Raw genomic sequence first — 243,793 nt, 5'->3', positions numbered from 1 at the left:
TCTCGAGTCTGTGGTGTAGGTGTGAGGGTAGTTATCCAGGTTAATCTTCCCTTATCTCTGAATGCTAAATATAACAGGACTATCAGCAACACCACCCATTGTATGGTATCATTAGCACTTAGAAAGGATCTTAACCCTTTGAGAACTGGTGGAGCAGACCCAAAAAGATGGTTAAAAGGTTGGAAGAAAGTTTGCCCAGGTGCTATTTCCTCGCAGTAGGTACCGTTATTAAAGTAACCCCAAAAACATACAGTTAACGTGTGATAGCTATGAATCCATGTACCTGCCTTCCAGAGGAAATTAAAGATCCATGAATTCCTCACCCAATTAACCCAGAAGCCAAACTTGATAACAGACACCGTAGCCTTAGTTATAGGACCCATTTTTAGATAAGGGTCTGCAAATGGGAAAAGTATAGCTACGATCACATGCCACCCAAACCAAGGTAAACTAGACCACATTGAGATGCTGAAGATGTTTTTACACGCAACAAAAAAACCAAATTACTTAAGAACTGTTAATCCTTTTTCCCTCTCAATGCCCTCGAGCCCCACATTGGGTGCCAAAATCTGTCTAGGTTCGAGACAGGAATCTGCGAAGGAGGGCTAAAGCCTCCTGTGCAATGGAGAAGGTAAACCCCCTCCCTCTGAATTACTAGGAGTTTTAAATCAAAAGGCTCTCAGGCAAAGATATGGGAATGGGAGTAACAATTCTTTACTAGGAGAAAACTAGACAACAATTTAAAAAGGCAAATGCAATCGGTACAAACAAAACCAGTGAAAAAGTCCAGAACCTGAGGATTCGGGGTGCCAGTAGCAGTCCTGCTGGGATGATTGCTCCCCTTGCAGTGGTTGATGAACTGCAGCTGCAGTGGTGATCTTTAGAAGGGTATAGTTTTCTTCTGAAGATCTGGTGGCAGTGGGGCCGGTCTTCCTCTGCACCGGGGTTGCCTCTGAGCTCCGCCGCCGTCGCCTCAGCGCGCTCCGGCTGCTTCGCTGCGAGTGCCGCCGAAGAGAGCTGCTTCTCTGGGAATCCCGCGAAGAGAGAGCGCGAGCTGCCTCTCTCCCCAAAAGCTACCCCTTTATCCCCAATAAAAGAGTGCTTGGCTTCCCCCTCTGGGTGGAACATCTCACAATAGCATGGTGTTATGTTACCAGCCCTGCATTGAATCAGTCAATGGCCCACTAACAAACCATTACCTCTTAGGAGCAAAACCGGTTCTTGGAAAAGATAACAAAACCTGCCCAACAGGTTTGCCTTCAACAGATGGCAAATAGAATACAAGCTTATCTTACAACCCAGGACAGAGTGGGAGAGGATGAAGAATGTTGCCTACTGAAAAGCTGCGATTCAGGTATTTCTGGCCTGTGTCTAGGGGTATCCTGAAAAACTCTTCTCAACTTTTTTTGTTACATTCAGCCTGTTAATATATAGCTGCAGGTGGCTGGAGGGTTCATCTTTTCTCTGGTATGTCCTCAGGGTACCCAAGTGAGTTTCAGGAGACTGCAATTTCCAAAGGATGCAAGTGCCATGTTTTCATTTAATTATAGTTGACTCTCAGATGAGGTGGCTGAATTGTGGTGACAGCCATTGGTAGTGTCAGAGCAAATGTAGACTTGTTCCCCTTATATATGTTCTTATTTTCAGACCTACTGGAGCTACTGTAGGCTAGAATGCTGTTTGCTTTGTTTGGGTGTTCAGTAATTCTGACAATACTTGCCTGTTAGTACAGAGTGATGGAATAGACCTCATCCTGCATCACTTGCCGTGCTGGGTTTTATTCCAGTTTGGGAGCCCCTGAGTCCAGCTGGCTGTAGATGCAGACAGTAGCTCAGGCATTGGGGGTCTAGCGCTGAAGGGGAAACTGTGGAAGTCACTTGATTATCAAAGACTGTAGTTAATATCAAATATTAACAGTTGCTATATAGTAAACAAGCTTCATGTGAGAATTCACAAAGATGCTATTCATGGCATTGCAATAGCAATGGTCATCCAGTGTAACTTAAATTCTGAGATAAGTGAGCCTCTGGAAACAGCCCCTGCACCTGCATCCAGCCCTACTACCTGCATCGAGGGAAATGGCAAAGGGAGAGCCCTTGACTCTCAGTATTGCAGAGTGACTGATGGGCTGGGTAAAGACTTGAAAAACAAAACAGGAAACCTTGCGGTTTTGTGAACTTAATAGTTAAGTGTATGTAACTTAAATGCAGTAGACATTTGTGAGCCTAAGAAATTCCTTGAGAGTTATACAATGCTTAGCTGTAGGTGGAGCCTGCAAACCATAAAAGCTGCAGTTAACGATAAGGTTTTGTCTTCATGTTGTGACTAATGTGTGTGGGCATGGGGTATGTGAACGTGGAGAAGAGCACATACTGCTGAGTGTGTCTCTTTATTCTTTCTCTTCTGTGGAATGGCAGATGTGCTGGACATGTCTGCACTGAATGTGTTTTCATGTATCTGTTGATTTTTTTTAAAGTTTATTTCTTATACAGTATTCTTTAGCTGACATATTTGAAATATCTAAGGAATGCTTTAAAATGTTTTTATAGTTTACCCCAATTTTGATGGCATTTGTTAGCATAGGTGGTCTCATCAACAAAGTAGCTGCTCATTCACAGCAGAGTTTGACTGTGATTTTAGATAAAAGATTAGCTGGTGTAGTTAGAGGTACAAAACAAAAAAGAATCTTAGAATTTATTGAACAAAAATGGGTTGTCTTGACCATTATCCTCTTGAGCTGATATTACATGGGTAAATTGCTAACAGAGACTTTTTTCTTAGTCTGTGACTTTTGGCTTGGTTGAGTCAGACTTTTCAAAGCAAGGCATTCAAGTTTTATTCTGATGCAAAACCATGTGCATCCCTGAATTGCCTTTTAGGGAGCAGAATGAAAAGCCATCAATACCTGGGAGTGTCTCCAAAGTGGTCAGTGACATTTAGTCCAATTTTGGTTGGAACTTGTGTCATGAAATGCAACAGTCCCTCCAGGGAGCTGAGCTCTACTGTTAGGGACCTCCCCTAACACTTCATAACTCAGAATAAAGCATTAAAGCTAATGAAGAGAGATCCAGGAAACATAGGCTATAGGACAAGAACATAAGGATGGGGGTCTCTGGTCCACTGGCAATGTCTCTGAGCCAGGCATCAACCCATGCCTTGGGAAGGAAAGGCAGAAGCAAGCACAGAGGAAAGTGTCACCAAATATTGTAGGGCTTTCTGTGGGCCAGGGCATTTTTCAACCAGAGATGTCTTTGGTAAACTGACGGATTCTTTTCTTTCCTGTAGTTTTCCAGTCTCTTTTTGAGTCCAGGTAACCTCCTACATTTTGTCCTGCATCAAGGTGTTCTACAGCTTAATTATATGAAGAAATTCATATGAAGAAATAGACATTCTTTTCCTTGTTATGTATTTTTAATCTACTAGTTCCTCTGTTATCTTCTAACTCTTCCACTGGAAGAACATAAACAATTATCCCATGTTCACCTATTTCACATCACAAATTTTTGTAAGCTTCCATTGTATTGTATTGTAGGCTGATGTACTGAAACATATGCAGTCCCTTCTTGCACAGTTTTCCTCTCGCTTCTTGTCAGTTTTCCCATTTACTTAGTCTATGAATGTCTACTGATTCAGTCATGATATCCCTAATATTGTATGGACTTTACCAATTCATGTGGGTGTAACTGAGATTTCTCATTATGTTGTTTCTTGCCACTGTGGCCTCGCTCATCTTGGTGTGCTGTTGTTGCCACCATCTAAGCCTGTGACAATGTTCACTGTATTCTTTATCCTTCTTTAGACTTGGAATTTCATTCCTTCCTCAGTGACAGTTTTACTATTTGCTGTTATGTTGTTCATTCTTGTTGCAGCACACGCTGTGCGGGGTGACTGTGGCAGGGGCGCGACTGTTCCCATGTGAGCTCTGCAATTCCCAGTTATCGGCACGGACAGAGCAGGGGCACGGGGCTTGGGGTGGAACAAGATGGATTTATTCCTGGGCTCCCAGACAAGACTCGGGGTGGGGGGTGAACAGAATTTTTTTACAGCAGCTCAGGAGTAAGGGGTGTAGGAAAGTGAACCAATGAGGATATGGTAAGAGACGAGTATAAGGTGGGGCAAATAGTTTATGAGCCTATCAGGGAAAACGAGGGGGTAACAAATGGGGTGTCGAGGGCAAGACAGACACAGAACTCTCTGGAGAAATGGGTAGGGATAGCGAGAATTGACAACTTGGAAGGAAGTTAGGGAAGGGCTTGGGAAATTTAGCAACTGGGGAAGGGAGCAAACATGGATTCAAAGCAAAATCGCAACACATTTTGTTTAAATAAATGCTTTAATATACTCCTGCTTGACTACTAATGTGATTCGTTCTGCACTTTTTTGTCACTCCATATGGCATCCATTTCTCTTCTTTTCACTGACTGTCCCATACATCAATTCCATCAGCATCCCGGCCTAAATTAGGTGCTTTGTTTCCCTGACCTATTTCTTTCGTCGTTTGTATGCAAAAGCATTTGTCTGCTCTTCCCCACGCTTGCAGAAGACGAATGAACCCCACTGTCTGGGCACTATCTCCATTCCTTGTGCCCGCAGCGCTCCCACTTTGCCGTAACGAGCCGTTCCCACCGCAGCTCCTGCCGCCGCTCCGGCCTCGGCGGCGAGCCGCTCGCGCACGGAAGGCGGTGGCGGGCGGAGGCGGGGAGCGGCCGGCGCTCTCGCGAGAGCCGCGCGGCAGCCCCGCGAGATCGGCGGCTCCCTGCTCGCGTCATGTTTTCCCTGTGACAATCCGCGCCGGGAGGACGCGGCTCCCGGCGGAGTCTCCGTGCCTCGCTCGTCCCGCGGGGCTCCCGGGCCGAGCGCCGCCGCCTCCCCCCGCCGCTGCCTGGTGAGCGCGCGGCCGCGTCGGGCTGAGGAGCGCGGGCAGGGGCGGGAGGCCTGGACCAGCCGAGGGCCGGGATGGCTCTCCCGCGCCCTCCCCGCCCGACAACACCGCAGGGCCACTGCTGCGGCCGCGGGCGTCCGGGAGCGGGGGAAGGTGCAGGCGGCTGTGAGGAAAAGGGGAGGCAGGTGGGGCCGGTCAGGTGTGACTGCCCTGTTGCTGAGGCTGGGAGAAGGAAGGGCGTTCTCCGGCAGCTCTGCTCCCTTCGTGGGGGCTTTTTATACCTTTTCTAAGCGGTATAAACTGTACGAATTCGGCATTGTGCTTCGGCTGAGGTCCTCGGAGCCCGTGATTTTTCCCCATGAACGTCATGAATGCGGTTGTAGTGTGGCCGCACGTTTTCCTCTAAATGTTAAATGCATCTCTGGCTCCGTGCATGTCAGGTGGACCCGGCAGGTGTCACAAAATTCAGTCTGAAATTTGTCATGTTTGCCTTCATCAGCTGTGTGCATGACTGTAGGTGGGTGTTCCTTGTATCTCCAGACTTGTCATCTGAATTGCACCGTCTTCCCATGGCATATTTGTTGGCTCTTGCTTGCAATACTGAAGCATTATTTTACTAAGAGATTATTTATTTTGTATTTTGAAGTGAAGTCCTAGCAGGTGTTTTGTTGTTGTCTCTTGTTTGTTTGTTTGTTTAATTGCATGTGCTTAATTTTATTGAGCTATTGCTCTACACAAGCTGCTTTTCGTGTTTTTTAAAGGGTAGAATCCTATTGTTATGTCCTCTCCCTTTCATAGTGTATAGGAGAGGTTTAGTGCAGTTGAAACATTTTAATTTCTGTTGCCACATATCTAAGCTAATTGTTTCCTCATGAGCGGTGTAATTTCCTGTAGCTGGAACTGTGTGTTCTATATACTTGTGTACGTATCCTGTATATATCTGTATATGTACACGTGTATATTGTCTGTTGAGGTTGATCAGATTTGTAGTTTAGCAGAGTGTTCTATGCTGGTATTTCATAATAAAACCTCAGTTTACATGTGCCAAATTTAATACTCCTTGTTAGAGACCCCATATATACCACATCTGCTCCATTGGGATGTGGGACTGTGGAGGACTTTGATCTCAGGGTTAAGTCTCACATAGTTTTGGGGAAAAATATAATAGGTATTTAATCTGGAAAGGTAAACTGTATACCTGGTCAGTCTACTACTGCTTCCCTGTTCTGAGAGGAATCTGTTTTTTTGCGTGAAAGATTAAAAGCTGTACAGTGTTGTACTACAGGACAGAATGGCATTGCCAGTCTCCTGTATCCTTGCACCTATGAGGAATTTGTTAGGTGGCTGTATCAGAGTGGTTGTGTTTTAAGATGAAACATCTTTTTGTCTCTGAGTGCAAACCTGTAGTGAGGTTTTCCTCTCTGATCCTGTGTTCTTACTTAAATATGTCATGTATGTTTTGTTCTTTGAACGTTAAGACTAAATTAGTTTTTAGGATTGGAAGTATGTAAGGGAAAGTGGGAGTCTTGAAATTTTTTTTGGAAACTCTGTAAAGGAGGTGTTTGTCTAGTTGTTAATTAAGCATAGGGATGTCAAGTCTTTGACTTATTTTTGCTGAGAGATTGCTTGGCATAGTAAGAATATAACACAGTATTTTTTTATTCACTTAATCTGTGAATTGAAAAATAGTTTAGCAGTGAAACTGTTCTTCTGTTTCAGAACTGAATTAAATGGATAGTAGGAAATGGATTAGGAAACAGCTTATGTGACTTGACTAAAGATCTTTGTTGGGTTTTGTCTTTAGTTTACCAATCTTAGGTGGCCATAAACTTTATTTTTCAAAGGAGACAGTACAGGGGTGCTCTGCATATTTTAAATTATCAGTAATGACTGGAGTAGGACCATTTTAAAGATAGGGAAAGCTGCATGTGAAATTAACAATAATATTTGTGTTTGAGTAGTAAAATTATGTATGTTTAAGTACTTTTGCTTAAGACGTTAAGACACATGTGGTATTCCAATTTTTCTTTCTGCTTTTAGTGTTACTGTTCTTGTAGTACTCATAGGGTGGAGATGCCCTTATCCCCCTTTTAAAAATAAGCAATGGAGACAGAAATTATATGTATTTTAGGTAGACTTGGTGGAGTAGGCATTTGATTTCTGGTTGTAGGTCATTAGGAAGTCATTAGCCTTTCAAAGCAACGATCTTAGATCCTGTACAGATACTTAATCTTCCTCTGTTCGTGTAACTCGAGAGATTTTTTTCATCTTGCAGTGGTGTGTTTTAGTTAAAAGTAAGATGCAGTTCTCTATGGCTGCTTTGGCTTCCTGCTGTCAAGGTCGTGGTAGTGAATGGTGAGTACTGTGCTGGTTGTTTGTGCCGTGATCGGCTCTCAGAAGTACTCAAACTTTGAAACTGCTGCCAGGGTTTCTTTTTGTCTGTCTCCCTTTTAGTGACCTACAGTCAAGTGGAGCATTCAAATCTAGTAGGTGTTAGTTCTTTAAAAACATCTGAAGTAGCCCTCAGAAACTGAAGCTCTACTGTCACAGGGCTGCTTGAAATAACTGCTGGTGTGCTGCAGCTGTGCATTACAGTAATTCAGAGTAACCCTTGTAAATTCTTAATATGAAAAAAAGAAAACAAAGCCAGTCTGGAGCCCAGTGGCTACAGGATTTGCCCATCAACAGCAGATGTAACTGTGACCTTGGAACTGGCCAAGTATATTCCCTGGGCTGTTGTGATTGACCTGATGTCACCAAGCTATTTGGGAGAATGTTCAGGTGGCTCAAGAATCATCTTCTCTGCTGGAAGTTGGAATTAATTTGCTGCTTAAAGAAGAGCCTGCAGTTTGAGTTCTCTTTACTAGTAATAATTTTTTCATTTGCTTTCAGGACTAGGTAATACTGAAATTTCGTCCTTAAAACATTTCCTTCCAAATGCGTGAATTTACACAACAGAGGTTTCTTTTTCAGTTAGTTACAGTAGGAGTTCTCTGAGTCAAGAAATGCAAATGTTAGCAGGAAGTGTTAACACAAAGGGGCATCCACAACTTAGCTGGGCAACCTTCTCCAGTGTCTCACCACCGTCATTGAGACATTTCTTCTTTTTATCCAATGTAAACCTACCCATATTCATATTAAAACCATTTCCTGTTGTCCTGTCACCACAGGCCCTGATAACAGGTATCTCTCCACTGCTCTTATATGCCCCCTTTATATATATATAGATATAGATTGATCTATATATGTCTAAAGGCTGCAGTCCACCTTCCTGCTTACATACAGCTAACTTGAAAGTGGAATGTCTTTGAATTTTGATTGTGTGTGCATATTGCACTCTCCTGTTCATTGCTGAGTTTTTAATTTCAAGTCATGATTTCTAGTAAATACATCTTTAAAACTTCTGTAGTTTTTGCAAGAAAATGTCTGTTTCTATGTGTTGTGGTGGTTGAAAATACTGTAACTGCACTACACAGTAGAAGTACAAGTGATTGTGTACCTTTTGGGGAGAGTGGTAGTGCTAAAACCTCACCATAGTTTTTGTCCCTTTTCCAATGCAAGATGAGGCATATTTCTTTGCTTGAATTGTTGGGATGTTTTGATGCATGGGGAATTTCTGCTTCTCAGCTCCTCTTCACTAACTGCTTTTGATGATTGTGTATGTGGAGCGCCTTGCATTTTCAGTTTAAGCAACCTTAAAGCATCTGAAGAAGTAATGGATTAAATTGATTTTTCTAAGTTTATCTGCTGAACAATAATGATAATTTTTATTCTCTGCATGGGTAGATTTTGTACAGCCCCCAGGGGTTTACATTGAGAAGCCATGATTAGGGTTTTGTATCACTCTCTTTTTAAGCCCTGAGAGCAAAAGGGCAAATAGCTTTAATTTCATATTAACTTAAAAATAAATTTGTCTTCCTTTAACCTGTCTCCAAAAAGATTTTTGGAGTAACCAATTGTGACCAGCTGAAAGCACAGGGTTATATTAGTTTCAATACTATACCTGATAATGAATAAATAAATAATCCCACAGGACTAAAATCATGTGGGAAGACTAAAACTGGAAGAATATCAAGTAGAAACTTACCATGGCTTACTTAAAATATATAAGGTTGGGTGGGATTCAGTATTTGGAAATAAAAGTTGATAGTTGTTTGCATAATTAATCTTATTCTGAATGATGATGTCATTCATTTAGTTTTCATATGCTGAGCAGGAGGCTAGTACAAGGATAGTGGCCCTTGTGCTCAATGGAGACAGATGCTCACGTGAATTAATGTTGGTGTGTATTTCACTGTAATGTTTCAGTAGTGAAGGGCAATCTGCTGTAGCTGCTGTTCCTGCTTGCTTTTTCTGGGTTGGTTCCTTTCTTCCTTGCTTCTTATTCCAGATTTGTAGGAGATAACTTATTTTTTCTATGCTGTTTTACAGTCCATTTCCTCATACTAGCACTGTTGCCTTTTTTTTTTTTTTTGCTGCTTCTAAGGACATTTTTTGCTTTCAATTCTTTGTGAATTTGTGGTAATTTCTCTTCAGTGCAAGCATTTTCTAATTTATCTTTTTCTCTTTTTCTTTCCCATGACTGTTTTGGATATATTCCATTCACCTTGTGTCTCTCAATTGTAGTGTGCCTAGACTACATGGACAGGCCAAAAAGAACATTTGAAGATTACTGCCTTGTATAGTGACCTACAGTGCTTTTTGGCACTAGTGAAATATTGAACAGATAACTCTTCTAGGCAACGTTATGTCCTGTTGGTTTCAACTGTCATAGCGTCCCCTTGCCATAAGCTGTATGAACTGTCTTGTGGGTTTTACATTTCTGTATGTTTTATATTTTTGGCATGTGACAAGACAGGGTTTTAGTTATTTCTATATATTCTTGGTTTCTAAATGACCTTTCAAGTAGAAGGCTGTAAATGTTGTTTGGAGCTCTTGATACCTGCTGCTAAATCCTGTACATACAGTCCCTTATTTATGAAAAAAGGGAAGCAAATCCGTTTGGTTTAGTTGCACTTTCAGATTGTAAAATTCTAATAAGGATTGCAAAAACTGCTGCACTCCACCAGCTGGCAGCAAGATTCTTACTGGGACTTCATGCTTCTTTGTAAGAAGTATGAAGGATTGGAATGATAAAAACTTAAGGTAATCTGTCATTTTATAGAACATCAGGAACTGTTAAGAGTGGAACTTGGCAAAACCAGAGAAAAGGCTTTATGTTGCACAAAATAAATGTACAGCCATATCTTGAATTTCATTCAGCTTTGGAGTGGTACAGTTTAGGAATTTGACAGAATATTGAGATAATTATTTACTAGTCTTGGATACAGACTAAAGACTTTGGTTTACTGGTGAGAACGTTACATGTATTTGAATTAAAAACAATTTAAAAGAGTTCTAAGTGCTTAATGCTAAGAAACTGAAATGTTGCAACTTTGAAGAGATTCCTCCTCTATAATGCAGCTGTAATACTGTCATCACATTGAGGCAGTAAATAGAAACATATTATATTAGGTTTTCTGTCATATTTTAAGCAAATTAGCTTTTCCAGAGCTGTGATTGGCAATGAACTCGGAACTTCTACTTTATCAAAAATTATCTAAAATAACATCCCAGAATAAGTTCTTCAGTAGTCAGTGTCACTTGTGTGAATTAATTGAATTATATTCTTAATGAGCTCATAGAATTATCTGATTGTGAAATCTTTCCTCAGTTTTGCCTGAGACAGAAAATGCTTGATTTTTCTGACCCATCACAGAACTTAATTTCTCACTGTTGCAAATAAAATTTTAACTACTTGTAGCAGCATCAAGAGCTGTAGTGTGATCTGGCTGCTATCTGTTTAAATATTAAATTTTCTACTCCCTTTTAGAAAGCACCCAGGTGGCATCAGGCTGAAGGGACCTTGAGCACAGAAGTGCTCTGAGAGTCTCTCAGGTTGAAAATAATAAATGTAACTGTTGCAGTCTCCAGGGAGTTAATTGTCAAGGAACGCACAGTGAAGAGCTCTGTTTATGTGTGTGGTACATTGCAGGCAAGCAGTGGACAGAATTCAGTTTCACAACCAGACCATTGTATTTAATTTTGGTGCTTCCTGCCTGTGATTTGACTGTACAGACAGACTTCTTGTGTTACAAGCTTTTGTAATTAGGTTCCCATAAAATAAATGTAGTCAGTGTCTGACAAAGGTTGCTGAAATTGCTGATTGCAGAGAGGGGGAGAGAGAGTAAATGCTTGTGAGGTTTATTTTTCCTTTGAGAAAACTTTTGATTTTTATGACATAGACTATTTACAGCTATACAGGTGCAGTTTTTCAAGAGCTTTGCAGAAAACAGAGATTTCAGCTGTTTTTCTAGAAGTTCTGAGAGCCTGAGCACTTGGCTTCTGTCAGAATAGTTGTTTTTGTGTGTGCTTGATTTCTGCTGTAGTCAAGTTAAGTTAAAAAAACCACAGGAGTATGTAGCTTTGTCAAATTCCATCCTTGTTATGTCTTCAGTATGTGTGCTAGTGTCACTGATTTAAGAAAATGGATTTTATTCATACTAATTGAAGATACTGTATATAATTTTATGCAATTTATATGTTTCAAAATCTCCATGGACTGTAAGTAGTTCTGCCTACCTTAAACACTAGCTTAAAATACATTCCCCTTGTTTAATGTGTTTATTTGTCAACACTTTATGTGAGATGACTTTTGCTTTTTATCCCTATATTACAGTGTTTACTTCTTTGGACCTTGTACAGGGAGGAAAGTACAAAACTGTAAAATAACAATTAAGCAGGAAGATTCAGGTTTGTACAAGCAGTGGGAAATCACTGTGCTTCAAGATTTACCTATGTTTCAGAGCTGACTGTTCATATTTTCCTTTTCACAGCCTGAGCAGCAGTTGCACCTTCTTCCTCCGTGTCAATGGACTTTGATTATTCTTGCTGGAATACCAGTGATTACCTGCATTTAGCAATGAGAGCCAATCTGTTGGAGATGATGTTTTGGGGAAAAAAAAGAAAAGATAGGCCCTAAAATCAGCTCTTCCCTTCCACATGTTTTGATGGTTCTGTCTGTTGATAAGTTGAGTGTGTGTGCTAAAGAATGAAAAAGCAAAGCATGCTTTGTGGGGAGACTGTGCTCTTACACTCTCTAATTAAATCAGCAAAATAATGATTCTGCTTTTAAAGGATCTTTTCTGCAACTTTCTTTAAAACAAAACATAAACTTTTTAATTTTTTGTCATGACTTTGGTACTTACATGCGCTCCTGCAGGAATTCAGTGTTACTTCTCTGGAATTGCCTTGAGCTGTTCCTGATTTTCCTGATCTCCTCAAAAGGAGCTACATTGTGATGTAGCTGCACTGTACAGCTTCTGCCTAATCTCCAGTTTTCTTTAAATTGTCCCAGCAATCTTTCTCTCAGATCTACACACAGCAGCTTCTGAGGAGCTTTTTTAAATTCTAAGCATTTTTAAAAATCGAAACCCTAGAAGGGAGCTTCCTGTTTGCTTAGGATAAATTTGTTGGCTGCATGGAGGTGATTCTTGGGTGACATACAAGTATCTCCCTTAATTTCTGAGCTGACATTGAAAGGGAAGACTATGGAAATTCCTTTGGGGAATTGCGTATGTTCTGTCTGAAGACATGTCGTTCCCGCTGAACTCAGAAACAGGAACTTTATAGCTTTACAGACTTTAACCTTCTACACCATGCTGAAGTCCTTTATAAACTAGTCTCATTTCCCCGTTCCCTTGGAATATAGGAGTATTTGGGGCAGTTTTCAAAGTCCGCACTCCTTTGACTGTGTTGAAGTTGAGAATTTCCCATACTAACTTCTTTAGTAATGTTTTTTCCCTCCTCATGAGTTCTTATTCTTGCATTTGAAGGTGATCAAAGCTGTCCCACTTACCTCAAAGTGACAAGACCTAAAAGCTTCTTGGTTTCCTGCAGCTGCAGTAAAAATCTAAAAAAAATTTGTTCTTAGAGGTTTGACAGTCTTCATGTCTGAGCCAACCAAGTGGATTTATGAGATGTCTTTAGTGTTTCCTTTATTCCCTTTCTAGAAAAATCTCTTTCCATAGCTAATTTAGGAGATGGTGGTAAGTGGCTGGAAAATTTACTGTTACTTCTCAGTCCCATTTTACCTTATGTAAACAAAAAAATAATTATACAGAATTTTCTAATCATCAATTTCACAATGTCAATTTTAGTTTGCTGTTAGCTGAAATGCTTTGGAAGAATTATTCCCCTTTGAAAAGAAATAATTGTTGCAGAAAGATTACTTGTGTTTCAAACAGATATATATGAAATACGGATATTTTTAGTATCTAATATAAATACCAAAATATATTTAAAAATATATATGCATGTATGTATAAAAAATAGTGAAACACTTGTAGTGGAATACCTATTTCATTGTATCTCCTGGTCAGTTGTACATTAAGGTGTTAGTCATCCATGCAGTCAGTGACTTGGTATTGTATATATGAAACAAGCAAGCTGGGATTAATGACAAGATCAAATTCCTCTTTCTGTTTCTGTGATTGAATTGCTGTGGTTGCAGAGAGAAAGAAGGAACAGCATTCATAGTTTATCGCCTCATAATTTATTTCTGTTTTGTGGAAATAACTTGTAAATGTAGTTAGATGCATCTCCAGTCTCTTACTTTATTCTTGTTTGAGATAGGGGAATAGTTCTTTTTCCTAAAAAAATATGTCGTTTTTCTCAGTGAAAGAATTGGCTCTTTCATTATTGATATAAACTTAATTTTAATTTTAATATGCCCAATTGTCTGTTGCATTTAATAATGACTTGCAATAGACCATTCACACTTTTAATACATGTAATTTATTAGTTATTGTAGGCAAGCTTAGACCACAAAAATTAATATCTTAAGTGACGTGTATAAATTAGCTGGTGCTTTCAGGCTGAACTCATTCCTATTTAAGAAAAAACAAACTCTTTTATAACACAACATATTTTAAAGTCTTTAAAATTATTGGCTAGGCCACTGAAGACTGTATGCTTTCCCTAAAATATGACAACTTTCCTCTTTTTCCCTATTTTTACTCAAGAGGGAAGATCTTAAGTGTATCAGTTATTATTAGTGTTATCTCTGTCTTGCTGACAAACATTTGCAGGCTCTTGGTTTTGAGTTTCTTTTTTCCTTAAGTGCAGCGAACACATCTAATCCAAAACTTCTTTAAAATCATAATCTAACTAAATAGATGAAGAGAGATAAATAGATAAAGGGGTAATTCAATTTGTCATCAGCTTTCTTTCCGAGTTCTTGGCTGTGTGGAAATGCATGCCAATCATTGAATTATTATGGTTTCACAATCATTAGGGCTGCTTGGAAGTTGATTTCTTTGAATTTGAAATGCATCCTGTTACCTCCTGTCTATGTTTACTAGTTATTGTAAGATGTGGAGACTTGATTCTGAGCTTAGAATTTGAGTGGTAGTTTGGCTATGTGGTGTGGCTTCTTATGTGATGGGGAAAGCCATGAACAGACTAGAAGTACCTGGTTTTGACTTTTTAGCTTGAAGAGACAGAATCAGGGAATACACATTCAGTCTGCAGTGGGATTCAGCTTTGGTTATAGGTTCACCTTTGGGTGCATTTAAAGCAATGGACTGATAAAAGGAAAAAGAACCTTTCTCTCTGCTGCAGGTAATTTCCATGTTTCTTATAACATTAAAAGACAACTCTCTTAAGATTATTTTCTTCCGTAATTTAAATGTTCTACTCTCCTCTTAGCTCAGGCAAAAGCCTTCCCTGATTATACTCCTCATGTTTTCACAGGTTTTATTTTAAAATTCTTTTCCTCACATTCCTTTTCATCTGATGTAAGAGGAGCAAACAGCAACTGGTGTCCAGTGCAGCGATGGGTGACAACAGCTCTCCCTGTGCTAGTGCACTTATTCCAATAGAGGATTTGATGAACCTGAGCCTTTCCTTGAGTTCTGTTGCAGCACTGGCTGTGGTTCTCAGGGTGAACAAGCTCTGAAGGCAGGCTTAGTTACCTTCCTTCACATGTCTTCCCCTGCAGCTCAAGTTGCTGCCACTGCTGTTCTGAAAGAAAAATTCTTCATCCCGGATACATAGACCTTGGCTTTTAGGTTTTAATGTATGCATTTTTTCCCCACTGTTCCCTGGGATAAGCTTTTGAAATATATGTTACATTTGATAACACTGTTGAAATACTTGTTCAGCTATGACTTTTAAGTCCTACTTTAGTTGATTTACCAATAAGCAGCAGTGAAATATATGCAAAAATTTACTGCCCAGAAAAGGTGATTTCCTCAACAGGAGCTGTGGTTCTAAAAGATATGAAGATATGACAAATGAGTTGTGTTGCACATTCTCACAGTTCACTTTTTTTTTTTTTTTTTTTTTTAAGGAGCAGGAGAGAAAGGAATAAGGGCAGGTGAGCTGGACGCTTTGTTTGTTTATTTAATATAAATCCCAGAAAGTTCTGGGTACTTTAGTTTTAAGTGTTTTAAGTGTTCCAGTGTTGAAATAGTTTTATAAAGCTGTTGCTATACATTTAGATTGCTATAGGTTTATGATGATGAAAGAAAAATACTTTTCTCCACTTGTCACATGTTTCTGGCTTCTCCCTTTGTGCTTGGCCATGTGATCAGCATGCTCAGAAAGTGTGTGGGACTGCATCCTTTGGGGCTGGCCCACCATGCACACTTGGTACCTTCCACATGTTCACCTGACCCTGCAGTGTTCAAATACAGTGAAAGAATAGTATTTGAAAGAGCATTCACTTGAGTTTTCAAAGCCAAATATATTTTCTTTTTGTCTGCCCTAAAAAGAACTGAGATGTCCATGTCTAGGCTCTGGAGCAATTATAAACCCTGTATTTGTGGCAATGAGCTGGAAGAAATAAATCTACCTATACCCTGTATAACTGTTACCTGGTTTCTGCTTAACTTTAGTGATCTATAGTTGTTACATACAGAGACAGGAATCATTTACATTTGTATTCAGACAGCATTTCCAGGATTATCAGCAGTGTCTGGTTAAAGCCTTGTGCCTGTCACATGAAACTGAATGTTATTTTCAAGGTGGGCCAATAATTTCTTCTGAAAGCTGCAGAAGGAGAGTAGGGCACTGCTAAGGGCTCAGCTTCAAGCTTCAGTCTCTATTTTTAGAGATGCATATAAGGGCAAGAGGGAAAAAAAGTACGTCAGTTTTCAGGAAAAGCAGCAGTATTTGCAACTTTGAGGTACATGAGCACATTTTGAAGTTTCTGAAAGAAGAGTAGCTGGTGAAAGCATAAAGCCCATGAATGAGTCTGTTTGGGAACTTCTTAATGGAGCTACATCCCCATGTTTTACATCTTGATAAGGCACAAACTTCACGTAAGACCAGAGTTAGGATGTTTTTATTAATTTGCCTTATAGTTCCACTTAGTATCAAATGGTAGTTAGCAAATACTTTCTGACAAATGAGATAGCATTGCCCTTTCTTAGTCAACAGAGTCCTGGGTATGTGTGTGTCACTTCGAGGCTGAGCTGCTGGGAGGTTTTGTGGTGTGAGTAGACAGAAGGTATGTCTTGCATGAAATGCAAGGAATGCTCCCTGCTCTGAATGGTACTTAACAGCTGTGGCTCCAGTTTCTGTGGGATAGACTTGGGTAAAGGGCTGCTGTAGTGCAACAGAAGTTACTGGGGTACAGCTCATTGGGGCTCATTTAACGCTTTTTTGAAGGTATTAATCTGTTGTAGGGAAAATTTGGCTGAAATAAATGCAGGTGCTTAATAGCATACAGTATGCTTTTTTGGCAGATGTATTAGCAGAATAACTGTACTTTATGGTACAGTGGTTTATGGTTTTAATTTGTTTTTTATGTGTGAAATGTCAAGATAAAACGAGGACCAAATTGCGCTGCCTGTTACCTGTTGTCCTAGAAGCATAACATGGCAGCAGCACTGACTTGCACTGCATGGCAGAGACTCTCTCCACTCCCAGGAGTTTAGTTTGAAATTAGATCAAATAGGGTTTACACTACCAAAGGACACTCTCCTTCAGGAAATTATAGTACTTTTTGGTGACATTGTAATGCATTAGGACTTACAGGGTCAAAGAACAGAAAGTAATCGTTCAGAACCTATGTAACCCATGGTTAATGATTATAAAACAGGAGTTAAACACATCTGTTTTGTACAATAGGAGGTAAAGCATTACTTTAAAGAAAATTCTTTTAAAAGGAGCAGTTTGAAAACAACTCACTTTGGAGGAAGCCTCTTTGCATATTAAGCTATAAACTACCTTGGCAAAACTTATGAGTTGACATCAAGAATCCTTTTGAAGAACTGGAGTTCTAAATGGTACCAGCATTAAAATTAGTAACTCAAGTGTCTCTTTAGGATTAGAATGTTCTTTTAATTTATTCATTCTTAAAAATTTTCTCAGACATAGCCTTGGAAGAGCCCTGGACTCAACTATTGGTGATCAATCTGTGTTCTTGTATGTGAGAAATTTTTCTAACTCAGTGTGTGTTTTTGGAATTGTGATCCTTTAGTCAGATAAAAGAGAAAAATATCATACGATTACATGGATGATCCTGCAGACATAAATCATCATAGTGCTGAGATAGACTTACGAGCCCTGCACCTTTGTGGGTCTTGACATCTAAATCTTAAATTGCCTTATCTGTTAAATGCTGTTCATGTCATTTAGCAGAATTAAATTTGTTTTATGTGAGTTTCTGTGCATATGGATTTAGTAAATGCAGACTGACACAAATTCTTACATCATGTTAAGTAAGTTGCACGTGCATATAGGTCAAACAGTGAAACTGGTAATTCTTGGTGGTTAATCTTTTGCTGCTTACCTTCTGAAAGGATTATTTGGTTTTGTCCTGCTGTAAGTAATAAGATCTGTAGATAATATTGCATACCTATTGACAGTTTTTCTCATCTTCAGGACTAATGGCAAAGAAGTAAACCAGCATGGCAGCTATGGTCCCACCTGTGAAGCTGAAGTGGCTTGAGCATCTAAACAGCTCATGGATCACAGAAGACAGTGAATCCATTGCAACGAGGGAAGGAGTTTCTGTCTTGTATGCTAAGTTAGTTAGCAACAAAGAAGTAGTGCCATTGCCCCAGCAGGTTCTGTGCCTCAAGGGACCTCAGTTACCAGATTTTGAGCGGGAATCTCTATCTAGTGATGAACAGGACCACTACTTGGATGCCCTTCTTAGCAGCCAGCTGGCACTGGCAAAGATGGTGTGCTCAGACTCTCCATTTGCTGGAGCTCTTCGAAAGCGTCTCCTTGTGCTGCAGCGTGTCTTCTATGCACTTTCTAATAAATACCATGATAAGGGTAAGGTGAAACAGCAACAGCATTCACCAGAAAGCAGTTCTGGATCCACAGATGTGCACTCTGTCAGTGAACGCCCGAGGTCAAGCACAGATGCACTCATAGAAATGGGAGTTCGGACTGGATTGAGCTTGTTATTTGCACTGCTGAGACAAAGCTGGATGATGCCTGTGGCAGGACCTGGCCTCAGTCTCTGCAATGATGTTATCTATACTGCAATAGAAGTTGTGAGCTCTTTACCTCCTTTATCTCTAGCAAATGAAAGCAAGATTCCACCCATGGGTTTGGACTGTTTGTCACAAGTAACAACTTTTCTTAAAGGAGTAACTATTCCAAACTCTGGGGCAGATACTCTAGGTCGTAGATTAGCTTCCGAGTTGCTTCTTGGTTTGGCTGCCCAACGAGGTGCTTTGAGATACCTTCTTGAATGGATAGAAATGGCTTTAGGTGCTTCAGCTGTAGTAAACACCATGGAGAAAACCAAGCTACTGCAAAGTCCAGAAGGGATGATCAGCTTTGATTGCTTTATGAGTATAATGACCCAGATGCGACGATCTCTGGTAGGTATAACCAGCTTTGGTTTTTCTGCATTGCAATGTAGTTGCATTCTTAACTGAGTAGTTTTTCCACCCCAAATGCCAATTTGCTGAATGTGTTAGAATGGGGGCTTTTTTTGTGATTCCAACCGCCCCTCCCCCCTGTATTTTCTTTGTTACCCATCACCTCTTTCTCTTCCTGCCCACCTGTTGGCTCATAGGTTAAGATGAAACAGCAAAACAGTCTTTGTGTTGTCATTTTGGTGTTATGCTCTAACTTCAGGGAAGGCAGGGAAAGACTTATACATTTAAGTTCATAGCAGAAAAAGTTAGAAAATTCAAAGTTCTGCAATACACCTTGTTTCCTGTTAGTTACTTTTATTGTACATTCCTGCTCCCCCATTCACCTAGGCCTCTGCTTATACATCTTCAGGATGTTCAGTAGTTTTGCTGATGCTCAAAAATTAATGTGATAGAAAATTAGCTAAATTGGAAGTGTAGCACACTGCTTTGTATATTGAGTGCTCACTGCTGGTGCTAGATGAATATTGCTTTTCAAGGTATGACATTTTCGCACAGTACACAGTCAGAAGCTGTGGCAAGCTTCTGCCTCATGGTGCTCAGACTAAAACAGGGAATGACTTTTTCCTTCAAGTGGTCATATTTTTCTTTCAGGCTTGTACTGATTGTTAATAAACATAAACTTTAAAATGTAAAAAAAATCCTAAAAAAGATCTAAAAAATATTTTGATGAATAGGGTCCATGAGAGGTGCATGGCAGTAGCAGTATCTGAATTGGAATAAATATTGTGATGGGCAGCTTTATTTGCTGTTGGGTTTGGGCTATATATACAATTAGAGACCAAAATATGAAAGATATGTAAACATAAAATTAATTATGATTAGTAATTTTAAAAATAATTATCACTTTAGACACAAATAATATGCATTTCATTACAAAATAGTATGGGGAGAAATTAACTCTGAACCCAGATACTTCATAAAACTGAATCAGTAAGAATGCTGGACTAGCACTTTGTGACAGTTTTGTTTTCCTGAAGTGTATGCAGGTATCACAGCTCAGGAGAGAGATAGTGTAGTTATGCTTATATAGGAAGGGCTGTTAGTTTTTGTTTAGCGGTAAGAATAGATCCCTAATGTATTTTTTTTTAGGTGGACTATTGCTGTATTGGTGGCATATTTCTCCTAATAATAACATTTAAACATTGTAGGGATCATCTGCTGATCGAAGTCAATGGAGGGAGCCAACCAGAACATCTGATGGTTTATGCTCTCTGTATGAGGCAGCTCTGTGTTTATTTGAAGAGGTATGTCTTGGAAAAAAACTTTTAAGTTACTGTAGTTTATTTCCTTCTCACACATGTGATTGGTATGCACATGTGGGTGTAGTTAGTTATTCTGGGGTCGAAGAGGTGCAAAAAAGGTTGAAAAACTAAGATGTAGTGGGACAAAGTCATTTGGGCAAACTGTTGATACAGTCGTGGTGATTTGTATTTTAGATAGGTACTCTGTTGAGAGGCAATTAAAGCTGCATTAAACACTGTGACTGTATAGGAAGAAATATAAAATGCTACTGTGTAATAAATCTCTGGTTTGAACAGGTTTGTCGAATGGCCTCAGACTATTCAAGGACATGTGCCAGCCCAGACAGCATTCAAACAGGTGATGCTCCCATTGTGTCAGAGACCTGTGAGGTGTATGTGTGGGGCAGTAACAGCAGTCACCAGCTGGTAGAAGGAACTCAAGAGAAAATACTTCAACCTAAGCTAGCTCCAAGCTTTTCTGATGCACAGACGGTGAGTGACATCTGTTAGTGGTACATTATGTAACATTCAGCAGCTTCATAGTCACAGTATGAAATTGAAAAATAGTACTTTATTTCTGAGTGTCAAATTGTACACTCAGAAGCAAATTGTAATGAGTGATGCTCAGAACTGGTTGCACAAGTTATTTTACTGAGAATACCTCACTACTTTTATTGATGCCTGGGAAAAACATTCTGGTTTGTTTTTAGTGACAGCACACAGATAATATCCATGTGACAAGAATGACTGAATTACCTGACTTCCTCCGTGGAGACAAGTGTAGTTGCCTGTAGGTTTTTTTTTTTGGTTTTTTTTGGTGGGTTTGTTTTGGTTTGATTTTTTTTTTTTAAATTTTTTTTGTTTGTTTTTTTGGTTTTTGTTTTGTTTGGGTTTTTTTTAATTGTTGGTTAAAAAGTGTCTTAATGACTCCATGTTCTTTTCCATTGGTGGTTTTCACACCCAAGATTGCCGAGTTTAAAGCTCCAAACTGGACTAAGCTGCTGACGCAGCAGCCTTAATTAGCTTTCTGAAAATCAGTCTACATGCTCTTTCTGCTCTCAGTCACAGATTCTGCCGTTGCAGCTGAACACTTCTATTGGTGCATGACCCAGATTATAATAGTTTGCTTTTCTGGTACTATATTGGCTTTGTAGTGCTGACTTAAGTAAAAGCACTTTCTGGTCACTAGACAATTTAGGTGTATTTTCTGGAATTGTATTCTATGGACATCACTGATGATTTATTTCAATCAGTTGCAGGACTGGACATCATAAAGCAAGTTTATGCATTCAGGAAACTTTCAAAACATTTGAAAGACTAATACACAAGAGTGGAATGCATGATCTGAATGAAGGGATTAGCAACAAATTTATGTGATTTTTCCTCTTATGATTGTTGTAGGATTATCTGTATGAAGACATTCATTCCCATTAAGTAGCTGTTGCCACCTGTTTGGGGCTGGTTTATGGTGTGCCTTTATGTATCAGATGGAACCTGTTCTTCACTTCTGCTGTGTTAAGATTCCTATAGGGAATGATTTCTATGTTAGTCCGTTTGCTGTTGGGTCATTCCTCAGCAGAGTACTGACTTCCCAATAGGGGCATGTTCTTATTTCCTTAAAAGCTTTTGATCTTATTTCTTTGATATTCACATGATTAAAGTTTATAGTCTCAAGTGAGTGGATTTTTAGCGTTTGGTATGTTTTTGGGATGTTACCACTTGGTACTGGTTAAAATGAAGCAAAACCTACAGTGTTGTATCAAGCTGTTACTTTGTAATTTTTGCTTTTAAAACATTAAGATTTCCATCCATGAGTTTCAGAGATCTGAATGCAGCACAGTTTCTACAGTCTGTAGAAGAGCTTTAAGTAAAATGATCACTGGTAATCTATTATGAAAATAAATTGACTAGTAACATATTTCCCAAGAATTTTAGTTTTACTGCTTGCTGAAATCCAAATTATTTTAACATCGTGTTATGTTTAGTTTTTACTTCATTTTATATGAAGAAACTTAAAATTCTGTTAAAGAATACAGACTTCTGAAACTATATTTAAATTCTGGACTTAGCTAATCTCTGTATTTCTCTATTACATCCTTTTTTCTCTTTGTAGATTGAAGCTGGACAGTATTGCACATTTGTCATTTCTACGGATGGTTCTGTTAGAGCCTGTGGAAAAGGCAGCTATGGGAGACTGGGACTGGGAGACTCCAACAATCAGTCCACATTGAAAAAATTGACTTTTGAGCCTCACAGGTCTATTAAAAAGGTGTCGTCTTCAAAAGGATCTGATGGTCACACTTTAGCATTTACAACAGAAGGGGAAGTCTTCAGCTGGGGTGATGGTGACTATGGAAAACTGGGACATGGAAATAGTTCAACTCAGAAATATCCCAAGCTTATTCAGGGTCCCCTGCAAGGGAAGGTATGTTTTGTATAGTGGAGCACGTGTTTTTTTTCTCTTCAGTTGGGATGTTGTGTAAAGTTTGAAATAGATAAAATCCTGAGAAAAAGTTCTGGCTTCTTTCAAGATTTCTCTTTGAGGCAGGGTCTGCTTTCAACAAAACACTAGAGTTTATGGTTGCCTGTTGGCCTGTGATTTGGGCAGTGGCATTATCAGGAAAGCTTCTCATAGTCTTGAGTTCAAACTTGTTCAGGGGCTTTAGCTGAATTGCAATTTCAGTTTTGCTAGTTGCAACATCAAGGCTTTCGCATGTAGCTTGTTTAGTGTCTTAAACATTTGCTGATGCTTTTTTCTCTAAGACTAGGATATCATGATGCTAAAGCTTCTTGATAAATCATTAGTAGTTTTACATGTAAACTTTTTGCGTACTTATTTCCTCATATCAAATAAACAGAAAAGATTGCAAAGAATTATGTATGTACTTGATCCATGTGAATGAACGAGTTAGTTTATGTAGACTCCTGAAACTTGACTCTCCTAAGCTTTCAGACTTCCCACTTGATTTGTGTAAAAATGTCATCTTTCTTTATGCATGTAATGTAGGTGGTTGTTTGTGTATCGGCGGGCTACAGACACAGTGCTGCTGTTACAGAAGATGGAGAGCTGTATACATGGGGAGAAGGAGACTTTGGAAGATTAGGTAATTTGAAAATTTCATGAGATGCTTCTGGAAAAAATCCTGTGTCTAGTAATGATTTTATACATCTGTTTGCCTTGTTCTGTAGCTGTCCACTCTATGTACACATACACATGTACTCAGGTGTGTGTGTACAGGTGACAAGTGCAGAGGCTCTTAAAAGTTTTTAATTCAGTTAATTTTACAAAGATTATGTCTAAGGCAAGTTGCTTTTATTAATTAATGAGACTATATGGTTGCTAATGTCACTGGAATTTAAACAGTAGACATTTTAAATAAACTGGAAGTCTAGATAAGCCTCATTTAGTGTGATGGTAGAATGATTCTTTGAAGAGTCAGTAATAACTGGCTAATAATATCAAGGGTCTGATTCTAATAATGATACTTGATGTTAAGTTTACCAGAATGGCTTAGTGTTCTTTTACCTTAATACATCTAAAAAAGTTAAATTTAACTGAAACTAGAAACCCTGTGTTACTATTTCCTTCAAGTTCACTTCTCTGTTTAGTCATCTTTGCTGTAGAGCTGCTATGCCTGGTGTAAAACTACCCTTCTTGAGCAAGTTCAGTTGAACCAACAGGTTTTGCATAGAAAAATTTTTCAAGTTCAGCTTTAGTTCCCTTCTGTTTTCTTTCTTTAAATGTCACAATCATCAAGTAGAGAGGGGTAAAAGGAAGAAAGTGGCAGGGGTGGAAGATGAGGAGATTGTTCAACAGTTACAGCTTTCAAGGGAGTCAGTAGAAGTTCTGAGTGTATCCCTGTTGTTAAGAAAATAACTCTGTATTAGAGGTTTAACTGGAGTTTTGGTGGGAATTGTGGAAATGTTCTTGAGTTTTAGATTGTTGTGGAGTTTTGATGTCCTTTGGGGGTCTTGGAGTGTACAGTGTTGAGTTCCAGAATGTAGATAAATGTAACATTTCATGGGGTTATAGGAATTTGTTGGTATTTAATCAGTTATGGATACCAGTGATACTAATTTTCCTCTGTTCTCAATTTTCCTTCCATATCCACAGACTTTCTGGAGTTTAGTAGAATATAGAACTCAAGTAGGCAGTAGCTGTAATGTACTTGGTTTCTGCAGAAAGAACCTGTTAGAAATGTGGCTGCCTAAAGGCAGCTGAGGGGCTGATATCTTCAGTCAGTGCAATATGGACAGTAGTGACAGAGGGCCCTTATCACAACTTCCTCATACTGTGCAGGATACCTGCTGCCCAGTATTGGGAAGTCTAGCTACTTAATCAGCTAGTATTGAAGGCAGTTGTACTAGCAATTATTTTTATTTTTTTTCAGCTAGGTAGAAAATAATCAGAAGTTTTAGAGGCAGTGAGATATGAACAGGTATTCTGGAGTATGTCATAAAGATTTAATGTTTAACTTTATGACAGAGGTCTTCCAAACCTTACTATGAATCTTTCCAAAAAGTTGCCAGAAGTCATCATTTGTGATGACTGCAATACATGTGGAATTTGCAAAGTCTTAGGATTGCAAAACAGATATAGGACTTTAATCTTAACAAAAAGAAAATACTTCTATTTTTTTTCCTTAGGTCATGGTGACAGCAACAGCCGCAACATTCCAACTTTAGTAAAAGATATTAGCAATGTAGGTGAGGTTTCCTGTGGCAGTTCACACACGATAGCTCTGTCCAAAGATGGGAGAACAGTGTGGTCGTTTGGAGGAGGAGACAATGGTGGGTAAAACTAATGCTTTGGTAGTAATTCTTGTCTTGTTCCATCTGCCTCATAGTTTCAGTACTCCTTGAAGTTTGGTTCTGATTTTTATTTGTCATTTAGTAGCTGTTCAAGGAAGGGATTCTTAAAAAATCTAAATACCATATCTGAAGTTCACCTGCAAGATCATAGGGTTAAAAAAAAAGATTTTCAGCAGGGGAGGAGATTCACAGAGCAGAAAGGTCAGTGAATAGATGAACAATTCTGAAAAAAGTGCTGTTCTGATGACTTTCAAATAAGCTCCCTCATGATATGACAGTAGCTAATTATATCCTACAAACTATTACATATAAACTGCCTGGGATTAGGGTTTCAATTTTAAAATAGACTATAATACATATATATTTATTCAAGTCTGAAATTACTGTAATTGAAAAGAGAATAGGTTTATAAAAATTGTAATATGTTTTAATTTTAAAAATCCATTCTGACATTTTTGGAAATTCGAAAAAATCTCTTTTGGGATACTTTCAATAATTGTGTATCCATTGAAAATACCTTCCAGTTATGTTTCCTCCCTTTGCAGGCAAACTTGGTCATGGTGATACAAATAGAGTATATAAACCCAAAGTTATAGAAGCCTTGCAAGGAATGTTTATTCGAAAAGTTTGTGCTGGAAGTCAGTCTTCGCTTGCCTTGACATCAACAGGGCAGGTAGGCAAAACAAGTTTCACTCAAATTTTGGGAGTTGGTGAAGAGAGTCTGGGTTCACATTATCTCAGCATTTATTATTTTAACTATTGAGAAAATGTTCAACTAGTGAAGTTCTTGATTAGAGATTGAAGTACCTAATGCACAAGAGTATTTCAAAATGTGCTAAGAGTAATCTAAAACACACTTTTCAAGATTCTTGCTTAGTCATAGAAAATGTAGTATTTTTAGGTTAATAAGTCTAACCAGTGTAAAATCAAATTGGTTTCAAGAAACAAACAGCGATGAAATGCTTTGTAATTTTTAATACAGTAACCAACTCACGCGATTAAGTGATTTAACAGTTTTTTAAAATGTATGTGTATATTAGAATATAGGTGTTAACTGCAAGTTTTATTTCCAATGTGAAGAATCTCAGGAGAGCTTGGAGCTAAATGTTGAGGTGGTAAACAAGGGCCCTTCCTGGCATAATGGATACATGTCATCCAATAAGCATTTCTGCATGTGTAACCCAACTGGCCCCCCCATCTTCAGCTCTGTGACTCAGAGGCAGTGGGTTTTGTAAGTGGGGGTTGGGAGGTTAGGAGTGTTGACATTCACTACAGCAGTTTGTTTTCCTGCAGCAGCCTCCCTGGTGCTCTGTGGCACCTCAGTGGTTGGGGGAAGGAATGCACACTGTACGAGATGTGTGTTCAGTCAGGAGAATCCTGTGCACATTGTGCTGAAAGTGTAATTGCAGTCCTTGTACAGGTGGTTTGCTGGGATGTTGTTTGCTGTGCTCAGCAGTAGTACAGGAGTAGTACAGGTCTGACCTGCAGCTGTTCTGTGGTTGTTTTGCTCCAGGTTTACGCTTGGGGTTGCGGAGCCTGCCTTGGCTGTGGCTCTTCAGAGGCAACTGCTCTCAGACCCAAGCTCATTGAAGAGCTAGCGGCTACCAGAATAGTTGACATTTCCATTGGTGACAGTCACTGTTTGGCACTTTCTCATGGTAAAGAGAATAAGCTGTAAAAATATATAATCCTCCTCAAGATCAAAAACAGTTGTATTTCAGCTTTTTTCTACTTTATTTATGTTTATAGATAATGAAGTTTATGCTTGGGGTAACAATTCAATGGGACAGTGTGGGCAGGGGAACTCTACTGGCCCCATTACTAAACCAAAAAAAGTAAGCGGTTTAGACGGAATTGCAATTCAACAGATTTCGGCTGGAACATCCCATAGCCTTGCCTGGACAGCTCTTCCACGGGACAGGTAACAATGACATTTGGGAAAGGTATAATTTTATTTTTTATGCAAGTCCACTTTGGGGTACATTTATCTATTTCCTGGAAGTGTTTCCACATCATCTGTGTCAAGCATTCTGGTTTTAATGTTTTGATCTGAAAAGTCTTCCTCTCATCTTTCCTCCCTCCTCTCTGCTAATAGTTGCATGTTACAAGTGAAAATGTATCAGCGCCAAAGATTTGGATATTTCTTCTTTATGTATGAATGTTTCTTACATGTAGTTAGACAAAACCTACCTCTGTTCACTAAATATTGACAAGGGAGTCAGATGAAACAACTCAGTACTTTTTATTTTTTGCTTCTAAGGGGATTTTTTTATGGCTTGGGAAGTTTCGTTCATTGTAATAAGTAGTACACTAATTAGGAGATTCTGGGAAAGGGGAACTTCAGACAGATCACTGAGGTGCATTTAAAGATCTTTAAAAAATTTCTGTATGGTTACATGTTAAACTGAAAATAGGTACCTAAATAAATTGCTTGGTTATTAATATACAATAACTCAAATAATACGTTTACACCAAAGAGGTTAGCAAGTGATTGAAGTGAAAGAGTAAACATTTATGTATGGACTAACACAAAGGGACAGAAAAACTTAATATTTGGAAGATAGTTCAAGAAGAATTTCAAATGGCCTGTTCTCAAGGGAGCTGTCAAGTAAGGAAATAGTGCTCTGTGCATTTTATCATTCTGTAACCTGATGTTTATACTAAAACCAGATTTGTGAGTACTGGTCCGACAGTGCATGAATCAAATTAGTTGCATATAGCTTTAGATTTATGGCATTGAGGTGTTTTTGTCCATCCATAAATGTGGAGTGCTTGATTGTTGAGATTTAAGAGAGAAGAAAATACCTTCATGGGTCAGGAAGTTGGTCTGCCGTAGTTGTATTAGTTTGCTGTAAGAAAGAAACTGGTTTAGTTAAGTGTGTATTCAACTTGTTTAAACTATTAATTTATTAAAGCAGTTGAAGATTTCCAGAAGGTAATTTTCCTTGATGTTTGATTCCAGGCAAGTTGTGGCATGGCACAGACCCTATTGTGTCGACCTTGAAGAAAGTACCTTTTCACATCTTCGTTCTTTTCTTGAGCACTACTGTGACAAAATTAACAGTGAAATTCCTCCTCTTCCTTTTCCTTCATCAAGGTATATACAGCATATACATGTTACAGATTTTTATATTTGTTTTTTCTTTACAGCAGTGGTGCATGGGTTAGTCCTGGTTAGTCTATTCTTTAACAATCGTAAGTCTGGTTTACTTGCTCACTCAGGTGCCATTTGTGAAGAATTACTCTAGTGGATTTGTATAACAGAGGAGCTTTGCAGTGTCTCAAACGTAGCAGGATCTTTAGTCTGAAATTTGTTTTCGTTATGTAATGAATTAAATGCTTTGCTTCAGATTTTAACTTTAAAACACATTTTTCTGTGTAGTTGAAATGCATTTACTGTTTGTGTTGTCAGCTCTTACTCCCGTAACCAGTGTTTCAAAATTTAAGAGAACTAGAAATGAATATCCTGACTTCTTCTTTTTAACCTGGTTGATGTACTTCTAAATCTTCTGAGAGAAGATTACATTTATTGCTTCTTAAAAGTTTATTTTTCCCCTCTGTGTATCATTTTATTGTTTATTTCTGTATTTTGGGACTGTTTTGCCTCATAATTCACGGGACTAACATCCCTTGCAACCATTGTCCACAAAAGCATTTCTCTGTTCTAGTTTCAGTTTTTGTTCTTTTAAGGAAGTTGGAAGTAAGTTTCTTAGAGGAGTTTCCTTAAGCTCCCAGTGGGAGTTTACTTGCCTTTCTACTATGAAAAATTAAAGGAGAGTTAAAAGCTGAGTGCACAAATAAGTGGAACGGAGTCATGCTAATAATAGGAGAGGTTAATAGATACATATTTATTTTACAGGGAACATCACAATTTTCTTAAATTGTGTTTGAAGCTGCTTTCTAATCACCTTGCACTTGCACTGGCTGGAGGTGTAGCCACCAGCATTCTTGGTCGGCAGGCTGGTCCTCTTCGAAATCTCTTGTTCAGACTGATGGACTCTTCTGTCCCTGATGAAATTCAAGAAGTAAGTCATGGCTTGTTGTTTACATGTGAAAATTATACTACTCTCTTTTTTTTTTCTGTTAGTTAGATATTTATCAGACTTTCTGAACAATTCTGACCTGCCAGTTTTACTCCTTGAAGGTAAAAAATGTAGTCACCATAACTGTTTTATGATCTGAAGGCAGAGGAGAATGTTTGTATAAGAATTTCAAAAAGCTGCTCTATTTTTTAACTTTTAAATTACTCTTCCCTGTAATAATGAGCCTAAAATGTTATTGTTGTGGATTGAGTAACTAACTTGGTTGAGTAATTCTGCTAAGATGCACTCTTACAGGAGATAGCAACTTTGGTTGGTCTTGTTTCACTCCTTCAATGTGCTGCACATGTTTGCATAAAAGATTAGTGTGCTATTGTGTGGTAGAATTCTGATATTAAATGAAATTAAGCAGATACTTTGGATGTATCATGTGTGATGTATGGTACTTTTTAAGGATACAGGTGGGTTGATTATTTCCTTTCTTCACTGAAGAAGTCTTTTCGGCTGCTCTAATTTTAGGTTGTAATTGAGACACTGTCAGTTGGAGCAACTATGCTACTTCCTCCGTTGCGAGAGAGAATGGAATTGCTACATTCTCTTCTACCCCAAGGTCCTGATAGATGGGAAAGCTTATCAAAAGGACAGGTAAGGTCAAGTAAAAATATGCCTGAGAGCAGTTGGGGTATGCTTTGTGTTTTTCTGTGGGAATATTTTGAGTTGTGGGGTGAGCCTCATTTGCAGAGTGTAAACACATTTTTTGGGAGGTGCAGTGAAAGGCCCAGCATAACAAAATCTGTGGGGCAGCCAGGCTAAACCAGAAGGGAGTGAGGCAGGGAGCACTGCTTGTTTTCTCAAGTGAGGGTCAACTACAGAGAGCTTATGAATTGCTGTGGTTGTGTATCCAGACAAGCTTAGAGATTTATAATTTTGAATACTAGATTGATTGAAAAAGCCTTGGGAAGAGAAAACTAACTGTTTTCTGGGATAAATACTTCTATAATGCTTTCCCTATATGGATTTCACCCTGCTTTGTAAAGATGACTGCAAGGTTCATTTTTGTACCTATGAAACAGAGCAGAAAAATTGTGTGTTTCCCATCTGTCTTCCCAAATAATCAGATAACCAGGAAATACTGGAGAGTGTTTGGTTAAGTCTCTTACACTCATTGCCCACCCTGTGGACAACCTGGTTTCTGTCTCTCTTAATCTCAGATTTTTACTGGGTATGGTCAATGTAATTCAGTATATTTATCCATTCTATAATAGTACAAATCTTCAGGAAAACCTGGGGTATTTTGGTAAAGCCTTTCAGTTTATTTCTGTGTCCTATTAGAAGATTTTTATTGGGTAGCGATGCGTTTTTTTCTTCTTAGCTCATTATTTTATCTTTATTAATGAAGAGTGATTTTTGTGTCTAAACATTTTTCTTTAGAGAATGCAGTTGGACATCATTCTGACAAGCTTGCAGGATCACACCCATGTAGCTTCCTTGCTTGGCTATAGCTCCCCATCTGATACCACAGAAACTGCCTCGATGTGTATCAGCTGTGGAAACCTCTCTGATCAAGCATATGCCGTCCAGAGCAGTCATCCAGATACTCATCTCGCTGAAATCTTAATGAAGACTCTTCTAAGAAACTTGGGATTTTATACAGTATGTACAAGCTTTGTATTAATTTTTATTTTTAAATTATAGTTAATTTTTGATACTTTGAAGGGTTACTATTTTCCCCCTCACCTTAAAGAAATGATGTTCATTTTGTTTATCTGAAGTAGCACTGCCCACATGTATTTGTCCTTAAGTGGGCTAAAGTCAGTTACATAATCTCTAACAATATGATTTTAATATTGCTCTAGTGGTATTTATTGTTTAAGGTGACTTATGTAAGCGCAGCTGGTTTCATGTCAGACTATTTTATTGCTCTTGCTTTGGTTTCAGATTTTTTTGGAAGAGAAAACATAACACAAGAAGTAAATAGTTTGTATACAGTGTTTGTCAGTATAGTCTCAGCCACCAGGGAACAATAAGCAGACACCCAGGAGCATTAATCTGTTTAATTAACTTCAATATGGTGGTAACTACTTTGTACTAGAGCAGCAAGTACAGGTCTTTCTAAACACAGTGTGTCAGCCAGATTGTTGTTCTTAGAAAGTGTAGGGAGAGTGTGGGAGAAAATCACTGACTCAGCTTCTTACTCAACCAGCCAGTTTAATTTAACAGTGAGAAGAAATCAGAGATTTGGACTTCTTGGCGTAGTGTAGAGCTCCTCAACATGGGGTTGGCAGTGTTTGTTCTCTCTAGACCTCCTTCAGTCAGCAAGGTGTCTGCTTTGAATTGGCTGCTTGAAACTAACTCATTTTTCCCAATGGATTCCAAGGGAAGTCAAGAAGCCATCTATGTTCTCCTTCTACTGCCATCCTGGATAGTGCAGTCAGGGATTATAATGTGAGATATCATCAGGCCACAACAGATCCCAAGGAATTATTCCATATGTTACCACATTGTGCTTTGGGGGCTAGATTAGGAACTGAGTTTTTGAATCTAGTTATCCATGGTGAGGAATAAAAGCATTGCTGCATGTGAAAGTAACATTGTAAGAAATGTTTGCCTGATGGCTACCACAGTTTTGCTCGTATGGCATTATAAACAATTGGAATTTCAAGTTTGGTTATCCCATGATCCACTTGACATTATCCAATTTATCTAGTAATTGCAGGTGCACATAGTAAAGATGAAAATGCTTATTTTTAGGTGATAATAAAGTATGACAGTACTTGAAGCAGAGTTAATTGTTACCTTTTCCCTGCTTTTGTCTTAATAGGACCAAGCCTTCGGAGAACTGGAAAAAAACAGTGATAAATTTCTACTAGGTACATCATCTTCAGAAAACAGCCAACCTGCTCATTTGCATGAGCTTTTATGTTCCCTACAGAAGCAATTGCTGGCTTATTGCCACATCAACAGTGTTACTGAGGTGTGTATCCTGATTTTTACCATTTAGGAGAGAAAAAATAATTCCGTATTCATAAGTATCAGAATGTTGTACGGTTCCTTTTGAAAATCTTCTGAGTATTTGAAAGCTGAAGTGTTTTAAATAGTGAACCCCTTATATGTATTTACAGAATTATTCTTAACGTTTGTTTCCTTCTAGAATTCCAGCAGTGTGGCACTGCTTCACAAGCACCTTCAGCTTTTATTGCCCCATGCTACAGATATCTATTCTCGTTCTGCTACGCTGCTTAAGGAAAGCTCTTGGAATGGTAGTGTTGGGGAAAAACTGAGAGGTAACTGTCAATGGAAAAATCAGTAATGGTGGCTCTGTAACCTTAGGGCACTTTTTTATGCTTAGGTTTGAATTTAAAAATCCCTTATTTTTCCTATATCTGCATAAATTAGGCATCCCAAGTCTCCCTCAAAGAAGGAGATGAGGTGTCTACCCAGGAATGGCTGGTTCATGTTTTTGATAGGACATTTTGTGTGCAGGAAAAGCACAGGTTGGAGAATGTGAGTTCTCCATTCTGTTCATCCTCACTCCAGAATGTGAATGTGAACAGAATACAGAACATACATTATTGTTTCAGTTTCATTAGCTGTAGATTTCTCTTTTTAGGAGTACAATTGTTGTGATTACTGAGAAGTATGTAACTAAAGTAAGAGATTAATAATTATACAAACCCATCAGTTCAACCTTTATTGATTCTGAGATAGCTGAAGTGCAATTCTTAGACTTTTTAAATTGTGCTTACATAATTCCATAACCGTAATTACTTCAGTTTGTTTTTTTCTCTGCAGATGTGATTTATGTATCAGCTGCTGGCAGTATGCTCTGCCAAATTGTCAACTCACTGTTGCTGCTGCCAGTGTCAGTAGCCCGGCCTTTACTGAGTTACCTGCTGGATCTGCTGCCACCTTTAGATCGCCTCAACAGACTCTTGCCTGCTGCAGCCCTTTTGGAAGATCAGGAATTACAGTGGCCTCTTCATGGTAAGTGTAATAACAAACATGTTTTTAATCTGAAAAATAAACAATGGCATCTATTGTAGTGGAATTTAGCTCTCCCTTTTAAGATGTATGTTTTTTTAAAACTATGTGTCCTGCTGCATCTCCTTTTCAATTTCCTTAATATCCCTTGCTGTGAAATACTTCTTCTGATCTGAGTGCTATTTCCAGTTGAATCCTTAATCTGTATGTGTTTATCAGAACACAGAAGCGTGTATTAGACAAAGCAAATTCTTGGGCAGGGTTTAAAAGAGCCTTTACTTCATGAACAGCTGTGCCATGAATGGTGGTGGCCTCTGCTGTGCTGTAGTTCCAATGTTCAAAGATCTGTTTGTCCTACCTGCTGTTTCTTCAGTTGAAAGGTTGCCGATTGAGGGGCAAGTCTGCTGTTAACTGGGAAACATTAACAAGATCTGCCGTTAGCGTTGGGATTTTGGAATTGTTTGTGACACCTGGGCATGAGTGACTAACCTGGCACTGAATACTTGCAGGTGGCCCTGAGTTGATCGACCCTGCGGGTGTGCCCCTGCCACAACCTGCCCAGTCATGGGTGTGGCTGGTGGACCTGGAGAGGACAGTGGCCCTGCTCATCGGGCGCTGCCTCGGGGGGATGCTGCAGGGCCCTCCAGTGTCCCCCGAGGAGCAGGACACGGCCTACTGGCTCAAAACCCCTCTGTTCAGTGATGGAGTGGAGATGGATATTCCTCATTTAGGTGAGCTGTTCAGTGCCCGTGCCTAATGATTGGCATAAAAATACGTGTTCAGGTGTGAAATTTCTGATGATGTTTGAGTAAGTCCCTGTACTTAAGGTTTGTCTTTCAGCATTCTTTTCTATTTACAGAAAGTTCCAAAATGTTATTTAAGGGTATGATGTAGTTTATAGAGTCTTGGAAATGCATTCAAGAGAAAAAAACAAAAAAATCACAATTTCTCGGTGTAAGACTACAGACTTCACACAGTTAATTGGAAATGTTTTACTCTGAGATGCTCAGCATTTAAATGACACTCCAGGAACTCAATTTTTCATATTAATTATTGGGAAAATCTCTTCTATTTTATTCTACTTGCAAAATTATTTTTTTATTAATTAGAAACAGTACTATTAATAGCAAACTTCATTCTCTATGATCTACCAGAATTATCAACAACTCAGCAGTGATGTTCCAGTCATCCCTTCCTATCTGAATGGGTCACTTGTTTCTTTGTGTCCTGGTCCTCTTAGTTCACATCTCCTCCTCTCCCTGATTCTGAGTAAGCTACTTCAAGACTTAAAAGATAGTGTTTTGAAATGGATCCAGGCAATAGTTGCAAGGGCATAGCTGTACAGTTCAGGTAGAATTAATGATACAGATTTATACTCTTGAAGAAGAGTTGAATAATGCTTTATTCTGGTTTGAAAGCAAAACCAGTGAGAGAGTCCAAGTCAAAAATACAGTTTATTAGGAAAAGGGAAAAGAGACAAAATACATGCATTGATGCAAAAGGAAGACCACCGACAAAGTCAGAATACAACCTGACACCCCTTTGGCCAGCATGTTGGTAGCAGTACAAATTGGAGTGGCTGCAGGCCTTTTGGAGTGGCAGATGTGGTTTCTGTTTGTGCAGTGGTTCTGTAGAAAAGGTGTAGTCGGTCCAATGGAAAACCCCAGCTGTGTTCTCTTGGAAACCTGTGGGGACTCTGTTCATGTCTAGAAATCCCAGGATATATCTAGGTGGGGGAATGCTTAGCTCCTCCCCCCTGGGTGGAGCATCTCACAATGGGCTGATGTTATTCTGAGTCACGAGGTGTGTCCTTGATCACCTGTTAAACAGAACTGGCTCCTGGAGAATGTTGGAGAGTCTCTTGAGTCATGTGGCAAGACATTGATGGGCCCATTAACAGGGCATAAAGAAATTGCCCAGAGGGCAACTGCTACACAGATGGCAATAGAAAACATCTTGCCTCTCAGTCTTGGACATGCTTTTAAATCTCTGTTGGTTTTAAGTATATTGTCTTTTAAGACACTTTCCTATGTAAGGTGAATTTGTGGAAGGACAATGACATGTGTTGTATTTTTTTTTCTTTAACTAAGAGGAAGTTGAAAGGAGGTTTAAATACTGTTAGATAGATGTGTGTAATCCTCAACATTTGCAGAGTTTAATTTCTTTGGTATTTCCCGTCTGTTAGACAAATGCATGAGCTCCTTGTTAGAAGTGGCCCTGTCTGGAAATGAGGAGCAGAAGCCCTTTGATTATAAGCTGAGACCGGAGATCACAGTGTATGTTGATTTGGCCTTGGGTTGTACAAAAGAGCCAGCAAGAAGCCTGTGGATCAGTATGCAGGACTATGCTGTCAGTAAAGGTAAAGTGTTGAAAATACCTATGTATATTGAAAGCAAGTTAAATGCTCCAGCTATGCTCCTAGCATAATCCTTTATTTTCTTTGGCAATGATTTTTAATTCTACAACATGATAAACTTTTATTTATTATTGTGTTCCATGATCTTTCTTTTGCTTTTTCTGTTACTTTTGACACTGATTTCAGCACTTGGCAAACATGTAGCTTAGTGTTCTTTTCCCTCTGGAACTGGTAAGAAGAAACTCTTGTTTGCTTACTCAGTTGTTGGGTTTTTTTTCTGAGTAGAGCAAAGTGAAACTTGCAATTAAAAAGAAAAATTAAAGGGGAGGAAATGGGGGAAGGCAAATTAACTTGCAAAAATATGTTAGGAATGGAATGAAGGGGTAACTCAGCTTTTGTTTTTCAAGTCTCTGGGAGGCTGGTCCTACAGTAGTAATAGTCTTTCATGATTATTTACTAAAATATGGGTTTCCTGCTCCATCTTTTCAGCTTCCTTTCAATGAGATCCACTCAGCATTGTAGTTGTACTGTAACTGCTGTATCCAAAGATAATTCTCTGTAGCTCTGGCCAAGCTGAACCAGATGAAGTAAAGAGAAAATGGTATTGTGTGCCTGTTAAGAACAACACAGGGAATTCTGTTACAGGATTTCACAGAAGTGGGAATTCCAGTAAAAACAGTGCTGGTTATCTGCATGCAAAATCTTTGAGTTGATTGGGTTGATCTGTATAACTTAGGCTGTGGAACTAGGTTCCTTAGAAGTTGATATGGGTCTGATCTGTTCAGCTGACAGAAAGTTGTATGCTCACGTTAGCAGACTGTCACAGGCGGTGTCATGGAACTTGCTGTGGAGCAGGTGTTCTAGACTAGACTTTCCTATGACCAGGTACAGTTTGTAATTTTTACAGCAGTTCACAAAGATCGATAGATAACATTTAACACAAAAATCTATTATGAACTTACTTGTAAAGAAGGAGGACAGTAATTTTTTATTTCCCCATGGAGAATTATGGTGCTTTGTGAAGGTTTTCCTGGCAGTTCAGTTATTTCCTAGTGGAGCAATATTATTTTCATAATGGTTCTTTTTAAAGTGGGGGAAAGTTTTTTTGAAATTAAAAAGTCAGTTCTTTAAAAAAAAAAATTAAATGGCTGAAGATACCGAATACAATATTGAAAAAAACAAGTATTTTTTTTTTTTTTTTTGGGAATGGTAGCCAGTTTTGATGAGTCATTTCTATTTTCAGACTGGGATACCGCAACTTTAAGTAATGAATCCCTCCTAGACACTGTGTCCAGATTTGTCCTTGCAGCTCTTCTGAAACATACGAGTTTACTTAGTCAAGCTTGTGGTGAGAGCAGGTAAGTAACCTAAAGCTGCTTTTGAAAGTTCAGTTTGACTTTTTGAAAGGAAGTTTATGTGATTTTTTTCTGGCTTGGATCTGGTTTTCTGTAGGTACCAGCCTGGTAAGGCCTTGGCAGAAGTTTACCGCTGTGTCTATAAAGTTCGGAGTCGCTTGCTTGCCTGCAAGAACATGGAGCTTATTCAGACCAGATCATCCTCCAGAGACAGATGGGTAAGGCTGTGCATCTCTTTGCAGTTCTTCTGGCTTTATTAGCTCTTTAGAAAATATTACATAATTGCCAGTATTTTTTTCTAACCTGTTGTAAAACCTTTATGAGTTTCCAAATGAAAATGGCCAGGGTATAATTAGGAGTCCATTAGTCTGGAGTATGTGATATTAAATCAGTTAAAGGAAATGACTGGTTGGCATCATTCGACTGAAGCCCAGCTTCGAACCTGGTTTTCCCTCTTCCCATCTCTAGAATGCTCAGCCACAGAAGCCCTACAGTTTAGCTGGAGATAGCTCCGCTGTGTTGGGCAGGCCACAGCTTTGTCTGGCTGCCATTCCTGAATTCAACAGTATTACCTGGGCCTCTGGTCTCTGAACCTCTCTCTTCCCATTTCTTGCCTACCTGTTCTTCCTTCTGCCATGGCCACATTATCTTCTTAGTCCTAGCCTTACTTTAGGGCAACTTGTCCTTGTCAGCCATATGTGAATGTCTGATGAGAGCACTGGGCCTGAAACTGGCAACTTCTGAAAAACTTTATTAAGCCAGATCAGCATTAATGATGAAAGTGTTCAGTGAATTACAGGACTGGGGCCTGTTTGGCAATACAAAGTGACTACTTAAGGTTTCTCTGATAGAATTTTTAATTGTGGTTTACAATCTACAGGCAAGATATTTTTAATGAACAAAATTCTCATGTACCATCAGGATTAAGAGCCTTTTATCTGTATTGTAAAGCACTAGTGGTGCTCTTAAAAATAGTGTAGGCATGTCTCCTATTTTTGTTTAATATTATGGGGATGTGTGTATCTTGCCTGCTTCCTTTCTCAGGGTAGGGGTTTGACATAGCTGCAAGAGACTCAGACTCAGCACATCTGAAGGCATTGGGTCTGCATGCAGTAAGTTCTGTTACTCCCAGAAATCCTCAAATTTACAGATGCAATACAGCAAATCTGATATATGTGGTAGATTTGTTGCTTCAGATTTATTGCCATTGGGAAAAAGTACCTGGTTTGCTTTTGCACAGTATACCCAGGCTTATGGTTTCTAAAGGCTTTGGTGCTGAAGTGTCAGAAGTTTGACTGTAGAGTGTAAGTAAGAATTACAAGGAGACATTTTTCTGCAGATAATCTGAGTCATGGTTACAAGAGGAAAATTAAATTTTCCATCTTAACTATTTAATATCTTGAATGTAAACAACTGTCTTTGTTATATATATCACACAGTATCAAAAATACTTTTTGGTTGGAAGAAACCACTTATTCAATGCCTGTGGCCTTGTATATTCATCTTTCATTTTGGTGAGAATTTCACTTCATGTGTGTAATTTTTTAAATCAAGATGCTAGATAACCAAGAATCTGCTGACGTTGATACTCAAGAACATTCTTTTACTCGTACAATTGATGAAGAAGCAGAAATGGAGGAGCAGGCAGAACGTGACAGGGAGGAAGAGCACCCAGAACAAGAAGATGAAGAGGAGGAAAGAGAACATGAAGCTATGACAGCTGGTAGTAAGTACTGGTTATGTGTGTAAATAATGCCATGTCTTCTTAACTCTGAGGTAAAGCTGAAAAATTATTTAAAATACTTTGAAATATCTGTCTGCATAAACATTTTGAGACGTTTCGTTTTATACAATGATGTAGTATTTTTTATGGTTCAGAAAAGTTTTTAGATGCAAAGGAATGTGAATACTGAGTTCACTGCAATTCAGGGCATATGGCATATACCAGCACTTCTGTATGCACTATCTGCAAGACTACTTGGTTTCATCTTGTTTTCTCTGAAGTTCTTGTCATTCGATCTCTGCATTTTCATCAGTATTTAGATACAGAATTTTGGCTGTGTGTCTATGTGGTGTTGTTTTATGTAGTAAGCTTTGAAGGGTGATGTTATTCTGAAGTTTGGAAACAAAACTGTTGATAATAGTGGACTATGTTGGAATTCACTTCTGTCTTTTAATATCTGCTCTTTAAAATGCGGAGGTTTCAGTCAGAGTTTGGTAATTTTAACAGTGTTTGCCATATTTTCTCTTGGACTTTGTGAACATCTTGTTTAATTCTTCAGAAGGTATCTTGAAAAAGGTGAATTTCACAGACTGCTGTTACACTGATTGGAGCTTGTAGTACAGCTTGATGGGGTAGTTAATCCTTAATTTTTGCAGTTTCAGTAAAGCATCAGACAGTCACACAAGGTTGGTTTTTTCTTTGTTGTGAACTGAGTGTTCTCCAATACAGCATTTGTGTTAGCCTTGGAACATTTCTGTAGAATGCATGTAGCTTATAAAATGAAATTGGCTGACTTGAAATATTTTCCATAGCTGCACAATTTTCTTTTCCAAATATTGTTCCTCTGGATACTGTTAGAATGTTCATCTTTTTCTGGTCTCTGCTGTCATCGCTTACTTTGCTGAGTTTCCCATTAGAACTCCTGATAGTAAAAAGGTTTTAAAATCATGGGGATTTGGGGTTAAAAGGAAAATTAAGCTTAGTAAGCCCTGAAAAAAAAAAAAAAAATAAATACCCTAGGTACATGAAGACCTTGTACCTTGCTAGAACTGCACCTGTGTAGCTAGTACATGATAAATGATATAATTGTTAGATGTGATGATTGTTTAGTAATTAAATATAATTACTGTTTAATCATAAGAATAATCATGAGAAACTGTGGTCAGGGGCCTAAGAAAGATCATGAGAAATTCATGTCAATGTATACAATAGAACAATATAAGTTTAATAATTAATATTAAGTTATATAATGATAGAATATAAAATACGTTCAGCTCAAAAGCCATGTGGGAGTCAGATTTGGGTCTGTACCCCTGATTCCCAGAGCTCTCAATAAAAGCACCTGCATATAATCATATCCTGTGATTATGTGTGCTCCTGAACACTAACACTCCCACTCCCATTTCTCTTTGGGACCTTATTGACCAAAATGTATGTTACACCTTTAGTTTTATAGAATGTGTCATTCCATGGGGTGCAGTGGAGCTGAAGTGCACATTCATGAGCTCATTTGTGGTTCTAGAAGATTTACACGTCACCCACTCCTGCACTGTACATGCAGTATATTTGGCTGCTTGATTTGCAGTTATTCTGGGCAAATGCTGAGAGCTCTCAAATTCCACCTGGACAGGGCTTCTGGGTACAATAAAGGAAATGCATCCAGAAACATTCAGACAGACAATAGTCTTACATGCACAGATAAATAGGAAGATGATGACTCTCTCACTTGTGTTCCTAAGGGATGCTGAACCTGGCATGTGGAGGGAGTATCATTCATATCAATGAAGGAAGTATTTGGTTTTACCTTTGCCTTTCCAAAAGAGATCTGAATCTTTAAAATTAAAGTGATTAAATCAAGAGAACTTTAGTTCTTTGGACATAGATGAGGAGGCTTCTCACATATAATCTTTAGAAGAATCTGACCCTTTAGACTACAGCAGAATTAAATAAAGTGTAGGCTAAGAATTTTGATAGGCTCTTTGTTGTACTGCCCAAAGCTAATAAAAGCTTGAAACAGTGTTAAATTGGAGATATTCTGGTGTCCACAATACAGATTTACAGAAGCATTATTTTATATGCATCTGCTAAAAGTCAAACATGGAAAAATCTCTTTGATGCTATTCAAACATGAGTTGGGTTTCAGTAGGACACTGAAAGAGTTTTGGTGTTCTGTCAAAGTGCATTGTCCTTAATTTTAAAATTAACATTTTATAAATGCTTCATTTAACTTGTTTGTATGACTTCTTTAATGGCACTGTATTAGTATTGTATTCTTTTACTGTTAGAAAAATATTAGTTATTCTTTATAGTGGGGCAGTTTTTAGCCCAAGATATTGATGAATATTTTGCTCTCTGTTGCTTTGTCTAGAAGCTGAGACTTTCTTCTTGTGTTGCATATTACAGAAATATTTCAATGTTTCCTATCAGCCCGTGAAGTAGCTCGCAGTCGGGATCGAGATAGGATGAGCACAGGGACGGGGACTAGAGTTGATGATCCACCTGCTCAATCCCAGCAAGAACGAAGGATCAGCACTGATCTGACAGAAGGGCAGGATGTGTACACTGCTGCCTGCAACTCTGTGATCCACAGATGTGCCTTGCTGATCTTGGGCGTGAGCCCTGCCATTGAGGAGCTGCAGAAGCGAAGGGAGGATGGACAGCTGCAGCAGCCTCCCTCTGCTGTTCCAGAGGGCATCGGGCTCATGACCAGGTGGGCTTTGCTGACTCTTACACTATGGTTAACTGTTCTCTGCTCTCTTTAGAATTGATTAAACAACTCCAGTTTAACTATGAGGATTATTGCTGTTTTATTTAAAAGAAAATTACTGTTGAGAGCAGTGTTACGCTTCTGTTGAAAAGAGTGATTTTTCTCAGTTTGTCTTGGCCATGCTAACTAAATCTGAAGAGTTTTATTCTGCATGGACCCTATTTAAGTTTCAAAGTTGGGCTTAGTGGCAAGTTGTTCAGATCATCAGATGTACAGATAGCATGAGGTACTTGGAAAAACTGTTTATTTTTCATGTGATTTTTTTTTTTGTGTGTTTGGATTTTTTTTTTTTACCACATTTGTGGTTTTTTGAAGCATACCAGTATCCTATATGGTAGTGTTAAAAAAAACCAACCGTGTATGTTGGAAACAAAAGATTCAAAGCCTGTTATGACAAAAGTGGTGTTTGTGATTGATTTTACAGATATTCCAATCGTAGGCATGGGTAAGACTTGTTGTTAGGTGTCCTGTTTTGACATTTTAGATTAAGATATTGATGGCAAAGATACTAAGATATTGAGGAGAAAAAATACATATATTCAGTACCCTTTTATTTTTTTTGCCTCTTTTTGGAAATCTTGTCCCTAAAGCATGGGTGGCTGCCTCTGTCATTGTGAAAGTGGCTTTCATCTCCAGCATATCAACTTTAGGATGCATTTTTTGGGTGGGTTTTTAATAAGTTCAGTGCTTTTTCACCCACTTACTCTGTTTCTTGTCCTCTCAGCTCAGCGTGTTTCTGTTTACTCTGTATAATACTTATGAAGGCTCTAGAGTAATCACTTGAGGTTGACATTACCTGGTCAGCTGAACCTTACTGGTTCAGTTGACCAGTAAGGCTGTTAAGAAGTAACAAAGTTTACTAATGCCCTTTTTAAATATAAATGAAGCCAACAGACCACTCTTTTCCTCTTTAATGTGGTCTTGTGATGTTCTGTGATAGTCTCCTCCCAAATAAAATTGGCACCTGCTAAATTTGGCTATCTTACCTTTGTCAATATCAGCATTTTTTTTTCTCTGTGTGTGTGTACATGAATGTGTGCACCTGAAGCAGGAGTGAAAGTCTTACAGCAGAAAGTCGCTCAATCCATGCAAACTCAAGCTACAGACTGATGAAGTCAAGAAGTGAATCTGATTTGTCTCAGCCAGAATCAGATGAGGAAGGTTATTCACTGGTAAGTAAACCAGCATGATGTATTTAGGGATTGTCAATAGAATGTTTGGATGGGAAGTACATCTGAAACGTTTGTTTAGCCCTGTGTTTTGGTACCTTAATTCAGCATTGTTAAGAGGAAGCACTAGTGGTAAAAAAAATTTGAAATAATTATAGCTCTGTTAACTGTCTCACTTTTATGGTGAGGGATGAAATGTAAATAATGTTATGCACCACATATGATCACCAGAGGAAATGAGGCTTTTATTGATCTTTTAATTTAGAGTGGAAGACGAAATGTTGATGTGGATTTGGCAGCATCACACAGGAAGAGGGGTAAGTTCTCTTGATTACCTAGTGAATACTAACCTGATAAATGTTAGGAGTTTCTTAGGTTAAACTATGTTTGCAGTTGCATACAGTTTACAGTTACATAGTAGGTGTTAAAAATGAGCATTTAAAATAATTGCTACCTACTCTGTGTTGTGTGAACTTCTGTTGTTTTGTGGCTTGGTTATAGTATTTCCTTGGTTATAACTCTTCATTCTGGTTGCTACAATTGCAATGCTCTTTTGAAACAAGTGAGGTTTTCTGTTAAGCGAGTCAGAAACATTCATTCTATTTTCACTCATGTGACTGCAGGAATAAAAAATTGTGAGAGACATTTATGTGGAGTGTTCCATTCTTATGCTAACAACAAGCTTTTACCATAAAATGTGCTTGAACCTGGAGAGCTTGTATTCAGAAGACACTGCTTTACTTTGCATCCTTTGAACACCAGCACATCTACAGAGCCAAACAGCCACATTTCCTATTGTTCTTTTTTACTGCTTCATACTGGGGAATCTCAGTGATCTCCCTGATAGAAGGTGGTGGAGAGACTAAAATGTCCCACTTCCATCTGGATGATGCAGAATCTGTCTGAGAATCACAACTCCGGTCTGCTTATCTGTAAAAAGCAAACAGGAATTAGGTTGAGTTACGATATTCCTAAGTAACAGAAGCGTCAATACTGTTGGGTAAGGTAAGAGTTCTGGTTTAAAAGGCTTAATCATTGAGCAGAATACTCAGAGGTTTCATGCCTTTGAAAGTCTTTTGGAATTGTAAAGGGTGTTATCAGTGGCAGCACCCATTAGATTTCAACAGTTAAGTAATGTGGAAAGTGATTCCTTGTTAATTTGTAATCAGTTGAAACAGTTGAGCAAATAAAGACGTGCACTAGAGTTGCTTTTACTATGACAGCAGACGTATCATGGCATTCTCAGGGTTCGAAGATCTATCAGAAGGCCTCTGTCAACTCCTGATCTGCAGGACATTCTTTGAAGTTGGCATTTTTAGCTTTGCCATTACTCTGACACAGAACTCTGTACTTGATATCCTCTGTGTCCTAAGAGTAACCTAGAAAAGAAACTTGGATTAGGTCTCAGGTACAATGCATCTCACAAATTATGGTTCCTGTACTGTTGCTTAGGCCAATGTTGCTTTGGTCACGAGCCTCAGGAATTGAGGAAAAGTGCAAGAGTAGACTTCATCAAAACTTTTATTACAGCAAGAAGATTCTCTACCAGGTCTGAACACTGAGGAGGAACTGGTAAATACAGTGAATCTGTCCAGAACCTAAAAAGACATTCAAATAGCTCATTTGCAAACTGAACACTGTCACAGCCTGTGCAGATGCCACTGTTTTGGTACTGGAAGACTTCCCTGGAAGTTAGCACACAGTAATGCAAGCTTGTCTGCTTGTGCTGGCTGATACATATACCAGTTTTGGTTGATAACCAATGCCAGAGTCAGAGAATGCAGGGTGCACCTATAGGAAAACATTCCTCGTACATATGTCAAGGTCAGGAAACGATCTACAAATATTTGTGTGATAAATGGATGGGCTGTTCAGCTCAGGTCTTTTTAAGGTCTTTTGTCTCTTGTGACATGTCTCTTTTGTGAATCCTAGTTATCTCCTAGAAGTGAAGCATGTCCCAGTGTTTGGTGAGGGTGTAACTTGCAGCTTTTTTAGATTGTCCACCCCTTGTCACGTGGGCACCACAGTGCAGTCAGTGGCAGCTGTGGATGTTTGGTGAATCCCCTTCAGTTTTATCTTTATTCTTGTGGCGTGCTGTGGCTTATAAAGGAGATAATACTATGAGTTCCTATGGTCTTTTTGATGAGTATGGAAGGAAAAGCATTCTAACTTCATTAACATCTTAGCCACTCAGTCCAATCTTTATTCTAATTGCCTTCTTAATTTAGTCTGTATTCAGAAAGAGAATTGGGCTATTCCTGCTTCAGCCTGAGGATCCTTTGAGTATCTTGTTCCCTGCTATTATTCAGTTACTATTTTAGTAGTAAACTTTTCCTTTCATCCCTACAGAAAAAGTCTGTGTAATTTTGCGGTAAGGGGCGATGAGCAACACATTGCTGTTTTCCCCTTGTATCTAAGCCCTTTGTTTTTTCTGTTGCTTAGATGAATTTTTTCAGTTTTGCAGATCCAGAGAGTGTACCTGCAGATGTTGTACATGTTGTGTACAGTGCCTGTGGGGTGCTGTACACCATGTTAGGTTCACAGCAGTAAGGAAAGCACAGCCAGCAGGACAGTCACAAACAGCTGCAATTCAGTGAGAGTCCTCCACTCTTGGCTTTTTATCATCTTACAGCTTAACTCAGTGAATTTCAGTGTACTTGTGTGTACTGCTGTGCCTTACTAACACAACTCAGATCTGGGCTACTCCAAAAAAAGCAGCAACTTAACTGAAGTCCAAATGAAATTGAAATATCTTAGTGTACACATAATAATGAATTCTGCCTTTGAAAATTGACGGGACTTGAACATACAAGCCAACATACATACATGAGTGCATACAGCTGCACTACAGGGGATTATTTCTTTTTTCCTTAAAGATGGAGAATTTAGAAAGACTGTTAACTAGGCTGTATTCCTACCAAACAAGAATAAATATTTTTTCCACATGCCTTGCTGCTTGGTATATTTTATTGCTTGAGATGAGAGTGATTATGTAAGTCAGAATAATATGAGGCAGAGATTTTATGAGTATGTTCCCTTTTGTTTAAAATGTCTGCTTTTGTCTTCTGCTTCTTGTGTGGTGTAGTGTATTTACTCCTTTTTGGCCAGTTGAGCCCCAGAAAAAAGAAGATCTTCAAGCAAGTAACTGATGGCATGTTTATTTTCTGTCTCTATAGCTTCTCTACATAGCTTCCTTTGTTCTTAAAAGTGTGCATTGCAGCTGTGCCACATTCATTTAGAAAACTCATTACAAGCTGGCTTGTAAGGACAAGTAAAGTTCTTGTTTTACTTAAGCTTCAGGTTTATTCATCTGTGCAGCTCTGTTCATGTGATTGTAGAGGCTTCTGGAAGTGCTGTACTGCAATCAGTTCTGTGTGATTGATGTTACACAGAATCAAGCTGAGCTCCAATGCAGTCAAATATTTGATTTTTCTGCTGATACGTAGTATGTTCAAGAGGGAAAAAATCACTTTGAGATCTCTGTGCCCTAATGGTTAAACATTTTTAGTTCTGAAGTATTCTTTGATTTTTGACATATTTGTGTTTAAACTCTCTCCTTTCAATTATAACTTCTGTTGTTCTATATTTAACCTGTAACTCGTAATCATTGCACCTTTCTCCAAGTTAGAAATATTTTTACATTGATCTTATATTTAAACAATCTTGCATTTTTTACTAAAACAATTAGCTAAGATGTCATACTTTCTTAGAATATGAAATAATTTAGGGTTTTATTAATACATGGCTGGGTTTCTTATAATGTTTGTTGCCTATCAAAACTAAATTTTCTTCTGATGTTCTGTAAACCCATTAAAGATTTCCTTTAGCTTATGATTTAAGTCACTGGAATTGGCTTTTGTGTCTTTACAAATGCTTTGATTCTGTGCTGTGGCATAGTGCAGTGTGGGGCAGGTTACGGGGAGGAAGCTGAAATCACTGTGGGGTGCTTTGAGCTCTCCTGTGGTACAAAGGCTGGAAGGCTTATGGGGCTTTGGAAAGGGCTGTTGCTGTGTAGGCAGTGTTTTGTGGACTAGGAAATGGTTTAGTTGTGCTTCCTGTGGGTAATCTGAGGCTTCATTTATCCTCCCCTCAGCTGTGTTCACCATACACTTGCCAGGAAAACACTTCCTACCTGAACCAAGTATTTTAGCACCTCTTTGTTCTGTTCTGTCTTATTTATCTTATGTTTCTCACTAGCCACTTCCCCATGTAACTTAGATTTTAAAGGAATGTTTTAAAGCAACTATTCTAACAATTGATGTTAAAATTAGAGCAAGGTGATCTGGTTTTTTAAAAAATATTATTGCCAGGTATAAATTGTAAAGTTGAGCAACAGAATGTCTTTAAATTTTTTCATAGTAAATGTGATAAAATAGATTGTTCTCTGTAAACCATGTAGTGTTACATAAAGCAGCAGAGATTAGGAAATTAGATTGTACTTTGAAAAGAAGTGTTTGAACATGATCTTTGCATTAGCCAAAATAAACTTGAATCTGTATGACCTAAGTACTATGGCGGTTCTTCCTGAAGCCATGGCAGTCTGCTTAGTAGCAAGTGTAAGGAATACTAAGGAATTTTTGGCGTGTAAATGAAGGTAACCTGGTTGACAAGAGAGAAGATAAATTTCACAGTATTTTGAATTTGTAAATTGCATGAAGGTGCAAATTGTGACCTGCAGGTGCTGACTCAGTGACAGAGTAACAGCATTTTGCCTTTACTTCCTAGGTTACTAGGAAATTTAACCCATGTTCAAAGCCTCTGTGAGTGTCTTTGCTTGTTCCTATGATCAGCTGCTGTAGGGAAGCAGCATTTAAAGAAGGCCCTGTAATTTGGATCTGGCTGTTACCATTGGAGCTCAGACTTACTGTTGAAAGCAAGCTTTGGACAGATGAACTCTTATGACTTTGTGTGACTTTTCCCTGAAAATGGCTATGTTTAATAATGTTTGAAGTTGATACCCTACAGAAAGATGTCTAAAACTGAAGTAATACAGATTTGTACAAGTTGTGAGCAGGTTGTGGTTCTCCAAAATTGTAACTCACTGTACAAAAGGTAGATAAATGTAAAACATTTTTTGTACATCATGTAAATAATCCAAACTAAAATTTCAAAGTGAGTTTAAACACAGTTTAGGTTTCCACAGGGGTCACCAGACACTGTCTCTCTGTGCAGATGGGAAGTTCTTCTGAGCAGGGTGTGCCCCCTTGTAATACTTCACATAGCTCCAAGTGGGCAAAGAGCACTTAGAAAATGAGGAAAATACTGACTGATGTCTATCAATTGACTGCTAATGAAGTTATGACTTGAGTGGCATGGCACTCATTTGTGCCAGGGAGAGAGTTCTAGCAAAACTCTCTTGGAAATGACATCAAACCTATGGTGATAAATTCCAGTGCTGCAGAATGATCACTGATGCTCATTTGAAGAAGTAGTAAAGTTTCAGGTAATGACATGCTGATGATAGGAAATACTTGAAAATAGACTTGTGAAACAGCCAGATGGCAGAGATCTAATACTGACTCTAGATAGTGTCTTAATACACGTCTCTATCTTGAGTCAGCGTTCTCTGTTAGTCTAAAAAAATTCTGTTCTCATCTGCAGTCATGAATTCTGTAAATATTTAATTCAAAATAACATTGTACTTTTTCCAAACTGTGAAATACAGTGGCTTGATTAAAATCCACTCTTGCTTTATGTTTAAATCTCAAAGTAAATATTGAAGTGCATAAGTTACGTTGGTATAAAATATTTTCTTTACTGTTATGTAATTTAGCTGCAAAGCATTTTTTATTCAGTGTTCCAGCTGAACAGTTTAAACAAACTTTGAGCTGAGCAGTTTGAGTGGCTTCTTTTTGTTTTTTTTTCACATGGCAGCTTGTTACAGTAGTGCTGAACATTTAAAATAAAAACTGCCTTTGCTTTAGCAAAATTGCTGTAAATTTAAATCAGGTGTTTTGCTCTAAGTTGCATAATGCATGGTATAAATAACATGAATATTCATTTTCCACCTGTGTCAGTAGCAGCAGCTCAGTCTTTTCCTCCTGCCAAAATGTGTTACCTGAATTGGAGTTGATGAGACTTCTTGTGTGTATCTTTAGGAGCAATACACAGTCAAATGGAATCTCTGAGTGACTCATGGGTACGACTGAAACACAGCAGAGACTGGTTATATACATCCTCCTCCTCCTTTGTTGAGTCCGATTTTGATCTCTCAAGATCCCTTGGAATTCATACTTTGATTGAAAATGCTGTCAGTTTTGTAAGTGGAGATGTGGGAAACTCCCCAGGATTTAAGGAACCAGAGGAAAGTATGTCCACCAGTCCACAAGCATCAATAATTGCAATGGAGCAGCAGCAATTGAGGGCTGAGGTAAATTTTAGTTTAACAGCTTTTCTTATTCTTCATACATTATGCTCATTATAGGAATGTTTTTTGAAACAGTGTTCAAATTCTATCAAAGTATTTTTTCCTTCTTTTCTGTTAAATATCTTAATTGGAACTCAGAACATTATGTAAACAAACTAAAACAAACTGAAGGTTTGTTTACATAAAAATATGTGAAGGGGGAAACAGTGACCTCATTCATCTTTGCTTATAGTTCATTATGATCCCATTTCCATTTCTAGGGATACTGGCTACTTAATATTGTCTTTTGCCTGCCTTTTATTTCAGCTTCGTCTGGAAGCCCTTCATCAGATTTTGGTGCTTCTATCAGGAATGGAGGAAAAAGGCTGTGTGCCATTAATGGGAAGCCGTCAAGTACCAGGATTTCAGTCTTCTTTGCTGCTTACTTCTGTTAGACTCCAGTTTCTTGCTGGCTGCTTTGGTCTGGGCACTGTAGGACATGCAGGGGCCAAAGGAGAGAGCGTAAGATTGCATCACTACCAGGTGTGTACTTCAGCAGTTTCTGCTGTTTCAATAACCCAGTGATAAAATTGTCTTCGTTTTTATAATATTTATTTGTTTGGCCTAGGATGGCATCAGAGCAGCCAAGAGGAGTATTCAAATTGAAATCCAGGTGGCTGTGCACAAAATTTACCAGCAATTATCTGCTACTTTAGAAAGAGCTCTGCAAGCTAATAAGCATCACATAGGTAAGTGAAAAGCAGATTTGGAAACTATGTTCTCTAGTATACAGTAGAACAGCTTGTATGTTTTCCAAGGCAGATTTTGATATTAGTGACGAGGATTCACTGAATTACCTATCTGACTTCTTTTACTAAAAGAGAAATCTGCATTGGTTGGTAGAACCCAGTGGCTGTTCTTACCTGTGTTGTTTTGGTGTTTCACTTTGAGAAACAATGTGAAAAAAATATAAAACGAAGTATTTCACCCAGTTAGCCTTACCTCAGAGAGAAAATTCTGGTTTGAGATTTAGCCTCAAAACATTAAATCACAAACTAGATCTGTGTGCTACTCTTTCTTGGACAGTTTTGATACAGTTACATTGAGTTAAAGAAGAATCAGAAAGACTACCTCAAAGTCTGACTGACAAAACTCACTTTTTCTTGGAAAATTTAATTAATTAAATTATATTTTAAAAATGATCTGCTAATCTTCTGTCTTAGCTTTCTTAGTCTGAACATCTTATTAATTAAAACCAACTTTATTTTCATTTTAGAAGCACAGCAGCGTCTTCTGTTGGTGACAGTCTTTGCTCTCAGCGTGCACTATCAGCCTGTTGATGTCTCCTTGGCCATTTCCACGGGGCTGTTAAATGTGCTGTCCCAGCTGTGTGGCACAGACACCATGTTAGGACAGCCCCTGCAGCTGCTGCCCAAAACTGGGATTTCTCAGCTCAGCACAGCTTTGAAAGTAGCCAGCACGAGACTGCTGCAGATCCTGGCTATCACCACAGGGTGAGTGCCCCTTGTTTTTGGGAGACTTCGTCACTGATCTGTCAGCACCCTTGAAAAATGTTGTGTGAGCTTTCATTAGAATAGTAAATGTTGCTCAGAAACACAGAATTGAAGGGGGCAGGGTGGAAGAGTAGTCACATTATTCATAGGAAAGATGCATATAAGACTAACAAATATTTTTCAGTTGAGAGTGCTTGAACTTGAATAATCACAACTTTGTAGTCTGTGAACACTGTATTCTAGTAACCCTTACTTTGCTACTTCAGCTTTATGTGGAGGTGTGTTCAGTTGATATGGTAAGACTTTTTGTTGCTGTGTAAAAGTTATTTGTGTGAAAGCAGCACTGATAATGTGAGAGTTCCTCAGAACAGGACATTATGCTTCTTTCCAGAATATGAAATAATTTTCTGAGGAATAGTGATCTCTTCTAGACCATGGGACAGCATGCAAAGTCCTAGCAATACTTAACTATTTATTCTTAGTAAAGAAAACAGAAGTGGAGAAAGTATTTTCTAGTTGAACTGAGAGTATTGTTTGATATTCAGTACATGCATCTTCCTTTCAGTCTTTGTACAACACGTTGCGTTTACTTGCCAAATCTATTATGTAAAAAAGCCAAATAATCCTACACCAAAAAAATCCCCCAAACCAATACAAACAGCACCCCATATATAGAAATTGCAGTGAAATTACGTTTAATTAATAGAGTTGTTCCTTTTTTACCCTAGAAAGTACTGAAAACTTATCCTTTGACTCCAAAGATTAGACTGTTTTCATTTGTATTAAAAATAGGGTTGGAATAATGAAAAGAATTTAAGCCTGTAATGGGATGGGGAAAAGTAACCTTCTGCAATTACTGTTCCTTGGATCAGGTCTCAAGTACTCTCACTTTTTTTTTTGGGTATACAGAACCTATGCAGATAAACTGAGCCCGAAGGTGGTGCAGTCCTTGCTGGATTTACTATGCAGCCAGCTGAAGAACTTGCTCTCACAAGCTGGTGTGATGCTGATGGCTTCCTTTGGAGACGGGGAAGGTGAGGAAGGTGAAGTGGAATCAAAAAAGGCAGATTCAAATGGGGATAATGAGAAGAGAGACTTCAGAGGTAATTATCTTACATAATTTCTGTATCAATTCTAAAATACCAGGAAATAGAATAGAAGAAAGCACTGAATGCTGACGTTCTCATCCACTCTATTGTGTATTGGTTTCTGTTGGGTCATTTTTAATTCTATAAATTAGATTAAAGTCATAAAATGATTTTTACAGAATTGATGCACAAAACTGCAAGGATAGGAGCAGCCTGAGAATAAGAATTACTTCACTGGGTTTGGAATTAGGAAGAGAATATAGTTTTTCTTGAAAAATGAGTTGGTGGTCGTAGTGTTTTTCATAAATGGAATCATAGGAATTTAATTATCTAAATTTCAAACTAGAAATAAATACAGATTTATTCAGGAAATTGTTGTATTTGCTTTGTATTATGCAGTTTTGCAGTCTGAGTGAATGGCAAGAAGGTGACACTACTGTGTCATATGGAAAAATCTGCAACAAAAGCTTTTCTGAAATACTGGTATCTTCACGTAGCTTGCAATCCCTTAATGAGCATTTTGAATTTTGGTGGAAATTGATTTTGAAGAATTTTTAATTGTAGCTTGGTTTTAAGTGTATATATGTTTTTGTTTGTGCTTTTAACTGTCTTCACTTTAAAATAATGGAATGTCCGATGAATTAGTAAGATAATTAATCAGGAATTGGAATATGAGGTCTTCCCACAGAGGTCTCCCTTCCTTACCTTGACCCACAAAAGTTTAATGTTATTTTCTCTCTGTATCCTGCTGAGGAGCAGGAGTGAGATCATAGCTTGGTGGGCACCTGCCAGTCAGCTAAGGTTAACAGCCAGCCACCATGTAGTAACTGATGATTGTGCTTTTAGCTGCAGAACAGGTTGTTCCTGGTAACCAGGACTGCCAGTCATGTTCTAATATTGAGACTGTAAATGAAAACTTCTGCTTTAACTTCCTAGCTGCCCTCCGAAAGCAACATGCAGCAGAATTGCACCTGGGAGACTTTCTTGTTTTCCTGCGTAGAGTTGTGTCTTCAAAAGCAATTCAGTCCAAGATGGCATCTCCAAAGTGGACAGAAGTCCTTCTTAACATTGCTTCCCAGAAGTGTTGCTCAGGTATGATCATGTCAAAATGTGCTCCATGGTTACTTTGCATTTGTGCAGTTCCAAAAACTAAGCCCTGTTAGAACATGTATTACATAGTGAGTTCCTAGTGAACAGTTCAAACCAACTGCTGTATAGGTGGACAGGGGTTACACTCTGGGGCACTGGGGGCATGAAGCCAGGGGCAGGCCTGAAGGGGAAGTAATTTTAACATTATTGACACATTGTTCCATTTTCAGGAATTCCCTTGGTTGGCAATCTGAGGACTAGACTGCTTGCACTTCATGTACTAGAAGCTGTGTTACCTGCATGTGAATCTGGTGTTGAAGATGATCAGATGGCTCAGGTCTTTATATTTTGTTATAAACCTTCACATTTCCTCAAAAATCCCTTAAACTTCTAAATGTTTCATAGGTTTCAAAATCCAAATCAAGCAAGGCTCAGTGTAATTATTTGTTAATCTAAGTACACTAAATATTTTGATATTTATACCTACAAAGCAAAGTAAAACAATATAATATTACTCTTGTACTCATACTGGAGTTAAAATTATCTGAATTCTATCCCAATGCCCCAGGTTGTTGAACAATTGTTCTCACTTCTGTCTGACTGCATGTGGGAGAGTCCGATAGCCCAGGCCAAACATGCAATTCAAATAAAGGAGAAAGAACGAGAAATGAAGCTCCAGGTAACAGTGCTTGTACTTTGTCTTGTGACTGAATACAGCTGAATTACATTTGCCACAAATATTTTGTCCTATTTCTCGTAGAAGCAAGGAGAGTCTGAGGATGAAGATGAGAATCTTCCCATCCAGGAAGTGTCCTTTGATCCTGAGAAAGTTCAGTGCTGCATAGTGGAGAACGGGCAGATTCTAACTCATGGAAGTGGAGGCAAAGGATATGGCTTAGCTTCCACTGGAGTTACTTCTGGGTGTTACCAGTGGAAGGTAGGTTGCATAAATGTGTATTTCTACATTCTCTCTTATTGTTTTGGAAATATGCTGTGTTTTATTAACAGCAGCTGCCTGTGTTTTTTGCTTATGGCACGATCCTTGAGTAAATGGCAGTGTTACATTTATGGTTGGCCTCAATAATCTTAAGGATATTCTCCAACGTAAGTCATTCTGTGATTTTTCAGTGCCAAGGGAGGAGTTTGTGTCTGCTTTTGAGTATTTTGAGTATTTCAGCACGCAGATTGGAGGCTGTGAACATGTATTATGTGTTATTAGAGGTAATAGTAGTTGCCCCTAAGGTCCATAGTCAGCATGCATGTGCAGTTTTGCAAAACTTACCTGAATTATGTAGATTTAGGATTTTTGCTTTTGTAGAAAAACATTTCACAAAGTATATTGTTTTCCTGCAAAAAGACACATCAGCCTAACTGACAAGAGCGGTGTTAAATACATCATTTGGACAGATTTTTTAAAATGGTTTTACCATATAAGCTTACAATTTTCCTCATTAAAAGCTTCTGTGAAAAACAGTTGAAAGTAGACATAAATATGTGTTAGGAAGATTTTCATTGCTTTGTTGTGTTAAAGTGTGTATTCCTGGTGTTTTTCCCTGTGTGTTTTACTAGTTCTACATCGTGAAAGAGAACAGAGGCAATGAAGGCACTTGTGTGGGAGTATCTCGCTGGCCTGTGCATGACTTCAATCATCGCACTACCTCAGATATGTGGCTCTATAGAGCCTACAGTGGCAACCTCTATCACAATGGAGAGCAGACTTTGACTCTGTCAAGCTTTACCCAAGGAGATTTCATTACATGTGTGTTAGATATGGAAGCAAGAACTATTTCCTTTGGTAAAAATGGAGAGGTATTTAACATAATCAGTTCTTTTGGTGGGTTTTCTTGCAATGGTAATAGGGCGTGGATAAGCATGGGAGTTAAAACATTTAGCAGTTTCAGTACTTAGAAGATTCATAATACAGACATAACTTTCTCTTATTTCAAATTTTTGCTTGTTAGGGTGTTCTATGATTGAGGGTTTTTTTTGGTTTTTTTTTTTTGCTTTTTCCCTAGGAGCCAAAACTAGCTTTTGAAGATGTGGATGCAGCTGAGTTATACCCTTGTGTTATGTTCTATAGCAGTAACCCAGGAGAGAAGGTAAATTTAATGTTCATCTGTGGAGGTGTAATGGTTTAGGCTGGTATAAAGTCAGTATTCATCAGAGCAGCCTGTATGGTGCTGCTTTGAATTACTGACCAAAACAGTGTTGCTAATACAGTGTTTTAATCATTGTAATCTACTGTAAATTTAAAATTTATTTTACTATTTAGAATCGATTTAAAGACTTAATGTTCTACACAAAACAATTCTATACCCCAGAAACCGAGGAGTGTGTAGTATCAGGATTTCTAGATAGTCTTGTATGAGAAAACATGAAGTACATACTTTCAGCATCCTTGAGTCTGAAGGATAGAGGTTTTGCTCAGTGTTAAAGTGGATTTCCTAGGGATTCTGAGGGAAAAAAGACAGTGCTAGTAATTATTTCTATTCAGCAGGCGACTCCAGTATTTATAAGAGCTTATTGAGGTATATTGAGAAGATAATTTGTAAACTGTTCTCTTCAAACAGGTGAAGATCTGTGATATGCAGATGCGTGGGACACCAAGAGATTTGCTGCCTGGTGATCCCATCTGCAGTCCTGTTGCTGCAGTGCTGGCAGAAGCCACAATCCAGCTCATTCGAATCCTGCATCGCACAGATCGCTGGACATACTGCATCAATAAAAAAATGATGGAAAGATTGAATAAAATCAAAACATATCTTAAGGAAGTAGGTCAAAAGCTGAAGAAAAGTCGCTCTGTTCAAAGCCGAGAAGAGAACGAGGTGAGAGAGGAGAAAGAAAACAAAGAGGAGGAGAAAAGCAAGCACAGCCGCCATGGCCTGGCAGAGCTGTCAGAGCTGCAGTTGAAGATGCTCTGTGTGGAGGTGTGGCCTGTCCTAGCAGTGATTGGTGGAGTGGATGCTGGGCTCAGAGTTGGAGGTCGATGTGTCCACAAGCAAACAGGCCGTCATGCCACCCTGCTGGGAGTGTTGAAGGAGGGTAGTACCTCTGCCAAGGTCCAGTGGGATGAAGCTGAGATCACAATCAGGTATGCCCATTTCCTACACTTTTTTGCTATCTAGTGGTAGTGGTTTGTGGTTGGAAATACTCAGAAAAAAACTATCCTTTATATTAGTCATGCCAATCAATTATTTCGAGTGTCTACTTCAGTGGTAGTGAAGTTAATGCTGCCTTGAGGTAGTGTTCATTCATTCTCCCACCTGCCTTCGAGTGTTCAAGGCTGGAAGGAGATGCTTCTTTTCCCACCCATCTTACAGACAAGCCTTCAAAAGGAAAGCACCTGGAAGGAAGCTAAAATGAAGCTTCTCTGAGCTTCTTGGTGCTTTCACAAGAATTGCCCGTGTTTTTGTGTGGAAAAGATTTGATTAACTTAGTTTCTTGAACTTCTTCTGCCTATAGCTGAAGAAGTCTTTTGAAGAAATTGAACAATGATTTTTTATTTTTCTTTTCCCTGCCAGTTACAATTACATTCTGAAATAGCAGAGGTTAGCTTTTCCAGCTGTTACAGCATTATGTCTGTTTTGTCTTTGCAAAGGCTGTTGTCACTTTGACTGAATATACTGAAGTGCAATTGATTTAGTTCCAGATATAAATTCTTTCAAGTATGGCCATGTAACAGTGTAGCCTTAAAGTAAGAGTGCTTAGAATAATTATTTTAAGAGCCCTTAAAATAATTTGAAGCTTTATTGGTGTGACGTGGAACAGCACTTGAACATAACCAAGCTTTTGGTAAAGCATTTAATTAGGTTAATTTTACACCTTTCTAATTAAAACCAGGCTAAAGCTTGCTTTCATTTCTAGATAGAAGTTTATGTTGTAAGATGGGAATACTTTTTGGGATAATAAAAGAAAGATTTAAAAGTCATTTGTCTGCTGGATGTATGGAAAATTGAAGGCATATGGAAATGTAGGCTGGTGAATTTTTGTCCTGCTTCAAGTGGAAATTAGTGAAGTGTAACAGTCCTAAATCGTACCGGAAAATATCACTGAATATAGATGTCAGGTAGATAAATGTGTCTGTTAGGTTTCCTGAACTGTGTTTTTCAAAGACTGTGTCACTGTCTTCATCAGGTGATCTGTCCTGACACACCAGAGACAGAATTGTCCTGAGCTCTCAGTAGTGTGCTCGTGGGGATGAATAGCTGAGGTCAATCAAAGCTTTTTGTTTATGTTTAAAAGTTTTCTTTATAAGCTTTTATACCAGTTAAGATTCAGGTATGATGATAATATTTGCCTTCAGATAGTTTTTCTTAATAAAAGTCTGTTACATGTTTCTGATAAATAATATATCCAGAGCCTGTGTTAGCACAGAAATGGATAGCTTCTGTGGGGCTTCTGGGTTTCAGCACTTGCTGTTGAAAACCTGTGTATGCTTTGTTTCATTTGCTTTGAAACCATATATCCCTGTTTTCTGAACATAACCTCATTTTCCCGTTTGCATTTAATTTTTAGAATTGGTTTGTTTTATTAAACGTATTATACATCTTATTTGCCTGCATTATTTCCTGAACTTTCCTCCTGTCTCTCCCTCACTTGCTTTTTCCTGTGTCATTCTGATCTTTATTAAAGCTTCCCAACTTTTTGGTCGCCTAGTGATACTCCGTTGTATAATCTGGAGCCCTGTGAACCACTGCCTTTTGATGTTGCAAGATTTCGTGGGCTGACAGCTACTGTGTTGCTGGACCTTACCTATCTGACCGGCATTCATGAAGATACAGGAAAGCAAAGCACCAAGAGACATGAGAAAAAACACAGACATGATTCTGAAGATAAAGGGGAAATGGACCAGAAAATGGAGGGTGACATTGGATCAGATACACGATTAGGCCAAAGTGCTGATGATAACAAAGGACATGGTGCTACAACCTCTAAGTCAGAAAATGAAATTGCTTCCTTTTCTCTAGAACCATCAACACTAGGTATGGATTCCCAGCACCAACCTGCTGAAGGAAGAAAAAAGAATCATGAACACACCGTACGAAGTCATGATATAGTGCAGTCAGAAATCCGAGCTATACAGCTGTCTTACCTTTATCTTGGTGCTATGAAGTCACTTAGTGTTCTTCTTAGTTGCAGTAAGTATGCTGAGCTGCTGTTAATCCCCAAAGTGCTAGCAGAGAACGGCCACAACTCTGACTGCGCGGGGTCACCGGTGGTGCATGAGGATGTGGAGCTGCGTGCGGCACTGCAGTTCCTGATGCGGCACATGGTGAAACGTGCGGTCATGCGCTCACCCATCAAGAGAGCACTGGGGCTGGCAGACCTGGAACGGGCACAGGCCATGATCTATAAATTAGTGGTTCATGGGCTGCTGGAGGACCAATTTGGTGGCAGACTTAAACAAGGTACACTTTCAAAATGAGATTAAAATGAATAGTAACAATGATAATACAGTTAACACAGTCTTGTCGATTTGTAGTGGTTATACTTTGGGGGAATCTTAATCAGACAGAGAAATTTTACAGAATTCTGTTTACTGTTTTATAGATATAACACTGATTTTTTTGCGTTTTTCTTAATTCCTTATCTTAATAAAAAATTGAATGCATATCAATCAGAAATAAGAGTTTTTAATGTCTTTAATACTTACAAAAATGATCAATGCTGTATATACTTGTCAGAAGGATTTGCACTTCTTCTAAACCAACAATAAAAACCCCTTAAAAATGCTACTTGCATAGCTAAGTTAAAAATGGGTTTATAATTAATCAGCTGTACTTCTAAGACCTCTTCCCCTTTTGTCTGTTTTGAGAATAATCCAAGCTGTTGCAACCATGAAGCTGAATATCATAAACTTTGGCATAAGTAAATGGTTTGTTTGTTATTTACCTTGTATCACTGTGAGAACAGCAAGAGCTCCTGGACTGATTTCTTTACTCAAGTCCATGAGTTAGTGGCAGACTCTGCACACCCCTTTCTTTGTCTGGGATGAATTCTAAATAATGATACTTATTTTTGAATGTTGAAAGTTTAGCCATGGGTACTGTTTTGATCTGCACAATTATATTAATGTTGCTGTAACATCCTTATTTTTCTGTTGCAGAAGTGGAGCAACAAGTAGAAGAAGGTGATCAGTCTCAGCAAGCCCAGACACCAGTTACGACCAGCCCTTCTGCTTCTAGCACAACATCTTTCATGAGCAGCTCTCTGGAGGATACCACCACTGCTACTACTCCAGTAACTGATACAGAAACAGTTCCAGCGTCAGAATCACCTGGTGTTATGCCTCTCAGTCTGCTGAGGTAAAATACCCTTTTAGCATGTATGATTCTCTGGGTGTAGAACACCAGTTGCATGGTTTAGGTAGAATATGTCTTTAGCTGCCTAAGCCCTTAAAAATGCTGCCAAGAACTGCCCCTGCAGAGGGACACAGTTTAAATGTTGCTTTGCCTTGCAGGTTTTGTGTTTTTTATTAGAAAGCTGTTAAGCTTTTGCTACACACTGTTTATAAATGTAACAGCTGAATTCTTTAAGGAGAAAATGTTCTCCTTAAATTTTTCTTCAGTTCTCATGTTTATTTGGTATAGTTTAAATTTTAAATCTCTAAAAGTCATTTTTAATGAACATTGATTCTCAAACTATAATAGGTCTTGGTAGGTAACATCCTGTAAAGCTAAGATGTTGTTTTGGCTTACCCTGACATACTGAAATGGAAAATAAACTACTGAATTTGCAGAGGCAATTTGTGCTGTTGAAGGGAATCTGCTTTACCTTGCATAGAATACTTCTCTAAGTTTATTAATTCATAGCAGTTTTGCAGTCATCTTTTGATAAAAGCCAGAACAATGTCTTCATACTACAACAGTGAACATCAAATACTTTAGTAAGCCAGCCTTAATTTATTAGTCAGCCTGAGTTCTGAACAAATCATGGAAATGGGAAAAGTGTTTATTTATATTTTATCTCCTAGGAAACCTCCTGGTTACTGAGGTTTTTTTTTAATGTTGTTCTTAGAACTTAACTGTACATATAAAGTTGGTAGGAATGAGCTGTTACCTCAAAGTATGTGCTGTGTCTTACCCTTACTAAATTCATTTGCATCAAGTAGGATTTACCAAGTGTACTCCAATTGGATGTACTTCTTGTGTCAGACCTTTTTCAGCATGGTTCTGTTCAACATAAATGTATATTGTTCTTTTTTCAAGGCAAATGTTCTCCAGTTATCCTACTACAACTGTACTTCCGGCACGACGTGCTCAGACTCCTCCAATATCTTCTTTACCAACATCTCCTTCAGATGAAGTTGGAAGAAGACAAAGTTTGACCTCTCCAGATTCCCAGTCTGCAAGGCCTGCCAATCGCACCGGTAAACTTGTCAGTGGAGTAGAAATGGGGACAAGTTAGGAAAGTCACAGGAGCTCAGGGGCCATGTTTTAAGAGATGGAAACCCAACAGATGTTCTTTTTAAGGAAAACTAACATGCAAAGCATTGTTGGATACCTTTCAGTCACTATCTTAGGAAAAAATGCAGATTATATTAGCTGTAGGCTTTATCAAGCAAATGAAATTAGTTTTTAAAAGCTGTGGACAGTAATGAAGTATAATTGCTAACTGCTTCAAAATGTTCATCTGGTTTGGGCTTTTTTACTTGGTTGTGTAGTAATTTTGTGTACTTGGTAAGTACACAAAACAGTAGATACAGTGTACTTGGTAAATGCAGTAATTTTCTAGCTTTTGTTAGATCACAGAAAACAAGAAAACAAGAATTGATGCATTTTATGGTACATTCACCAGTACTTTTTATTCTTGCCCTTACATCTGTGCTATTAAGTGGGGCGTTTAGTGGTTCATGTGTTGCATAGCAACTGATCTCCTCAGTTGCTTCTCTTTTTTTTCCTTTTGATTTAATGATGAGATTACTTACTTCTAGTCATGATAGTGTCTTTACAACAGTGTTTGTTTGTTAGTGCATTTTTGCCTTCACTGATTAGCCATCACTTTTATGGCAAGTCAGAAAGAAACTGTGGGTTTGGGGCAGTAACTGACCTTTTTAGAGTCCCTTGAATGACTCTGCAATGAAACACAGCCATCATCCGCAAAGAGGTTTTTCAGATAAGTTCCGAGTTCAGCTGAGGTATTTTTCTGTACCTTAAGAGGAATGTATAATGATCTCACCATTTGGGAATCTTAATGATTTGGACAAGGATAACTTTATCTAGGCTACCTACATATAGATCAGATAGATAATTGATACAGTTCAAAATGAAAACAATAGAAATTGCTTAAATAGTTCTTTGCATATCATCACTATCCTACTGAATCAAACAGAGTCAGTCAACATAATCTGTGTTGCAAAGAGGAATGAACTCCATCTGGTTTTGTTACAGAAAGTATCTTACTTTGTGGAGTGTAATTGAGAGAAAAGTTGAGTAATTATTTCCTTAGTTCTAGCTGATATACAAAGTAAGGTGTAATAAAGTAACACTAGAGAAATATTTGTGCTTTACAGTTATCATTTTCTGTCTTTTAAGCTTTGTCTGATCCAAGCAGCCGACTTTCAACATCCCCTCCTCCTCCTGCCATTGCTGTTCCCTTGCTAGAAATGGGGTTCTCCCTCAGGCAAATTGCAAAAGCTATGGAAGCTACAGGTAATCTATAGCTGTAATATCAGTTTAACTGAAATATTGGATACACATGAAACACTTGCTTTCCAGTAAAATATCTAATTTTTAAGTTCTATAACCATTTCTGTGGAAAAACAGATTACTTTTTTGTAACCATCAGTGGTAAAATACAGTTCTTAAGTGTGGTTTTCCTGCTTTCAGGTGCCAGAGGAGAAGCAGATGCACAGAACATCACAGTGCTGGCCATGTGGATGATTGAGCATCCTGGAAATGAAGATGATGAAGAGCCTCAGTCAGAGGGGACCGCAGAGTCACGGCATGGAGCAATTGTCTCTGGCACTGGTGGGAAATCTGGAGATCATTGCTATTTGCAGTCTTCAGGTGATATCCCTTCTGCTGATGCTCCTGAAATGGAGGAAGGCTTTAGTGAGAGGTAGAAGAATTTTCTTGTAATTGCTTGTAGTCTTTTCCTGAAACTGGAAATCTTAAAAATTCATTGTTGCTAATGGAGAGTTACTTTGTAATGCGGCTTTTGAATTTTGTTACAGCATGAGCAGAAGCAAAGATGCAATTAAATTAGGTGTACATAGTGCATTTATTTTCCTATACTATTTGTGTGCAGAACTGGGGAAGAATGTAACTGAACATGTTTTCTTCACAACAAAAAAAGGAAAAAAAATGAAAAAATTAGGTTGTATTTTAACTAATAGTTATTAGTTATTTTAAACTAATAGTTGTATTTTAACTAAAAGACCAAGTGATAAAGCAAAATTCCATTAAATTCATGTTTTATTAAATTCACATGTTAGGCCAAAGGCAAATTGACTCAGCCAGCAACAACAGAGATGATTTTATTTCTTCAAAAGAGGAGAAAAAACTAATTCAAGCTGATTAATTTACTATTCAATCTACTAATTAACCTAGTATAAAATAAGTGCTCTCTCAAAATTTCTGCTGTGCTTAGATGCTCTGGAAGATCAAATAGGAGTTGACTTTGCTGTATTTGATTTGTTTGAGGTAACTCTTACAGTCAAAACAGTATATGCATGCTCCTTGGAATGGAAAATTCTTGAATTCCTTTTTTTCTTCCATTAAAGAAAGGAAAAAATGCTAATAAGTATGACTTAGTTACTGTATGTGATTGTTTAAAACTTGGTTTAATTGACCTGTAAACTCCAAATTTCTGTAGCCCTGATAATCTGGATCATGTGGATAATGCAGCTGCAGCGAGTGGCCCTCCCTCTCGAAGTCGGTCAGCTGTCACACGGAGACACAAATTTGATTTAGCTGCCCGAACATTGCTGGCACGTGCTGGTAAGGACTGAAAGAATTCCAAGGGCTTTCCTTTCCAGGAAATTAATAGGAAGGGGACTGGGACTTTGCATGGCATTTAGAAAACTCCTCAATGTATGCCAATGTTTATTTAAGAGTTTTATGTGGTGATAACTAGATTGTTTAGCAGAAGAGTTAAAAAGGAGACTGGAAGTACAGCCAGCTCTCTGTCATGGAAAATAAAAGTCCTGCTTTCCTGTTTCTCTCTTTTCCCACCTTGAGCGGGATTGTACCGCTCAGTGCAGGCCCACAGGAACCAGAGCCGCAGGGAAGGGAACTCCTTGCAGCAAGATCCAGGGGCACTGTATGACTTCAACTTGGATGAGGAGTTGGAGATTGACCTTGATGATGAAGCAATGGAAGCTATGTTTGGGCAAGACCTGGCTAGTGATAATGATATTCTGGGAATGTGGATCCCAGAGGTACTGGATTGGCCTACCTGGGTGTGTGTGACTGCAGCAGGGGCTGCTTTAACTTACTGCTTTTTGCATGCTTGTATTCTCAAGTTTAAAGTAACAGTGCTTAAAATCGTCTTGTATTCTGTAGCATCACTTCTAGATTAAGAATATTGATTTCTTGTGTTTCTTGCTCTGCACACTTCCACATGTAGTTTTCTTTTCACTTCCCTGAAAGATGAGAACAGAGCTCATATAGTTGTTCTGATAATACTAATTGGAAATCAAATAGGTGTTCCCAGGATGGCTTAGCTGTGTGAGATAGCAAGGACAGTTATAAATGTTTCTTCTCCTGCTAGTGCTAATAATATCTAATCTCTAGAAACATAATTTGCACATAAGTAAGTTTTTCTTGTGTCATGTAGTCCATTTTCTGGGAAGGATGTGGTGACAGTCCTCACTGAATTTTCTGTTAGAGCACTAAATAAACTATTGAGGCGGAAAGCAAAGATAATAACAGCACTTTGTTAATTTCCGGGTTATCCATGTCAGTTTAGACAATCAACCCATAAGATTCAGCTTTTCATCTCCTGGTTATGATGCTACCTAGCTTTGGTGTGGAAGTAAGTTGCAGGATGCATATTGAATTTTTCAGAGCACTTGTGTCACTGAAACATCTCGATTAAATTACTGACTGCGGACAAAAGTGTAATTATGAAATATGGACTTCATATTGAGATAAAACCTTGATATTTGCTGACACAAATGGTAATTTTTGTTGCCCAGTAAATGTGAAATCTGATTGAAAGCAAAAAAGGATTCTTTTCCTTGTTAGCTCTAGTTTCAGACAAGTTCTGAGGAGAACCAGATACAGTGTTGAATGTGACAGTGTTAACAAATGAAAAGTTACACTGTCAAAGAGTTCTTGAGTCAATCTAACATGAAATAGGAAATTGGGTCCTCCAAAACTTTATTTCAAATGTTTTTCCTGTTCTGAGATGGTCTTCATCATAAATTACATGTTTCTGCTTTGCTTTTGTACAAGTCAACCATATAAATAATCACTCAGTGACAGAAATGTGTAGGGACACCCATCTAAGGATATTGGGATGTTTTATATCTGACACTTATTCTATAAAAATAGCATGTGAAAATCTTGCTGTGCAGCACGTCTGTGAATCTGAAGATAGAGAAGAAGTGGTGGTTTGTGAGCTGTGTGAATCCAGTGTGGTCAGCTTCAACCAGCACATGAAGAGGAACCACCCTGGCTGTGGGCGCAGTGCCAACCGCCAGGGCTACCGCAGCAACGGCTCCTATGTGGACGGCTGGTTCGGGGGGGAGTGCGGCAGTGGGAACCCCTACTACCTTCTGTGTGGCATCTGCAGAGAGAAATACCTGGCCCTCAAGAGCAAATCTAAAATGTCAGCCTCGGAAAGGTACAGAAATAGGAGACAGTGGATAAAGAAAGGAAACTAAACGTGGTTACGAGCCATCAGCATTTTATGGATTTGATTTAAGAGAGAAGAATTCCCAGCAGGATTTTCTCATACTTAAAATAATCCTCTGTATTTGACAAATGCATATTTAGGAAAAAAAGGTTGCTTTGGTATTTCTGGTTTCTAAATTAAGAACAAGGAATAATTTATTGGAATATTGCCTCCTCCTTATTGACTTTTCAAAACTCTTAAACAATTTTGTCTGGCAATTCCAGTATTTTTTCTATGGACTTTCTATACATTAGTACTGCAAAGTGCTTCCCCCCTCCACTCACACTTTCAGAAGCCATTTTATTGGTTTCTCTGTTACTAGGCTTTTCTGGATCATTAATCATTCATAAATGCATACAGACCTAACAGTAAAATTAGACTAAAAAGGGAGCCAAATTTAAAATGGTTATGTATGTTTATAAAATATTAGAGCCACTCAGTAACTTTCTTTGTTATTTTTTCATATAGATACAAAGGCCAGGCTCCTGATCTAATAGGTAAACAAGACAGTGTCTATGAAGGTATGTTTTTAAGTTGCATGGGGTTTTGTTTTATTCTATGAGGTACTTTCATGCAAATACACCTGAAGGTGTATTTTAAAATCTTTTCCAGTTAGATACAGTATTTTAGTTTTGGGGATTTATTTAGTTCAAATCAGACGAAAAAAATCAGTGAATTCCTTCTCCCATCTTTCCAATTTAGGCAGCTGAAAGGGCAAACACCTAACTTGGGGCTGATAAGGTCTTGTGAGGAGATGTTACATCCAGAACTGCACATACAAAATCTTATGTTCAAATATCTTTCTTCAGCTGCCTTTGTGGGAGAAATTAATTAGTGTATGTTACTGTCCCAAAAGTCTGCCATTAGTCTTGTTCTTAATTTTTCTCCCTCTGTCCAGGCTGAGAGCATCCTGAGGGTGGCTTTCACTTTAAACAGATTATTTCTGATGTGTGTAGAAAACCTTTCCAGGTGGTTCTGTGATTCTGGTTCATTCTGCAGCTCCTGTGATCACAGCTGTGTGATTTATCACATTTATCTATTTGAGACTAAATGAATGCTGCAGTACTTAGGACAAGTGTTTCTGCTGGAGATCAAAGGTGTTCTGATTTTACTCTGTGTGGAGTGTGACAGAGCAGAGAGATTAATAAATATAAGCTGACATGTGTAATTGGTTGGCAAGTGAAGGAAGTGCCTCTCTGAATTACAATTAAAGTGGTTTTTCTTTGTTGTTGGGTTTTTTTTAACTCCCTGGGGATGAAAAGCAAAAGCCTGGGTGTTCAGTTATAACCCAGGAGCTAACACATGCTTTTTTGATAAACATGAAGACCAGAATTTTCTAACATCAGTCTTTCTAACTTCAACATCGGTCCTTTGAAATGCACACTTGTTATAATGATTTAGTTGCTTGCACTTTTCACTGTACCCTAGGTTTTGGAGCTGTCATGTGCTGTATGTGATGACCCCTAATGTCTGTGTTTTTAAAGAGCAGTTAGTTTGATGCTTCAGAGAATCTTCCAGAAAATATTTGTGCAGTATAAAGATCAACTTGAATAGAGAGAGAACAGGATTTTGTTTTGCTGACTTACTTTGTTATGTCTATGTCAACATCAGAAGCTGAGTTTTTAATTCTTCTGTGCTGTAGATTACAATATGCATTTTAGACCATCTACTGTTTGGTTTTTTTAATTATTTGAAATTATTTAATATTTGAGCTTTTGTAACCAAGTCTAATTATATTTCTCCAATTCTAGAAGACTGGGACATGTTAGATGTGGATGAAGATGAAAAGCTAACAGGAGAAGAGGAGTTTGAACTATTGGCTGGGCCTCTTGGGTTAAATGATCGACGCATTGTACCTGAACCTGTTCAGTTCCCTGACAGTGACCCTCTAGGTGCTTCAGTTGCAATGGTGACAGCCACCAACAGTATGGAAGAAACACTGATGCAAATAGGTACATTTGAAATCCATTTCATTTAAAGAAAGAAAGATAATAAAACCAGCAGCAAAAATAATAATAACAACTGTCACCTCCTCCTTCCCTTTTTAGTGGGCTTTTTCTAGAGGCAAGGCAGGAACATCCTGACAGTATTTCCTGCCTGTCCCCATGAGGAAGTGGAGACCAACTCTGAATTGTCCTTTTATTACAGTGAAATTAGAGGAGTGTGAGACATTATGAATTGACAGAAGGATTGAATTTTGCCAATGAAACTTGTGACCGTAGTCAAACAGTAGATCCAGTAACATGTTTTGCAGAACCCAGTGAATGGATTTAAGTTGGGACATAAGAATAGTCCTCAATGATGGAAAAGGGAATCAGAGGGATTAAGATTAAGTATGTCAGATTGTGGTCATGTCTCTTTGATAATAAGGAATACTTAAATTATGGAGTGTATTTCAGGCGTGTATTTTCTGTTTTGTAATTATTATTGTAGTTCTGTATGTATGAAATACTGAAAAAATGAGTAACTTAAGCACAGAAGCAAAGTCAGCCTATTGCTATATGATAATGTTTTGTTTTTCTGTAAACACTAATGCAAATCATCATTATTTCCAAGGCTGTCACGGCTCAATAGAAAAAAGTTCTTCTGGCAGGATAACCTTAGGAGAACAAGCAGCTGCCCTGATAAATCCACATGACCGTGTCGTGGCTCTCAGAAGAGTGACAGCTGCTGCCCAAGTGCTCCTGGCAAGAACAATGGTTATGAGAGCGCTCTCACTTCTGTCTGTTAGGTTCGTGGCATCTTTGGCAACGCTTCCACCTTTCCTTTTGTTACCAGCTACCCAGTTCTGTTTGATAACGATGCCGTTTCAAACTAATTGGGGAAGCAATTCTTGTGTCTGTACTTACAATAACACTGCTAAGAGAAAAAGTTCTGCTGATTTTGTTCTTTTGAACCCAGGGTTTTATATCCATTTCCACAGTGGTTCCAGTTGTAGCCTGGCAGCTGGCCTTGAATCCCTGGGATTGACAGACATCCGCACTTTGGTCCGATTGATGTGCCTGGCGGCAGCGGGGAGGGCAGGCCTGTCCACAAGTCCATCCATAGTGTCCAGCTGCACGGAGAGATCCAGGGGCATCCACAGCAAAACCAGCAAGCCCATCTCTTGCCTTGCCTACCTGAGCACTGCAGTTGGCTGCTTGGCATCAAACACTCCCAGTGCTGCAAAGCTGCTGGTGCGGTTGTGTACACAGGTAGGACTTTAGTACGTACTTGAGACTACTACGATTACTTGTGCTTTTACCCTCTCAACTGAGGTGAGACTGCTCTCAGTTTGAAGATGACCTTAGAGTCCTTTTTCATGGCTTTGCACAGGGGTATGTTTGATCATTGGTAAAAATGAAGTAACTGTATGTGTCTTTGCCGAGTACTTGTTTCAAAGGGGGAAAATGGATGTGCTTTTTCTGTTCATAGGGTTGTTCTGTTAAGGTTTTGGTTTTTTAATTGAGTCAGTTCTATGCAGAGAACAGAAAAATTAAAGGAAGATCTGTAAAGCTAAGTGCAATTTATACAACTGAAAATGTTTCTAAATTTGATAGTTCTGTTTGTTCTGAGTATTTACCATCAGCTTCTTCTTTTCAGAATTTGATTTCTGCAGCAACTGGTGTGAACTTGACAACAGTTGATGATCCAATTCAGAGAAAATTTTTACCAAGTTTTTTAAGAGGAATTGCAGAAGAAAACAAACTTGTCACATCTCCAAATTTTGTGGTTACTCAAGCACTAGTAGCATTGTTGGCTGACAAAGGGGCCAAACTGAGGCCAAACTATGATAAAGCTGAAATTGAAAAGAAAGGTATGATACAGCTTTGTTTTTAAATATTAATTGTTAGATCTTCAGTTCTTCATTTGTATGTAAGGGAGAGACTTGCTAGAATAATTATAGATACCCTTTTAAAAATGGACAAAACTTGCTTTGATCAAAGGAATGTTATGGTTTATGATACACATTTTACTCAGAAATATGGTCTTACTCTGTAACTTCAAAGTATAGTCTGAACTTGTGTGTATTCAAAGTTATAGAGCTGAGATATTGAGCCTGGTTGTGCCTCCTGATGAAATTAAGGAGGGTAACAGCTGATTACCACTACTCAAGTGCTGTCCTGTGTCTCAGGCAGAAGTTTGTGCTGCCTGTCCTCTGGTCAGGGAGCCGCAAAGCAAGAGCTGTGCCTCCCCCCAGGCTGCTCCTGGGATAGAGAGGGAAAGAGTGCAGTGACAGTGGCAGGTCTCTGTCAGAGGAGGCTTTTCCTGTTTAGAAAGCACTCACTCTTTGATGAACCATTTTCATATCATGAGAATAAGGCTATTTGGAATTCTGTTCTTTTTACTGTAGTTCACATGATTGCAATGTTGTGTTAAGATGCTTGTTAATCTCTTTCTGGAAATGTTGGCTGTTGCTGTGTTCACTCATGTAGGCATCATCTCACTGTTTTGTCTAAGCAGGTTTAATTGCCCATTTGTATGCCCATCCTTGCTATGATCCCTCTGCTGTAGGCCCTCTGGAGCTGGCGAATGCGCTGGCTGCGTGCTGCCTGTCATCGCGCCTGTCGTCGCAGCACCGTCAGTGGGCAGCGCAGCAGCTGGTCTGCACGCTGGCCGCGCACGACCGCGACAACCAGAGCGCACCGCAGACCCTTGCCGACATGGGCGGAGACCTGCGCAAGTGCTCCTTCATCAAGCTTGAGGCTCACCAGAACAGGGTAAGCATGGCTCCCTCACTGCATCTGCTGCCCTTCTCTCTTTGGCAGAGCACTGTAAAAGGAAGATAGTATCATTTTACAATTGCACTGACTGAAATGATTTCCCACAGGAAGTAGTTTTTTGGAGATAGAGTTGTTGCTTGATGTAAGTTGTTGCATCTCTGATGCACAGAAACGTTCAGTTTCTTTGAGGCTTCAATTAAGAGGGTCATGAAAATGTTGTCATGATATATAAAGTCAGCAGAATCAGCAGAATATTTCCTTAGATCTTAATTTGCACTAATTTTTCTGTCATAATAATTAAGGTATTTATGCAGTATTCTGTGCAGTAGTGGCCAGTGGAGCATAGGGCTGTATGAAGTGTGTTGTCCCTATTAAGCCTGCTTAATTGCAGTAAATAATGCTGTAAAAGTAGAAGAATAAGTCTAGTTTGGTTGTTACAGGGTATTTCAATCACTGTCTCACTGGTTAGTGTTTGCTTTATATTAGTGAGCAAACATACCCAAGTTGTAAATTCCAGTTTTGCCATGGTTATTTTGGTATTTTTAGGTCATGACATGTGTTTGGTGTAATAAAAAAGGACTTTTGGCAACAAGTGGGAATGATGGCACCATCAGAGTGTGGAATGTGACAAAGAAGCAATATTCATTGCAACAGACCTGTGTGCTCAACAAGTTGTAAGTTGATTCTTTACAACAGCCAGATACACAAGTACAGCTTCAAATAGTAAAATACTGCAGGATAGGCTGTTATCATTATCTCCTGCACTTAAAATCTCTCCTTTGTTTTCCGTTGCTGTATTTATGGCATGAAAAATAAATTAAATAGGTTAAAACTGAAAACAGAACTTAAATGTCAATCTGTTAAGAGTCTCTATAAAGAGATCTGGTCAATGCTGTTTAAAAAGGTCCTTAATTAATTGATATAAGGAGACAAGGGTAAAATAAAAATTGTATGGAACTGTCATGTAGCAGAAAAGTGAGTTATCCCTTCACTGGGTTCCAGTGGACAGCTTTAGCATATAACATGATTATTGGAAGTCATTGATTCAAGTGTGAAAAAAAATTCTGACTTCTGAGATACAGGAACTAAATGTAATTCTACATGAGTGTCTTGGAAGTACTTTTTTTGTCATTTGGGTGTGTCCAGAAAAGAAGAAAGCAAAAGGAAGGATTAAAATCTAATTCTTTAGTGAAGCGTAGTTGAACTTGAAAGAATGAAGAAGCAATAGTGAACTACTAGGTTATTTTGTGACAATTTTTTAGTAGTTGGCTTAGTTCTTTAGTTCGTAGTTTGCTTGCTGGTGTTAGATGTGGCCTTAAAAGAAACAAGCAAAATGATATAACAGTATTATATTCTTCATTGTTCTGGTACTAAAAGCAGTAAACAAATGTAGCTCTTGTATGTGAGCCTGAGGGCAATAAAGGTATCTTCACCCCTTTTACAGTTAGGCAAAGCAGACTTTAAAATGGAGTTTTAGAATAGTGTAACAAGATTGTAACAGGAGGAAGAGTTTAAAGTAGAATTGATAGTAAGATGTGCCTCTTTTATTTCTGTCCACGCTATTGTTTCATTTCGTGACTTCCCAGAAAATTTTGCCTTGCTGAAGATGTTAAATTTGAGATTAAATAGGTAAAGTGTTTCCGTTTGAAAATTAATTTGAAATTTCTGGAAAATAAGTAGTATCTCATTCTGTAATTTGAAGTGGTTTTAGAGGGAAACGTAGTACTGTGAGCAAAAAATGTTTTATGTAAATCCGTTGCAATGGCAGGACTTGAGGTTTGAACTCAGATATTTTATGAGTATTAGGTTTTCCTGTGTGCTTAAAGAAAATAGCCTCTTAATTTCATTTGTTTATTCTGTTACAGAGAGGGTGACTTTGAAGAAGGTCTGGGGTCACCCAGTGACCTTAGTTTATCTCTTATCTGTTGGAGCATCAGTGGCAAGTACCTGGCTGGAGCTACAGAAAAGATGGTGAACATCTGGCAAGTCAATGGTACGTCCTGAGCCACCTGTGGGCGCTTCGTGGTCCAGCATACAGAAGTATGGGGAGCTGCCAAGTCACCGCATGTTTGTTTACTGTCCAGTTTAAATCCCTGCCATCTCCCACAGTCTCTTGTGAACATGTTTAGTTTGAGAAAGGCACTAACCCCAAGTGGATGTGTGATACACATCTTTGAGAGGAAGATTTTTAATCCCTGTAGTTTGTAAACCTCATTCTGTTGCTTTGGACTTAAAAAAGTCACCAGTTACTATGCCTATGGTAATACATAGTCCCCAATAAAAGTATAAATTTACTGGGTACTGAAGAATTCAGCTTCCTTCCTTAACAAAACTACCTAAGTTGAATGATAATTGAGATTTGTTGCCTAGATTTTGTGTCTGCATAGATTAGTGAACCATTGCTTTATATTCTTGTAATTTAAGTGAATTTGTAGCTCTCAATGAGATCTCTTGATTTTTTTTTTTTTTCCCCCATGGGAAAAAAATACTTTCCCATGGAAGTATTATTGTTTTCTTTTCTTTATGAAGATGAAGTAGTTTTAACAGACTTTTTGATCTCCTAGGAGGAAAAGGCTTATTAGATCTTCAGTCACACTGGGTATCTGCTCTAGCCTGGCCAGAAGAAGGGCCACCTGCAGCATGGACAGGAGATGCTCCAGAACTGTTGTTAATTGGGCGCATGGATGGATCTCTGGCTCTTATTGAAGTTGTGGATATTTCAGCCATGCACCGGCTGGAACTGGAACACTGCTACAGAAAGGATGGTAAGAGACTGCATCAGTATTTGAAATTAAAATTGTGAACACACTCCCACTTTTTATTAAGGATGTATATAACAGTTTTTGGTTATTGTTCATGGGGTATGATTTCTGGTTCATGGGAGAAGACAAGTCTGTGGGATCTCTATCTGCACCCTGATTTCCCCACAGCAGAGACAGTGTGTAGTAATCTGGTAAAATTTTGCCATTCCTTGTGATTGTGGACAAACAGCAGAGATCCCTGGCAGTGTCTGCTCTGTCTGCAGATAGCCTGCACAGTGTCATCTGAATTCCTCAATGATTGTCAGTTTTCCTTTATAGCTTCAGTCCCAAAGGACATCAATAGCAGATTTTTGATGGTATAGTGTGGTTTTGCATCTGGCTTCTTCAGGAAGCCTACGGATAATTTTTGGCAGAATCAAGTGAAGCAATATCTAATTGCTAGGGGGAGGCAAGTTGTTTTCAGAGCATTTTTTAGAAGCCTATTTCTGATACATATATAAGATTCAGTCTACCCTTTTTCTTTTACCTGATATAGTTCTTTTCACTATGCCAGGAATATAAATTCAATTATTTTCATAAAAAGAAGAATGAGAAAATTAGTACAAAATAATCTCAGCAACTGTCATTAGTAACACTCAGTTTTATCTTTATCATATGAATTCAGGAAAATTTTCAGACCAGAATATGTTAAGTGACCTTGGTGATGGTGGACATTTGTTATGCACTTCATAGTTTAGACAACTGCACTGCAAGAACCTCTTTGGTAGGAGTGAAGTTCAGTTTAGTTTAATGAATGTTTATGTTTAATGTCTGTTTATAAATGTTTGTCTGTTCATGCAGTGTCTGTCACATGCCTGGCCTGGTTCAGTGAAGACAGACCATTTGCTGTTGGCTATTCAGATGGAAAATTGCTCCTAGGAACAAAGGAACCAACTGAAAAAGGAGGAGTCGTTCTCCTTGATGCACATAAGGTACAGCTGGTCTTTCTTAAACCAATGTAGACTTTTTGTAGGTAAAATCTGTTTAAGCTGTTCTCTCTATTTGAAAGCTATTTATAAAGACAAGTGCTAGTTATTTTAAAAATTCGCACCTATTTCTGATACACATTAACATAATGTACTCTAAAGGAGCAGTCTACCAAATGTAAAAAAAGAAAAGGAAAGATAAACTTGATACTTTTTTTGCTGTCAAACACTGTGAAGTATGTGTATATGACAGTGATGGAAGTGAATTAAGCACACAGCTGTGCATTGACTGGATTTAAAAGACTAATTGTTTTACTTGGTAAGAGTACTCATAATAAATTTTAATTTTGATTATGTCACATGTTTTTGTTTAGCTTCCTCTACAAAGCAAAAGGTGTTTTTCTAAATATGCAGTTGCAAAGGATTAGAACCTTTGCTTGGCCAGATTGTAATAATGAGTCATTAACAGTCCATTAATTATTTGTTAGGCTAAGAGTAGAATTCTTCAAATGTAGGTGTAGTAACAGTATCTTGATTGCTTCCAAGAGCTGCTCTGGTTGTGTGAAGCAAGGCAGTCCCACGCTGTGGCAATAAATCTGTACTTGCCTTCTTGCTATGGGCTGTCTTCCTTTCCTACCTCAGACTCAAAGCTACTTCTGGGGAATAATTATCGAGAAGGGTTTGCAGTAAAAAGAAAGCATCTTTTTCTATGTTTCCCAGTTTGTTTCTTTCAGCAAACTTTTTGAAGTCTTTTTAATTTGATAGTTCTGAAATGTAGCATTGACTTTATAATTGCAATTCACTATCTCTGATTTATATGAGAATAAAATACTTTTGTTATTAGTAATTAAAAGTTACATGAGCTCTGAATTTCCTTCTCATTACTGTGTTACTTCATACAAACTTTTCATTTTTTTTAAATCCAACAGGACACAGTTGTTAGTATGAAGTGGGATCCAACTGGTAAGATTCTACTGACCTGTGCCAAAGAGGAAACAGTGAAGCTCTGGGGCTGTTTGGGAGGGTGCTGGAGGCGTCTGCACTCCCTGTCTCACCCAGCCCTGGTGAATGGTATTGCCTGGTGTGCTCTGCCAGGGAAAGGACCCAAGGCCCAGCTTCTGTTAGCTACGTAAGTCATTGTTTTGTTGTTGTTTCTATAGTTCTTTTGCAGGTGTTTTCTACCTGTCTGTAGTGTCTGTAGCAAAGAAAAGCACTTGTTTTTTTTAAATACTATTCCTTCAGTAAGTCAGTTGTCATGAGATTCGCAAAGTTCCAGAATTCAAATAAAAAGAGTGACCCTGGTTGTGTTACCAGCTGTTTTCTCCATGACCTGTGGGTACTGGCCCTGCTTTGAATTTTTTTCTTGCTTCATCCAAATTTTTTTTCTGAGAATATGTTTTTAGTAGAAAAGGAAAAGCTACAGTATGTGAGGAATAGGAAAAATTGTATTTACCCATTTGAAGCAGGCATTTCTATTTTAGATTGATTGATGCAATGTGGTTTTATAGGAAGGTCATGAAGACTACTAATATATAAGTTAATACCAGACCCCTGATATTTTGTTAGTTAATATCTTTGTTTTTCTAATGTCACTCGACATGCTTTAGGGGATGCCACAATGGTTTGGTGTGTGTCTGGACTGTTCCCCAAGACATAATAATCACATTGCAGTCCAACTCAGCTTGCTCAGAAGCATGGTGGGAGCAAGAAACAAGTGCCAAGGTAAAAGGATGAAATTTGGTGTGTAAGAAATTCTCTTTGCTCATTGTGAAGTTGAAAGAAGAGAAGAATATGAATTACTTGAATCTTAACGTTTTCTGAGAGAAGAAATTTGCTAAAAAAGTTTCCATTGCATTTGTCTATGTGTAGGCATTTTCAGAACGGGAAATTGAAAAATTCATTTAAGATTAAGGCTGAAGATTATATTTCCGTCTGTTTTCTTTCCTTTAAAAGTTGATCAGTTTATCCTAAAATTTAGTGAGAGTTCAAAGCTTTTTATAGATAACGAGTGAAGATTATTTTTACCTACATAAATTGTAATGTGGTCTTTGATGTTGATGTCATTTTGTAAGGGGAGGAAAGCTGATAATGTTATCAGGTTATCTATAACATACTGTCATGGGCCTAGGTGTTCTTAAATTATTTAGTGGAACTTTGCCATCTGTGTGGTTGATCAGTATTTATTTCAGAATACAGATGTGTCATGCTACTCAATTTCCTGGAAGTAGTGCAGTGTTCCATAAGTGTGTGATTGCTTGCAGGATGGATACAGGAAGGCAGTGGAAGTGAAGTGTGTGTTCCAGCTGAGAGGACACATCACTCCTGTCCGCACTGTTGCTTTCAGTCCTGATGGGCTGGCATTGGTGTCTGGGGGCCTTGGTGGCCTCATGAATATCTGGTCTTTACGGGTAAGATTATCTTTGATATGGTTTGATTCTTATTCTTAGTAAGAGTATCTGAAATGGTCAAGGTCAGACCAGCTTCCACCCCACCACATGTTAGATATATTAGAGAAAGTGTGGTGTAAAATAATGTTATAACATCATAAATAATAAAGTATGACTTGAAATTGTACTTAGCGTTGAAGTACTTTATGGTTCAGTATTGATTGATTCTGTAGGATTGGTCATGTTAGTTAGGTTTTGTAGAACCAGCCAGTTTTGTTATAGTTAAGAAAAATATTCTCTTATGTTGAGGACTCTAATTTAAAGAGCTAGATATTGTGGATTATTAAGCACTTTTGAATCCTTAGTTACGTTACCTCCTCAATATGGTAAAAATTAGGGGTTTCTGCTCTTAGGTTAAGCAGTTCAGTTTTTAAGTAGTTTTTAAGTTTTAAGCTTTAAGTTTTTAAGCTTTGAAAGCTTGTGAGAGTATCATCCCTTAGGAATGCACTTGAACAGAACTGTAGCTCTTTTTTCACCTGACTCCAACCCCTTCTCTCACTAGGATGGTTCAGTATTGCAGAGTGTTGTGATAGGGTCTGGAGCTATCCAGACTGCAGTATGGATCCCTGAGGTTGGAGTTGCTGCCTGCTCTAACAGATCAAAGGTGAGACAGAAATGTTTGAACCTCTGTGTTTTCTGACCCCTATAGAAATCAAGATGGTTGGTGATAAATCAATGGAGCTGAATGATCCTGCTTAGTGAATTTTTAATTACTAACATGACTAATATGACTGCTGTTGAACAGGATGTGTTGGTGGTGAACTGCACCTCAGAGTGGATCTCTTCTAATCACGTGCTGGCGACATGCAGGACTGCGCTGAAGCAGCAGGGAGTTCTGGGCTTGAACATGGCTCCGTGCATGCGTGCATTCCTGGAGCGCTTGCCCATGATGCTGCAGGAGCAGTATGCCTATGAAAAGGTATGAGAAATGTGAATATTTCTTAGCATTCATGGCTGACATGAGTTCACTGTTTAGATCTCAGATGGTTTCAGTCTTTCACCAGAGAACTCAGAAGACTTTCCTGCATTCTACTTGAAATATGTTTCACTATTCTCAAAGCTATTAGTCTTCTAATTTGAAAATATTTAAAATATTAGAAAAACTTCAATTAAGCATGGAAGAAGGTACTGTTCTACAGGACTAGCTTTTAAGGGCTTGTATTTTGAAGTGATTGGTGTATGTTTCTAACTGGTGTGCCCTTTTCCTCCCTGTTGCCCTGCAGCCCCATGTGGTATGTGGGGACCAGCTGGTTCACAGTCCCTACATGCAGTGCTTGGCATCCCTGGCCGTGGGGCTGCACCTGGACCAGCTGCTCTGCAGCCCCCCTGTGCCACCTCACCACCAGAGCTGCGTACCTGACCCCTCTGCCTGGAACCCCACGGAATGGGCCTGGCTCGAGTGCTTCTCCACTACCATAAAAGCTGCTGAAGCCCTGGCCAAGGGAGCTCAGTTTCCAGAGTCCTTCACTGTCCCAGACCTGGAGCCTGTTCCAGAGGATGAGCTTACTCTCCTGATGGTAAAAGTTGATGTATTGTCTTAACAGCCAAGTGTGCTGTTACTCAGCACATGGTATGATGCAGTGAAATCTCTGAATTACAAACATATTTAGTAACAAAAGCACCAGCAATAAGTTTATTTTTTAATTAACTGGTTAGAATATTCTGTTAATATTGCTCTGTGTGTGTGCAATGAGTGCAAGTCAGTTGCACATTAAAATAGAAAACAACTCAAAACTGATGGTAATTTTCATATGTGATAGGAAGAAATGTAGAGCTTTGTAATGCTATTTTAAGAGTAATATTTTTGTAATATTCCCACACCTAGTGTCAATTTTATTCCTGACTTATGTTAACCAAACAAAAAATTTTTAATTAAGAATTTTTTAGAAGCAAGCTTATAACATTTCAAGCCAGTGTTTGCAGTTGAAATTTCAAAAAGCCCTATGCATCAGTAAGTAGAAAAAGATCACTTGACATTCGCCACCTCACACAGCCACCTGGATATCAGGCTAGCTCAGAGGCCCGAGGCTGTGAGGGGAGGAATATCAGGAGATGGCAAAGTTTTCCAAAGGAGGCTCTTACCCCGAAATACGTTGGTTCAGCTCTCTTTATTCTGTGGTGTCCAAGGGGAGAGCGGGGCAAAAGAGAACGAACAGGAAATGTCAGGGGGCTATATAGACTTTGGACAGGGTGGGCTTCCCTGGCTCTCCCCCAACCCCATTGGGGCAGGAAGGGGTCCAGGGTTATCTTGATCAGAGTCACAGAGTCCTGGGGAAGGGGTAATAGAATGCCCATGGACTCACTGTAACAATCACTTCATCATTAATTTAGTTTTTCTTTCATTGATTTGGATCGCAAGTTGTGGGTAACAGTCATTGCTAGTCTGCACACATTTTGTTTAGAATAATTTAAATACTGTTCTTAGGAAAATATATATTGTATAACAGAAAAATAATGTGCATCTCTTGAGCTGAACATGGTAAATATGGCTTTTGCTGTGTAGGATAACAGTAAATGGATCAATGGCATGGATGAACAGATCATGTCTTGGGCAACATCAAGGCCAGAGGTCAGTTAAATTGATGGTTTGGAGGGTTTGGGGTGTTTTGAGGGGTTTTTATTCTTTTGAAATGTGGCAAGTTGTTGAAAGTGCTCTTGTTCTAAAGCCTTCTTTCATGCTCTTCCCTAGGATTGGCACTTAGGAGGCAAATGTGACGTGTACCTGTGGGGAGCAGGAAGGCATGGACAGCTGGCAGAGGCTGGCAGAAATGTCATGATCCCAGTGGCAGCACCTTCATTCTCCCCAGCCCAGCAGGTGATCGCTTAGAACCAGTCATGATTTCATCGTTGCCATCTGTTGTTTGTACAGCTTGTCAAAATCCCTCGCTAAATGTCTTTTCAATTTGTTGTTTGAATTGACTTCAAGCATTTCAAAACATGGGTTTCACTAGAAAGGAGATCTTAAATTATTCAACAAGTTCAAGCCAAGAAGCCACTGAAATCTGGCAACACAGAATTATTTTATATGAGCACGGTTTTAAAATACCTGCACAACTTTCACATAATACATGTGGCAGTTATGCTTTCTGAAATAGCATTGACTCGATGGAATATTGTCTTGATATAATTGCAAAGAAAGCAAAAGGAAATAGTGCACTGTAATGCAAGTATTACAGCATTGCTGCATTTAGTATGTAATTTATTAACATTCCTTCATGTCTTTCTAAACTAGGTGGTTTGTGGTCAGAATTGTACTTTTGTCATCCAAGCCAATGGCACAGTTTTGGCTTGTGGTGAAGGGAGCTATGGACGACTGGGACAAGGAAATTCTGATGATCTTCATGTCTTAACTGTCATTTCAGCACTTCAAGGTAAAACTTATATTTGAGAGGAATCCAGTGATGCAGCATAAATAAGCATTTTGGTAGTTAGTGTAATTGCTTCTGCTGATGCTCTTCTGCAGATTTGCTCATTAAAATATTGTTGTTTCTAATTAAAAATTTGAACAAATAAGCAAGATCTTCATATTTCCTTAAGATTTAAACAGCAGTATGTTAAAATTGGTTAAATTTAAGAAGGCTTTGAGGAAAACTATCTGATCAAATGAGGAACACTTAATTTCAAAGCTAATGGCAGGGCAGAAGCACAAGTTCTCCATAAGAAAACAAAGGTTTTGTTCAAATTAAAAGTAAATTAATTGCTATAAAAAGAAGCCTTACTGCTATTTGTTCCTTTCTCCAGACCTAACTGGCTGCCACAAAGCACCCATGGATAAATGTATGTAAGAATTTGTTATATATGATGCTAAGCTTTGTTTTCTTGCTTGTCTTTGCCAGGCTTTGTTGTGACACAGCTGGTGACCTCCTGTGGGTCTGATGGACATTCCATGGCTTTGACAGAAAGTGGGGAAGTCTTCAGCTGGGGAGATGGGGACTATGGCAAGCTAGGCCACGGGAACAGCGACAGGCAGCGCAGGCCCAGGCAGATCGAGGCTCTGCAGGGAGAAGAAGTTGTGCAGGTTTCAAAATATTTCTATCTCCTTCCAGCTGCAGGCCTGGAAACTCAATGCTGTAGAACTTCATGAAAACAGGCAACTTCTTAATTCTCTAGGCTTCATGAACCATGGTGGTTGTTTCCAGTTAAAGGTTGTATTAATTGACAACTGGTACTGGAGAGGACTGAAAATAGACCATGGAAGAAAGGGATAATTTAAAGATTATCAAAATGCTGACATGATTTATAAGTTTCCCTTCCTCCTTGTCAGGTGACTTTGACCTACAAAACTGGTCACCAAGACCTCCTCCTAAGTACTAACAATGCACAAAAGCATATTTGATTTTGTCTGGAGGTTTCTTTATTAAAAAATTAGATAATCACACAGCAAATTCTTCACACAATTATCCTCCAGTCCCCCTCCATAACATTGCCACTGAAGAGAGTTAAGAGATGAGTTGCTGGAGAAATAGTTAATACTAAAATATCTGTATTTTAACTCTTTAAAAAGAAACATGGTTTAGGGTCAAGAAAGGTATTACATATGTACATATAATAGTCAATATAAACTTCCAAGTTTAAAATGTGTGTAAAAGTAATGCTTATTTTACTTTCAGATGTCATGTGGCTTCAAGCACTCAGCTGTGGTGACAGCAGATGGCAAACTTTTTACATTTGGAAATGGTGATTATGGTCGACTGGGGCTTGGAAATACTTCCAATAAGAAACTTCCAGAAAGAGTGACGGCACTGGAAGGTTACCAGATTGGCCAGGCACGGTTTATCTAAAATTAGCAATGTATCTTAGTTTAAAGTTTGTGTTTTTAATATATTTAAGTGTTCAATTGTGGTTTTTAACCTTGGCTTTTATTTTGATTATGATCGCAGAATTTGATAATGCATGATTTTTTAAATACTTACTTTGCTGAGTCTTTTGATCATCTTTGTGCAAAACTGTCTGTGTTTTTAACATTTAAAGATTTAGGCATTTTTAAGCATGACTTAAGGAATTTTTTGTATTTTTAAGCAGGGAATGTGTGTGCCATACTACTATCCTTTGCTTCTATGAGCTGAGATAAAGCAAGTGTTGATAAAATAGTGCTGTATTTTTCAGTCCTAAGGGTCTTTAAGGCACTTTAATAAACAGTGGAAGTTTTGATAGTTTTACAGGGATAGTTCATTTTTAAAACACAATTTTTCTTCTTTAAGGTAGTTGGTATGTTTGAGCTAGTAAGTCAGCAAAAGCAGTGGTAATAACATTATATCTCTCACCCAGGTTGCCTGTGGCCTCAATCACACTGTGGCTGTGTCAACAGATGGCTCAATGGTTTGGGCTTTTGGAGATGGAGATTATGGTAAACTTGGTTTGGGAAATTCCACTGCAAAGTCCTCACCACAGGTTAGAGTCCCAAGGAAATTATTCTTTGCATAAACTTTCAGTGCTCTTAAAGATGTTGCACAGTGTTGAGTGTGTGATTTCCAGATGTTATTAATTCCATGCTGTTAATGCACAATCTGGCACAAATAATTATGATGATACATTATGCTGAGCCTGGTACTCTGAAGAATTTTGTGTACTTCATAGTGACTGTGTCCCAGTAGTAGTACAGATAGTCAAAATCTGAGGCTTACCTTAGAGAAGAGAGATATCTTCCTTTGGAAACTGGGGAGAAGGTTGTTTACACACCCATCTACTTTTTCCCATGCCACTCCCCCTCACTCCCAGGAAAAAAAAAGTTATTTTGAATCATTGTACATAGAATAAGGTGTTCACTCCATTGAAAAAAAAAGTTTTGGTTTCCTGTACTAATTTCCAAGTGTTAATTAAAATAATCTTACAATGTGTGTGCTGCACAGTGGCAATAAAAAAATTCTTTTTTGGAAGCAGGAGTTACAGATTGAATTTGTGTTTGCTTTCTGTTTATATCCTTGTAATACTATAGCTTATTTTCCTTTCACTTTATCCCAAAGAAAGTGGATATTCTTTGTGGAATTGGAATAAAAAAAGTTGCCTGTGGAACTCAGTTCTCGGTTGCACTGACAAAAGATGGTCATGTGTATACTTTTGGCCAAGGTAAGACAAACTGCTCTTTTGACATTTCCATGTATAGGCTTGTGTAAATTGCAGGTGAAAAGGAAGAATATTAAGATGTATTTCTAAGACTGACCTAATGCTACTTTTTAGAAACATGTTGCGCTAATCTAAATTTTAAAACTTGAGCTATGCAATTTTAACGTACACCTGAAATCCAGATTTGTAGCTCTGTCTAGTTTGATCTCAGAACACCTTTCAATTTACTAATTTACTTTTTGAAGAGCATTTTCCTAAAAGTTCATTGAATTTCACACACATCCAAAAACACTGGGTCACTTCAAAGTTTACATTGTCTAATTAAGCGTACATACTTGCCCATGTTTAACAATCTGGGCAGGAAGATTTCTGCAGGCACTGAATGAAATATGCGGAAACTTCTGAAGTCAGTTAATTCATTTTTGTTATTGTCGCCCACATTCTTAAGATTTTCTAAAGCCTTCTAAGTTTACATTCTGTTAGAGAATTTTCTCACACAACTTTCTGTAAACAAACTATTGTTTTGCATTCCTTCATAGAGGTAGAAAAACATAATGTACTAGTAGTTTGTCCAATGTCTTTGGAGAGGTGGAACATTCACTCTCCAATCCACCGTCACCTTTGAAAAAGTATAAATGCTGGAGTCAAAAAAATAAACACTCTCTTTTTCACCTTACAAATAGTAGCTCGCATTGTGCTTTCACGTATCCTATAGCAACAGTTATAAACCCATGCATTTAGATCTAGAGGCCTTGGTTTAGTAGAATTTGGTCTTGTTTCTGACTGACCACGTACACAACAGCTTTAGCAATGGGAACAAGCACTGTAGGCAGCGCTAGTTTGCAGTGAACAGCCACACCCTTTGTCCATAAAGGGTTCCCCTTGTGTCCCAGTCCCAGGACTGTACAGATCTGCTGTTTGTCCCTTCCCTGCCTGTGCCTGCAATGAAATTTCCCCTGAATGCTGCTTGCTCCTGGAGTCTGGTGCTTGCCCTTGCAGATCGCCTGATTGGGCTTCCCGAGGGCCGGGCCCGCAACCACAACCGGCCACAGCAGGTGCCGCTGCTGGCCGGGGTCTTCATCGAGGACATCGCCGTTGGTGCTGAGCACACGCTGGCCCTGTCCTCCACAGGGGACGTCTATGCCTGGGGAAGCAACTCTGAAGGCCAGGTACATCCTGTTCTCTGCTCCTGGCCTCCGGGAGCCTCTTGCTGCCCTTTACAGCTGTGCTGGGCGTGGCTTCCCTTCGGTGGAAAAGAAAGCTTCGATTTTCCTTCCCTCCTTCACCCCTCAGCACAACTGTGTTTTAGGCGATTTCCATTATTTTCTTGTTTACTCTCTGTGCTCTTCCATGGTACCAGTTTGGGAAAGCACTTCAAACATGCTACCCAAATTACTCTAATTCAAGCTTTTTAAAAGAATTGCAGATTTTCTCCTAATTCTTAAGCTGTCATCTTTTCAACATAATAATATTTATGGTTGATGTCTGTCAGATTTTTGAACTCTTTAGATACTTTTCATAATGAAAATATAAATGAACCTCTTTAAAGGAGTGGTTTTTTTGAAGTCAGAAAAAATGTAGTAAATGAGAAATTCTCCTCCTTCACCACATGCATTACTCAGATTTTTCTACTGCAGGCTACAAATTTAAGAAAGAGTCTCTTGATGTATTAGCTACTGATGTCTCAGGAAGTTTGGCCAAACTTTATCCTGTGGTGATCTAAGATTGACTTTTTGAGAAGGTTTGTTGGGCAAGATGTTTGAAATCATTTTTGAGGAAATTTTTTGAGGTATTTTTTTCTCGATTACTTTTATTAGTGTTTTTTTTAATATGATACTTTGTATTTTTAAAAGAGGAAAAATAATGTAAAAATGTAGAGAAATTCATTCTGAAAGCTGTTCATATGATTTTCCTTGTGGTTCAAAATACTGGTTTTATAAGAAGTGGGGAAAAAAATACACTTTTGTGATAGGAAATTTTTAACTCAAAGAGTATGAAATTAGGATATTATATTAAACTCAGTGAAAAGTCACAACATCTTCAGTAAATGTTCTCTTTACATAAACTGTGTTTTTGTAAACCAGGATTTACACTGTAGAACAAAAATGCTGTTGAAATAGCACAGAGGAGCTGTAGGAGCTTTGCTGTCTATGTATGAGAGACTGCAATACAGGACTTAGCAGCATGGATCAGATCCTCAGTCTTGGAAAGATTTTTTGAGGAGTCTCCAACTGTTTTCAGGTGTCTTTGACACCCGGATCTGTTACTCTTGGTGGGTGCAGGTGCAGTATTTTGTCAAACATGAAAAGTGAAAATACATATATGGCAGATACTTTTTTTATCACAATATATGGTGTAAACAAATATGATTTTTTGATCATCTTCTCTGAATTCTTGCTTGGAGAGTTGTAGAAATACTATCAGTTGTTGATTGTTGCCTTTTGGCAGCTGGGGCTGGGCCACACCAACCACGTGCGGGAGCCCACACTGGTGACCGTGCTGCAGGGGAAGAACGTGCGGCAGATCTCGGCCGGCCGCTGCCACAGTGCAGCCTGGACGGCTCCACCTGTCCCCCCTCGAGCTCCGGGTGAGTAACTGAGCTTTTGTCTGGCCTTTTCTTTAGTCCTGGTGTCTCCTGGGCTGTGAGTGTGACAAGAATTTCTGAATATTCAGGACAAAATTGGGGTTTCTTATATCCATACCTTGTTTTGTTTAATATACAAATTCTCTTACCTCAGTTTGGCTTCTGTTGTGGTTTAACCACAGTAGGCAGCTGAGCACCATGGAAGCTACTGTGAGGAAAATCAGCTTCATCCAAGCCAAAGCAATACAGCTCCTCTTTCTCAAAGAAGTGCTTGGTTTCTCTATCTGTGGCAGGTGTTTCAGTGCCTTTGCAGCTTGGGTTACCTGATGGCATTCCACCCCAGTATGGAGCACTGAAAGAAGTGAGCATTCATACAGTGAGAGCAAGGCTGAGACTACTCTACCATTTCTCTGACCTCATGTACTCTTCATGGCGATTACTTAACCTCAGTCCCAATAACCAGGTAAAATTCCATTTGAAAAAAACTGGCTTGGCTGTATTGTTCTGCTAGTGTTTCTGACTAGATCTAGATAGGACTTAGTAACAGGCTCTGTAATTTTTTGATTAAAAAAAGTTAAAAATAAATAATTCCGTAATAAAGCAAACTTTTTGAAGGTATTGCTTTACTTTCTCACTTATGCTATCACTGCCAAGTCAATGTTCTGTTTTTTCTGGTCAATATTTGTGCTTTATTGCAGAACAGTACCTCTCATTACAATGCTGGAACGTGGGGGATAGTGCAGGGGCAGCTGAGGCCCTTGCTGGCTCCGCGGGTGTACACCCTGCCCATGGTGCGCTCCATAGGCAAAACCATGGTGCAGGGCAAGAACTACGGGCCCCAGATCACTGTGAAAAGGATCTCCACCAGGTCAGTGCTGCTCGCACAGGCCTTGGGTTACACCTCGTGTGCGTGCTGAGATTCATACATTGCCTTCTGTTCTGGCATTCTGAGCTCTCTCTGGACAGCTTTGTTGATTGAATGTCTCAGAGCCTTTACATGATTGTGAGTTATATTTGTGACTGTGTGTCTTTCCCCCAAAGGGGTCGGAAGTGCAAGCCCATTTTTGTCCAGATAGCAAGGCAAGTGGTAAAGCTGATTGCATCAGACCTTCGTTTACCCTCCCGTGCCTGGAAAGTGAAGCTGGTCGGAGAAGGAGCTGATGATGCAGGTGGAGTGTTTGATGACACCATTACAGAAATGTGTCAGGTATATCTGTGAATATTTTGGGAATGTGTAATAGGAATGTATCACAGTGCAGTCCCAGGAAAAAAAAACCTTGTTGCCTGACATAAAGACAGGTCTTGAAATAAACATGTCTTTACTACTTAAAATCATCCTACCATGTTTACCTTCTCTCAGTGTTTCATATGAATTTGTAAGGAGTAATCATCACCATAGTGAAATATTCTGTCTTGTAATGCTAAAATGTCTTAATAGTTCTGTCATAAGTTTGCTTTCCCTCTTTCTAAGAAGGCTTTTTTTTTTTTATGTTGATCTTTAAGGAACTGGAAACTGGAATAGTAGACCTGCTTATTCCTTCCCCAAATGCTACAGCTGAAGTAGGCTACAACAGGGATAGGTAAGTTGTACAGGATGTGCTTTTATTGCAGATGGGTGAAAATCCAAATCTTCCATTGACTTTTTTATACCAAATGATGAGACTTCATGATTGTCTCTAGTATACTTTTTCATTCAGGGTATGTTGGCACTTCTTTGTGGAGCCAGGGCATGGCTTTAATGTGGGTTTGCTGGATTGCTGATGGCAGAATTCAGAGTAGCATCAAGATGCCAGGCTTTGTGCTCAGGAGTTCTGCCTCCCTCAGGTTCCAATATTTTAACAGCTAAAGATAAATTGTTATCTTATTTGAATAAGTTTATTTGGACACTTGCTAATAAGTGTTCTGGCAGTTACTGTGCTGTGCTTACAAGTGTTTTTCCTTTTACTTTGAATGATGTAGCATAGAAGTAATACTCTTTTCACTGCTTCTTTGTCCTTTCAGATTTCTCTTTAACCCTTCAGCATGTTTAGATGAACATCTGATGCAGTTTAAGTTCTTGGGCATTCTCATGGGTGTAGCTATTCGTACAAAAAAGCCATTAGATCTTCATTTAGCTCCAATGGTTTGGAAGCAACTTTGTTGTATCCCACTCATCTTGGAGGATTTGGAGGAGGTAGATCTGCTCTATGTGCAGACCCTCAACAGCATTCTTCACATTGAAGACAGTGGGATTACTGAAGAAAATTTCCATGAGGTAAGATAAGAAAGTTAGTGCTTCTAGATTTATTCTGAAAGCAGTTACTATATCAGATTGACCTTCACATCAGTATTTCTATAATTTCAATCTCCATTCTTGAGATAACAAGCACTTGTGCATTTAGAATAGTCTGTGATCTTAGTACATGTAGTTCTGGATGACTTGTAGTAAAATGCTGTGCTTGAATCACTGGAGTGACTTATGGTTTTCCTGTTTTGTGTAACAGATGATTCCTTTAGATTCTTTTGTTGGCCAAAGTGCTGATGGTAAAATGGTTCCCATAATTCCTGGAGGGAACAGTATCCCACTTACCTTTTCAAACAGGAAAGAGTATGTGGAGAGGGCAATTGAGTACAGACTCCATGAAATGGACCGACAGGTAAGAACCTCGTTGTGACCTGCCCCTGTTGTTAGTGGGAACAGGGGGCAATTCGTGCATATTTCCATTACAGTTTATTCAGTACTAAGAAAAGCGTGGCTTTCTGCATCTTTCTTTGTCTCTGTATTTTTTCTTCCCCAGAAACTGTTTTGGCCTTTTTTTTAAATTTAGTCTTGTTTTTTTCTCAGTAATTGCTCAGTTGGCAAGAGAGTGTTAGAAGTCAAAGCTGGTCTTCCATTTAAGTAGCCCCACTTGAGAAAAAAACCTACAGTTTTGCATGCTGGGCACTCTGACTTGACATGTGAACAACACAGAGAAAACAGTTTCCTCATCAGAGATACCAAATCCCAGGTCTTGCAGAACAAGTATAGCATTCTCACCATACATGTGAATTGGAACAAAGTCTTATTTCTATTAACAGTTGCTTGGTTTAGCCATCATTATTTGTGCTGCCAACTTCTAATTTTTTTAAATAGTTCTGTGTTGGATTAGAAGATGTTCTTTAATGTGCAGTTACAATTAAAAATATCTGTAATATTCTCCAGGATTTTGAGAAACAATACAGTCCTTGCAGGGACTGCATGGTTGGAGGCTGTATTTGGAAGACATTGGTAATTCTGTCTCTCGATGCCATTTCTCAGCTTGGATAGTCCAGAAAGTGCCAGAGATCAGAGTTGCACTTCAAATGTCTCTCCTATTTTTGCCATTAGGTGGCTGCTGTCAGGGAAGGGATGTCTTGGATTGTGCCTGTTCCTTTGCTGTCCCTTCTGACTGCCAAGCAGTTGGAGCAGATGGTCTGTGGAATGCCAGAAATATCAGTTGAAGTTCTGAAGAAGGTTGTGCGATACAGAGAAGTTGATGAGCAGCATCAGCTGGTGCAGTGGTTCTGGCACACCCTGGAAGAATTTTCAAATGAGGAGAGAGTCCTTTTCATGAGGTTTGTGTCAGGAAGATCTCGACTGCCAGCCAACACAGCTGATATTTCTCAGCGATTCCAAATAATGAAGGTTGATAGGGTAAGACACTAGTATTAATATTATTTTATCATCATTATTTCCTCTCAAGTATAGTCCGTGCTTTGGCACCAGGAGGCAATTTCCATAACTGTAAATTTACAGAAAAAGTATGGGATGGGATATGCTCTAAGTTAAAAAACTCAGACATTTTGGTTGTATAGAAGGACATAGGCTGCATGAATTGCATCTTAATGTAGTTGTTGCAACTGGTGATTGGAGATAAAGACAAGAAACATTGTCTACTACAATTGTTCTAATCTCTTTTCATTTAGTAATTTTCTTTCTGTTTTTAATTTCGTGCAAGTGGCATCATATGATCACTAGTGAATTCTTAGTGTTTTAAAACCACTGCAATGAGTTTACAGTGTATTGTTTTACATGCAGGATGCATTAATTTGGGGTTTTGTGCAGTGAAAGCACATTCTCTGTGAACAACATGAACAAAAAACTTGACAAAATCTCAGCAAACAGGGGTTTGTCATATTTGGTTAGGTGTCTCTCAGATTACCTTATGCACACTGTGTAATTTGATCATTGGTATCTAGTAGCAGGCTTTTAAACAGCAGTGTGATCAACTTTTCAAAAGGCTGAATTCATTAGTGGGTTGTATTACTTGCAGAGTAGGCTACTGAGGTTTTGGATGTACTTAAGGGTGGAATAAATGCTGTAAACAAGGGAGGTCAGTCTGCTTCTTTAAAGGAATTTGAGATAGAATGTGAAAATGATAGAGTCAAGGAGCAATGAAATGTGGATATTGTTGCATTTTTAACTTCATTCACAACTTACCAATGTCCCACCTTTTATCTGTTTCCACAGCCTTACGACAGCTTGCCTACCTCACAGACTTGTTTCTTTCAACTGAGGCTCCCACCTTACTCCAGTCAAGTAATTATGGCAGAGCGTTTGCGCTATGCAATCAATAATTGCAGGTCTATAGACATGGACAATTACATGCTCTCCCGGAATGTGGACAATGCAGAGGGCTCAGACACAGATTATTAACATTCTGTGAACAGTCATCTTCCTTTTACTACAAGTAGTGCCCTAAGTCCAATTCATCATTGATATAATTTTACAGTAATCATAGATGTTTTAGGAGCATAAAACCAGATCTTAATAGATGGTGGCCACATTTCAGTTACTCTAAATGTAACAAAAAATTAGATGTTTTTATTTTTTTGTGATTGTAAAAAAGAAAAAAGGAAAAACAAAACAAAAAAGTATGATCGGTAAGTTTTTTCTCCTTTTTTGGTCACTTTTGATAAGTTTGCATGGAGACATTTTGGTGCATTTTTGTTGGGAATAGTACATTTGTAAACCTTCCCAGTGAACATGAAGAGTTGTACATTGTGTATAATTGTTCATTAGCCAGGACAGTTTTACATGAATATTCACATATTTATTTTGTCTTAATTTGAATTGCCTGTGCAGGGTTCCTTCTGCAGAGAAAAATAAAGCAAATTCAAGACTCAACTTCTTGTATGCATTTATGAACTGTGGTTGGTTTACTCAGGCTTCATACTTTTATATTTTGCCTCAGAAAATTATAGTCTTACAGTGTTGAGACAGGGTGTGACATTTGAAGCATCTTAAAATGTTCACCCTGCTGGACTGTGCTGTGTAGCCCCATGCTCTGCCTTCTCCTGGCCTAAGGCCCTGGCTGGTTGGATGTACTGCTGTTCATTCCTTGTACTACAATACAAGTTCATGCTGTGCTTGGTTCCTTCTTGCTTTTTGTTTAAACATTTTGCTCCTCCATAGTAGTTGTTGACAGTAAAAGCATGCTGCCGCCTTGATGCAGAAAACTTTAAATATTTTGAGCAAAATAATATTTTTAATGGACACATTGATATAGTTAATTCCTGCTCAGAGTACACAAAAATTAAAATGGAAAGGATGGTGTAACTGCGCACTGCGGTCACAGGGGCGACATTCTCCACCCAGTTCACTCCCCGGACCGGTGTGCAGTCTCGAGAGGGGCTGCCCCAGGATCTCTGCTGAGCTCCCCCGGCTGGCGCTGCGTACAGGGGCTCGCAGCTCCCTGCAGCGACGGCTGTGGTGTGGGAACACAGGGCAACGCAGTATGAGAAACCAAGGCAAAGGAATAGAGAGGGATCAGCTTTTGAGTTCCAAGGAAGTTTTATTCCCCAGAGGAGTCAGGGACAAGTGACAACAACTGGGGGCAAAAAGCTGCTTTTAAGGAGAAGCAGGAATAAGGGGAGGACACAACATTTTACCAATAGAAGGCATTAGGGGAGGGTTGCAGGGAAAGGGCTATCCAATAGAAGCCACCAGGGGGAAGGAGCAAACCCTGCACCCCAGTCTTGCTTCGAGGAAGGGATGAAGGACAGGGAACATTCCAGAAGGGAACAAAGGAGGTACAAGGAGATTGACAGGTGTATGGCAGGAGAATCTTGGGGTAAACAACTCGGGGCTGAACCATCAGGGAAGCCAAATGGGGTACATGAAATGAACAATTACAAACTTGTAACAAGGAATATTTAAAACGTATTACAGAAGAACAAACTGCAAAACAACAGACTACCACAGGACAGGGTAGTAGTCAAAGCTGTGGATTTTATTCACATTTTTAGTGCTGCCTTTGGTCTCACTTTGTCTCAGCTGTAACTGTTGTGATCAGCATGGTTCGCCTTACACAGTGATTGATGTTCCTGTCTGGATAGGACAGCAGTGTACTGCACAAGGACATCTCTGCTCTATACCTTAGGAGAGTACTAGACAATAGGTAATTGCCTGTTGTCTCTATGAAAGACATCACTGATGTCAAACACTACTTGGTGTTCAGAGCAGGATGTACCTGGGGAAGGAAAAGGGGAGAGGCTGTCCCCTGGCGAGTTAGAGCTGCTCTGCTCCATTTCTTCCTCCCTCAACTCCTTGGGATGATGCTGTTGGGACTGAGGGCTGGTGAAAATGTTTATTAGTGTCATCTCGCCTTGGGGCAAGGCTGGTCCATCTAAGTATGTAGTGTAGGGTAGAAATTCCTATTACTTTCTCTCATGTGCCTATTATACATTAACAAGGATTGATTGGGAAATTAATTTCCTTGTGTCCAAGACTGAGCTGCTGTATTGCTGCCAACTGACAGTGCTCAGACGGAGGGCTTAGTAAGCTGTAAAAATTTGCATATCTGGGTTCTATCTGGTGAAGTTCCCAGTACTATATATTGGCTCTTGAAAAAGCCAAAAGCCTAGCTATGATTAAAGACCACACTGCAGAGTGAAATATTAGAGGGGTTTCAAGAGTTGGGGGAAGGAGCATCTCAGGGCTCTGAAATCATGAAGACTTCATTTCCTGCCTTATTGTGTTTAGGTTTCAAACTGGACTGAGATGCTGGTGCCCCATCACTGTGTTGTGAGGATGTATAGTCACATCTTGGTCTAAATGTGTAGGTTTATTAGGTAAAAAATACAGTATCTAAATAAATGGGGAAAGTTCTGTATTAAGTCCCGTATTATTGCCTTCTGCACCTCATGGGTGTCTGACTTAGTGGCACTGTTTTTGTCAGCCTGTTTCGTTCAGCACAGGAAATTACAGAATTGTGCCTGTGAAAATGGCAGTTTTATGTGGACTGTACAGTTAGCTTTCTCAATAATGAAGACCTTTTTGGAGGCAGTTTACAGTAAACTCACAGGAGCTGTTAATTAAAGGTTTGTGCTTGATGGAACTTTAATGGCTTGGAACTCCTCTTCCCACGCTGCCCCAAACACCTCCCCCTCCCCTCTCCAGTCCTGGTAGAAAACTGGTAAAAGGCTTAAGTAATATGTAGACACAAGCAAATGTGCTTTCATATCTTGTAGCTATTTGAAAATCTGTTCCTGTTAGAACTACAGAGACATGTCTTTCACCACAGAGTGCTCAGAGAGCTGGTGACATGAGGAAGTCTTGCTGCAGTGACTCTAGGTTTTGGCTTCTCAGCAGTGTGTGGAACCGTTGTTGTGTATCCAAGGAACAAGTTGTGTCAGCTTCTCAATTTACACATCACAGTAAATTTGTTCAGCTCAGCAATGTCCTTTCATAGCTGTCAGTGCTGGGTGAGGATTGCTGTGTCTCCTTACCTGCGCTTCCAGTTTTCTTCCTTACCTTGTGGTGCATAAGGGCCCTACTTGAACTTTAGGAAGGAGTTAATGAAATACCACATTTACAGTGTCATACTGTTAAATATGGCTAAGTAACAAAGATGGAATAATTTATTTTCCTCATTGATTTTTTGGGTGAGTGTTTCTTACAGATGCTCATACTGATCAAGTATTTCTCTAGAATTGCAGCATTGTTTGACTTAAGTTGCTGTAATGCTGTGATTTATTTCTTACCTCAGCCAAATTAGAGAGTGCCAAGTATATCTGTGGATCAATTAACCAGGATCAGAACGAGAAGTAAGTATATTCAACTATGTTGAGAGCTGTAAAGTCCTCTTTGGTGTCAAATTTTGTAGATGGTAGCATAGTTTCAAAAGTATGTAAAAATAGTTTCACTTCCAGATAGCAGAGCAGTGTGCAGGAAGGAGACTGCCTTGTGTTTTGGGATGGAAATAGCTACTGATTTTGTACTTTGCAGTGAGAAATGGGTATTTATGTACAGCTGGTCTGTACTGCGTTCCTAATTTAGCATTTAATGGTACTGGCTGTTAGCCACTTTATTTTCTTGTGGATTAGTTCTCTGAACTAGCACTTGTTCAGCTTGCACTTCCTTTAATGTCAGCCTTAAATAACTTGGTGCATTTTTTATTATGTAAGTACATCATGCAGAGGGTCTAACTGTGTTTTGTGTGCCTTGAATCCATGCTTCCCTCATTAACTAAAAAAGGCTGGTAAATTAACTGCCACTGTTAATCACTGAGGAAGTGCTGGTAGTCAGTACTCTGCTTTTGCTAGAAAGATGTTTCAGGGAGTGGTTATCCTCCTTAGTGGTTGGAATGACTGCCTGGTAATACCCTTTAACAGAAGTTAATCACTCTTGTTTTCAAAGTTGTGAAAGTACTACAGTAACTCATGCTCTCTCTGATGTGGCTTTATGCCCTTGCCCATTACATAAGGAGTTTTGAAAGTGCAGGGTCCAGTCTGAACCTCGTGACACAGTGGGAGGCTCTTCCTTAATGTTTGTGTTCTCAGGTCCCTGTGTGACTCATTCTGCCTCAGTTCACTCTGTGTTTCTTCCATGCAGTCAGTGAACCTTGCCATCAAATTTATTGCACTGTGTCAAACTACTGTTAGACTTTTGTAAAAGTTCATAAAATTTATTGAACTCTATCAAATTATTTAGCCTCAATAAACACACTGCTGCTTCCCTCTTCTCAGTGAGGTGCATCTGCAGCAGGAGGGTACCAGAACTGCAGTTTTCAGCAGATCTGGCATTTTGTGACAGCAATCCAGGGTTTGCCAGTTTCAAGGAACAGCAGAGAGGAAACAGTTTCTTCCTGAAGCCCATCCAGGAGGAGATGCATGTCTTTTCCCTTTACAAAACAACCATTTGTTTGGGCTTGACCAGAACCCATGGAAGAAGCGACAGTTCATTGCTACCTCAGTGGGGTAAAATACCCACACTTTAAAGCTGAACCAATTTTCTTGATGCTTTTTCAAGCATCAGCTTTCTTTCTGGCTTACTGTCTGGGATCATGCTAGCACTTCTCTCTGCTCTGAGAATTACTGAAGGACACTTTTCCCTGACTTTCTCTAGCCCAGCTTGTGTTACATTGCGACAGAAATCCACATGGAGTGTTTGCAGTGATGCCCCGTGGAGGGTCACTGCCTCCAGGGTGTGGTCAGTGATCTGCACACAGTTCTCCAGTTTGAGGCTCTTCAGGTTTGGGCAGTTCTTGAGAAGCTGCAAAATGCAGTTATCTGTAACATGGCCACATCCAGAGAGGGTCACAGACAGCAGATTTGGACATCTGAAAGCAGGATGGTGACGGATGAGATGGGAGAAATAAATCATAGAGCTTGCAGAAGCTAATAGCATCAAGAATAAATATGAAGGCTGGAAAAATGTCTCCATCAGGAAGGGGCAAGGAGGCATAAGTAGGCACATGTAGATCTTAAATGTTCAGCTTAACTAAACGCAAAGCTTACCTCCTTTGCTTTTTCTGTTAGTAACAACATCTCTGGCTCAGCTGGCACAGTGTCATGTGAAGGCCTATTTAAACTGTGGCTGCATAATTTTTTCTTAAAGACTTGGATGGCGCTGTGCTTCTCCAGGCACAGACAGTGGAGACCCAGCAGAGAGGAGATAAATTTCAGGATGAAGTGGAGGGCAACTGAGAAGAGACTGCTGTGCAGACATGCTGAGCATGAGCAAGTAAGGCACTCCCACTCTTAATTTTCAGGAATTACAGGTATATTTTATCTCCTTGGATTTACTGAATAGGTGCCAGCTGCTTCCTAAAGAGTGTTTGATGTTTGAACCCCACTCAGCTTTTAAACTTTCCTTTGAGTCACTGAAGCTGGTAACTCTGTTATAAACAATGATGCAGCAAATGAAAAGAGCTTTTTCTTGCTGCTTGAGTAGGCCTGGGGAAGTATAGGAAAGGCCTGTCCTCAGTGGAATGTTGATGCAGTGCAGCTGTCCTGGAGCAGCTGCTGTGCTGAGCACGGCCCTGTGCAGCAGCCCGCAAACATGTGCTATGTCTGGCTCCTCACTCAGCTCCGTTTCCAGGCAGTAGCAATTCAACATCCACCTAGCTAAACAGAGCATCACACACAGGTCTGTGTTAATGTTGCTCTTGTGAGACCTCTAGACAGATTTTTTTTTTCCTTTTAACTCTTTTCTGTTAGGAGCAGTTGGAGGAGAAAGCTGGATATTTATTTTGCATTTTTCTTTGTACACAGTGCTAGGAATTTTGACTAGGCATGCTTTCAGTGGGTTGCAGCAAAAAGAGGTAGGACCTTGTATTATCCTTTGTAGGCACAGGTATGCTGATTCCTCCTTAGTTAATCCAGATAGTTATCAATTGTTCTAAAACATTTACTTAGAAATCTGGCACTTGCAAATTTAATCCATTTTGAAGCTGCTTTTCAGTCCTTGTTTTGAGATTGCACTGCTGCTGGCTTTCTCCTGTCACTATCCCATAATTTTTTCAGTTGTTGTTCCACAGCTGAGGGTTGTGGCACAGGTGCACCATGTTGGGGAGCCACTGCTGTGGCCCCTTGGCTCTGCTTTGGGACCAAGCCAGCCCTGGTGTTACCCACACACAGTGGGACTGGCTCTACCCTGTGAGCCTACTCCTACTGCTGCTCTGCTCCTTCCTCAGAGCTGCCTTGCAGCAGCAGAGCTGTGAAGGAAAAGCTGTGTACCTAGGGCTGCTTTTCCATGGTGGCATTTCTCTTCCCTCAATGCAGTTTAGAAGCAGCTAGGAGTTCAAACTTCAGTATAATAGCAATATTTCCTTTTTAGACTGAACTAAAGCTGACACTTAGTAACATGTTAATTGAACTTGGTTGTAATGAGGTGTGTTCACTCTTTGAAATCAGGGCTCTGCTCCAGGCACCCTCCAGACACTGCCGGAATGGTGTAGTTTAGCTGAGTAGCAGTATGGGAGGCAGGAGTAGTACACTTTCCCATATTAATAACTAATTCTTTGGAAAAAAGAAGGAAAACATAGACTTAAGGGAAATGTAGAAATTGCCACTCTAAAATGAACTTGCACTACAGTTGTAAAGGCAAAGCACTCATGTATTTCATGCTCTATTTCAGGCAAGGGTTATGGAATTCACTTACCTCAAGGCAGTTACTGCACACTGACACCCACAGAACGTACCTGTTGCAAACGTCTAGTAAAAAGTCACTGACAGTGTTCTCATGCCTCTTACAGAAGTCTTTCTGGAAACTGCTTTTCATCCAATCCTCAATGTTACACAGCTTGACTCTCTCTGAATACCAGCAGATGGTTAAGTGTTTTAAAGCAGGTCCCAGGAGAAAATTGTCCTTCTTTAGTTCCACTGGAGAATGAAAGTTCAATGAAGACCATAGTAAAGGATCCTGAAATACTTCTAGTAACTTGTGACATGTTTTTGCTAGATTTTTCCTACTGTTTTTGTCCAGAAAAGAGAAGAGATGTAAAAGGCATTCCCGGTTGAGCTGGGTTATGTGCATTGCCCAGCAGCAGTGGCAGTGTGTCTTGGCCTGGTGGAGTAAAACAGCAGTGCTGGAGGGGGTTCACATTCACCAGGAGGTTGTTGCACATATATGGTTGTGGAATGGGATTTATTTTTGGCTAACAACTGGTGCAGAAGCTCAGAACAGGGAAAGGAAAAGAACCATGTTAGTAGCTTCTGCTTCCTTTGTCCAAGGGAATGGCATGGGCATGTACAATTTGATTGTCATTAAATGCTTCCTTAAAAGGGATTTTTTTCCCCCTTGTAGACTCTCCTGAAGTTTAGCAAAGTTCTTGTGATGAGTTTCTGGAGCGGGGTGGGGCTGTAGCTACAGCTGCCAGGCGTTATCTTTGTCAGTGTTCCCCATTCAGGAGATTCGGCTGAGCTGCACTTTGGTTTGGCAGAATACACTTCTACTCTCTATTTGTTCAGTTGATTTTTCTGAGGTTGCACATTTGGTTCATGTTCAAGGACTGTTACATGGAACTTTCATAAACAGTTTTTTAGAAGGAGCTGAAACATTCTCTGGGTGTCTCGAAGCACACACACAGTCTGCAGTTCAGTTCACAAGCCCCAGAGGTAGGGACAGTTTCCTGCCCACAGTTATCTGAGGCTGAGCAGTGATTCTATAAACAAAGCTGGCCGTGTCCCCACCTTCTGCAGGAGGGAAGCAATGACAGAGGCAGCCATGCATGGGAACAGCAAGGCTATGTTTAGTTCCTTGTGGGCTTGTGCTTTTAATAGAGGTCTTCTATTGGCTTGAGTTTTACAAGTTTGGCTGTTCTGGTTTTGTAGGTTTAGTTCCATTACCACAGAAATCTTTTTTCCACCCTTTGGTGGAATAAGGAGATACGAAAGTGGTTTTCCAGGTAAAAGTTGCTGTTGTACAGAAATTGGAGAAAGTGTAGCAGAAAGTTGTTCTTAGAAGAATAATAAAGCTACAGCAAGGGCAGGTTGGAATTCAAAGCAACAAGCATCCCTTTAACTTTCCAGCTTGTGAATCAAAAATGCTTGAGATGAAGGTATTTTATAGTCACTTTCTGCCTGGTGTTAATACAAGAGAATAAATACATTCAACAAATCCGTAAGAAGTTACAGCAAACAGCACTGGGGGAGTTTTTCGCGTGGCCTGCACACAAATAGTAGCTGGGAGGCTTTATGGCATTTTAATTAGGAGTGTTTTAATACAGGACAAGGTTGAGTGTGACCCATTTTTACCTCTTCCTTCTTACCCCAATAATGCAGTTTAAAATTCAACTCTGAAAAACAAGATCTGAGATTTGTTTGGAGTCTGCAACAATCATAGCTTAAGGAATTGCTTGACTGTGTGTCTCAACACAGCTGACATACATAAAGAAATGGCAATTCTTTCTGCTTCATTCTTTAGTTAGTAACTTTCGGGTCTTCTTGGTTTTATATCCTTTGTTATTTAATCTTTTCTTTGAAATGATAATGAGATTGCTGTTCCCCCTCCCCCTGTCAGAAACAGCTCTGGTCAATGCCACAAAAGGGACAAGAAGATTTCACATATATGGTAATGCAATTTACTGGAAAACAGCAGCTTAAAAGATGTGCCTGCAACTGTTCTTCATTCTTGTATTAGCATTTTCAGCTCTCAAGAACTTACCTTTGTTTTTGAGAAGGTTTAAACAGTTGAGACTTCTTAGAGTTATACATACAGGAATGCCATTTAACAAAATACTAATTAACACACACCCCCTCCCCAATTTAACAAAAAATCAACAATCTAGCAAAGTTGAATGACAAGGATGTCCTAAGATGGACTCTTGCCAGACAGAGGGGACACACCACAATCTGACATAAAAATAACAGCAGTTGGGTGACAAGGCATTTAAAATGGAATGGCAGGTCCACTCTGGGGTTAGGTGCTAAGTTTGGTAGAGGTGTTACAGAGTTAGGAACACTGCAATTGCTTTATTTTGTTTTTCCCAGAGCATGATACAGTATTCTGCAATTTGTGTTCAGAGGATATACACCAATGATCTGCAAGCCTGTAGAAGGACAAGAGAAGTTTCATTTTCTAAGGAAAGGAGACACTTTAATGGCACGTTTTCCATAAACACACTATGTGATGAGATATAATTCACATTCATCCTGGAAATGCTCCAGAAACACACAAAATGAGCACAGTCAGTAATCCTCACTGAAAATTACACACAAGATTTTAATGGTAAACAATTACAACTATGGCACTACAGTACTTGAGAATATCCTAAAGCATGTTGGAATCAGCTGTCAAGGTGCCCATTACCTCATCAGTAAGACACAGACACATCAGTAATGAAACATTGCTGGGGGAATTCTTAACACAATGTGTTACACTTCCCACTGATTTAGTAAAATCTTCACAAATGGCCTCCTGTTTTTGATACAAATCCACTATCCCTTCCTGTCTCAAACTTAACTCTCCTCTCTTGCTGACATTTAGGAACTGGACATTTTGTAGTTTTGATTGACATAAATAATGGCTCCAGTTGTATACATGGCTAAACAATCAGTAACAAAAGGACGACCTTTGATTGAACACATTTTGGTGAAAAAGATGCAAGTCTTTGAACTGTAGATAGCAGTTGCTGCTTACAGAGCAGTCTCAAGCAAGAAAAAAAATTCTTGCTAGCTAGTGTGTACTATGATGAGCAGTAAGTAGAAAAAACCTTCTGGCTTAAATGAAAGAGATATTCCCCACCACAATTGAGTAGATAAACATAGGATATACAAGCTAGGTTAAAAAGGTAATACTAGGCCAGGTGCAGTTTATGTTATTGGTTTCAGTGCTCAGTTACTTTTTTTCTTTTGACACCACACTGAATAGAATACAGTGGATAAGCAAAGTTCTCCACCAGGAAGAGAAATACTTGTGTTGCCACAACAAACTGTTCATACTGTCCATCTGAGTTTGCAGTGGGAGAAAGTTAAATTAGGAAAGGATTTACAATGTACTTGTTCCAGCAAAGCATATGGCTGAGTCCTGAGCAGCACATGCTGCAAGGACAGCCTCCTGTGATTGCATCGTGTTCCCAGACCAGCCCCACGTGGCCCTGCTGGAGACACCACTGCCCAGGAGCTGTGTGGGACACAGTAAATGGGACTGAAAGAAAATGCTCAAATGAGAACGTAACTCTGATCCAAACAATTGCTGACAAGGCGATTAAAATAAGTGAATGTTGCTGAAGATTACAAATTTAAATTTCTAAAAATACAGAAAGGCACATTTACATCACTGTTTTGCAAGAACACTGCATACACCTGACTACTTAAGTTAAACTGCTGCTGGTGCTGAGATAGTTGTGTATTTTAAACTTGGCATTTTCAAAGGTAAATTCTAAAGAAATCCGGTCTAAGCAGCATGCAGAGAAAACACAGCTAAAGGTGGTATCTGCGTAGCTACCTGTGAGCAGCAGGAAGGGCAGGGAAGTGATACAATGCTTTACCTTTCTGTTTTCTGCTTGTGTTAAGTATCAGTAACCTATTCTCATTGATTAGAAGAAAGACTGCCTGTAAGGAAGGGAAGGTGACAAACTATCTACAGCTTAAAGCAATGACAAGTTCTAGTTACTGTTCAACTTGTTTAATGTTCAAGTAAAAGACAACATCCTTATAAATATGTCACTATATCAAATAACTATAGTCTTAACCTGTGTACATACTCAAAACCCATTAGCTATGCTGAACAATTTCTGCAGTTTTAGATTAAGCCAATTTCTCCCTTTCCTGGTTTAAGATGCTCTGACAAAGCTCCCAAGAATGCCTCTGTACCAAATGTTTGATTGTGATTTGTCCTTTACCCTGGCCTGTGAACAGCCAGCAGGACCCCAGGGCAAGGCACTGCTGTGCACTCCCTGTGCCCCAGGTTGCTCTGGTCCACTCTAGCCCCCACTCCCTGTCCTTCAGGGGCATTAACTAAAATAGTACTCCCAGCTGGAGTTTTCAGGCAACTGCATTTTCTAGTTAACACAAGTAAGAGCTGCTGTTTGGTGGTGGAACTCTCCACGAACTGTATTCTCCTCTTAACAGATCTTTCAGGAGGTCCAGCTCCTTGCTTGGTACAAGAGAGCCAGCTAGAAAGGAGAGACTGGGGGAACAGATATGAATGAATTTCATGTTTTCTGTCAGATTCCACTATAGCTTTGGCAGTAGTGGTTTTCCTGTCTGCCTTTCCCATCATAATAGCTGACTTCCACTCATCAGCAGTAGAGCTAAAACTGGTCTGGGTTTTTTAAGCATAGTTTTTCTCTTTTACATAGCCAGGTTTTAGAAACTGCACTGTGACTCCAGTGTTCACTTAGAGACTGAACAAAAATGCCACCCTGGGCCAGTGTGTAAATGCCACAGGAGCTCTCTGAGCCTGCTACAGTCACAAGCATGCTTGGCTTAGCACTTTCCTTCTGAAGGCTCTGCTGTGAGAGACTGAGCATCCTCCCTTGAGTTTACATTTGAACTGACAGAACAATTTCATGCAAAGCACCTGCAACACAATCTGTTTCCTCCCGCTTCCAAGTGAACTGTAGCCATGGAGCAGAGCTGCATTTAGACCTATGCCTGTTCTCACAAACCCCAGCTCTTGGGGTACTTCCAATTCCCACTAGGAACTAAGGGGTTCTATTGGGATTCTACTGCCAGGAAGTCTCCCCATTTTCAAGCACATAAGTGTTCATGATCCAATTTCAGGATGACAATCTAAACCAAGAGATGTCTAATGCAATTCAGGTTCAGTTATCAAACCATAAAAGGCAACATAATTTAGACAGGTAAAGATAATTGTTTTAAATATGCAGGCGGTAGGGGGCAGTATATCTGAGGAGCACAGTAATTAAATTGCAGTATTGATATAATTAAATCAACTGTTTATTTACAATGATTCCTGAAAGTCACCAACCTGAATACACACCAATATAGCAGCAATTACCTGGTCTATTTAATGATGTTATATTGCCTCTCTTCTGCAGACAAAGGATGATTGGTCACTGTTTAAGTTTCTTGCACAAGGGAAAAAATAATACGTGCAAACAATTTATTGATTTAAAGAGATTAAATCCTATCTACATAATAGAACTGAGAACAGTATAAAGTTGTATTGCTTTTCATGATCAAAAGCTATTTATCTTGCTTGTAAGGAGGACAGAGTTTTTTTGATGTAAATGTGCCTTTAGAAAGTGAGAACTGAAAATATTACTACAAAAAAGTCAAATAACTATTTCATGAAACTATATATATAAAAAGTGAGTTATCACAACTAAAGCAGCAAATCAAAATCTGCTGAGGTTTTCTGGTATAACTAAAAAAAAGTTAGTTTGTGTCCAAGTTCCGTAAATCAAATGCTACCTTTGACACAACAGAATAAAAACTCACAAGAGGAAATTGCAAAGTGCACAATGAAATTAGTAAGTCTTGGATCAAGTATTTATGGAAAAATGGAAACGTTTCTCCGGTGGACTTGATAAGTAAGAATGCAAAGGAGGTATTATAGTTTCTCTGCTCCAGGCTTGGCTTGGCGCTCCACATAGAAGAGGATGTAGGCCTTGGCCTTACCCACAGTCTCCTCGTCGGTCAGCGTTACAGTACTGTCATTGAAGTGGAACCAGCGGCCCTCGTGCGCTGCATACGCTGTGTAGTGGCCAGAACCAACACTGTGGAGCAGGCAGAGGGACAACAGTCAGGGACACTCCTCACTGAGGCACCGTCTCCTCAGGTTAAGGGACTGCCAGCAGCCTGAGGAAGGAAGGTACCCACAGCCCTGCACAGCCAATGCTTCTCTTTTGGAGCTGTGGGGCTTACAGTTCTTCAAATTAAAGTTCTACAAGAACACACTGTCTTGTCCCTTCTACTGTTACTCTCAACAGATCTGTCCAGGGCTGGGAAAAGTTAAAAGACTCCCAGTAACTTTACTTCAAAATATGCCCAGCTCCATCCCTGGGCATGCCTGTGAGCCTTCACTGCTGTGACAGGAAAGGTAATGGTGATGATCTTTTTCACCATACACATCTTTGGGCGGCAGTTGTTCCAAGCATGTTCATACACTTCCTTAGCATAAATGCAAATGTACCTTTCAATATGAATAAAAAGAGGAAAAAATAATCCTGTTCTATAGTAAGAATTTCTAAATGAGACATTATTTCCTGGAAGGCCCCCTGACTCCTTCTCTTGGTTTAGGGCTTTTTTATTTGTAGAGGCACTAGACTATTTTCATTTCATCTCACACATGTAGTCATTAACCCCAAAGGCTGCCAGGGGACATTTACAGGCCTGACTCTATTGGACCTATCAAAATTAACTCAGCTTAGCTCCCTGCCAGCTTATAAACTATGGCTTATTTCCCCCAGTTAAAATACATGTCCCGGGGACAGAAACCCCTTCATTATCTCTGCATGCACCTGAGTGGGAGAAGGTCTGTGCCAGGAGGACAGGCTGGCTCCATGTACTCACCCTGAGCCGTGATGCACAACCACAGCCACGAGGTCATACAGGCAGCTCTCTGGGCCACTATTTTCAGGCTGTAGTAGGGAAAAAAAAAACAAAACAGAAAACTGTTCAAATCTCAGTACATCCTGTAATTTGTAATAGAGACATATGCCATGGAACAAATTCCTGCAGGAGGCATCAGTAGGTCTTCTTACCTCTAACAAGTAGCATTTCATGTCTAGGCCTCGCAAGGGAAACTCAACATACGTATCAACCTTGTTTCTCAGATATGCTGTCCAGTGAAAGCGTTTCAAGTGTAAGCATAGCACCTGCAAGGGGACAGGTATAAAAGGTGTATTAGAGGAGGAAGCTGAACTCAATGCTGAACACTGCAATAGCCATGGGGAGGAAGAAGTCTTGCTTGAACCATTATTTCCTTTGACATTTTGTCACCGTTATTTCTTATGCTTATACAAACCTTTGGTAGTTTCTGAATCCAGAATTTTTTGGTGGACTTCTGTTTTTTTTTGCATTTGTGACACATGTAAAGCTCTGTCTCATCAAGTTCTTCCAGGTCTGTAAAACTGCGAAGACAATCTAGAAAAAGCAGATACATCAAGTGGTTTTTGTAACAAGAAATACAACAAATACAGCAATATAGGTGTGCTCATCTGCTGCAACCATTCTAGTTATATCCATCTGAGCAGCAAAAAAGCTGTGTAATATTTTAATACAATAATGTATTGTAACATGCAACCTTGCCTGTTCCTGAAAGCAGCTAGAAGTAGTTTGAAAGAAACAAACAGGCATTCAAAAAATCTCCATCTTCCAAACCAGATTCCATCCAACATAGAGCAAAACTGCTTTCAAACAATGATAAATTATTTTATGTTGAATATTCAACTTTCAAAGCCTGTTTGGCTTTAGATACAAAGTGAATAGACATGACAGCAGGGTTTTGTTGAATATTTTCATGATTGTCAGCAAGTCTGTTCGCAAATCTGTAAAAAATAACATCCTGTAAAAACTAAGTCAGTAACACTACTGCTGCCCAACCTGCTGGACTGCATTGATGTGGTTCAAATGCAGAACCCCCAAGAGCCACCCTCACTGTGGGCACGGGCACATGCATCCGAGGACAGAGCCCAAGTGAACACCCATAGGAAACACTGTGTGTTTCCATGCTCAGATCAGTGTCTGGAAGAGTGAACTACATTAGAAATGCTCCGATTAGAAAGAAAATCCTCTTAGGCCTGGTATGATTTCACTGGCCAGGCACTCTTACCTCGTAGCGTGCACATTGGTCCACTCTCTTGGTTTTTAGTACGTTTATTTCTGAACTGACTTGGAATATCTAGCGAAAGGTCTAGAAAAGCAGTGATTTAAAAAACAAAATTAGGGCTCAATAGAACAATGCCTAGTCTTTTCAGGCTGACACTCTGGGTCTGTCACGTGACATCTAAATATATAAAGATTCAGATTTAATCTTCTGCTCTAAGTCACACAGTATTTGGAACACAAGAGGCAGCATCTTACCTAGGAATGGGTCAAACTTTCTAGATTCAGTCCCACATATTAGGCAATTGACTTCATTTTGAAGAATGCCTCCGAAAATGGCAGTGACAACAGTAGACGCTCCATTTCTAGACAAATCACATCAGAGAAGTACAGTCAGCCAGGAAACCTGAGCTGAATTCCCAACACCTGTCCAATGTTTGGTGCTCACACCTCCTGCTGTCAGGCCAAGCAATTAAACAGGGAATGAATGCTCCAGGCAGAACAGGCACTGCAGCTGCCCAGGGACACACATCTACACCGCTTTATCTTGGACCTAAAGAAAGGGTGAACTAGGGGGCTCTAGGCAGATGCTCAAACTGAAAGTGTTGTGCTGCAGCTGGGTGCATTTCTATAGTAGAGCTGTACTGGATGCTCACACAGTTCCAGGATTTTAACACTGTAATTAAGACTTCATCTGAAACAAAAATTATTTCTTCAGTAGGTCAAGCATATTTTTGTTTTAACTCTACTTTCTTACGTGTGCTTTGACTTTTCTGAGCATATTTCTACACTTCACTGCCAATGGCAGCTTAAGTTGCATTAAGACATGATAAACAATGTGCAAGATCAGCATTGTTCTCTAAGCTTTCAGTACTCTCCTACTGATTTTTTTTAGCAGATTATGTAATAGGCCTGCTTCTCACAGTCCAATTTAAAAAACACACAAATTTTAAGTTATGTTATTATGCAGTACTAAGTCTTGCAGAAACCTGTGTTCCTTGCCTGCACTCCAACTATATCTTTACAGCTCATCTCAACACTTCCTGAGCAATGAAACAGATGCTCAAATGGACTGGTGCACAACAAGAGAGCTTTCACAGCCTATTTATTACTTTACTGGAAGCATTAAAAGTGCCCTCACAAGAAGGGCAGCTTACCCCATGTCACTGAGCAATTGAACAGCCCTTCTAAAGACAAATCTACAGTAGATAGGTGAACAAATGTTAAATTCCCCTGGATTTTGATATCCAAAATACTGACAAAACAAAATCAGTTTAGATTTCAAATATATGTCAATTCTACAAACATTTTAAGATTCTTCTGGGGGATTTTGAAGCATCAGCAACATAACATAAATGCAGTAAAGAGCACAGTCTGAACTTAGTTAGGCTTTCTCTAATAAAGCATCTATAAAATCCTGCATCTCAGGCCAGCTTGCTCTGTCCTAATCAGCATAGAAGGAAAAACTCAAATTCTAGTTTTCTGTAGGGAAGGAAGGACTTAGGGACCAAATGTGCAGGCTGATCTGACAACTTTCCTTCCTGAAGCAAATAAAAGGTTTTCTCTCTTGTGAGACTTTCAATCTAAGAGAAAACACAGCTAGGACAGAGCTCAGAAAAAAAAATAGTATTTTGAGAAGTACAGAAAGAAGAGCGAAACACCCAAATTACACCTGTTTCAAGGTACACAGTAGCATGAAAATCAAAATTATGCACAAAAAAAAGCACCAACTGTAACTGTCAAGTGATACATGACATCACCTGCAGGAAAACTGACTTCAAGTGCTAACTGCACTACTCATTTATCCAGGAGGTCTGCTCACAATTTAAACATCAAAATTGCTGGCCATCGTTTTCACTCCTGCGGCATTCAGGCTATCACTCTAAGACAATTATACTGTCTGGGGAGAAGAAAGAATTCTATAGGGTATAGAAAATACAGACTAGTGAATTAAGATGTCTTCACAACTTAGCCTGTATGCACACTCACACCTATGAAAACTGCTGATCTAAGACATTTCCTTTTGAAGGGACACAGATCGTACAGAATGCTCATCTTCATAACCTACAGTTTTGCACTGCCTGAAGTTAGAAGCACTGAAGAAAACTTAGAACAACGAACCCTGAATCTGGAATTCCAGAGCCACCATATGCAGAAACATGCAAAGGCATGAAGGCTTTGAAAAAATTAAAAATCATTTCTTACATGCAACATTTGTTGCTTGCAGACAGGCTAGAATTTTCTTGCAAGATTACTGAACGTGAAACACCGTTGAAGCCACCCTGGAGTTCCAGGTGTAGATGGTCCAAAAGGTAACGCATGAACTCGTGAGCATCCTGTTGCTGGTATCCCCTTAAGAGAAAAAGAAACAACAGCAAAAATTGCTTTAAGGCAATACACAGCAAGCACTAGGGTCACAGGAAAAATACCCTTTGCTTGTTTAATCCTACTGAGCAGACTTTCCATATGTGCTTGGTACCAAGAAAGTTTTCCAAGTAGCCTCGGGAAAGACGCAGCAATGCCCTGACAAATTAAGTCATTTTAGTCCTTTGTGGCTCACACTCTCTGCATGCCTCTTGTGAGAATGGAGAAAACTTTAAGAATATACAATTCAAATGATAGGAAGAGAAAGCAGGGAGCAGCAGAATCCTGCCATGTGCTCACAGAACACACTGCACCTAATGAAGCTGCCACATTGTTCCTGGCCTCACCAGCCCTGCCGGTGCCAGGGGCATCCCAGGACTGTGTCCCTGTTAACTGAAATACACAATGGATGGCAGCAGTGGTTTCTCCTCTGTCTCCTTTGGTACTATGTTTGATTTGTGCCTCAGCAGAACTGCTTTGAATCTCATTCAGACAGGGCACTATTTGTCCCTGCTTTGAATTAGACAGAAATTAAGGTCAATATATTGTAATCTCCAACCTGGTAAGATTCTAAAGAAAGACACCACAAAATGCATTGTTCATGTGGGATGCAGAATCAGTATTTCTGAGTGGTTCTCATTCAGTCACTGATCCCACTCACTTTGGCAAGTACAGGTGTTTGTCTGTTTAGTGCCCTCCTCAGCAAAGGCAGGAATTTAGTCTCTAGGTTTGTTTTCCACATGCATCTTTCAGCATCAATATGAAGTCTGAAATAATTTAAGATGAGAGCACCATTTCTTCTAGGATGAGATCCACAGCCATGCTCAGAGTTGCACACTTCCCCTGCATAATTCATTCTCTGGGAGAGGGAGGAAATGGTGGGGGGTATTTAGAGCATCTCTTGTGCATTTACATTTGGTAGGACGGGGCTCCAGTCTTATATGTGCTATTCCATCAGCAGCAATGCTCAACCACTGTTATTATTTCAACACTTAAGAAACCTTACCAAAAAGAACAGAGAAGGGTAAAACATGCCTTTTAAGTTATTTAAGCTAAATCATGCATCAAATTCAACAAACAATTGCTGTTCACTTGCCATTAAGCTGCACACTAAGACAAAGAATGATAGGCTACATAGTGAAACCCTGAAAGCTTGTGCAACACTGATGTTAAGTGTGTGCAGGTCATTGTAGGCCTAAACTACAGAAATCCCTACACAGCAAGAGCTGGCTTCCCCTCCACCTCCTGTCCTCATAAACTGTTTTATCAGGCTTCCCCTTTTCCACCTCAAAAGCCCTGCCTAAGTGCTGGCAACAACTGACAGGTAGGAATGTCTGGGAGAGAAATATAAATGGGTATATAAATGTGAGTACTCAGGGGAGGGAAAATCCTGTAAGATTCATGGCAGAGTACCCAGAGGTGGAGAGAAATGCTAACAGACTGACAGCAACAGAAATATGCAATGTGAGGCTGATGTTCTTAGTGAGGAGCACAGATGCGCCCAATAAGAGTATTGCTAAGAGATAACAGAATAAAAATAAAAAATCTCACCCTGCAGGATTACAGTAATGCTTTCTTCCAAACCAGCAGCTTTAAAATAAATCAAAGAATCTGTATATAGACACATGGGCAGCACTGCCTACCTTTTACAACAGAAAACTCAGCACTCAGAAACACTACTGTGCTTCAACAGGCCACTATCTTGGCCTGTACAGCCAAGATAGGACTTACTGTCCCAAAGTTGCAAATTAATTATACATTTGGTAAAACAAAGTAGTAAAACCAAATTCCACTTTAAAGCTGCATGCTAATTGTGCAGGGCTTTGAAGTTGCCATGGTACCACAGGATTTGCTTAGTTTACTGAATACAGATTTCTTCAATAACCACATAAGACACCACACTAAACAGCTGAAGCTTAAATGTAGGGAAGGTCTTTGCCTCAGATACCTTTTTGACATGATAATTCCTCTAAAAGAGTTTGGCACACTTGGTCTGCAACAAATAAGCCTCAGGAATTGTTCCACTTTGTTGACTGTGTTCCTGGTGCATGTATTTATACTTGCATAGAAGTATGCTAATTATAGATGGAAAATTCTTTGAATTTGTTAAGATGCATAATTATAGATACAGATCTTTAAAAGGACACGATGATATGGACAATGCACTGTTTAAAATAAATTATGTTAAAGCCCTTCAGCAAAAAACAGAGTTACTCTGATAGTCTGCTTGTGTAACAAAACTGATGTCTATCCATCTGAAGCAATTCAATTCAAGCCCACTCCCAATACTTTTTCCCAGTGACAAGAGGATAGGATATAAAGAGGATCAGTTACCAGGAAAATAGAGTACATTACTTATACAGCAGTAAATCAGCAAAACACACATCTTGCAACTGGCATGAGGCTGCAGAGCTGCAGCACAACTGCAGCCATGGACTAGGAGCAAGAGAGCACAGAGGCCCTGCAGTTGTGCCTGTAGTAATTACAAATGGCATTTTCTACTCCCTGCTGCAGTGGAAAGGGGCACAGAGGGCAGCAGAGGCAGCAGCTTCTTCTATAACCCTCCTCAGGGAGAGCAGCACTCACAGTCCTTCACTTTAACATCCAAAATCTCATTGGACTAAAACAACTGAACCTATTTCCAGCTGCTCCTCCCTTTGCCCCACCACTTCAGGGCTCCATAAGCACACCCCAAAATGGCTGGTGTGCTGCTAGCAGACTGCTGGCTCCATCTTTCTTCCACACATCTGTCCATCTGCCTTCTCGTCCCCATCTCCCAGGGACCACACAACTGTAATTTCAACATCCTTAGCTTTTAAAAGGTTCAACTAAGCACTGAACAAATTCAAATTTTCTCCCTGCATCATGTGGGAGCAGGGACCTGCTGAAAGTGGCTGCCTCTATTCCCTCATTTGATTTTATGAGTTCCCTTATCAATTAATCGTGGACATGCTCCCAGAAATCTGGGAATAAAAAGGGAAGAGGGACAACCCCAAAAAGGAGCACTTTTTATTTTAAAACCTGGGATAAAATCCACAGTGCTGAAAATTTGCTTGGGGAACTTCAAGGAACAGGTTCCTCACTTGGTCTAACAAGAATTATAGAGAAGCCTATAATAGGGAAACTGGCCACAGATATAAGGGATGATTATTTTTTTGCCTATAATGTTTTGGTCACTGCTGGCAACTACTGGTATTAAACTTCCTTGATTCTCAGAACCAAATGAAACATAACTAGCAGTGTGAAGAACAGAATAAACAGATTTGTGTATTTTGGGTTATTCATTAAGTAGGTGTGTTCTCAGCATCTTTTCAGCACTGCTAGAGATATAACAGGTAAGAGAACATCTTTATTATGTGAGAACATGGAGCGACTGTAGTGTTTTTGGTTTGCCAATCTGAGTTTTTTGGTTAACACACCAATTAATGTAGTGGGTTTACTGCTGGCCAAACACCAGTGTACTCACTAGAATTATTTATTCATTTTTTGCTGCAAGATAAGGATTAGGAGGAGAGCAAAGCAGGCTTAAAACTTTAAAGGGCATAAAGAAAACTGTATTAACCAAACTAAAAGAAAAATAATAAGCAATCAGAATAAACCTTCCGAACACTTCTCCTTCCAACTCTTCTTTCTTTTCCCGCTGACAACGTAAAGAGACAAAATTTGGTATTTTCAGTCAGTTTATTACTTTTAAAATAACCTTTTTTTCAGTTTACTTAGGGAGAGAAGTCTTTCTTGCCATGTCATGGAGATTTTTTCACAAGAAAGAGTTTTTTCATGGTTTGAATTTTCACTAATAGCAGCCACCTGGAAATTTACAATTGTGAAGTCTCTCCTACATTTGGTAGTTTTTTCACAACTACTACCATGAGTCATTTCAGTTTATTGGGGTGCAGTTTTACAGATGAGCTGTTCTAGTATAGAGGCAAAAGTTTTCTTCATCTATTTTTGGGAAACAGAGGTCTCTTATCCCTGGGGCAAGGTTTTTTATCTCTTTCATTTCTCTTTCTCTAAGCTTTTCATCAAATTACAGCTACTTCGATATCGGCTTGCTTTAGTATTGGTGCTTTTGCTCATGGCAACACTACATCTCTCCAAGGCGTTTTATGAGTTATAGGGAAAAAAGTCTGATGTATTTATTATATATTCACCATAGCTTTATAAGAGAATTTTAGCTTAAGACTAGGTCTTTATTTTTTTTTTTTTTACCTCACTTGAGCTTTGGCTCTTTTTACTTGTTGATGTTAGTGTCTTTATGTTGTCCTTTTAATGTGCTTTTAATTTTCTTTATTTGATTTGGGAGAAGTGGTGCTGGCAGGTTTTTTGTTTTTAAATGGAATTTTGTAAAACTGAAAGACTTAATTTTATTTGGGCTTTGCACTAGGAAATGGCTTTTTCTTGTTGGTTACATGATTTCTGCCAGGCACTAGCTGTGGAGGTTCACAGCATTGATTTCTACTGTTTCTGCTCTTCTGAATGGGATTTTATTGTTAGTGGTGATTTCACAGAGATGTATTTCACTTTTTAAAGTGGTTTAACAGGGTGTCAGTATATAAAATTAGCTATCTGATTGGTTTTGTCAGGTCCAAAGGAAGCTGTTAAGGTTTTTATAGGGAATTACTTCCGTAGTTGGTGGATTTTTTTCCTTAACTAAAAACCAAACTATGTTAAACTACACCAGCAACTTGCCTTCATCACAATATATCCTAACAGGTTTCAGTGTTCCTTTGAAAGAGGTTTGGGGGTCAAGCCAGGGAGACCTTGGAGAGGAATGATACTTGAGTTTACTTGGATAACCTTTTCCACTTTCTCGTCTGTTTTGTAAGTATGGGCCCAGAATGCTTATTATGCACAGGATTTTTCTCTTATAGCCCTTATATCATGTCCAGCTGGTGAATACTGTACTTTGAGAGAATCAAGGCAGTTTAAGCCAGTATGTTTGCATTTAGACCTATAGGTGCTGTATCTTTTTTAATCTGCCTACATAATTTTCTTATTGCAGCCAAGCCTGGGTTCTGTCAACACTCTGCACTTGGCACTTACCAACCAGTCAACAGCTTGATTATTTCAAAGCACTAGCTCAAAGGTACAATTACCACTGTTTCTCATGTGAGAGCTCTATTCTCTCTGAAACTGCTACATGTGGTAGAGAAGGGCAGAAGGCAAAAGCAAGCACTACTTATGAACAGAAAACTGTTGATCAAAGCAAAGATCCTTTGCAAAGCACATCTATAGGCATATGGAAAGCTGCACAGACGGCATCCTGTGGATGCAGCCTATTTTAGAGTACGACACCAGCAATATGCGGTTGCAGTCAAGAATACTGTTATTTTTTAAAAAAACTTACCTAAAATTTGGCATTATTTTCCAAACAACGTAAAATAAAGACTCTGGACTAAATGCAGTTTGGCTTCCTTGCCATAAAGCACAGAGTGTCTTTCTGAATTCTTCCACAAGTGAACTGTAAAGAAAGTAAGAGCTGGTGTTTAATGTGGGTTTGTTTACAACCCTTAGGGGTTTACTTGTTCACTGGTACACATATGAGACATTAGCTGGGTTAAGACTGTAATGACTGGGTAAATATCCTTTCCAGTAGCTTCAAAGATTTTACATCCAAAATCCTACCCATAATTGTTGAAGACACACAGATTCGGAAAATTACATTTCGGATGTTCAGGACTGACTCATGTGAACACCTATGCACTGTTTGTCATTTTAGTGGTGACTCTGCTAACATCATCTGTGTAACACTTGCTCAAACAACCTACAGATCATCAATCACCAACTCCTGGACTTTTTGTAGTAGTGGTCACAGTAGGTTGACTTGCAGTCACATCCTCATGGCTCTATTTTAGCTGGAAGTCAGTAGGATAATATCTTGCAGCCCTCTTATCAAAAGGACTTCTTAACATGATTTAACATGTCACACTCCAGCGCTACCTGATGTATCTGACTGCAGCATCAGACCTGCAACAGCAAGCTGCAAGTGATACAAGTTTCTTTCTTTGTAGACAACTATTCTTCTGTGTCTCTGTCCCCTGTGAATTGTGCAATACCCGAAGTGTCTAGTGGCACAGCAAAGAGCTCACAAGGCATACACAGCTTACACATTATTATCCCCCTGGCTCCTGGTGTGGTAAGTTCGTCGCCCTGCCGTCTTCCCATTCCTCAGCTCCACTGCAGGCAACTCTTTGAAGTAACAGCAAAACTGCTGAATGTTACTAGGAAAAATGAAATAAGAATGAAAACCTTAAAGGGCAGAGAAAAAGGATAATATTATGTATTCTGGAGCTTGTTCTTTGAAATGCATAAACACCACTTCATGCAGTGACATAGGCTGGCAATCACAAACCGTTCAAGAGACAAGAAACACTGTAGCAAATACCTTCTGTCAGTAACTATGCAGATCTGAAAATACCACTGTCATTTCAGCTTCCTAAAATAATAACATTTTGGCTCTGCTTTGACTAAGAGATACCCTGCCAGACTGAACTATCATTTCCTAACAACCCAGACTTGCATTTGCTGATGAAGTTAACAGATTTTACTGGCCTCGGCAGTGAAGGGGAACTTTCCTGTTCTGCCAAGGACATGGCACGTTTCCTCTGGAATGTTGTACCACAGGATGTGCCTCATACCATGAAACACCATTTTATCAACCCCCACACACCCATTCCTGCAAATTCAGGTACACTTCTGTCCAGTGGGAACATGCCAAATTCACCTGCCTAATGCTACAGCCCTCTGAGACTGGTGGGAGAGCTGTGGTGGGTACCTGAGTGACTGAAGGATTGCGTTCATGAAACAAGTGTTCCCCAGGTTCCGAAGGCCTGTGGCACAAAGGGCAGCGGTGCTTCCCTAGAATGAGAACAATTAGGTTACAGAAAGATTTATCACTGCCTTCACCACCTTCCCTCTCTCCAGGAGCCATCACTGTTGGATCAAGCACAGATCTGAACAATAACCAACTACACTGAGTGCAGCTGCAAAGCCAAAGTAACCACCTCAGCAGCTCAAACCGCCCTGAAGCTTCATCTTGACGTGAAAACTCTTTCTTACTCACTCCTGTCAAGAGAAAACAATACTACATCTTTTCCTGTGCAAATAGATCTAGAATAGGACAACACAGTTAATCACAGGCTGTTATTGCCAAGGATTTTTGAGTGTGTATGTTAAATATTCACACTCCAATAGTGTTCAGTGACAACTGGACAGCAATTTCCCTACAGTGCCTTTGAAAAATGAAAGTATCAATCCTCATCCATCTTTTCCCATGTCTAATATGCACAATGTGGCCACTTCCAGGTTGTTTTTAAGTCACCAGCAGTAGTCTGAGTCTCAGTGGGATTCTGTGGTGGCCAGAAGGGTTTTTGTAAGACAACAGCATTTATTTGGGAAATAAACAGTCAAGTTAGACTGTGCAAAGAAGAGGCAAAGAGTTGAAAAAAGAGAAGCAAAATACACACCATTTACAGCCTAGAACAATGAACTCACAGATGAACTTGCTTTTTGTCAAATTATCTCCAGGCTGTGTGGGAAGTAAAGGGAAGAAAAATGTGGACAACACTGCATTTATGATTCTAGAATCTGCAACATTTGGACACATTCCAGTATCCACAAAATACCACACTGGGAAGTTCATCAAATTTCTGGACATTCTTCATTGTTCTAACAGAATTTAAAAGCTGGGCTATCTCAAAGTGCAAACACCACAGTGTCCTGAGCACATTCTTTTCTCACTCTTGTCACAAGCACCACAGCACAGCACTAATGTACACAGCATCACCCCTGCAGTTCAAGATAAGATTCAATATGCCAATAATAAAAAAGAATCTGTTGTTAGAGGCAGTAGAGAAGTATTCATAAAACTGACAAAACAGCACAGAGTAGGAAGAATAAAATAAGCATTTAGTTCAAGCTTTCTAATTCTGTCTTGTCCCTATCTAAATGTTGTCTGGAATTTTTCTTTTGTTTTTTACTTTCAATTTTCCAGATGCTGTGTACTGCCATAGCAAGAAAGCCCTACTATTTCTCCCAGGCTTCCTCAATCTCTACAAGATTGGGACAGTACAGGAAGCGTAGACAGCACATTCAGACAACCCCAAACTGACTGTAATAGTGCATTTTTTAAGTAACTAAACTCCTCCAGACTTTGCCAAACAGCAGTCAACTGTTTAGCTCCACCCCAGGCTCTTATTCCCCATACACAGTCTCTCAGGCAGTTGTTCCTATGGCTAAAGGAGCTGCTGCTCCAGCTCCCTTTGGTGACATTGCTGTCCCACAGCCTAAAAGCTCTGCTTCATCTCTCCCCTATTTTCCCAAGGGTGAAAATGAACCAGTTGAATATAGCTGGCTCAGTATTTCCCATCTCCATTCTCAAATTCTGGGAGAAATTATGAAAATAAGAAAATCCCTTAATCCAATCTGTGCAGGAGAGACATCTGACTTGCAATTCTTTCTTTGGAAGAAACGATGCAGCCCTTCAGCCATCTAGCCAGGGCTGGATCCTCCTCTCATGGGTGCTACCCTGAAGATCTGAAGTTAAAATAGCAGGAAGATGAAATGAGAAGAAAAGCTTAAAAATAGTCCATAGCTTCCTCTTGAAAGCAAGTTTTACTGAGCTCTTTAAAAAAACTGGTAACATTTTTTTACTTTTTCCTAATAATTACTCTTAGCCTCCCTCAAGAGTGTACCTCCTCCTTTGCCTTCTGCACCTGGGGAAGTAAAAACCAAAAAAACCAAAACATGACAAAAGCTCCTTGACTGCTGAGAAAAGCAAATCTCCATCTGGACATGAAACCCTTCTGATGCCCAGGAAAGCTCAGTCTACACCAACAGAAATGCAGCAGAGTATCAGCCATGTTTGTGTGTGAAGGGGCTTTTTCAGGTGTGTGGCTAGAAGATGCTAAAGTGCACCAAGCATAATTTCAGTCTAGGCCAACTATAAACCTCAGCAGGTTTACAAAAACCCTTTAAACTCACTGTACCAGATCTGTTGTACTTACATTTACTTTCAATAACTTGCTGTTCAGAGATGAGTTTTCCAATAGTTTTCGTTTCCTGTGTCGGTCTGATGTAAAGGCTGAACTGTTGGAAAGCAATTAAAAGCAGTTATTTAACAGAAAAAACAGTGTATTGTGTGGAATGGACCAGAGAAAATCGACCCATGTTTAACAAAGTGATTCCATCTGTCACCAGTTGTCACTGACAGCAAAAAGGCTCCCCATTGCTGTAGTCTGAAATTGGCTGCACCTCCCTCAAGGCACGGCCCCATGGCCCACCAGTAAGTTAATGCAGGATGTTCTGCTCAGGGATGTCTGCCCTCAAGAATGGCCTTAGAAGCAGCTACTTGTCATCTAAAATATTAATCCTCCTACGTCAAAGAAATTAAGTTCTTCTGTCAGGAAAATAATTTAAGCCTTTAAAAATACAACTTCAAAAAATCAGGACAAAATTAAGTTACCAAAAATCAAGAATATGTGGAATGTTAGTACTTGCATATTATAGCTGACTTCTCTTACTTAATTAAAAATATATGAAGTTCTAACAATTGTGTAATACTAAGTTACAAAAATAATCGCTTAGTCTTTTGCACATCAATGGGAATTAATGGCCCCTCAATCAAACCAGTTGATGATTTCTCTCTCGTTTGATCCTGAAATCATAGCTTATTTCAGGGTTTGGTTGGTAGGTTTTTTCCTTTTTCTTTTATTTTTAAATTAAAACACCCTCCAAGCATTCAAAAACCACCATTACACGAAAAGGAAGCCTGCACTGTATCTTTTACCTCCCAAGAAGTAAGATGGCTTGGATGTTTCCAATTCACTTCTTGATATACTTAAATATCTTTACATCTCATAATGCACCTGATAAGGCCATTAAAAGAGGATGGAATATAATGAAAATATTAATATAACCTATCAATTAATCAATACACTTAGCTCAGGGAGGATCCAGAGATTTCCCAGATCACAGGAATTTCATAGCAGGAGTCCTGTGTGAATTCAGGGGCATTCCGATGTATACGGAAGCACTGAATGCACCCATTTTTCTGCTTGGCATTAGGCAAGATTTTCAGGCCAATTGTGCAAGCACTCTTTGCTCTCTAGGACTGGCCACAGCACATATATCACCCAGGACTAGACTACTTGCTTTCCAGTGGAACAGCACCAGACAGAAGCAAAGGAAAAAAAATGTCTCTTCTGTGCAGTTCCAAGTTCATAAGTCTTCTTAATCTTTTTGCTAGCAAATCAAACTGTACAATTAATATGAAGACTACTTCCACCTGCACTTCTTGAATTTCTCTGATACAAAAAGCTTATTCTGGTTTTTTGACATAGCTCTGACAACAGAACAAGACATATGATCATGATCAATCAAATCCATTTGTTCTGCACCTCTGCTTCTCAGTGATGAAAAGGTTTTTAAACATTGTCAGACACACAGAAGGATTAAGACACATGTAATTAGATACATATACACATATGAAATAAATACCACTTCAATGATGCACTATTACAAGTCTGCCCAAGGCAGTCTGGGTGCAAACAAACTACTTACTTTTCCAAGTTCTGTAGGTGCTCTCTGACCTTCTGTACCAGGCCAAGCTTGGTATCATTGACTACAAAATCATCACAGCGATAACTGCAAGAAAAACATTTTTCAAAATATGCAAGGTACCTCAGAAAAGCAGATCAAACCACACAAGCCTATGTGTGGAAAGCACCAAAGGGATCCAGTGGAAGATTGTGAGAACTGGGGAGCACAACTCACACTGAACTTGGTTCCCTCCAAGAAACACCCTCCAGCAGAAGAGGGTACAGGAACCATCTTATTACATGGGTTTTCTGCTAGTTTTGTTCTTTATTAGAAATCAAAAGTATGATGTACTGCCTGGCCCAAGGCAGAATTCCAGTTCAACAAAAACTGAAACAGTGTAATGAAAAGCAGACTCAGTAGTCTATCCACAGATTTATCAGAAAAGACCAACGGACCCCCTGGTAAACAGAATACAAAGCTTTTATTAATTTTTAAACTATTTTAACATTGTAAAGTTATCACTGAAACCTGAAGTGCTGAACAGATATATACAAAACACAAAAGTCTGTGCTACTGAAAAAATACAAGGGAAGACAGAGATCACTTGAGTTTTCCAAAGTCAGGCCAGAAGTCTGTGGCAACTTGCACCTCATGCTTAACCACAAATATCATTCAATCACTCATCAGTTTCTCTACATACTGTGATGTGTCAAATTACAGCTTCAAATTTTGGCAGGCAAGTGAGTAAATGAGGAACATTAACTTTGGGTATGTTTAATATCAGAACTGCAGCTATGTCTCTCCTTTCCCTTTGGCACAAGAGTGACTCAAATGCAAAATACATCATCATCACCACCTCAGGCTGTTCCTCTGCTGGAGCAGATACACATTTGCTTCCTAATATAATGAAGCTACTGATTTCACACACAACTGGAATTCACAACACTCTTTGTTGCATAAATCTGCAGGTATTGCCAGTGTTACTTTGAACCCTACATTCTTGAAAAGGCTACAGAGTTGAGAAAGTAAGGTCCTTGACACTGAATGGAATCCCTAAGATCAGTGTGTTCGGTACAGCTCTCTGGCCACAGGGAGCAATGCACAACTTTACCAAGCATTGTCCTGGGGAAAGGCTGTGAGAAGATCAAAGAAAAGAATGATAAATATTTATTTTCTTCACTTCCTGCACCTGTTGTGAACATGTGGACTGTATTACGGAGATTTGATTACCAAAGGGTGATTTCTTACCTGGCCAATGGTGATGGTGTTTAGATTGAAGGACCAATTGGGTCCATCTGTATCATGACTGTAAGGGCAATGGGTTTCTTAGTAAGTATAGTGTAATAAAGTGATTGATCAGCCTTCTGAGATTCATGAAGTCAATGCTAATTATTAGCCAGCTGGGTGCCTGTGACAACATTATGGGTACTTACACAAGATCTAGAAATCAGTAAGATTACCAGTATTTTTTTTTTTACATTTTTAAAGATGGCTACAGACCAAGTTTAGTTTGGGAAGGGGAAGAAGTCTGTTAATGTGCTTATTTTTCAGCCACCCCTTAAGTAGTCCTTATCAGCTTTTTCAGCCACCTACAAAAACCTAATGAGGTGCTCCTGTATTTGGCACTCCCACAGGACCCAACTCTCAGGCCAACACTCAGAGCACACGAGCCCTGTCAGCTAATACACAGCATGAGACTCCTGAGCAGGAGCACCCCAGCTGCACCAGCAGTCACACTGCTATGAATGCTGAAGTAGCTACTGTTGAGAAAGCAGGGATGGAGGCAGATACAGGCTCACTGAAACCCTCAATAAGAACTTACTGCTGAAAGATGATTTCATTGCTTCCATGCCCTGAAGATCACATTAACCTTTTTTTTACACACCATTTTAGCACTTGCCCCAAGATGGAAGAATAAAACCAAATGCATCAGTAAATGTCAGGGTCCTCCCAACACTGGAAAAGTAATTGTAAGTTTCACTTAAAATCAAGACAATCTCCTATTTCTCTTTTTAATAGGTAGGTTTTTTAAAAAACCTCTCTTGCAACAATGAGGATATAGCACTAGCTATTAGAAATAACAGCAGTACCTCCAAACTATCTTGGATAACCTACATAAACAGATTTAGAAGTAGTTTATGTTTTAGTAACTTAAATTTGCTAAGCCCACACACCTGAAGGGTAAACTGCTGAGAAACTACATCCTATATATGAAGCTGCCATTCAAAACAGCTGCTTAATTTGTGATCCTCAGGATTATCACAAATTAACAAACATATTTTTTAGATACAGTAGCTCTAAAACATGCTTTAACAGCAATGACATAGAACAAATTCTATACCTTGCATAGGGTCCCTTATATGGCTTAGCACAGCATCTTCCTCTATACACTCTATTTTTAGGACCTCTGCTACCACCAAGACCTGGCCTCATTTGCTTCTAAAATGGCAATAAGCCAGTGAATGTATGCACTGCTCTGGGAACATGAGCGCTTACTACTGTTACAGTGCTTAGGAGGGACAGAACTTCATGCTGTGTTTAAAAACCCTGACTAGCTCTGAAGAATTTGAAAGATAGGAAAAATTAAGAAAACCTAGGTTTCCTTAGTTATGGCAACATCTTTTATGAATAAACAAAGAGCTCACATTTTACTGTCTGGATAAAAGGCTTTTACTCTTCTTATTTTCACTGATTGTAGAATACAAAATGATAGTACTAAGCAATCTCATTTTCCAATGCTCATGGCACCAACACAGTAAGTCTGGTTTGTTTTTTAAAGGCGACCCTCTTCACAGAGACTAAAAAGAATTTTTTTAAGTCCTTGACAGTTGGTTATTTTTACACCAGCCAGGAACACACACACACACACACCCCTGACACAACTGTTATCCCTTTATGGGATAACAAAGAGGGTAATGGATGACAAATCTGACTTGCAAACTGTGTCTGGGATTAAATGAACACAGGAAACATATTATGGAAATATATAAACAGGGGAGCCTTTCTTCTTCAGTGACAACTGTCTGTTCACCAGCACAGAGAAAACCAATTTACAAGAGTCCTCTTTCAGGAAAGTAGGGTTCTTACACGTATCATTTTACTTCTCATGCACAAAAAAACTCCTCACACAGAATGGGAAGGCACCCTATGACAGTTTGAAGGCAAAAAGGATCTGTACTTCTTGCAAACTCTTTGCGTGTACTACTTTAGAACTAACTGAAAGGCTGATTACTTCCAAAAAGGACTCTTTCTCAACAGTTCAGGTCTCAAGCATAATTTACTCTGAGTGTTTACTATTGCATCTATTGTCTCAAAATGACCAAAGCATCAAGAAGAGAGCTGTACTCTCATAACAAAATATTAACAAATTCTCTCAACTTTTCCACTGGTAAAACTGAGCAGTTGAATAGGAGGACTGAGTAAGCAAAGAACATGACCCTCTGAAAAGACTGCATTACAGGTTATGGCACAGCCAAAGGAAGGCAAAGGATCAAATGCTGCCTTCTTGGAAAGCCCATACAGGCCTGTTCACTGATACTATCATGCAAGCCAAGGAACACAGTAAATTTGGATCTGTAGGATAAAAATGGAACAAGAGCATCCTACTCAACTTTGTGCAGTAAACAGAACTGCACATAAAAATATAAAAGCCGGCACTGCATCAAAATATCTGCATTATTTTTACAGTAGAAATAAAATTCAATTAAGTCTTAGGATGGTATTTTATTGACTTTCAAATTACTGAGGCAGCCCACACTGGTAGCATAAAATATTCATCTTTACATAGAAGTTCACTTAAAAGAACCACCATGGCATACACTTAAGACTGGCTACTGGATTCATGTCTACACTGCAGTTCACAAATAGGCTTTTCAAAGCTACTGAAAGCCCATTCACTCTACATATAAAATTCATAATAACTAATTATGTCTCAAATTTACCCAAACTATTAGCTTTAACTGGCAGCAGCCTCCACAGTACTGTCCAAAACAAAGCGGGAAAAGTTGATCTGGATGCCTTCTGTTTCATCTTTAAACTTCTGTGCTCATTTCAACTGGGTACAGTAACAAATTCAGGTATCTTTCCCTGACTATCATGTGGGAAAAACCTGAAATATCCTAAATGAAAGCAAAGACAAACTGCTTTTGAAACTTGTTCAACTCCACATTAGCACAGGAGTTATAATTTGCTGGTGAATTACCCACACAACAGGAACTCCCCAAGGCAAAACTGGCTACAGTTAGTTCCAGTTCATCCATAGATGACTCAGCCCTCAACTACAGCAGAAAACACATCACATGCTGAACTGCTTCCCTTCTGTGTTCCCACAAACACACCTCCCCAGGTGCAGGTCTGCCTGCCCTGCCCAGCACAGCTGGGGTCAGTAACAGATCTCACAGCCCTCAGTCTGGCTGCTGGTATTTTGCAATGACCACACGGGGTTTGGGATAAGGTCAGCAGGGTGCTCAGACTTGCAGCTGTAACTCATCAAGCCTCAGCAAGTTTGGAACACTGTTCGTCGTAATGGAGATATAATCAATGACTGGAAGACAGGGTATAATTCAAACAAAACAAAAATCCACAACACAGAACTCAGCTGCTACCAATACTGATTGGGAAAGTAAAACTAGCTTCTCACAGCTATCACAATGCTGGTAAACTGTGCCTATTTACTCCTTGGAAAACTTGACTGTTTTCTCATGTATTCACATAGGTGCAATAAAAATGTTGGTCATTAAAATAAATGCAAATAAAAGCAAAATTCCCCTACCCTTTGGTCTATGCTTAAACACCTTCAGCTGCTTCCACCATCTGAGCAGCTTTTGAGTTGCTTCGAACAACATTTCTTCAGGTGAAATCACATAATTGGGGTTTTACTTGCAGGGGATGAAAATATTTTTTATTGTTCATTTCTCATAAAACTGGATACCCAAACTTCATCAAACAGATTTTTTTCCCTAATGAACTACCCAAAAGACACCCAACTATTTGAACCTATTAGAGCAGCCACATATCCAGTCATTTTACAAGACCATAACAGGGATTTCCCCGAGATTTACACTGCTCAAATCCTACACTGCCACACTGCACAAATAACAACACAGATGGCAAACCATGGAGCAGCTGCAAATGTGGAAGCACGTCAGCAGGTTTGCTTAAGGGGGAGAAGGATGGAGGATTCTGAGGCAACAAGTAGTGCTTTCCACTGACTCCCAGTCTTTGCCCTCAAGGGAACAAGGACTGTGGAGAATCCAACATTAGTAGCATCAATATTAAGTTTCCCTGGAGAGTGCGGATCACACTGCAAGAACCCCACAGAAGGAATCAGCACAGGCCACTGTTCTGTTTAAAGAAATATTTCTGATTGTTTTCCTTACTCATGCCAGAGACTTGATGCTGCTTCCCAACAGGATCAGCCACTTTTCCTGACTCATAGAAGGAACATGCACAAACTCAACTCGAGTTCAGATCTCTTGGGCTGGAACTACAGTGTAATAGTTTACCTTCTGAATCCTGACAAATATAGGGTATGTGAAAGGCTCACCAGCTTGATGAAAGGAGCAACACCAACCAAACACCTTTCACAATCAAGAAGATTGGGTCTCCACATACCCCAAAGCACATAGACACAACTCCAAACCCCATAAGCACTTATTTCAAAAGGTTTCTTCTCTGTTTAAGACATTTGACATGTGAGAGTTTAGTTACAGCCAGTAACTGTACAGTTCCACAATACACATGGAAAAGCAGAGTGTTCCAAGAAGACAGGTATGGAGATCAAAAGATGAAAAAGAGGTATGGAAATCAAAAGATGCTCAAAAACGAGTGTAATATAATGCTGCACAAGAGTCTGATGTTTTCACCTTCTAGTATATGAAAAGTTGTCAAATTACAGTATTAAAACCCTTACCAGTATGTACTGTAACTACTGCAATCCATACACACAGTATGCTGAACTTTCTCCTGTTTTTCTGTTTTCTTATGATTGGTCATAGGAATCTGTGCATCTTCATAATGCTTTTTTGCATGGCCATTCACATATCTAAAATAAATGTAAAAGAAATAAGTTTATACTTCTAAACAGCTAATCAACATTCATTAAAAAATAGGAATAAAAAAGGCATCCAATATTTACACCAGCATTAAAAAAGACAATTCACTTGTGTGAAAACACTGGTCAACTTTTCTAATGTTTTCCCCCTGTACTCTCTCCTGTGGTTCAAACTGGCCCCTCTCTCTCCTTAACAAAATCCCAGGATCTGTGCTCCTAACAGATTAATGCACTTCCACAACTGAGAAAATCCTGAACTCCCTTTTCCTGTACCAGTAGTGAAGTTAGTTCTCTGTGCTGCCTTCACATATACTCTTCTTACAGCTCTACATTTCTCCCCCAGCACTTGTGTTTGGGATCCCTTTAACAGCATGCTGACTCCCATTTTCAGCTTTCCCATTCTACAGCATGATTTGATGTTACAGTAATTGAGTTCATGAACTTGAGCTCTAGAGCTTGTGGTTACATAAGGGAATAAGAAATCTAAAATTCTGCAGCTCTTTTGCTGACACAATGAGCATTTTCATGCTCAAAGTTTGAGATATAGGAAATTAAGCACCTTTAATTAAAAAAAAAAAAAGAAGAGCACTAAGGTGTATTTTATCTTCTTAATCAATTATTTTCCATTCTAAGAATGGGAGCCATTTGGAAAGACAAAAAACCCTGCATGAGTAACTGACTCATTATCTATACACATGCACATAAGAAAGGCTATCTGGAGACAGAAGTAATTTTTTTAAAGATTAGTAACAATTAAAATATTCCAATTATTTATTGCACACCATTGCATACCATGAAGTATCTTCCCCTCTCTTAGCTCCCACCAAGTATAAATTTATTAAATAAATAAATAGAGGGGAAAAAGGGGCCAGTGTCAAAAACTTTTAATAGGACATATTATTAAAACTGTAGCACATAGTGATACACGGATTAAACTAACAAAACCTGGAGTTCATTCAATCCACTTTAAAAGACAAAATCATTAAGTTTAATGATGCTTTCCCAGAATAACAGCACACCAGCACAGATGTTACCCAACAGAAAAAAACACATTCACATCTCAGATACTGTCTAAATGTCAACATTAACTGCATTCCATTAATATGTGCATCTCAAACATTTATGTAGCAGCACATTTTCTACAATTATCCTGACATAAATAACAGCACTGACTGTATAATTCCTCCACAATTTATTTGTACATCAGCTAATACAGACATTAAGGTGAAGCTGGAAGGAATTCTGATGGCAGTTACTTATTACCTGTTATGGCAATAACTTTAGGTCCAAAATTACACTGCAGTACATTTAAGCTATTTTCAGTCTCAGCTGAATAGCTGCTGTTTCTCTCAAAATAAGTTGTGCCAACTTGTGGCTTTGCAACAGTTCTTATTCTGTTTATCTTATCACAAAACAGACATCTTCCACAGAATGGAACTTTACAATAATATACTAAATTATCAGTTCTCCACACACTTTTTGAACTGAGCAATTTACTGCCCACTTTACTTTAGAAACCCAATGAAATAAAGCCCCATATCTTGAATATAATCTCTGGACTCTCATAAAGACTCCAGAGCAAAGACCCATGTTAAGCATAAACATACAATGTTAAATGAGATAATGAAAGGTTTCTTTCAGGGAAATTTTGAACAAACTGCCTCAGAGTCAAGCAACAATGGAGAAAGATAAAGGTCTGATCAAAAGATTTGCACACTAACACTGTACCCACCTTCCGCAATGGACACTCGAACATGTCAGACAGACCCAGGGACTTTTATTTGACCGGCACACTATAAGAGATTTTTTAAAAAAGCGTCAAATGAATGAAGTCTACTTCATTTTAAAATACAATACAAAAATATCAGAATGACAAAAACACTGGCAAACCTTCCAGTTTTTTCTTTTGGCTTATAACAACAGTCCAGTGAATGCAGGATAAAAAGCTATGGCACTTCTGTTTCATAAAACTTGTTCTACAAAAAACCGGTTTACAGAAGATATTGCAAGAAAGCCTGGCAATCTGATAAGAAGCAAACAGAATAAATTACTGTGCAATGCATGGTAATGCACACCATTTAGACAATGTACATTCCTACGCTGCAGTGCTGATGTAGAATTTATCCATAATGACTTCACCCTCAGTGCCACACAAGCAGCTGAAAGGTTAAAATGTAACACCAGTGCTTTGCTTCACAATCTACTCAAGGAGATGGTATCTAAGTTTTTGGCTGCCATATTTAAGTCTAGAAAATTTAAAATATGGATGTTTTAAGCTAAAGGGCTTAAACATTAAAAAAAACCAAAACAAAAAACCCACAAAAAAACCCCAAAAACCAAACACTAAAAAGAGGTGAAACACCATCCCAGGGCCCAGGGTAGGGCCACAGACATGGGATATTCCAACTCTAATTTCCAACCCAGCAGGTCACTGAAAGAGGGATGCTACAAAATACAACACTTAGATTTGAATGAAATAAAATTGTTAACAACTATCCATTACCACAGAATTTACAAAAATAATATTATACTTCCAAATACCCAACTAATTTGATGAGAAAATGAAAATGCTAAGTGCACTGCTACAAAGGCAGAGAACAAAAATAAAATACAACTTTGATCAGCCACAAAATACACAAGTGTATGATACCAGACCCACAAATTTTACACACCATAAATTTCTGCTGCTTGGAGCAGCCAGTGAAGAGAGTCACAAAGGAAAGAAAAGGCATTGGGAATTAAGGGTCTGTGAGGCCAGAGAGCAGAAAGACAAAAAGGACTGCCTCTGGTTCTACATGTAAATTACTTATATCGTTATTCATTGAGAGAAAGCTTGAGAACAGCACTCCCTTTCTGGAGTCACACCTTAAAACAAGAACTGAAGCAGTACAGAAGCTGCACCAGGGTAGGATCATCAGAGCAGGCTGATTCAGGACTTGAAGCAAAACTAAAAATATAGTTCACCAAGCGATGAACCATGGTACACAGTAAACTGTTAAGATCCAAGACTATCAGAGAAAACCAAGCTAAGAAAAGTCGTTTCTTTATCAAATTAAATGTTCATTAGAAAGGAAGGAGTCAATTTTGATTCAACAGAAAACTGACAAACTTAGCTATTTAGAAGAGCTAATACATTTTTCCACTACCAGATTTTACCTTTTTATTTAAATCGGGTTGGAAAAAAAAAGTACACCACTTTTTAAACAACTGTTTTTGTATTTAAATTTATTATTACAAATAGCTGCTGTATTTCAATTCAAGAGCTAAAAAAACAAGGCATGTTTAAAATGAGAATGTTACTGTGTTATGTGGGGGGGGGAAAGGCACATTCTTGAGAAATATCTTATGAAGTAATTTCTTCAAACTCTTTAGTCAAGACTCCATAACTGCTTCCTTCAGCTACTTCACTTGAGAAACAGATTTTCTCACATGTCTCAGTTATCTGGCATTGGTTCTGCAAAACCCAATTTTTCTATTTCTAAAGTTGCTTATTCCCCCAGCTGTGATGGCCATTTTGCAATAGATAGAGGGCAGCCAGGTAGAGCTGTTTTGGTTTACATTTCAGCTCAGGAATATGGAAGAAGTTTGTCTAATTTGATGAAAACATTACCAAAAAACCCAAAATTTAACACTGGCAAGCAGAAGAGAAAAAGAAGATCTTAAAACAGCTATTATCAATTAAAAATGGGTGAAAGGAACCACTGGAGTAACCTGATACAGCATTATTTGCTTGAATTTACAAATGGCAATGTAAAATATTAACCAGAAGGAAAGAAAAAGAAGCCAAAACCATTCATGCATTTAATCTGTGTTTAAGTGATGTGTGAAGAAACCACTACCTTGCACTTTCCATGACAGGAACATAAAAAGGTCCTCCTAGGATTAAAATCCTAGCAGAAATTTTCCACTGTGAAATAACATATTTGCTTTCACTATGTTATCACCTATGCATGGAACTGGTTCTCAACCAGTAGGTCAAAGCATTATGATGGAAACTATTACTCCTCCTTTCCACCCCTACCAGACAATTATAGTTTCACATTCAGGTGTTTTAAATACTTGTACTGCTTGTTGTCAAGTGTTAAATTATACTGAAGGAGTGCTCATTCTGCAGGTTTAAGTGTTCTGCACAGAGCCAGCAAACAAGTCCAACCTCCACACAATACCAAAAAAACCCAAAAAATCGCATACACTAAAATCTTCCATCTTTCTTATCAGGGAATAGGAAAAGAGGCTCATTTGTTTACTTTAACTTGTAGGAAGAACTTTGCTCCAATTGCATCACATCAGAAATGTGTAGTTTATCCTCTGCACAAACATCTCCACCCACAATGAACTCACACCACATGGAAGTGACTCCAACTAAGACTAAACACAGAATCCAGTGTCAAATCTGTGACCAACAATTGCTGTTCTCAGAGAATTACACAACTGATTTTTTTAAGACATTCTGTATTTCTCTGAGGCTGGCTCAGCAGATAGCTTCATTAAAGCCTGGCTCTCCAGGCATTCTTCAGTTCTGACCCTGAAGCAGTTATCATCTTGCTACTTTGTAAATTAAATTAGACGGAAGTTTCAGGCATTAGTTAGGACTCTATAAAGACAGGCACCATGGAATGTACAGTAAAATCACAGTCACTGTCCAGAACTACTTATAATCTGAACTAGAGGTAGACAGTTTGGCTTCATGTATAAAGACAATGCACATTGTTCCTTTCAGATGGGGTGCTGACATAAATACAGCAAACTTCAAAGTAGGCCAAAATAGATGCACAGCAAACCCCTTTTCAATTTGAAGAACATTACATAGCCCTGGAAGTTGACCCCTAAAACAGATTTGGGTGTCCTGGACTTTCAGGTCACACACAATAAAACATGAGGAATGATTTTCAAAACCCATTTGTACGGGTACTGACATATTTGCTCCACAATCAGTTTTCCAATTGGGATTTGGAGGTTTGGCTCATTTTTCCTTTAGCACTACTGAAAAAAAGAGAGGGAAGCATTACATTAGCATCCCTTACTTTGGATTAAAGTTATATTCACACACTGTAACCGGCCCCATTTAAAAAATTATCTGTCTTATTTAGTGATATACAGACCAAGGAACATTGGCTGCTTTCTCAGTTTGGCTACTGAAACAGTTACCAACTGCCTCAATTTGCTGTATTTTTAGAATAGATTCAAGTGGTCAGGCAAACACAACACTAACGTGTCAAAAGAAAAGGGAAAGCAAAGCTGCAATGCCACAATAATATCTGAGGCCATTTGCCACCTTACATCAAAATCTTCTTAATTCAGAAACTTAGAAACACAATTTTCTATCATGTCATAGAAATAACTCTTTTACAGAATGACTTCTCTAAGTAAAACCTGAATACTGATGTGTTACATAGTCTGCAAAGCCCTCTCTAAATGAAGAGGAATTATCAATACATCCCCAGGAGGGCAAAGACTAATACATAACTTTGGGAACACTCAGAGACGTCCACACAGCTTCCACTTTTTTCAAATCACCTGGATAGCATTCACTGAGTTATGCCAAATAGAATGAGCAAGATACAGCTAATCATTTTGGTGTTCTCACCACAGGGTCCCCACCCTATCCCACCCCCATGATCATACAAATATGTACTTTTCATACTTGACTTTTTTTTCTTATTGAAAACTGACTCCAACTGTGCTTGTGTGACACATGACTGCTCCTGGCAAACACTGCATTTCTTACATAGCAAAGATGCATACTGTCACTGAAGCAACATTACAGCTATGTAAAAGTTCAACAGACCTGTGGAATGAATGGGTTTGTTTAAACAGCACACTGCATAGCTGAGAAACTGGCAACAGAAAAAAGCAGAAGGAAAAAGAAGAGACACTCAGGAAGCAGTTTTTGTAAAGCAGGCAAGCTCAGAAACCTGCAAGATGCCATGTCCGCCAAAGATCTGGCAGCAGCACAGCCATGTGATCGACACAGTTTGAGTGACCCTGGGCCAGAGCTGCCACGGAACTATGCTTACAGCCATGGTTTAAAACAGCCCTTCACTGCTACGCTAAAGAAAAGGTCACCAAATATTAGCACATTAAGAGCAATACTTTAGCCCTTCTGCTAAAAGCACATTGACTAGAAACAAGATTAGGGTCACTAAACTACTTCCAATAGTCTCCACAGCCTTTACCAGACAGTCTGGGTTTAGCTCTAAAAAGAGCTGTAGCAGCACTCCCATGTTACTGGCCCAATTGGAGACCTCAATAACACAATGACCTGCACAGAAACATCTCTGGACTAACTGACCTCTGGTCAGTTCACTTTATGTTCACACAATGAGTCAGCTATACCAAAACAAGCTAAACTGAACTAAAAAACCCCACTGTTGCTCCACTCAGGAAGAAGGGACAATATTTACAAACTTGTGGTACGAGTGGTACACTGACACTGTGCTGAGGAAATAATCCCATGAACACAAGCACTTGATGACAAACACATACCTATGCAACGAAAGTAGAGCATGCTGTATCATGTGACACACATGCCTATCCAAAAAGCCCACAATAATACTGTTACAAAAAATGGACTACTTTTCCTTTCCCATACCTTTACCTTGTCTTAAAAATCTCTCAGTGTGTTGTTTAATTATGATTTAGTAATGGGACTCCCATTTTGCTCCTTAAGGAACCTGACAATTGCAGCAAAAGAGAGCTGGGCAGTCTCCACTAGCAACATATGAAGGAAAAAAGCAGCAACTATCCACACATCAAAATTAGAAACCCCTTCCTAGTAAAACATGAACCTTCTGCTGTGACACATCAGGCCTAAAGAATCAGACTGAAAGCTACCTTTTCCAAGAATCTGGAAGTAAAGGTGGGAGAAATTTGCAAGCAAAAATCCTAGTGACAACAAAGAATTCTGTATGAGTATTTAACCAAATTTACAAAAACTCCTTTACTAATAGGATTTCAAATGCAAAGATTTTCAATCAAAGGATAAAAAGCATTTTTTAGAAAACCCATTTCCATTTTACAGATGAGAACAAGAGATTGAATCATTTACCAAAATAATTTTATCAGCATAAGATCAGAACTGAGCCTACTACCCATACACTTTAGTCCTTTAAATTAACTGCAGCCAAGGGGAAGACAGCCCAAAAGCCATCACTCTACGCAAAATTTGTAAGGTGATCTGCCAAAACAGCTCTGAATTGAACATAGAAAATTTCCCATATGCAATATACAAGGCATCAGGTGTTTGAGAGTCATCCACCTAAGGTGGTGTTCCAAGTAAGGAATTACTCAAGTTATTAACCTATGAGAAACATCAACACAAAAAGGGTGGGAAGGAGGATCCTAGTCATTATAGACTGGTTAGCCTGACCTCAGTACCTGGCAAGATAATGGAGCAATTTATACTGAGTGTTATCATGCAGCATCTATAGGATGGCCAGGGTGTCAGACCCAGCCAGCAGGGGTTTAGGAGGGGTAGGTCATGTTTGACCAACCTGGTCTCCTTTTATGACCAGGTGACCCTCCTGGTGGATATGGGACAGGCTGTGGATGTTGTCTGTTTGGACTCCAGCAAGGCCTTTGGCACTGCCTCCCACAGCACACTCCTGGAAAAGCTGCAGCCCACGGCTGGGACAGGAGCACTCTTGCTGGGTTCAGAAGTGGCTAGATGGCCGGCCCAGAGAGTGGTGGTGAGCGGTGCTGCATCCAGCTGGGGACAGGCACCAGTGGTGTCCCTTACGGGTCTGTGCTGGGGCCAGTTCTGTTCAATATTTTTATTGATGACATGGATGAGGGTATTGAGTCCTTCATTAGTAAATTTGCCTACCACATTAAGCTGGGAGTGTGTGTCCATCAGTTGGAAGGTAGGAGGGTTCTGCAGGGAGACCTGGAACAATTGGATAGATGGGCAGAGTCTAACAAGATGAAGTTTATTAAGTCCAAGTGCTGAGTCCTGTATTTTGGCCACAATAGCCCCTGCAGCGTTATAGGCTGGGGACAGTGTGGCTGGACAGTGCCCAGGCAAAGAGGGACCTGGGAGTACTGGTTGACTGCCAGCTGAACATGAGCCAGCAGTGTGCCCTGGTGGCCAAGGCCAATGGCTCCTGGCCTGGATCAGGAATGGTGTGGCCAGCAGGAGCAGGGAGGTCATTCTCCTCCTGTACTCGGCACTGGTGAGGCCACACCTTGAGTGCTGTGTCCAGTTCTGGGCCCCTCAGTTTAGGAAGGATGTTGAGATGCTGGAGCATGTCCAGAGGAGGGCAACAAGATTGGTGAGGAGCTTGGAACACAAGCCTATGAGGAACAGTTGAGGGAGCTGGGGTTGTTTAGCCTGGAAAAAAGGAAACTCAGAGGTGACCTTATCACTCTCTACAACTTCCTGAAGGGTGGTTGTAGTCAGGTGGGGGTCCGTCTCTGTCACCAGACAGCAAATGACAGATTGAGAGGTCACAGTCTCAAGCTGCGTCAAGGAAAATATAGGTTAGATATTAGAAAAAAGTTTTTCACACAGAGGGTGATAAAGTACTGGAATGGTCTGTCCAGGGAGGTGGTGGAACCACCATCCCTGGATGTGTTTAAAAAAAGACTGGTGGCACTCGGTGCCATGGTTTAGTTGAGGTGCTAGGGAATAGGTTGGACACAATGACCTTTAAGGTCTCTTCCAACCTTGTGATTCTGTGATCAAAGAGACAAATGCATTGCATGTGGTCCCTCCTCTGGGCTTACGTGCTAAAGCTACAAAAAGGTTCTGCCCACTGCTGGAATTCACAGCTCTGGAACTCCCTCTGGATGCAAACAAAAGTTTCTTCAACGACTGAATAAATCAACAGAGGAGTTTTCTCCACAAAATCACCTTTCATTCAAGATGTGAACATCCCAAGTTTAATGCACATACCTCCTACCCTTGAAAGACCTTTACAGACAACTTCTAAATGTTGAGGTAGGACTACCAATTCCTTCCCATGAGTAAGTACTTCTTTTGGGGAACAGTAAGACAAAGCAAGGGACCAAGTGAAACTTTCACACAGCTTAGCAGTCATCAGAGTCCAGGATGTCCTGGCTGTCTCAAGACCCTGGCAGGGGTCTTGACAACCCTGGCATGAAGTCAAAAACATCTGAAAAGTAAGGACTTCTTATAATATGAGGGGGTGCTGGACAGGATGAACGCAGGTCGAGCCAATTGGGTTAAAAAAATTTCTCCTTTTATTAGTGAGAAGATGGCAGTTTATATACACTTCCATGTAGTTTACAGTTTATGAAGCACTCTCATTGGCAAGCTAACATTGTTTACCTTTGCCTTAAGGTGGGTCAGGCTTTTCACACTGCAGCTCTACCCTACTTCACACTCAGATAGCTCATTACTTTGTAGTCACCTTAACATAATCTCTAACTGCACCACAACTAATTTATTACTGCGTCAAAGGCTTCCAGGCCCCACCAAGGCTGCTTATTAGGGGCCTAGTCTGAGGGGTAGCTCAATTCTTACTCCAGACATAAATCATGCCCTCTCTCTCTCAGAAATTCTGCAACAATTCCCTCTTTTTGAGCTACCCAGGCTGACTTGGAGGCGCGGTGCACTATCTTCTGCGTACATTGTAATAAACACGGTATAAAAATTAAAATAATTATAGTAGTAAGAAAAAATACAATACCAAAATGAACTAAATCTTTGACTCAACTAGCAAAGCCTAAAGAATTGAGCCAGTTATCAAACAATGATTTCTTGGGACAGAACCCCAGAGATTGAATTCTGGAGGTTTGACATCAGCAATTTTAAGACTTTGCCTGACTGCAACAGCTTATGCTCCCAGAACACCCTTTTTGGATTTATTCTGGCTAGAGTTTAAGCTTTGAACTCTGCAATTGAAACCAGTGGAACTCAAATCAAACAGGCATGAAAAGAATTATATGGTGTATTTAACAACAGGCAAAATGAATCTTGGCCCATTTGTTTGGCCCAAGTGCTCCACTTGTTTTGTCTCTTGTCAAGCATTCTAAATACCTTAGTTACTAAAACACTAATTAATAGAAACACTCTGCCCCACTACATATTTCTTATGTTCTTGATTGCCCTGTCTAATATGAAAGGAGAAAACTTAATTCTAAATACAAACTATAACTTATGATAAACTTAATGTTATGCTTATGATTATCTAACTTATTGTCCCTCTTTTTCTTTTGCCATTGAAAAACAATGGCAAAATGAACAGAAGAATCAAAGGCCTTACTTAAACCTAGTAACCAAATTCTGTAACATCACCAAAACCACACATTTATGAAAAAACCCGAAGTCCACGGTCTTCTGTGGGTGAAATACAAATCTTTGCACAATCTACATTTTTCTGTGCATCTTCTGCTCCTGCTTAAGGAGAGACCAGTGCTTTCTTGCAGTTGATAAATTCTACATTCTTCATTGAAATCCATCCAGATTCTGTACCTGTTAAAACACAAACAAACCCAACATCCCCACAGGGACTGGAAGGTTCTTTCTCAATTCTGTTCCTTAAAATTGCATGAAGAAATGGAGGTATCAACATCTTTGTTAAAAACATGAAAAGACATAAAGAACAGAACAATACATGTAGTAAAGAAACTAACAACAAATAAAAATCAATCAGATAATACAGAATTAATCTTACATATAAAATCACAGTTACCAAGCACTAAAATATCAAATTGTCATCCCAGAGTCTGCAGCAGCTGACAAACCTGAAAACAACAGAGATCTGGAGAAATCATGTCCAGATTCATGTCTCTCCAAACTCCCTTTAAACACAGGGTTAGCTGTCATATATGGTCAAATTGTCAAGCCAAAAGGACTTGAATACTTTTTGATGCAGAAAACACCTGGGTCAGTCGCTCCATCCAAGTAGAGCCAGAGCTTGTCCAGAACTCGAACTCTAATTGGAGGATCTCCTTTAACACATTATGAAACAAAAGTCTTAGAAATAACAGTTACGAGTAAAAAACCTTACGATTAAAAATTTATCAAACCATCAAATAATCAAATCTGTCTAAAATTTCTTTCAAGACAGAAATTCTCTAAACACAACAAATACTCTATTTGAAGTCTGAAATCTTGAACCAAAATCTGGACAATGGAAGTGTGAGGGGAGATGAATTGCAGCTGCATAAAAGATTGGACAAAAAAACCACATGAGTAGTTAAAAAAATCAAAAACACAGGATCCTGAAGAAACACATCTTGTAATCAATCACCTAAAGAGACAATAAAACATATGAAAACTGACTGTAAATGCCATAACACCTCAATACCTTAATACCTTAATAATAATTTTTATCCCGAAAATCAGACAACTCCCATTATATGATCAACTTATCAACAAGAAATATTTAAAATAGTTTAAGACAATCTTTCTAAAGCATTCATATAACATTAATAACAACCACTATTTATCTTATTACCTATAAAACCCAAAAATAAAGATTACAAACTCAATACCAACATTCCATCTGACTGACATTTCTCAAATGCTTTGTTTTCAGAGACATTTTTAGTAGTTAAATCATTACTAATACTTCTATCTTTATACAGTTTTTTATCTATATCATATTTGAAATAATATTGATTTGCATCCTTCTTTGCATCTTGGAGAATGACTCGGTACTGCTGTACCTTCCATTATATCTTCTGACTCTTGTAAGAAATTGGGAAGATGCTGTTGAAATTTTTGCTGTAGTGCTGCCATCCCGCCATCGGTTGCGCTGCTGCCCTCGGCGATGTCGCTGCTGCGGCCACTATGGTGCCATACAGACGTCTCCGCTGCCATGGCTGGGTGCTGCGGCCCCCCTCCCCCCACCCACACTCGCGGGTGTGCCGCTGCCATGGCCGGGTTTCCAGGGAGAGGAGGGGGCGATACCGTATCACTACCGTCCTTGCTGCATCACCATGGGGATGTGGGAAAAGACGCCCCCGCCATGGCCGCAGCCCGCCTGCTCTGAATCCAGCACGGCCCTGGTGCCGGGAAGCCCCTCTGCCCTTGTGTTGTTGCGTGGCAACAACCTTCTGTCTCTTGGCCAACATCTGCACCGCTCTGGGACTGCTTCAGGCTCCGCGCCAGCTGGCCCCACGCCGACTGGCTCCGCGCCCGCCTGGCCGGCCGCTTCTGCGTTCCACCCAGGCGGCTAGCCGGTGCTCGCCACCACAGCCCGTTGCTGTAGTGTTTGCCACCCCGTCTCGCTAGGGATGAGTGAGGGCTTCTGTAATTTTCCCTGGTTTCTGGCCCACAAAGCCAGCTGCTTTAAATCAGTCTCTTTTACCTTTTCTTCTCTCTTGGAGAGATATGCAAAAGAAGCCGCAACGAAGCCTACCAGTCTCTTTCCGTGGCCACGTCCACCCTCTTTGTTTGCAGCTTACTTCAACCACCAGTGCGAGGCACTCCCAGCTTTTTCTCAAGCCAGCAGAGACACTCGCTCCAGCAGCCCCGTTCCCTTCGGTCCACCCGTGCTGCGTGGTCGATGAGTGAACCTGCGGAGTCTTCAGCGTTTGCTCCTGCATTTCCCAACGCAAAACAAGAATTCTGGAAACCATCTCCCTTTGTAGTCAGCACGATTGGAGTCTGGAGTCTTTGATTGCTCCGGCACCTTGATCCCCGTCACTATAACGATTTGGGATCAGAATCTTCCCGTCACGCGTCTTCTTTTCACGCAATTTGGAGATGCTCCCCGTTGCCTCAAAGGCAATTTGGGAGCCCCTGGAGCCTCCCGAGTCCCTGTTCAGGCTACGGAAAAAGCAGGGACTTCTTATAATATGAGGGGGTGCTGGACAGGATGAACGCAGGTCGAGCCAATTGGGTTAAAAAAATTTCTCCTTTTATTAGTGAGAAGATGGCAGTTTATATACACTTCCATGTAGTTTACAGTTTATGAAGCACTCTCATTGGCAAGCTAACATTGTTTACCTTTGCCTTAAGGTGGGTCAGGCTTTTCACACTGCAGCTCTACCCTACTTCACACTCAGATAGCTCATTGCTTTGTAGTCACCTTAACATAATCTCTAACTGCACCACAACTAATTTATTACTGCGTCAAAGGCTTCCAGGCCCCACCAAGGCTGCTTATTAGGGGCCTAGTCTGAGGGGTAGCTCAATTCTTACTCCAGACATAAATCATGCCCTCTCTCTCTCAGAAATTCTGCAACACATCTGTGGCTTAGATTTTAGCCTGTGGAAAAAGTTGTCAATTTTGTATAAGGAATTACAAGTCACAAGGGTTTTAGTAGTCTGATACTTGAACTAACACAGGGTGGAAAAGTAGAATTTTGGGGTTTTTAGAATGGGGTTCAAGGAGGTACAAGATGGAGGAATTTGGGCATGTCCCAGCCTTCTCCTCCTTCGTATTATCCTCCATGTCTTGGCATGATGGTGACACCTTTCTACTGGTTTAAGGTAGAGATTCACAGTCTAAGATGGGTGATGGGAATTGGTAATAAGTTGTAAACATAGTACACGTAGTTTTGAGTATATAGGGTGGGAGCTGCCCAAGGCTCAGGAGCAGATGTCCATGGCCTCCTTGCTAGCCAGAGCTCGACAGGTCAGAGAAAGAACGTTATAGATAAGAAGAAATAAACAACTTTGAAAGCGCAATCGGACGCATTCCAGGCTCCTTCGGATGCATTCCAGGCTCCTTCTTTGTCTGCGTCAGGCTAGGGAAGCAAAGACTCTTTAGGATCTCAGGGTCACCCTGACCTTCTGAACCCCAAGAAATCCACAAGCAGTTACAGCTTTCACCCATGCTGCAGGCTCCACAGCAAGGAATATCCATGCACTCTACATTAAAAATCCACCAAACTAAACACTCAGTTGTTAAAATTGAGACTGGAACAAAGGATTTTCCACCAAGATGAATGGACCAAATCACAACATTCAAGAGCCATGTGCACTCTTTCCTCCTGGCCCACAAACTCACTTAGAAACCAGTATATACAATAAACAGCATCTCAAGGCAAAAATTGCAAGTCTTCCTCATCACAGAACATCAGTCAAGACTGCAGGGTAAGTGGATATGTGCAGAATCAGACACTGGCATTGAAAAAACACCTTATTGCCAGGAACAAAGAAGACTTAAAGAATACAGGTATCCTCCAAGGTACATTAGTATTTTTACCAGCAGTATGTAAAAATGACTAACAGAAGTAGTAAGTTCCTTACTACTAAGTTCACATACACCAATACAACTGATTAGGCTCCCAGCTTCTGACAATCATTTGTGTATTTAAAAAGACAGTTCCTTCAAGTGTACACAAAATCTTTATTATTATCTGACCTTACTATATGTTTACATTCAGGAGGAATCAAAAGTACTGAAAAGACAGGGTAGGCCTTAACATACCCAGAAGTACAGTAAGAATACTAACCCTATCTTATAATCTAGGAATATGTTTTTCAAAGTTAAATACAGAGTTAAATGTGCATGCTTGTTGACTGTGGGTTTGTTTTTTTTTTGTTTGACTGGGGAATGTTTAAAGCATATATGTATGTGGGAAAAGCATCTGCTCCACATTTAAGGCAGCCAGTAAATGACAGGTAAATAACTGTAATGAAAGTCAAGTGACTGAAAAAGGAAGTAAATGTTGCAAGAGTATTTTTTTCACCCCTGAGCAGATGAAAACCCCATTTTTAACAAAGAATGCAGGAAAAAGGAACACTACAGGCTTTGAAAACTAGTGACATGTTCTACACTTAGAAGCCAGCTGCTTTTACTGTCCAGGTTTTAAAGAATACTCCCATTTGTTTTCAGACTAAATTTCAAAAAGTTTTTCTTTCCCTCCTTCTCTCGCCCCATTAAAAGCAGTTCATACATGCACTTAATTTGTTCTAAACTCTTAACCATTACAAAAAAAAAAAAAATCTATTTAACAATATGTTGCACAACTTTTTCATTTGTAGATATCTTTACTGCATATTTCAGAAAAACAGCATTCTAACCAAAACTAAACCAGACAGAAAGGAAAAAGGTTTTCAATTATACTATTTAAAATGCTTTGTTTTAAAATGAGCTAACACACATATAACTAAACTAAAAGTTAAGATTAAGGAAATTTCAATTACATTTATACAAAGCAAGAAAACTCACAAGGAAGCAAGTCTCCTAATATGCACTACTAAACATTTAAAAATGTTAATACCTTTTTCACAATGAAGAAGTCTCAACAATATCAAGTCATAGCCTGACTCAAATCACATTCAAATATAAGAGAATTCAATTAAAACTCCAAAGAATATTTAAAGAAAGAAAGAAATAACCCTCACTTGCAGCTATGGAAAAAACCACAAGTTACTTCCCCGTCTTTATCTTTCAGACAAAATCCAAAAGATCGGGTTTCTAGTATGAAGACAAGTGATTTAGTGATAATTTGTGAACAACCATTTGTGCTCATGCATACCTGTACATGTAGTTTCCTCCTCCTTGTGCTAAATAAAAGCACTGCTCAGTCTCATAGAAGAAATTTCACATGGTTACAGTGAACCATCCCATCTACAGTGGAAAACCATATATAATTTAGATATACAAAACAACACCTGTGCAAGAATATAAAGCAGGGGTAGGTGCACAACTTTTCACAGAATCGTAGGTCACTGAAGTGCCCAACAAATTCCTAACACTGAAGAACGTCAGAGAACAAGGTGGTCCGCTTCACTGGCCTGAAATTCTCCTCCCCACACTCAACCGCGCACTGGCTTCAGTTCAGCATTCAGATTACGCAATCAGAATTCCACATTGAGAAACAGGAATGTTACAAAAATGCAGGCGTTTTTGTTTGCCTGTGTTCTCAGCGCAGTGATGGAAAAGCAGACAAGGAAGTCAGGAAAACTACTTCTAAGAGGTATAAACAGGTCCCAGGATGTGGCTGAACTGGGGGGAGGAGGTGCCAAACCGAAGTCAAGTCACTCCCAGCAGCGCTACGGAGACACCCCGAGCTCTGGGTAAGGGAGGGAGAGACAGGATCAGTGCCTCCAGTCATACACAGACATTCGTCTCCCAGGGTACACTACTGCCATTTCTTCTGAGAATTTCAGCTTTCTACATGTCCAGCCAAACTTCAGGAAAACACAGACATGTCAGCAGTTACCACAAAAATCACATCCTACCTGAAAGCACAGTGAAAACTATGGAAAGACAGAACGAAAGAAAACAATAGAGGCAGTCTGATCTTAATGAACAGGCATAGCCAAAAGCCTTCTTTTAAACATTACTGCCTCTATTTCTCCTTTACACTCTAAAAACACTTTTTAGTTGTTCGGCTACTTTGATAACTAATTAGCATACAAATCTAAATACAGATATTTTAAAATTGAATGCTTTTAGCCTTCAAAGAAAAACAGATATTGTTCCTCAGTGTAGCAGCAGCATCCACAAAAAAAAAAAAAAAAAAGGAAGTTAGTAAATCTTTATGTTAGAGCAAGACACATAAATGCTCATTTTCAGACAGCAGCTAGAAAAAAAAACACACTAAAGCCAACAGTGTAATGTCATTTTGAGTAAGTCAGCAATTAATAGCAGGTCAAAATACGCAAACTGGGAATAGGAGGGAAAACAGGGGAAAGACAGAAAGAAGTCTTCTTGCTTTCTTTATATGATCTAGTAATAATCTGTTTGTTTGTAGTTGCCAATATTACATTCCTACTTCACCAATACCAGCAAAAGACATATTAAACCATCCCTGTGACCAAAAAAAAAAAAAAAAAAAAAAGAGAAAGAAATGCATGGTGGATAAAAACATTACCAAATCAAAACATGAACTGAAGGGTAAAACCTCAAAAAAATTAAAAAGGTCAAGGTTATTGTGAGAAAACATTATAAATAACTAACTATGTAGTTATTATCTTTCACTATTATTAGCTTTAGTAATTTTTTTTAATATAGTACAGTTTGTAATCTCTTTTGATATAGTGTAATTTGTCAGCCTTTTATATTTAATATCCTAATCTCTGTGTAAACTGCATATCTGTAATAAATATATAATAAATATCTGTAATAAATATATATGTTATAGTTCAGGCTTATGCAAAATATTAAAATAGAGGCGATGTACTGTGTATTATGACATTAACTTTTGCAGAAGTAATTGTAGTTGTGAAATAATAACTAATCCCTTTATTTTTGTAGCTGACAATAGTGAAATAGCTAATGTTAATTGAAAGTACTTGTAAAAACAGCTATAACATCTGTATGATAACATTGGAAAAAAACAGACAAATAACACCAAAAGCACAAGGAAGCATATAGCACAGACCCTTTGGCTAACAATAAAACCACAAACCACAGACCAGGGGGCCTCGTGAAGAAATAAAATACAAGATTCAAAATCCCATCTGCATTGTGGCATGTACTCTAGGATGAGGTCAAGGGTAGAACTGATAAGGTCAAGGGTAGAACTATGATAAAGAATTCTCAGACCATGTAAACTCAAAGGAATGCCTGAATATATATAATATTCATTAATATGCATTTGACCAATGCAATGAGAAAGTATATAGGAAGAGTTGTTATACTTAATGGTGTGCTTCTAGCAGTTCATCATGTACCCCAGCACTGGGTGCTATCCTTTTTACCTCTTACTAAACTTTTAAAAATTTTAAAGAGTGAGCTTTGTTTCTCAAAATACACCTATTTTGACACAGACAAGCTGATGCTTACATTCCCACCTATGAATAACCTTGAAAAACCAGTATTTCCCTGTTTGATATTGATAAGGACCTTCAATCCCCATCCCCAAATATGAGCGTATCACTTGCTTCACAGGCAAAAAGCTGTCTGCTTGCACCACAGGGGCAGGCCAACTTCCAGAACCACCACCTTTTTCTGCCAGTTTGCCTGGGGGTATTTGGATTAGATTCACCTGGGTAATTAAATCTAGCACGGGAATCTCAAACTATGTTTACAAATCTAAAATTATGCAAGATATTCCAAAGGGGGTAACCCCAGATGATTGCTTTGACATACTAGATAAGACTGCTAAATGCCAAGTATAGTCATTATATCAAGCACCATTTAACACATCCTCTAATAATCAAGGAAAATAATTTTTAAGGACAAAATCTTACACTAATCCCACAACAAGGGCACCAAAAAGCAATTCCAATTCACTCTACATTAAAATCTGTTTCCTCCAACAATATTGAAGTATAAATCACAACAGCCTTAACTAGTTTTCAGATCCAAATTTTTTATTAAATTGCACTTTTTAACCTTCATAGAATATTTTAATTAATGGATTTTAATCACTTTTTACCTAGGTAAGGAATGTTATTTAAAACAAAAAGCAAAGATGAACAGGGTACTAAATTAAGTGAGTGCTACTGATCAAATGAGAAATGGCACAAAGCTTAATTTTATTCCAAACACTGGGTCTGAAACTTTCACTCTGTCAATCTCAGACACACATGTGACTAAAAAAAACCAAAATTTAAGCAATCTAAGTGTGCCACCCTCAGTATCTTGACAAAATCAAAACATAATGACTGATATTGTTTAACACCTGCATACCCCTGAAGATCTTGGAAAAGGCAGGTGCCATTGAAACCATCTGTAATGAGATTTACCCTAACCTGAGGTAAATCAAGAGTCTGCTCCACACACGAGTGTCTCATCCTGCTTCCACAATGTCAGACGACCCTGCCTCCTTACCTGCCACACTTTGAAGAGTAATTTCAAAGCACCAGATACTTACAACAACTTTGAATGGCATATTTTACTACTGACTATCTTCAAAATCATCATGAACATTAGATCTAGTTTCTCAAATGCAACATATTAAATGTCTACTTCTTTTCCACTGAAGCATCTCTTCTCCAATCTAATGTTCAAATTTTGTGATAGATTATGATTGTTGTGTAGAGTATAAACAAAATTTTCAGAAGAAAATCTAGACAATATTAATCCCCATAAATTTAAGTTTACTAACTTGTAAAAGATACTAATCATCTGAAAGACTCACTTATTTTTGGCAATTAAAATAAAATTTCCATCTAATTTATGAGACCAAAATTAAGACTTTTATCCTATCTCAATAAATGTCTATCTTTTGACAGAACTGGTTCCAAAGCAGTGTGCTCCACCTCACAGGCCATGGCAGCTGCTGACCCCATGGTCAGTTCACACATCAGTAACCAATTCAAACTGGAAAAAAAAAAACAAACCAATTTTAAGGAAAACAAGACTGAGTCTAAAAAAGCATAAATCTAACAAGCTAACTTAAAACAGCCAGAGAATGAATCTAATGAGATATTACAACCTATAAAATAGAGTTACTAACAAGCATTCCTGCATAGCAGTGACCCAGAGAAAATGAAAAGGTGAAAGAGTATCCAACTCTGAAATTAAAGTTACTAAATAAAAATGGGTAATTAAAAAATTTTATTTACTTTGTCATTTAAATTTCAGAAAAATCTGGCAATTTCCAGGCCAAATTAATTTTCCAGGTATAGGGTGACAAATAATCCTCACACACACAATACAGACCATGAGGTCCACACACTATCCATGATCTCACCGAGTTTACATGCAGAGAACTGAAGTTTTCTTAGGAATAAGGTCCTACCTACCCCACTCCAGTTTCATAGTTTTCCCTCCTCCTATATTACAGTAATCATGAAAAGACAGAAGAAATCAGGACCTCTACTAATAAAACTGGAAAAGCAGACAGAGACAGAAATACGGAAATGGAGAAGCAACACTAAGAAGCAGCTGGGATGAAAAGGAAAGACAAGAGGGTAAAGTCTGTACCTGTGCTTTTACACTTGACTTGTTTTGGGACTGACTGCAACGATCCAAAGCCAGAAATCACAGTGTGGCAAAATGGCATTACCTACTCCAGTGAAAGCAGAACAGTGAGACTAATTTAACTGAGAAAACCAAATCTGAAGGGGCGTGGGCGGGGAAGCAGCAAACAAAAAAAACCCATCAAAAGAAGCCTGACCCAGTGCAGTCATGTTCTTGAAAGCTCTACTCAGCCCAAAATATTTGATCTCAAATCTAAATATGCACTCAGGGATATCTGGGGTTATTCTGAACAAACTGAATTTACCAAATATTTTAGTAACTTAAAACACACACAAAGAAAGTCATTAACTCAGCATGTGGATTTCCAACATAATCACTGTTCATGAGGCCTCAAAAAGCTTGCATGTGCTGGCTCTCCTGACTTTCATACTCCCAGTGTCATTTCCAAATCCCACAACATATGTTTCTGACCACCAGTGCAATTACAACTGTCATGCAACAGAAATCAAATGCAAAAAATTGATGCCAGGCACATATATTACGCTTTTGCAGGAAACACCAGTCTACAGCCAAAACTGTTCTTCAGTACTTAATAAAATGTTGTCTTTAAGGAGGAAAAATAGTATTAAACTGACAGTGATCTGAAAAAGCAAGTTTTAAGCATCTTTCACAAGTGCAATTCCCCTTAAAAAAAAAAAATCAAATAATCTCTACTTCAGCAGATTCAATCCTATCCATCTACAGTTGTTCTTCTAAAGACAGAACTTCCAATTCTATATTGAACAACCAATGAGCCCAGTGAGAAAAATTAATGACTCCTCAACCACACAGAAAAAAGATGGAAAACTGCTCCAGACTTCCACAGGTGTGCTGAAGATTGCAATCTCACTTAGGTGGGGCAGGGCTCCCTGTGGTTTGATGACTCTATGAAAAACTGTTGAGAAATACCACATCTGAGCTGTTCCAGAGTACTTTTAATAATTACATGATTTGCACAACAGTGCTGAAGGTGTGGCACATCATACAAATGCAACAGCTTCAGTCTGTGACACAGGATTGCCAGTGCCTCCAGCTACACTGCTCCCAACTTCAGCACAAATTTCAGAAATTAAAGTGAGTGGAAAGACTGCACTCAATTGGAATTAGCAGATATCTGCTCACATTATTTCAAATAACAGCACTGATTAAAAGCCATTTTCAGTTTCTGTAGCATTTCTACTTTACATATATATCTTCTCCTAAATACCCAATTACAACAACAACCTGCCTATAGATCTGAAAAGAAAAAGAAAAAGAAAAAAAAAAGGGAAAAAAAAAGAAAAAAAAGAAAGAAAAAAAAAGAGAAAAACATTCTGCACTCTCTTTTGATAATTTTGAAACTTCTCAAAGGAAACATATGCTGCTTTCTGCACTGCTTACTGTACACAGCAGGCCTGACTGGATTAAATACCTGGGGAAAGCACACCACTATATGAATGGGGGGCCTTAAATTCTCTGATTTCCAAACTACCTAACAGGAACACAACAGAAGACATAGACACTTAAAAATGAACATAATTATAGGTTATTAACTGAGAGCAAACCCATTGATATTTGGATCACACCCTTGCTGGCAATGCTTCCTCCCAGTGTTTCTTTAAGAATCTTCCTTCATCACAAGACCTCCAAAGCAACTCTGGCAGGAAGCTTTCAAGGGAAACTTATTTAGGTCAACTGAGAGCACCTCAGGCTGATGCACACACTCCTCTAACAGACTCGCTATCTTCAGTAAGGCTGGCTTTCAAATACCAGCACCAAATGCAACATTCCTCCACTACACAGTGACACAATATTCAAGATCAAGTAACAATATTCAAAAGTGCCTCCATATTACCTTATTACCTCTTCCAATCAGGAGGTTTTGTGGAGAGACAAGGAAAAGTTACTTAAACAGTGTACATCACTAAGCATGGCAACTACAGCTCCACAAATCTCTAGAACCCCAGATAATGACAAATATAGTCACTGGCAGTCTGAATTAAAACTCACTCTCCAACCTATTTTGCAACATTTTGCTATCACTGACACATCAGGTGGCTGCCAGAAAGTTTCCTGGATCACTGTCCTTTACTCGAAAGGTCAGCAACAACTAAGAACAGGACTGACAAGTTCTGATTTTAAGACAACATACTTGATGAGAGATGCCTTGTAATTACAGACTGCAGAAAACTGCCTTCCAAATATTTTTCTACAACTGGGACACCACCACCACCAAACAGAATTAAAACCACACAATCTTAGAAAACAGCATCAAAAGTAATAGAAAACGCCTTAAATTTTGACAAGGTATTAATTTACATGCAGCATTGTCTGTTTAATTTTGTATTACAAAATTACATCAAACTCAGCAAACAAGACAGTATCTAGTGTGACCTGACATAAACCAGTATTATGTATCTTAAAAAAAGTCACCAAAATGAGTACAAACAATAAGAACACAGTTCTCTACATACTATTAGGCAGTTAATATAGCAATAATCACATACTACTAGCTGGAAGTGAGAACTGAGGCACTACAGCTTTACTATACTAGTAGAAATGCAACAGGTATTTTTTAAAAACACTATTTCATTTGCTTTAAATTAGCAAGAGCTTGCTGTTTGTTCACTGGACTGTTTTAAATTCAATGTACCTAGCTTTTTTCTCTGGGCACTTGTTAGGACTTCAACAGTTATCTATGCAATTACTGTATGACTTATCTTTATTTTCATAAAAAGCATTACAAACAACAAACTCCCTTAGATATGGTGCCATCATTATTCAGTTCCCAAAAAGCCCTCATACCATCCTCCTGCTTCAGTGCTCTAAAATAAGTCAGGTGATTGCCCAGCAGCTGGCTCTCCCCTGTAAGTGCTGGTTTGTGAGAAATTCCTCTGAACAACGAAGAAAAATTTGTTCTAAGTGCTGAACTTCTTTCTTGAGAAGCAGAATGCATAGGAGGGTAGCCATAAACTAGCTATTATTTTAAGCTAGGAAGTTATATTAATACCTCAGAATATCTTTTTAGTTTTGGTACTTTCATCTAAGTTCTCTGAAGGGTGGTTCCCTACTGCCATATTCTTGTTGACAACTTTGCTTATCCTTGGGTATTCTGAAGATAACTGATGGACTTACAGAGTTAAACTTCTTGTCAACAATTTGTTAGTTTTTGTAAAAAAACATTAGGGACAACAATTTTTCCTGTACTTCTCCTTTCCCTCTAATCATTTCTCCACATGACTCCACTCTAAATCAAAACCATTACAGAGAAAAATAACTGGTTTTGCAAAAGGAAGCAGAAACGCTACCACACCTTGGCTCCCGGAAACTGCAATCAGGGAACAAGTTAAGTAAGCAGCAGCCTTCCCACACCAAGGCACTGACACTACGAGATAAAGGACAACCATCTTTCCTTTAAAAAAGAAGGAACACCTTAAAATACATCCAGCCCTTCAGTGGTCCCTAGTCGATCATTCCCAAAGGAGGCTTTCTCTCCAGTGCCCACAGGCACAAGTCCTGCTACTACTCTAAGCAGGGCACGTTAAATCGATGTGGTTGGGTCCGCTTTCATGTGGAGCACAACTGAACACAATACAGCAAACAAACAACAACAGCAAACACCGGGGGTTATCTGTGTAGAAAGCTAAATTTAAAACACCTGGCGCACGGCACGTTTAAAGGGACTGCCCCTGAACAAACAAGATCATGTGAGGGACAGTAGTGACGACAGGATATTTGCATTATTAAATCAAAGAACAAAATACTAAAAAAAAGACGACTTCTACACTCCTACCGATTCACAGGTAGGTGAGCGTGACTCCCAAACCCCCACAGACCACCTTCACTGAGATGCTCCTTGATCTTAAGGGAGGTCCCAAGCGACGCCTTAAACCTTAATAGTCTTATTAAAACTACACTCTCTAAACTCCTTCCAAAAGCGTGTCTTATATATATATAAGTAATCTCAGTCCAATTTGAAGAACACACTGACCCTGCTCAGCCGCGGTCCCGGGACAGAACCGAGCACGCAGCTCCTCCGGCAGACAAAAGGAGAGCGGCCTCGCAGAGCTCAGCGGCGCCGAGCGCCGGCCCCTCCGGGACAAAGTCCGCTGCCCACCCCGGCCCGGACAGCGCTGCGCTAGTAGGCCGGGGCAGGGCCGGGGGTGGAAGAGCAGCCCCCTCTCCTGCCTCGACACGAAGCTCCCCCGCGGGCGCAGCGGCGGCTGGAAGGCGCAGCCCCCCTCAGAGGGTCCCGCGGGGCGGCCCCGGCGGATGGAGGCTGGGGCAGCCACCCTCCCCCGCGGCCCCGAGCCCTCCCCCGCCGTGCTGCGAGGACAAAGAACAGTCGGGCCACCTCGGGCCGGGAGGGCCGCGCAGCGCAGGCCGCACTCACCGCTGCAGCACCAGGAGGAGGGCGAGCCCTGCGGGAACTTGGCTGAGTCGGGTACGATGCAGACGCTGGAGCCGAGGTGCGGGCACTCCATGGCGGGCGCGGCGGAGCGGGGCGAGCGGGCGGCTCCTCGCAGCGCTACAGCGGCGGCGCTTCGAGCACAACAGCCATCTTAAGGACGGCCTCCCACTCCGCGCCGCGGGCGGCCGGGCCGGGCTTTGCGGGCAGCCGCCCTCTCTCCCGTCCGCTCTGCGCGCCGCTCTCCACCCGCCGGGCTTTGCGGGCAGCCGGCGTCCCCAGGGCTGCTGCGAGCGGCCCGGCCCGGCCCGGCCCGGCGGCCTCCGGAGCGCGGGGAGTGCTGTGGGCTGCAGGGACCTTGAAGAGCATCCGCTTCCAACCCCTTCCACTAGAATAGGTTGCTCCAGGCCTATCGAACCTGGCCTTGAACACTTCCAGGAATGGGGCATCCACAGCTTCTCCGGGCAACCTGTGACAGTGCTTCACCAGCTTCACAGTAAAGCATATTTTAATAGCTAATATAAACCTGCTCTCTTTCAATCTGAACCCGCTCCCATTTGTCCTCTATCACTTCATGCTCGGCCATATAGTCATGCCCTGTCTTTCCTTTAGGTTCCCTTGAGGTGCTCTGTGAAAAACACCAGTAATTTTGTTTTTTAAATTTTTTATAGTTTAATAATAATAAACCGATTATAAAAATAGTAATACAATTAGAGTAATAAAATTTAGAGTTAGGACAATTACAAGACAATAAAAAGTAAAGACTTACAGACATCCGGATGCTCTCGGACACTAAGTCACGAAAAGCATACCTTGTGAACAAAGGAATAACCTTAAAAGCAATAGCCTGTTGCATATTCAGGTATCTCATACATGATGCATAAATTCCTTGCAAATGAAGAACTTTTCTGGTTTTTGTCGACTTCTTCTCCTTAATCCTGGTGGTTCCAAAAAGACGGTGAGAAGATGGAAGAATGTTTGTCTTTTCTGATAAGGAGACTGTAACTTTTTATGCGCCCCCTTCTCTGACATCTCTGTGTGAAGAGTTTCTTGATAATCTCATCTTCCTGCTTGAGCTTGTAACAAATCCTATATCTGAGTTTCTATTTTAGCATTATGTTGTAACATAAAACTACATTTTACGCACTACTTAAGAGAATTTATACAGCATAACTTTCTAACATTACACATACAATATTAATTGTAACATTTGTGAAAAGACAATCATAAAATATGCATTTTTCACATACTGGAAGGCCAGAATTAGGTCATCCTGAAGCTCGTTTTCTGGCTGAACAATCCCCAAAATTCTCTCAGCCTATTCTCACAGAGAGCTGCTCCACCCCTCTGGTCAACTTGGTGGCCTTCTCTGGACTCACTCCAGCAGCTCCACTTCTTTCCTGTGCTGGGCCCCCAGAGAGGAGGCAGCTCTGCAGGTGGGGTCTCACCTGAGCGGAGCAGAATCCCCCCCTTTTCCCTGCAGCCCAGGGCACATCTGGCTTTCTGGGCTGCATGCACTGATTGCCAGCTCATGTCCAGCCTCTCATCCACTGTTTGGTTCCGTAAGATACATGGCCTGAGGCTTGTGCCAGCATTTTTTTAAGAGCTACATGGCCTCAAATTTAGCTTGTTAGTAAATCTCCTACTTTATGACTGTAACATTTAAGTGGTAATAAAAGTACAGATGTTGTGTAATGGCTTTACCAGACAACATAGAATAACAGTTCTCACACTCAGCAATTTGCAATACCAAATGCAGTTTCTTTTCAAATAGAGTAAATAAAGTCCACCAGCATGCAAGTGGGGATTTTTTAGTCTAAGAAGTTATGACAACCATTGCATATTAGGAGTTTTAGACACTTTCTCTAACCTTGATGTGAGAAACACAATTTTGCTACTGGTTTTGCCTGTTTCATGACCTTTGTGTAGACACAGAAAGTATCTATCTCAATGTATTATATGTGGTACTGCACTATTTCATGGAGGAATACTTTAGAAACTGACAGTTCTGTATGGATTTTCAGACGAGCTACTTTAAATATTCATATCAAAGATGTCTTGGTGGTCACTAATCTCCTTGGCAAAACGCCATTCTTTACTCTTGTTCTTTTTCACCCTGTTTACACAAGGGGGAAAATTCAGAGCATGAAAGACCCAATTCTTCACAGCATCAGAAACTACTTGGTCTACACTCTATGGAATTAGTTTGCATTTCTAGCTGCACAGCTAGAAGCAACATTAGGTCATTGATACCAAACTATGAATTAAATGGCTGCAAATGTTACCTTAACACAAAGCAATAGATCTTCCTCATACACTCCCCCATCCTCCAAACTTGTAATATATGATCTATTAAGTAAGTAACATTCCCATCATATACTTTATATATTATATATTATATATTTTATATATATTATATATCATTATATTTAGTATATAATTATGTATAATTATATATATTATATACTTTATATTATATATAACCTGTATAAAAATTTATATACTATTGTATATAAATTTATATGATAAAAATGTATATTTAGAATTTGAAATAAATTTATTATTATATTTATAAATATATATTTATATAATATTTTATATAAAGTTATATTAAAATGTATATAGTTTTTGAACAAGCAAATACAAATAGAGAAAAAATCAACTGGGCAAGCAATATTTAAATTTGCTTCATACAACACACAAACCCTAATATACATCTAAGAATTACTAGTTTAAGGAGCTTTTAAAAAGATGGTCGGTTAGCATGCTTTACATTAGCCTAAAGGTCCTGCAACCTCTGCCATAATGTATAAAGAAGGCAATACATTAAAGCAGCAGTTTGACTGCAGTTGCAGTCTTTTCCAACCAATGCATGCATTCAATCCTGTATTGTGCCCCACCCATCCTTACACACAAAGAATGAGTAAGAAACCTCAATTAGATCTGCTCTTCTCACTTTCCCTTTGTGTAGGGAGCGCTGTGCTCCAGGCTTTGATGAATGGAGACAAGAGATCTCTGAAGGCTGCTCTTAGGATATCAGGTTTATTAGGGATGGAGAAGATCTTGCTTGGGGCTGCCAGACGCAGCACGTGGCAAGGCCTGAGGGGATGTGGAAGGGGAGAGACAAGAGGATGCTCTAGGAGAGGGGAAGTTCCAAGAGGAGGGGAAGTTCCAAGAGAGCGTCTGGCCCCCCGGAGACCCCTTATAAGGGGGCTTCAAGGTGGGCTGGAACAAGACTTGGGCCAATGGGGTTACAGGCACTTGATGTTTTAGGGGAGGGTTACAGGTGCGGGGTCAACCATACATTTTGGGGGGTGAGATGGAACAGTCCACTTGACCCCTGGACCCATCCCCATCCGTAGGCAAGGGCATTGTCCAGCCAGCAGGGAGGCTGCATTATTTATTAATAATTGTATTTATCCATCCTTCCCAACACCCTTGTACCTGCATCACTTGGCCTTTGCCAAGCACTATAAACCACAGTCAGTTCTTACCTCTGTGTGGATTATATTAGCCATATATTTAGTCTTTCAAAGTAAGGAAACAATATATTAACAAAATTAAATATGGTAAAATAAACACATTTATATGCTTTTGGTTGTCTACTTTCACTTTAGCAGTGCTATTACTGACTTCGCCCCTTGTCCCTTTGCAAGATAATAATGGAGTTTTCTTTCTTTTTTCATCTGTAGGTTGACAGCCATTCACTGCATCTTTGAACAGTGTAATTCTTTACAAAAATGTGCTCATTTCTTTGTTTTAGTTGCCATCCCCACAGAAAATGTGGTAGCCTTTAAGTGTTTTTATCCTAGAGATAAAAGATAAGTGCTTAAGTAAGGATGAGTTTATCCGTTAGGGAGTAAGGATGCATAGCAGTTATCACATATGTGATGATGCATAAGGACCAGTATAAGCATGTTTGTAATGCAGCCTCTTTGCTGATTGAAAAATAATTGATCACTAATGCAACTCTTAGCACTCAGATCTCAAAAGCTTTGCTTACAACAAGGGTAGCTTTAAGTGGTTTGCATGAGGTGTACATGTTGAGTTCAGGGGAAAACTGGAGTAGGAGCTCTGGGTATGATTTTCCTTTTTGGTTAGCTTTTTCAATAAGATTTCTGAAGTACAAATCACTTGATTTGGAATCACTGCCTCACCTCTTGCTCCCATCCTTCCTCAGATCAGAGTACTTTTGATGGTAGCTAATATAAATCCTATAGGCATGCTTATAATGGGAGCAATCAGTGCAGAACAGGAGCTTGTGATTTAGCACTGCATATTAGAAATTCCTATTTAATATAGCATATAATCTCTACTACAATAGAGATATTTCACACAAGATCCTGTTCTGATATATATATATATATATATATATATAGTCATCCATATATGCTATAGGCTCCACCTGAGAGCATTTGAACTTAGAATTTGGTCCTGAATTGGTATCTTGCATATATACTAAGAATTTACAGTGGGAGTGGGGAAGTTTGCATGGAGTGTTCTTTTGTTCTGCTGTATTCCTCAGAAATAAAATTGGTAGTGTTAAATATTTGAAAACATTACTTGCCATGAGTATGTATTATGATATGATCTAATGATGCAGTAGCAGGATTTTTCCTTGTGCTCTTGGCTTCATTAAAAGCCACTAGATGAATATCACTCAGTGAATCAAGTGAAGCAGATTGTTGCCTTAGCTGACTTCCACATTTGTTGTGGAAATTGGAGAGTATGGAATGAAGAAGGGATGATGCTGTGGAAGTGGAATGAATGCTGACCTGAAGAACTGTAGTTCAGGGTTTGTTTTTTGTTTTTGTTGTTTTGGGGTTTTTTGTTTGTTTGTTTGTTTGTTTGTTTGTTTGTTTGTTTGTTTTGCCAGATAGTTCTAGTTTATCACCTGGCAGATTATTTAAACCAAATTAGACCTGTTTGCTTGTTTGAAGACTAATGTCCTTCTCAACTACAGCTGTGAAAAGAGTCCAACTCTGTTTGGAGCACACACATTGGACTTTTCCTATCTCTATGGATACACATTCATCCTCCACTTCTAAATCAAATGCATAAAGATAGAAAGAATATCATCTCCCATGGCATGTTTCTTCTCATTGAGAATGAGGGACATTGGCTGATGCTCTGAACACTCAGCTGAAATTAATATTAGAAAACCTTTTGCTCTGAGCACTGTGTTTAACCCCAAGTGGCAACTAAAGCTCCACACAGCCTCTCACAGTGACCACTCTGAACACATACATGCCAATCCAAACCTAGTAGCAACTTGATAGATTGGGCTTTCACCTCTAATTTCCCAAAGGTATGGCACTGAAACATTCAGGTATGATGGCAATAGTGATGGAGACCACAGAAGCCCAGAACAAAGAAATGAGTCCTTTACTTGGTGCAGGTGCAACTCTGAGGCAGATGCTGGCAGGCAAAGTATCAATAGAAAGCATCAGAAGTAAGTTGTAACACAAGGTCTCACCTTAATAAAACCTCTACTGAAGTTGGCCTAGCAGTTCTGTGACTTTTATGTCATCTGCAGCTTAGCTGCAGGCAGCTGTGTATGAAACTACACTAGAGCACATTAAATACAACAAGCACATTTCTGCTGACATTTTGTCTCGTTAACAAATCTATTTCCATTTCCTGTATGGCCTCTGAAAATTAAGTGCACACACTTTTTCAGTGTTTGATCATAAGAACACAAGTCCTTCCCTTTACAAGGTTCAACATTCTTCTCTAAAGTGCAAGATCTCCAAGGTGAAGGACAAAGCATTTTAAAAAGTGCGCAAATGCCCAGAGCAAGCATCTGTGACAGTTCGGAGCCTGAGACTGAAGCATGTAAACGGGCAGGACTTTGGTTCCAGCGCACCCATGACACTGCCGAGCATGCCCCTTGAGGGCGGTGTGACACAAGACGTGGATCCAAGGCCGAAGGGCAAGTTCTATACTCCCTTCTCACATCGGCACTGCAAGAAATTCCTGGGACATCTACTGCCACGGGATTTATGTTTCTCTCCAGTAATATGGAAGCATCTCTCATTTCTTAATGAGTTGCTTCCTGTGGGAAATAAGGTTGACTTTGGCAGTACAAATGGCATTGGGCTGATAAAGATCCCATCAGAAGATTGTGTTGTTTGTTTGTTTGTTTTTTTAATATAATTCAAATATGTATCTGAGATCTAATTTCTTTAGTTTCTAAGGGCCTATACTAATTTTACATCACTTTTCCAAGGATTACAGAAGCATCTCATTGGAGAAAAAAAAAGGCAGTGCTTTAATTCTGCCCCAAACTTTATCTGTTCTGCACTATCCCAGCTTGGGCATCATGTAAGGGGATAAATAAAGGGGAATTTCAAACAAACCAATGAAGATGTGATGAACAAAATAAACTCAATGGTTTTCACATAAGGTATTATTCGTACAAAGAGTTGCTTTAAATTCATGCTTTAAACAAATGCCTGAAAGTTCTCATATGTCTGGCAGCCACCAACACCAGCTCCATCAATTTATTGTCCTCCAGAGCCTGTTCAATAATTTAAGTGCATCAGGGTGACATCCACCAGTATTAATTAATGTCACTGGCATTTAGTTTTACTGCATTTCTTATATAAACTTTATATTACATTATTCCCAAAGGTAATCTTGAAAATAATGCTTCTGTATTTCTACTTAAGCTCATTTTAAGATCATCAGACTTTATTTCATCCCATCACAATAGAACATTTTATAGCCAAGATAACTAATTTCTCTTCATCACAACTGAACATGGCTTACTTATTAATTTTTGGCAAGTGAGGGAAGTACAAGTTTATTAAAAAAAATAATAGGCCACTCATCATACATACTGTAATAAAGCACGGAAAAGAACTTCCAAGCATCCTGTTGGAGGAAGACCTAGTAGTATCTATTTGCCTGGAAAACATCATAGTTGGGACCAGCTCATCCATTTGATCAAGGAAGGGAAAACTGTTCAAAAGGACTTGAGTAACTCCAGAACCTAAAACTTGCTGGTACTATTTCTGGTGTCACAAGGGGCAAACTCATAGCTATTTCTAAGTTACAACTACTGCATGTTTAAATGACATTCATGTTTTCAATTTCACCACTGTGATTGGTTAATTAACAAATCTAAGGACAACAGACAATAATCCAGACAAAAAATGTAAGAAATATTACTCTGGTAATAATCTGGGAGGATTAAGAAGACAATGAAATGGTATAGAATTATACTATTTCAGATAAAATTTAGGAACCAGGATGCAAAATCTACTTGTCAGTAAAAAAATAACATGTAAAGAAACTATTGTAAAAGAAATAATAAATTAATATCTGAACTCCCATCTCAAACACTTAGAAATGGAAAGTCCCAAGATGAACTGGGTGATTTAAGATTAATTTTTTTCACCTCTAACCTCTGTTACAATATCTAATTGTAGATACTAATTATCACTGTAGAATATTACCACAGTAAAAGTATCATATGTCTGTGAACTGTGATTCTACACAAATTATATCACTTTTCTGCTCTATTAAACAAGACTGTTGATAGTCAAAACACTGTACAAGCTATTTCTGCTTCTTTGTTTGCAGTAAGCTACAAAGGCATCTCACCTGTCTCTCTTCTGTACGTACTTGCCTCCAGTTTTGTACAACAAATTTTGTACTGTACTTCACACATATTAGATCTTGGTTATACTTTTCTGTCAACAAATAACTGTAAATGCTAACACAAATGTGCCAGCATCTCCGAGCATTTTGGTTCTGAAGCGTTTTGACTGCAAAGTAAAATGTTCCTGGAAAAACTTGCCATTATACACAAAGACAGTATACACACTTCATTGATAACGGAGTTGAATGAGACTTGTGTTAGCAAAATGGAACATTTTATCCTGTTTGGAGATCACCTCATTACCAGGGAAACAGGAATTTTCTTGTCATGTCACTAGGATTGCATTATTAAGTTACTAAGATTGTTATTATGTTACTCTTCAGGCCCAGTTTTTCACAATGCTGAATAGCAATCTGAATTGTGAAATAGGAGACCATTGGCCCAGTTTTCCTTTCCTCACTCCCTTCACTTAACATCTGTGAATTCAAGGACTGAACAAGACCTTCTGCAATGTTCCTGTTCTAGCTGGAACTTGAAACTTGAGATGGCAAAATCTCAAGGGAGAGGGAGATGTACAGCTTGTTCTGAAATAAGAAGCTGTTGGGACATCCTGTGACCAGAACTAAACCTTGATAAGCAGTCTTGACAAGCTCCAAACACTCCAAGTTACTGGGCCGCTGATCAGGCTGACCCCAAACTTTGCCATACCCATCCTGCCATACCTCCTGAAATGAACAGGGTCTATGCCTTTATTAACGTTCAGCTCTTTATTAAAAAGCCATCTCGGCAGGGGGCTCGACACAGAACTCACCCCCGCTGTTGTAGCTTTCCCCGTAGCCGAAGGGTAAGAAGGCGTGCAGGGTCTGTCCCTGGAGTCTCCGTGGCCCACTGGTAGCCGGAGGTGAAGAGGTGTCCAGTCTGTATCTGAAGTCCCAGCAGACTGTCCTCTCTCCTTTCCTCCTGGCACACTGGTAGCCAAAGGGTGAGGGTGTTATAAATGAGAATTTATTCAGCCAGATTAAAAAATAAAAATAATTTTTATTAGCGGTCAAATTCTATCTAGCCAGCCACAAGGAAAGAACAGAGCCGAGCCTGGGGTCAGCCCTGGGTGTGCAACAAGGAGTCAGCCTCAGCAGAGGTTTTCTCCTATGCCCACACACCTCCATCCTGGCACAAGCAGTTTTTTATAGGGAAAATTCCGCCTGAGGCCAAGATTTCAGCAATCAGTCTTTTCTTTTATTCAGAGTCCATAGGTTAATAAGATTTTCTTTTTTTGGTGATGAGGAGAAATAATTCAATGTCCGGAGTAGTTGAATTTTTGATGAGAGTTTACGGGTAGGCTGCATTCACATGGATCTGTCTGAGGATTTCCATGATATCCATCTTGGGCCATTCATGCGACAATCAGCACCGATGATCAACACCTGGAGCCCAGACATGGCCCATCACCGAGCCACATCCTTTTACTTGTAAATCAGTTTCCAATATACATCCAGTCTCACCTGCAAAGGGGGGGGGGGGGGGAGGGGTTGAACTAATATGATGGGCATGATTTAACAAGTATCCAATATTACATATTTCATACAAGGAATGGCGCGAATTATATTTACTACACATAACAAGGGGATGTGCAGAGCCTGCTGCTGAAGTCCAGCAGCAGCTATCCCTCTCCTTCCCTCCTGGTAACCCCAGAAAGAGTGTGTTTGCTTTGCTCCTGCTTCCCACAGCCCAGTCCAGTCTGGTCCTCTGCAGGTTATGGTGACAGGTCAAACACAGACTAGGGATGTGTTTCCCTTTTCCCCAACCAGCACACTCATCCAGCCCTCTCCACTGTGCCCAGCCTTCCATTTAGGGGTGTTTTCATCCCCAAAACCTCCTCCCATGATTCCACTGGTCTCCCTATTTTGCATCCCAGTCCTAGAATGGTAGTGAGGCTGGGGCAGTAGGTGATTCCCAGGAGTAATTAGCTAATTAACATTTCAGTGTCAGTACTTAGTCCGAGCCAAGTGTCCCAGACAGGCTGTTTTGTTCATAACGCCTCCCTCCTTCTGCCTGAAGACCACCCATAGCCAGAACCAGCATGGCTGGCTGTGGTTGGGGCACTGGCACTTGTGCTGTCAGCAGGCTGCTGTTCCAGGCATCCCTTTAGCCAATGCTCAGAGTCTGGATGTTCCTACAGAGAGAACTGTCCATCATCTTGTCATGAGTAAAGGAGCAGATATTGTTGATTGTGCTGTATAAGTATTAGCAATATTAAACCACAAGGTATCTATGTACAAGAAACGTAAGACTTAGGACTACCTGCAAGCGTCTTCCTGCAAGAAATGTGCACTGTGTACCTTTTGTCTCTGTTCTTGGCACATGCTGCTTACCATGTTTACAGATTACTTTGTTCTCAGAGACACCTAAAAACATTTCAGTAACTTGAGATTATATTTACTCAGCTGACTACAAGTTGTCAGGGGTTGTGAAGATGCATCACTAAGGGCTGAAATGAAAAGTGAAATTAAAGAATCCATCTGACTTGCCATCATCTGGACACATTTGTGGAAAATGTGGAAATGCAGATAATGTGGAAAAACTCTTCATGTGTTGCCTGTCAGTGAATGTTGTGTGTAATAAATACCATTCCTTGTATGAAATATGTAATATTGGATACTTGTTAAATCATGCCCATCGTATTAGTTCCCTCCCCCCCTTACAGGCGAGACTGGATGTATATTGGAAACTGATTTACAAGTAAAAGGATGTGGCTGGGCCAGGAGATGGGCCATGTCTGGGCTCCAGGTGTTAATCATCACGATCATCGGTGCTGATCGTCCAAGATGGATATCATGGAAATCCTCAGACAGAACCATGCTAATACAGCCTTCCCGTAAACTCTCATCAAGAATTCAACTACTCCGGACATTAAAAAAAGAAAATCTTATTAACCTATAGACTCTGAATAAAAGAAAATACTAACTGCTAAAATTTTGGCCTCAGGCGGAATTTTCCCTGTAAAAACTGCCTGTGCCAGGATGGAGGTGTGTGGGCATAGGAGAAAACCTCTGCTGAGGCTGACTCCTTGTTGCACACCCAGGGTCGACCCCGGGCGCGGCTCTGTCCTTTCCGTGTGGCTGGCTAGATAGAATTTGACCGCAAATAAAATGATTTTTATTTTTAATCTGGCTGAATAAATTCTCATTTATAACAGTGAAGAAGTCATTCCCATTCACCTCTGTAAGCAAACAGCTGCAGCATTTCTTGGTTCTGTAATAAGAAAGGCCGTTCAGGAATTTTCCCACTCTACAATGCTGGGCTATGCTGGTCCCTTTGACTCTATTTGCTATGATAATGTGGTTATCAGTGTGCATGAAATATCACATTTTTCAATACCACAGCAGCTCTGGACACAAGACTGCTGCTAAAAACAAGCTGGTGGGACAACTCCAACAGCTGCATGTTCCAAGGCTGCCTCAAAGAGCCCCTTGTGGGGAGGTTTCAAACCAGCAGCTGCACCACTGGTGCACTGCCTTCCCAAAGGGAACACAGGCCAGCAGATGGAGACTCCCTGCATTCCTGGAGACAATTAATACTTTGAAAGATTTTGGGGACATATTATTAAAATGTAAGCAGAATACCTTTATATTTAAAACTTTTCAATGCCTTCATGCAAAAAGCTGGCCCCTATTTCTCTCTCTCCCCACTTGTAACTCCCTGGCTTTTACAGTCACTGTGAAGGATTGACATTTCTGGAAAACTACAACACTGACTTTTTTCACATTGGCTTTTAAAGCCAGCATATGACTGGCAGAGTGTTTACTGGCCAGACAAACCAAGCAAGCTTTTTATGTCTCCAAAGATAATAAAATAGTGCTTAGAGCACAGCCTGCCTTGAGTTTCTGCACAGAGCTCCACAGAAGGAGATGGCTATTTTAATCATCCTCTAGTTTCTTAAGCATAGGTTCTCCTGCTGATTTAGAACAAGCTTAGCCCAGAACACTAAGCCATAAATACATTTGTAGCTGAGGCTGAAGCAGAATTAATATTCATCTCTCTAGTTTTATTTTAAAATATACCTTTAGATCTCTTGATGTGTAGCAGAGTCAGTGAGTCACTCCAGACAATTTAAAAATATTTTGGAAAAAGCAGTAAAGTACATTTTTTGGGTTTGTTTTTCTGTCTTCTTTCTTCTTTTTTTTGTTTGTTTATTTTTTTTCCCCAGTCACAAGCAGACTTGGCTTTGTTATTTGGTGTTTTTTTGTAATTGAAAAACTAGAGTTGAATAGGTGTTAATGAGCACATAATCTCCCTCAGTGACACAGATACTCCAAGAGAAATGGAATGACTTCTGGTTGGACTGGTTGGACTAGCCAGCCATCCTGTATTGATGGAGCTGGTGGAGGGGCCTCTGCATCCTGTGCAGCACCAGCTGCAGTGAACCTCAATGCTCAGAGTAAACGGCACAACTGGAAGGAGCAAACTGACAATTTTTCCACACTTCCCCAATTCATATTGCCTTATGGGTCTGGCTGGCGGCAGTATGGAAAGTATGCAGCACCTACAGATATTTAGAGGGACAGAAATTAAGTAGAAGTCTAATTAACAAAAGAGCCTTCCTGGTTCCCATGGCAATACTGGGACACTGCTGGCTTGAGCTAAGTAATGATATTGAAATGTTAATTAGCTAATCGCTCTGTTTGTTTTCTCTAAACAACCTGGGGATCATCTACCCCCCCCACCCCCCCCCCCACACACACACAACCCACACTACCATTCTAGGACTAAGAGGCAAATAGAAGAACCTGTGGAACCATGGGAGGGGGTTTTGGGGATAAAAACACCCCTAAATAGAAAACTAAACACAGTAGAGGGGGCTGGACAGGTGCACTGGCTGAGGAAAAGGGAAACAACCCTAATCAATGTTTGACCTGTCACCACAACCTACAGAAGACTAGAATAGACTGGGCTGTGGGAAGCAGGAACACAGAGGCAGATCTTCCTGTGTTACCAGGAGGAAAGGAGAGAGGATGGGCGGCTGATCAGGACTTCAGATACAGACTGCACACCTCTTCACCCTTTGGCCACCAGTGTGCCACGAAGACTTTGACAGCTACCTGGAAAAACTACAACAGTAAGGGCAAGCTCTGTGCTGAGCCCCCTGCCCAGCTGATCTTTTTAATAAAGAGCTTGTTATGTGTAAAAAATATAATTCGCGCCATTCCTTGTATGAAATATGTAATATTGGATACTTGTTAAATCATGCCCATCGTATTAGTTCCCCCTGCCACCCTTGCAGGCGAGACTGGATGTATATTGGAAACTGATTTACAAGTAAAAGGATGTGGCTGGGCCAGGAGATGGGCCATGTCTGGGCTCCAGGTGTTGATCATCATGATCATCGGTGCTGATCGTCCAAGATGGATATCATGGAAATCCTCAGACAGATCCATGTGAATGCAGCCTTCCTGTAAACTCTCATCAAGAATTCAACTACTCCGGACATTGAATTATTTCTCCTCATCACCAAAAAAATAAAATCTTATTAACCTATAGACTCTGAACAGAAGAAAAGACTGATTGCTGAAATCTTGGCCTCAGGCGGAATTTTCCCTATAAAAACCGCTTGTGCCAGGATGGAAGTGTGTGGGCATAGGAGAAAACCTCTGCTGAGGCTGACTCCTTGTTGCACACCCAGGGTCGACCCCGGGCTCGGCTCTGTCCTTTCCGTATGGCTGGCTAGATAGAATTTGACCGCAAATAAAATGATTTTTATTTTTAATCTGGCTGAATAAATTCACGTTTATAACAAGCTGAACATTAATAAAGGCATAAGCCCTGTTCATTTCAGAAGGAAGTAATTCCCAGATTCAGAAAGTGACAGCCAGCATGGGGACTCCTGGCACCCTGCCCAGCTCACTCTCTTCTGGCCGGCCAGCTTAGAATCTAGACAAGGCCAGAACTGACAGTGTAATTCCTCTGTCTTCTCTATAGCAAGGCTTTAGTCTGGCTATTCCTAGCTCAAACCAACACCATGATCATGTGTGGTAAATGAAGCAGACAGCAGAGGCCAGTAACAAAAACGATCCAATTATTCTGCGGAGTAGGTTGGGCAGTGTTATGTGTAGTAGATATTGAAATGAACAGGGTCTATGCCTTTATTAGTGTTCAGCTCTTTATTAAAAAGTCAGCTCGGCGGGGGGGTGGTGTAGCTTCTTCCAGTAGCCGAAGGGTGAGAAGGCGGCAGAGTCTGTCCCTGGAGTCTCCGTGGCACACTGGTAGCCGGAGGTGAAGAGGTGTCCAGTCTGTATCTGAAGTCCCAGCAGACCATCCTCTCTTCTTTCCTCCTGGCACACTGGTAGTTGTCGGGTGGGGGGGGGATGTGCATAGCCTGTTGCCGAGATCCAGCAGCAGCTATTCCTCTCCTGCCCTCCTGGTAACATCAGGAAAAGTGTCTGTCTACCTTGTGCCTGCTTCCCACAGCCCAGTCCAATCTGGTCCTCTGCAGGTAATGGTGACAGGTCAAACACAGACTAGGGATGGGGTTCCCTTTTCCCCAGCCAGCACACCCATCCAGCGCCCTCCACTGTGCCCCTCTTTTTTATTTTGGGGTGTTTTTCATCCCCAAAACCCCCTCCCATGATTCCACTGGCTTATTTTGCATCCTAGTCCTAGTTTGGGTGGGGGTGTAGGTGATTCCCAGGAGCGATTAGGTAATTAACATTTCAATGTCAGTACTTAGTTCGAGCCAAGTGTCCCAGCCAGGTTGTTTTGTTTATAACAGATATAATTTGTGCCATTTCTAATATGATATATGTGATATTGAATATTTGTTAGAATATACACGTTTGTATTAGGATTTCCCCCCCAACCCTCACAGGCGAGACTAATTTACAAGTAAGAAGGTACGGCTCCCCAGGAGATGGGCCATGTCTGGGGAGATACGGAAACCCCAGGCGCTGATCATCGACAGAACGACTCAGGATGGATCTCATAAAAATCCTCACAGATACATGTGAATGCAGCGTTCCCATTCTAACATATCGACTCTAAATAGAAGAAAAGACTGATTGCTGAAATCTTATCCTCAGGCGGAATTTTCCCTTTAAAAACTACTTGTGCCAGGATGGAGGTGTGTGGGCATGGGGGAAAACCTCTGCTGAGGCTGACTCCTTGTTGCACACCTAGGGCTGACCCCAGGCTCAGCTCTGTTCTTTCCTTGTTGTAATGAACAGGTTTTATGCCTTTATTAGTGTTCAGCTCTTTATTAAAAAGTCAGCTCAGCAGGGGGTTGTTGTAGCTTCTTCCAGTAGCCGAAGGGTAAGAAGGCGGCAGAGTCTGTCCCTGGAGTCTCTGTGGCACACTGGTAGCCAGAGGTGAAGAGGTGTCCAGTCTGTATCTGAAGTCCCAGCAGACCGTCCTCTCTTCTTTCCTCCTGGCACACTGGTAGTCAAAGGGTGGGGGGATGTGCATAGCCTGTTGCTGAGACCCAGCAGCAGCTATCCCTCTCCTTCCCTCCTGGTAACACCAGGGAGAATGTCTGATTCCTTGTGCCTGCTTCCCACAGCCCAGTCTCTGATCCTCTGCAGGTTATAGTGACGGGTTAAACACAGACTAGGGATGGGGTTCCCTTTTCCGCAACCAGCACACCCATCCAGCCCCCTCCACTGTGCCCCTCTTTTTCATTTTGGGGTGTTTTTCATCCCCAAAACCCCCTCCCATGATTCCACTGGCTTATTTTGCATCCTAGTCCTAGTTTGGGTGGGGGTGTAGGTGATTCCCAGGAGCGATTAGGTAATTAACATTTCAATGTCAGTACTTAGTTTGAGCCAATGTCCCAGCCAGGCTGTTTTGTTCATAACAAATCCCTCCTCTATTTCTTTGATCGGGCTTAAGCCCGCATCAACTTACAGCCTCTGGCTTTGAGGGTTAGTTTGTTTGGGTAATTTTCTTAATTTTATATATTAGCTTCTAGCAAGCCTTCTTTAAAGCTAATTTTAAGTCTTTTGGTTCTTTAATTACTGTTTATGCACAAGAGGAGGTGGGTTGGGTGACCCTCTAAAGGACACTTATTAAATAGTTACAAAGTACTTAAACTTTGACCATGGTACCTTAACTCAGGTGCGGTTACCACCTTACCGTATATCAGCTTCTAGCAAGTCTTCTTTAAAGTAAATTTTAAGTCTTCTGGTCCCTTAATTACCGTCTATGCAGAAGAGGAGGTGGGTGACCTTGTTGGGTCTGGTCTGGTATCTGGGGGTGGTGGCACTGGTCCTTTTACTCTGGGGATATGGATTCACCCTTTTTCTTGGGTTCGCACCGCAGTGTGTGTGGTGAGTAACACCTGGAAAGGTTGTTCAAATTTGGGGGTTAGTGGAGTGGTGTTCCAGGATTTTATTAACACCCAATCCCCGGGACTGATGTTGTGGGCATTAGTATCCAGAGGGGAGGTCTGGGGAAGATACCCCTTCTTTCTGAGGCCTTCTAGGGATTTTCCTATGATTTTTAATTATTTTTGAGTTGCTGCTTCCCCTTCTAAATAATCTGCAGTACTAAAAGGGGTGATTAGAAAAGGGAGTCCAAACATCATTTCATAAGGAGAAACCCCTATGTCGGACCGAGGTCTTGTTCTGATGCGCAAGAGAGCGAGAGGTAAACACTTGAGCCAATTCATTTTTGTCTCTTCAATTAACTTGGTTATTACATTTTTAAGAGTTTTATTCATCCTTTCTACCCTTCCCGAGCTTTGAGGATGCCATGGGGTGTGCAATCTCTACCTTATCCCCAGGGATTTTGTTAATTGATGCAAAGTTTAAGCAACAAAATGTGGACCTCAGTCTGAGTCAATGTTATTGACTAGCCTGTATCGAGGTATGATATTTTCTAAGATTATTCTTGCAACTTCTTGAGCGGTTTACTTTTTGGTTGGGAAAGCCTCCACCCAGTGAGATGATCTACGATCACTAGTAAATGCTTGTACCTCTGCACAGAAGGCATTTCAGTGAAATCTACTTGTATGTTCTGGAAAGGTCTTAAAGCAAGTTTTCCTCCCCCGTGTGCTGTTTTTCTCATTACCTTTTGGTCAGTTTTCAAACAAATTGCACACCCTCTTGTGACTGCTTTTGCCAGATCATATACTCCAATACATAAATTTTCCCGTAAAAAGTGGTCACAAAAACCTTGGATCCCCCAGTGTGTCAGTTCATGTAACTCTACTAGCACTCTTCGAGCTAGGGCTTTATTCAGGAATTTACGCCCATCTGGAGTTAACCATTCTCCCTGTTCCCCTTGATTTAATCTTAGTTCTTTTATTAATTTTAGTTCTTTCTCATTGAACCTTGGCTCTTCTCCATCTCTACTTAGTCCTACTTCCATTCTAAAAGCTTTTACTGGGCTTGTTGTGTCTGAGGCTGCTTCTTTAGCTATCTGATCTGCTAATCTGTTTCCCTCCTCTTCATGGGTATGTCCTTTCTGATGTCCCTTTATGTGCACCACAGCTATCTCTGTGGGCTTTTGTAAGAATTCTAATACTAGTTCTATCAGCCTCTCATGCACCAAATTCTTCCCTTTTGAGTTTAGGTAGCCCTGCTCTTCCCAAATTTTTCCGAAGGTATGGATGATCCCAAACGCATATTGCGAGTCTGTGTAAATAGTTCCTTGGTCTCCCTCTAATAGGTCTAGTCCTCTTTTCAAGGCATAGACTTTCCAACACTGGGCTGACCAATTTGAGGGGAGTTTCCCTTTTTCTGCGACTTTCATGCTTTCCCCATCTATGACAGCATACCCTGAGGCTCTTTTCCCTACTACTATTCTTGAGGACCCATCTATAAAAAGAGATCTCCCATGTGGTAGGGGTACATCTTCTAAATCCTCTCTCACTTTGGTCTGAAGATTTATGAGTTAAATACAATCATGTTCTAGATCAGCCAGGGGTTCTCCAGCAAGAAACTGCGCAGGGTTTAGACATTTGGAGGTGACTAACTCTAGGTCACCTGTGTTCATTAAGATGATTTCATACCTCAATATTCTAGAAGCAGTCAACCACTGCTGAGCTTTTTGGCCTAGTACCGTTTTTAGGTCATGGGGGGTATGGACTTTAATTTTTCCTTGCAGGGTTAACTTTTGAGCTTCTTCTATTAGGATGGCTGCTGCTGCAATTGCTTGCAGACAAGTTGGCTATCCTCTGGCTACTGGGTCTAGTAGTTTTGAGAGGGAGGCTCTTGGCTTTTTATGCCTTTCCCACTCCCGAGTTAATACCCCATATGCAATTCCTCCTTCTGTGCTCACAAACAGGTTAAACTCTTTCTTAAGGTTAGGCAGGCTTAGAACAGGTGCTGAGGATAGTTTCGTTTTCAAATTTTGTAGTTCTTCTTCTTCTTCTTTTGTCCATTTTACAGGCTCAGAGTCTACTAATTTATCATAAAGGAACCTCGCACTTTTAGTGTATTGATCTAACCACAGCTTACAATAACCAAACAAGCCTAGTAGCTTCCTTACATCTCTCTTTGTCTTGGGAGCTGGGATAGACAGGATACCTGAGATTCTTTCAGGACTTAATTTCTTATATCTTTCTCCAATTACATGACCTAGGTAGATCACCTCAGATTCTACAAATTGTAGTTTTTCTTGGGATACCTTTAGGCCATTTTCTCCTACAAAATTTAGGAGTCGAACACTAGTGGCTTTGACCCGGCCTCACTCTTCTCCAGATACTAATAAGTCGTCTACATACTGTAAGATTTGAACATTTTCCTCAGGGATGAACTGCCCCAATAATTCCTCTAGTGCTTGCCCAAAGAGGTTTGGGGATTCTGTAAACCCCTGTGGGAGACGTGTCCACCTTAGCTGTTGCTTTCTCCTTCTATCAAGATCTTCCCACTCAAATGCAAACCAGCCACGACATTCCTCTGCTAGCGGGCATGCCCAAAAGGCATCTTTCAAATCTATAACTGTGAACCAGGCATGCTCTCTTGGAATTTGGCTTAACAGGGTATAGGGGTTGGATACCACGGGGTGTCTGGTAATAGTTTTCTTGTTTACTTCCCTTAAGTCCCGAACTAGCCTGTATTTCCCTTCTGCTTTTCTTACAGCTAGTATAGGGGTGTTATGGGGGGACATGCATGATTCTAGAATACCTTGCTCTAGTAGTCGTTCGATCACTGGGGCTAATCCTCTCCTGCCCTCAGGGGATATTGGGTATTGCTTGACTCGGATAGGGGGTGTATCTCTTTGCATTTCTATTTTTATTGGTGTGATGTTTAAATATCCACACTTACTTTCTTCTGCCCATACTTTGGGGTCTATTTCTTCTATGTCTCTCTGGGTCAGTCTCATGACCTGGACTACCATCCTTCCATCTCGTAGGATGATCCCTACCCCCAACTGGACTTGCAAGTCCCTTCCCAAGAGATTACTTCCTACATTTGGCAGATAGATAAAGTCTGCCAAACCTTGTCTAGAATTCCCCTTGATTTCTATATTTTCAGCTATAGATGCTTTAAATGGCCTTCCTTCCGCCCCTAAAACTTCACAGACCTTCTTTCCAATGGTGACTCCTACTGGTACTGGACTTATCTGTCCCTGTGTTAAGTAAGAACTCAAAATCTTCATAATGGGGACCTACTTCAAAGTTTACCAAGGGCTCTTCTTGATGGTTCATCGGATCCCCTAACTTACAGAGCCCCTGACACCCCTAGTTGTCTCCTCTTGAAATCTCTTCTAAGACTTCTTGTTCTTTTTGAATTGCTTCATAAGACTCTTATTTATTTCATATGATGGTGTTGGTCTCTACTCTTACACTTTCTCAAGCAACTGCAACCATAATTCTGGCTTTGGTTTCGGCCTTTTCTTCCTCCCTCTTTAAATATATTCTTAGGGTTTCTAGGTGTTGGTTTAGCTGATTATACATCTACTGATATTGGGTTCCATACCATGGCCACTCTCCCTGTAATTTTAACTCTGGCCATACTTCTGTACTCTTGTCTAAACCCTTTGTGGTCTCTCAAGAATTCTATTGGTCAAACTATTGCCCTAATGGCCTGTTAAGGGGAAATTCTCTTTGCTTTCTCTTTTGAAGGATCAGCTCCTTTTGCTATAACCTGTTCCCATTTCCAGGCCTCAAAAAGAAAATTTAAAAAATACCTCAAATGGTGCCCCCCTCTAAAATGGAATATACAGATATGCAACTATAGTTCATTTGGCTCTTTCTCACAACTTAGTATTTTAAATCTCTTGACTGAACTTAATCTCCTCGAGCTAACCTCCCACTTTTGGCATTTATATCTGTCCCTTGCCCAGGATAACCACTAATCACACTCACATATATTGTCTTTTGCTTTCCTGTTCTTTTTTGGACTTCTTGATGGACTTTCTAAGCTTGGACCCTGGGGAGGTCTCGCCCCAATACTTACTTTGCATTTTGCCCAACCTCCTTACTAGGTTTAGGAAGCTTGGTCTCCCTGCCGAGGTAAGGTCGAATGTCCTGCCGAGCCTTACACTTGAACTCCAGCCAAGTCCCTTCGCCTAAGTCTCTTAATAGGCTTAGCCTGCTTGCCTTTGTACTTGCTTCTTTACTTGCTTGCTTACTCTGCCTGCTAGGACATGCCTCCTGCCTGCCATAACACCTATCCGGCCTGCCACGACCTGCTCCCTGCCTGCCACGACCTGCTCCCTGCCTGCCAGGACATGCCCCTGCCTGCCAGGACTTGCCTGCCTGCCTGCCAGGACATTCCCCCCTCTTTCCAGGACCTATGCCCTCTCTGCTAGGACATGCCCCTGTCTTCCAGGACACTCCCCCTTTCTTGCCAGGACCTGTCCCTTGCCTGTTAGTACATGCCCTACCTGCCAGGACATGCCCCCTGCCTGCCAGGACATGGCCCCTTATTGCCAGGACCTATGCCCTGCCTGCCAGAACAAGCCCCCTGGCTGCCAGGACATGACTCCTGCCTGCCTGTCAGGACATTCCTTCTGCCTGCCAGGACATGCCCCTTGCCTGTTAGGACATGCCCCTTGTCTACCAGAACATGTCCGCTTCCTGCCAGGACCTGCCTCCTGCCTGCCAGGACCTGCTTTCTGACAGGACATGCCCCTGCCTGCCAGGACATCTCACCTGCCCCGCTGTGGACAACCCCCTTGTCCTGATTGCCAGGGACTTACTTTATCCCTAGAGAATCTCCACATGCCCAGAGGAGGGCATTTACCTCTAAGGAGACACCTCAGTCACTTCTCTATTCCACTCACTTCCCCCCGTTCCCAGCTGGCCCCTTTGCAGGAGTCTGGAAACGCGGTACTAGTGGGTCCGAGCTGCCAGCCCCCGTCTCACTCACTCACTCACTCACTCACTCACTTCTCTCCCGGTTTTTCTCACCAATCTGTCGTCCCTTCGCGTTGCTCCTCTGCGTGGCTCGTCTCATGCTGATCCTAGGGTCCAGTAGCCAGCAAATCCCGAGGATCCCTCGAAGCCGGTGGTCGAGCTTTCCAGGAGTCCAGGGTTCCTCTTTGGGTGTGGCTACCTCGGACCGAGCCCCCAAATTGAAATGAACAGGTTTTATGCCGTTATTAGTGTTCAGCTCTTTATTAAAAAGTCAGCTCGGCGGGGGGTTGTTGTAGCTTCTTCCGGTAGCCGAAGGGTGAGAAGGCGGCAGAGTCTGTCCCTGGAGTCTCTGTGGCACACTGGCAGCCGGAGGTGAAGAGGTGTCCAGTCTGTATCTGAAGTCCAGCAGACCATCCTCTCTCCCTTCCTCCTGGCACACTGGTAGCCACAGGGTGGGGGATGTGCAGAGCCTGTTGCTGAGACCCAGCAGCAGCTATCCCTCTCCTTCCCTCCTGGTAACACCAGGGAGAATGTCTGATTCCTTGTGCCTGCTTCCCACAGCCCAGTCTCTGATCCTCTGCAGGTTATAGTGACAGGTTAAACACAGACTAGGGATGGGGTTCCCTTTTCCGCAACCAGCACACCCATCCAGCCCCCTCCACTGTGCCCCTCTTTTTCATTTTGGGGTGTTTTTCATCCCCAAAACCCCCTCCCATGATTCCACTGGCTTATTTTGCATCCTAGTCCTAGTTTGGGTGGGGGTGTAGGTGATTCCCAGGAGCGATTAGGTAATTAACATTTCAATGTCAGTACTTAGTTCAAGCCAAGTGTCCCAGCCAGGCTGTTTTGTTCATAACACTTGTGGCTGGCTAAATAAAATTTGATTGCAAAAGAAATATTTTATTTTTTCATATTAATTTGGCTGGACAAATTTTCATTTATAACAGGCAGGATCCAGGGGTGCAAAGCAGTGAGCAGAAAGCTGTGCTCCATCTTTAGCAGAATGCCTCACTTTGCTGTACTGTGTTTTCTGACTTGTTTGCTTGAGCCTTTTTTTAACCACACATTTGGGCTTTTCAGTGTGTGCAGACAGGACAACTATAGTGACTAACAAACCTGTACCTGTTATTTAGTTGTTATATAAAGCACACCTAAGTACACTATGAATTCACATTTTAGGTTTGCTGGAAACTTATTTTGGAAATTTGTTCTGGGCTGCTGCCACCTTGAAAGGATCCTTTCTCATCCTCACCCCTCACCCCCCACCTCCTCCTCCCCCAAGCAAATCCTTAGCTTGTTTTTAAATTACTACATAGAAGCCCTGTTAGTAATAGCAGTGACCACAAAAAACATTTTGGCTTTGGAATGCTTATTTCATGCAACTTTCTTAAGTAACCTTTCTTAACATAGGATATCATTTGTGCTTGTCATGTGGTGGCAGGGTCACCATCCTGGTAGGCGACAAAGAAATTTGTTGGAGCCTATTTTAGATAGCAGATCTTCTTGCACATTATTCATAGCCATCACTATGAACAACACAGCCCACTATCCTGCATAGGCCTCAGGAACACATATCTGAGGTAACCTTCCTGCCCTCATCAGCAGAATGAGCCTTGCAGAGCATGCAGCAACCATGCCCTACAGGCCAAAGCAGCCTATCCACCTCATCCCTGTGACTGAGAACCTCTGTTAAGTCATGTTATCTATTAGCACAAAAAAGCTTCATTACTTTTGTATATAATCAGTTTGTTATTCACTACATACATTCCCTACATGCATCTAAGCAGATACTTAACAGGTCTTTTTCTCAGAAACTGAATGTAGTGCTTTGAAATTAACTGGCAATATATTTGTACTTTGGACTCACCTGCATGCCAAGAGTAGCAGTATTTCTAACTGGTTATAGTCACAGACACTGTAAATACAGCATCCAGTCTGCTGCTTTTATGGGTGCTGTTTAACCTATTATAAGCACCGTAGTTTAGTCTACTGTTTAAATGCAAGTTGTGTTTTCTCAACAGCTGGACCTGAAGTCAGGTTGCTTTATGGTCATATTTTACTGTAATAGGTTAACTTCAGTCCAGAAATGCAAGAGAAACGAATCCTTCTAAAGACATACACTGAACAAAATCAATATATCCACTCAGAGGGATCTTTAAGTCTGTGCCTGATATGATCTTACATGCTCCTGTAAATTTGTTTGAGAGCAGACTTCAGGGAAGACAAGGACTAAATCTGAATATCAGTTTGAACAGAAAAAAAAATTTGTGGAAATTGATTTGAATTTGTGCAAGTAGCGACACACAGCAGTGCCTGACCTTCTCTTACTGAAAATTCTGGAGTGCTGCTCTGCTTAGTCTGCCAGTTCCCAGCCTATTCAGCATCTACTTCAGAACATGCAAGAACTCTTGAATATGGCTTCACTAGGCTACTCTGTCACAGCAGAAACTTCTTTAATAAGGGCATAATATTTTGGGGAGGGCAGATGGGAAATTGCTAACATATAGGGAATTTCAAGAGATAGAATAAATTAGAGGGCAGAGGCCTGGATTTATGAATTCCTGCTCTAACTCCATAGCTTGTAATGACCAGGGATCAGTAGCTTGGTTTTGTGCATCATCTGCAATATGATTTTTTTAAAAGCAGTTCTTACCTTGAAACTTGCAGATGTAATGAAAACGAGGCAAAACCAAAATGAAAACACAGCAGGAAGATATCTACCATTATACACTGCACCTCAGGATGCACACATCCACATTCAGATGTGATATAAGCAAAGATACTGGGCAATTTCCAAAATTTCACAGTTACTTAGAAATGTTGTTTTGAAAGACTAAGAGGCTTGAAGGAAGATCATGTCAAGGAAAGAAGGAACTTGCTTGAGTTCATAATTCCAATCATAATCAAATGATAAAATAATCATAACCATAAATAATAAAATCCCATAATTTGGAAATGGCCAGTTTAACAATAGAGTTTAACAATAGGGTTTCTGAGACAACTGTCTGTCAATGCTGTGCCCTTCCTCAGACAGCTCTGGGGTTAAACTTTTTGCTTACAGACAGCAGTTACATGTGTTTGTATTATTTGAGCCTTGCATTCAGGCAGTCTCACTGGGCCCCATTGCCAGCAGTGCCCCCAGTACCCACCAGCCTCCCAAACTGGGGAGCTGGTGAGGCCCACGAGATGCCTTATGACCCAGACTGATTTTAGTTACTGATTTTAGCAGATAGTGAGGTAATTGCTTGTTTTGGATCCAACTGACCCTCTTTGCTTTCTGTTTACAGTATGCAAGGGGTTCCACAGTCTGTTATGTCCATTTATCTATATGTTTACTAAAAGGTTTTTTAAAGAAATGCAGTATCAACATCTCCTCCAACTTTGACACTGCTCACATCAGAACAGAATCACAAGATGAACTAGGCTGGAAAAGAGTTTTGAGATCATCAAGCCCAACCTATGACCTAATACCTCCTCATCAACTAAACCATGGCACTGAGTGCCACATCCAGTCTTTTTTTTAAACACATCCAGGGATGGTGACTCCACCGCCTCCCTGAGGAGATGGTTTCATTGCCCAATCACTTTTTCAGTGAAGAATTTTCTTCTAACATCTAACCTAAACTTCCCTTGGTTCAGCTCAAGACTGTCCTCTGTCCTGTCAGCGGTTACCTAGGAGAAGAGCCTAACCCCCACCTGACTACAACCTCCTTTCAGGTAGATATAGACAGTGGTAAGGTCACCCCTGAGCCTACTTTTTTTCCAGGCTAAACAACCTTACCTCCGTCAGTCATTCTTCACAGGACTTGTATTCCAAGTCCCTCACCAGCCTCACTGCCCTCCTCTGGACATGCTCAAGCATCTCTATGCCCTTCCTAAACTGAAGGGCCCAGAACTGGACACAGCACTCAAGCCTTTGCTACCCATGCTGAGTGCATTAGTGCACATGCACTTCAGCTGGGCTGCTGATTTTACCCCTGACTCTGGCTTACCACCCTTGGGCTTGTTTCTGGAGAGACTGGTTGTATCTCCTTCCCACTTCAAACCTGGTTTAAAGCCCTCTCAATGAGTTGGGTGAATTTGTGGGCTACAATCTTTGTGCCATTAACAGAGATGGAACGCATCTGGCTCCAGCAGACCAGGTGCCATAAAAGTTGCCCCATAATCAAAGAATCCAAAAGTCTGCTGATGGCACCCGACCTTAAGCCACTTGTTGATAATGTGGCTTTTCCTGTTCTTTCATCATTTGTCCCTGCAACTGAAGGCACTGAGCAGAACACAACCTGTGCTCCTTTCCCATCAACCAACCAACCCAGAGCCCTGAAGTCCCTTTTAGTTACCCTGGTGTTCTGCTTTTCAGTCTTGTCACTGCCAGCCTGGAGTATTAGCAGTGCATAGTAATCAGAGGGCTGAATCAGCCTACAGAGTCTCTCAGTAATACCATGTCCCCGAGCCTCAGGGAGGCCATAGACCTCCCTGTGGAATGGGTCCAGTCAATATATGGGGCTCTGTGTTATTCTCAGGAGGAAATAATCTACTACCACTACCCTTCTTTTGTTTTTGATGCTAGAGGTAGTAGTAATCTGTCTGACAGATGAAGTGTAATTGGGAGGCTCTCCAGGCAGATTATTTTCTTCTGTGTCATCTGGCTCTCTGGATCCAAGGCCTCATACCTATTCTGAAGTGGCATTTAGGTAGGTGATGGGGGCTGGGAGGAATTTTCATAACCTCCCCAAGAAGGGACCCATTTCCACTCTCCTTCATCCACCAGGTGTCCTCCTCCTGCCTGATGGTGGGAAGCATGGGACTCCTCTAACTCCTGGTGGGCTTCTCTCAAGGACGGAAGGGTGAAACTCCAGCAGTCTATTTCTCTTTCACTTTCTCTAATGCTCCTCAGTCTTTCTACTTCCTCCTTAAGATCAGCCACCAGACAGAGGAGATCATTCACCTGATCACACCACAGGCAGGAGTTTTTTTGCAACGGCCCCTGGTACTAGTGATAAACTCAGACATTCCTTGCAGGAAGGGATCTGGACAGACGTGTCCTTCTTGGGGGGTTCTGTTTGGATTGATGTACTTTTACTAGCGATAGCTTTTGGTTGTGTGGAGACCATTGCTGAAAAAAACCCAAAATCAACCAACCAACCAACCAACCAACCAACCAACCAACCAACTCCCAGCACAAAAAGCCTACTAGCAGGAGGATGACTGCAACCCTGCCTGCATGAACTGCAGCACAAGCCGCCATGCCACACCCTCAAAGATGTGAAACACCCTCAAAGACATGCCATGCCCTCATATGTGCCATGCCCTCAAAGATGTGCCACACCCTCAGATGTGCCATGCCTTGGGTCACCATGCTCCCTAGAGCCTTCTTTGAATCAAACCTCCAAGGGCTGCAGGAAGCCCTACCCAGCACTTGAATGGCTGATGAGAGGACCTTATTTTCTGTTTTATTACAGCTTCATGTCTGAGGTTAAACAAACCAGGAAGAGGGAGTGATTGGGATCAATCAAATTCTCACAGAATTTGCAAGTGAAAACTCCAAATGTATTCTCTAATGAGAATGCCTTGTCTCACCCATTTGCCTTGAGCTTGTCCAGTACACTTTCCATTATCACATCAGTCTTTGCATTACTACTGACTTGGCAAAACACCACCAAGGTTACAGAACAGTGCAAGTTAAAGACTGATAAACACAAACTGCAGAATTTCAGCCTGACCTTTCATACGCAAGATGCAAAATCTACTACTTCTTGTGAGGCCCCCCCCCCCCCCCCCCCATGAAAATGCTTCTCTGTCTCTGCCTTGGCCTGGTATGGAAATGAAAACTGACTGCTAGCAACATAAAATTTCTTAAAGCCAGAATAAAATGCAATCCCTATGTAGTTTGTGCAGAACACTGGCAGGTAACTGTGTCAGGGAGCTTTTTTTCTCTTTCTTTGGAAGCAAAGAACTTTCTCTCCAACCAGCCTTGAAAGCACAAGCACTGCCTAGAATTCCTCTCATAGGTGTAAAGCCAAAATGGCCTCTGCTATAGCAGGAACTACGGGAGGAGAGGTACAGATTGTGAAAATGCAAAAACGGTCTGAGGGAGATTCTAAGAATCAGACTGTACTTCACCATGGTGAATGTTTCAAGAACACTGGCAGAAAAGATGAAGGAAGGAGATAAGAAAACACAGTTTGGCAGACAGTTCAGTCCATACATTCCTACACAACATGGTCTTTTTGTAGAGCAGGTAACTTTCAGCTCTTGATACCAACCTTAGCAGCATGTCAGACAGGCTGCCAGCTATGTGAAGGCTGATGACAAAACCACTTATTCTACAGAAACCTACAAAATGGAGTTTCCAAATTTCCTTCAGTTTAGGAAGGTCCTGCATGCAGCAACAGCTGTGTGCTGATAGCCCTCATGCTGAACACTCACTATGCCTTTTGTACCAATGTAGGAGACAATGTCCCTTTGCTTTGGACAATGGCACTTGCAAAGTCATATTAAAAACATTTTCACTATAGCTGTCCTGGGTTGTAAGATAAGCTTGTATTCCATTTGCCATCTGTTGAAGGCAAACCGGTTGGACAGGTTTTTGTTATCTCTCTCAGAGACAATGGTTTGCCCCGTAGAGGCAATGGTTTGTTTATACACCATTGACTGATTCAATGCAGGGCTGGTAAATGTAACACCGTGAGGGGTCCCACCCAGAGGGGGGAAGCCAAGCACTCTATTGTTGTTTAAAGGGGTAGCTTTTTGGGGAGAGGAGGCAGCTCTCTGGGCAGGACTCCGAGAGAAGCAGCTTGCTCTCTCTCTTCGCGGGATTCCCAGAGAAGCAGCTCTCTCTCTCGCTCTCTTTGGCGGCACTCGCAGCGAAGCAGCCGGCGCGTGCTGAGGCGACGGCAGCGGAGCTCGGGGGCGGCCCCGGCGCAGAGGAGGGCCGGCCCCACTGCCACCAGATCTTCGGAGGAAAACTGTACCCTTCTGGAGATCACCACTTCGGCTGCAGCTCATCAACCATTGCAAGGGGAGCAATTGTCCCAGCGGAACTGATGCTGGCACCCCGACTCCTCAGGTTCTGGACTTTTTTTTTTCACTGGTTTTGTTTGTACCAATTGCATTTGCCTTTTTAAATTGTTGTCTAGTTTTCTCCTAGTGAAGAATTGTTACTCCCATTCCCATATCTTTGCCTGAGAGCCTTTTAGTTTAAAGATCCTGGTGATTCAGAGGGAGGGGGGTTTGCCGTTCTCCATTGCACAGGAGGCTTTGCCCTCTTCCACAGACTCCTGTCTTGTCGAACCAAGACAGATATTGGCGCATCAACGTGAGGCCCGAGGGCATTGAGAGGGAAAAAGGATTAACAGTTCTTAAGTAATTTGGTTTTTTGTTGTGTGTAGAAACATCTTCAGCATCTCAATGTGGTCTAGTTTACCTTGGTTTGGGTGGCACGTGATCGTAGCTATACTTTTCCCATTTGCAGACCCTTATCTAAAAATGGGTCCTATAACTAAGGCTACGGTGTCTGTTATCAAGTTTGGCTTCTGGGTTAATTGGGTGAGGAATTCATGGATCTTTAATTTCCTCTGGAAGGCAGGTACATGGATTCATAGCTATCATACGTTAACTGTATGTTTTTGGGGTTACTTTAATAACGGTACCTACTGTGAGGAAATAGCACCTGGGCAAACTTTCTCCCAACCTTTTAACCATCTTTTTGGGTCTGCTCCACCAGTTCTCAAAGGGTTAAGATCCTTTCTAAGTGCTAATGATACCATACAATGGGTGGTGTTGCTGATAGTCCTGTTATATTTAGCATTCAGAGATAAGGGAAGATTAACCTGGATAACTACCCTCACACCTACACCACAGACTCGAGATGCTGCTGCTCCAGAGCCTGACCCTGCCCCACAGCCCACCTCAGAAATGAACCGCCCAGATTGGGTGAGGGTTCTGGTTAAGGAGATACGAGAGATGCTGAAGGAGTGCATTTCCCCAGCTGGTGAGAAACCGGCCCTTTGCCTTGAGGAGGGACAGTCTAATAGTACAGCTGTGGAACCCACAAATGTTACAACTGTCCAGGTTCCAGCTGAACCACAAAGGCAGTCACGGTCAGTAGCAGTGGCCCCGGTAGAAACAAGGAAGTCTAAGGTGAAAGCAGAGCACCCTGCAGATAGGGACAGGAATGGAGGAACCTCACAACCCACAGGGGAGCCAGAGATTGCTATCATCACCGAGTCCCTGACGTACGAAAGTCTTCGTAATCTGCATAAAGACATTGTGCGACGAGGGCGTGAGGCTTATGCTACCTGGCTACTCCGGGTTTGGGATCTTATGGGTACAGGCGTGCAGCTGGACGGTGGTGAGGCAAGGAACTTGGGACCCTTGACCCAGGACTCGGGTATAAATCAGGTTTTTGTAAGGGAACCAGGATCCCTTTCTCTCTGGGAGCGGCTCTTAATGAGTGTCAGGGAGAGGTTTGTCCACAGAGAGAGAATGCAAGAGCACCATCATAGAATGCGCTGGAAGACCCTCGAGGAAGGGATCCAACAGCTGAGGGAAGTGGCAGTATTGGAGGTACTCTTTGGGAGGGATGGACGACACAATAATGACCCTGACAAGGTCAGGTGTACGGGACAAATGCTGTGGAGTCTGGCAAATCTTGGGCCATCTCAATACGCCACCTTCATTGCAACAATCAATGCTGACGCCCACCGGGAGACAATAGGTTCTGTTGCCAACAAACTTAGGAATTATGAGAGTATGATTAATGGCCCAATGAAGGCTCATATCTCAGCTGTGATTAAGGAGTTTAAAGAGGAGATGAGGGAGGAGATAAGGAAGGTTAATACAGCACCCGTGAGAGTCACAGGCCCCAGAATCAGCGCCCAACATTCCCCAGCTAGAGAGAGAGGGTACACCCCAAGGGCTAATCTGTGGTTCTTCCTGCGTGACCATGGGGAAGACATGGGGAGGTGGGATGGGAAACCCACTTCTGTCCTGGCAGCACGGGTCCGTCAACTTAAGGAGGGAAACTCTAACCGGGGGAGTTCCACCAAAGTGAAGGTAGCCTCAACCTCCCGTGACCAAGCTTGTGGGTACGATCTGTCAGACCCCCTTGAAGGGACCTCTAGTATGTATGCCCAGGAAAGGAATGATAACCAGTGTTAGAGGGGCCCTGTCTCTAGCCAGGGAGAGGCACGGGAAAACCGGATCTTCTGGACAGTGTGGATCCGATGGCCTGGCACATCAGAGCCACAAAAATATGATGCTTTAGTTGATACTGGTGCACAGTGTACTCTGATACCATCGGGACATGTGGGGGCAGAGCCTGTTTCCATTGCTGGTGTGACAGGGGGATCACAACAATTGACTCTGGTGGAAGCCAAGGTGAGCCTGACTGGGAAGGAGTGGAAGAAACATCCTATAGTGACTGGCCCAGATGCTCCGTGTATCCTAGGCATAGACTTCCTCCGGAACGGATATTACAAAGACCCAAAGGGACTCAGGTGGGCTTTTGGAATAGCCGCTGTAGAGGCAGAAGACATTAAGCAATTGAACACCTTGCCTGGACTGTCAGAAAACCCCTCTGCAGTAGGACTCCTAAGGGTGGAAGAACAACGCGTGCCAATTGCGACCTCGACAGTGCACCGCCGGCAGTATCGGACGGATCGAGATGCCGTGATCCCCATCCACAAAATGATTCGGGAGCTGGAGAGCCAAGGGGTGGTCAGCAAAACCCACTCACCCTTCAACAGCCCCATCTGGCCTGTGCGCAAATCTGACAAAGAATGGAGATTGACTGTGGACTATCGTGGCTTAAATGAAGTGACTCCACCGCTGAGCGCTGTTGTGCCGGACATGCTGGAACTCCAGTACGAGCTGGAGTCCAAGGCAGCAAAGTGGTATGCCACCATTGATATTGCTAATGCGTTTTTCTCCATTCCTCTGGCAGCAGAATGCAGGCCTCAGTTTGCTTTCACCTGGAGGGGCGTGCAGTACACCTGGAACCGACTGCCCCAGGGGTGGAAACACAGCCCCACCATCTGCCATGGACTGATCCAGGCTGCACTGGAAAAGGGTGAGGCTCCAGAACACCTGCAATACATTGATGACATCATTGTGTGGGGGAGCACAGCGGCAGAAGTGTTTGAGAAAGGTGAGAGGATCATCCAGATACTACTAGAAGCTGGCTTTGCCATCAAGAAGAGCAAAGTCAAGGGACCTGCCCGAGAGATCCAGTTCCTGGGAGTGAAATGGCAAGATGGATGGCGCCAGATTCCCACTGAGGTCATCAACAAGATCACAGCTATGTCCCCACCAACCAGCAAAAAGGAAACACAAGCTTTCCTGGGTGCCATAGGTTTCTGGAGAATGCACATTCCTGAGTATAGCCAGATTGTGAGCCCTCTTTATCTGGTTACCCGAAAGAAGAATGATTTCCACTGGGGCCCTGAGCAGCAACAAGCCTTCACCCAGATCAAGCAGGAGATCGCTCATGCTGTAGCCCTTGGCCCAGTCAGAACGGGACCAGAGGTCAAGAATGTGCTCTACTCTGCAGCCGGGAACCATGGGTTGTCCTGGAGCCTTTGGCAGAAAGTGCCTGGGGAGACTCGAGGCCGACCACTGGGATTCTGGAGCCGAAGTTACAGAGGGTCTGAAGCCAACGACACTCCCACAGAGAAGGAAATCTTGGCTGCCTTTGAAGGAGTTCAAGCCGCCTCGGAGGTAATTGGCACAGAAACACAACTCCTCCTGGCACCCCGACTACCGGTGCTGGGGTGGATGTTTAAAGGAAAGGTTCCCTCTACCCACCATGCCACTGACGCCACATGGAGCAAATGGATTGCCCTCATCACTCAACGCGCCCGTATTGGAAACCTGAATCGCCCTGGGATTTTGGAGATAATTACGAACTGGCCAGAAAGTGAAAACTTTGGTCTCACTGATGATGAGGAGCAGGTACAAGTGGCAAGGGCTGAAGAAGCTCCACCATACAACCAACTACCAGCAGAGGAGACCTGCTACGCTCTTTTCACTGACGGTTCCTGTCGCATCGTAGGGATGAACCGGAAGTGGAAAGCAGCCGTATGGAGCCCCACACGCCAAGTTGCACAAGCTACCGAAGGAGAAGGTGGATCGAGCCAACTCGCCGAACTCAAGGCCGTTCAGCTGGCTCTGGACATTGCTGAAAGGGAGAAGTGGCCAAAGCTCTACCTTTATACTGATTCATGGATGGTAGCCAATGCTCTGTGGGGCTGGCTGGGAAGGTGGAGGAAGGCCAACTGGCAACGTAGAGGAAAACCAATCTGGGCTGCTGATATATGGAAAGACATTGCCTCTCAGGTGGAAAAGCTGACGGTGAAAGTCCGTCATGTAGATGCCCATGTCCCCAAAAGTCGGGCTAATGAGGAGCACCGAAACAACGAGCAGGTAGATCAGGCAGCAAAAATAGAGGTGTCAAAGATAGACTTAGATTGGCACCATAAGGGGGAGTTGTTCCTGGCTCGATGGGCTCATGATGCCTCAGGTCATCAGGGCAGAGATGCCACCTACAAGTGGGCACGAGACCGAGGGGTGGATCTAACCATGGACAGTGTTTCCCAGGTTATCCATGACTGTGAGACGTGTGCTGCCATCAAACAGGCCAAGAGAGTGAAGCCCCTATGGTATGGTGGGCGGTGGTCCAAGTACAAGTATGGGGAGGCCTGGCAGATTGACTACATCACACTGCCCCAGACACGCCAAGGCAAGCGCTACGTGCTGACCATGGTGGAAGCCACCACTGGATGGCTGGAGACTTTCCCTGTACCTCATGCCACTGCCCGGAACACCATCTTAGGCTTGGAAAAGCAAGTCCTGTGGAGACACGGCACCCCTGAGAGAATTGAGTCTGACAACGGTACCCATTTCAAGAACAGCCTTATCAACACCTGGGCCAGAGAACATGGTATCGAATGGATATATCATATTCCCTATCATGCTCCAGCTGCCGGCAAAGTTGAACGGTGCAACGGACTCCTTAAGACTACCTTGAAGGCACTTGGTGGGGGAACATTTAGAAACTGGGAAATTAACCTGGCAAAAGCAACCTGGATGGTCAACACCCGGGGGTCTGTCAATCGAGCTGGCCCTGCTCAGTCAGAACCCTTACACGCAGTAGATGGAGATAAGGTCCCTGTAGTACATATGAAAGGTATTTTAGGGAAAACTGTTTGGATTAATCCCACCTCAGGCAAAGACCAACCCATTTGTGGGATTGTCTTTGCTCAAGGACCTGGTTACACTTGGTGGGTAATGCAGAAAGATGGGGAGACCCGCTGTGTACCACAGGGAAACTTGGTCTTAAGAGAGAACTGGGTGTAAGATTTCATGGTGTGCAGATGGAAATAGAATAAGGGGTGGATAATGTCCTGGGTTGTAAGATAAGCTTGTATTCCATTTGCCATCTGTTGAAGGCAAACCGGTTGGACAGGTTTTTGTTATCTCTCTCAGAGACAATGGTTTGCCCCGTAGAGGCAATGGTTTGTTTATACACCATTGACTGATTCAATGCAGGGCTGGTAAATGTAACACCGTGAGGGGTCCCACCCAGAGGGGGGAAGCCAAGCACTCTATTGTTGTTTAAAGGGGTAGCTTTTTGGGGAGAGGAGGCAGCTCTCTGGGCAGGACTCCGAGAGAAGCAGCTTGCTCTCTCTCTTCGCGGGATTCCCAGAGAAGCAGCTCTCTCTCTCGCTCTCTTCGGCGGCACTCGCAGCGAAGCAGCCGGCGCGTGCTGAGGCGACGGCAGCGGAGCTCGGGGGCGGCCCCGGCGCAGAGGAGGGCCGGCCCCACTGCCACCAGATCTTCGGAGGAAAACTGTACCCTTCTGGAGATCACCACTTCGGCTGCAGCTCATCAACCATTGCAAGGGGAGCAATTGTCCCAGCGGAACTGATGCTGGCACCCCGACTCCTCAGGTTCTGGACTTTTTTTTTTTCACTGGTTTTGTTTGTACCGATTGCATTTGCCTTTTTAAATTGTTGTCTAGTTTTCTCCTAGTGAAGAATTGTTACTCCCATTCCCACATCTTTGCCTGAGAGCCTTTTAGTTTAAAGATCCTGGTGATTCAGAGGGAGGGGGGTTTGCCGTTCTCCATTGCACAGGAGGCTTTGCCCTCTTCCACAGACTCCTGTCTTGTCGAACCAAGACAATAGCTTACAGTCTCTAACTCTTGGTTACATCTGTCTGAACCAAAACAAGTAGAATTACAATCTAGGTTTACAAAATGCTAAGGAGAAGTATGAAAGGAAATGTTCTCAACCACAGCTGCTTTCTAAAAGGCTACAGGACATTAATTAGTTGGTGCTGCTCCTTGCAGACTCCCTCTACCTAGACTGGGAGGATTGGGCTATGGATGAAGAGCAGCAATGGACTAGAACCATGCTTTACAGCAGGGCCCTGCCTGGGATCAAGGCAGGGCCAAGAAGTGAGCCATGCTACAGTCAACTTTCCCTTATCTACCTCATAAATGATAGGACAAAAATAAGAAAATCTAATAACATTGAGCAATTACACAGTACCTGATAAAAAAAGATGCTGAAAATAAAGTTTGACCAATCAATACTAATACTTGGTAAAGCTGTTACTGATACGTAGCAAGCAGTTAATAACAATTATAAATAATAATGTACTCAAATAAAACCAATGGTCTCTTCAATCCCACCTTCTGCTCCTCTGCTATCCTCACTTTAAGAGCTTATTCCTCGATCACTGACAGAAGAGGATATTTACTTATACCCTGTGCTCCTCTTTACCCTGCTCCATACATGTCCTGAATAATATCAGATTCTGAGACTGTTGCTTCATGAATTTTCAGTCCTCCCTACTTCATGTGTCCTCCTGGGTCCAAGAGCCTTCAGCTAAAAAAAAATCAGCTCCTGACAACTTGGATGGTTTTTGTGGGAAGTGTCCATGGTCCCTTTGAGTTATTACCAGTTCCACACAGAGCCTCATTTCTCCTTCCTTCCCTCCAGTCCTCACAGTGGGCCATTATACTACATCCAACTGATTCAAAAATGGAAGCTGAGGGAGACTGTCTGAAATAGGCTAAAGAAACTCTACTGCAGTATGGCCCATAGGAGTACAGATTTTTTAAAACATTTTTGTCTCTTCTAAATAATTTCTCAAGTTCCATGTTTAAATTCCCTAAGTGCTGGAGTCTTCCCTGTGAGGACCTCACTAAAACGGAGGTAATGAAGGATATGATCAGTCTTCTGAGGGTGTTCTGACATAGAGGCAGGTCTGATTACATCATTTGCTTTGGATTGAGTCTCAGGAGCTTTATAAAAAGCAGTCCTAAAGGCAAGTAGAGAGAAAAGGGGAGAAGACGGCAATACCTCATTAGAAGAAGCTCTGTATATGTGCATTCTGCTATTTGCCACATTTCTACAAGGGAATTTCTTCAGAGTGCAAAGAAACCTGTGAACTGCTAAAATATTATAAGTCTTTCCTTGAGATGTCAGCCAAGAGCTTCAGGATAATCACAGTAGGTACAGTGCTTATTTTCTTCCTAAAGATACAGCTCTCTATGCAAGCGCCGCTGAATGGTAAAGTCTTTCAGCTTTCTATTTTATTGTCTCTTGTACCTTAAAGCAGCCATTTATAAAGACAAATGGCATCCTTTCATTATTACTATTCAATCATGTTCAAAGCTGTATATTGTTGCAGTCTGCTGTTGTTTGGAATTAGTATCCTTATTTCAATTGCTCAGAATAGGCATTCTGACTTCTACAGGGAAGAGGAATTGGTCCTCTTATTTAGTTGCATTACAGACTTCTTTCATGGCCAGTATGCTTTTCTTTGTGATTTTTATTTCTCATAAAATGAAGCGGACACTGGCCCTTTCAGACTTAGTGTAAGCATCACACCTTTCCATCTGCCTGCTTATTTTTAAACCAGAGAGAAAAAAATCAATCCCTGTAAAGCACCCTACCCTAAAGGTCATTCTCTTATATTGGAAACAAGACTAGTTTCAGGAGGTTGGCACTCCTCATTCTCTTTTTAGGAGTCAGTGTTCATTTAGTCAAGCTGATTATAATAAATTTTCATTTTTTCAAATTAATTATAATCTACTCGGTGTTATTATAGAATATGAGGGGAATTGTTCTAAAGTTTTGTGTTACTCAGCACATATATTCATGGGACAAAAATCCAGGAAGTTCAGACATAATCCAGAGCTGTTGGTTCATGGAGAGCTCTGTCAGGACAAGCATTTTACCAGGTTTTTTGCATGAGCCGCAAAAGGCATGGAATTCAAACTTTTAAGGTCATCTTCCTATTTTGTGCATATGTCCTCTGAAAAAAATGCCTACAGTCTATAGCAGAATCTCCCACCTGAAGGACAGAGGTTCCTAGAACTTGATGCTTTCCAGAACAACAGAATAAATAAAGCTCGATGCTTCCTGTGACCATACAGAAGGTTTGGAATTGAAAGGATTTGATGAAAAGATATGTTTTATGATACATCCTGAAGGGAATTCTGGAGAGGCCCTGTCTCACACTTAGTTGGAACCTAGTCCCAAGAAATGGCAAGAGCTACAGTATCTGCCTATCTCAGACATCTTTCCAAGTAGATTATCCCACCTATAACCATTTACACTTTCCTAGCTCTCAAGTGACACTGGAAATGTATTTTTTCCCTGCCTGTTGATCAGCCAAACACAGGTTTGACTGCTCTAGGAACCTCCTCTGCCATGCATGGGCATGTAACTGTATCACTCATCAATACTCATTCCAACATGAACAAATAGCCAGGAGAGTGTCCACAGATATAGAGCCATTGAATGTTCACTTCTAGACATGAATCCTTCAATTTGACACCGTGTTACAGTCTGCCTGATTCTCATTTCATTATCAGGCAGAATAAAAGCAGCAGTGGAAATCCTTAAAAATCAGAGGGTCTTGGGAAAGCTGCAAAAGGCAGGCCTCATATACAGCAGAACTGCGATTAGACCTAAGCAGTAGCCATAAGATTTGTCAACAGAAAATTTATATAAGAAGTAGAAAAATAAGGACAAATAGAACAATGGTCTGTGTATTAAAGCTTGCCTAAATGACTTCCTAAGCTACAGAAAAGTATATCTAGTGAGATATTAGGAAGTTCTAAGCTTAATAATGGAGTTCTGTGCATTGTATCTTAAGGCTTGCAAGCAGGTATTGTATTGGAAATAAGCAAGCATTATTTTAACAAAAAAGTACGTGTGCTTATGGAGATTGGATATTGTTGCCTTCAGGGGAAGGCAAGGCGACCTGGTTGCAAGGAACAGCACGGCAGCCCAGTCTCTCCTGGGCCACTCGGGCTAGCGACACACGCAGGACACCAATGTGGTGGACGGTTGAAAGCCTTTATTATCTTATCTCATGGGTTTAAATAGTCTTGGGGGACTCTGCTACGTCAGGGGGGGTTGGCAGGGTCTCTAGGGTTAGTCAGGAGTGGAAAACTACTGGGTTAGGTGTGGTTACATTCTTTGGGGTAATGGATAACATGTTGCAGGGTGAGAGGGGGAAGGGGTCTTTCTTTCCGTCACATCCCGAAATCTTCCGTTCGCCTGTCCCTATCTACTACAGGATATAACTACTGTCAATAAGCTTTTGCTTTGTGTGATTGGTCAAAAAACTTTTAAGTGCGTTGTAACACTGAGTTCTTTGTCTGCTGCCAGGGATGTGAGCTGCTGGCATCTTCCTATTGTCATAACCATGTAATGAGAGTGATGCTGGAAAATAAACAGCTTGAGGCGCGCTCCTCAGCAGTCCCGTCCCATTCATGATTTGTACATAGATCCTTAGCCAGCAATAAAAACCTTGCTCAGGGTCTGAGGTTGGCAGCTCTCTGTGTTCATTCAGACAAAATCATGAAGTTTCTGCCATCTGGTCATTGATTCATCTACTGATCCAAGATGAAATGATCATAAATGTGCCTCAGCCCTACCTACAGCAGCTCTATGGCTGTGGTCACCAAAAAGTCATAATGGTAGCAAACTGCAGATTGTGAGTTTGCAGACCCCAGGTTGGGCAACTCCCTGGGGGCTCCCCTGGCAGGGGAGACCCTCCTGGAGCAGTTCTGTGTCAAGAATGAGAGATGTGCTGGACTTTTTCAGTCTTCAGTTTCTGTCTATTGTTATCAAAACTTCAGCACACTGTCTGCGCCTAGACCTTGCATGCGTGAAAATAGCACAAAAATAGCCAACAACCTCATGCTGCAAGGTCTTAAGTCTAATCAAAAACTAAACTACCCACTTAAGAAGTGACACCTAAATTATTTTCCTTTCTAACCCAATAACTGGCCCCTAAAGACCCGCAATGCAGATTTTTCTACCCAATTACAAGATACCACCTAAACCCAAGAAGAAAGAGGAAGAAGAAGAGAGAAGAAAGGAACTTGAGACAACACCCTATATCCTCCATCCTGAACCCATCTATAACATACTAAAAATCCTAAAACCTAAATTTCTCACCCATGTGACATACTACACTGCTATCTACAATCTCTACAATCTATTTCACACTTTTGTGGTTTCTAGTTTACTTTGAGGCTTTGGAAGTTTTCTTCATGAATGAGGGTCAAAGTCAGTGTTTTCCTGGGAGTCAGAGCAGTCAGGCAGACAGGGGGATATTCCCCTTGCCCTGGGTTTCCACACAGATCATCAAAATGCTCACAGGTTAAGGAATACTTCACTTGGCAAAAAACTTGAAGCTTTCACTTACTTTTGTGTTAAGTGGTATAACTGACCAAAATATTGTAAATGCCTAAAAGTGATTGTTTTAAGGATGCTGTAGATTATAAAACTCATCATTTTGACATCTCATACAAATTTTAATGGTGAATAAGAGCATGAACACAGTAGCTATTGCTTTTCTTCAGTATTCCTTCAAACCCTCCTCACATGAGGATATTTCTAAAACCTAATGCCAGTTGTTTCTATCTTTATGCCAGTTTTGTCTCCAGAATGACCAAAAGACACAAGCAACCCCCAAAAACCCCAGTAAGAGATAATCTCCTGCAGAGAGAAGGCAAGAGGAGAATGAGGTTTCTCATCCTGAAATCTTAAATGTGAATTCTTCTACAAGAGGAACCTGAGGACTTGAGTCAGGATGATTACAGAGACCTTGCCTTAAAAATTCCAGTGTAAAAGAACAAGGCACACTGGTCCTAACAAACTGAAAGCAGAGAGTTTCATGTTCCCACAACATATCAATACAAAAGAGCTAAATGCACCTGGTTTCCAGAACCCAACAAATTAATCCCAAATATTTCACACAACATTTTTAGGGAAGAGCTGCATCTGTGACCAGACTTCAGAGCACAAGAAATGCTGCCAAGAACCATGTATTGAACAGACAAGTGCATGTAATGATAAATATTTGCCTGCATGCATACAGACCCACTCACAGGTGCACTGTTTGTAAGATTTGTATTTCAGGACTGTTTTCTAAGCAGAAATAAAATTAAATTTGCAGAGAATAAAAATCAGCATTATCCTGATAACCCAAACTGTTTTAAATAGGTTTCAGGACCAGGAAAAAATATTAAAAGGAGCATTTTATAAGTCAAGACATTTCCAAAAACATGCAGAGATACTGCCCCAAGTTCAGTTCCTTAAGTAGTGGATGAGTATTGCTCATTTTAACACCCACTAACCCTCCCTGGGATTCTCTGAGTTATATGGGTTCATGTGTCATACTCCCTTTTTTCAAAGTCCATCTATTCATTTCTGTCCATCACTTCTCAGCATATCACTGATGTTTTTCAAATTCCTCAACAAGGCATAGGGGGGCTCATTGTAGTTACACTCCACTTATATTCCTTAGCTTCCTAACTAGAGAGAAATCCCTGGAGTGTTTCTACAGACAATCTGTGGCTATTCCAATTAAAAAAAAAAGTACTGAGAGCAGTCTTGCCCCAAGACTTAAGTGACCACAACAAATTCATCCCTCCAGGCAGGATCACAGGGATAATTATAGTTACAATTTGAGAGAGAAAGGCTCATAAAATATCAGAAGGTTTGAAAGTATTGATGCTTTTCTATGTTTTGCTCAACAGCTGGGACTAAAAAGATAGACAAAAGTATTGCAACATTCGATACATGGGTTTAAATAGCAATTTGTTTCTTTACAGAGTAAGATCAATTTCAAATACTCACAGTAATATTTCCTTTGTCTTTAAACAGCGTCAAAATGGTCTTATATTGGTAAGTACTAATTAATACATACAAAGTTATGGCTTTCTTCTGTGCTTTAAAGACAACCAGCCAAATGTATTCTGGTGAGTACTTACTGGGATCACAATCCTTACCCAGGTGTGAATCTGGTCAATTTTCTTGAAAGCTGTTATTCATCCACCATGTTTCATATCTATGTGACTGAGAATCAGTTACTGAATTCTAAATTTCCTTGTGGAATGACAGGAATTTCAGCAGACTAAAGCTGGCCCTACAACTGCAGAAGGTCCCCAAAGCCCTCTGTTTTCTCAGCTGTCACAGGCCAGCAGCACATTCTAGCCTAGTTCTGCAAAGAGCATTCTCTCCCTACCCAGACGAGTCTTGTTTTTCAAGTAGAATCAGAGTTCAGTAGGTCACCTGTATTCTGTTACTGGATGCTCAGGTCCCTGAATATCCCAGCAATAACAAGGCAGAATATATCACCTTTAGGAAAGCAGTGTTAGTTTGTAACTAATCCTTTAATCATCTACTAACTCAGAAGGACCTGGTGGCTGCTCAGGAAAAGAATTATTTAGTGTTTTTCTTTTAATTGATCAAATGCTTTAGCGAGGTATTTCCTCATTCAGAGTAGCATTTTATATACCAAATACCCACACAGAAGTAGGCAGTATGGAGAATCTCAGAAAAAATGCTTGCTTAAGCTTTTGGTGCTGTTCCAAAGAACCGCTGAGACTGAACTTGCTGCTAGGAACTCCTCCTTTTGGCTGTGCTCCAGTTTACCTGACTTGCTTCACATAAGCAGAAGGAGAAATGTCAACTGCATATGTATCTGCCAGTGTCCACACATAGACCTCACATTCCCAGTAGGGAAAAAGCTTGACATAGCTTTAAAAAAGCCTGGGTTTTCCAATTTGACAGCAGCCATCAGAAAAATCTAACCCTGCTGGATAGTAAAGAAAACAATTTTTTTTTACTACCACAAAAGCACAAGTTTTGCCCTCTTTCCCATGGTAATCCTTGTTTAAATTAGTTACTTCTCCCTTCCTAGGAATTTGGATACCACTGTTGATTTCAAAGTATGTTATTCTCAGTGTCCAAGTTCATAAATTCCTGTTAAGCTCTTCCATACTGCAGTCTGATTTTGACATTCTAAATGTATGGAAGATAGAAGGTTCACAAAACAGATTTTTTTTTTTTCCTTCAACTATAGATTTTAAAACATACCTAGAAAAACAGATAAAAGCAAATATATAAAAGTAACTTCAAAAAACGGAAGTGGCAATTGAACTTGTACAGAATAGTACAGAAAAGCAGAGGTAAAGCACTGATGCCCACATAGAAAAACAGCTATTAGGGAGACTGTGTTAAGCCAGGAAAGAGCCCCTCCATGATCCTGGTTCCTTACGGCATTCTAAATCTTCCACTGTTTACCTTTGCCCCTGAAACATTTTGCAGTTCCTCTCACTGAAATTAGGTCAATAGGAATGGAAAGGAAATCAAGCCATTATAACCACATTGCAGACTGATGTCAAGATGAGGGTCAAGGTACAAGATTAAGAGTGGAGGAGAAATCTGAGTGCTCATTGTCAGAGATTTCTATTTGTTGAGTATTTTACATATTTTACAATATGTAAAACTGAATGTTGATGCAGAGTTAGTACCTCAGGCCATAGTGGCAAAGCAAGATGACATCACATGTGATCAGGCCTTATCTATTCAGCACAGGCTTTCCAAAGACATGAGTGTGCCTTGCCTGTAATGGAAAATACTGCATTAGATACATCAAATACAAAGACTAAACCTCTCCTGTTTGCTTCTTAGTAGAACTGAAGCAATGCTATTTGTTCTTCCTGTTTCCACTACCCTTGTATATAGACCAAGAAAAAGTGACTGAGGGAAACACCACAGAGCAGTGAGGCCTGAGCCCTCCAGCCCTGGTGACACAGGCTTGCTTTGTGTTCTCTGAAGTGTAGCTCCACCTTCTGTGAAGTGGACAAAGTAGATCAAGTATATTATAAGGAAAGTTAAAGAGCTGAAAGAGTGGTTCCAATGCCCCACAGGTCAGGACAGCGTATGCAGGCAGATTTTGGCAATGCTGCTGTGTGGCTGTGAAGTGCAGGCTGAAGTCTTCTGGCCCACAAAAAAACCAACCAACCAACCAAACAAACAAACAAAAAAAAAAACCCAAACTCCTCCCCCCTCCACCAAAAAAAATAAGAAAAAACAACCCAGAAAAAAAACCAACTGTAGAAGTGGATGTTAGGCTTCCATTTTTTGGGTTCTGGCTCTTTTTCTGTAGTGTAAGTGGGCTGGAATGAAATCAGAGAACCAGAATCACCCCTTCAGAGTGGACAAGTAGCTACACTGAGAAAACTAGCTTTGCAGACAAATTTAAGGTAATAGTGCCAACAGAATTATCAATGTGCTTTAGCAGTAATAGTGCTAACAGAATTATAAATGTATATGTGCATGTGAAGAGACAAATTTATGCTACAATGCAGACACTAACTGTTGGTAATAGACATCAGGCTAATTGTACTTGAAAACTCTTTTATTCTGCTGCTGCCCAATACTCCAATTCAGTGAGGTGCTGAGAACCTCTGCTAAGACCCTTCCACTTTCCCTTAAGAAATGCCAGCTTTAGTGAACACAGTAGAACATACCCCAGGTTTCTCATATAGCGCTTGAATGCAGTAACAGTGACAGCTACAGCCCTTGGCAATTCCTCTATCTCACAAGCTTGCTTCTGGACATGTGTGGAAGATACACACATATTGGCTGTGTGTGCACAGAATGGTATTACTGAGGACTGGGCAAAATGGAAACCATGCGGTCATGTCACCATGGCAGGAACCTTGGACTCAGCCTTCACCACCACCTCAGCCCTGGGCAAATGGCAGCTTTACAGCTTCCAGCTGGCTGAAAACAGGGCAAAGAGCTCTCTGCCTGGCTGCAAAAATACCACAGACATTCCCTGGATTACTGACCCAATGTATTTACTACATTACTTCAGATCAAGAGAACTTGCATAGACTATGAGAAGCTGGAACAACACAAATATTAATTGGTCATCAGAGCAACAGTCTGTTGGTACCACTGGTGTCTCACAGGGCTGTTTTCTCCTTATCTTAAATGGGTCAATGTATATATCCTGTGAGGAGACACCACTGTTCATGAAGGAACATCTGTCCTGCATTGCCCAGCAGCACCAGTGTTGTTGGGGCTGGCTGGAAAGCACAAAGCTGTCAAAGGAAATGTTATGACGGACACATGCAGCCTTGGTGCTGAGTGTGTTTTGCTCAGCTCACTGGGTAGTGGGCAGCCAGATAATCCAGAAAATTATTCCTGTTTTATTTACAGACATCTTTTATTAAATAGCCATGAGGACACAGTCAGGCTCAGGGCTATTTTCAGTGTGGTAAGGGAATGTGGTCCTGCAAACTTGTGTCAAGCAAAGTCAAGCTGGATTTGAGCAGCCTGACTTTGCACCCTCTAGGACAGGGAGGGATCTTCACAGCACTGGGAGCAGTGGTAGCAGGAAGGATCCTACTTCCAGTGACACCAGCAGCTCCCTACCTTAATATGGTCACTCCAACAGCTGAATTAGAGTTTTGAGGGGGTAGAACAGGCCCATGGCACAATTAGAGCTCTGCTGACACAATCCTGGTGGGATCCTTATAGCAGCAAACACTTCTGAAATGCCTGGGTCACAAATGTGTCACACAAAAAGGAAATTAACTTTGAAGATAATTTTGCAATACTTCTTTTTTTTGCAATACTTCTTATATATTATTATGTTAATATCTTTTGGGACTTGTAGAACAGGCCGATATTTACATGCACAAGCTGTTCTTTATTCAGTAGTGATCAGCCAAAGCCTTTGTAAATACAATGTGATTTCTACTGAATTTATCTGAGTGTACTGACACAGAAAAAGGAAAATCTGGTTCACAATCAATCATTCATTTTCGGCAGACCTAACTAAGAAATGCCTTCCAGCTGTGTGGCTTATCTTCCTTAGAAATCTCAATTTCACATATTCAAAACTAAGCTCATCTCTTTGAGACAGAAGTTTTGAGGCACTGAAATTAGAAAGACTACATGACAAAAGACAGAACTTCTATAAAAACTGGGTTTGTACCAAAAAAGAGGTCTTGATTGGTTTTGTTGGTTTTTTTTAACTTGAGCAGGAATGAGAAACAAACAAAACGTTCTGTAGCTTAAGGGCCTGTGAGTGGAGCTGCAGATATATGTCAAGAAAAGGGTCAAGGTACATAAGGACTGCAATAGCTGCATCATTTTATAAAAGAGAGAAAAGTTTTCCTTCTGAACTGGTGATGTAGGTGTGAATTTCCCATATTCTCTTGCCAGCTCTTCCAGACATTTAAATCATCCAAGCACAGTACTGAAAAATGATTGGTACTTCATGACTCCCTGGCTGGGACTAGACTTCTATTTTATACATCAATCACCTATTTAATCATCAAGTCTCCAAAGCTGTGATAAGTAATATATTAAAATCTTGCAAATTCACTACCTTATCAAACCTTTTAACATTATTGAAATCTTTTTACAATTTTCTGACATTGTTGTAATCTTAGTTCCTTGTAAAATGTTAAATTTTAGTGTCATTGTCTTGCACAGCAAGCTTGAGCCTAAGAAACTGTCACTTCTTGGTATATCTTAATGCATATTTTCCTGGGAAATATTCTTCAGTATGTATTCCACAGTACAGAATTTATGCTCTTCTAGATGTATTTGTTATTTGCCAAAAATGGGTAGAGGAGAGGCTTCTATAATGTCAGCATAAAATTTATTAGCTTTTTGAAATAATTTCAGCAACTTTAAGATAGTATCACAAGGATGTAAGAAGAAATAAATTGATGTGATTGTCAGTGAACTGGAGTAAAAAATTTAAGTTCAGCAACAGCAAGGCCTATTTATACTGAATAGCACTGACTGAGTCTGAGTACCCACACTGCAAACAATGTCACCTGCTAACCCTATGTCTTGAATACTCTTAAACAGCTTTACCAAGGAAGTAAGCAAAGCCAGGGGCCTTATTAGACAGGAAAGCTGGACTGGACAAACGCAGGTCAAACCAATATGGTTAATCAAACGTTCTCTGTTTATTAGTGAGAAGATCGCAGTTTATATACACTTCTATATAGTTGACAGTTTACAAAGGCACTCTCATTGGCAAATTAACATTGTTTGTCTTTGTCTTAAGGTGGACTAAACTTCACACTATAAACCTATACTAATCCACACCCAGAAAGCCCAGTGCTTCACATCACACCTTAATATAATTTCTAACTGCACCACAAGCTCTTAATTTCTAACTGCGTCACAGGCTTGAAGGCCTCACAAGGCCCAGATCTGAGGCCTAGGCTGGAGTAGCTCAAATCTCATTCCAGACATAAATAATGCACTCTCTCTCTCAGAAATGCTGCAACAAGTAACCTGTCTCTAAGCATCGGAACTGATCTTGTTGATTCTGTCACATGTACTATGTTTAAGTAAGATTCACCCCCACCATCCATTTACTTGGCAATTGTCTTTCATGTAAATAAGGAGAACTGCTAATAGTATCTTCCTGCCTGTTAATTTCCTTCAGAAAATATCTGAACAGGCTTTGCCACTGATGACCTGATCTTTGAAGAAGCCTCTGGGAATATTATAATCAAAGACTCAAGGGACTCAATCTACATAGTTTAAGAGAAGTGAGAAACTATATCCTCTATATTATAAGTACTTCAATGAGGAGCAAAAGTATGGGAACAGCAGGCTCACAGTGAAAAGCAAGCTGCCAAGGAAAGTAATTATCCATTGGGCACTAATGAAGTATCTTTTATCTGCAATGCTTAAAGAAAGAATAGATGTTTATTCCCTTCTGAAAAAAATGTCTTCATGGAAGTAGAAATTGATCCAGGGAGACCCAGTGTCCTGTGTTACACAGATCAGACTGGGTGATCCCTAAGGACCTTCCTGCCTTGGAAAGAATCATGAATGTACAGAGACACAGAGAAACAAAAGTTGTAAGTACTTCTTCTGGTATTTAAATCCAAATCATTCATCTTATGGTCTGTAAACATCTGCTAGCTGTTAATGTGAATTAAATCAAAGGCACAATTAAAATTCTCTTGATATTATCTATTCTTTGCAGATATTACCTCAGGCAAAAGGCTGAGATGAAGAAAAGTTTCACCAGAGTTTGAGCAAGTTATTGCAAGTCAAATTACCATAACACCTTCCATTTTTGCAAGTTAGCTTTTCACTGTAGGTTATGCAATCCTGTTAGATAGTACCAGACAGTGTGTACAGTAAAAAAAAGTGCGGGTCAGATGTAATCAGACCTGTCTCTAGGTCACAACACCCTCAGAAAAATGATCATATCCTTCATTACCTCAATTTTAATGAAGTTCTTTTTTGAAAAAGGAAAGTCTTAAAAATTTAGAAAAGGCTTCTTTTCCAAACTTTGTGTGAAGGCTAACACAGGAGAATTTCTGTGTTAACTGCATAGTAAAAGTTTGACAAATGTGTCTCTGTTAATTCATGCGGGTCCTGATGGAGAGAAGGCCTGGCCAAAGAAATACCCATTTTGTGGAGGAGTATTCCAATCACCAATTGATTTCCACAAAGCTATTCTCCAGTATGACTCTAATCTCTTGCCTTTAGAATTCATAGGCTATAAAGTGCCCTCCACTGACCAGTTTACATTGATCAATAATGGCCATTCAGGTAAGGGAGCTCACGGACCGCAAGGAAGGCTAAAAGAAAGAGCTGCAGGAACTAATTGTTTTTTTTACTTCATGGGTGGACTCCTTTGATTATTAGATTAAATTAAGCTGCTAATCAGATGAGAAAGCCTTCACATCAGTATACCTACATCTACAGAACAGGCTAGAGAAATTTGGGCATGTACTAAGTTGTCATGGTTTGATACTGGCACAATGCTAGCACCTCTATGAAAATGCAACTTTTCAATTGAATGCTGTGAAATGTGATCAGGAACAGAGCAAAGCAGACTTAAGCTTAGTAAGAAAGGAAAAAACTTTATTAAACTACTATTACTATACTACTATAAAAGAAAAAGAAAAAAAACCACACACTAAATCTAAAATGAAAACTTTTCAAAACATTCCTCCTCCCCTCTAATTCTAACAAACCACAATGAGACACAACTTGGACCCCTAATCAGTTTTCTACCCTTCAGAGGATCAATACTTAATCTATTGAGGGAGTGAGAAGTCTCTCTTGTGCCATAGACCTCTTAAGAAACACAGCTGCCACTTTTTGTGTTTCTATGTCACACATGGCACTGCTCGGAGAAGAATTTTGCTATGGTGACACTCTCTTTTCCATGCACAGTGCTCTCACCACAGTGCATGGATGGACAGACTGCTCTTAGGATTTTTCTTTTCAAGGATGCTTTGCCAAGAGGGAAAAAACAGTTCAGTATTTCATTTTTTGGGACCACAGTCCCCCTCATTTCCCCCTGGGCCTGAGGTCTAAGAACAGAGATCTTCTTTTCTTCTTCTTCTCTGAAGACAGGGGGCAGTACCACAAACCTTCCTAACTTTTCTGTTTGCTCTACTCCTGTCTTTTCTCAGTTGCTGAAGGTCTCTTGGTTCACTGGCATCCTCTTAAAATACAGTCTCTCTCGGAGGAGAAAATCAGTTCAGTCTATGGTTAACAAGAAAAAGTTTAGCTAAAAGCTACTCCATCATCTTCCCCCCCAAATCTTTTTTCCCTAACATCCCAGCTCCCAGGCTCTCTTCCTCTCTTTTAAACTGAGGAGGAATAATGTTTTCATAGAGCTTTCATTTCTCAAGGAAGGGTTAAAAGTCTCAGACTCCCTGGACACCTGGCTCTATGCCCAGATCCCCGGCTCCCATGGCTGGGCACTTTCCTTCGCTCCCCCCCACTCTTCTCCTTCCCCACAGTGTACTGCTGACAGACCGTCACTGTCTCTTCCTCTCTCTCTCCAGAGAGATACCTGTGGGGGAATGGAGACATCCCAGATTTCTCCACCCTTCCATGTGCAGGGCCCAGCCAGTTCCAGCCCCTCCACCCTTGGGCCTACCTCAGTCAGGCCATGGGCCTTCCCTCCCCACCCAGCCCGGGGAGAGTCCTGCACTGCACCCTGACCAGAACCAAAGAGAGCGAGTTCTCCTGGGAATTCTGCTTTTAACCCCTCTGTGTTCTCAGAGGCGTGTCCACCCTCAACTGGTCAATATCCAAACTGACCTCTTTCTTCCGAGAAAATTCTTTTCCGTGTCAAACCATGACATAAGTAAAAATGGATTCCCAGTAAGTCAAAATTTAAATGAAGAAATTTAAAATAAAATCTAGGTATATCAGAATTAATGCCCAAGATTTTCTTATTACTTTGGTAGTGGTGCACTGAAACAGAAACAGACTTTGTGATTCTGCTAAAAAGATATTAACTGGTAACATATGAGGAATGGGTCTTTTCCATTCATCAAAGCAGCTCTCTCTTTGCGGGATTTCCCAGAGAAGCAGCTCCTTTGGCAGGACTCCCAAGAGAAGAGGCCGGTGCACGGTGAGGCGGCGGCGGCGGAGCTCGGAGGCGGCCCCGGTGCAGAGGAAGACCGGCCCAACTGTCACCAGATCTTCAGAGAAAACTATACCCTTCTAAAGATCACCACTTCAGCTGCAATTCATCAGCCACTGCAAGAGGAGCAGCTATCATTTCAACCGGACTGCTACCAACACTCCGAATCCTCAGGTTGTGGACTTTATCACTAGTTTTGTTTGTACCAATTGCATTTGCCTTTTTAAATTGTTATCTAGTTTTCTCCTAGTAAAGAATTGTTACTCCCATTCCCATATCTTTGCCTGAGAGCCTTTTAATTTAAAAATCCTGGTAATTCGGAGGGAGGGGGTTTACCTTCTCCATTGCACAGGAGGCTTTTGCCCTACTTCACAGACTCCTGTCTTGTCAAACCAAGACAGATTTTAGCACATCAACGTGGAGCTCGAGGGCATTGAGAGGGAAAAAGGATTAACAGTTCTTAAGTAATTTGGTTTTTTTGTTGTGTGTAGAAACATCTTAAGCATCACCATGTGGTCTAGTTTACCTTGGTTTGGGTGGCATGTTGTTGTTTCCCCCAAACACCCGTTCTTTCCACTGCTACAGAAAGAGAATTATAGCTGGCAATCATATCTACATATAGGTTCTGAATATGTTGTTTCTAGAGTGGAAGAAGCTCAAAAGCAGATTTCAAGCTACAAAGATTTACCAAGAATTTTTAGGTTTTTATCTTGAAATGCTAAAGTTTTAAGTTTTTATCTTGAAAAGCTACAAGAATGCAGGTTTCTTTATTTCAGAGGAGGGTTTCTTGTGGTTTGGGTTTCTTAGGCTTTTGTACCCTTTTTTGTTTAAGATATGGTGTTGTAAAAAGCTGTATATTTAAATATGGCCTACACACTGGTTGTCAATGCTCCCCTATATTTGAGCACCTCTAGAAAAAACTTCCTGTCACTAGAGTAATAACATATTCTCTAGTTTCCCTTTCCTTTAGCAAAACATGCTTAGACTATGTATGATCACTGAAAGAAATAGAAAATAGCTATTTCTTTTTTCTGAATACTAGAATAATTGGCTCACTCATTTGATTTGCATCTTATATTTAATAAACTAGGAGGTATCAAAAAGACAGTCATTTCAGGCACATCAATATATACTGTATTTCTACATTGTGAATGAGAATGACACAATCTTTTCAGAATTTGCTTTTTAATTGAAATTATTTTATTCAATTCTCACATTTATTTTATTCAAAAATGTCCTATATTTTTGAAGCGTTTTATTTATTGATGTACTTTAGATAAATATTATCTTTTCATGCACAGTACTGCTGTTTCTCCAACCTTTACATGGACATTATATACACCTTCAGAAGCCAATGAAATAGTCTTGGGATTATGTGTAAGATTTTCTTCTTTGATATTACTGCTCTTCGGGATTTTGTGGTTGCATTTTGGGGTTTGAATCTGAGTTGGTTTTAACTGATTTTTTTTTTTACATTCTTCTGCAGCTTCTTTCTTCAGTAGATCTTAGCAAATATCTTTATTTTGCTAGAGAAATAATTTTTCCTCTTTTTCTTTATTTCATATTTTTCTCTTCACTTTGTTTTGGTGGAATTTTCAAGCATTAAAATGACACAGATATATTCAGTCATTATACATTATTAAAAATATCTTGAAAGTGATCACGAAAGCATGAAACAGGTCCATTCCACTTTCTTGCTTGTTTGGTTTTGCTATGTAAAGAGAAGATATTTATGTTTTATTATTATGTTGGTTTTAGTTTACTACTGGGAAGATTAAAATAAAATAACTTAAACTTCTTACTGATAGTAAAAGGGTTTTTAAATCATGAGGATTTGGGGACTTAGAAGGAAAATTAAGCTTAGTAGGCCCTGGGAAAGTATAGGCCTTGTACTTGCTAGAACTGCACCTGTGTAGCTAGTATATGATAAATTATGTAATTGTTAGATGCGATGATTGTTTAGTAATTAAATATAATTACTGTTTAATCATAAGAATAATAATGAGAAATTATGGTCAGGGGCTTGAGAAAGATCACGAGAAACTCATGCTTGAATAAAGTCAATGTATACAATAGAACAATATAAGTTTAATAATTAATATGTAAGTTATATAACGATAGAATATAAAATACATTCAGCTCAAAAGCCATGTCAGAGTCAGATTTGGGTCTGTAGCCCTGATCCCCAGAGGTCTACAATAAAAGCACCTGCATATAATCACATTCCATGATTATGTGTGTTCCTGAACGCTAACATTACCAACAACTTTCTGAAGTCCTTGCTCCAGTTATTCATTAAATCAATAAAGTTACAGCTTCTGAACATGTCAAACTTCTTCTTGAATTTTAATTTTACTTGAAATGGTAATGTGGTGGAACTGTGCTGTGTTTTTTGTCTTCTCACATTTATTAAACCTGGCTAGTTTATGTCTTTTAAGTGTAGCATTAACCTTGTGATGCAATTAAACCTCTGAATAAAATACTCTTTTATAAAAGACAAATTAAAGGGATCACTTACTGTCATAAGCCAACTGTAACACATCATTGATTCTCTATAGCAAAGTTTTCATGGTTGGATCCCCAGCTCTGTATTAGACTGAGCTATGCAGAAAGCATATTCTTACTCCATTCACAATGTGCTTGGTTCTTTTCTCGGGTTCACATAGGCCAATATCTTTTAAAGGGGAAGATAAGGAATAGTGACAGCTCAATGAAACAAGTTTTTATTTCTTGACTAATCTCTGGATTATCCTGGATTCATTAGGATGATGGGAAGGTAATCTGTTGGGGGTGGATTGAATGTCTGACCTTCAAGAGATAGTCACATTTCGACATCAGCAAAGAACAGTAGTCTAGGAGAGAAAAGCATAAACTCATATAAATCTACTTTTGTTGAACTGACATGGGAATCATAGAATAGTATAGATTGGAAGGAACATTAAATATCACTTAGTTCCAAAGCCTCTGCCATTGGCTGGGACATCTTCCACTAGACCAGGTCCCGTCCAACCTGCCCTTGAAAGACTTCTAGGGAGAGGGCATTCACAACTGCTCTGGGGAATCTATATCAGTGCCTAACCACCCTCAAAATAAAGAATTTCTTCCTAATGTTTAGTCTAAATCTCTCAGTTTAAGCCATTCCTCTTGATCTTGTCACTACATATCCTTATAAATGCGGGAAAGTGAGAGGCTGTTTTGAGACAGCCTGAGCCCCTTCTCTAGGAGTGTTTAAGGCAAGGTTTGATAAGTACGCTATTACATACACTTCTAACATTGAAATAGCAAATGAAGGAGTCTTACTCTCCTTGCTATGTGGAGACATTCCATTCATCTTTGGCATTTTGTCTAAATGTATGTTAACTAGAGACATAAAGTAAGTTGTGAACATGTTTAAGTCCAGGGTTCTGTATATCTACATGTACAGAAAAGACATTTTAAAATATATTTTAAAATTATTAAAAATTGCCAAAATGAACTTAGAAAAATTCTGTTTCTTCTGTGTTTGCCTTCAATAGATTGCAACAAATAGCATATGTGTGTGAGTTGATCAATTACTGCTTGTTAAGTGTTTTATACATATCTGCATATTGTAAATAGGCTTAATATACTCCTTTCAGGAAGTATAAAATATAGAAAAGCAAAATAAAGTTAGAAAAAATTATTGGTCATGTCAATAAGCAATTGTCATGGTTTGGAATAGAAGGAAATTCAGGGAGGTGATATAAAGCTTTTTGTGTCACTTACAGTCTGTTGAACCACTGAGAAGCTGGACACGCCTCTGTGAAACACAAGTTAAAGACGAAAGACCAACCATGAGGCCAATCCTGTTCCATCCCAGCCACAGCTCCCACCACAAGTTACTGGCAGGTCAGGTAGACCCTAGGTGGGATGCTAACCCATTCAGTGCTTCAGTTCTCCCTTGAGTGAGAGAAAAGAACAAGATGCAGGCATGTAAAAGAACAGCATGAAGACATCGAGGTCAGTGAGGAAGAAGTCCCAGATGGGAGGAAGGAGGAGATGCCTTGTTTTGGAGCTGAAATACTCTTGTAATCTATGGAGAAAGGACTCTTTTTCCTTATAATGCATGAAACTATGGGGCAATGAAAGTGTTCAAATTGATACAGAACAAAAGCCTCCATGCTAAGATAAGCAGATGTTGAAATAGCTGTTATCCCATGAGAAGTTTTAACAGAGCAAGAAAGAAGAGTAATCCTGTGCTTCTAAGAGAAGAAGATCTCTGTTCCCAGGGATGAAGCTGATTTTAGAAATAGATAATGAGAACTTTTGCCTTTGAACAGCACATCTTTAAAACAATACCCCATAAGTTGACATGGCCTATCAACAAGCTGTGGGAAGGCTTGTGGCAATGGGAAGGATTTCACAATGGCAGGGTTCCCCAGGTGGCTGCTATTTGTGACAAAATTGAGACCCAATGAGAGAACTGTTTTTTCCTCTTGTGGAGAAGTCTCCATAACCTTAACAAGAGGGACTTTTCTCCCTCAGTGAACTAAAGAAAAACTATTTTAGAGGTGATAAACTGACTGGAAATCTTAGGTTTGGTTTCTTTATATTGTCAGTGGGAAAGAAAAGGTTGTGGGGGGAGGAGAAGTGTTCTGAAGGGTTTATTTTGATTCTTACTACTTTCCCTCTAGTTACTTTGAATAAAATTTTCTTTATACCCTTTTAAAGTTTTGAGCCTGCTTTGCCTTTCTCCTAACCCTATCTCACAGCAGGAAGTGAATGTATTGGTGATTGGCCAGCACCGAACTCACCACATTTTTTAGTGCATTGGCCAGGAAAATCTCAAAATTGGGGAATCTTAAATTGGTAGCCAAAACCACTACAACAATGAATGAGTTTGAACTAGCCCTTATGAATGACTTTGAACTACCCCTTCCAATGACTTCAGAAGCTTGCCTGTGGACTTTTCACAAATTTCTGTAAGCCAACAACTAAGTTCAGGATACCTGAACTTTTTTTAACATGGATATGAAAATCATAAGCAAGGTAAAAGATACACAAGGCAAATGATACCTCTGTCAGAAATTTAGTAATTGCTTAAACAATGTTGAAACAGGGATTTACACCATGTTGCATTAGGCTCTGTTAAAGAATCTTGAATATTCAAGAGAAATATAGTAAACCTGTACAAAATAGCATGGATGACTTTGGTGACAATCTCTTTTGTAGTTCTATCCTTCTATGTTGCTCACTGCATGCTACTCATGTTCCTCAAGGTTGCAGCAATTTAGCAACACTTACGTATTGGTACTGATCTAACTCAGTTTTGGATATTGAAAATCTCTTTGTGGGGATCATAACCTTCTCCTTCAGATTGCAGATGATACTATATTTGGTATTATAACATTCTAAAGTTAATCTGACCTAAGAAGTGGCTTTGCCTTTATTTTTTTTGGTGAAAGAGAAATTTATGTTACTGACTTTTTTTTTTTTCTCTGCTTATAAATTACATTATATGGGAAAAGTAAATGAGTAGTCATATTACTCTCAAATGGAAAATATTTCATGTTCTGTGATGGAATCATCAAATCTAAATATGTAACCTTTCTGCTAACCTAGCTTTCAATGATAATCGTCTGACATACAGGTGAATCACACTGTTTTAAAATAAAATTAATGAGAATTTTCCATTGAGGGTGCAATCTACTACATTGTAAAAGAGCATCTGTGTTCTTTCAATTATGATAATTTCACTGTTTTAAATAGTGTCTTATATTTCCTGATGGGAATGTAACTATACCCAGCATATGCTTATTAAGCCGCTTAGCAAACATAGTTATATTAATGAAATCCAAGGTGTGTGGTTTCCTCCCGAATTCTCAAAAACTGGAATTATGTAAGTTCCAAGTGCAGGAACAAAATCCTAGATACAGTGCACAATATTCACCACAAGTCATGTCCAACTACTTTGAAATCTACATGAGTGTTTTTCATCCTGTATTTCACAGCATGCCTTCAAGGGATTCACAAACAGTAGCCAAGGATGAGTGTATATGTATATATAAAGTTTTGTCTGTGTATGTGAAATTTTCAAAGGCCTCTAGATAGTCATTAAAATTGTAACAAAACTATGTATCTTTTGATTTGCAGTTATATTTACTAGAGGTGAGCAGTAGTTATTCTACTATTTTCAGGGTTAAATGGTTTCCCTTGACTCAGAAGAATTTGAATAGTTCCTCAATACTTTGAAAGGCAGTGGTGTTTTAGAAAAAAAGTTAAGGGATGTGTCCCAGGAAACCTGGGCCTATGACAAAGTCTCTTTTCTAGTTGTACTCATGGGACAGAAACCTGTCTGTGTCTTACAAATGGCATCTGGAGCTCAGTTGAGTTGGAGACTGAAAAGGAGGATGTAGTCTCCGGAGTAAAGGAAATAACCCATCTGTTTATTGTGATACTTAGAGGTTGTGAAAAAGATCTGCTTAGTAAAATTTGAAAATGAAGAAAGGTGATTTATTTTCTAGTTGTCATCCTATTAGTGATGGTATTTAAATGGATCCTGACAGTTTATTATAGAAGTGTATTCATATCATTGATGCCTGGGACTAAAAATATTAGGGCATAGCAAATGACATTATTTGTAGTGTTTGCTTATTTGTTTGTTTGTTTGACATGCATTCCTGAATAGTGCGAATGCTCTTTCAAGTACCCTGTAGAGTGTTTATTAAAAACAAAATAAATTGTAACACTCAAGGAAGGAAGGAAGCTGAAATAAAGAATCACAGCCATATGTGAAAATCTAGGCAGTTATTCTGTATTTCTTTGTGGAACCATATTGCTTTGAAAATGTATATCCCAAATATTTTTTTTTTTCTAAATTATAGTAAAGAATAAACATAGTGATTTTATTTTTCAAATACCTTACCAGAAAAATTGAAGTGCCTCAGCTACTATTACACGGTCTGGACATCTTAACATCTTACTTGATGAAGCAATGTTCATTTCTTAGATAACTTGTGCAATTGAGAGGACCTGCAGGACCAAAAAATTTTATTAAGGAAAGTTCTAATTGAAAGAAGACTCAAAGTTTTATCTTTTTTTTCATGTCTTCAGAGGTACAAACCATGCTTTTTCTTGCTATGCATGGTTCAGTATTAAATTCTATGAGAAGACTCTGACCTTCAATGAAACTGGAATATTAATTTCACTTTCAAGAATACACTAAATATTATCCCTTTCATCCTGAGCTTCATAAAACTAAATATGACTTCATAATAAATATAAAAATATTTTAAATTTTGTTAGATATATTTAATCAGTATATAAGTGGATTTTAGTTTCTACTGAAACACTGAGTAGTCAAAGCATAGTATGACAGCTATTTATTTAACATAAAACTATTTCATGACATTCACTAAATGATAGAGGATGTACTCACAGATATGACACGATTTTTTTTCAAAATCTTCTGGGTTTGTTTATTAACAAAAAGATTCTGTATATAATATCTCGGTTCTTGCTGTTTTCATTTAATGTAAATCCTAGGAAATAATTTTGAGTTCCTGTGTATGATAGAAACCAAACTTTACCAGACCTCCCTCATTATTGACTCAGACTAATACATTCATCACAGAGCATCAAGAAGTTTCCTTTAAATAAAAAATCCAAACTCTACTGCTGTGGTGTGGGTAGTTTTTTGATAACGTTAAACATTTACACCATATAGGGAAAATATGATACCATGAAGAAGCCTTTCCAGTCTATTGAATAAGTTGTGTATAGTTTTAGGCCCTATTTTTCTCTGCTTTAATTAATTCAAAATAATCATGACATGTAAGTCACCCTAACATAAAAGTGAATGAAGATGAATGCAGACTTTTTCTTGTGATACACTTGAAATAACTTCATAGTCTTCTGTTGGGGCTATTTCTGTTGTTCACTGTTCATTTGAACAAGGTTATCAAAAAGCTTTGAAATGTATAGCTGGCTGTATGCAAATTTACAAAATACATTGTGGGAATGTGACCCTTGTTGAGTAAACAAGTTACTCTTTGTCCTCTTAAAAAGGAAAAAAACCCAGAAGTTTCTCTCCTCAATTTGATTAAAAGACACTCCATAGGACCTTGTGGACTTCACCTCAAACTTAAGGACAGCTAATTGGACAAGAGCCAAAAAGCCCCACCTAATTAATTCCCTAGAAAATAAGAGAACAAAAGAAGTAAATCACTTTTGTGAAGGGGTTCAGCAGGAGCAAGAACCTCTTGCCCTGACTTGGCTTTTCTCTGTAAAGAGCTTTTTTAGTTTTGCCTTTTATTAAAACTTCTTGTTTCCAACACTGTCACAGGAGCCATCCTGCTTCTTTTATGCCACCTGAGGTAGCTGAGCTGTCAAGGGTATAATATTTATCTCTGAGAGCTTATAAGACCAAGCTTGAAAAGAGAAAAAGCATTAATACATCTATTAGAGAAAATTTTTCACTTCTACAGTGTGGATAAAATCTTTCTGTAACTAAAATAAATGGGAATAAACTGGTTACTGCATTTAATTCAGGAGTATTTTTTCTATGTTCTGGTTAACTGTTTAGTTTAAGCAGATACAGTACTATGAGTGCATGATGCAAAAAACTTTAATTTAAAATTCTTTAAATAGTCTGGCAGTGCAGGAATGGTTTTCAACACCATTGTCATTTCTACAGACAAGTCTCCACTCACTGTATTTGGATGACCTGAAAAAAAGATTTAGCCTTCATAGTCTCATCTACCAAATATTCAAACCAAATAGCAAGCCCTCAGTACACATTAGATTTCTCCTTCAAAGGAAAGGAAATAGCTGCTAATTATTTTAAGTTAGATTTATAAAAAATAGTCATCCATATGGAGGAAGGAATGTCATCTTAGGTAGTTCAGCAAAGGCTCGTTATAACTTGTCTTGCTGTAAACATACACCTCATATCCAAGTATACACTTAACAATATCCATCCCTCTCTTGCCTTATTGCATTGTTGTCATCATAATGGTAGTGCCGTGATTGTCTCTATCATGGAAATACAATTAAGACTGTTGTCCTTCATATGGGAGGAGAAGAGCCTTTGAATGAGCAGATAAACATGTAAGTTAGAAAAACTGGTGGAAGGAATGGTGGGAAATATTGGCAAGATGAAAAAATCTGTAAAATGTGAGGAACAGGTGAGTGATGTACTGTAGCTAAACTTGGAATGGAAATATAAATACTATCCAAAATATAGAAGAAAGTTAAAGGTCTCTCTTAAGTGGATGATGCCGTTGGAATATGACTTGTCTGCCTCTGACTATCTACCATTTAAAAGCAATATGATTTTTTACAGAATTTTGCTAACGCTTATAGAGTTTGCCTAATTGTAATTTCTCTAGTAAAAATGTTCTGGTTTTTTTTTTTTTTTTGATTCTTTGTCTTCTTGTAGCTATAAGTATTAGTAAGGTTCCTGATTTAGTAAATACTCCTTAGTGACTACTGTGAGGTGGATGGCCAGCTGTCCTATGACAAAAAGGTTGTTAATATCAATATTATTATATATTGATACTGTTAATATCAAGAGATTTGACATGTTAGGTGTTCATTGATTTACAAGTATTCAAACATTCTGTCTTTCTCATCCTTCTCTCATTGTTCTTGGAAATTAGGATGAAAGCGAAGCATAGCAACATGCTATCTCTAATTAGCAAGGCAGCAATCCCAATAAAATTCAGAACTATAAAATATTTTCAGAATAATTGTTTAACTTTCATGTTCTGTTTGCATTAAGTATAACTGTTTAAGTTTTACATATCTATAACTAATTTCTTGCAGCATAAAGCAAAGAGAGATTAATATTTAACAATATAAGTGCGGTATATGGTTAATGAAAAGTAAGAACCAAATACATTTCTTAGAATTTTTCATAGACCATTGGACATACATAATCTCATAACCTACAAGACAACATAATTTATTATTTCTATTTTACAGCTTATTAAATTAAAATAATGGGGAGTGACATTAGGGTTGCTACATGAATTGCTTCACCCACAGAGTACTGGAAACAATAAATCAGTGTTATTAGTGATAAAATGCTGAAGGTTTTTATAATCACAAAAGCAGTACTACACAAGGATAGTTTACCACTACAAATATTATCTTACAATGCATTAATATAAAAAACAGGATGAAAAATTAGAGATGGTTGTTCAGAATGCTGAGGAGCTAAAAATCTATTTAGTTGTTTTGTTGATCTTTTCTTCAAAGTGGAATGGTGAATATGAAATGGAAGCTTGTTATAAGCAAGGCCAGAAGGCTATAGCAAACCTACATTAGAACAATTGGAAAGAGGAAACAAACTTTCTCAGCATTTCTCAAGAGAGCCACAAGTCTTGAATTTGGCTCCAAATAATTCATCAATGCGTTTATTTTTTTGTTACAGAGCTCATATGTAACTCGTTATCCAATATAGAATAATGGAGTATTCTGAGTTGAAAGAAATCCCTAGAGATCAGAGTACAGCTTCTGGCCCTGCACAGGACAACCCCAAAGATCATATCATGTGCTTGACAGTGTTGTCCAAATGCTCCTTGAACTCAGTCAGGCTGGTGCTATGACCACTGCAGTTTAAGACATTGAATATACCTGGCCCTGAAGTGGAGCCCTGTAGAACCCCACTAGTGGCCAATCTGATGTAACACCATTTACTAGAATATTTTGTCCAGAAGGATACTGTGAGAGACAGTACAGAAAACATTGTACAGAAAACATTACTGAAATACAAAAGAAGTGTTAACTTACCTTTTTCTGCATATAATCTTTGTAATTTTAATTATATTTTTGAAAACTATCTTAGTGACTTTAACATTAAGACAGGATTCCTTTTAGAAGATTAAATACAATACTTAAACCAGACTTCAAAGTGTAATTTTAAAATTTTTCTTCATGTGTTGTGAAAGTGCTATGATTTTCTGAGGTATTAATGATTTTGTATATTCCTGTATCATAAAAAAAACACATATACGCAAAAAATAAACACCAACTAAAACCACCCAAAATATTTTCTTAACATCAGGAAGATAAGATTTTAATTTTTGAAGTTTTTTTTAGCTACAGCAATTTCATATATTGTTTATATTCAGAAACTCATGCATGCCATCTGGCATGCAGTCCATGCTGAAAATTTTACTCAATTTTTTTGGAGCCAAATGCTGTAGGAGCATTTATTTCACAGCATTTATATCAGGAAAGAAAATTAATTTAATAAACAGGAAGAGTCAGCATGGGAAGTGTTACAGTGAGCTCATGGGCACTCTGTGCCCCCTTCCCCGTGACTCTGTGACTCTGATCAGATAACCCTGGACCCTCCTTCCTGCCCCAACGGGGCTGGCGGAGAGCCAGGGAAGCCCACCCTGTCCAAAGCCTATACAGACCCCTGACATTTCCTGTTCGTTCTCTTTTGCCCTGCTCTGGCCTTGGACACCACAAAATAAAGAGAGCTGAACCAACATATCTGGGGTAAGAGCCTCTTTTGGAAATCTTTGCCATCTCCTGATATTCCTCCCCTCACAACCTTGGATCTCTGGGCTAGCCTGATATTCAGGGGGCTGTGTGAGAGGGGGAACATCAGGGAAGGAAAATGGGCAGGAAATTTTGATGACTAATTGAGGAACTAAGAGATTAAAAACGTGAAAGTCTGCTGCTAATGACGACAGACTGGATAACTGAAAAACTGGGGGATAATATGTTTCCAACAAACTAACACTGCTCTTCAATACAATTAAGACTTTTTAAAAATTTTGTGAAGATTGTTTCCACTAAATCTAGGTATTGCATGACAAATGGATCTTCGTTATATATACTTAGATATAGTGGAAATAATGTCCAATGCAATGATAGCTTTTTTTTTTGGTTTGTTTGATAAATGTTATTAAGCTTTGCAGATTTTTTTTTAAATATGTATTAAATCTTTTGAGGCCTTCATTGTAAACTGATTGCAAAATTTTATCACATCCAGTCACATTTGGAAACCTCTAAATGTTTTATTGTTTCTGATGGGTGCTTTAGTGTCACCTCAGAAACTACAAAAATAAATAGTTTTTTGTAGTGCTATGTTTTGAAATTTTTTATTTTATGCAAATTTTCCTTTGATCATCTGATAAACTACATTAACAATGGCTTAATTTTCAGTGATTCAATGCACAGTGAAACCACTGAATAAAGTAATACTCCAGAAACTTCAGCTGCTATTTCTTTGTTTTTCATCTTTTGATAAATATTAATGTGTATTTCCTCAGATTAATCAAGCATTTAAAAGACTCAAAATTATTTTCTTTAAAAAGCAAAAAAAAAAAAGGTATCCAAAATTTCAGCAGAAATTTTAAGTACAAATAGATCCACTAACCACATTTATTTTAAGTCCTTCCATATATTACAAGAGTCATGAAATTTTTCTTTAACATTTGTGGTAATTTTGACTGGGCTCTTATGACAGATACAGCTCTCCAAGAAAGACTTATTGTGCATCAAGTCCCATATCCCACAGTATCTGATATATAATTTTTAATGACAGTGCAGTTGACAAGTTGAATGAGAAGAACATTAAAAAGGAGTTAAAAAGACAAGTGGAAGACATGAAGGTTTTCTCAAGTGTGGGAATGACTGAAATCAGCTCATTGATTGGTCTTTTCTTTCTATTGCAGGCAATTCCATAAAGCAAGTCTGCACTGGCAGTAGAAAGGAAAACAAAGGATTCTGTGGAGGCCACACTCCACCTTTACTGCTTTTGTGATATCTATCACATCAGCATGTTCACTGTGGCGAAAATGGCATATACTATGTGATCATTTTACTCTTAGGCAGGAATATAGGTGGGATTCTTTTCTGCACAGAACTGCATTTGGCCTTTTACATATTTGTAAAAATATTTTTACATATTTCTTCACGTAAAAGAACTGTATTTCGCCTTTCACCTGACATATTGAAAAGATTAAATGTACTTTATATCATAATGTAGGTCAGAAGTTATTTTTCTAGGGAAAATGGAGAATGCTTTGATTAATTCCAAACCATGCCATGGTTTGGTTCATTTGTATAAAGTGTAGCTCAAATTTGAAACTAAATCCTTTTAAGTGGGTAAAACTAAGATATGTGGGAAAATATTGGGTATTCTTCTGGCTAAACATATAAATTTCCATAAAATCAAAACTTTTGAGCAATATGAATCCAAAAACATTTGTTAAAAATCTTTGTTTTCTTGAACACTGTGAGCTTCAGCATTTCTTTCCTCTGTTCTTCTCTTTCAGTTGCAGACTGAAGAAGTAGAAGAGTGGAGTCTATTTTAAACTAAGATAGGAAGAAACTAAGTCAATATAATACTATTTCAAATAGTATTATTTTAATTGTGCCAGTTTTTATGCAATTAGAAAATAACTATTCATGTCAGTGAAAGATATTAATCTTGGAAAAATAGTGTTATTTGTTTGATTTTAATTATTGCTTAAACTGGATTTTCATATTGTGAAAAAGAACATTTGTATTATTTTTTGGCTCACCAGAAAACCTAGGAGCCTGTAACTCAGTGCAATAAACTAGACCATTTTTTTGCATCTATTTTATAGTTACAGTAAAGCAGTAGTATCTTGGAAGACAGAGATTTGATTTAAGGCAAGAGATTAACAAGAAGAATAAAACTATTAGTATATATTTTATGCTACGTTGATATTTCTTTCTCATTATGGAGGCTAATACATTGCAAATTTCTTTAAAAGAACAACTCATAACTTTATCCCTTGCTCCTGCAAATATAAGATATTTTGATGCTATTACCAAATACAAAAATATTCTTATTTAAAGATGCAGATTATTCTCTTTTCTTTGTCTCTAATGTTACAGACTTTGGCTGTTGTAAATTAAATTTGTTTCACTAAATTCAAAAATTGGGGAAAAAACAAAAGGAGAAGAAAATCTTCCAGGATTTTTTCTCAAGTCAAATATTGTTTCATTTAGACTGAAATAAAATTAATGATTTAAGAGACCAACAATATTTCATAGTAGTCTCTTGTGATGTGTATGAAAGAACATAGTGGTTGTATCATATATTGTCTTCAAGTACTTTAATATCTAACACACTAGAAGCATACTGCTGATGTGTTTTGCAGTCTGTATTCCCTGTTTCATCAGAGAAATGTCATTCTCCTTTGCACCAATCCAACTAATTGGTCTCTACATAGGCAGTACCTTCTATAACATCTAGAGAAATAGTCTATATTGCTTCATACCAAAACATTTTTTTTCCAAAACTCTTGAAGGAAGGTTTTCAGTTTGAATTCAAATTCAGGAGACAGCTGAATGATGTCTAGGGATGAACATCCCTTAGTTTAACTAGAAGGACATTTTGAGCTTTGGTAGATTTGGTACTTTCAAGCTATCTGACTTCTCAGTTAACTCAAAAGTACCAAATTCTTTCAAGATACTTTCAAGTACCTCCTTTTGGCTCCCGAGGAGCCTAAAGGAGGCAGCACAGATCCTTGTGGTGTTATTGGTGAAGGAGGCAGTTTTCTGGCTGAAGGGTCTGAAGAATCCTGCTGAGGATCTGACAATCCTTCACTATAAAAGGACTCCCTTTGGATGCCATACAGCAAAAGCCTAATTTATCTTAATTATGAAATATTAATACTGGCAGTCTCTTACTGAATTACTCTCCTATTGTAAGAGACTGGTAATCTCTTACTGTTAATTTGTGATGGAGAAATGTTAATAAAAATATTTTTATTGCCAGTAAATATGATCTGATTCTTTAGATAGCACTGGAATTAACTAATTATTTTTGGGTTTTATTAATATGTTGGAAAGATGTAAAGAATTAATTATAAAGGGATTTAGCTACTTGCACTTTAATGTAAATAATTGTTTCTCTGAACATTTTTGACTGTCAAATATTCTAGTGATTACCAGACTTCTACATGTATTGTATATGAACTAAGGATACACAGGCTGAACAGTAAAATTGAATATTTATGGAGTGCTGTTTTTCTATAAATACAGAAAACTTGCTATTATCACTAAAAATATTTGTTAAAATTCAGAGATGAAGAAATGAATAGTAGCTTATATATTGGTGGTGGGGTTTTTTTTGTGGGGTTTTTTTTGGTGGGTTTTTGTTTGTTTGTTTGTTTTGGTTTGTTGGGTTTTTTACTTTTTAGTTAATTCTGCTGAAGACCTGAGCTAGGCTGAGTCTGACTCACCTAGAAATCCCATCTCTCTTTACAGTAAGCCATAAAGGGTCTAGTACTTGTAAGGTCTTACACAATCCTATCTTTCTCATATGAGGTACAAGCAGTGCTACCATATAGGTGGCTGTGCTGGACCAGGCCTAGGTTGTCAAGTTCTCCAGTGCAGGGTGTTCATCCACAGGCATCATGCTCATGTCTGCATTTCATTATAACCATATTAAATTAAGTTCTACCTTTTCTCCTGCTCAGGTGCTGATGTGAACAGATGATAAGTTTGGCTTCCAGCCTGGACCAGGAACTATTCCTTCAAAGCAGTGCAAATGAATCCACTAAACTTCTTCAATTTATCCTGATTTTATTTGTTTGGGGTTTGTTTTCTTTGTTGCTTCTTATTTCCTGTTACATAAGTGATACTTAATTTGGCCATACAATTTGTATTTGTATCTTGTTACAGGGAAAAATGTATTTACAAGTAAATATTAAGGTTTATTATTAACTCTGAACAGGATGCAGCTCACAGAAAAATTGAAATTCAAAACAAGCTTAGAGTTTTATATGTGAAAAAATAAAATTCCTAATTTTCTTTTCACTTGATTCTGAAGTATACTGTTGTGTGGGAGGGGGTCCTGGGGTTAGTCCACCTGAGATGCCCTGGGAGACCACTTCTGTATAATTTTACTGCCTCCCCCAACGCCAATCATCTACCCCTGTTCATGTCCATCATTGTTTGAGCTATCCCTTTGTTCTGGAATGTTCCTTGTTCTTTATGCTTTCATTGGTTCCCTAATGTTATCCACCCCTTCCCCCCCATCCCCATCGGTCCTCACCCTGTCAGTCATCCCTACTCCTCCCCTGTATCGGTCCATTATTGGCTGGTTTGTACCCGACCCTCCGATCCCGTTTCTGACATATACCTTACCCCGCCCTCGGGACCACATGCTCAGAGCCCGTTCCTTTCCTGAAAGAGTGTCTCCCTGCACCTCTGACTTCACTTTTCCTTCAATAAAACCCTTTGGGAAACACAGCAGCCTGAGCATCATCCCGCCTTCGGTGGAAGCCCCGTTTTAGCTATCCGGCACCGGCAGACCGTACCCTCCGTGACATTCCCGGCAGGACACAGGCCCCTGCTGTCACAAAAGAGGATCTTTAATGAAGGCCCTCAGGGACACTTATGCAAAGATGTCCACAAATGCCCACCTATTGTGGGGTGGGTTATTTAGTCAGTTGGTTTCATCAATGTCAGTTAGCCTTATGCTCCCCCATGTGTCCCCTTACCCCAAAAGTTCCCACCACTTGGCTCCTCAGTTATATGTCAATCTTCTCACCTCTCCCTGTTTTCTCCTTATTTGGTTCCATCAATCCAAGTTTTTTATACCCTTTTGGCTGTCAATCCTGTAACCACCCCCAGTTTCTTCCAGAAAGTTTTGTTATCAATCACTCCAACTTAGCTTTTCTATTTGTCCCCTGACCTTGTACCTACCCCTGCTACATTATCATAGGTTGTTGTATCCCCCTCTGGTTTATCCCCATTGGGCAAGACAGGTGTACACCCCTGTCCGCCCATCCCCTATTTAAGCTGCTGTAATCATCGATTTCTTCGGTATTTGTCACTGCACCCATTCAGAGGGCACCTTTCTTGCCTGTCGCGGCCAGGTGAAGGGAGCACACACCGATACTATGTAGGTTCCTAAACAAGCTCCGTTTATTAGCTGCTACACATGTTTATTTATACAGTATTTTACTTCCTTACATGCAATCATGCATAATATGATTGGATGTCCCGCTTTGTGCACGAGGCATGCATGCAGCTTATCTAACTTATAATTGGTGCATTATTTTGGCAATGCAAAGCGTTCTGCAGGTTTTATACATCCTGTTTTTGTCTTAACATATAGCCAGCTTCCCTTTTTCATGTTCCACATTTCAGGGTCAAGGGTAGGTCGTTCTTCATAGTTTATTATAAACTTGTCCCATAGCCCAGGCGCGGCCCCCAACATCTCCCCCTCTTTTTTCAATTAAGGCATCTGCTATTTCCTGCAAGCGTTGTATAATGCATTGCAATAAACATGGTCCGCAAAATAAGCAAAGCAAAATCCCAAGCACTGGTCCTGCAAACATCATTATAAGGCTTCGTAGCCAAGGACCTATTCCTAAACTTTTCAGCCATCCTGCTAAGCCTAAACTATCCTCTTTGGTTAGCTGTGAATTTAACTGACTCAATGTCTGGTCCCAATTATTTACTGTCTGATTGGGGTTGGTCCCATTGCATGTAGGAATATCAGAAGGACAAGGCCACACTTCCACAGGTACTCCCACCAGGCAGGTGGAAAATGGGTTACCTGGAGAGGATAAGGCTAGGCAAATAGAATCTTGGCCAGTGAGATTGGCTAGGGTTACCCATAAGTTGGTCTTTGGCTGTGGTGGCATATAAGTATTCATTAATGATGCTGTATTAAGTACGATAGCTAAGATAGCAATCAATGCCATTTCTCGGTCACTAACGCTTTTTCCTTCCCCCTATGGTTAAATTCTTGAAAGCCCCACTACACTTAGCTATCACTTGATCGGGGTTCCGTCCCTGGGCAATAGGTACTTCTTCCAGACGTGACAAGGAAATGCCCCTGCCACACTTACTTTTCAATATACAAGAGCGTGCTTGCTTTAACACATGCTGTGCTTGTCGATTATACATCCATCTGTAATATGCACAGATCTTTTGTTCTGGAGACTCGTACAGCTGTAAGCCTTGCAGGGTTGGTAAACCAGTGCAGGCACGAAGTTCCGTCATCCAAGATTCTCCCCGCCACTGAAATGAACATCTATTACACCATAGTGCAACTAGTGTTGTTTGATGGATCCATTTGGTTTGTAAGCACCCCCCGCAATACAAAAGCACCCAAGCAGCACAATTACAATTCTGACAGTCAAGGCAAGCTAATCCTTTTGGCCCCTTAAAGCTAAAGGCTTGAAGTGTTGCGAGTAAGTTTAACAAACTGCTCAAAGATTGACAATGATCGATCACCCGGTCAATGCCAAAACTTAACTGTCCTTTAAGTTCATCAAGTATTGGTTGTAAGGTGATTAACAGCTTCTTTTCAACTCTAATAAGGTCGTGTTCACTTAGCTGACTCAGTTGTCACTGCTCGTGAGCCATGCATCATAATGGCACAGTCTTTGTCAACAGCGGGGTTTTCTGGATTGGGATGCTGTTCCTCCAAATCTTTGTGGCTAGATTCTAGATAGGGGCGGACCCACTTCGCAGGTACCCATCGAGGCCTGTCTTCCGTTCCTGTGGAAATACAAGCATATCCCCGCCCCCAAGTCAAAAAGGTAAATATTTGCTGATCCCATTTACCAGTTTTGGGGTCCCATACCTGTACCGGCGCCCCAAGAGGAGCATGTTTGTTAGAAAAATGTCTGATTATAGGGAGTTCTGTGTCCTTTTCATTAATAAAAATAGGATTTTTCCAGTTTAGCACAAAACATGCTTTAGCAACTAACTCATGTGGGGTAAGGAGGACCTCCCCCTCTTTTTTCAAAGCTTGGAGTAACCATTTAATGTCTTGGTGACGCCGCTCCACGATGCCTTGTCCCGTGCTATTGTAGGGCACACCGGTAACGTGCGTGATGTTCCATTGTTTCAAAAACTCCTCACTATATTTCCCCACGTAGGTGGGCCCATTATCAGTTTTTATTTCACGAGGAACACCTAGAACAGCAAAAGCTTGCAGCCAGTGTACCTTTACCACGCGAAAAGCTGTCGTTGTCATTGTGGTTGCCCATACAGCGTGGCTGTAAGTGTCCACATATACATGTATATACTTCAGTCGGCCAAAAGGTGGATATTCAGTGACATCTGTCTGCCAAATTGTCCCGGGTTCAATGCCACGAGGGTTAATTCCCTGGGACTGTAAGGGGACTACTCGTGCACAGTCTGGACAAGAGGCCACAATGTTTCGTGCTTGTGACCTGGAGATTCCATAGTCTTTCTGCAGGCCGCGCGACGACTGGTGAAAAAACTCATGAGCGTGTTATGCCACCTCAAAGTCCTTTAAGGTTATTTGCCCTGCTACAGCATTATTGATAATTGCATTGCCTTCTGTAAAGAATCCTGGGATGTTAGTATGGCTTTGCATGTGAGTGCACCAGATGCAATGGCTCCTTTCTTCTATCAATCCCTTCATTCGAATTACCAATTCTAATATTTCGGCCATGCCTATTTTCCCCAATTTTGCATGGTCAATTCGTTTTAATAAACCAATGGCGTACTGTGAATCTGAGATCAAATTCAGTGGTTGATGCAAGAATTGCGTTAAGGCCATAACAATAGCTTTTAATTCCAAAACCTGAACGGATTGCCCTGCATCAGTCCAAATTTTTGTTTCCCAGTTTCCCTTAATCTTCCATGTGAATCCATACTTTCCAGTTCTCCCACTAGCATCTGTGAAGACAGTAAGTGCCTTATCAATTGGTTTTTCTTTCAATATAGGGGCTCTAGCAATAATGGCTGTGGTTTTAAAAAGAGGATGAGAAGGGTAATGAACAGAGATTTGGATTCCATTTACAGCCAAGGCAAAAGTCATGGATGAGAGTGACCACTCTTGAATTAGCTCCAATGTTTTCCAAGGCAAAATATACAATGCCGGGTCTATTCCGAATACCAATCGTACTCGGTCCTTTGCTTTCAACAATAGGACCCCAATGTATTCCTGTGGGGCAGTTACTGAAGCAGCCAATTGATAGGGTGGAAATACCCACTCTAAAACACATAACCTTTTGTCCACCTCTTGAGCAATGATCGCAGAGTGACTATGTTCAGGGCCATAAACAATAACAATCACAGGGTAATTAGGTTCATATCGATATACCTGTTGTTGCATTACTTTTTGTTCAATATCTTGTAGGGCCCTTTGTGCACCAGGTGTTAAAGTTTGAGGCTCTGCAGGATTTGTTGTATCCTTCAATAGTTCAAATAAGGGAGCTAAGTCTTCATTGGTCATTCCACACCAAGTGCGGATCCACTGTATATCACCCACCAATTTTTGCAAATCATTTACAGTATTGACATTGTTATGTATCTTGAGTTTCCCTGGTCGTATCCGCATCTCAGTTACCATAATTCCCAAATACAACCATGGGCTACCTCTTTGTACTTTTTCAGGAGCGATGTGCAGGCCATATTTTGATAACGCCTCGATTAATGCCTTCTCCATCTCCTGAGTTATACCCTCCTGACTAGCTATCAAGATACCATCCATATAATGATACACTATTACCTGAGGGTGGTGTTTTATCCACTCTTGGATGGCTAAGTCAACATACCATTGGCAGATTGTAGGTGAGTTACGCATGCCTTGTGGCAGGACCGTCCATTCATACCATAATGCTGGGCGAGAGGTATTTTTCTGGGATACACTAAATGCAAACCGCTCCATGTCCAGTGGGTGTAAAGGAATAGAAAAGAAGCAATCTTTTAAATCCACTATTAACAAATACCAGTCCTGCGGTAAGGCTACTGGGGAAGGCAAGCCTGGTTGTAATGTACCCATAGGTTTCATTACTGTGTTGACTGCTCTTAGGTCATGTAATAATCTCCACTTCCCTGATTTTTTCTTGATTACAAACACAGGAGTATTCCATTCACTAAATGATGGTTTGATATGCCCAAGTTTTAACTGTTCTTCAACCAATTCTTTCAGAGGTTGCAGCTTTTCTTCAGGCAGTGGCCACTGAGGTATCCAAACCAGAGTATCTGACTCCCATTGGATCTTTACCACTGGCAACCTCTACTCTTCAGTGGCCGCTGCTAAAAATCCTGTGTTTGTAATGTCATGCCCCATTGAGCCATAGCACCCCTTCCTAAAATCCAGAGAGGTGTATGCATAACATAAGGGCATACCCATGCCTGTCTCTGCTCTTGTGCATCCAGTATTTGAACATGTTGTACACTTTGTAAAGTCTGTGATTCACCACCTATTCCACTAACCACGGTAGCAGTAGTTTGTAAAGGCCAAAGTTTAGGCCAAGCTGCTAGGGGAACAATCGTGACATCTGAGCCAGTGTCAAGCATCATTTCTACTTCTTTGTTTTGTAATTTTTCTTCCCCTCTCATTATCAATACCTTTCGCAAGGGCCTATCTTTTTGTATAGTTGTGGTAAACATTACTAGCGGGCCGGCTGTATTTCCCGTACTCCCAAAGGCTCCCGTTCCCCTTTTCTCTGCTTTTGCCACTGGTACTTGAGAACGGAAAGGAATAAGTTGTGTTATCCTGCTTCCTTGGTTAATTGTAATAGGCGGTGCAAAGATTTTTAGCATTATCTTTATAACTCCTTCATAGTCTGCATCAATTAATCCGGGCAATACAAATATTCCCTGCTTACTTGCCAATGAACGGCCAATCAATAAAGCACTTAATCCCTCCCCCAATGGTCCAGAGGCTGTGGAATCTACCACAGTCACCTCACTCGTGGTAATAGTTACGGTTCTTGCCACGGCCAGATCGATTCCTGTGCTCCCAGCTGTGGCAGCGGCGAGTTCAAGGAGGCAGCCGCGACTTGTCTTGTTCCAGTTGGGTATTTTGGAGCTGCGCCCAACTCGCGGATCTAGGGGTTTCCCAGAAGGGGGGTTCCATCCTTCTTAAAGTGTGATCGACACTCAGCAGATCTGTGGCCAAACTTATCACAACGATTACAGGTACCCGTAAACACCCCACTTTGCACATTCCCTCCCCGTTTATTGGGGCATGATTTCTTTAGGTGCCCCATTTTCCCGCACAGATAGCACGCGCCTGGTCCCTTGTCTCCTTTTCCTAGCCCTCCTCGCTTTAGTGCTGTAGCTAGCGCTACGGCATGGATATCGGCCTTTTGCTTTTCTTCCTCCCAGGGTGCCTTTGAACAGATGTCCACCATTTGTACTATGGATGCGCCTTGTGGAAGGGTTGCTATTAATTTTTTACAGGTTCGGTTTGCGTTTTGTGTGGCAACTTCCTTAACTAATGTCATTTTAACGTCTAGGGATAGATTGGGGGTATTATCAATTGATTCTCTTATGTGATCCATAAATGTTAGAAATGGTTCATTCTCCCCTTGCCGTATCTGCAAATAGGGGGGGCTAGGCTTGCCCATTTGCGGCAAAGCATGGAAAGCCTCCAAGGCAGCAGCCTTGCTTTGTGAAAGCACCCTGGCTGGAAGAGCGGCTTGCCTCTGTGGATCCCTATATTCACCACTTCCCATCAGCATACTGAGAGTCGCAACCCTAAGGGGGTCCCTATTAGGAAGTTGCAAATTCTCTAGTTGCATAGCCCCCAGCCGTTCCTGCCATTTTACCAAAAATAAAGTGTAAGCTGTTGGCCCTATCAGAGTTTCCATAAGCATCCTGATGTCAGCAGGCACAAGCTCTTGGTATTTCATGAATGCAGTCAATTGCCTACGTACTGCCGAATTATGTAGCCCAAATGCCATGATATTCTGTTGCAGCTTGGATACCAAACTCCATTCTAAGGGAGCCCACTCTGGCCCATCTTGTAAGGATTAACATGACCAGGGGTCCTGCTATCCTGCATTTCTTCAGGATTCCCTGGTAGGGGTATTTTTTCTGGCTGTATTTCCATGGCTTCAGGCTCAGGGGGTGCTGTTGGCTTTCTTGCCGCTTCAGCAGCAGAGTCCCAGGGGATGATAACATCATCGAAAGCCCCCTTATGTACTGGAGCAGCGACTTTCCCGGGAGGAGCATAAGGGGGTGCAGGCTCATGGAAGGGGCCTGACTCGATTAAGTCCTCTTCCCCGTCATCCTGGCCTTTAGATGCTTTAGACAGTGCATCTTGTAGTGCAGCAGCAATTTCTGCGTCTGCATGTACTTGGTCAATCATAAGCCATACTGCACGATAAGTCCGGGCCAACTGCTTACTTCCCTTAGAGCCTGTCTGCACACTCTCCCATAGCTCCTCCCCAATCTTTGCCCATTGTTCTCAGGAAAATAATTGTCCGGTAGTCGTGAGCAACCCCCTTCACCTACACCAAAGTAAAAAGTCTGTCAACTCCTGATGAGGGATGGAATGTCCTGTCTTCTTACTAAGACTCAATAGTCCATCCACAGTTGCTTTTTCAATCGCTGATATAGCGGAACCCATCCCGTCCAGACTGCAGTCTGCCTGACTCACCGGTCAGCCGTGGCCACGTCTTCTTCTTAAGTCTCCTGCTTCTCTCGAGCAGACGGGATTTTCACCTTCTCTCGTCCGCTTGTCCGTCCTGAATCACGTCGGGCTCACCAGAATGTCGCGGCCAGGTGAAGGGAGCACACACCGATACTATGTAGGTTCCTAAACAAGCTCCATTTATTAGCTGCTACACACGTTTATTTATACAGTATTTTACTTCCTTACACGCAATCATGCATAATATGATTGGATGGCCCGCTTTGTGCACGAGGCATGCATGCGGCTTATCTAACTTATAATTGGTGCATTATTTTGGCAATGCAAAGCGTTCTGCAGGTTTTATACATCCTGTTTTTGTCTTAACATATAGCCAGCTTCCCTTTTTCATGTTCCGCATTTCAGGGTCAAGGGTAGGTCGTTCTTCATAGTTTATTATAAACTTGTCCCATAGCCCAGGTGCGGCCCCCAACACTTGCCCCACTTGGTGAAATAAAGGACTCTTTGGGCTGACATACAAGTGTCCTCTCTCATCCCTTCACCTCCTCTCAGCGTGCAGAGTTCTTGAAGCTGTGCACCCACGAGCAGCACTCAGCACCATCAGGGGCAGACGATTCTTGCCTGAGGTGCCACTCACGTGGCAGCCACACGGCCTCATGCGAGTTGTGCCAGCTGGACCCTTCCACCCACCCGGGGGGCCATGGCAGGTAACCGCCGCACCCATCCCTACAGGGGTGAGTACATTTTTATCGGTTTTATGAAATTAGCATAATTGATAAAAAGCACCAATTAGGAGGACAAGTGGTGATGCAATTTCCCCCCAGGTCAAGCCTGTTCTCTGGAGCCCCTCCATCAGCACTAGCTGTACTTTGCCTATGAAATGTATCTCGAAAAGTTGTTCTCAACCTTGGCTCCCAGGAAGAACCAAGACAGCACTGGGACCTCGGAGCTTTGGAATTTGTTTTGTCTTTCTGCCTAGGGAAAGGCCATGGAAAATTGCAGGGAAAACTAGCTACTAATACAATGGGCTACAGAGCTAAAAATATATGTGCAAAGAATATAGGGATCATATAATAGAAAAAAAGGCAAAACCCAAAATGGCATCAGCATGACTTAAGGCCATGAAGTTGATTAAAGTCTTGGAGCCTCTATCATACATGGAAAGTCTGAGACATCTGGGACTGTTTAGCATATGAAAAAAAAGGCTGAAGAAGAATCTTTGTGTATTTATACACTCCAGAATGGAGAGAGACTGATTTATCTCATTGGTACCCACTGAAAGGACAAGATGTAACCGACAAAATGAAATAACAGAGAACTTCATCTGAAAACAAGATAATAAAAATAAACACCTTTTGTCATGATGATGATCCAATACTGGAACATGTCACCCACAGAATTTGTGGCATTACCATTCTTAGAGATATTAAAAACCTGAGTAGATAAAATTCTGAACAACTGACTCTAGCTGACCCTGGCTTGGAGCAGGGGCAAGAATTAGATAATATGTCCTGCAGAGACCCCTGCATACCTCAGCTGTTTTGTGACTTTGCAAAATGTGTTTGAAGGTGTTCCCAGAGGAGCAACTCAAAAATTTAAAACAAACCAAATAAATTTAGTTGCAGAAGGCTGGTCCTTTTCTGTATTTTTCTGTCAAAAGTGTTCAATATGCTTCAAAATATGCTTTATAAATATTCCATATTACAAAAAGGTATTACTTTGTTCATTGTCACAATTGTGTTGGGAGAAAGAGCTAGCTGGTTATAGTTACATTTTTATGTACTTTCTTAAATAATAAAACCACTAACATCTATGTAAGAATGCAGAAATACAGCATAGCAATGAAGAAAACAATGTTTGTTTTCTTTTGGTAATCCAAAAAGTATTTGAAAGGGTCTAGCCAGTTCAGTGGGAAAAGGAAGGCACAATGAAATTACATTTCTACTTTTGTTTGTACATGTAAAAAGTAAAAATGTCACTTTAGCAAAGTTAAAAATGATTTCACGTATTGTAAAAATGTTATCAAACCAGAAGAATAAAAAAAAGTTCATGTTCATGACTGGATGTTCATGACTGGATGCTTCACTGCATCTGTTTCCACATGGACTTACCATTTTATTGAAAATATCAAGCACATAGATCAAGGCTCCATAGAAGTGAATTACTAGACCTGATAAGAAAAAAAAAATCTTTAAAAGTTTGGAGGTTGTTTCAGCACAGGTTAATTATATCATTACCCATGAAAAAGGGCAACAATATCCCAAGAATTTTCCCCTCAAAAAGCAGTATTGAGAGCACTGAACTAAAAGGTGACTTGAAAGACACACAGGAATATAGAGAAATACCTAGAAAAACAATAATAAAATAGAGTAGTGTCAAATACAACAGTTGTTTATAAATATCAACCCTTTGGCTTGGGATGTTTAATTAGTGTATTTAGATCTCATTAGAATTTCTTTCTTTGGCTTTTTTTCCAGGCAATATGGCCTGAAGTCAGCGTAAATTAAGTACACTGAGTGCTCCATGAGATTGGGTTCATAATTATTTCTCTCCTTAACATCACCTAGTTCTGCTGAAAACAACTAAAACATGGGAAAGAGAAAAAGATTGTTTAAACAGTGCCATTTGAATGAATTAGAAGCTTTTTACGAGTATGCCTAAAGTGTCAGGCCCCTGGCTTACAAGTTGTCAATAACATATACTCACTATGTATTGTATCAGAAGCTCAATTTGAGATAAGGAAGAAAAAAAGGAAATGTAGTTTGCCAAGAGGTTTTGTGTATACCAAGACTCAAATTATACAACTATTAGCAATTACAGAATTTAAGGAAAATAGAGTTGTGTTTCACCTGCTTTTCACTTTTTTTTTTTGGCGGGGGGGGGAGTATTTTTATCATTATAGTACTAATACTAGTATTAATATTGGTATTGGTATGTTTTAGAATTCGTATGTATTAGTATTGGTATATATTAGTATTAGCATTAACTGTAGCAAGTTATCATACAGCACAGAATTTAGTAAAATCTAAATGCATATGATGGAAGTTTAAATTATGCACTTCTTCTTAGATCACCAAAACTTTTAAGAAGTGCTTTGTGCATGTCTTACCCTTTTGGTACACAAATGATGTTATAGTATTTCTTATAGATTTATTTGTGCATGGTCTGCTACAGCCACTATTAATTTAAACACATTTTATATTCCTTTTTTCCTTCAAAAACTATACATCTGATACAAGATGCCTGGTATACTACCAAGATTAAACATGAATAGAAGACATTAACCTTGTGTGTTGTAGAATGGAAGACCATAAACTTTGAGTTTGCTTCATGAAAAGCACCTCAAAAGACTGTTCCACTCCAAGTTATTCTAAATGGGAATGGTCTAGGATTTGTCTCTTGGGAAGAAAAAGGCCCAAACAGCAAAAGGATGCTTATGCCCTCTTAAGATGCATGAAGAACACCAGGATAGGAGGGTGAACATTAATTAATCTCTTAAGTTGTCTCTAAAACAGATCTATCTACATCAGATATTGTGCTTGTAAAAGAAGTAGAAGAAATTCATTGTATTAGATGCTGACATTTATTCTCTGCAAGGACATCCTAGTCAAATTGATACCAATCATATGCTGCTGTCTGTTGCTGTTTTTCAACACAGCACAGATAGCCACGCTACATCATCATGCACAAGGCACAGGCTGTACTTGAGGTCCACAAAACATCATCTCAAGTCTAGCAGTAAGATTTTCCCATCACAACAGTTTTTCCAGTTAATGGAGAACACCCTGATTTGCTACATCTTACCTTGAAAACCTGAATAAAAATGTGCCAAATATAATTAGTTTACAGGAAGAGAATAGAGGGGGTTTTTATTCCTGGGTTTCTCTTAATGGCAACAAAAGCATGGGAAAAAACTGAGTTCTGTTTCCAAGAACAGAATGTAATTTAAGTTTTAGGAAACTTTCAGGAGAATTACAGATCCTGCTCATGCCTGTATCAGCCACAGAAGTATGGGCCCTGATGATGGAAGTTTGCATTGCTTAAATAATTAAGGTAGGATAAGAAGGACCTAATAGTGAAAGATTAAGATCTGCTAAATTAATCAAGAATTTAAGACAGAACAGCTTACAGGATCAACTCAGCACACTTCACATGAATTGCAAGTGTCAATGACAATATTATTGGTCACCTTTGCATTTCTCCAGTTAAGAAAGGCCACCACAGGGGAAGGAGGCACTAATTCACAAGTTTAGGTGATTAATGGACACTTATTATTTCTGGCCCATAAGGTTTCAACAGTAAACTACAAAGACTTAATGGTCACACAGTTTTGCTAAAGTGGCTGACCTGGAAAGCTGCCAGCCTGGAGAGCTGCTGATAAACAATTAACAGAACCTTGATTTAATGAGCACTACAAAGTTAGAAAGAAGAAGAAGAAGGAAAAAAAAAAAAGCCAAACGCACACCTTCACAGAATAAAGCTATAAGCAAGCTTAGGCCATGCAATTGAAAAGGTCTGTTGAAGGATTAGCAAATCCAAGGTCAGCACACTAGTTTCTCCTGTGCATGTATGTGGGCACACACATACACACATAATTAAAAGAACAATGTTGCTTACAGAAAATTATGGAAGTGCTTCCCAAGACTCTCTTAAACTAGTGAAATAAAAAAAAAGGTGGATAAAAAACTGAAACAATTTTGAAAATATAAAGTATGGATTTGTTTGCCACTATATATAATTCCTTCTGTATACCATAGTGCAGAAAAAGTAGCTACTCTTTAGTGCAGAAAATATAACTGGGTAAGGAAGGGAGAAGTTAAATCCTTCATCATTATTTTTTCTTTTCCTAAAGAAACAATGAAAAAAAAAAATCTTAAAAATCTTGCCTATTGTTTAAGCTAGAAATTTCTCAGCACATTTTCTGAGGAAAACCCTAATACTCATCCCAAACTAGCAGAAAACCCTTAATGAACAACATAGTTTATATGAACTTTACTACTTTCTGTCAAAATGTATATTTCCTATATTACAGAGACTAGTGTATGTACAGAAGATTACTTAGATTTTATTTTTATCTCTGTCAACATCAATCACTAATGTCTCTGTATAAATCAATAATGGACTGTTATTAGCATCAAAATTTCTCAAGTTGTAAGATGCAGTTTTGTTTCAAACAAAAATACTTTTTTATGATAGAAATAAAAAGATGCAAAAATAAGTTAATGACCATATTAAAAAGCAATGTGAATGAACAGATTAAGACTCTAAAATATTTTTACTTAAACATTGTTTATAAAGTCTTTCTTGTACTGGCAGCACTGACAATTTAACCTTTACTTCAGAGAAACACTCCAGAATAAATGCTCTAATATTATATATACCAAAAAAAAAAAAAAAAAAAAGAAGTAACAAAAGTTTTCTTGAATTCAACAGTAAAAGAAATCAGATAGATTGACCTTTTCATTACATAAAACCCAAAATTAATTGAGACAACCAACAGTGTGACAGCCGGGACCTGTGTCCCGTCGGGAATGCCACGGAGGGTACGGTCTGCCGGTGCCGGATAGCTAAAACGGGGCTTCCACCGAAGGCGGGATGATGCTCAGGCTGCTGTGTTTCCCAAAGGGTTTTATTGAAGGAAAAGTGAAGTCAGAGGTGCAGGGAGACACTCTCTCAGGAAAGGAACGGGCTCTGAGCATGTGGTCCCGAGGGCGGGGTAAGGTATATGTCAGAAACGGGATCGGAGGGTCGGGTACAAACCAGCCAATAATGGACCGATACAGGGGAGGAGTAGGGATGACTGACAGGGTGAGGACCGATGGGGATGGGGGGGAAGGGGTGGATAACAATAGGGAACCAATGAAAGCATAAAGAACAAGGAACATTCCAGAACAAAGGGATAGCTCAAACAATGATGGACATGAACAGGGGTAGATGATTGGCGTTGGGGGAGGCAGTAAAATTATACAGAAGTGGTCTCCCAGGGCATCTCAGGTGGACTAACCCCAGTGTTATAAATTTACGCCACAACGGATCATAATCCAATTAGAATTTTATTCATTACAGCAAGTAGGATACGAGCAAAACAGCGCTGGGCGGTGAAGGGGCTTCTGCTCCCTCTTTGCCGCGCCGATTTGTCCAAACGGTCCTCTTTTTATCCCATTTCTTTCCATGAATTCCCGAGGGGTCTCCTTTGTTTAAACTTGCAGTTTCCTTTTGTTTACGTAAGCAGTCGGTGAGTAATGGGGGTTATCTTTATCTTGTATCGTCAGTCCCCAGGTGTAAGTGTTTGGTTTCCTTATCTTGCAAATGTTGTGTCCGCAGGCTATTTGCGTATCCTTGTTTCCTAAACAATACCTTAGTCTGTAAGCCGGCTGTATTTTCTCACGCTTGGTTTCCTATCCTTAGTCTGTGATTTCCCACAAATCAGTTTCCTAGCTTTATATATATATATATCTTAATAAACAATACCTCATTCTGTGGTTTCCCACAGCAGGACCCCCTCCCACACTCTTTTATATTACCTCCTTACAAAAATTATCTCGAGTTTCATTTCCAGGTTGGGGAAAAGGCAAAAATGCCATAAACAAAGATGAAAAAAAAAAAAAAAAAAATCATACTTCCTAGAGGACAATGTATCTCTTACATGTATTTTCACTTATGTTCCTGCACTATCTACAGAACTTTGTTAGTGCTGTTTAAAGTAAGAAATCTGGATCTGGAGTCTCTATATGGAATGCCTAAGTGTTGTAGATTCAGTTCTTATTGTGTATAAAATAATCATAATTTATGGTGCAAGGAATTCCTATCATGTTCATGGGTAGCAGTTAAAGCATTATGCCTAAAGTGTTACCAGTGTTCCCTTTAGGCTTTAGGGGATGCATCAGTGAACAGTTTTGCATTTTTGCTGGTTAGCCAGCAAAATTTTCTTTAATCACCACGGTTTTAAAAAGTGCTTTAATCAGCAGGGCTAAAACACAGTCAAATTGCCAGTGATATGAACTTGATGCAGATTTTTTGCTGTGAATATAAAACATTGATTAAGTGGCTGTGATTACTTACTTTTGTTAAAAATGTTTGTAAAAACTTACGACACTAAGTGCCAGTATAAAAATAAATCTGAATATCACACAACTATCTTTTTTTCAGAAACTTTTAGCAGTTTTAACAATCATTACTGTTACTGCATTAGTCCTTATGGTCCTACTGCCTAGCAACTATAAATTCCATGTTGCAATAGAAATTTCACATCACAATACCAACACTTTTCTTCTCAAAGCATGCAAAAATAAATAGAAATATTGATGTGAACACTTTACATCTCACAGGACTTTATTTTGGAGGATATCAATTGACATGTAAATTTTACCTCTACTATTTGGAGTTTGTACAATCATGTGCTGATTAAAATCAGAATTTTAGGTTGTATATGAAGTGGTATAATGACAACTGGATTGGCTTTAGTATTTCTCAGTGTTTTATTTCAATAAAGACATCTAGTTTATTGAAAAGTTTCTGCTGTTGAGCACTTTCATGTCCAAGATAGTTACAGAAATTGCATATTGTTTTATTGTAAAAATATTGAAAGTACAGGTTAAAATCCATAAAGGTGAGGTGAGAAATGTGCTTTGCTTTTTCTTACATGTCTTCTAAGTGATTATGTTTTCTCTTTAGCCTCTGATTTTCAGGTGGGTAACAGCTACTTTCCACCATAATCTCATTCTTTTATTTCTGTTATTTTTTTTTTAACTGTAATGTGTGTCTTAAATTCCAGTGAAAAAGGTATTTAGTGCAGATTTTTAGTCAAATCAGTGATATATGAGGCCACAGCTCTCTAGAGCTGCTTCTATTAATCTTCTAATAAATTAGCATCTCACATAAGTTCTAACAGACTTATATCTGTTTAATTAGATGGTTACAGATGTGTCATAGTTTGACACTGGCACAATGCCAGTGCCCCCATGAAAATGCAACCCCCCAAATTATTGCTGTGAGATATGATCAGGAACAGAGCAGAGCAGGCCCAAGCTTAATAACAAAGGAAAAACATTATTAAACTACTACTACTATAAAAGGAAAAAGAAAGAAAAACACACACTAAAACCAAAATTAAAAGCTTCCAAAACATTCCTCCTGCCCCCCCCCCCCCCCAATTCCAACAAACCACAGTGAGACACAACTTGAACTCCCCAGTCAGGTTCCCACTCTTCAGATAATCAATACTCAGTCCATCGAGGGAAAGAGGAGTCTCTCCAGTGCCATAGACCTGACCCCCCAAGAAACACAGCTGCCACTTCTTCTGTTTCCATGTCACACATGACACTGCCCGGAGAAAATCTGACGTGGTGACCCTCTCCTTTCCATGCACAGTGCTCTCACCACAGTGCATATGACTGCTCTTAGGATTTCCCTTTTCAAGGATGCTTTGCCAATAGGGAAAAAACCAACAGTTTATAGTTTGGTTTTTTTTGGGACCACAGTCTCCCCCATTTCCCCCTGGGGCCAAGGGTCCAAGAACAGAGATCTTCTTCTCTTCTTCTTCTCTGAAGACAGGGAGGATCACCATAACCCTCCTCAACTTTTCTCTGTTCATTCCACTCCTGTCTTTTTCTCAGCTGCTGAAGCAGGTCTCTTGGCTCACCATGCATCCTCCTATAATACAGTCTCACTCTTGGAGGAGAAATTGGGTCATTCTATGGTTAACAAGACAAAGTCCAGCCAAAAGCAACTCCATCATGTCCTCCCACCTAGAATTTCTCCTTCTAACATCTCAGGTCCCAGGCTGTCTCTTTTCTTCACTTTCAAATCAAGGAGGAGTAATATTTCACAAAGCTTTCATCATCCAAGAAGGGGTTAAAAGTCTCAAAATCCCCAGACGGCCAGCAGCCAGGATCTTTGCCCAGACCTCCAGCTCCCATGCTGGGCACACTTTTCCCCCCACTCCCCCTCTGCTCTTTTCCTTCCCCGTGGTGTACTGCTGGCACTATCACTGTCTCTTTCTCTCTCTCTCTCCAGAGAGACTCTGGTGGGGGAAAACACAAACATCCCAGATTTCCTCCACCCTTCATCTGCAGGGAGATGGAGCCGATTCCAGACCCTCAGTTTCCCAGCTTACCTCAGTTTCCCCTCCCCCACCCAGCCGCAGGCTGGGCAGAGGAGAATCTGCACTCTCTGATGACCAGAACCAAAGAGAGAGAATTCCTCTCAGAGTTCTGCTTTAAACCCCTCTGTGTCCAGCCTTCAACTGGTCAGCCCAAGTGTCAATATCCAACCCCAACCACTGATTGGTTTGACCCTCTTCCTTCGAGAAAATTCTTTTCCATGTCAAACCACAAACACCTTGTCATAGGCAGTAGGGTTGAAGAAATCCACTTTTCTCCCTTCACTTAATAATGACCTGGTGCTAAGTATCACAGGATGAAGTAATATCTGTATAGTACTAGACTATCTCTTGCAGCAAATTAAGCCAAGAGCAGTTCTTTGCACAGTATTATTTATAGTTTGAAATCTTATCAATGTGTGAATTTTTTTATCTGGATGTTGATGTTTGTCTCAAAGGCTTGTAGGGAGAAGTTCTGTCCCCCAAACACCTTTTTTAGAGGGATTGCTAGCTAATAAGTACAAGAGGAGTGACCTTTAGGGTCACCTGCTCTCTTGTGAAGTACAAAAGTATTGCCACTTTGCTGCATTCCAGACCCAGACTAAGTTAAAATGCAATGTTCAACTCATTGAAGGATAAGTAATTCCACTCAGTCCTATGCTTTTTTTCCTAATGGCTGTCATTACTTTTCCTACTTTGGGGAAGCTGTGGTATGGATATAAGCAGCAGTAGTGCAGCATGAAGGAGCAGCAATTCCTGCCCAGCCATTGGTGTCTCTGCTGCCTGGACATGCAAGGGGGAGCCCCACTGGCACTGCAAACCACTCCAGTGGTTTAAATCTTGGATCACAGTGGTTTAAACCTTGTGTCAGGTAATAAGACCCCCCTTTTTAGTTGAGCTGACTCAATTCTCATGTATGAATGAATGAATGAATGAATGAATGAATGAATGAATGAATGAATGAATGAATACTGTTTTCCTTCCTTGGTTATCACTTTGTTCCATTTTTACATCTCAAACAATCTCCAGCTCTCAAGGATTCATGCCCTTAGCCACTGGTAATTTGTCATAGGAGGGTTGTTTACAGCCCTGGCTCTTTGTGCCTGTCTTTCAAAGTTGCTGCTGTCATCCCATCCTTCACGCTGCATTTTTATCTCTCACAAATTAGTTTATTCTACAAAGAACTTGTTCCTAGTGCTGATCAGAATATACATTATATGCATTTCACCTTGTAAATGAATTGCTGCCTTCCAACAGCATTACATCAAATGTAAGAAAGCAATAATTATATTCCTCTAAGTGAAATAATCCTAGAAGTGTGTTCTTCTTCCCCTAAGTGCCCACTTCATTGTGCAGCCAGATTTCTTTTGTTCTTTTGTTTTGAGCAGCATAAACATAGTTTAAAGAAAGAATGGGTTGAAGGTCCCTTTCCTTGTTTCCTTCCTTTCCTGGAGGCAGCATTTGCAGACACCAGAAGGGGACTGTTAACAGTATCTGTTCTTCCTACAGGTCTAACAAACAAATCATCCCCCTTTCCTTTCATAGTCACATTATTATGGTGACTACGAATTCCAGCAGAGAATTAAGAACCAAATAATTGCATGCAGCCAGGGAGGCAGCAGTGTGAGTTTGTAAGTAGTTTGACTAAAGAACTGAGCTGGTTTGCTGTTGATCTCCACCTGTCAGCAGTCCAGAGGCTATACCATAGAAGTAGGAGTAGGATAGACTGACAGTACCCTGAAATACCCTAGATGCTAGTGGCTCCAGTGAAAGCAAACTGAATTGCTAATCAGTTAAACTGCCAGAATCTATCATTTAACCTTTTACATGATTCCTCTGTCAATGCTTAGTGTCTTTTTAACTACTCTGTAACTATTTGGTGGAAATTTTAAAATTCCCTGTAATAGCCCAGGGGCTTGCGCTAGGCTTCCTGGAACAGAGTTCATTTACTTCAATTTACTTCACAGTAGCTGCAATTGTGCCATGTTTTGGATTTGTGGCTAAAACAGTATTGTTAACATTGGAATGCAAATTCTATGAAAAGAAGCAGGAGGTGCACAAGAAGCTGTGAAAAGACACGAACAGGACACTGATCTCAACTGAGCAAAGGGATATTTCACATCATGTGACATCATGCTCAGAAATAAAATCTGGTGGAAAGGAGTAGTAGGGCACAGTCATAGAATTACAACGTGTGTCTTCCCAAGTAACATTACTCGTCATGGAGCCCTGTTTTCATGGAGATCACCAAATACCTGCCAGCCATCAGGAATTAGAATTAGAATTCCTTATGTTGCTTTGCTTCTGTGTGCAGCTTTTGCGATAAAATTGTTTTAATCTCAATTTACAAGCTTCTCACTGTTATCTTTCCCATTCTCTTCCTGATCCAGCCTAGGGGATAGTGAGTGAGGTGCAGAGTGGAGCTCAGCAACCTGTTGGGGTTAGCTCACAACAGTGCTACAACATGAAAATAAAGAAAAATCTATCTATATAAATATATGTTCGACTACAGTTGCAATTTGTAATATACATACAGCTTTCTTTCCAGGTTTAACATGAGAGCAGGGTATAAAATGGTTGGATTTTTCACACAGTAATAAGTAAGGAACTGCTACTTTCTCAACCTCTCTACAGCACATTTAGGTTTTTAATTTGCTTAAGTTTGGAAAGTATCCTGCAGTTTGCTCACTACCTACTTCAAAGTGGACAGGAGTTTCTTTTTGGTTAAAGGTTTTCAGATTAACTATTGGGCTCTTGTCATTCACTTTCCTTCAGACTTGAGTGTGAGACCGGAGTATTAGATTTAGATGTGAGATTTGTTCATCACTGAGGAAACTGAACATCTTGTTAAACTAATCTTTGCAGGAAAAAAAATAAACATGTAAAACATTAATATTTCTCTATATGCTTAAATCTCTAGCTAAGTAGAGACCTTTTTTAATGACAGCTGTTGGGGAAAGTGGGACAGACACCAAAGCAATATCCACAAACACAGGAAAGCAGAACAAAGTGCCTAAAATACACGTTTCTTGCTGAAATTTTTTAAGCCCTGAGAATTTTTTCTGACTATGCCTAGAACAGTGTTCTACAAATTTAACTTCTCTTATTGTACCCTCTGCTGCATTGGTATTACTTTATGCAGAAATCTGGGTGAAGGTTAACAGAATTGCTCAGTTGGTGGTAACACTCACATCAGTAACTGCTTCTGGATCCTGAGCAGTACTGAAATTATACTACTAACATTGTCTTTAAAGCTTACTTCAGCAGTGGTCACATTGTCCCGTTAGAGAAATAATCAGCAGAAGAACTAATTGGAGATGTATTTGCAGATTTAAAAGGCTTACCCCCTAAAAATCCCGTAGCCAGCTGAATTGTGGTCAGATGGAAGAAACTGTGTTGCCCTTTGAGAACCATGAGGTAGTATTTCCAGGTCTGATCTGAAATGTCTATTTTGTTTGTGTACTCTGGAGTTTTTTCTCAGGAATCCAGTTCTGCTTTATGGAGGAGTGAGAAACAAGTCAGGTTTGCTGCCACATTCACTGCATTTTCTTTTTGCATTTATTTGTGTAGGAGCTAAACAATGCCTGACCATTTATGAAAAGGGCAGTACAGACTGTTTCTGTTCTTGGAGTTCTTTCCTGAAAAAGTAATTGAAATTTTGCAGTAAAACAGACTGCCCAGCATCCTTGTTTTTTCTAACTCAATTACATACCTTCCATAAAAGAAATACCCCTGAATTTCTAAAATATTTTTTGAGCAAAACTTTAGCAGTCATTGACAATTTTAAATTTAAAGAATGGTTTCATCAATGCTCTGATACCAAATACGCAACAAGGATATTCACTGTGACAATTGTGATTGGAGCAAAACCTCTTATTTTTTGCTTTAATTCTGGCAGTGCAGTCCTGGTCCAGTTGAATACAGTGACAAAATTTCCATTAACCTCAGTAATGCATAACTTTGTCTGAGGAGTTTCTATTGCCATTATTAGTAGATGTATAAGCCTCCAATGATGCAATCAAGGTCTATCAAAATCAGATTCTGTGTTGTGCCAAACTAATAATATTCAGGAAGCAGATAACAATCTATAAAACAGTGCAATGTGCTGAGGCTTTTATTCTTTTCACATCTCCATTAAATTATAACAGTAATACATGCTTTTTCAGTATGGTAATTCCATTCTTCACTGACAGCATGCAGCTTCACCTTTCAGGTGGTTCAGAATGACTGCATGATCTTTTCACAATGCTTTTCTCATATTCAGATTATGTTCTCACTCCTAACTAATCTAGTTGTGTTCATCAAATTGTAATCTGTTTCTGCATCTGAGTGCTGTGGAAGTAAAATCTATATTTCAAAACAGAGAATTGGTCTCATTTCTCTCTTAGCCACTGGAATGCTTATAATAAAGCTTAAACTATCTCGCCCTTGACTATATGCACTACTCAAAAGTTATGTCATTCCAGGCAATTGAGATGTGTGAGATTGATTTTAAAGCAGGTGCTCATGTCTTCAAAATAACCATTGTTTTGTTATTTCCTGGTTTTTTCTTTCTGAATTAGTGTTCTAATAGGGGATAGAGAATGTAGTGAAAGATAAAGTAACTAGCTTCAAATAGTAAATTACAACAGAAGGAATCTAAGCCTGAATCTGTGATTTAGATTAACATTTTAATGGTTGTTTCCTTAAATTTCTACCACTCACATTGAAGTGTATTATATCACTACAGCATCTCACTCTGTAGTATGTTGACAAAAGGGGTCACAAACCTTATTCTGTAATTGCAAAGAATCCTGCTATAGCACCTCTAAATCTGCAAAGTCATCAAGGGCAGTACATGGTAGATAAGTAAGCAAGCAGAAAACAAATAGTACTGAAAATTGAGTATGACATTATTGTTTTTTTTTTTTTTTTTGAGAAGGTACCTACAAGCAAGATGTGAACAGAAAACACAGCATCAGTCTAGAGCTTAAAATGGAAGGTAGAGAATTACCTGTTTTTATAAGAATAATCACCAAATAAGGTAAAGGTAAGCACAAGCTATCAACAAAATATTTGGTGTCAGATAGCAACAGATTTTAATTTCTATGATGGAAATTCTATATACTTGGCCAGAACAAGCAAGTTCATTTTCCAGAACAACAGTTTTTATGTAGAGTGAGATTCAGTAGAGATCTTGTTTCTTTAGCACCTCTGAGACTCCTGGCTGAAGGGTCCAAGTGGACACTACTGAATACATTTCTTGTTGAGCAGAGTCTGTACAAGTTTTGACCTGCATGGAAATTAAATAATGGGAGGAGATTGTGCTTGCAACTGACTGCTGTATGGGTCTGTGTATTGGGTTTGCATGGCCAGGTTTTGGTAGTGGTGGGGACTACAGGTGTGACTTCTATAAGAAGCTGCTGGAAACTTCTCCTACGTCCCACAAAACCCATGCCAGATGACTCCAAGACAAGCACTTTTCTGGCCAAAGCCAAGCCCATCAGCGACTGTGGTAATATCTTTGGGATAAAGGTTTTTTTAAGAAGGGGGAAAAAATGTACTGCACATCAGCAGCTGTGAGAGAGGAGTGAGAGGAACAGCCTTACAGGCACCGAGGTCAGTGAAGAAGGAGGGGGAGGAGGTGCTTCAAGTACTAAAGCAGAGATGCCCCTGCAGCTAATGGGGAGGAAAACTATCCCCATGACACATGGAGGTTCATGGTTTGGCAGAGATCCACCTGCAGCCTTTGGCAGTCCCCACACTGTAGCAGGTTGATATGCCCAGGGTAGGCTGTGATCCCATGGGAACCCCATGCTGGAGCAGGTTTCTGGCAGAACCTGAGGCTCTGTGAAGAGAGTATCCCACTCCAGAGCAGCCTATTCCTGAAAGACTGCACCCTGTGGAAAGGACAGGCCTGGAGCACTTTGTCTAGGACTGCAACCCACAGGAAGAACTCACATTCCAGAAGTTCATGGGGAACTCCCATAGGAGACATCCCATGATGTAGCAGAGGAAGAGTGTGCAGAGGTGTCCTTCTGAGGAATCAGGACAGGCTGAGACAATATATGTTGAACTGACTTCAGCCTCCATTCCCTGACACCAGTTACAGGGGGAGGAAGTAGTTAATTCAGGAGTGGAGGGAAGCCCAGAAATGATGGAGCAGTGGGCAGAAGGTGCTTTTAAGATGTGGGTTTATTTCTCATTATTCTACTCTGATTTGATTGGTGATAAGTTAAACTAATTTCCTCAAGTTGAATTTGTTTTGCCAGTCACAGTAGTTTTTGAGTTATCTCTCCCTGTCTATCTGGACCCATGAGCTTTTTGTTATTTTTCTTCCCCTGCTCAGCTGAGAAGGGGAGTGATAGAGCATCCTTGGAGGGTACCTGGCCCCCAGTCAGGGCCACTCCAATATAATATGACACAATGCATTCCTGAGGTAAATGTCAGGAGTCCTATCTCTCTACAGTTGATGTAGATAAATGGAGAGCAAACCTACAGAGCAAAAAAAGAAAAGCAGTGTCCATGATATCTCTCATGAAGCAAGTTTTCTTTTTTATCTTTTTTTTTTTATTATTATTTTAAGGGAAGAGAAAAACTCTGGTACAAAACAGAACTAATAACTTAATTGCTGTGGGTTTTTACTTGCAAATAGTCTGATCTGGGTCAAAAAACAGCAAGAGAATTTCTACCCGAAAAGACTAAATAGGCAACAGACATCTTTTAGTATCTTCCCTAGAATATTCTTGCCATATCTTAGGACAGAAAGCAATTTTTTCTCTACTGCCTATATCATCTTTCTGAATACTCTGGGCAGGTGTTTCCTGCCCCCCCCCCCTCCACCCCCCCCACCCCCCATTATTTGCAGTAAATTTTCTGCTTCCTCTGTTCATGTATTCTGTTCTTCCTGGTAGCCAGAGGTGAACAGCTAATATTTTGTCATTATTTTTTCCATTCAGACTCTGTTTCCTCATTCAATTCCATTCACATTTTTATGTTCTGTTATGTTTCAGTCTCAGCATTCAGAATTAGTTTTGTGACCATCAGCCATCCAATACCCATTAGACCCAGAGAGAAAATATAAAAAGTGCTTCACACCATTGAAGGTGTGAGTATATACAAAGGGAATACCTCCATTGAAGGCTTATCTGAGCTAATGAGTACTGGGATCAGAGTGTTCCAGTTAGCCTAACCTGAGTATAAGTATTCCCACAGCAAGGCCTTCTATGTGTTGCTGTCCCTGAAGCAATGTACGTGTGTGCCCAGGAGAGCAAAGCCCTGCTACTTTGTGCTGTTGTGCTCTGGGATTTGTTCCTGTGCAGCTGAATCAAACATGAGAAAAGGTGGCAATCCACACCACTCTTTTACTTCTGAAGACAGGTTCTGGGCTAAAATAAAGGACATACAAATAGCTAAAATCCAGTGTGCCTAGGGTCAAATAAGCATATAGTAAGGTTGTTAATAGGTATAAATAGCCCACAAGGGCTGCAGTCAGGCCCGGGAGAGAGAGGGTTAAGCAAGACGTCACCCACTGGTGTCGTTCACACGCGGCGCCAACAGAGTCGCTATTGGACAAGAAATGAGTACACAGACGCTTGGGAAGTTCAAAACCGAAAAAAAAGGCCTGTTTTCTTCCAACGTCTGGTAAGGTATTTCGAGAACTCAAAAGGTGACCGTGGATTGGAGGATGGAATTACTACCTCTCCAACCACACTGGTCCAAAGACCATTACTCTCCACCCATAGAGAAAGATGTAAACTATTCTATTTACACCTGAAATGCTGTGGGACCTCAGACTCTCAAAGATGAAAACGTTCTCAGAAGGCTCAAGTTTCATGAGAACTTTAAAACTTTCCGAATAACTCTAAAAGAAAACTTAACACTTTTAAAAATCTGGCCAACAACTGGGCTTATATTTGCGCTCCTTGCAGCAACTGAGAGAAACTGGGATCATGATGCAAGCCAGTTGCAGGACCTGGGAATAACTGGATGCAGGCTGGAGGCAACTGGGATATTCTGGCCATGACTAGGGGATCATACTGGGATAACGAACACCTTACTGGGGCCACTGGTAGTGCCTGGAAATGATTACAAATATTCTGGGGGCAATTGGGATGTACTGGATCTGTAACCGTAGTGGAGGGACTGGAACCATATAGAGAACGATCAGGACCGTGCAGGGGAGAACAGGGACCGAACTGGGAGTGAGTGGGAACATGATGGGAGGGACTGGGATAGTTTCATTATTTCACCCTCTCCTTAAAAGCAACGTTATCCACAGGTGGAGCACAGATGCTGAAAAGCGGCAAAGATGAGAAGCCTGGCCCAGCTTCAGTCACGTGCAAGGCGAAAAACGAAGCAGCAGAGCAGTGAAGGCAATTAGAAAGATCCTGCGCAGCTCATTCCCAAGCACAGGCAGCGGTGTAAGTTCCTGCTTCCCGGCAAATTCAGCGAAGCCCTTCTTTTCTGCAGCTGCCATCGAGGTCTCTGCATTTCGGAGCATCAGGGGACGAGCACGAATTTCCCAGGAGGGGCTGAATCAGGACGAAGTCAAAACCCAGGAAAGTTGTCTCGGAACACCTTCCATAAGCATGCTAGCAATTAATTGAAGGGGCAGGCGAGCGGCCGCCACCGTCCTCGAGCAGTCCTTAGGGTGCGCGCAGAAGGCCGGTGCTCTGCGGCTTCGTTCTTCGCCCTCGTACAAGCTACCGCTCTGTCCGGCTCCCGGAGCAGGAGAAGCGGCTGCCTCGCGCACACAACAGCGGAGCGGCAGCCGTACGCCCCGAAGCGCTGCTTCAGCCGAAAGACGCCGGCCACCGGCGCTTGGCTTCGGACAGCAGCGGAGACCCGGAGCGGTCTTCTCTAGTGGACTGCATCATAGCGAAAAGCTTTGGCAGTGTGTCTCTCAGGGGGAAAGCTTAGCAGCGCAGCGAACTTATCCCGCCCATGCCCAGAAACACGGATTTGCTGCACACTCCAGAAACACTGCTCTTTCCTGGGCAAGCTGCAAGCTGCCGTCAGATGGCCGTGCTCTATGCCTGCTCCTGCCCAGCTCGTTTTTGGAGGTGCACATGCCATCCTGGCATTCACTAAACTGAAGAAAGTTTGCAATTTCCATCATACACTGTATGCATTTAAATTTGCCATTCCCTTTATTAGTCATATGTAGTAAGATTCTCTAAGGACTAAAAATATTAAAAATAAAAGAGCAAAAAAGAGTTGCTTTAATAAAATACATGTTTTATATATTAAAAATGTTTACTTATAATTTTAAGAACACTACACAATAATGCTTAGAATTTTAGGATTCTGGGGTTTGGTTATTTCATTAGTTTGTTTGTAAAGTGATTTTGCACAAAGAGATCTCTCCTAATTGCCTGAAATCACATTAGTATTTTTCACCATTTCAGAAAAGACAACCATCCAACCATGGAGAATTTTCTGTTATCTAGATGATTACTCCATGCACTTTGAACAATAAAAAAGGAGGTTGTTAAAAAGGGTATTCTTTGTGAACTGGATCAATTCGGCACAGAAAAAGGTCTGATAATCATACTTACTTAGAAGCAAAGCAATATTAATTAAATAAAATAATAAACAATAAAAATAAATAATAAAAAGATCAAGGGCTGACGTTACCTAAAGACTCCACGTTTTCCAAAAACTGTTGAGGTATAAGTAACAATGCAATTTACCACTATAAGCAGCTCATCATATCATGCAGTAATATGGGAAATGGATCACCCTCCGAAAAGAACCAACTGAGAGTAAGAAAATCCATGTGAAAATGTACAAGGTTATCTGGTGATACTGAGTAGAGATAGAAAACAAAAGTCTTCCTTTCAGATCCTAGTAACCGAGTAATAAAATCAAAATAACAGTCAGATGTTCTATAAGACATGACCCATCATATAATTTGCATATGAGATTTTTAATTTATAGTAATATATGCTAAACAATCAGTTAGTCCTTCTCTTCAGGTGACCACCTACTAATTTTACTATATTGAAAACAATTTTTTTTCTTTTTATTTAAAAATTATATTTTTTCTAGCACCTCAGCTAAAAAATATTGGAAGTCAAGCCAGGTTATATATCCAGGAAAATTAACACTAAAAGTTGCTTGCTAGAGGGAAATTTACTTCCGATTTTTCTTCAGGGATTACTTCATTCCCTGCTCTCCTGGGAATGGTGGAACAAACAGCGGCATTGAGTTTAATGACTTACTGGAGTTAAACCACTGCAAACTTTTAACAGAGATTTAAAGCCGGATGGAAAGGATGATAAAAGTGCCAGCTGTTCCCAATTAAGCATTTCATATCGGTCAAATTTCTGTTGATTTGTCTATTCTGTAATTCACTTTTTTTCCTCAAAGTTTTGCAGTAACAGGAGCTGTAGTCCAACATGAGGAGCAAGGTCTGATTCTGCAATGCAAGGCTTCTTTTATGGCTCTGAACCAGGTACACAGTATGGCTCATAATAGCTATCATCCTGATTAAATTTTAATCCTCCAGCCAGGATCATACCTGAGGGTTTGGAATCTTTTCATAGTGTAGAGATATATTTGGAGATTTGATATCCTAAGGACTTTTTCCAAGTGGGTCATATTTTAGTGGCTGCTGAACCCCCAACATTTCGGATAAAGTAATGCTGTAAATACATTCTTATTTAATTAAACAATTTAATTCGCCGTCTCTGCAAAACATTAGAAAAATTCTTGAAAGTATTTTTTTATTTTGATCTTTCTGGTGGTTTGTTAGTTAGTTTGTTTTGGGGTTTGGTTTTTTTTTTTTTTATTCTTTTCTCCTGGTGTTTGTTTTTGATTTTTAAGGTCAGTGAAAATACATAACTATCCATTGAATTTAAAATTTAAAGTATCCCTGACTTAATTTTCAATGGAGTTAATGTACAAGTCTACTAGAACAAGTTAATTGCATATCTCTTGGGACTGAAAAATAATGTATGGGTATATCTTTGCAACTAAGGGAATGCTCAAGGTAACCTATAATGCTTGGTGGGAAACCATCTCCTTCCCCTCCCAAAAAAAGATAAACACCAATTAGGAGAAATTAAGAAAGAAATAAAAGCAAGTAATGACAAGAATGAGATTCTGTATTTTAATATTTATTTTGCAATTTAGAAAAACAAATTTTATTTTAGAATACAGATAAATTAATTCTGCAGTTTTGTATCACATCTGTAATCCATTCAAATTCCTCACACAGCAATTAAATTAAATAAAAATTTAAAATTATTTTAAAAATGCATTTCTGGTGTATGCATACTATGTACAGTCAAGACTAGTTTAAAGCATTGTAAAAATGCTTGACATTAAGATTATCTTCCACGGCCTAACTTGGTTATAAAGCAAAACAGTTTTGTAATAACAATACCATCTTCTTGACTAAAATTCTAGAAGATTTTTATATTGGATTAATGCTAAATGTATAAGCATATTTCATTCATCAGCCAAGTTCCAGGCAGCTAATTCAACATTAGCTGTGTAATAGAATGTCACATACTGTTACTCTGCAGAGCCCTCTGCATTTCCAGTAGCGTAAATCATTTATACATGCTGGCAACACAGTTGGTCAACTAACCGAGGCCCAGGTTCTTATTTTCAGGTTATGTCCTGATGTCTTTTGTGTTTAACCATCAAATTCTGAGTAGAGCATATGGTGAGAAACTACCGCCAGTTGAGTTTCAACTGCTTAATTTATAAGCTTTGGTTTTCTATTCTTAATTATATTAATATCCCTTCAGAACTCTCGTCAAGAATAAAAATCCTGTGTGCTATCTAGGGTTCAGATATTTTGTGTGCTTGGTGGATAATGCTTCATGCATTTGAATTGAAATTAGAATAGTTTAGTGTTAAGTGCAACTTTTTCTGAATCCATTTCATCTTGTATGAAAATTACTGAAATTTATCTCCTTTTCTAAAGCACACTGAGGCCTATGAATAAAAACATTTTCCAAGCCTTATAATGACAATTGTCATTCTTAGTAAAAAAGAGTGTGATGGATATAATCTAGGGATGAATGCAATGTGTCCATTCTCACACACTTGCTCATTGGCAGAAAAGAGACAATTTTACCTTGCTCCTGGATTAATTTACAATCAAAAACCTTGCATTTTTTCAAGATATAGAGCCTTCTCAGAGTATGTCAAGAGTTTTATTGTACATCCATCAGTAATGCCTCAGAAAATACTTCTGAAATAGTGAAAAAAGTGGTTTTTACTTCCTAATAAAAACCAAGATGGCTATTTAGAACTGAAATGCTATTCATGTGCTTCATTTTCCCCCATGTTTTTTCCAAAAATCCCATTTTTACCCCCACTTTTTCCCCAAAACCCCAATTTTCCCTGATATTTTTTCCAAAAATCCCATTCCCCCCATTTTTTCCCTGAAAATCCCATTTTTCTGCCATGTTTTTTCCCCAAAATCCCATTTTCCCCCATTTTTTACCCAAAATTGCCATTTCCTCCATTTTTTCCCCAAAAATCCAATTTTCCCCAAAAATTTCATATTCCCCCCCTTGTTTATTTCCCAAAAATCGCAGGTCCCCCCATTTTTTCCCAAAATTTGCCATTTCCCCCATTTTTTCACCAAAAATCCCGTTTCCTCCCATGTTTTTCCCCAAAAATCCCAATTTCCCCCCTGTTTTTTCCAAAAAATCCAATTTTCCCCCCACATTTTCCCCAAATTTTCCATTTTCCCCCATTTTGTCACCAAAAAACTTATTTACCCACATTTGTATTCCAAAAATCCTACTTTCCAAAAGTATTTTCTCCAAAAATCCCATTTCCCCCCATTTTTACCCCAAATTTCCATTTCTTCCATTTTTTCCCCAAAAATCCCATTTTCCCCCAATGTATTTTCCAAAAATCCCATTTTTACCCCCCATATTTCCCAAAAAATCCCATCTTTCCCCCATGTTTTCCCCCAAAATCACATTTCCCCCCATTTTTTCCCAAAAATTCCCATTTTCCACCCTGCTTTTCCCAAATTCTCATTTTCCTCCCATTTTTTTCCCCAAAATTGCCATTTCCTTCCATTTTTCACTAAAAATCCCATTTTCCCCCAAAATCCTGTATTCCACCCATTTTTCCCAAAAATACCATTTCCCCCATTTTTTTTCCAAAAATCCCATTTTTACCCCCATTTTTTCCCCCAAAATCCCATTTTCCCCCATATTTTTCCCAAAAATTGCCATTTCCCCCCATGTTTTTTCCCAAAAAATCCCATTTTTCAGCCATATTTTTTCCAAAAATCCCATTTGCCCCCCATTTTCCCCCCAAAATTGCCCTTTCTTCCATTTTCCCCCAAAAATCCCATTTCCCCCATTTTTTTCCAAAAATACCCATTTTCCACGCATTTTTTCCCAAAAATGCCATTTCCCCCAATTTTTCCCCAAAAAATCACATTGTTCCCTCATTTTTTCCCCAAAAATCCTATTTACACCCATTTGTTTTCAAAAAATCGCATTTCCCCCACATTTTCCCCCAATAATCCTATTTTCTGCCATGTTTTCCTCAAAAATCACAATGTTCCCCCATTTTTACTCCAACATTGCCACTTCTTCCATTTTTTTCCCAATAATCCCATTTTCCCAATGTATTTTCAAAAATCCCATTTACCCCATTTTTCCCAAAAAAATCCCATTTTCCACCCTGTTTTCCCCAAATTCCCAATTCCCCATTTTTTCCCCAAAATTGCTATTTCCTTCCATTTTTTCCAAAAATCCCATTTTCCCCTGAAATCCCATATTCCCCCCCATGTTTTTTCCAAAAATACCATTTCCCCCATGGTTTTTCCAAAAATCCCATTTTTAGCCACATTTTCCCCCTTAAATACCATATTCCCCATGTTTTTCCCTAAAAAATCCCATTTCCCCCCATTTTTCCCCAAAACTGTCATTTCCCACAAGTTTTCCCGAAAAATGCCAATTTCCCACAAGTTTTCCCAAAAAAATCACATTGTTCCCTCATTTTTTCCCCAAAAATCCTATTTACGCCCATTTGTTTTAAAAATCTCATTTTCCCCACATTTTTTCCCAATAATCTCATTTTCCGCCATGTTTTCCCCAAAAATCACATTGTTCCCACATTTTTACTCCAACATTGCCATTTCTTCCATTTTCCATATTTTTCCCAAAATCCCATTTTTCCCCAATATATTTTCCAAAAATCCTATTTCCCCCATTTTTTCCCAAAAAATCCCATTTTCTTCCTTGTTTTCCTTAAATTCCCATTTCCCCCCCATTTTTCCCCCAAAATTGCAATTTCCTTCAATTTTTCCCCAAAAATCCCATTTTTCCCCAAAATCCCATATTACCCCCCATGTTTTTTCCAAAAATTCCATTTCCCCCCATGTTTTTTCCAAAAATCTAATTTTCCCCCATTTCCCCCCAAAAATACCTTTTCCCCCCATTTTTCCCCAAAAATACCATTTTTACCCCCATTTTCCCACAAAAATCCCATCTTTCCTCCACATTTTTCCCAAAAATCCCATTTTCCACCATGTTTTTTCCAAAAAAATCCCATTTTCCCGTCATGTTTTTTTACAAAAAATGCCATCTCCCCTCCAATTTTTCCCAAAATTGCCATTTCTTCAATTTTCCACCAAAAATCCCATTTCCCCCCAATGCTTTTTTAAAAAATCCCCTTTTCCCCCATTTTTTCCCTAAAAAATACCATTTTCCCCCCAGTTTTTCCCCAAAATTGCCATTTCCCCCAAGTTTTCCACAAAAATCCCAATGTCCCCCAGGTTTTTTCCAAAAAATCACATTTTTCTCCCATTTCCCCCCATTTTTTCCCTAAAATTGCCATTTCCCCCATTTTTCCCCTAAGTACCATTTCCCCCCATGTTTTTTCAAAAAATCCCATTTTTCTCCCATGTTTTCCCCAAAAATCCCATTTCCCTCCATTTTTTCCCAAAAATGACATTTTTCCACCATTTTTTATCCAAAAATTGCCATTTCCCCCATTTATACGCCAAAAATCCCATTTCCCCACTGTTTTTCCAAAAATCCCATTTTCCCTCCATGCTTTCCCCAAAAATCTCATTTTGCCCCATTTTGTCACCAAAAATCCCATTTACCCCCATTTGTTTTCCAATAATCTCATTTTCCCCAATGTATTTCCCAAAAATCCCATTTTCCCCCCATTTTTACCCCAAAATTGCCATTCCTTCCATTTTTCCCCCCAAAATCTCATTTTCCCCAATGTATTATCCAAAAATCCCATTTTTACCCCCATTTTTCAACAAAAACCCCATCTTTCCCCATGTTTTCCCCAAAAATCACATTTCCCCCCATTTTCCCCCAAAAAATCCCATTTTCCACCCTGTTTTCCCCAAATTCCCAATTCCCCATTTTTTCCCCAAAATTGCTATTTCCTTCCATTTTTTCCAAAAATTCCATTTTCCCCTGAAATCGCATATTCCTCCCCATGTTTTTCCCAAAAATACCATTTCCCCCATGGTTTTTCCAAAAATCCCATTTTTACCCCCATTTTCCCCCCAAAATACCATATTCCCCATGTTTTTCCCTAAAAAACCCCCTTTCCCCCCCAATTTTTCCCCAAAATTGCCATTTCCCCCAAGTTTTCCACAAAAATCCCAATGTCCCCCAGGTTTTTTTCCAAAAAATCACATTTTTCTCCCATTTCCCCACATTTTTTCCCCAAAATTGCCATTCCCCCCATTTTTCCCCCTAAGTACGATTTTCCCCCATGTTTTTTCAAAAAATCCCATTTTTCTCCCATGTTTTCCCCCAAAAATCCCATTTCCCTCCATTTTTTCCCAAAAATGACATTTTTCCACCATTTTTTATCCAAAAATTGCCATTTCCCCCATTTATACGCCAAAAATCCCATTTCCCCACTGTTTTTCCAAAAATCCCATTTTCCCTCCATGCTTTCCCCAAAAATCTCATTTTGCCCCATTTTGTCACCAAAAATCCCATTTACCCCCATTTGTTTTCCAATAATCTCATTTTCCCCAATGTATTTCCCAAAAATCCCATTTTCCCCCCATTTTTACTCCAACATTGCCATTCCTTCCATTTTTCCCCCCAAAATCTCATTTTCCCCAATGTATTATCCAAAAATCCCATTTTACCCCCATTTTTCAACAAAAGCCCCATCTTTCCCCATGTTTTCCCCAAAAATCACATTTCCCCCCATTTTCCCCCAAAAAATCCCATTTTCCACCCTGTTTTCCCCAAATTCCCAATTCCCCATTTTTTCCCCAAAATTGCTATTTCCTTCCATTTTTTCCAAAAATTCCATTTTCCCCTGAAATCGCATATTCCTCCCCATGTTTTTCCCAAAAATACCATTTCCCCCATGGTTTTTCCAAAAATCCCATTTTTACCCCCATTTTCCCCCCAAAATACCATATTCCCCATGTTTTTCCCTAAAAAACCCCCTTTCCCCCCCAATTTTTCCCCAA

General features: G+C 39.9%; 3 protein-coding genes across 9 annotated transcripts; 1 reads left to right on the top strand and 2 right to left on the bottom strand.

The window, feature by feature from the left end:
* The first annotated feature begins 4,721 nt into the window (after positions 1-4,721).
* Positions 4,722-88,799, top strand: HERC1 (HECT and RLD domain containing E3 ubiquitin protein ligase family member 1). Of its 5 annotated transcripts, none has more exons than XM_021548303.3 (78): positions 4,722-4,885; positions 17,813-18,768; positions 19,977-20,072; positions 20,367-20,561; positions 22,183-22,494; positions 23,077-23,173; positions 24,717-24,860; positions 25,427-25,554; positions 26,395-26,539; positions 26,631-26,802; positions 27,844-27,978; positions 28,741-28,906; positions 29,441-29,566; positions 30,353-30,574; positions 31,743-31,895; positions 32,073-32,205; positions 32,714-32,905; positions 33,412-33,633; positions 35,088-35,261; positions 36,502-36,616; positions 36,711-36,831; positions 38,168-38,339; positions 40,740-41,046; positions 42,155-42,275; positions 42,538-42,589; positions 48,371-48,642; positions 48,946-49,161; positions 49,247-49,367; positions 49,895-50,132; positions 51,042-51,235; positions 52,157-52,312; positions 52,540-52,646; positions 52,878-52,988; positions 53,073-53,246; positions 53,879-54,118; positions 54,325-54,408; positions 54,880-55,400; positions 56,942-57,717; positions 58,416-58,614; positions 59,518-59,678; positions 60,844-60,960; positions 61,138-61,369; positions 62,126-62,250; positions 62,491-62,711; positions 63,831-64,099; positions 64,619-64,671; positions 65,902-66,102; positions 66,707-66,881; positions 67,074-67,344; positions 67,733-67,946; positions 68,594-68,850; positions 69,400-69,527; positions 70,719-70,846; positions 71,418-71,618; positions 72,456-72,586; positions 73,510-73,709; positions 74,188-74,302; positions 74,842-74,988; positions 75,530-75,631; positions 75,773-75,946; positions 76,251-76,544; positions 77,531-77,596; positions 77,717-77,842; positions 78,260-78,398; positions 78,864-79,045; positions 79,638-79,793; positions 80,296-80,418; positions 80,991-81,093; positions 82,090-82,259; positions 83,539-83,677; positions 83,968-84,137; positions 84,373-84,542; positions 84,716-84,881; positions 85,178-85,254; positions 85,676-85,928; positions 86,158-86,310; positions 87,021-87,326; positions 88,143-88,799. In XM_021548303.3, exons 2-78 carry the CDS (start codon positions 17,839-17,841, stop codon positions 88,326-88,328), a joined length of 14,640 nt encoding a protein of 4,879 aa, XP_021403978.2. In that variant the 5' UTR covers positions 4,722-4,885; positions 17,813-17,838; the 3' UTR covers positions 88,329-88,799. The 5 variants fall into 5 exon arrangements, with proteins under 5 accessions (XP_021403978.2, XP_021403979.2, XP_021403982.2 ...); XM_021548304.3 differs by having other exon boundaries at positions 53,070-53,246; positions 62,491-62,690; XM_021548307.3 differs by having other exon boundaries at positions 53,070-53,246; positions 68,645-68,850.
* Positions 88,800-91,614: 2,815 nt separating this feature from the next.
* FBXL22 (F-box and leucine rich repeat protein 22) lies at positions 91,615-97,347 on the bottom strand. The gene is made up of 2 exons (XM_031505759.2): positions 95,098-97,347; positions 91,615-93,234 (listed from the first exon to the last, which is right to left on the bottom strand). Exons 1-2 carry the CDS (start codon positions 95,430-95,432, stop codon positions 92,889-92,891), a joined length of 681 nt encoding a protein of 226 aa, XP_031361619.1. The 5' UTR covers positions 95,433-97,347; the 3' UTR covers positions 91,615-92,888.
* A 252-nt stretch (positions 97,348-97,599) lies between these two features.
* USP3 (ubiquitin specific peptidase 3) lies at positions 97,600-146,454 on the bottom strand. Of its 3 annotated transcripts, none has more exons than XM_021548309.3 (16): positions 146,241-146,454; positions 145,161-145,259; positions 123,820-123,880; positions 121,947-122,078; positions 116,057-116,140; positions 114,502-114,583; positions 112,272-112,354; positions 111,604-111,717; positions 110,844-110,957; positions 105,338-105,484; positions 103,391-103,497; positions 103,140-103,220; positions 102,333-102,451; positions 102,070-102,183; positions 101,879-101,946; positions 97,600-101,082 (listed from the first exon to the last, which is right to left on the bottom strand). In XM_021548309.3, the coding sequence occupies exons 1-16, from the start codon at positions 146,329-146,331 to the stop codon at positions 100,917-100,919; spliced, it is 1,662 nt and encodes a 553-aa protein (XP_021403984.1). In that variant the 5' UTR covers positions 146,332-146,454; the 3' UTR covers positions 97,600-100,916. The 3 variants fall into 3 exon arrangements, with proteins under 3 accessions (XP_021403984.1, XP_021403986.1, XP_021403985.1); XM_021548311.3 differs by lacking the exon at positions 146,241-146,454 and adding an exon at positions 145,839-146,093; XM_021548310.3 differs by lacking the exon at positions 145,161-145,259.
* Positions 146,455-243,793: the final 97,339 nt, after the last annotated feature.

The sequence above is a fragment of the Lonchura striata genome, chromosome 11, assembly GCF_046129695.1.
Source record: "Lonchura striata isolate bLonStr1 chromosome 11, bLonStr1.mat, whole genome shotgun sequence".
Taxonomy (NCBI): Eukaryota; Metazoa; Chordata; class Aves; order Passeriformes; family Estrildidae; genus Lonchura; species Lonchura striata.
This window is presented reverse-complemented; position numbering and strand designations above follow the sequence as displayed.

Excerpts from the sequence above, each read along its gene's own strand:
- FBXL22 (XM_031505759.2), bottom strand. The coding sequence starts at position 95,432 with ATGCACATAACCCAGCTCAACCGGGAATGCCTTTTACATCTCTTCTCT. Across the intron at positions 93,235-95,097 it reads TTACTAGACGTTTGCAACAG|ATGTCCAAATCTGCTGTCTG; the intron begins GTACGTTCTGTG and ends TCCTGCTTTCAG.
- USP3 (XM_021548309.3), bottom strand. The coding sequence starts at position 146,331 with ATGGAGTGCCCGCACCTCGGCTCCAGCGTCTGCATCGTACCCGACTCA. Across the intron at positions 145,260-146,240 it reads CTCCTCCTGGTGCTGCAGCG|GAAAGATGGTTGTCCTTTAT; the intron begins GTGAGTGCGGCC and ends TCTTTTTTAAAG. Across the intron at positions 102,452-103,139 it reads ACCAATGTGCACGCTACGAG|ATTGTCTTCGCAGTTTTACA; the intron begins GTAAGAGTGCCT and ends TGCTTTTTCTAG.
- HERC1 (XM_021548302.3), top strand. The coding sequence starts at position 17,839 with ATGGCAGCTATGGTCCCACCTGTGAAGCTGAAGTGGCTTGAGCATCTA. Across the intron at positions 24,861-25,426 it reads GTTTGGAGGAGGAGACAATG|GCAAACTTGGTCATGGTGAT; the intron begins GTGGGTAAAACT and ends CTCCCTTTGCAG. Across the intron at positions 42,276-42,537 it reads ATGAGGAAGGTTATTCACTG|AGTGGAAGACGAAATGTTGA; the intron begins GTAAGTAAACCA and ends CTTTTAATTTAG.